We start from the raw sequence: 243793 nt of genomic DNA on the forward strand, positions 1-243793 counted from the left end.
AAGTCATTTGAAGGTATGTTATGATTCTTCTGTTAAGTGACTTTTGACTTTTTAATGTTATGAATCATTGATTTTATCTTGTATGACGTTTCCTTTAAAAGCAGCACATTATAATTTGACACTAGCACAGTTTTGTTCTCAATGGACCCATTCAAATGAATGAAACAGCTTAGAAGACTTCAAGCTAATTGCATCTATGCCATCTCAAAAAGATATAAGCTTCTGATTTAATACTAATGAAAATAATGAGAAATGCAGAAATAATATCCTGTATTTTTACAGGCTAAAGGCAAAATCATCTTGCCCCAAATCCATACACATAGCACTCTACTGAGTGCACTGTGGGGCTCTGCAGAGCTCATGGAAGCAGATGTCCACTACCTTGTTGCACGAATCCAATTCTCACTTATGGTGACTATTTTCAGGGTTTCCTAGGTAGACAGTACCCTGAAGTAGTTTACCATTCCCTTCCTCTGGGGTGCCCCAAGACTGTGCAGCTTGCCCAAGACCACACAGGCTGGCTCTACTCATAGGAGGCGCAGTGGAGAATCAAACTCCCAATTTCTGGCTCTGCCTAAAGCACTGAAGCTGATCCAGCCAGCAAACAACTATATAGGTAAGGAGGAGAATTCTTTCACCATGGGGCAAAGTGACTATTGCATTTTTGTGGGCACTGCTTGCCTATACTTAAAACTGGTTTTACTCAACATGGGGAAGTTGAAACGTAAAAAAAAATCCAAAAAATAAAGACTGCAAGACCTAGCACAGCACAGAAACATAAACCCCCCAACCCCACGCTTACCAGGCAGTCCAGAGCCTCCTCCGATCACACTCTCTCTAACTGCTGGGGCGAAAGAGCGACAAAGAAACAGCCTCTTCGCCACCAATGGCTAGCAATTTGAATTCCCTGCATTTTTCCCTGCCTTTTTTTAAATTGTAACTTGAAGCTCCGGTCACAAGTCGAAGCAAAATATTGCGGCCGGAGCTGGTCGTAACTCGAAACAGTTGTATGTCAGGACGTTCGTAAGTCAAGGCACCACTCTACTCCCCTTTTCCTCTGTCTTCACAGACTACAAAGGAAGAATATATTTTCTCCTGATGAACTCTTACCAGCAACCTATGCACCTATATGAATGTGCACACTGCACACTGAGCTTAATAGACTCTCAGATTAAGAATATGTAAGGAAAAGACCCTGATGTTAGGAAGGTGTGAAGGAAAGAGGAGAAGGGGATGACAGAGAACAAGATGGTTGGACAGTGTCATCGAAGTGACCAAAATGAATTTGACCAAACTCCAGGAGGCAGGGGAAGACAGGAGGGCCTGGCATGCTCTGGTCCATGGGGTCACGAAGAGTCGGACATGACTAAACGACTAAAGAACAACAAGGAAAATCACGTGGTTGTTAGCATTTCTCCATAAAGGAACTCTTTGTTTGCTCGGCAGTTATAAACTTCGCCTCACGAAGGCCAGCCTTATACTTCCAGAACCCCCATTTTAATTTTTTTTTATTTAAATTGAAAATAAATAAAAACAAATAAGAAAATACATATATAAAAATGCAAACATAAAAAAAGAGAATTAAGCCCAAAATAAAAAACAAGATTATTTATTGATTTGATTTGATTTGATTTGTACCCCGTCCATTTGGTCTATACAATGTTCCCCTCCACCAGGACCACTGGAGATATGAACAATCATTTTTTCTCCATTCACAAAGCCCCATTCCCCTTCCAAAACTGCACTGAATCTTGCAAAGGTGCACAACCCTTCCCTTTTATTAATACAAACTCAATACAAACTCCCCAAATAACATTAAAGATACTCTTATTTTTCAAACACTTTTTACTCTAATGTTAGGTTGTCATTAATAGCTGTATTCCAAACTTCATTATGCCAATCATTTACAGTAACTGAAAAATCATACTTTATTTTCTATTTCTTTGCTATCATCAATCTTGCCACTGTTGATAAATTAGAAATTAATTCTTTCACTGTCCAATTCCATTGTTCCCTATCAAATATTAACAAAAGCACTATTCTAGGTCATGCTTCTATATTTAACTTCAGTATTTTATGCATTTTCCATAAAAACCAATCTCCAAAATGTCAATATATTCTCACATTTCCACCACATATGAAAATAAGTAGCTACATCCTGACCATACCTCCAATGTAAATTAGAATATTTATTATCCCTACAACTCAATTTCCCTGTTGTTAAATACCATCTCCAAACTAACCTGTAGAAATTTCCTTTTATCCTTACAGACATATAGTTTAATACTCTTTTATCCCATATATTCTTCCACACCTCAGTACTTCCAGAATCTTAGCAACAGAAGGTGTAGTTTCTCAGAAAGGTAAGTCTTACAACCAGGAAGGATAACAATTAAACCATATAGGGCAAAAGGCTTATAACAAGAGGATACATGAATTCTCTTGCTCATATCTGCATAAGAATGTGCAATAAAGCTAAATCTTGAACCCTTCTGTCTTTGAATTCATACTGAAACTTATAATTAGTTTGATTTAACCTATATAGTGGCCTTAAATCATTTATTTTTCCTCTCCTGAGGCTCTCCAGCAGCTGAGGGGGGAAAATGATCCGTTCAAAGCAATTAGGATGTCAAACTTTGCTCTGCAGGCCTGATTCATTATCCTCTTTTATTCACCAACTTTTCAGTAGGGGAAGAATAGGAAACCAAGAGACAGAGGGAAGATTTATTAAATTGGATGCTTGTGGTAAACATACTATGACTATTTAACAGCCTCTTTGCTATCTGTGGTATATATTTTTACAAACAACTCCTCAGGATAAGAGGGTGTAGAACATTATGACTTTTCATATAATCTCAACAGTGGTTGGTGAATTTTAGAACGGTTGGGTGCATCTATGCCAGCCACCTATAATATTTAAATGTGTGTGGGTGTAGGTCTGTTTCTAGGACAAGACACATAGCATTGTACTAATCTGGAAGTTGAGTCATGGCAACTGGACTTCTTTTTTATTAGGTTGAAATTTTTGCTACTTATCCAAGTAGTATTCTTTATTATTAATAATAATAATTGTATGTCATCAAGTCAGTTCCAACTTACTGTGACTTTCCCCAGGGTTTTCTATACATAGAGTAATGAGAATCAGTTACCTTCTTTGGGAGGGGTAGGGGGGTATGGTGGCTACACTGACAGATTCTTCTCCTAGGAGGCACAATGGAGAATCAAACTCCCAACCTCTGGTTCCACAGTCAGGTACCCAACACATTGAGTTATCCAGCCCACATTATTTCTTTATTACCACTAGAGAATAACAGTTTCACTGCATCAGCAGTCAAGTTGCATATATCTACAATACTTCAAGAATATTTAATGTTTCATAAGTGCTGTAGAGAAAATGAAGATAGTGTACATACATTCTTATTTCAGGAATGAGAAATTTACTTTGGAGGTGCTATAGATCTAAGGATCCCATACACTGTCAGAGGCAAAAAAAAAGGATTAATGTTTCCCATTTCTGTAATATTTATGTGTCAGTTTTATTGGCATAAAAACACTGGGCATAGCTTATAGGATGGAGTGCCTGGCTACAGGTGCAGGAATTTAAATACTCAATGTGCACCCCCTGCAAAAGGGCCAGCTAAAATCACCCAGAATGTGTGTGGCTGATGGGATTACTCTGTGGTCAGAGGCAAACTTCATAGTCCCAGAGCACCCCCAAACTGAGGAGCTGGTAAACCATTTCTGAATATATCTAGAAAGCCCTAGGAAGGATCACATAAGTCAGAATCAGCTTGAAGCCACATATATTATTGGGAACATCTTGATGCTGTATTTTGAAAATGTTTCCCATCATCTTGAGTGGGTCTGGAGCATGTATTCTTATAGGTTCTGTAGCCCCCCACTTGTATCAGAAGCTGTTTTTTAAAGTAATAATTCAATATTCAGAATTATTGCATTCATATAAATATGTATGTTTGAGTAACAGGCTTTGCTTAATGAATTAACGCAGCCTCAGAGCACCGATGAACCTACCTCTCAAAAGCTGTGCAGTGTTGCATGAAAGAACAGACACATTTTTGCTCTTGGACTAACATTGTGTGCAGCAAATATTTAAAGTTGCAATTATATTCCTTATGATTTGTCACAGCAGATGTCACATCTTTATTTTATTTTATTTTACAGAAAAATTAATGATCAAGTTATGGGTAAGAACATAAGCCCACTCATTACCTTTCCATGAAATGTGTTGAAGGGTAGAATATGAAGTTCGAAAAACAAACAGATGTGATATGGTTGTTGTCTATGCATCTGCTTCATTCATTTATAAATCAGGGCCAGTGGCAGAATAGTCTGCTGCTGATATAAAACTAGTACAGTGGACCCTCTACTTACGGAATTAATCTGTATTGGAACAGTGGCTGCAGGTCGAAAAGTCTGTAGGTCGAGTCTCCATTGATCTACAATGCATTGAAAACCGATTAATCTGTAACTGGCCGTTTTTGTTCCATTTTTGTTCCATTTTGGTTTTTTTCCTGGTCTGTAAGTCGATTCTCCGGCTGCAAGTCAAACTTAAATTTTGCAGCCAGGTAAGTCTGTAACTCTAAAAGTCTGTAAGTCGAGCCATCTATAAGTCGAGGGTCCACTGTATGAAGAAAAGGAAAATGAAGTCCAATTCCTCTTCCGTTGCTCTGTTGAGCTACTGTAGGCAGTAATTGTAAACTAATTGTAAACTAACTCACTTGGTGGTAAGCTCCATATAAGTGGACTAATTTCTAAGTAGGCACATATATTATTGTGCTGTTAAGCTGTTTCTTCCCAGTCTGACTCCAACAACAAACAAGCTGTACTATGATAAAATTACGGAGGGACATAGAAAGTTGCCTTCTGCCCAGTCAGGTGATCTATTTTAGCACTGTCTTAAACGGACTGGTAAGAAGCTTCCTCCAGGATTCACATAAGTGTCTTTCCCAATGCTGTTTAACAAACCACAGGATGGAACCAGGGACAATGTAGAATACAATGAGGTAAGGTAAAGGATGACTAGAACTTTCCTACACTCCTCTTCTTGATCGGTTTCTTTTAATGTAAAGGAAAGCCTTTAAATCAGAGTTGAGCAGCTGTGTCATCCAAATGTTGGTAGACTTCAACTCCCAACATCCCCAGCTAGCATTGCCAGCAGTGGGGAATTAAGGGAGTTGCAGTCCAGTACTGAATTAGGGCTGTCACTCTTTTCTGTGAGCAGCTCCTCATCTTTAACACCTATACAGCAGGAAAATAAAACATGGTAGTCTCCATGCTCAAAAGAGGTGCACCTCTCAAATTTGGCTAAGCCAAAAGGGTGAAAATTTGTTTCTGATTGTTCCAAAATTTTGCTAAGCACATTTTCAGCAGAAAAAGAACCTGAGGTTTCAACATTTTGAATGCAGGAGAAAATTGTATGAAGGAAGTACCTGACCTTTATTAAGAGGATTCACTTAGTCTCTTTCCTTTTGGCTTACAGTGAAGAAAATGATAGAGATCTGATGGAATTTTAATGACACTTGAAATGCTATGTGCAAGTTTAGTAAGAAGAGCTCGAAAAGCTCAAAAATAAATTTTAAAAAGAGTATTGCAAAGCTGGAAGAATTGCAGGAAAAGACAAACCAAATCATCAAAGACAAAAAGAGCTTCTCTGTTAGGAAAAAAAATTACAATACCAATCTGGGATTTTTTAAATTTACATTTTAAAAAGGTAAGAGAAGACATGACACTTGTCTGTAAAATTACATCTGCTATGAAGACTGTGAATAAGGAGCTTTCCCCACCCCCCACTTCACTCATAGTACTAGAACCCAGGTTGTTTCAACGAAGTTGGATGAATGATGAGAGATCAGGGACAGACCAAACACACGCGCACACACACACAGAGAGAGAGAGAGAGAGAGAGAGAGAGAGAGAGAGAGAGAGAGAGAGACAAACACCCTCAATGTTTGTGACATTTTGTTCAGACTTAATAAATATCCTGCCCCACTGTGGGTTTGAAGACTGTCCTCTCAGCAGTAGTTCTGTCCTTGTAAACTGTAAATAGACATGCTTTCTGCAAAGAAATGAAAAGAGGAATGTTAGTGTGCTCATTCATCTGCCAAGTACAAATCTTCCATTTCCTGATCATTTGAACAACGCCGATGTTTCAAACAGTTGCTGGCATCTAGTAACCTTTTGGTGCAGTGCTTTATTGTATAACTAACTACATTCTTGCTTCACTTTTCAGAGCACTAACCAATTGTTTGCTGCATTTTCCATGTCTTAAGAGATTTGATGGATTTCATAAAAGCATATTCTACCACATCCGTACCAAGGTTCATCTTGCACACCACGTCCTGTCAACCTTTCTCCATGGTGATGGAAATAATGAATGGCATCTCCTACAAGAGATGTGAAAATGTGTAAATGAGAAAAGCATATCTGTCCTTGACTGGGAACAGGGTGATAATAATAACGACTTATTTAACTGAATATCTCTTTCAAACTCCTCCATGTTTCTGAAGGGTCCTTTAACCTCACTTCATTTCTTGCCCATTCGTGACAGACGCTTGTTTGTCAAAATGGGACTTTTATTATTTCTAACTGCTGTAAGCTAGATTGGAATCACTGGGGTCTGGTTCTTTTCCTGCACTTCTCCCAGCTTCGACCAGAAGATCTAGTGCCACCCCATTTCAGATATGGCAGTAGGGTCTTGGGCATATTTATAATTGAAACAGATAAGGAGAAACCTCACATTGTATACCTACTGTTGGGCTGTATCATTAAACCTGCAAGTGGACACAACTGTTCACCTAAAAGGTGGGAAACCATATGGGAGTAGGAGGAAAACATGCCATCATTTGGGATCCTAGCTACAAAGGAAGGGAGAATTACCCACTCTCAGCTGAGTCTCTTTCTTTCCACTGCCTTCTCTTTTCCTGCGTGGGAAGTATTCTCTGTCATTCTCACACAAATCAGCTGAGAGCATCCAACTTTGCCGCTCCTCCCTTTTCCTAGGGAAAAGAGGAGTGTAAGCATGTTCAGGCACTCGTGGAACTAAAGATCAAACTAGATAATGTGTTTAGCATGCTTTGTTGATTGTTAGTTTTGGAGAGGGGCTCCGCCAAGTGATGAAAGAAAACTGTGGGTCATACTATCAGGGCCAGCCTCACCATCAATTACGATAAGGTAGCCACCTCCCTTTGGCTGTCATGAAAGGGCAGGAAATTGTTACCCATTTTTATTCTGTTAGTGTATTTTTACTGTCAGATATTGGGAGAAGTGTTGACAGAATTTCCTTCCCCATAAACAAAAATAGCTTGACTAGCCTTGGGTACTATGGCATATGATCAGGGAGAGAAGAGCAATATTTGCTGTTTTGCCTCATGCAGCAAAATAGACACATGGGTCTTTCTGGTCTGAGTTTTTTTTTTTACTACAGCCACCAGAGTATCTCAGAGGACATCCTGGGTAAATTGGTCAATCATAGGTAGCTTGTGTTCTGCTTAACATTTGGTCTGAGCCTCAGTCAGATACAACATAGAATTCTGATAGCTTTAGCAAAAAATCCAAGTTCTCAAAGGAATTTCAAAAGAATTTTGTTATACACGCACATGCTTGGCAAGTTTCTCTCTGTAGTGAGAGCCATTAAACATGAAGAAAAAAAGACATGGGTGTCACTTTCTAAGCTTTACAGGAACTGCAAGGCATTAGGGGAGTAGTAGTCTCTTTGTTCATTAGGGTCTGTAAAGGGTGTCTCTAACCAAGGGTCTTCTCTGTTGCTGCTTCCAGACTTTTGAAGTCCCTCCCACAGGATGCCAGGCTGACCCGCCTTTTTGCTGACATTCCACAAACAGGCAAAGACCTTTCTCTTCAGGCAAGCTTTCCATTAATTACTGGCTGCCTGAATGGGATTTTTAAATGAATGGTTGTGCTTAGTGCTTTGAATGCATTTTTGATGTTGCTTTTGTTTGCTGTTTTTTGGTGTGGTATCTGTTTGATCAATTTTAGCATTTGTACACTTCTGTTTTTTGCTTTCAGTATTGTCTTTTAATGGTGCAAGCCATCTTGGGTGCTTCTTAAGGAGAAAGGTGGGGTAAACAAACAAACAAACCCTATCAGTTTCATAATTCCTTGCAGGTTCCATGGAGCTTAGAAAGTTCCACTCATGTCCTGCTTCTCCATGCATAATGACTGGAGCTGCAGAGAGAAACTTGATGAGACACATGTATATCCTGAAACTCCTCTGAGGACTTGGATTTTTTCCCCTAAAGCTACCAGAATTCCAGCTGAGTGAATTCAGGTAGTTATAGTAAAATAAAATAAAAATCTGAAATATCCATGTCTATCAAATACTTTCAGGCCAGCCTCACAGAACATTGATTTTCCTCACCTATACATATTGAACTTATGATTGTTCAATGGAAGGCTTGGTAAGGCTTGGTAAGGGATTTAACTGTAACTTTGATTCTGAGGTATCTATATCTCAGAGGTCCAGGAGAAATGGGTCAGTCATAAGATGTGTTTTGCTTAACATCTAATCTGGTCTCAGCCAGCTCCTGAGAACACCAGTTGAAAGAGAGTAAGAGAGAGAGAGTCTATGCTATCTGCAGTTAGTGATGGGAGAAGCCAGGGAATCCATTTTTCTCTCTCCCTTTACAAGAATAGCTACAAAATTCAAGGGAGGAAGGAGGAAAGTGTTGTACATTACTCATATACCATGGATCCGCCATAACTGTTGACTGCATATGGGTGACTGTGAAGGACAGTCTCAGGGAACATTCTTCTCTCCTCAGACTGTAGCACAACACGATGATACAGACATTTTGCATATCTTGGCATGTATAACAAGGAAAAATAGTATGGTTGTTTCGCGAATACAAAAACCTTTGCGAATACAAAAACAGTATGGTTTACTATGATGGTTTAAGTTATATCAATAATGCCTCAACCGATGCTGTTGCTGGCTGCAAATATTTATTTCTTATGCACAAAATCTCTTAATAGGATCAGGTGAAGATCTTTCAAGCTCCTTTAAAAAAATAACTACTCCAAATTTCTGTGGCTCATTTCTGGGCAGTGCTTAAGAGGTATTCGAAAAGTCCATTTTATGGAAGCATTTAAAAATAATTTTTTTCTGTGTTGTAATTCAGAGAGAACATTCTCCTTCATTTTGCCCATCATGTTTCAAAGTCCCTCTAATTTGTCCTTATTTCTTGAAATCTGCCTACATTTTTGAAAAAAGCAAACGTGAACATACACAATTCTATTTATTTAAAGAACCTTAAGATATACATTGCACTGCTGTATACAGACGTTATTATCATTTCTGAGAGGAGAGCAACTTAGGGTCAAGTGGACAGAGTTATAAATGACTTGCAAGGGACCTCCGGTGCCCGCTTGCTCTGTCAACTGAAACTCAATCTCTCTGCACACAGACACTATTCCATCTTCCTGATGGTTGTTAAAGGTGACAAGGAAAATGTCTTCTGGCAGCTTCACTCAGCTCCCCAGAGAGTGAGAGTCAAATTCAAGATACATGTGGTAAAAGAATGTTGTATGAACGCAGTACAGAAATTGACAGGTTGAAACACAGCCTCAGTAGTCGAGGGAGGACAGACTAAAACAAGTCAAGTCCCATTAAAGTACAGTACCTTAAAGTTATTTTACTCCTGCGGGAAGAAGTGACAGAATATTAGCTGCTTCCCACACCCACTCCTTATATCAATAGTGCTGCTAATTTGATGGACGCAATCACTGTGACTCTGTAGTTGTTGCCTCAGTGATAATTACAGCCTGGGTCATGCTTAAAAAACCTCCATTCCAATTATCAAATTCAGTGATATGTTGTAAAGGTGATTCACATGCTTTAGGCAATTAAGCAGGGTGGAGAGTCAAAAGAAGGGTGATTTGAGAGATCACAGATATATACCGGGGTTTCCGTATATATACAAAATGAAATCTCCCAGGAGATTATTAAAGAACGTTGTCTACAGTAGTGTATGGCTATAGCCTTATCCATATTTGTCTGGGAGAAAGTTTTGATGAATTAAGAGAGACTAGTGTGTCATTGTGGGTAGAGGGATCGGAGACCTGGGTCTGAATCCCTGTTCAGCCATGGAAACTCACTGGTGGGAGGGCGGGGGCAGGGGGCTGAAATTGGTAGAAAAGCACTCCTCAAATATTTTGCTTACCTTGAATGCTCTGTCAGTGTCACTGTATTTCAGTTCCAACTTGGCAGCACATAAGGTACACACAGCTTTTGAACAGATATGTGTAAGACTGTGTTATAAATGATATACAATGGAGAAGCTGACATTTTGTGCTGAATCAGTTCCTGCTGTAGCAAGCTTGGAAGACAATATACCGTATTTTTCGCTCCATAAGACGCACCTTTCCATAAGACGCACCGATTTTTTAGGAGAAGAAAACAGGAAAATATAATCTGTTTTCTTCGCTCCATAAGATGCACAGACTTTCCACCCCCCTGTTTTGTGGGAAAAAAGTGAGTCTTATGGTGCAAAAAATACAGTATTTCATGAGCTGAATAGTACAAAAAATAGACATCAGGAGGAGGAAACTTGTGACCCACCCACCCGCCCCCCAAACATTGTTAGAGTGCAATTTCCATGATCCTGCCATCATGGGCACCCTCACTAAAATTTCTGGGAGCTGCAGTCAAACGACATAGGACTACGTGGGCCATCCCTTGTTTAGCTAAATGAGGGTGCATTAGAAATTTTTAGTAACTTCATGTTGATTCTCACCATTAAATAAGTTGGGAGCTTCTGAACAACTGGCTTACACCTTATTGTTAGGTTATAAAATGGATTATTTTGTTCTGGATATTGGTTTGTTATCCATTTATTATATTTCCAATTCATCCAATAACAATATTTCTCCAGAGAGAGGTGAAGGAATGTACAGCAACACAATATGTGTACTTCACTGAAAAACAAATCTGTTTTGATCAGCAGATGTTAGTCAGAATGAACTAATCTGTGTGATCCTGTTTCAGTGTTAATTAACAGGTGATGATAGTTCAGTGATTTAGATGTCTAGCTGTAGAACTAGAAATTGGGAGTTTGGTTTCCCACTGTATCTCCTCAACAGGGGCTGGACTTGATAATCCATGCTGTCCCTACCAGCTCTGCAGTTCTAAGATTAGGACAATTTCTCTGGCAGTGAGTGATTACTCGTATACCCACATTTTTTAAAAAAACTGTTAATTCCAAAGAAAAACTGCCAGCTGATAATCAGGAAGTCTGAGTCCAACACAAACAATTGCAAATTCTCAAAGGCTTTCATGGCCGGAATCTGATGGTTGTTGTGGGTTTTTCGGGCTCTTTGGCCGTGTTCTGAAGGTTGTTCTTCTTGACGTTTTGAAACATCAGGAAGAACAACCTTCAGAACACGGCCAAAGAACCCGAAAAACCCACAACAACCAATTGCAAATTGTTTATGCAAATATATGCTCTTTTCAATTTGGAATCACACACCCAAAGAAAATGCTCTGGGTATGTATCCAAATACAGACCAGCGCTTGGAAAACCAGTGGTCTTTTCAAGACAACACAGTGCTTAATACAGACCAGTTTCCTTTGCAACTACAACTCCCATATTTGCTGCAGTGCCTGGAGTTGTAGAATGAATTGTCCAAAAAAGTAACTTTTCCAAGCTGTGATACAAACATTGTGAGGGATTACTGTATAGCTCAGTGGCACACGATAAACAGTGCTTGTAGCAGGTCTAGCATTCAATCCCTGGCATCCGCAGATAAAAGGATCAGATCACTGGTGACCAGAAGAGTCTGTGGCTAATACAGATGTTGTGGTTATCAAGATTCTTTAACTAATTTACTCAGACTGTCACTCAGATCATATATGGCCATTTGTTAACTCATATTCCACCTTCCTGCATCATTTTATTCCCAACAACAGCCAGGAAAAATAGCATTACTTTCCTATTCACAACCCCAATTTAGTTTGTAATAAGAGCTGTAACAAACTTTTGAAACACTCCACAGAGTATTAGCTCTTCAAATTTAGATTTTAAAAAACAGTTAAAAGAATGTTTATCCTGCTCTTCATTTGAAAAGGGTTCTCAAGAGCATCCAACAAAGGTTTATAATACAGTTTTTGCCCCCAGATTGCCAATCAAAATGTTGTTGTAACATGCCATCAAGCTGCCTCTGATTTATGATGACCCCTGAATGAGTGACCTCCAAAATGTCCTGACATTTCTTTATAAAATCAATCCAGTTTATATTTGGTCTTTCTCTTTTCCTGATGCCTTTAACTTTTCCTGTTGTGATTTCTAGTGAGACTTGTCTTCTCATGATGTTCGCAAAGTATGACAGCCTCAGTTTTGTTATTTTGCTTCTAGTGAGTTCAGACTTGATTTGATCTTGGACTGACTTGTTTGTCTTTCAAATAGTCCAGGGTATCTGAAAAGCTCTCTTCCAGTACTGTATTTCAAATTAATCAGTTCTTTTTCTGTCAGCTTTCTTCACTGTCCAGCTTTCACAACAAGGAATACAATAGCATCAATGATCTTGGTCCTAAGTCTCCAGTGATATGTCCTTATACTTGATTATCTTTGATTGTTCCTTCATTGCTGCCCTTCTGAGTATCAGTACTCTTGATTTCCTGGCTGAATCTCCATTTGGACTGATGATTGAGCCAAGGTATACAATATTTTTTAAAAAATCAGTCTCTTAATTTTCAGTTTTAAAGTTATGTAGTTTTCCTGTGGTTGTGATTTTTGTCTTCTTAATATTCAACTGCAATACTGCTTTTGCACTTTCTCCTTTCACCTTCATCAGGAGTCATATCAAGTCGTTGCTACTTTCTGCCAGTACTATGGTGTTATCTGCATATCTTAAATTATTGATGTTTCTTCTACCAGTTTTCATTCAGACTTCTTCTGACACCATTTTAGCTTTTCCTGTGATATGTTCTGCATACAAATGGTACAGTTAGAGAGATAAAAGGCACTATTGCCTATGGGAAACCATACTGTTTCTCTATATTCTGTCCTAATGGAAGTTTCTTGTCCAGAGTATAGGTTACACATATCAGGACAGCCAAGTTTTGAGGCACAGCCATTTCTTTACCTTTTCATGATCCATACTGTCAAAACCTTTGCTGTGATCTATAAGGACAGACTGATCTTCTGAAATTATTTGGTATACTCCAGTAGCCAAGGTATATTTGCAATATGATCTAAATGATACAGCATAAAAAGAAAAGGAATTGGAAGGAGGGGTGGAGAAGCAAACTTAGATACTAGTTCTTAATATTAAAGTTCTCTTAAGTCTTCAAGCATAGAATGGAGGGAATCATATACCCCAAACTCTCATAATGTGAAAATCATTCATGTATTCTAGATCTTAAATATTTTGATCTTAATTTACATTGGAAAATTTTGAAAAGCAAATTAGTATTAGCTGTGGTCAAAAATTGGTCTAACAATGTTCTGTTATAGAATCATCAGAAAATCACATAGTAGGAAGAAATCTTGGAGGTTATCTAGTCCACTATCATCCCATTCAGTGCAGGATTTGTAGAGGAAGATTCAGCTACAGCATACTTGATATATGACTGCCTAGCCTCTTCTTTAGTATATCTAGAGCAGTGCCTGCCATTTCCTAAGGCAGTTAGTTCACTGTACTAACAACCATCAGTTTAGCCAAAACCTCCTTTCCTATGTTCTCTATTCATTGCATGATGTCCTGCCTTCTGGAGCAAGATTGATCAGATTTCCATCTTCTGCAACATAATCCTCCAGATCTTTGAACCTTTGACAATTTTAGGACCTCTTAATCTGATATTCACTTTCCATATAGAACCATTTGAAAAACACTCCTTAGTTGGCTCCTGAGTAGAAGAGGACAGTGATTATAGTCATGAGAACTGGTGACATGTACGAGTATGATGCAGATCACATCTCAGCCATGAATTCCCTAGGTAGGGAAGCCAGTGAGTCTCTTCCTCAATTGCCCCATTTACAGTACAAGGATACCACCATATAGATCTAGATGACAGGTTTAACACTACTTAGTTCTTGAGGTAACTCTTCCTGTATGTGTCCATTGAAAAATGAACATGCAAGAAGTGTTATAATTAGGAAGATGGGGCATTGCAAAGAAAAACAGGATGAATTTCCTCTGTCACACCACAGTACACAAAGTTTGATCCAGGGTGAAGGGGTGTTCCAATTCCTGCAGCATACAAGCTACAGAACACATACTTCCAAATGAACACAAGCTGTTCCCCAAAGGTAATATTCAACAACAACAAAAATGCCGTTCCCCATCACTCTAAGATTTTCCCCTGGAGGATACACATATTTTTCAGAAGATACAAAAGAGTTTAATAAAAGCAACTGATGGAAGCAATTTGCTTCGGTGGAGCCATTTTAGATAGATAGATAGATAGATAGATAGATAGATAGATAGATAGATAGATAGATAGATAGATAGATAGATAGATAGATAGATAGATAGATAGATAGATAGATAGATAGATAGATAGATAGATAGATAGATAGATAGATAGATAGATCAAACTGAACTTCACACCTGATTTCTATTGAAAAAGAAATTTCTGAAGAGCAATTGTAATGTTTCAGTATTCCCCCCCCCCCCAGGGTTGTTTGCCTGTCTGATTTCTCCCCCACCTCTCTTTTGCTTTCAAACCTTCTATAAAGCATTACCAGTGAATTGATATTTGCTTTCTGTTCCAGCAGGTACACTCCAGGATCACTGCGAGTCTTTTCATTTTAAAACTGTCTGTGACGCACCGCTGTGTTGCTGCCACTTGCCCGATGTGACAAATTCCACTTAAACAGCTTCACTGAAAATGCACGCATGCAACCGCACAAACGATCCTTTCTAAAGTCTGATTCAGAACTTACCTCCCACTTCCAGGGGGAAGTGTGGCCAAACACAAATACTGTGATGCAGAATGGAATACAGATCAGTGGAAAGTCATCCAAAATATATGGTGCAGGGAGTCCCTGTGCGACAAAAGGCAAACAGCACAGGCACCCTGTTTTTTTTATTTAATTTAAAATTTTTAGAACAAAAAAAATGCCATAGATATTTTCAGTCTCATAATGTAAACCACAGAGGAGTAGGGGAGAGGTAGAAGAGAGAGGGGGAGGAAATTACTGTTTAGGCTTGGTGGAAGCTGACAGCTGCGAATGCTGTACATGCAAGTGCAAAGGTCCTTTACTGCCCTCACCTGGAATATATGAAACAAGCAGAGGAAAGTTAGTCAGCTAGATGGAAATACAGAGAGTGAAAGAGGCAACCATGAAATCACATTAATACCCTTTTAATTTTAATTTTATTTTATTTGCATTCAGGGGAAAGAGATAGTTGGGGTACAACACATACACTCTAGGAAAAAGGTTCCAGTTCCAGTCCCTGTCCCCTCCAGGCAGCACTGAGAGAGACTTCAGTCTGAGACACTGGGCTGTCAGACGCATCAATAGTTCCTGACCTTGGGTCCACAGATGTTATTGGATTGTAACTCCCAGAATCCCTAACCATATAGGCCGAGATTTTGGCAGAGCTGAAGTCCAGCAACATTCGAGGACCCAACAACGGAAACCAAGAATGTCAATAACACTGAACTAGGAAGCACAATTTCATACCTGGTATAACTCAGTTTATTCTTCCTACCCACAAATACAGAAACAATGATGGTTGATCTTATCATAGTCTAGACTTACTAATACTAACCATATTACATAACTACTGTTCACTCTCTGGGTGAAAACGGGCCTTTCAGACACAGTTTCCAGAGGTTTTTTGTGTGACTAAAATGAAACCAACCCTGACTGCTCACTGAAAGGACAGATCCTGAAGCTGAGGCTCCAATACTTTGGCCATCTCATGAAAAGAGAAGACTCCCTGGAAAAGACCCTGATGTTGGGAAAGTGTGAAGGCAAGAGGAGGAGGGGACAACAGAGGACGAGATGGTTAGACAGTGTCATTGAAGCTACCAACATGAATGTGACCAAACTCCAGGAGGCAGTGAAAGATAGGAGGGCGTGGCGTGTTCTGGTCCATGGGGTCACGAAGAGTCGCACATGACTTAACAACTAAACAACAACAACAAAATGATAAGGCTGAGGGATCCATGAGAAAAACAAGTTGTGTTTCAACCTTGTAGCAACATCTGTGAGCTACATTTGATACATAGCTGGGATTTTCCATTATCTCCATCAAAGGCTTCATCTTCTCCCCCTCCATCCCCCCAAGTAAAACAGGGGAAAAATATTCATTGGACTGTAGCAAGTAGGATGAATTCTAGAATTATACTTCAAAAATATTTTTGATTATTTTCTACCAGTGTGATAGTGCAAGAAACACCAGGCAGTGAAAAAATAATCCAGTATTTAGGAAGCCAAGAAATCTCTAAATTTCCTAGTTGATATCGGACCTGGTAAGTGCAACTTTGGGGCAGTATTTGGGGCTCTGGTAGCCCAGAAAGATTCATTGAATGAGATCAAAAGGGTGGAGGACCCTCCTTTATCTCTATCAAGGAGAGTTATCCAAAAGTCCACCGTCTGGACGTACAAGTGATATTTGTGTAAGGGGGTGGTCTCAAGCAACTTCTCATGGTTCAGTCTATATTATCCAAATTTGAGCATTCCTATTCATGAATTAATAATTTCTCCACTGCATTCTGCAAATAGTTTGATATAAAAATGACAACAGGGCCAGAATTAGAATTAGGATTCCTTTCCACCAACTGATGCTCTACATGGAATTAATAGAAATAAAATACTTTCAAAAAAAGAAGAAATTTATGCAAGGCAGGTAAAATAAATCAGTAAATCTTGGTGAAAACAATTAGCTAGACTCATTCCATCCAATTTACAAGTGTCATTAACAAGTCAGCCTGAAAATGAGAAGCCATAAAATTATTCTCCTTGCCCCTGTAAGACAGAAAGGTATTTGTGGCACTCTTGACCAGGGGCCAAGGAGAATATTGTTGATTTGTGGGGGGTTGTTTATTTTGCCCATATGAAGCAAAAATACGCAAAGTAGCACAACATAATCATACAAAAAGCTACCCAATGGCAATGACTTCTCCTTTGCAGCATCTATTTTTAAGTATTAGAAGAGCGGGAAGGGCTGTTTCCATCTTTGTTTGGTTGAAAGTGACTGGATGTAATTCAGCTCACATTCAAGATGATGCATGTCTTTGCATGGGAAAGGAAAGAGACAGAGGTGCTCCTCTGATTTTTTTAGATTGCCATTTATCTTTACCTGTGCTTACCCTTGTTCAACCTTAGATTGTTACTCTTATATGATGTCACTTTTATCTCACACCTCTCTCCAAGGAATAAACAATTTTTCTTTATTCTCTAGAGGTGAAAGGGACAATTCTGCCTCCTGACATCTCCAACTGAAGTAAGCTAGAACTAAGGCTTGTATCGCCTTTTGATGTGTTGCTCTAAGAGGAACAAGCTTTCTTATTTTCCTTAGAAAAAATGTGGATGTGATTCCTTTACATAGGAGAAGTGTGTTCAGGCAATCATTCTGAGTTTCAAAAGGGTTGAACTGGCACTCCTGTACTGCTGTGTGCTTACTCGCCAATATTTTATACAATCAGCTTGCCATTCTGGGCGTGCAGTGTTTGTGCATGCACACAGATACACACTTTTTTTCTCAAAGAGAAAGGACACTAGTTTTGTTCAGAGTGAGTAGATGAAAGTTATGGAAATCCTGAAGAGAAAAGAGAGCACTCCTTGTTTCTTTCTTACATGAAGGCAAGCAATGTTACAGGCTTTGAAAATTCCTCCATGAGAGTTCTTGTTAAGTCAAGCCAAATCAACATGAACAAAGAATTTAGCTAATGTTTACAATTCTTCTTGTTGTTGTGTGCCATCAAGTCACTTTTGACTTACTACAACCTTATGAATGAGTGATCCCCAAAATGTCCTGTCCTTAACTGTCCTGCTCAGCTCTTGTAGACCCAAGCCTGTGGTTCCTTTAGGATGTCAGTCCATCTCACATTTGGTCTTCATCTTTCTCCTGCTGCCTTCCACCTTTCCCAACGTTATTGTCTTTTCCAGAGGATCCTGGCTTCTCATGATGTGCCCAAAGGAGAACAGCCTTAGTTTCATCATTTTTGCCTCCAGAGATAGTTCAGGCTTGATTTGGTCTAGGACCTCCTTCTTGTTTTTCTGGCAATCTAGGGTACCTGCAAAACTCTTCTTCAGCATCACATTTCAAATAAATACTTTTTTTTACTCTCAGTTTTCTTTATTATCCAGCTTTCACACCCATACACAGTGACAGGAAATACAACAGTGTGCCTCCAATGACACATCCTTACACTTGATGATGTTTTCTAATTCCTTATTTGCTGCACTTCCACATGTTCACCTTCATCTGACTTCTTGGCTGCTATCTCCATTCGGATTGATGACTGAACCAACGTGTATAAAATCTCTTAACTATTTCAGTTTCTACATTGTCAGTGCTAAAGTTATGTAGTTTTTCTGTAGTCATGAACCAAATGTTTGGCAGTAAGTCTCTCTACAGAAATTTTCCTCCCCTTTCACATCAGCTTTGATAGGAAATAAAATGTTACCCTAACCAGTTGCTTCTTTCATTCTCTTCCTCCCACTATCATTTTAAAATGGAGAAAGCCTTCAGAGTTCTTCATTCTTGTTCACCCCATCTGATATCAAATGATGCATGGAAAGATAGGTAACATAGAGAGATAGATTTTCCTACAGCATTTCTGACAGACACCATCCAATTTTTCATGGGTATTTTCTTCTCTAGAGTTTTTGAACAGTTGATTTGTGTGATTACAGTGGTAAACGCTTTTAATATTTTGATTTAGATCTGACATAGCATATCTTATGGACTTTGTACTGTATAGTATACAGGCACTCAGTGCAGCTATTGAAAACATATTTATAGTGAAGATGGCTGTGCCTCTGCCTTCATCTGCTCACTTACCAATAACAGTTCTTTTCTCAATCACCACAGTTTGGTAGTGAAACAGAATCATTCAATTATTTCTTACTGCTCAATGTCTGCAGTTTTCAATTCAGTGAATTAGCCTTGACTCTGAAGTGTTTTTGGATGGGAAGAGAAACAGTTTTTTCTCAGCGGCTACTTAGGCTTATCGCTAAGATCCTTTGAAGTGCTCAGGTTCTCTGGGTGGACTATAAATCTTTGAATAAAAATCTATATTATTGGGTAGGTGAAATCCCCAAGGAATCAGTGCGCAACCAAGTGTTTCTTTTCCTCTCATACCAACAGAAAATATATTTCTTGAAGATGCTGAGGCAGTATTTCAAGTCTTAAATCCTGAGATACATAAGTAACCTTGAAGCTTAAAGATGAAAAGCACAGCACAAATCAGATAGAACCACATTCCTTCAGAAATTCTAAGTCATTTCATATTTTTAAATAAAAGAGGAGTGTGAACAACACTTCTCAGGCTAAACACATTCATCAGATTCATTCCCTTTACAATTTAATGTGCAGCCCTGAGAGAATAACCTGCACAAACTGATTCCAAGTGAAATGAAAGTTCAATGAAAATTAAACTTCTCATGCTTACCCTGAAAGCAGAATTTCTTCTCAAATGACATTCTAGGCAGATTCAAACAAATAAGAAAAGATTGGGTGAGGGAATAATTGATTTTGTTAGCAAATTAAACCATCTGGCTGTTTATTCAAAGACGATTGGATTTAAAACAATTTTGTCTACATTATATACACACTTACAATGGTGCCTCGACTTAAAAATATCTCGACTTATAACCATTTTGAGTTACAACCAGCTCTGGCTGCAAAATTTTGCTTCAACTTGCAACCGGAGCTTCGAGTTACGACCGGAAAAAAGGCAGGGAATTTAAATTACTAACCGTTGGTCGGTGAAGAGGCAGCTTCTTTGTAGGTCTTCCACCCCAATGGTTAGAGAGTGTGCATTTGCAGAGAGGCTTCGGACTGCCTCGTGCTGCTTTCTGCTTCTGAGTGAGTAGATACAGGATTTTGCAGGGTGGGCTTGGACTGGAGGGGTTATGTTTCTGTGCTGTGATTTTGTGTGTGTGTGTGTGTACTTTGGTGTTTTGTTGCGTTCCGATAGGGCTTGCTCTATTTCTTTTTTGTATGGGGTTTTTTTTTCAGCCCCAGCGCATTCCCATGGTGCTTGCTGTGTTGTATTTTGTTTTTGTTTTGGGGGTTTTTTTGGTGATTTTTGTTTTCAGCTCCAGCGTGTTCCCATGGGGCTTGCTTTGTTTGTTTGTTTGTTTGTTTGTTTGTTTGTTTGTTTGTTTGTTTGTTTGTTTGTTTGTTTTTTGTGGTTTTTTTCCAGCCCCAGCACATTCCCATAGGGCTTGCTTTGTAGTTGTGGTTTTTTTAGCAATTTTTTCTGCCTTAGATGTTCCAATGGGGCCTGCTCTGTTTCTTTTTTGTGGGGTTTTTTTTTCAGCCCCAGCGCGTTCCAATGGGGCTTGCTGTGTTGTTGTTTGGCAATTTTTTTTCAGCCCCAGCATGTTCCGATGGGGCTTGCTATGTTTGTTTGTTTTGTGTGTATGTGTGTGTGTTTTTTCAGCCCCAGTGCATTCCAATGGGGCTTGCTGTGTTGTGATTTTTTGGGGGGTTGGCAATTTCTTTTCAGCCCCAGCACGTTCTGATGGGGCTTGCTGTGTTGTTGTGGGTTTTTTGGTGATTGTTTTCACCCCCAGCATGTTCTGATGGGGCTTGCATTGTTTTGTTGTTTGTTTGTTTTTGGTGATTTTTTTTCTAGGTCCGACGCATTCCAATGGGGCTTGCATTTGGGGGAGGGGTTGGTTGGTGATTTTTATTTCTGACCCCAACATGTTCCAATGGGGCTTGCACTGGTGTTTTTTTTTTTTTTTTGGTCTTGGTGATTTTTTTCCAGCCCCGACACATTCCGATGGGGCTTGCAGTGGGCTTTTTTGGTTGTTAATTTTTTTCCCTATCTGAAATGGATTAATCGCATTCCAATGCATTCCTATGGGAAATGGTGTTTCAACTTATGACCATTTTGAGTTACAACCATCTTCTGGAACAGATTAAATTTGTAAGTCGAGGCACCACTGTATTTAGGAGTAAGTCCCTTCCAGAATACTATTATTATTATTATTTATTTTATTTGTATCCCGCCTATCTGGTCAATCGAGGACCACTCTAGGCCGCTAATGCTAATCTGATCTCTCTCACACACACACATACATATGAAATTATGAACAATGAATTCCTCAAGAAAAAGAATAGCCGAAGGTTTAAGCACAAGTATGTCTTAAAAGATTAAAACAGCCATCTTCTCTTAATATAGTCTAAGAATTTTCAGATCTTGCTCATTTAATAGAGAAGTTGAACAAGCACATACTTAATGGTCTCCATTAAAATCAGTAGGAATCAAACGAAATGGACTTTAGCTGCATACTATCCTGCATTTTCTGTTGCAGTGAGGAAAATTCACAGATCTTTCGCTGGCTTATTTCTGTTGACAACTCACATGAGAACTGTGAATTCTAAGTCTAATGGAGTCTGAAACCTGGCAACCCACACATGCCCAATGACAAGAATCACATCCTAAAATATTTCCAGAGTAATTATCTCTGGCCTTAAGACTTGCTTCAGGCCATCAGCTGTCATTAATCTTTAGAAGTCACTTTGGGCTTCAGTGTTAATTAAACATTGAAATTTCTTTCTATACAAGCCGAACAAATGAAGGTCAACAGAAGAAACAGGGATTTGTCAAGAATAGATCAATATTTCTGCCACAAGAGGATCCCGAGTCTGAACACCATGGGTCTCCTGCAGGGCACTTTTGGTTTATCACCAGATTATATGATGTTAATAAAAAGGTCTTACAGATTTTCTTTGCTTGCCTTTGGATCTAGACTTCAATCACCTTAACTCCCTGATCCAGCCTGATAAGGTGAGAGACAACAGCTGCATACTTTGCATCTACATGGTGCCAGCTTCAAGCCATGACAACTCTAGCTGAAAGGATCAGGTGGTAGGTGATTTGAAACACTGTTGATCTTCAAGGTCAGCTGCCAAAGGATACAATACTAGGTTGGATCACAGAATCAGCATTATCTCATATAAAGTAAACACACTATGTAGAAAACAGCACGAAGTACTTCATGCCAGGTCGTCTTAAGGTGTTGGCGATGCTGCATGCTCTCTTCCTCCCCTGGCTTCCCAATGTATGCTGCTCATTCCCTCCCCATTGTGCAATCTTCCACTCCCAACAGGAGCATGGACTTCCATTCACTACCTACTCCAACAGCTGCCCATAAATTCAGAGGAGGGCATCAAGGATGATCAGGGGGTGGGAACCAAGCCCTGTGAGGAAAGACTGCAAGAATTGGGTATGCTTAGCCTTGAGAAAAGAAGACAGAAGGGTGATATGATAACACTTTTCAAAGACTTGAAAGGCTGTCATACAAAGGAAGGGCAGGATCTGTTCTCGATCATCCCAGAGTACAGGACACAAAACAATGGGCTCAAGTTACAGGAAGCTACATTGCAATTGAGTATCAGCAAAAACTTCCTAACGGTTAGAGCAGTACACAATGGAATCAATTACCTCGAGAGATGGTGAGTGCTCCAACACAGGAAGCATTCAAGAGAAATGTAGACAACCAGCTGGCAGATAACCTTTGATTTGTATTCCTACATAGAGCAGGGGATTGGATTTGATGGCCTTACAGCCACCTTCCAATTTCACCGTTTTATGATTTTACTTTGAAATGCATTTCCATGTTGTGAACCAGATACTACTAAATGTCAGTGGCATCCAAAAGTCTCTGAAGAGAAACTAGGCATTTCTGGGAATTATTAGGATCTCACAGGACTTCCTTTGAGGCCACCTGTAGCTTTAAAAGTGGGTCAAAGTTGCTGTGGGATATCCAGGACACAACAGGAGGAAAGACTCTTTCTCAAGGTGGACAGTAAATTATGGAATTTGGTACTGTGTACATGGACCTGGGACGTGGTGGCGCTGCGGGCTAAACCGCAGAAGCCTGTGCTGCAAGGTCAGCACTCTGTGCTCTGGTGCTGTCCTCTGACGATGCCGGCCACAGAGACTGGCAAAACATTAGGAAGAACAACCTTCAGAACATGGCCAATGAGCCCAAAAAACCCACAACAACCATTAGATCCTGGCCGTGAAAGCCTTCGCGAATACAATAATAATAAACATTATCACTGAGTATTTCAATGACACGTGTCCCATTTTAAAACAGGCACTCATTAGCATGAGCTGTTGGTATGCTTGGCTTTCCCTGACATCTCTTTTTTCAGCAAATAGTTGTCATGTTTGGGACGACATTACTCCTGCCTTGACAGGATACAAGGAGTGCAGCCTTCCAGTATTTGTTCATCCCCTGGCTGACAGAGGTCCTGTCCTTTAGCTTTGTGGACCAGGCAACTATTAGAGGAATTTGAATGTGTCTGTTTTGTGGGTGGAGAGAAGTGATGAGAATTGTAGTTCAGCATCATCTGGAATGTCAGAATTCTCCTACCACTACTCTTCGATCTAGGCTTTGGGACCTCAGAAGACCCAAATAACATCTGATTAAATATATAAATTAGGTAAGTATATAACTACAAATTGCTTGCTCTTATTGATAGGTGGCTTATTTTCTGTGACCAAACTCATTCCAAATTATACGGCAACAAAAGAACTAGAAAAAGCTAAGAAGTTGAAAATATGGAATGTTAGGAATCTGAACCATGAATACATCTGTCTATTGGATATTTGAATTTGCACTGTTTGATGAAAGAAGGGGGATTTGATAACTCTCAGACATTAAGTTGATAATGGAGAGCATCCAGCATAAAATGATAACCACATTCAATACATCACCCTCTTGTACAGTGGGGTCTTGACTTGAGAATTTAATCCGTATTGGAAGGTGGTTCTCAAGTCAAAAAGTCTGTAGGTCAAGTCTCCATTGACCTACAGTGCATTGAAAACCGATTAATCCCATAACAGGCCGTTTTTGTTCCATTTTGGTTTTTTTCTGGTCTGTAAGTCAATTCTCAGGCTGCAAGTCAAACCTAAATTTTGCGGCCAGAGAAGTCTGTGACTCAAAAAGTCTGTAAGTCAAGCCGTCTGTAAGTCAAGGGTCCACTGTATGTGTATATAATTCATGTTATATTGATATCTAACTCTGGTAGTTTTCAAAGAGAAAACAAAGAGAGAGAGATGATCTGGCAATTTATTATTTACAAGTTAGACAGACAGACAGACAGATTGATTGATCGATTGATCAATGGAGGTATTAAAATGTGACCATCCACCTACCTCAGATATAAGCCGTCCACAGAGATACAGAGACCACAATTCTTTGCATGCATCTCCTTTAATACTGAGTATTTGTTTGAAGAGTTGCTGAGTAAATTTAAAACAAATGTTGCCTAGGGAGGTGTTTGAAGCCATAAACTCCCCACAAGCCATTTTCAGACTGCCTGAACTCTCCTTAGCAATCTTGCCCAGCACAGAACAATAGTCATGAAATTTTGGGACTTTTATAATTTTTCTGAACTATCCACAAAATCTTGGTACACAGCCTGAGGAAAATGAATTATCATTGAAAGCTAGCTTTCTGATGTTTGCTTGATTTTTAGTGGTCTAATAAATGTATCACCTGCTTCTGCATTTGTATTGTGTTTGGGGGGACAAAGCTCTAAGCCCACTACTAATTTTGTGTTTTTTCCCACTTCACAAAGTTCTTCAGACCACCCCTTCCTTCCTTCGCTAGCCACCTTTCCTCCTCCTCCATTTTCCACATTGCAAACACTGATATGTAGAGATAGACAGATACCAAAAGAGGACTAACCAAATTCCAAAGTCCTCTAAAGGAAGATGCTGTGGCTGCACAACTAGGGGATGAGGTGGAAGGGCACACCTTATCCGCATGAAGTGGTATAAGTGAAACATGCTGCCCCAGCGTCTCTTCAACTAGCCACAAGCACCCAAAGAATTCTGGCAAAATTTTCTATTTCACCACTACTAGTAATGCCTTCACCAACACAGACTGAAATTATTCCATATTGTTTTTAGTGGGCATGGCTGCTTGTAGTTAAGTGAGACTCATCTTGTGCTGTTGGCTGTTTATTATTAGGTGCGGCATGACTAACACAGAAATTGTGACACATTACCAGCTACACACAGCAAGAAACCTACTGGAGGTGGTAGATTTGCGATTAATATTAAAGGGTAGCAAATGGAAATTGCCACCAGTACCATCATCATTGTATTATTTTTATCACCTGAGGAATGACATTAGGCTGCTTCAAACAGCAAAATTTCATGAGATATCCCTGGTAATTATCTATCCTTAATAGTGTTCTGACTGTTGTTAGAATCTCCTTGAATACCATCCACACCTTTTCCTTTTTAAAAAAAACATTAAAGATCACTATGCACACTACAAAATAAATGGGTTTAGCACCAAAGAGATGGAATTAATGTGAGTAAAGAAATGTCAAACTTCCGTCTGGACACAACACAGAAGGGCCATCCCACTAAAGCTACACCAGGTGCTTTTTCAATAAGTACTTCCTTGTCTAAATGTCAGAAACGATGATGTCTGTTAAAGAGATTATTTAAAAAGCCATGAAGAACAAGAAAAAGGGGAAGAATATAGGAACAACATACTCTTCTTCTTCTTCTTCTTCTTCTTCTTCTTCTTCTTCTTCTTCTTCTTCTTCTTCTTCTTCTTCTTCTTCTTCTTCTTCTTCTTCTTCTTCTCTCTTAATGAGGTGATAGCAACCATTCTTTTCCCTCATAAAATTAAAACTCAAAGATGCTGACAAGATGTATGCATTTCAGATGCCCATGTCAAGAGAACAGATGTTACACAGAAACTGAACTCAAGAAAACGCCCCTTAACAGTCTTAAATCTGATTTAGGGGGAGAGACATTGAAAAATATAAGGGCACCTCTCTAGCGTGGCATCTCTGATTATTATGCTAATCAATACATAGATTATTCTATGATACAGAGCTGAGGTATAAAATCAAAATCTATGTGGCGTACACCAACAATTTAGAATTACATTCTACTCTCTTGGGACATGTACGAAACAGGTAAAACAAGTTTATTTTATTTGTTCAGTGTTTTACTTTAAAGTGTGAAAGGTATTTTTTAAGGAGGCACACAAAATTTAACAAGAGCAGGGGACTTCCCATTACTCCAACAAAGCCTGACACAGTTGAATTCATGAGAGAGGGGAAAACAAGATTTCTGCACAACAGCAGAAAGTCATACAAGAATGTCCATGTGCTAGGAAACCAGCCAAGAGGGAAATCAGACAGACTCCCATGAACTCATTCTTGCCAAAGCTATTGCAGAGCTAAGCCCCCAAATTTCACTCTCAGCTGCTTCACTATTCTTGCTAGGAAATGACCTTGTGGATAATTAGTGCGAAAGCTGATTCCCTTTCACTTACCCCTGTAGACTGCTCATCATCATACGCAGAAAAAGCACACGTTTGACAAATAGGGCGGTGATTATGCTCTGGCACAGGTCTCTATGTAAGGCATACATAATTCTAGTGCTCCCCCCCATCTATAAACGATTTCAGTACATTATGGAGGAATAACATAGTGTGAAGGAGGCCACAAAATGAGTGAGGGCGAAAAGAAAATTGAAAACAAAACATGAAGCGACCTTGAGACAGAGGGAGAGAGAATGAATGTGTGAAAGAGGAAAAATGGGCAGAATAGAACAAATTGGGAACAACAAATGAATGCTTCTCCCAATAAATTATTCATCACAATCAGTCATGTAGATTGATTGGACATCCAGGGAGTGCAATCCAACAGGCACGGCAGCTACACAGCCCGGTTGAACCAACTGAAGTTGCTGCACAAGCAGTGCTTAGAGGACTTTAGATTAGATTAGATTAGGCATCCTTCAGTCTCGAGAGACTATGGTAATGTGCTCTGAATAGAGGACTTGGACCAGCATCTAGTGTGGCTGAGGAGGCCAATTCAAGAATGACAATCCCTTCCACACTGAAGACAAATATAATCTGTCCCCTTTCCAGCTCCCTGACTTTGCTGGTTTTGTAATTTCTTTGCCTCAGTCTGCTGAACAAGTGTCTCTTCATAATGGGAGAGGCCATGCTGCACCACCAGCCTCCAGGCTGAATGCTCAGATGCCAAGGTTTCCCAACTGTTGAGGTCCATTCCTAAGGCCTTCAGATCCTGCTTGCAGACATCTGTGTATCGCAGCTGGGGTCTTCCTCTGGGGCGCTTTCCATGCACTAATTATCCATACAGGAGATTTTTTTGGAATCCGACCATCAGCCATTCTCATGACATGTCCGAGCCAACGTAGACATCACTGTTTCAGTAATGTATACATGCTCCAATTTCCAGCTCATTCTAGGACTACTTTGTTTGGAACTTTGTCCTTCCAGATGATACCAAAAATGTGTTGGAGACTGAGGTTGAAAGATGTATTATTTGAGTTCTTTGAAAGGCCTGGCAGGCATGCCCAAGGTTGCAGAGATATAATGCACACCTTTTCATCAACATGCACAAGGAATGGCTCTGTAAGAATGCTCTACCACCTCTGAGAGGCAGTGTTAATGCATAGCCACCACACAATGAAATGAAAAGGTTGCTACAGACAAGAAAACCTGCTTGTAAAGAGATAGCTGGCATGTGGTAGAAAATCTTGACATTCACCTCTCTTGTTCAGTTACCAAAAGCTTCTACAATATTTATGCAAGAGAAATATCTCCTTATGGAAGTAGGAGTCCGTTATTCTTAAAGTCTGTTTCTGCTTGCATAAAGGCAAGGCTTTGGCAAGTGTGAGATGCCAGGTTGTGGCACTGGCAGAGCATTCCACTCTTTCGGCATCTAGAAGGCTCCTAAATCCTAGACAGTGTCTCAAAGTGAGGTGAAAAATTGCTTTTGCTGATTCCCAGCCAGGTTCTTTAAATGATGTGTTGATAACCCACACTTGTGATCCACCAACACTTCAGGCTACCTGGTGTTTGTGGTGCTTAGAACATGTGTTTGTTTCTTTATTTTGAACTATGTTTCCAAGCTCAGGTAAACATTTACAGTTTGAAATCAAATTGGGATCACCGCCCTGTGTATATCAAAGCCCTGAAACACTTTGCACTTCAAGCAGTTGAAGGAGGAATCAAATCCAAGCATAGAAGTTTCTTGCAAGGATAATTTTCTATATGCTGATTCATATGGTTGCCATCTTGTTTTTCGACTGAGTAATTGTGACTATTTTAGGAAGTGCTGAGCCAGTAAAAATGTGGCATATACATGGAACAAAGAAAGAGAATTTATCAATGCTTACAGTGTGTGTTTGTATTGGCACTGCTCAACCTTAAAATGCCATGCCAATAGCACATTTTTAAAACCTCTGTAAAAATCAATGTCTGTGATCCTTGCTATATAGCCACCAGGATTTACCTTGCATCTTGATATTCTATTTCTTATTTCTTTAATGGTCTTCAGGTGGGTTCACAGCTTCCAAACAAGCCTGAAAGAAACGGAAGCTGTGGCTATATTTTCTACTGTCAAAACAACAGGCAGACTACATTTTTAAAATAAAGCAAATAACAGAATAAGCAATACAGAAATGCAATTTTGGTTCAAGAAAGCACCCGGCTCCATATGGGCTGGAATAGCAGTTGGATACACCAAAGCTTTCACACATAATTATATAGCCTTCTGAGTTAAGATGAGTTAAGATGCACTGTGCTTATCCTTGTCTAAATAAAGCAAAATATACTTCTAGGTAGATCTGCTACCATGATACCTCCTTACAAATTCTTGGGAGACAGGTCTGGCCCTGAAGGAAGCTTCTTTACAGAAAAGGACAGGGGCTGCCACTTGTCTTCAAACTGAACCGTTTTATGAGCCCCATGCTGCAGAACTTCAGCTGCATTACTGCAGTTAAGCCTCTGCCCATGACCTGAGTTCCATCCCAATGGGTTCAGGTAGATGGTTCAAGACTGAGATCAATTTACCCTTCCATCCTTCTGAAGTTGGCAAGATAAGTACCCAACTTGCTGGGCGGTGGGGGTCGTTGTTGTTCGCATAATTATATTGCTCTAGCACTATACGGCATTATATAAGTCGGAACAGCAACATCAATCCGTGTACAAGTGGTACCTCGACTTACGAACTTAATCCATATTGGAACAGTGTTTGTACGTAGAAAAGTTCATAAGTTGAAAAAAAAAGCAAAGCGTGCTGCTTATATACCGCTCCATAGCGCTTCAAGCACTCTCTGGGTGGTTTACAAGTTAATTATGCAGGCTACACATTGCCTCCCCAGCAAACTGGGTACTCATTTTAGCGACCTCGCAAGGATAGAAGGCTGAGTCAACCTTGAACCAGCTACCTGGGATTCAACCCCAGGTCATGAGCACAGTTTTGGCCGCAAAACAGCAGTTTAACCACTGCGCCATAGGAACTAATGCAAAGATGGTTAATCCGTACTCTACCACTAGGGGGAGAATTTTTTATTTTTTTCTTCTTTTGACCTAAGATGAACTTAGGTCAAAAAAAAGGGCAGGAAATGGTTTTTTTTTTCTTTTTTTCTCTTTTCTTTTTTGTTCATAAGTCAAGGCTCTGTTCACAAGTCAAAGCAACATTTTGCGAATGGAGCCATTCGTAACTCGAAACGTTCGCAAGTGGAGATGTTCGTAAGTCGAGGTACCACTGTACTAGTTAAAGATGGAGCTAGTTGGCTGGCTGGCTGGCTGGCTGGCTTACAAATTTGAATGTTTTTATCTGTATTCTTTTCTAGTGGGATTTGATTTCCCACTAGAAAAGAAAATAGATGAAAACATTCAAATAAGAAAGAAAGAAAGAGAGAAAGAGAGAAAGAGAGAAAGAAAGAAAGAAAGAAAGAAAGAAAGAAAGAAAGAAAGAAAGAAAGAAAGAAAGAAAGAAAGAAAGAAAGAAAGAAAGAAAGAAAGAAAGAAAGAAAGAAAGAAAGAGTCTTACCATAGACAGCCAGAGTTGCAAGTTCAGTAGTTACCACTAGTTCCAGAAACCTCCCTGGTCTCCAGCACCTCCTAATTAAAATAAATTGTTCGTATTTTATTTTCTTCAATAAGGCATGAGCAAGATGAGAAAAGCAAAAGAACAGTATTTAAACACAATAAATGTCAGTGAGACGTCACTATAAATGTTGCAACTAATTTCATAGTATGAAAATAACCTGAATAGCTCAGCCTGGTATGATCTTTGTTTTGGAATCCATCAAACTATAACTGTCTTTCTCCTTTTATATTTTAGTTGCAAACTGTTATCTACTAAACATTATCATTAAAAAGCAGGCACCAATTAGAGCCAGAAAGGAAAGCCAAGAAACCATGACAAAAACAAAAGAAAAGTAAAGAAGAGGAGAGATCAAACAAGACCCAGAGCAAAACAGTTAAATGATATATTTCCTCCATTACATAAATAATTTTCATTCTCCCTTCTCAGGAGTTCCATAAGCACAGTTGGCAAACCAGCATGTCTAATGGGGGGTGGCTTCAGTCCAATGCTTTAGATTAGAAGGTAAGACCCAAGTATGTATATCTTAAAATGAGGCACTGGAAGTATAACAGGCATAAAATGATCTGTGTAATTATTTTCTTTAGGTGACATAATGCTTCAGCTATTTTGTACAGTTGGTACACAGAGGCTGAAATCCAGTCATAAGTTGCAGTCAGAGTAGGTCCACTGAATCAGTGGGGAGTTTAGCAAGTTTACTCATCTGCATGTTCCACTGAAAATGGTTCTACTCTATTTGCAACCTATGACAGGATTTCAGCTAGAGATATAAAACACAATGAGGGAAAGAGCAATTATGATCACTATCTCTGTTACAGACTTCCCTGTCTTCACAGTTCTTTTGAAAAAGTGCATATACTGTCCATTCACAAACTCTCTATATGCAATTTATATGCAACATATTGCACATGTAGTTTGTATGGACATATATATAGTTTCAGAGCCTGGTAAAGTTACTTTTTCACTTTCTTACAGTGGCTGTCATACAGTATGCTGGCATGGATGTTAAGCATGTTCATTAGCAGTAGCATGATGCTAACTGGGGCTCAGTCCCTGTGCCTGAACCTACTAACATATTAATTAGGCTAGCTCATCCCACATAAGCACTGCTGAATGAAGATGACAGCCAGCTTGTAAGATGTTGAGCCAATAAAGAAATGGGAAGGGTTTCTCCTTAGAAACTCTTAAAAGAAAGTAAAACCAGCTAAGCTACATTTTTGAAATTTAGCAGAAAGTGAACTGTCCATAGTCCATAGTCCATTGTGTAAAATACTAATACAAAGAGAGGAATGTACAAAGAGGGGGACATTCTCATCCCATCCCTGTTTGTCATCACTTTCATTACACTACTACACATGGAGCCCAGGAAGCCTGAAGAGTGATTGAAGAGAGACTGCATCTGATATCCATGAGAGATCTTGTGAATCAGAACCTCGGGGAAAATTCCAGTTCCCAATTCACATTGAGAGCCCTCACAGATAGCAGAGTTCATCCTTTTCAGGCTCATCACCTTCCAAATGTATAAGAGCACTGAAATTGGGGTTGGGTGGGGCAAAGCGGGAGCACTATCTCTTGCTTCATTTTGGACTGTCTTGTCATTGGATTTTCATGGTAAGGAAAGTCCTGCAAGAGTCTACCAATGCCACCTTATGCACAGTAGTAACAAAAGTTAGCTTGAGTGTCACTGCTGTTGCCTCCTCCACCAGTGTCACCTTGAGCTACCACCGCTGCCCAGTAGCTGACTTGAAGAGAATGGATGCATCTTAGTCTGCCAATTCAGGTGAGACCATTCTGCCTTGGGTTACCCTGCTAGGAGTCCAGGCTCTGTTAGGAGTCCAGGCTCGTAATTGCTCTCTGCTTCACTAACACACCATGTGGAGGTGTGCATTCAAGAATGGGTTCCATTTCCTTAGTTCCTTTCACCTGTTTGAGGATTGTGTCCCTCCCTGCTTCAGGGATGCCCTAAAACATCACTAAACAGAGGGAACTGTGGTAGCCAGGCTGCAGTTGCAGTTGTTGCCACTCATAGTGGTAGTGCAAAACCCAAATCTTAGGAGGAAAAGAGCAGAGCTTTACAATCACATCTAATCATGATCCCAACCTCTGTGTAACTTTTGAACTACTGTATTTCTCCTTCCAATGTTAAAATCTGATTAAATTGACATAAAATTCCAATTCTCACCAATATGGCTGAAATTTTCAAAACAGACATTTATTCCATGCAGTCTCTAACACCTTGAAGAGGGCACATGAATACCATGACTTTGAGGGGAGGGGACAGAATGGAAAGAGAATATGAAGAACAGACTTTTGGAAACCAATGTGGGGGAGGGGGAGACAGAAACAAGGAGTTAAGGGACATTAGATACTATCCTGGACCAAAAGGCCAGAACACCTCTTGGTTACCAGTATTGCATGAGTTTGATGCAATGGCAGAATTCTCTGACAAGCTTCACAAAGAGGTCTTATTTAACCACAATTTCATATGACTTCACAGTACAGAGGCACCAACCCGCATAAGAGAGAAGGAGATGTCCTGTGGCAAGACCCAATCAACCTGTTATTAGCACATTGACCTCATTTCTGGGGTTGTGCCTGAGTCTCTCCTATTGTTTGTCCCAAAGCAGAGATCATCCCATTTGACCAGGAGAAGCTGCCAGTCTCCCGAATCTAAAGGCAACCGCCCAGCAATTAGCTAAATTGGAGACAAGCACCTTTCAAAGGTCCAGAGACTGCACACACCAATCCCTGGACAAAGGAAGGCCACAAAATATGCTCCCAAAATAGTTTTCCTTTTAAAAAAATGCACATACACATACATATCCTGCTCATGTAGCCCACATTCACCCTCTGGTGGCAAATAAAAAAAATTAATTAGACTTTAGGTGCCATGGATTGAGCAGGACCCACCAAATATGGCAAAATAGCCTCACTGCACCATTTGGAGAGCACAAGGGAGTTTTCTGAGCAACCTTTCTAAAAGGGTGCGGGGTGCGGGGAGCCAAAGAGCAAAGGATCTAGAAAGCTCCATTTGGGGACCTGGAGAACTGCAAGTGGCCCTGAGGCCACACTTTGCCCACCCCTGAATTAACCCATTGGTACTTCTCTTCTCCCAGCTTTACATTGCTATCAATCAGCCATGTTAACGAATCCCTGGGTAAAATAAGGCTTCTCATTTCTGGCCACTTCAGTGTTCTATCATTACTTCTTGCAGCTGAACCATTATATATCATGGCACTATGTTATTTGCTTAGAGATACAAAAGGGAAAAATTGAATATCTGTGGAGCATACGTTAATGTTTGTCATTAGTACTTGCAGACCTAACAAAGCTACGAAGTGTATTTACTTGACCACACATTTCAAGTCTCTAAGGAGACTCTGCAGCAACACCTGAAGCCTATTATACAGCAACAAAATGAACTTTGTTTTTAATTAATATGCATGATGGATGTGCCAGAATCTCATTTCCAGGGACTGAATATGATAATTTGATGCCAGCTCATTTTTATTCCTCATTTTAATTAAAGTATTCTTTTATTAAGTATAGGGCTATCTAATTAGAAATTAATTACACCGAATTGTTTTTAGTCAGGATTTTCACCAACAAAGGCAAGGTCAACCAGAATTTTAATAAACATTGCAATCACGGTTGTGCCTTTTTGAGAAGCAGGGTAGGAAAGGGCACAGTGCAAATGCCTTCATCACAGGTCCTAAAACCTAACTGAAGAAAAAAGAGGGAGGGAGGGAGGGAAGGAGGAAGAGAAAATTAATGAAGAAAATAAGGAAGGCAGCCCTCAAAGACAAGTTAGAGAGCAAGACGTATAAAAAGCAAGAAAAGATGGATGCTATTTTTTCTCATATGCAGCTGTGCCCTATTTATTCTAAGAACCATGACTGAGAGTCCATCCACACTGAGCATCTGTTCAATTTTCCTTGCACACACAATACTGGGCCTGGTCACTCTCCAAGGATGGGGAAACAAGAAAGAGATAAGAGACTGAAGCAAGCAAGGAGAGGCTGGAGAAGATGGGCAAAAGAGGAGTCAGTCTCTGGTGGGACTGTGGTATTAGGGAGCAATTCCAGATGTGTTCTGACAAGGAGTAGAAAGATGACCCAGTACATCTAGCAACAAAAACCTTCCAAATTTGCAACAACAACAACAACAGTGAAATACCAGAATGACACAGAACAACAAGAGAAAACATCACTGTGGACAAGCCCCAAGAAGGGGAAACATAATAAGGACACACCCACTGCTGTGCAGGAAGACACTGGAAAGGAAGGTGAGATTCTGTTCTACAGAACATTTGTTATGCTGAAGGAATTTTTTTAAAAAAGGAGTCAAGCTACAAAGGATGTATAAAAAATTAATGGCCATACCGGTGGTAAGATGAGTAAAAGATGGATACCATCTTCTAAAACCTGCTTTCCACTGGCCCAGTTTCCAAAGCAGTAGCATTGCTGTGGTATAAACAAGAGGACTCTGGTTTTGCAGAGAAGAGAAACTTTGAATTTTCCCCCTAATCAAGTGAAAACAACAACATACTCTACAAGCACAAGGAGAAAGTAATATGAAATTCAGTGGAATATCCATATGTCAGACATTGAAGGTCATGGTAATCTGTACTTCATGAAGATTTTTGTTTGGCTACTAATTTTTTCAGCATTGAAGATGAAAATACAACTTAACTAGGCTGCTACAGAAGTCTGCAAGCCTCTCTCCATTCTGAAAATAATGTAAAGGAAAGTAATTCCTTTTGAAATGTATGCCCCTGCCTTCAGTATTAAAAACCACGAAGAAATATCAATGGCATTCATTTGCTACTGCAGAGAATGATTGGCAATATCCTGGTTATAATTAAAAATTAGTTTCCTGGACTGTCTAACATTTATTTATTTTTTTATTCCATTAAAATGATTAGTTTTTTAAGATCCCTGTCCATCACAGATGTGTGCCAAAATTAAACCTAACTTTTGTACTACCATACATATATCTGTATCTTATATATGCAGTATATGATAAAACAAGATTTAATATTTCAGGTCTCATTGGACAAAATCTTACTAGGTAGCTGCACAAGCATAACTCAATATTACACTCATGACAACTATAAAGGACCAAGATGGAAGTGCTATCCATGAAGTGCTTCTGTTTGCACACTGCAATGGGGGCAATGGGACTTGTGCAATCATATTGCCCAATTCCCCGCTGCCAGATATAATTACCAGCACACTTATGCAGGTATAACTTTATGTTACACCTGCGCAAAGAGGATTTTAGCCAATGAATCACGCTAGCTTTTATGGCACAGTTTACTGACAGATAATTGGCCGGCTGCAGGTTCCTTTTTACTGTACATGTGACTTCAGTTTTGAATTATTCATTTAATAACTTAGATCTCTCCCTAATAGTTGACATAGTTATTATAGAAGTTAAGTGTTGTGTGCAATCTATGCCTCTTCCCATTATGTGCCAGATTTAAGAACTGACTTAATGTACAAATCACTCCATAATCCCTAATCACTCAAGTATTTGACACTGCTGGATTTCTTTTTATGTCCAGACATCTATAATCCCTGTTATACTATACTGGAGTAAAGAATGACAGCATTTTTAACCACGTTTTGGAAACTCTTCCCCGCAAAAAACAAACAACCCCACAAAACCTGTTAATAGAGGGTGCATAGACAAGTTAATTTTTTTTTATTCTTAAGTTAATATTTCTGAATGTCAGAGAAGGGTGTCAGAAGAGAGGAAAGAAGGAGAAAATACACTGTGTAAACTCTGCCAAGTTATTTAACTTCTTGGTATCAAGTGGGGATTATGAAGCTTAAGGGGCTTGTAGCATAACTTTGAGAACTCCTAATGTAGTGTGCAACGCTTCCCAGTATCAAGTGCTACCGAAATGAACTGAATGTCTCTTTGATTATGTTGGTACAACTTTTGGTTTTATAACGTGCGATTGAGCCTGTTCAGCTCGGTTGGAGCAACACACTGCGGAGTCATGGGCTGGGGGTTTGAGTTCCCACAAAAGAAGCCAGCTGAAGTCACATGATGTGTATGGGGCTGAAGGAGTTACATGCCCTGCTACCCCTGTGTCCTTGGGCAAGATGCACAGTCCTACAGTACCCCCAGAAGAAGGGGATGGTATCCCCCTTAAGGGTACTTCATGCCTAGAAAACCCTGAGAAGGTTGTCTTAAGTTGGAAATGACTTGATGGTACATGATTATTATTGTTTTTACTAGGGTTTAATTATTTTTATTATGTTGCTGTCATTTTTTTAAAAAAATGGACAACATAAAAAAATTATGAGATGGAGGGAAGGAAGAGAATAAAGTGTGTGGGTAGAGATAGAGTCAGAGAAGACACATTGTGTTAATGTGCAGGCACAGAGACCCTACAAGGAGTCCTTGTAAGTTTACGGCAGGAAACAATTTCAGGGGTTGTACGGATATTCTCCTTCATCACTAAGATGTCATCAGGTGCAGGTTTTCACTTTTTCTGTAGTAGTGAATGATAGATATTCACTTATGGGAGAAAGGTAAGGGGCATCTTTGGCGACATCATTAGTCTGAGGCAATTTGAAGTTTACTTCTGCATCAGTCATGCTACTGTTTTGGACAAAGATCAGGTTTTGCTCTCTGTCAGCTGTCTCACATTGCAGCAAGGGAGAACCAAAGGAGGGGGGAAATCCCTGATTTTTTTCCATCACATTAGAAGGCAGTGGAACTGGTATCATTTGATAGAATGGTGGGATCCAGTGTTTATGTATGTCCAAGGAAAGCAACAACAAATGGAAAACATTACCAAGATGTCCCTTAGTTTTTGTGTTAATGAAGCTATGCTACCAGTGTATGCTACGAGAAAAGAAAATGAAATTCAGGGAATTTTCAAATAAATGAGATTTTGCAAGCATAATACCCACTTCTGTGTCCCTGCCGTCCAGTTTGATATGTCACCGTCAGCCCTCACCCACTTTTCAAGGTCATTAGAAGTGGCCACCATGAACCCTGTATAATCACATAGACCCTGTGTAATTACATACGTTTCAAAGAATAATCAAGAAAATTAACTATCCTTTCCTACAGCCTGTTCCTTAATCCACAAAATATGCCCTTCCCCGAGTACAATTTTAAAAAATGAGAAGGATTGAAAGCTTAGTCTTTTGGAGCAAAGACAGTTACATATTGAAGGAACTGTAGAACTGGATTAGCAACTACTGTATTGTTATACAAAGAGGAAAAAGCTTTGGAATGCAGGGAATGTGTTTTCAAGGTCCAAAGTACTTCCAGCACAATTTCGAATAGGGATGTGCATTGGGCCCCGACCTGGTGCACCACCAAGCAATGGCACAAAGATTTAGTGTCTGACTCACCTGTGCCCTTCTGGATGCATTTCAACCTGACCTATGCTCATGATGATATTTGTGTATTTCCAGTTTTCTGTGAACTATTCCATTCCTCTGAATGGAAAACCCAAACAGCAAGGCCAGATAATAGAGTAGTACAGAAAGGGCAAAAAGGCCTTTGGCCAAGGTTCTACTGACTAGGAGTGCTCTGCTTATTTTTATTTTTCCTGTTCTTCAGAAGAAAGCTCTGGTCTTACTACTGAGCAGAGGAGCTTTATAAGATTGCCACAGAGAAGGGAGTGAATGAGGGCAATGGAAATGATTCTCTTTGATTCTCCCTTAAAAAGCAATCCAGGAAGCCACATTTTCATTCTACATTTTATATCCTTTCCCCCTCCCTACCTGCCCTTCATCTTCTGGGATATGAAATTAGTGGTGCTGCACCCCAAGCTTAGCCTTTGAGTATTGATACAATGACTGCAGAAGTGTTGTGCAGTTGTTTTCCTCTCCGTTTTGTAATTTCTTAAGAGAAAGCCATGCAAGCTTTCAAGATCTCAGAAGGTCTCAGCACATCTCCATTCAGCAATTTAAAAGTTCCATTATTATAAACTGACATCACAATTGATTTCTCTGTAGTACCAAGATATCTGAAGTACTCGAAAGCTTGCACACATTTTTGTGCTACTTTGGTTGGGCCAGCAGGTTATTACACTCAATGTGTGACAATTGTGTGGTTTTTATGTAGCTTGTGAATTGCCATTGGCTATTATGAAGAAAGGTGGTATATAAGCCCTCATTGTCATTCTATGAATGTTATATTACTCTGCATACCTTCACTTGAAATGCATTATACTGCAGAATAAATATAAAATCCATTAGACAGACAGACAGACAGACAGATAGATAGATAGATAGATAGATAGTGTATATATATAGTGTGTGTGTATATATATATATATATATATATGTATATATATACACACACACACACACAAACTGCAAAGTTTCAGCCTTTTGTGTAGTCTCCCACCCCATTCCTTTCAGGAGACTGACTCAGTAACAGTAAACCATGAGCGAGGGCTGATTAGAGTGAATCATTAACACCCTTGTTTCTATAGATTAATACTTTTGTTCTGTGATTTGTCAGATTCAGTCTCTTGATTCAACCAGTAGGTAATAGGATGTTGTGCTAAATCTGTGTTTATTTTATGAAATAATTCTGTTTATTCACATCTGCGTAATGGCTAAGTACACACTGTGATTGCTGTGAAGGCAAGGAGCACATGCTATCAAGTCCCCCTCCTTCCCAGTTACCTTGGAACCTAAAGTGATTGGAGAAAATTATCAGTTTGATTGCACAGTCCTGCCTGTTCTTCTCAGCCTAACAGCTGAACCGCATTTGGGTCCTTCCTCCACCCATATCCCACTTGCCATTTTCTCTTCTGAATCCACCTTCAGACTTGATTTCTACTTGTGCCAGAATGTATAGCGGAGACTACGTGAGTAGAATTTCCCATATTTTTCACATTGTTCTTTACTGCAAGAATTGTAAGAACATTTTCTTAGTGGACAACAAAAAGACAGATAGAATTCCATCTCCAATTAATTGCCCATAATTAAGATGTTTCCCCTGGAATAAATTTTTTAAGTCAAATATATTTATGTTCTAGTTTGACAGCACGTGCTTTGAAGACCTTCTGGACACCTGTGTTAATGAAGCAAAGAATGGATGACAAGAGTAAATGGCAAAAAGCCCTGACTTTACAAATCCTTTCTAATGCCTAGTACAGTACTGTTTGAAGGCAGAAGTATATCCGTCCTGTGTAACCACAATAGAATTATGGGACCATAAAATGATCCTTTATATGTTTGCTTAGAATCAAACCTCACTGAGCTCAATATTACTCTCAAGTAGGCTGTCCCTGTCTTAATTCCAGGGATCTGTTTTTAACTATTGAAAGGGTGGGAGTAAATATTTCTGTTAGGATAAGGGGGAAATTGTATATTAAAAACCTGTTGGCATTTGTTCCCTCACAGTGTTTATTTTTCCTGCTGCAGACTGTGTTTATGCCTGCTGTTCTCTTTATTTATTTAACAATTTTCTGTTACAGATGAATTTATGCCTACTCAAAAGTAAATTATACTCCTTTTAATAAGGCTTCTTCCTGAGTCACTGAATAGAGGACTGCAGAATTAATGGCCCTCGGTTATATAAAAAATTGGAAATTACAGACAACAGAAAATAAAATCTGCTTGTGTTTTGTGACCAACTGGGGAAACCAACTTATAAAACTCATTAAAGCTGTACCATGCTAAATAAAGTTAGTGGAATCTAACAATAACTTCTGAATTTAAGGCCAAGGATGCCATTTACCGAGTCCCATCACTAATATCTCACTTAAAGTTCATCTTCTTTCAAAGGAGTACTGGTCCTATTGCTGGAAGAAAGATACCCTCTTTATGGATGTTATCTTACACAGCTGTTATTCAAGGACACTCTGATTAATCCACACACTCCTGCCTTACAAGGCAAGCATACAAAAGAAGTCATACTGCTAAAGAAAAAGGAGAGCATCTATTTCTTCATTTACATCTTTGGGTACCAGTATACTCAGCCTCAGTATCTGGTCAATCTAACTTTTCAACAGAGCATTATCATTGCTTGTGTGGAGAAGCATCTATAGCCCAGAACTGTAAATCCTTTACAGGATGGTTGTTGTCCATGTAATGACTAGCCAAAGCAGTTCCCAATCTTTCATTCCTAATGTGGCCTAGATCAGTGGTTCTTAACCTTTGTTACTCAGATGTTTTTGAACTGCAACTCCCAGAAACCCCAACCAGCACAGTTGGTGGTGAAGGCTTCTGGGAGTTGCAGTCCAAAATTCCTGAGTAACCCAAGGTTAAGAACCAGTGGCCTAGATGATCCCCTATACGTATTTTAAGGGCCCTGGATGTTTTTCCTATATAAAGCTTGTTTACAGGGGCATCTGATGGCATATAGTACCCAGCTGGTGTTACAAGTAGTGAATTTTCTCAAGTCATATTTCTTGCCTTTATGGTGATCCACAGACTCACTGGACTATATACATGAGTATTGGCAATAAATCCAGCATCCACAAGGATGGTGACTGTGCAGAGGTGTTGAACCTGACAGGATGTTAAAGGCTCTCTGTTGTCTTTCTCTGAACTCATTCCCAATTAACATATCACTGATATTTTGTGTTCTTTTGAAATAAATATGGGCTTGGGCTCTTGCTCTGCCTGGCGGAAAATCTGATGCAGCCCAGCCTCACCCAGACTCTGCCTCTAGCGGCCCCCAGGTAAATTGAGTTTAAAACCCCTGATCTATATTGTTCAAAATGTACCAATATTTCTTGATGTTACCTTGTAACATTGGTAATGTATCAAAAGTCAAAACCCAGTAAACTTGATTTACAAGTTCTTTCTTATGCTTTCTTAGGAGGCTAGTGCACGTAGAATGGATGAACCTAGCAAAACTATTTTCTGTAACATGATCAGGGTAGTCCTTATGTCTTAACTGGCTTCTTGGATGCCCTGCCCCCACCCCCAAAGCCTCCTTTCTGGTGCAATTTCTTTTGATTTTTGGAAACTGCGTATAAGGCAAATGGCATCTCAGGGATCTAGGATGAGAGCTGTCAAATTCAAGGGATGCATTGCGATCCTATAGTTTTCTCTAAAGTGTTGCGTTTAATTTACCTCCCTATTTTATGGTTAGATCTAAAAAGTTATTTCCTAATAGCAACCATGAGTATCAAATTGGAGGTTCATATTTATGGAGGTTACCCATCTGAAACCACTTTTCAAAACCCTATCATTACCCCTCCATATTGCAAACACATCATCACCAGTGGGATTACAAGGACATAGCCCATTAAACATGTATCAACCAGCTGCCTTAAAATTTCTTGCTACAGTATTTTGGATAGCTATAACACTCCCTGGTCAGCTTGCTTTGTAACAATGGAAGGGTCAGAAGCAAGAGCCTTTAAAGTGCATCATTCTATTCTATTCATATTTTGCCAAGGTGATGCAACTGATCTAATTTTTCCAAATACTGTTTCTCAAGGGTTACTATAGTAGGATCTGGGTTACCAGGTGGCATAAAGGAAGACTGACTTTTGATTTTTTTTTCTCAAGCCAATTAACTGACCCTCTGACTTGCCAAAGAACTGCTGTAATTTAACGTTTCTTAAAAACTGGCCAAAATCAAGTTTTACATGTGTGGGATCATGCGGGGGCATAAGTACAAAAGACAAACCTTTTGCCAAGATCTGTGTGTCAGCTGCATTCCAACCTCTGTAGGATCTCTGTGCTCTCTTCTCATCCTACTTTCTGCAGTTGTTATGTACCACAGTATAGAAGTGGTCTGCTATTTATTTCTCACCATTGTGGGTCACTCAATTACTGAAGGTTTATAACACATTAGATTCCACAGGATATAACATTACATGATGCAAGTAACTGGAGCACACAGTTGGAAATGTCCACGACAGTCCAATTGGATAGACAAATAGCCTGTGTGGGATAAGATCCATACTTCCAAACATAGACTAACAAGGGCTTAATAAATTAGATAAATTCAACCAACATTGCCTTTTCTAAAATACATACAGTATTCCAGTACCAGAAAAAAGATATGGGCTGTAGCAAAAGTAAATTATTGGATGTGTGCAATGCAGAAAGAGCACAAAGAAAATTTCCTATTCTCTGGTCCCCACTGCAGATCCTTGCCCCTTAGAAATACGTCACCTCTAGGAGGTGAGAAAACTCATTAAGACCTGAAATGTGGTGTGAAGGATGGCTCTACCATTAGGCAAAGTGAAACAGTTACCCAGGCAGCAGATTTGGGGTGACAAAGGAACAGCAAATTGTTAATTATTGCATTTTTACTGTGAAGGATGGGCAGAGGCACTTGTGGAATTTTTTACTTCATACACTAAAATAACTGGATTTTAGTACTACACACCTTGAGATGTGGGAGAGGGATATGTTTCCTTGTCTGTTTTGCCTCGGGCAACAAAATGTCAGGGAGTAACTTGAGGGAGGAAGCAACCTAAATTAGCTGGGTGGTAGCTTTCATGAATGAAAAATCATTCATGCAAGCTGCCTTTGCATCACTTCGCGCTATTTCCCCCTTCCAGCCCCATCTTCTCATTTCATATCCAAAGTGATATGTGAACATCCCTCAGCTTTCACAAATGGGTTGGGGAGATGCAACAGCAGGAAAGGCAGGTGAGCAGTTTACATGGATGGACTTCTGCTAAGTCAGCACTGGATACAACCAGATATGTATACTCTTGTTTTTATTTGTTGCACATAACTGAAAAAGCTATTTTATCAGCAGCTACCCTTGGCTATTTTTCTTGTTGGAGTAAAGCTGGAGCAGAAAAGACCTCTTTGCAAAAATAAGTCTTCAGCATGAAATTGCAACACTTGTTTCAAAGCATGAATTCCCAGGGAAAAAGCATGTCATCTAGAATTTAACTCCCATTGTTTGTTATCAGAAAAATGACTTACTAAACAAATATTAGAATCCATTTGTACTTCAGATTGCTTTTGCAGTCATAAAGCATTATCTGGACTTTATGCACTGTAGTATTATTAGGAGAGGGGAACTTACATTCCAGGAAATTCTGACTGATTCAACTTCAAGGTTCAACAATACTAGCATGGGAAGTAATCAATCATCTATTATGTTCACAAGGTGTTTCTTTAAAAATGTCATCAGAATATGTCAGTTTTGCAGTTGGGCAATGATGACAATCTGTTTTACGCTTTTTGATAGCTATGTCACTCATGAAATAACCAGTCTATGAGAAATCTGCCCTGAACTGATCACGTCATCAGTTTCAGGGCAGAGTTCTGAACGTCGGAGATATGTACAATTTCCACCCACAGTGTTACATGCAGTACACAAGTTACCTTCTGTAGAATAGATGTATTATAAGTGCACCTATGCATCAAGCCAATGATAAGAATGCGATTAGTGGTTTGGTTACTCACTCATAGCGTTTCGTGTCTAGTCATGCTGGCCATGTGACCATGGAAACTGTCCACAAACGCTGGCTCTACGGCTTGGAGATGGGGATGAGCACCACACCCTAGAGTAGGACACGACTGGACTAAATGTCAAGGGGAACCTTTATCTTTACCTTTACTCACCATGCCAGGCTACAGGCCTCCAGAGTAAATAATACTCTTAGAACTGCAAGCTGGAAGGGATCATTGAATCCAGCTCCTATCAAGGAAGCACAGTGGGGAATTGAACTCCCACACTCTGGTTCCACAGGCAAATACCTAAACTACTGAGCAATGGCTGTGTGAGAAATAATAAAATCACCAACCAAACCCATATGGTTAGAGTTCATAAAACATTGCCATCTGGAGCATGGAAGCTTTCACATATTAATAGTCATTTTTCTGAATATTCTTGCTAAGCATACAAAGTACAACCCAGTTCAATGCATATCTACTCAGGAGTAAGTCCACGTACTACAGCTTCTAGAAATCCAAACCATAGCTTGGGGCCTTGAGCTGCAAAACACAGCTCAGTTCATGCAACAGCTTCCTGGGCTAAAAAAACATAGTTTAGTCCATACAATAACACCCTGGCCTTTCCATAAGGACTAGAGATTCTTACAAACATTAGTTGGTCTAGTGAAGAAAATGTGGATGAAATTGTTCCACATAGAGACAAATGATTTGTAATAAAGCTTCCTAAAACCACAGAATGAAAACATATGGAAATTATCCCAAATTAGTTTTTGCTGTCTTTATTGGGCTGATTAGAAACTGTCTATACTTCATTTCTTAGGATGGATTACTGTTGCACTAAGATGTCTAACAAAGTGTGACTGCTGTCCTATCTAGAATGGGTAACACTTTTTATCTCTTTTATAATACCTTGTTGCCCTTATACAATATCCCTTTCCACCATGGAAGGGAAAATAACTATGCCTACTTTAAAATTGATAGTCCCTGTCCCTTGTAGGGATTGCCTTGTGGGAGTGGAAGTGCTTTGGAGCTTGTGGGTAGGAGGACCCCCCACTTCCACAAGAAGAAAACATCCAGGGGTGGTGGTTTTTCTCTGCCTGCAAATGTTCATCTTCACCTTCACCCAAAGGTCCATCAGCCACACTCTGTGGAAGTTTGAATGTTATATAAACAGACATATAAATAACATATTTAAAAAATCAAGACCAAAACAATGTTAAGACATTTTAAAACATGAACAAACTGTTCATGAGACACTTATTGCTTAAAGCCTGCTTGAAAAGGAAGGTCTTTGCCTGACAATGGAAGGACAAGAGGGAGTGGGCCAACCTGGCTTCTCAAGGCAGCACATTCCAAAGCCTGGGAACAGCCATTGAGAAGGCCTTCCTCTCTCATGTCCTCACCAAATGAGCCTGGGAAGGCTCATACTGTCCTGCACAGTCCCACTGTTCCTCTCTCTCTCTCTCTCTCTCTCTCTCTCTCTCTGTGTGTGTGTGTGTGTGTGTGTATCTAAACAGCAGAAGATTTATTATATGAAATAACTGGAAAATAAAGTATGAATCACAATTAAATGATTGGCATAAAGAAGTTTGAAATATAGCTGCTAATGATAAATCAATGTGATATTTATTCATCTTCCTTGTCTCTAACACTGAATATGTGGCCCTTGTCCTCATAGTTCCCCCTTTGGGACAAAAAACCCGCCTGGTTTCTATACTCTGCAACCCCAAATAAGTGATAACATTGAGGGGAAAGAAAAGTCAGGGAGAGGGAGGGAAGAAAGATGGAAGCAAGGAGCTGCCTCCCAGACCAGGGCTTGGTCCTGCAGAGAAACTGAAGTCCCACAGGCTGAAGTTCTGCAGGTGAAGTGGAGAGACACAGTAGCAGATGTTCCCCTGGCCCACACAATCGCTTGTTCTGGCAGATATCATACAGGGCCTGTCTTCTCTTCCATTCAGGAATTCAGGCAGAGATTGCAGAGTTTCTATGTGCAAATATTAAACGCTGAAGTGCCCACAAATATTGCTTTGATATTAGTCTTGAAGAAAACCATTATAATTCACTATACTTTAATATCAACATGAAATTCATTTCTCCATACATAAATGGGCATATAACATACATTCAAAGTGGGAAATCAGCATCACTGCACCGTTTCTTTTGGGGCAGAATTTTGGTCTCCATAATATTGGCTATTAAGTAAATCAAATTTATTTATTCTGAGGTGACAAAAATATGCTGTTTCAAAAATTTTCTGTTTTTCCAAGTTTAAGAAATGGCTGTGGAGAACAAAACAGAGGAAATCATTTCTCTCCAAGCCCCTGTGCCAGATCTGGGAAATCTGTGGTGTCCCTGCCAGATGTTGCTGAACAAAAATTCCCATCAATCCTCCCTGCTAGCCTGCCTAATGTTGACCTAGAGTGAGAGTAGCAATTCTTCAGGGACATAAAGATGTTCCACCCCAGCACTATAGAGTTCTTGTGCCATCAAAACAATTATGACTTATGGCAACTCTTTTCAGAGTTTTCCAAGTAGACAGCACTCAGAAGTGGTTCACCATTCCTGGGACTGTGCAGCTTGCCCAAGGTCACACAGGCTGACTTCTTTTTGTAGGAGGCACAGTGGGGAATTGAACTCCCAAACCTCTGGCTCCACAAACAGATACCTAAACCACTGAGCTATCCAGCTAGCTATAGAGTTCCTATGGTATCATAAATATAACTTGAGACACCATGCATTTCAGAAATGGTACAGCTTCTTCACAAACTTTAATCAGTTGGGTAGAGGTCATGCATGCAATCTCTTAATCACTGATGATGATGATGATGATGATGATGATGATGATGATGATGATGATGATGATGATGATGATGATGATGATGAGAGGTTCTCATGCTCCATCACTCTTCTTAGAGGACATAGCTTTGTGGTACAGTTAATGCTTTACACACAGAAAACCAAAGGTTCAGTTTCTTGCATACCCAGACAGGACTAGTAAAAAATTCTTTGTGAAGCTTTAGAGAACAACTGGTACTCAGAGGGGCAGCATTTTGACTCAGTATGTCAGCTTCCTATATTCAAAAGTAATTATGGTTTATTGTTTTTCAGTGTTGTTTTGGACTGGTGTTTGCATTAGTGCTTGCCACGGAAAGTTTGAGGTTGTTTCTTGTTTTCTTTTTAACAAGAGTTTGTAAACAAGCTTCTAATCCAGGATTGAAAGCTAACTACTGACTCCCTAAGGAAGCCACAGGGTTCGGTTTACAAGAGCTGAGGACAGGGCACTTTGGAGATCACTCATTCATAAGGTCACTATAAATCGGAGGTGATACTGCAATTAATGGTTAAGTGGGGAACAGAGGAAAACATTTGCCTAGGCAAAGAAATCAAGGGGGAAAGAAGCGTGTGGGCCTACTTGTGATTATCTACTAATTGGCAACAGATCATTAGTGTTTTATTTCCACCAGAACTTTGAGCCAACCTTTATTTCTGTCCTAGAAATAAGGATAATCCAGCAACCGATCCAGTTCTATTCTAGCTTTCTCTCCTGAAACCCATAGCTCACTTAATGCCTATTCTTTTTGTTGCTTAAATTCTTTGATATTTCTTTTGGTAGATGTTTCTTAAACAGCAGCTGATTTGTACTATATTGATTTATATTAAGGACAATACAGACTCGATAGCAGGGGTCTCAAACATGTGGTCCAGCTCTGGATGGAGGGTGCAAAAGACGCTGTTCTGGGGGAGAGCCAACAAGCGAGGCGCGCTGCCGGCCCTTTTCCCCAAGCGCCCAAGCCACTGCCAAGCGATGCCTGAGAGCAGAGCTCGCTCCCGGCCCATCCTCGAAGAGCACCTCCAAGCCGCCAACAGCAGCTGCTGCTGTCTCTTCCAGGAAGCAGCTCTCTGGCTCTCTTTCTCTCTTGGCACCCCCAGCACCAGCCCAGCCAGCGGCTGCCTCAGCACCCGGTGGTGCTTCCTCTACCTCCTCCTCCTCTTTGTCCTGCTTCAGCCACCTTGGCTGTGGAAGCTGCCTGGGCTCGCCTCACAAAGTTTGCTCCTCTGTTGTGGTGGGGGTAGCTGCTGCTGCTGAGTGCATATTTTTTGAGGGGGGCCCTCAGAGGAAGGTTGCTGGACCTCTGTGTGTGAGTTTGTTTGTGTGCGTGCATGCACGTGTGCACCTGCGGGGGCCCTGCCCCGTTCTGTTTAATTTCGCGGGTACCAGTTAGGCAAAGAGAACTCTGTGAGGGTTTTTTTAAAAAAAATATATGTCGTGTCCTCCTCCCCACCCCGCTAGGTGGTCGCCGGCGCTCCCTCCCTTCTCTGCTTCTTCGTCCTGCTGCTGCTGGTAGTGGTAGTGAAGGAGGAGCTGGAGAGGGTTGTGGCCCGCGACAAGGGCTTGTGCGCCCCTCCTCCTCCTCAGAACCCTAGCTGGGCTAAGGAAACTCCTGGGTGGCTTACTTGGGCTCTTGCTCCGCTTGGCGGAAAATCTGATGCAGCCCAGTCTCACCAGATTCTTCCTCCAGCAGCCCCCAGGTAAATTGAGTTTAGAGTCCCCTGCTCTATAGGAATTATATTTGAATTCCATATGCACAATTGATGATTACAGGCAATTTTTTCATTTCTTCACCTTTCATAGACTGCGTTTATCTCCAGTATCTTGTGATCTGTCTCAAAGCAGTTGCAAGCACATGTTTTGTATTTTGAGGAGAAACTCCAGTGGCTCTGCAGATTTTTAGTCACTTCGATTTATAGTGTGTTCTCCTATCCTGAAAAATATTTTAGACTAATCTGCAGACAGAGTTGTTGGAATGTGACTGTGGTGCCAAAGCTACTGGAATCAAATGAAGGTGCCAGTATAATGTCCTTTGTTATACTTCACTTCGATCAATAAAGATATGTTACTTGAATATTTTGAAGCCTGGCAAGGAGGTAGACATATTTACATGGCATATTTAAGATCTTCTCTTCAATTTTGATTTCTCTCTCTCTCTCTCTCTCTCTCTCACACACACACACACACACACACACACACACACACACACACACACACGTGTGTCACTGAGCTATACAGCCAGCTACCAAAAAGTGTAAATGATGTTGAATCTAAAAGTTATTTGCACTCCAGGATTAGCTGCATGACAAATGTTGCTCACACAGTGGTACCACCAAGCTAACCTGGACATGACGTGGAGAATCCTGTTGCTTTTTTAAGGACATGCAAGAGAAATTGTGGAAATTACCACAGTTAGTGACAGTTAATTAAACAGGTGCCAGGAATATGCCAGGCATGTGACTGGATGCATGATTAGGTGCATGATGTACTTGAGACTGTCACCTCACTCATTAGTAGCTTTGCAATTCCTCTTACACTGATAAAACCCAGTAAAATTCTGCTGAAAGTGACTACAAACCCTGTCTGACCTATTCCTTTATAAAGGATAAATGTGTTATGTGAAAAAGAAATTCCCAAATCCATATCATACCAGTATCTTTGACAGGCCAACTAAAAGACATAAAATCTCCTTTAGAGATTTTAAAAAACCCTTTTCATTTGACATAATGTTAGAAAAATTACAATTCAATGTAATAACATAGTCTGCACGCAAGGGGGTTGTTTTTATTTTCACAGTAGAAATTTAAGGTTTATTGTGTTTTACAGCCTTTCTTGTTCTCCACAAAACATGAGGCTGTTCAGGGTGAACTCTTAACACCTGCTGCACTGTTTGTGACTTTCTCCTCCATTATAACTTTAGACAGTATCAAGATTGTACTGCCATAATTTCAGACTCTCCACACTCCAATGGTTTTTGTAACATCAGACCTAATGAAACTTTTTTTCTCTCCTGAACATTTGCACAGAGAATGTCATGCCTTTTTATTTGGACGAACAAAAGTTATAACCACAACCAGCTTCCTCTGTAGTGTGAAAATGAAGTTTACGGCAAAATCTTTAAGACTAGAATTTCATTTCCACAAAGCAGCTCAGTGTAATTCCCTCAATAGCACCCTCACTTTATCCCATAGGTTATATCTGTTGGATATATTGCATCCTGATTTGATGCTTTGAGAGATTTTGGCTGGGAGGGAGCTGCAATGAATGTCAGTCAACTCAGCAGCCGCCAATTGTTTCCTTCTCTACCTTCTTTACCTCTGGAAAAAAGTGGGAAAAAGAAATTTAAGGTAGAGAAATTAGTGTTCTGTCAGTGTGTCAGTTATGAAGTCAGTAGTAAACAGTTAAAGTGAAGTGTTCTGTCAGAAGTGTAACCAGTCAGTTCGTTAATAATGAAGTAAATTAAGCAGTTAAGCTCAGTAATATACCGTAATAAACATTTCTACAAAATATTATGATTGTTTTTATATAAGAATTGTAAGTAAATGGGAAAAAATATTCTTTCTAATTTACTGGAGCCTCTGAGTGAATGTATTGAAATAAATAAGTGCCAGTTGAGTTAAACTAACAAATAAGGGATGACCTACAAAAAATGCTGTAGTTCAATCTGCTTTATAGGTTCCCGACTGAACCATTTTTAACCATTGCAAAAAAGGCAGGATGTTTATTATTAATAATAATAAAGGCCACATTCAATTTTCCTCTTACCAAACTCTGCCACACGAAACCCCAACACTTTCAACTCTTTAGGGGAAAAAACTCTTGGAAGAAGCTAGAAACTGGACAGAGAAGAGTCTAGAAAATACCCTTGCGGAAGCTTTTCTCTGCTCAGAGTTAGGATCCAAATCATGGCATTTAAATGGATTTCATCTGCATTACGTAAGTCTCACATCTTGACAAATCATAATGAAATTTAATTAACATTTGACCCTACTTTTTACCAAATACAGATGCTCTAGCCCAGTGGTTCTTAATCTTTGTTACTCGGATGCTTTTGAACTGCATTTCTCAGAAACCCCAGTCAGGACAGCTGGTGGTGAAGGCTTCTGGGAGCTGCAGTCCAAAAGTCCTGAGTAACCCAAGGTTAAGAACCAGTGCTCTAGCCCACTGCTGTGAACTCTGATTGACAGTGGTTTTTCCAGATTTCAAGCCAAGATCTTTCCCTGTCCTGAAGTCCTTTAAACTGGGGATACTAGGGGTTAAATCTGAGACCTTCCACTTGAAAAGCATGTAATATATAACTGAACAATGATGCCTCTTCAGCTGTAACTGGCTATCACTGAAATGACTGCACATCTATCCTTCCATAATGGGGGTAGGGTGGGGTACCTTTAGATTGCACAGAACCTAATAACAGTTATGCACCTATAACACAAGGGTAAATGTGTTGAATCAGATGTTAGTCATCATTCAACTATCCTGTAAAGCTTACATCAGAGTTATATATTGGGATGGATAGACACATCAGACTTAATCCAGTCTTTCAGACTTTACAATCAAGGTGTTAACCTTGACTACTGTTGATTTTGGGATACTTGTTTCATGACATATGACTTCTGTGCTGGCAAGAAGAAGAAAGAATAACCAAATTATTCTGAATTTAAGGCTTATTCAATTAGCTTCCAATGCATTATCAAAGGTGGCTCAATATAAGGACACAGCATTTGAAAGCATCCCAAATGACAAAGATGTTAACAAGCACTTAAAACATTTATCTTTCACTTGTAGATGACTGGATGCATTTGAGCTTTTTATGGAAAGATCAAGCATAAATGATCAACTGAAAAGAATCCCAATGTTAGTGTAAAAGCTAATATTTACAATAACATGGAGATTAATTCATTAGGATTTACCATTTTAATGAATATCTGTGTTGATTCCCTTGCCCTTTGGTCTATGTCTCAGTCACTACCAAACCATTTATTTTATTTTATTTATACATCACCCATCTGGCAGCAAGGCCACTCTGGGCAGTTTATAACAAATAACGAAAAACAACAGAGTAACAAAATAGCATGATATATAGGGGTGAAAATCAAAAACCATAAAGTAAAGTGAGAATAAAATTATAATGCAATAAATACAATTAAAGCATAGGAAAATTTTCCATAACTACTTGATTATCATTTTAGTTCCAGACAGGTAGGGAGGTGTTTGCTTAAAAATGTCCCACTAACCAGGTACAAGTAGTGAGGATTTCACTGTCTGAGAAACAGATGCAGTAACTTAGAGATTTTCTAAATGGGCCTTCAAAGCACATCCCGCCATGGCCAGAACCTTACTGGGTCTGTGCAACAATAAAGCCAAAGCTGCATAACTAGTGTGTACAATACAGTAATTCAAGCTATCTATAGCATGCTGAGACACACCCTTACTGTGCCCACAGTTGCACAGCTTGATAATGACAGGCAGTCAAACACTGTGAGAGCCACTTGTGGAATTTTGCTTACACATGCAGTATTTCACAATAGAGTATTAGGCTACATTTTTTTCCCTTTTCTACTCAGTAGTCCCTCTCAGCTGTGTATTATCTAGTCCCAAAGGATCATAGCTTTGTCAGTTCAGAATTTTGGCAATCTTGGTTAATTGCACACTGCTTCATTATAAAAGACAAATCCCATCTGCTACAATGAAAGTATTATATCTGCCTTCATCCATATACTGAAAGAAAAAGCTCCTAGACTGGCTACTACAAAGGTAGGGAAGCTCTGATACCCCAGAAAAACAGTCAGACCATACTAACTAGACCTGGTGACAGCTGGATTAAAACATTTGGAGAATGTTTCAAGGCATTTTTAAAACTCACCATTTTATGAGTGAATGTTATTTATCTCTCAACAGATTCAGGGGACAATCTTCCCAGCTCCAAATTTTGACCCTGTTCTGGATGCCCAAATGCTGGGTGGAGCTCTGCAAGGAACAGGTATGTAGATTAAACAAAATTTAGAAATTTCCTCTTCTGTATGGTGAAGTGGGCTTGTACACAAAAGTTCACATCAAAATATAGCAGTTAGTCTTCAATGTGCCAAAATATTTTTGTTTTTTTAAATTTGGAAGATATCCTCTACTTTGTCCTGTTCTTAAACATACTTGACATACAAGCTCCTAGCACCAAAGGTTTAGCTAAAAAAAGTGTTTATCATCAAAAGAAGCCAATAGAAAAATGAGATTGAACACTATCGTTTGAGGAAATTATAGTGTGTTGAGAACATATAAAATTCAGCAAGAGCTTTTGTAAAAAAAATTTTTCTTCTTCAATACTTTTTCCAAAGAAAATGCAGAGTTTTAATTATATGCTGTAAAAATTAATGCATTGAACTAAAAGTTCCTCAGGAATACTATGCTGGTATTGTGTAAAATAAAACTAAGATTGTAATAAAAAGGTCCAACCTTCTTTCTGAGCTTCATCTCAAAGTTAGTATCCCACAATTCTTCCACAATGTTTTTAACTCCCCAAATTCAAAACTCGGTTTGAAGATCCAGCGTCAGAAATGTTAAAAGATGAATTTAGGACCACTTAATTATGTTTGGGACACACTTTGACTTGGAAACAAAATACAGCAATTACTGCTCCTGTCATTGTAGAAAGGGACAGGGAAAACCAGAAGCTCTTGTGTTTGAAGAGAGCATTCTGGTCTACCAGAAAGACAAATACAGTGGGGTCTTGACTTGAGAACTTAATCCGTATTGGAAGGCGGTTCTTAAGTCAAAAGGTTCTCAGGTCAAGTCTGCATTTCCCATAGGAATGCATTGAAAACCATTTGATCCGTATCTGCTCTTTTCCGTCCATAGAAACTAATGGGACGCTGCTATTCCACCTTCGACCACTAGAGGGGGATATTTTGTTTCTTTTTTTCTTAGGTCAAGAAAGGTTCAGGGAAGGCAGGGAAAATACAGTCCAGGCAGTACAGTACCAGGCAGTCCGAAGACTGTCTCCCAATCCACTCTAGTCTGAAGACTGTCTCCCAATCCACTCTAGTCTGAAGACTGTCTCCCAATCCACTCTCTAAACGCTGGGAGGAGTGAGGAAGCAGACAGGCACCCTTTTCACTGGCCAACAGTTAACTGAAAGTTCAAATTTTGCACTTTCCCTGCCTCCCACGTGGGTTTTTTTAGTTCTTAACTCAAATCTAAGTATGTAAGTCAAGTCAATATTTTCCTATGAGAGTGGTTCTTAAGTCAAAATGTTCTTAACTCGAGCCGTTCTTAAGTCAAGACCCCACTGTAAGTGTGTGCTGGATGAAGTTGAGTCTGAACTGTTTCTAAAAGCAAGAGATGTTAAAGTTAGGCTGTTTTATTTTAGGCGTATCATGAAAAGACAGCATTCCAGTCCCCTATAATGACAAGAACTTATTTATTTGGTGTCAGTTCTAGAAGGTGTTGTACCGTAGTTTTCTGTATGTAAAATGACACTTTTTCCTAAAATAATTGAAGGAAAATTTGAGGGTTGTTTTATATTCGAAGTAAGGAGGAGGGAGGGATCAAAGTCCTTTGATCCCTGTTTCTTCCTCCAGGTTTTGAAAAGAAAATGCAGGGGGAAACCGATTTCTGCTTTCCCCCTACATTTTTGTTTCAAAAAGAAGCTTTCTGCCTCCAGGTTTTGGAAAGAAAATGCAGGGGGAAAGCGATTTCTACTTTCCCCTACATTTTCATTGCAAAACCTGGATGGGATAAGCTGCTTTTTGAAACGAAAATGTAGGGGGAAAACAGGAGCTTCCTCCCTCTACCTTCTTGCAAAGAAAGATATTTTGATTTAGAAAAATGGAGGGTGTTTTATACAAGGGGCATCTTATACATGGAAAAATACAGTAAGTCTTCATAGAATTAGTCAGTTTCAGCCTCTTCAGCATCAGTGGTTGGTGCATAAACTTGGATTACTGTGATGTTGAAAGGTCTGCCTTGGATTCGTATTGAAATCATTCTATCATTTTTGAAATTGTATCCCAGCACAGCTTCCCCCAGCTTGTTCTCTTGAAAAAACTCTATTAGCCTTTGCCCTGCTTCATTCTGAACTCCAAGGCCAAACTTCCCTGTTGTGCCTTTTATCTCTTGGCTCCCTACTTTAGCATTCCAGTCCCCTAGAATGAGAAGAACATCTTTCTTTGGTGTCAGTTCTAGAAGGTGTTGTAAATCTTCATAAAATTGTTCAATTTCAGTCTCCTCAGCAATGGTGGTTGGTGCATAAACTTGGATTATTGTGATGTTGAAAGGTCTGCCTTGGATTTGTATTGACATCATTCTATCATTTTTGAGATTGTATTCCATTACAGCTTTTCCCACTCTTTTGTTGACTATGAGGGCTGCTCTATTTCTTCTACGGGATTCTTGCCCACAGTAGTACCGTATTTTTCGCTCCATAAGACGCACCTTTCCATAAGACACACCAATTTTTTAGGAGAAGAAAACAGGAAAATATAATCTGTTTTCTTCACTCCATAAGACGCACAGACTTTCCACACACCCCCTGTTTTGTGGGGGAAAAGTGCGTCTTATGGTGTGAAAAATACAGTAGATATGATAATTGTCAGAACTGAATTCACCCATTCCCGTCCATTTTAGTTCACAGACGCCCAGGATGTCAATGTTTATTCTTGCCATGTCCTGTTTGACCACATCCAGCTTACCAAGGTTCATAGATCTCACATTCCAGGTTCCTATGCAGTATTTTTCTTTGTAGCATTGGACTTTCCTTTCGCTTCCAGGCACGTCTGCAGCTGAGCATCTTTTCAGCTTTGGCCCAACCACTTTATTAGCTCTGGAGTTACTTGTACTTGTCCTCTGCTCTTCTGTTGGATGCCTTCTGACCTGAGGGGCTCATCTTCCAGTGTCATATCTTTTGGCCTTTTGTTTCTGTCCATGGAGTTTTCTCAGCAAAGATACTGGAGTGGCTTTCTGGTTCCTGTTCCAGGTGGATTGCGTTTAGTCAGAACTCTCCACTATGACCTGTCCATCTTGGGTGTCCCTTCACAGCATAGCCCATAGCTTCTCTGAATTACTCAAGCCCCTTCATCATGACAAGGCAGCAATCCGTGAAGGGGCAATAATTTATTACACAGTCCTTTTATACACATGTATATTCATATTCAATTGCAATAAGTAATCCAGTTGTAAGTAGGCATTAAAATTGGAGGTCAACAACACTGACATAAAGATTTAATCAGTATTTGATGAATGTGAAAACAACATACACAAACATATATAAATCTTTACAGAGTGACTAAGAATTGCTCACTGAAAGCCATTATTCTTTCTCTTGATGTGCTCATGTCTGTTGCCCTTGAAAGATATAGCAACATATCTGATGATGGTACTGTTTGTCAATAGCACACCAATAAGTCAAAGGTGCATAAGTACTGTAAAAACCACCAGTGTTTGTAAACTCCAAGGGGATATTCATTTGTTAAATATTTTTCCTGCAGCAAAACACAGTAATCACTGACCACAGTATGATAAAAGTAACTGCTCACCAATGTAAAATCATTTTTTCTTTCTCTTGAAGATTGTGACAAAGATATACTGATTGATATTCTAACACAGCGCTGCAATGCACAACGCCTCGTGATTGCTGAAGCTTACAGTAATATGTACAGCAGAGTAAGTTATTATGTTTTTGTCCTTGTCTGTAGTTTTCAGTCTCTTCTTCTTACACACTCATAAGTTGTACAGTGGTGCCTCGCTTAACGGGTGCTCCATTTAGCGATGAAATCGCTTAGCGATGACTTTTTCAGAGTGTTTTTGCACTTCGTTTAGCGATGGTCCCTATGGGCGATTTCCGCTTAGCGATGGTTGGGACCATGCTTCACATAGCGATTAAATTTTGGGTCCCTGTTTCGCTTAACGATGGTTTAAACAGCCTCATGTTTGCTGTTTTTTAAATGTTTTTCTGTTATTTATAAAGTTAAGGTTTACTGTTTAAAATGTTTGAAATCATAAAGAGCACTTAATAAACCCTTTGTTAACCAAATTTGACTTTGTTCTGACTCTTTTAATTTGTTGCTGTATTTTTTTTCCCCATTGAGATAGGTTTCAATGCATTTCAATTGGGGAACCGCGTTTCGCTTAGCGATGTTTCCTATGGCGATTTTCGCTTAAGGACGGCAATTCGTTCCTATTGGAACGGATTATCCGGTTTTCAATACATTTCAATGGGAAACCGCATTTCTCTTAGCGATGAAATCGCTTACCAGCGATTTTTTTGGAACGAATTAACATCACTAAGCGAGGCACCACTGTACATATTATATTATAGGGGACTTGGCATACCATCACATAGGAATGCAAAGAATTTTAACCTTAATCTTATTCACAGATGAGACAGCTGTCTTGATGCAATGAGACAGTTCGTCTGGGACTTTCAGATCCCTCTAAGAAATCTCATAATAACAAGTGTGAGAGTGGGAGACCAAGTGCATTTCTTGTCTGGTGTTTTGCAGAACTTGTGCAAAATGTCTCTGGAGTCTTTCCATTTTGTAAAGATGAGCATCTGCATAATACCAACAAAAAAAGGACAGGCCAACTGTTTTTAAGATCAGAAACAATTGATCCAATGCTTCTACTTTTTAGGATGACAATTACTATAGTAAAGACTGAGTGTTTACAGAAACAAATTTTCGAGAAGACAAACAAAAAAAAATCCTTCACCATACTAAAAACAAGAAGAAACATTTTCATGACATCTTTAGCCTGAAAGGATGAATCAGGCCATTGACAACCAGACTAGCCATGTAAATCACAGTCTAAAATACTACTTCATGTGGTTCAAGGGATTTGCATTTACCTAACTGGATCTCTCTTAAAAACAAAGTTAAGGCATTGCTGAATCATACCAAAGGCCTGTCTAATCTCATGTTCTGTTTTTACAGTGCTAGTTTCTGCCTATAAGTGCCTAGCTAGCTTGGAAGTATGCCAGAGAAGAATGCAGGCCAGAGAAGAATTCCCAGGGGTATTGGGAAAAGTCCAAAAACCTAGACTAGGTTAGTGCATGGAAGAGACAGGAACAAGCAATTCAAGGGAGCAGACAGAAAGGCTGCTCAGAACAGAAGCCAAGTTTGCATCATAAATCAGAGTCCTACCAGGTCACACGTCCAAGCAAAGAGTAGCCAGAAAATAAGTCAGTAGAGTTTCAAGGTCAGGCTGCCTGAATGTCACTTAAACAGGAATTTAAGAGCACTGAGATTAGGTAACAAAGGGAAGTTGAAGTTGCTGGTCAGAGCACACAGCATTTGTTTGCAGTAACAGCTGGGAGACTCCCGTTCATACCTGTAACTGCTTAGAGAACTTTATTCTCAAGGGTCTTTCACAGCAGTCTCACACTCTTCCTCAACTGGACCCAGCAGTCCAGTATCTTTAGCTGCCTCCTCTCCCTAGGAGCTAAGAGACATTCAGTTTCAGTGTCTGCTACTGAGCCCCTCTTATCTAGAGGGACTGAATCCCCTGATCTACATTTAGAGAACCCAGGACCCACCTTCATCTCTATCATCTCATGAGTGCCAGCTGGAGACTGACTTTTTCTGATGCAGAGAGGTCCAGCTATGGTATGTCATCCAGCAAAAGAGCCAAAATGGGTGGGGTAGGAATGGAGTTGCATTGTGCCGCATTTAGACTTCGGAGGCCAAGGTGAAGATAGTCCTAAATAATTTCAGCATCCCTAGGCTGGAAAGGGTTTAAATTCAGCCAAGCTTTAGCACAGTTGTCAACACAGCTACCTCAGCTACGTCATCTAGTTAGGATTGCGTCCCTGCTCCTGCATCAATGTGAATGGAATTAGGATGCATACATCATGTAGGTTAGGCACTCTCACACAGAGCTTTTATTCTGCAGTCACTCTGTATTTACTTTTACAGGGCCATGAGATGATGCCTTCTCTTTGCAATCTTTCAGTTTTTCCCCATTAGTTTTTACTTTTTCCATAATCAGGGAAAAAGCCATAAAGGAAGAATAGATGGAATAAGTGTAAAATGTCATTTGAGCAGGAACACTAGGACCTACAATTCTGTTTTGCCAGAATAGCAGCTCAAGTACCTTGAAAATCACATTTAGTATGTTATTTTATTGCTGCCTCATATTCATTTGGGGTTTGAATCCAATTTTAATTTTTATCCCTTCTAGCCTATTATTTGCACAGGTTATGGAGAAAAAAATGATAAAGCCAATCAGCATTTCCACTTTCATTTCTAAAACCAATCATAACGGAAGTTGATCATCATAACATTAGAATGAATTCTAATTCAAAAGGATTACATGGAGAAAGCCAAATCAGATACAAGCTGATTTTCCATTAATAGATCATCTGAGGCGGTTCTGTGGTATAGACATGTCCACACAAAGCTGTCCGAGATGCCATCTTACAATTGCACCATGCTGATTTCTCATGGCCAAAATAATTAGAAAATGTTAATAATGACAACTCAGGGTTGTCTTGTCTTATTTTTCACTGCTTTTCTCCATTTACCCTCTTTCCAATTGCAGGGGTAATTTTTAATTAGTCTCCATTTGTATTATTAATCAGTTTTCCTAGAGGCACGCTGTCAGCTGCAAATGTCTTAATGAATTAATTTCTATTCCACATGTGATTTAGTGGCTGTCAAATGTATCTAATGTGCATTCAGCAAAGATTACATATTGTTTCTTCATCATAAATTCATTTTTAATTTGTATGTCTCTTCCCTCATCGCTGTGCTGTCTGCTATGTTAATTACATTCATAGGGCCTGTGGTTACCTTTAATTATTCGCCTTCTGAGAGCAGCTTTTGCATTAACTGTGCTATATTTCATTTATAGTTTATATTGCCCCTTTATTGTTAGATCCCTTGGTAATAAAAGTAATCATACATAATTCACAAAGAAGCACTTAAATTCAAGTTGCACTGAAGGAACTATCCCCTTGTGATGATGATCTAAGCAAGAAAAATGCTGATTAAAGAAGAGGGTATACACCCCGATTCAGTAAAAATTAGTTATACATGGAAGCAGGCTTCTCAGTGAGCATCCCCATGCTGAATAAACTATATGCAGTGGTGCCCCACATACTGACGATAATCCGTGCAGCAAAAATCGCTGCAAAGCAATTTCGTCGCTATGCAATATTTAAAAGCCCATAGGAATGCATTGAAACCCCTTCAATGTGTTCCTATGGGCTTAAAACTTACCTTAAAGCAAAAATCCTCCATACGGCGGCCATTTTCTCTGCCCAGTAAGCGAGGAATCCATCCCAGAAAACAGCGGGCAGGCTTTTTTTTTAACCCGGCGGCCATTTTGGAACCGCCGATCAGCTGTAAAAAAAAACATCGCTATGCGATGATCGGTAAGTGAAACAGGGTACAGATCATCGCAAAGCGATTTTTCCCTATTTAAAACATCGCAAAGCGATTGCAAAAGTGATTGCAAAAACTTCGTCGCTCTGTGCTTTCATCATTAAATGGGGCACCCGTTAAGCGAGGCACCACTGTATGTGAAGCAAGGGTGGATAATTGTGGCTGTCCAGATGTTTGGGCCTACAACTCCGATATCCACACCTATGCAATATATCCCAATATATTATTTGAACTGCTTCCTTTCAGCAAAACATTTGGGAAATAATTTCTATCCTAGGTATTTGAGTCACTAATAACATATCAGGCAAATGTCCAACATATCACTGAAGTTCACAGGAGGATTAGCACAGACATCACTATGGTTAAGAGGCTGCAGATGTTACTCCAAAAGCGCCTCCCTTCATAAGGGCTTCCCTGCTGCTCCTGACTACAGTTCAGTGTGATGTCTCCAGTGTTAAACTTGGATAATGCTAACTAGAGCCTGCGGCTAACTAGTCTCTGAAACATATGGCAAATACTTGCCAAGAACAGCCATGTTTTACCATTAGTACAAGCATAAATATCACTCTTAAGTTATTTTCAGAACTACTGATTCTTTTTCTAATGAGCATCTTATGAAATTAGTTGGGGGGTGGAGAGAGGGTGTGTCATGGGTTCAGAGAGAGAGAGAGAGAGAGAGAGAGAGAGAACTATTCTAGGACTTCAGGGCTTAGCGGAGATTTGAACCAAGACTCCCTGGTCAAAAATCCAGTGCTCCACACATGTGTAGTCACTGGCAATCTATTGTACAAGTGTTGTGGATTATCTCATCCTGTTTCTGTACAATTAGGCACCCCCTTTTGAACCTCCACTATTGGTGGTTATGTAATTGATTGGACAACCTTCTGCAGCATCAGTCTTTTACTACTGGAACAGAGATAATTCTTTAAAGAACTTTATAATGCACCCTGAGCTCTTATGGCTTTGATTTTAAATACTGATTATCTCCTTACCTTAGTGTACAAGATAAAATAGTTTTCTACATGGGGTTATGAAGTGTAATGAAGTTTCAATCCTCCTGCTTTAGGTTAAGAAAAAATTACAACTAGTATGTAATTTCACCATTCTGTACCCCACACAAATGAATGTGCTGTGTGTCTACTTTCAAGGACAAAGTTCTTTGTGAAGGATGATTAGAATCATAATTGTAATTTTGTTTCCAAGGATTTGCTGATAGATCTGAAAGAGATTCCCTCTCATCACTTCAAAGATGTTATGGTTGGCCTGATGTATCCACCGGCATCCTATGATGCCCATGAGCTGTGGCATGCTATGAAGGTATCTGTTGAACCATCAAATTATAATTTTCATTTATTCTCGAAGGCTTTCATGGTCAGGATCTCATGGCTGTTTTGGGTTTTTCGGGCTCTTTGGCCATGTTCTAAAGGTTGTTCTTCCTAACGTTTCATCAGTCTTTGTGGCCAGCATCTTCAGAGGACAGGAGTCAGAACTCTGTCCTCTGAACCCACCAGAGCCCAGACAGAACTCACCAGAGCATAAAAGCATAAAAGGAAGAAGTTCCACATTTTTACCCATCGGCAACAGCATTTACCAGAAGAAGAAAAAACACACCATGTTTTTCTATGGAAAAACATGTATTTTACATTTTTAAATATGAATTTGCAAAAATGTATTGTATTTTGTTCAGTTTTATAATTTGTTCTATACAAAATATAAGGTTTCTGTGCAAAGGAAGTTATTTGCAAAAAAAAAGTTAACAAATTTTAAGCTCCAAAAGTTGTGTAATACAAAAAAAGCATAAAAGCTCTTGTAATCTCAGCCAATGAAGAGAAAACTTTAGAAATATTGTATTTTATTATGCAAGAATTAAATGATTTACAACCCTTGTTCAAAATATGTCCATGCTAATTGGTGTTTCTGAACATTAATTTGATGGCCACTATATGGAAGTGCTGCCTATTATGTGTATTTGATTATGTTCATATCCCAATTTCTGCTAATTTTATAACTTTTTCAAATGTTTATTAATCTATCGATCATAATGAGCACGCACTCAGGCAATGAACCCAAAAGAGTAAATACATATCCAAATACTGCAGAGACTGATTATCTTTGAGCATCTTTAGTGTAATATCAATTACAGTGGTGCCTCGCATGCGATGTTAATTCGTTCCAGAAAAATCGCTGCAGAACGAAAACATCGCAATGCGAAATAAAAAAGCCCATAGAAATGCATTAAAACCTGATTAATGCATTCCTATGGGCTTAAAACTCACTGTTCAGCGAAGATCCTCCATAGCGCAGCTATTTTTGGTGCCTCTTAAGCGAGGAATCTATCCCAGAAAACAGTGGGTGGCCATTTTGTTTACCCGGTGGCCATTTAGAAACCGCCGATCAGCTGATTAAAAATCATTGCTTTGCGATGCTCGGTTCCCGAAGCAAGGAACCAATCATCACAAAGCAAAATTTCCCCCATAGGGAACATTGCAAAGCTATCGCTTTTGCGATCGCAAAAAATGTGTCGCTAAGCGATTTCATCGCTAAACGGAGCAATCGCTATGCGAGGCACCACTGTATAATATTTTAAAATTTTGCAACATTTATGACAATAACCATTTAGACATATATCCAGGAGATCTACTTCAGATCTACAGTGGTGCTTAGACTTACAACCATAATCCATTCCAGAAGATGGGTGTAACTCAAAATGGTCGTAAGTCAAAGCACCATTTCCCATAGGAATACTTTGAAACCCCATTAATCCATTCCGGCTGAGGAAAAAAATCACCAAAAAAATCACTGCAAAACTCATTGGAAAAGTGATTAATCCCTTCTGGCTGAAGGAAAAAATAAAAATAAAAGCAATCAAGTGTGCAAGAACCATCGTAAATGCACAGAAAACAAACGGAGGAGATTGGAAATGCACAGAGAACAAAGGGACAAGGTCGGAAATGCAAAGAAAACAAAGGAAAAAGCAAGGGAACCATGCAGGACCCATCGGAAATTGGGGGGAACCCCAAAAAGCAACCGAACTTCCCAAGACCCATTGGAAATGAGGGGGAGCCAAAAAACAAACAACCTCCCAAGACCCATCAGAAATGGGGGGGAACCCAAAAAACAAACAACCCCCCCAAGACCCAGCACAGCACAGAAACATAACCCCCCAGCCCAAGACCACACTGCAAAAACACCCAGAGCAGTTTTCAAAAACCAGAAAACAGCACCTTACCTAACAGGCAGTCCTAAGTCTCCCTGCAAACACACACCCGCTCACTGAGAAACAGAAGCCAGGCAGTCCTTCCTCGATAGCACTCACTCTAACCATTGGGGCAAAAGAGCTACAAACAAGCAGCCTCTTTTGCTACTTAGCAATTTGAATTTCCTGCCTTTTTTCCCTGCCTTTTTCTGTTCGTAAGTGGAAGCTCCAGTCACAAGTACAAGCAAAATTTTGCGGACGGAGCTGGTGGTAACTCGAAATTGTCATAAGTAAGGACATTCGTAAGTCGAGGCACTACTGTACAAGGATATGCTGGTTTCTTTACAGATTGTATGAATCTTTCACAAATGTTATAAGAGAAATATGTCCAGTGCAACTGTCAGTGATGAAACTAAGTCTAAGTGGATGAAAATGTGATATTTTTAGTAGAATGCCTAACCAATCAGAAATTATGTTGCCTTAAAGGTAAAGGTAAAGGTTCCCCTTGACAATTTTTGTCCAGTCATGTCCGACTCTAGGGGGCGGCGCTCATCCCGCTCTTCAAGCCATAGAGCCAGCGTTTGTCCGAAGACAATCTTTCCGTGGTCACATGGCCAGTGTGATTTAGACACGGAACGCTGTTTACCTTCCCACCGAGATGGTACCTATTTATTTACTCGCATTTGCATGCTTTCGAACCGCTAGGTTGGCGGGAGCTGGGACAGGCGACGGGAGCTCACTCCGTCGCGTGGATTCGATCTTACGACTGCTTGGTCTTCTGACCTTGCAGCACAGGCTTCTGCGGTTTAGCCCACAGCGCCACCACGTCCCTTTATGTTGCCTTACCCTACTCATATTTACTCAGAAGCATTTATTTCAGTGAGATAACTATCACATAAATATGTATAGATTACTGTTTCAACATGTTAATTTCCTTTAATTCCATGAACACTATGTCAGTTTTTTTTTACTGCATTGTACTAATGCAGTTAATAATAGCACATTCTGCTCTGTGCTTGTCTTCCTTTCCATCTTGCTTCATCAAAAGAACTAGTTGTGTGCTTAAATTTAAATATGCTGATAAATTGTCATAGGCTGAGGCAGTCTGATATTTGGTAACCAATGCAGTTCGAAAGCAAAAGAAATAAAATCACTATTTCCCAGGACACAAGACATTTTAAAAGCTATTACTATAATGTCTTGCAGAAACCAACATGCTGTATTTATTCTAAATTAATGCATTAATTGTATTTGAAACCATTGTTTGTATCAGCAACTTCTGTTCTTCTCCAATATAGGGAGTTGGCACAGACGAGAACTGCCTAATAGATATATTAGCTTCAAGATCAAATGGGGAGATCTTCCAGATGAAGGAGGCCTACCTAATGCGTAATTATCATTATTTCTTATAGAGACCAGTAGCAACTATAATGTAGAACATTCACTTCAATGTTCTATGGACCCATTAGAAAATTTTCATACTTTTACTGTGTTGTTTCTAGAATATAATAGTGACCTTCTACAAGACATTTACTCGGAGACTTCTGGACATTTCAGAGATACACTTATGAACCTTGCTCAGGTACTGTGCAAACAGTTTCTTTTTAAACACTCAAGTATTTGAACTATTTTATTATTATTCAAGGATGGTTTGCTGTTTAAGTGGACCAGAATGAGAATGTTAATTTTGAAAGAGATACATAATAGGAAGACTGGTGCTGAATTTTCAGCCCAATAGATTGGGAGATGGCTGGGAGGAAGACACCACTTGTGTTAGTTGTTGAATTTAAACTCAACTTCCATCTTCTTTCAGGTATGTATAGTAGTCTTTCATATGTTTTGTACTTCTTAGCCTTACACTTGTGAGAGTTAAAATTGTTTAGGATGGCAAGGGTGTGCACACAAATCCTGCTCCGAATGTCTCTGGCCATGCCACCATAAATCAAAAAGTTTAACTATCAGCAGTGAATTGCCATTAGTTAAGGAATAGATGTATATTCCTGGTTGTGTGCAAGTCACACAATTAGTACACAGGGAAGAATACAAGTGTCAGTGCCTTATCTAGTGGCAAGGCAGTGCTGAGATGAATTCCATTTCACTTACATTGGGTTATATAAATGCAGGCGTACCTCGGCTTAAGAATTTAATGCATTCTCCGGGATGTTACGTAATGCGAAAAATTCGTAAACCAAAATGCTGTTTGCCATGGGAATAGGGGCGGTGCTATAAACCTCCAGGTACAATGCAAAATGGGGTAACTTGCTTCGTACTGCAGGAAAAAAATGATAAACCGAGGCATTATTTTCAATAGATTTTTGTTCGTAAGCTGAAAATTACGTTAACTGAGGTGTTCATAAACCGAGGTACTGTAGTAATAGGATTCTGCCTAAAATTCTTACAAAGACCTTCCACTATTGAACAAGAAAGTCAACAAAAGATTTGCAGTAAAACAAAATTCCAAACTATATATTCTCCTATTCAAGGGTCATGCAGCTACAGCAGAAAATCTACCTAAGCAGAGAGTAGGTAAGCCAGTTGAAGGCAAGCCAGAGACAGAGTCAAAAACAGTCTAGGTTTCAAATCAACCACAAGTAAAGCAAGCTATGCAAGGGCACTCCCAGGGCAGGGTAAAAGGCAGTGCCAATTGAGGCTTCAAGAGAACAGTCAAAGTAACAGCCGAATATTTAGGATTAACTGACAAGAAATAGGTGCAAACATTTTTACCAGCAGTCTCTTTAACCAGAAACTAAGGCTTTTGTAGCTGAGTGGTATCAACCCCATCCAGGACTCATTTTAGGCACCCGAGCACAAGAATTCTTGAAAAGGAAGGCCCTCCTCCCAAGGAGGGGTCTTCAGGAGGAGATACTTCCCTGAGGGAAGAACCCTCTTCCATGAGGATCTATGATCCTCAGAGGTAGTCTCCACTTCAGGAAAAAATGTTTACTCTCCTCCAAAGAAGATCCTTGTAGTTGGGCTGTGACATGTAAGGGCTTCTAACCACACTCAGCTGAACATGAGTAGAAACACATAGCAAATCCTTCTGCTCAAAAAGAGAAGATCTTCCACTTAACAGGTCATTAAGAAGAGCTCCCAATCCAGGGCTTTTGTGAAGAAAATTTACTTCTGTACTTGTCTGCCATTGCCTCTCCCCTTCTGCATAATTCTAATTCTGAAGTGTGCAGCAAAATGTCAGCATGAAGCTCTATTTAAATAAATGTTTAAGCATTTGCTCCTGTTAACAGCTGAGTTCACACCTGAGGCAGTATCATTTTTTTTTTTCTCTGTGTGGTTTCCTAGTTCACAACAAACTATAGTTTTCTATTACAGGGAGCCTGCTAAGTAAGGTTTGAACTTGCCTACGAAACCTAAATCGGAAATCCTGGTTTGAAAGTGATTTCCAATTCTGGAATGACAAGCCCTAATCTTGGTCTTCCATTTTGGATGCCATGGCAAAACTATGTTTTGCACTAGGAATGTGTGAGGAGAGAAGTGTGGGGGAACTCCTCTGAAAGGTTGTAGCTGCATTCTGTTTCGGTGACGTGCATACACTCCTGGCAGGATGCGGTAGCTGCCAGCAGGCAGGGTGGCCCCTTCTTCTGCCCTTTTGGTAAGAGGTAGACCACAAGATCAAAGAGTTATTTTATCCAATCCTAGCTACGATAAGGTAACTAGCATCCTATCTGTTTCTCTCATAACATACTATGTAATCATGCTAATAAAAAGAACCCTCAGGGCGTTACCAGTAGGCTCCGCTGGCTGCAGGAAATTCGCTGTTGACTCCTTTGTTCTCTCTCTAAGGCAATTAGCTTTCCCTTTGTTCCGTGATCACCCACAGAGAAGGAAGAATACACTCTCAAGGATTGCTGAACCATGGTTTAACACTATGGGGGAACTCTTTCTGTGTCTTCTTCTCTCACAATGACATGAGATAATATCAAGCTTGGGGTGGAGGGGTTGCGTGTAGTGACAGAACATGCATCATGTGGAGGAAAGACAACATGCAAAGGCTGCATGTGACCTAATTCCATTTAGAAGAAGGTAAGTGTAAGATATGCATATGTGTAGAAAGCCAAGTCCAGCCTTGGAAAATGTGGAGCAATATGAATTATTGTGAGCATGTTTATTGTACAGTTCCCAGAAATAGAATAGCTACGATCACTTTTGACATTTACTGGGTTAGATAGATCAGCTTCCAGGGCAAAGACTGTGATACGCTGGAGTGACACTTACATACCCTCACTATGTTTCATGTATTCATGTCTTCCAGGGAACAAGACAAGAAGGATACGCAGATCCCGCTATGGCTGCGCAGGATGCCATGGTACCAGCAAGTTCTATACCTTTTTCAAAAGCTGCTCACTGTGGTGGTCCCTTGAACATTATTCTTCCAATGCTCTAGGTCCTGTGGGAAGCATGCCAGCAGAAGACTGGAGAACACAAAAACTTGCTGCAGATGGTTCTGTGCAACAAGAGTTACCAGCAGTTGTGGATGGGTAACACAGTTACATAACTTAATTGACCCTTAACTACCTGAACTTATCATTTATGTTCAGTCCTGTATTATATTTGTTTAATGCTGGTCTTTGACTGTAATCAAACAAATGATGCCTGAATTTATAATATGAAGAGATTGCATGCCCCTGGCCTAAAAGGGAAAAGCTTCTTGTGCAATTGACAATGGAGGCAAAAGACAAGAGGAAATACAAAATGATTGAACTGGAAGCCAGTTTTACCCACATGTATCGGCTGCTTCCAAGAATTGATCATTTTGACATGCTGTCATTTTAACTGGATCAGTTCTCTGTAATAATAATTCTGTGCTGCGGTAGCCAATAACCCCCTCCCCAGGCTTTTCTAGATATGAAGTGCTCAGCAGTGTCTGACCAGTCTTTTGTTCTGGTGGCTCTCTGGGAACATTCAGCTTGCCCAAAGCCATACAATGGCAGGGCAGGTAACCCCATTAGCTACAGACACTCCAGGTTATCTTACTTGATCCCTTTCCTGGGAATCACAGTGGGGATTCAAACTGGAGCCCCTGGCTCCATTTGTTCTAAGCATGGCTTGAAACATAATCTAATTATTAATAAAATTAATATATATTGGTTTGAACAGTAATGGTTTTCAAAGCATACTCCTTGATGGCAAGATCAGTGTTTTTCTAATCACTGGATATTGTGTTGTATCTTTGTGTGTGTTTTAAAGTTTTTCAGGAGTTTCAGAATATATCTGGGCAAGACATAGTAGATGCCATTAATGGATGCTATGATGGATACTTTCAGGAACTACTCACAGCAATTGGTAATAAAATCTTTATATCTGCAATATTTTATGACTTTATTATGTGCTATCAAGTCACTTCTGATTTATGGCACCCCTATGAATTAATGACCTCATTGATAGTGCTGCTCAAGTAATACAGACTCAAGGCCATGGCTTCCTTTATTGTGTCAATCCACCTCATGTTAGATCTTCTTTTTTTCCTTCTGCTCTCAACTTTTCCTAGTACTGTATTACCATCCAAACCTGCTGTTTAGTATAGTCAGTTGCATTAGAGCAGGCCCACTAAACCAGTAGGATTTTGGTGGTGGAGGCTGTTAGTTGATTCAAATGGGCCTACCATAGTTGCAACTTACTATGTTTAAATAAGCCACAACAGGAGTAAGCCAAACTTACAAAAGAGTGAATACACCAGAAGGCTGCATCAAACACTTTTGAATGGTGATTGAACAAAGGCAGAAAAAATTTGTTTTACAATTGGTGTTTGAACTAAAGCAAAGAAAATCTTTAACATTATTTTCCTCGTCAATATTAAATTTCTTCTGTTATCATTATTTTTTCCCTATGTTTTGTCTTATTCTCTCTGTATCTTGCATTCTGAATTCTGCTGAGTAACAACTATTGGATTTCTTTTAGACTTAGCCACATCTTGCTTCCAATGGAATTATTCCCAATTAATTTCTGAAGAGTCCCTTTCGATTCTAATATACTCCCTGATGTAATGGAAGAGCAACTGCTCATCATGACAGTCCACTCAGCGAGTGCCCCTCCCAAGAGTAAAATAAATGTGCATATTGGTCCATATTGTCAAATGAAAGATCTTTTGTAAAATTAAAGAATCTTAATGAACTCAAGACCAACACACACTCAAATACTTAGCATTACAACGGGGATGGGTTGCAACAATGTACTGTTTCTTGAAAAAATCTATTCCTCTCTCAACTACTGTAAGGACTGCATCTAAGATTAGGGGGGGGGGAAGGACAGTGCAGAAAGTTTCAGGGTTTTGACCCTAGAGGCCTGAGCTTCACTATGCCAGTGACCATACTTAACAAGAAAGAAAAAGAGCAAAAAACAATTATCATAAGCCTTTGGAACTTGTAGCTCTACTCAGTGCTTACCAAAATAGAAAAATGATGCACAAAACATTTTAAAGCCGGTACCCAAGAATGTTTAATTTTTAAATTATTACAATGTAATATTTGATTAGTTATAATTGTGACAAGAAGGTTTTGAAGATTGTAACATCTTTGTCTTATTTTCCTCCTCAGTTCTCTGTGTTAGAGACAAAGCTTCCTATTTTGCTTATAGACTTTACAATGCAATTCATGTAAGTATTTGCACAATTTGAAATTGCAGTTTTATTAATTTTGGTTTAAGTTAGCCCAGTTTTCTGTTCAAGAAGTTATAATCTTAATTTTTTTTTAAGTGCTACTTACTAGCTTTAGGATTTTATTAGAATCATACCAATTATAAATCCTCAGTAGTTCAGTTAATGTAGGATTCTTGGAGATGAAAAAACACCCCATTTTTTTTCAAACTGTTTGGGATACAAACCACTTCATTATTTACAGGCAAGTCCTAATTGTGTCTACTCAAGAGTAAGCTTATTTGAGACACTTATTTCCTGGCAACTTTGTGTTTCAGCAGCTATGCTATTTAAATAGGGCAACATGGAGTTGGGGAACAAGAAGGAATGCATTGGAAATGTTCAATGATCACTACTTAGAACCACAAGAAATTCTGTTCCATTGTGATCTGCCATTCACTGATAAGATGCAGCAGTGAGTACACCTGCATATCTGCTTTAATATGCAGAGATGTTTTTGAATTTCATTGAAAAGGTGCTGCTCTAAATAGATACACCCACCTTCTGGTGTACAAAATGTGAAGTTACAAGTTATGTACCATCTTGCAAAAGGTATGCATGATCTGCAAACTAAACAATGGCACAGACATTCTCAGTTGCTTCTCATACTAGATAATCTCACTTTCATTCATAACTGCTAACATGACAGGGAGCGGCCAGTGTATCAGCCCCCAAGAAACCTAAATATTGGATATTTCATTGGCTGCTTAGTAGTATTTATTGGTTTAGAGTTTGCTGGACAACAAGCCCTTAATAACAGAAGGACTTAAGATCCAAACCATGTCCCTTGCAGCATCTGAACAGATGCTCCACAGAACTTCTCCCACCTCTTGGGGGCTGACCAGGGGCCTGGGAGAGCTTTTGTTTTATCATTTCAAGCAGTAAACTCGAGTGCTTCCCATCAACAGCCCTACCATGAGTAATCACCACTTTCCCAAGCAAATCTGCAGTTTGTTCCGGCAAACTATTGACCTCCAAAGCACAGTAGATGATCATTAGAAGGAAATCCAACAATAAAGCACAGCTGCCTCCCTCTCCTCCCCCCCCCCCCCGAGCAACTGCATGGTGCACTTATAGCTTTTTGAAATAAATGGGAATTGGAATTTAGGAACCTGTATCTTTTGTATTCATGTGGTTGCCTTGTACACATATATACCAGAACAGCTACAATTCTGATTTACAACTTTAAGAATCCCCAGCGACAATGGCCACTGTACTCAATAAAAGTATGTGTGCAAGCTTTAATATAGTGCAGAGGTATTTAAGAGAAAAACAGCAATGTGTGCTGCTTATATACCACACCATGGAGCTTAAAACACTCTCTAGGCATTTTACAATTTAATTGTGCAAGCTACACATTGCCTCCCCCTGTCCCTCTGTGTGAGTTGAGTACTCAGTTTACAGACCTCTGAAGGAAGGAAGGCTAAGTCAACCTCTAGCTGGCTATCTGAGCCTGTCGGGATCAAACTCAAGTTGTGAGCAGAATCTTAACTGCAGTACTGCAGTTTAACCATTGTGCTACAAAGCAAAACCTTATTCCCTCATCCACCTTACCTTACTGTGATCTATCACTATTAACTTCCTTCCTATAAAGGAGCCAAGGTTTGGGGTGGGAGGGACTGCTTGCAGGTAACAGAGCACAGTGATGCATTGAAAAGGTTGAATTCATGTAAAACATCTACCTGCCAACCACATTCGCTTCTGACCCCTTGGGGTTTTTTGCTCATTTATTTTTGTTTGAGCTTTTTCTGTTTCATACGACAGGGGCTTCTCGAGAGGGATGTAGGTGGATTATAATATATAATTCACTCTTTCAACCTCACAGCAATAATAGGAAGCATTGTCTAAGAGGCAAAAAACATGCCCAAACTATGCACTAAATTAGATGGGGCGGGGAGAGGAGGTTGTTTTTTAAAAGATTTATTTTAGTGCTGCAAATGAATTTCCATATGTTTTTAATTTAAAGCCAATGCCTCCCTTTTCCCTTGCCTTAATAAGATATTTCAGCTAGATATCAAAATAACATCTGAACACTCCAAGGGATGAAACTAGTTGTTAATTCCAACTACAGCTGACCAACTGAATGAATGTTTGAATGATCTAATAATGCTTATACAGATCAACACTTATGTAACTTTGACTGACTCAATGGATCTGTTGTATTTGGGACTGAGAGTGGGATATAGTTGTAAGTATATTTGGGACAAGAAGTAGACAACAACAGGAAGAAGTTATCCTGTGGCTCTGTTATATAAATACTTGTCATTGTAGAGCACATATCTGAATCACATTCATCAAACAAGTCTATGACACTACAATTTCTGAGAAGCAGAACAGGGCAGAAGGGCAGAAGAATAACAGCAAATGCAGAATAGGGTTGTTGTGGGTTTTTCAGGCTCTTTGGCCGTGTTCTGAAGGTTGTTCTTCCTGACGTTTCGCCAGTCTCTGTGGCTGGCATCTTCAGAGGCAACTTCCTCTGAAGATGACAGCCACAGAGACTGGTGAAACATCAGGAAGAACAACCTTCAGAACATGGCCAAAGAGCCCAGAAAAACCCACAACAACCATCAGATCCTGGCTGTGAAAGCCTTCAAGAATACAAATGAAGAACACTTCTGCATGGTACTTCAAGGACAAAAGAGAGTAGAGTTTACTAGCACAGAGGTTGAAAACTTCTTCTAATCTTTAAGTATAGTTACTGACATGTATTAGGAACATATTGACATCAGGTCTGCCATTCTATGTGCATGCAATCACTAATTAGCAAATGAATGCTAGACTTCAGCATTTTAATAAGAATTTACAAATGAACACTAATTAGCCTGTCAGATATAATTTTCACAACAACATAACATGAACAAATTAATATACCTTGAAAGATTTCCTGGGGGGAAAAACCATATTTTTTCAATGACACTTATTTTTTATTATATTTTAAGTCACCTTGGCTCCCAGTTCTTAGGACAAAGCAGGATTTAAATCAAATAAGTAAATATAAAAAAGAAGTGTATTCCTCCTCATAAGGAACTGCAAGACTTGCAAACAGTTATTTCTATCCTCTGTTTATTTCTCTTTCCTAGAAAATGAAAAGCTCCATCATAAATTACAAGTCCCTTTTGCCACTTTGGAAAAACAGATACACGCCAATGAACTGCTGTTCAAAACTTTTGTCCACTAGATGTCACCATTGTTCCATAAACTCAAATTTGTCTAGACTGAGAAACCACTGCATCTCAGTAGAGTGTTGTTGATTGTCATAGAAAAATTAGGATATAGCCTCTGATAGGATGGCTCCACAAAAGGCGACAGAGATCATGAACTTTTAATAGTAGTGTGAAAGAAGGAACATGAGTAAGCACAAATTGTCAAATAATCAACAATTGCTTTTTTAAAAAATCCCTTAAATACATAAGAGACTTATCCTTTTTTTTTGAGGCCACTCTTGTTACTGAAATAGTATCTGCTAAACTCATTCAGTGAATTTTGTGATCACATTTAGTCTTGGGTTTGTTTTAACTGGGCTAGTCGTCACAGCTACCATGATGAACAACACTGTTACTGAAAATTTCTAAAATGGGAATGCACCCAAAGTAATTAGGGCAGCTTGGAAACATAAATTATATTTTGTTTCAAAGCATTGCTTCTTCTGCATGTCTCCCCTACTGTACACAGTGAATTGATAAGAAATCATACCTCATATAAAATAATTATATATCAATCGACACTTCTCATAGCTTAATTGTTCTTTCTTATTTACTTGAATGTAAAAAAGGTTAACATTAGAGATGGGGTCTTCATATACGAATACACCCGCACAGGTGGAGTTAATGAGGGTCCAGTTCCTGGGGCCGAACCATCCACTCATGCATCTGCCGCCGCCACCAGCCCCACTCTTCCTTCCAATCGTGCCAGAGCGCCTGGTCAGCAAGCCACTTGTCAGCCTTGCAGGGAGACTTGTCTTTTCTCCTTCTGCCAGGAGTGGCTAGCCGACCAGACGCTCCGGAGTGATTGGAAGGAAGAGCGGGGCCAGGGCTGGCGGTGGACTCCAGCTGCGCAGGGTATTCATATTTGTATACAAATACCCCCATCTCCAGTTAACAGATTTCAGTTCTATTGCAAAAATAGGAATCTCTAACAATCAAACATCTCTGTTCCATTTCAGGAGCTAGGATTCCATAATAAAACAGTTATAAGGATTCTGGTTGCTAGAAGTGAAATAGACCTGATGACTATAAGACAACGGTATAAAGCAAGATATGGGAAATCACTGTGCCATGATATCAGAGTAAGTCAGCACATGTCCATCTCATAGCAGGTTGTGAACTGTAATCATTTAGCCATTAAAAACAGGCAATAATCAGTTTAAAATCCTATACAAATCGTTAGATATCAAGGCCAGGATCCTGTTTGATTAAACTGCTTGGGCAGTGAACATAAATGAAGCAGTTTGAATTTTTCCCTTCTTGTGCAAGAACATATACAGTACCTCTATGCACATGTGTCAGACAGTTATTTGCAATGGGGATCTCCACTTGCAAACCAACAACACTTGTGCAAACGGGAGATATTGTATCACTGCTCTATTGGGACTTTACACTTCAGTGGTATGCAACAGGATCATGGCCCAAGAGAAGGAGAAGTAAATCATGGAGGCTGAAAGAATCATGGACTTCCTGTATCTTAAACAAAGTTCAATCCTTTCCCTGTCAGTTATTTACTACCTGTTACAGATAAAGCTGGAAAGATTCATTGAAACTCTGATGAGATTTACAGTGTACTCTGCTTCCTTTTACTGAAAGTCAACTACAGTATAGTTTTGTCCTGAACTCCCTGAGAAATAAAACAGGCTTGATGGTTGCAGGACATTAGTTCCATAAAGAAGGAAATAAAAAAGCCACATACCATGAAAGCAATTTTGCTACTCCAAAAGAGTACAGCTTCACTTATAATGTCTGCATAAAATATTACTCCAATTGTATTATGTTAAACACATTCTTTCAAAGTGCTAGAAGTTTATAAAACCAATTTCCCTGACTCTTGAGCAAGAACCATGTTGTGCATTGTAACTTTCCCCCCCACCCCAACAATGCACTCAGAACACAGGCCCTCCCAGGCACCTGTACATACAGAACAAACATCTGGGTGATGGAAGCATAGTCAATACAAGTATATGTAGCACAAGACTCCACGGGATTCAAAACCCTAATAGTGTGGGATTATGAATGGCATAAAGACCAATATGGATACAACTGTATGAATGCAGGCTTTCCATTGACATGGATTTGCCATACAGGTAAGCTATTTACATGTTTGACTTCTGGGGCAGATTGAAATCATGCTGCTCCTCTCCTGTGTGCTGGGGCGACCAGATTTATGATAGTCTGACCAGGGCTAGAATCCTTAGATTAGGTCATAATCAGTACAGTGATGCCTCACTTAACGACGATAATTCGTTCCACAAAAATCGCCATTAAGCAAAAACATCGTAAAGCGAAATTAAAAACCCCATTGAAACGCATTGAAACCCATTCAATGCGTTCCAGTGGAGTAAAAACTCACCGTCCAGCGAAGATCCTCCATACGGTGGCCATTTTTGCTGCCTGTATAACGAGGTATACATCCCTAAGCACAGCAGGGAGCCATTTTAAGCACCCGGTGGCCATTTTGAAAACCTGACGATCAGCTGTTTTTGATCATCGTAAAGTGAAAATTGGTTCCCAAAGCAGGGAACCGATCATCGCTAAGCGAAATTCCCCCATTTAGACCATCATTTTGCAATCTCAATTATGATCGCAAAAAGATCGTCGTTAAGCAGGTTTGTTGTAATGCGGGGCAATCATTAAGTGAGGCACCACTGTACTAGAGATGAGCACAACCTGCCAGTTCAGCAGCCACATTCCCCACAAAACAAAATTACTGTGAAAATAAAAATTGTACAGGCACCATGAATATTTTTGCCAAACAGTTAAGAGAGATGTTTGAAATGGAATATTTGTTTTTTTGGCAAAACACTATAACGTTTCAACTGCACATGGTGTTTTCCCAGGTGTTGATACAATTCATTGTAGTCATACCCTTTGGCCTCAGAGCAGACTCTGCATACAAGCTATAGACCAGAGCATAGGATCTCAATGTCTATGTTACATTAGGAAAATTATGTTTTTATCTGTGATCTCTTTGTTGATAATCTGCTTCCTCAGGGTATATATCTGAAAAGTGAGAAATAAATGCATTGGACAGACTATTAGTAGATAAATAGGATGAACAGTTAGCACAGCAGGGAACAGCTGGTGTTGTCGCCATTTTGTTGTATGTGTTGCAGTTCCTTATTGCCTTTGTGTCATATAACCTAGCCGAATAGAAGCTAAATTGGGAAAGAATGGCTGCAGTAGGAATTAAAAACTGTCCTTAGCATAGATTGCTCTATCAAGTAAAATAGAACCAGGATAGTCTTCAAACTTCATTCAGCTTGATTGTTCTGTCCTCTCTTCATCAATATCAAGCTCCAAAAGTTTCAACCAGACACCCCAAAAGTCATTCAGTGTTCAGGCAGGGCGACAATTTTTAGAAAAAGATATATAGTTTTAACACTTATTTATTTGTTTGTAGCATTTTTCTTCCGGCCATTATGAGCGAGCTTTACTTGCCATCTGTAAAGGTGATGTTGAAGATTATTAAAAAGAAGAAAACAGCGTTGGACATGAAGGGCAAAACAGTTACAGACTGATTCGAGAAAAGAAAATAGACATCTAAGCTGTTCTGATTTTTCTTTATCTACTACACTTGCCAGTGTGATCTCTCCAATGCCTTATACTTTAAAATAAATGTAAACAAATAGCCAGATTTTCACACTGCAGAGTGCTCAGATCCTTCTAATTTCATAGTCACCCAAAGTTTTTTTAAAAGTGTTTTATGTGTCCTGTCTCATAACTGTGAGCATGCTTACTTGAAAGTAGGCAACTATCAACAGCTGAAATCATGTTGCACAATTCCACTACAGTGCAATTTCTGGACATGCACTGCTATCAATTAAGAAATCTTTGCGAACATTATCTGTTGCACTCCCACATTATGTAACTCAGTATGCAAGAGATAATGTCTATGGAAATTTCATAATTCTCAACAATTTATGTATAAAAGTTATGCCCTTTGCGTAAACACACAACAGGACTTCAGCCAAAGTGTTTTGTATCAGCACAATACTATGCTTTTACAGAGATTTAAGTGCCAGCACATACAATACTCGCAGATAATTAGACTGAATTGGAGCCTAAGAATTATAAAATGGCAATTCTTTTCCCTGGCCCTTCTCTAAAGGCTACTATGATTAACCTAATCTCATGTCCAACTCTCAACATGAAATGTGTGTAAGATACATTCTGACTCACTTGACAGTCTAGGACTCATGCAGTCCCAATGCTAGTAACCACACAATAGCTGTGATTTTTAATGGGAAATAAAGGATATTTTTCACAGTATGATATATATAATAACTAATTTATCACCACTATGAAGTCAAACATTATCCACTATAGAACTATATACATTTACTATTCCTCACATTCATTCTTGAGCCTTTTGCTCTATGATATGACTTTCCTTCAGCAAAATGGCCCCAATCTCTCTTAAGAATCTCTCCCTAACTACCCTCTCCAACTCTCATGCCCCAATTGTATCTTTCAGCCTCCCTCCAATCAAATTATTCCAAACCATAGTTCTTCTTCATTCTCACATCAAGTCCCAATTCATAAGTAGATTCATAGTCCATCTTTCCACACTTGTCAATCACTCCACGCACATCACTGGAACTACTTTATACCTTATAACAATGAATTGTAAATACTGTATAAAGTAGAGGTATATAGCAGAACCCTGGTATCCACAGGAAATTGGTTCCAAATCTAACCTGTGGATGCTGAAAACCATGGATAATAGTGAACCCTATACAAAGCATGGTCTCTGGCTCCCTCTAGTGGCCAGGTTTGGTAATTACATCATGGAAAACCGTATTTCTTGGGTTTTTCTTTAATAATTTTAATATTTTCAGACTGTAGAGAAGTGAAACCACAGGTACCAAATCTGTGGGCATGGGGGTAACTACAGCACAAGTACCATCTTATCCAATTTGTATCCAAATATTTGGGACCAACCGGCCCTGCCGTGATTTGGAAGTGGTCTGAACCTGTTTATCCTCAAGTTTGTGTAGCTATTACTGAAGAAATCCCTCCTCATGGTATATAATCATATATGTCAGGATAGCAATTATATACCATACTTTTCCATGTATAAGATGCTACTTTTTCCTAAAATCTTTACACTAAAATTGAGAGGCGTCTTTTACACGGAAGTAAGCTAAGGTAGCTGAGGAGAGAACAAAACAGCACATACCTTGCCTCTGTAAACAGGCTTCCTTCAGTCATAAGGCTTAGCTTCCTACAGTCAGGAGACTTAGCTTCTTCCAATTACGAGCATTATGGAATGGATGCCAGCTGATCCTGAACAAACCAATTGGAACACATCTCATTGGAGGTGGAGCCTGTAGGTTCAGATTCAACAGAGACTCAAAATATTTTACGTTCTGAGCCCAAAGGCTGAATCCTCAAAGGTAAGTTTTCTTAATTTGGGGGTTAGAAAAGTGGGGGGTGTTTCTTCTATACGGGGGGCATGTTATAAATGGAAAAATATGGTAATTGTATCAGAAATAGCCAATGCATTTTCTTATGCCTTGCAAAGCCCAATTATGGGAAACTCAGCCATCCTGTACTACACTTAAAGAGATGTACCATCTGTGACAAACCCAGACCTACTGGGATATGTCACACAGTTACACTAAGCTGCCACCAACCATTCCCCTTAAGAAGTCACACAGACCAGGGATGGATTTTTAAACAATAAAAAGAATAAGGTTTATTTTAATACACACAGGGATAATAAAATAATCAGATGTATAAAATAAAGTAACGTGGCTTATTCTCACTCATACATACACACAGTTTGGTTCACACAGAACCCTTAACCTGAAGCACAGACCCTGAACCTATCAGTTCTGGCTAACCAACAGACACCTGAACCTATCAGGTTGGTACTCTGACACACAGTAGTACCCTGTCTGACACACAGACTCCCACACCAGCTTCTTCTTCCCAGCTGCTGCTTCGTCACATCCCAGCGTCTCCCCAAACTCTCCACACAGGCTTCACCTATATATACAGTACAGCCCCTCCTCCTGATGTCCCGCCTTCCACTCCCCATAGGATGGAACTTTCCCTCCAAACCCATGACAGACAGGTAACATCAGTGCTGTATGTAACACCTCCCCTCTTTATAAGTTGTTTTGTAGGGGGAAAGCTAACGTGCTTTTCACCAAAAAACAACCTGAATAAAACATACAACAACAGTTATACATACCATATAATACTTACTTATACTTACATTCTAAGTTAAACCATAGCAAATAGGCATTTAAACATTTACCATATACATTACATCAATTTACCTTTATACATACAAACCAAATTCAAAACAGGTACATTTAACTTTTGTCATCATTATATACACATATAGTCCATGTTCTTTCGCCGTCTTCATTCTTCAGGTCTTCTTGATAAGGCGTCAGCAACACAGTTCACTGACCCTCTGACCACCTTCACTTCAAAGTCATAGTCCTGTAGGTTTAAAGCCCACCTCATAAGTTTGCTATTGTGGGTTTTCATTGTCTTTAACCATTGCAATGGTGAATGGTCAGTACACAGAATAAAATGTCTTCCCCAGATGTAAGGCTTGGCCTTCTGGATCGCGGAGACTATGGCCAAACACTCCTTCTCCACGGTTGCCAAATGTCTCTCACCTTTTTGAAGTTTCCTACTCAGGTAGGACACTGGATGCTGGTCACCATTCTCATCCTCCTGGCACAGAACTACTCCTACCCCGCTGTTAGATGCATCGGTGTAGATGATGAATTCCCTGTCGAAGTCTGGAGCACGCAGGACTGGATAGTTGATGAGCGCCTGCTTCAACCTCTGGAACGCCTCCTCACAGTCGCTGGTCCACGGGATGCGGTCATCAGCCTTCTTCCTCATCAGATCGGTCAGCGGAGCCGCAATCTCGCTAAACCTCGGGATGAACTTTCTGTAGTAGCCCACCAACCCAAGAAATGATTTGACTTTTTTCTTGGTGTTGGGTCTGGGCCAATCACGAACAGCTTCTATTTTGGCCTCTAGGGGTTTTATCACTCCTCCCCCTTCCTTGTGACCCAAGTATTTTATTTCTGGGCTATCCAGCTGCATTTTGTTTTCTTTGCAGGGCCTAGGCCAAAGCACTTCCTCCCCTGGGTCAAAGTGCCTCTCCCCGGCTTTCTGGTCATCCCAAACTTTCTTTCTGACCTTTTGAGCTTGCAGGGTCTCTGCTGCTAGCTCTAGGTTTCTCTTTAGGTCCTTCCTTAAAGAGTCTATATATGTCACAACGTCTTGTGGGTCATCCTGGGTGATCTGCTCCCAATTTTGTTTGATTACATCAAGGGGCCCTTTCACCCTTCTCCCAAATAAAAGTTCAAACGGACTGAACCCGGTACTGGCTTGTGGCACTGATCGATAAGCAAACAAAAGGGATTGCAGCTTCTGGTCCCAATTGTTTGGATTCTCTGCCAAGCAAGCCCTAATCATGCGCATTAGAGTCCCATTGAACTTCTCAGTTAACCCATTACTTTCAGGATGATAGGCAGTGGTTTCCTTGTGCTTAATTCCACAGATTTGCCATAAGCGTTTCATGAGCTTTGATGTGAACGATGCGCCCAAATCGGTGATTATTTCTGAGGCAAATCCCATCCTGGACATATACCCCACCAAGGCATCTGCCACTGTGTTAGTTTCAATGTTAGTCAAGGGTATGGCTTCAGGGTACCTCGTGGCATGGTCCACAATTGTGAGAATGAACTTGTTCCCCCTCTTTGTGGCCTTGGGCAAAGGTCCCACAATATCCACCCCTATACATTTGAACGGAGTGTCAATCACAGGCAAAGGGCACAACTTTGCTTTGGTCCTATCGCGGCTATTCCCCTGCCTTTGACACACATCACATTGTTTACAGAACTCCCTGATCTGCTTCCCTATGTCAGGCCAGTAAAAATTCTGTGTGATTCTCTGCTGTGTTTTGTTCACCCCTAAGTGTGCAGCAAACATGTCAGAGTGCCCCCTTTGTAAGATCATGGGGCGATACTTTTCAGGTACCACCAGCTGACTTCTGATCCCATCTCCCCCTTTTGAGATATTCCTCAGGGTCTCTCTATATAAAATCCCCTTTTTCTCCAGAAATCTCACTGGGGTTTCAGGTGTTAGCTGGGCGTCAGACACCTGTTCAAAACACTTTTGGAGAGTGGCGTCTGCCTTTTGCTCCTGTCCAAATCTGCTGTCTGTGGTTAAGGTTTCCACCACAGCTTCTGAACTCCCCCCTGCTTCCGTCTCTGGCTCATCATTACCCCCCTGAACTGTCCCCGTGGTGGCTTGTGAACGTGTAATCACTAGCACCCGTTTCACATGTTCAGCCAGGTCATTTCCCACGAGCACGGCTGCTGGCAGAGTCGATGAAATCGCTAGCCGCCAAACTCCCCTCCAGCCTTGAAAGTTCACCGGTACCTCCGCTACTGGCAGAGAGATCACCTGCCCCTCAATCCCTGCCACCTTCATGCTCTCATTTGGGATTACATACTCCCTAGGAATAATATCTGGATAGCACAGGGTCACCTGGGAACAAGTGTCCCGCAGCCCCCGATACTGATGGCCAAGTATTCCTACGTCCACCCCTGCTGTCTCAAACAACTGAGAATCTGTTCTCACGAGCAAGCATCGCTTGACCTCCACAAGAGGACCATTTTCCTCAGCCTGATCAGCAGATGTAGCTGTTTCAGATTGAGTAGCCATGGCAACAGGCTCCCTCAGTGACAATGAGCCTTGCTCTTTCTGGACACAGAACACAGCTTTTGGCTTGGTCCCACTAGCATTCTGAGGCACCATTCCTTTTAGCTGCTTTAATTTCTCACACTCTGAGATTAGATGACCCTTTCCCTGACAGAAATAACATTTTCTGGTGTATTTTGATTCTCTCTCATCTTGTTTTGGTTTTCCCTCCAAAATCTGAGGTCTTAGTTTCATGTCTGAGGGCTTCCCTTCACCATGGGCCCCTCCCCCTTGCTGGCTTTTCCCTGGTCCCTGAGAGTACTTGCTGTAGGTTTCTTTGGGTTTACCTACAGATTTCCCCTCACCCAAGGGCTTTCTTATTTGGGAAATAAAATCTGCGATCTCTGCGGCTGCTGCCACAGATTTCGGTTTCCTCTCCCTCACCTGGAATTTCAATTCCCCATGCAGGACTGAATAGAACTGTTCCAGCGCTATCAAATCTTTAAGCTGCTCATAGGTCTCTGTTCCCTCCTGCGATAGCCATTTCTCAAGCAGCCTCACCAATTGGGCCCCCACTTGGGTAAAAGTCTGTTCTGGTTTTTTTGTGAGGGACCTGAATCTTTGTCTCAGCTGCTCTGCATTTATCCCATGTCTGGCAAACACCAGTTTTTTAAACTCTGCAAAATCTTTCATCAGTTCCTCAGGCATCTCGGCATAAACCTCAGCCAGGCTACCACTGATTAAAGATCGCATGATGGTCATCTTCTCAGTTTCCCTCACTGAGAAGTCCACAAACGCTCTTTCCACTAAGGAAAAGAATACCTCAGGACAATCTCCCTTGTGGTACACAGGGAATTTCTTCAGGTCAGCTTTAGACAGTTGGCCTCCCTCAGAATCCCTATTGTTATTATTGTTCTGATTCATCAGCTCCAATTTTTTTAATTCAAACGCCATTTTCTCTCTCTGCAATTCCAATTCAATTCTCTGTCTCTCTAATCTTTCTTCCTTCTCCATTCTCTCTCTCTCTCTCTCTAATTCAAATTGCCGCTGTTTCTCTCTTTCCCTTTCTTCTCTTTCCCTTTCCTCCATTTCAAATTGCCTCATCCTCAGTTCATGCTGTTGGGCTATGAGCAATTTTCTAAGTTCTGGGTCCTGCTCTCCTGTGCTGTCACCTTGCACTGAGCCAAATTCCTCCTCAGAACCTTGGTCAATCTGGGGGTCTTTCACTTCACTCATTTCTGCTACTTGGCTTCGAGTCAAGGGCATAACCCCCCCTCAGAACAGGCTGCTTTAAAAAGTCAAGCCTCAAAATAAAACGACCACTTTTTTCCTTCTTGCCTCAGAACCAGCTCTCCCTAGAGATTGCTGCTGTTCTTCAGCACTAAACTTGCAACAGTATCGAGTCAGAGCCTACCCCCCTCTGCTGGGCCTCTCAGCTGGCAAGCTAGCTCGCTGTTACTATGCAGTTTTGCCTCAGCTTTTTCCCGCCAAAACTAGGCTACCTCAGAGCACCCTAATCCAAGTCTCCCCAGTTGGCACGTTCTTCTACTAGCGCACCTCCCCGTGAGGTACACCTAGAAGATTACCTACGCGCCTCAGACTGTCCCTGACTAGACCCCCCTTGCTCTGGGCACACTTGCCAAGGCTTTGCTGGACCACTGGACAACTGGACCAGTCGTATCCCACACGCTGGACACCAATCAATGTGACAAACCCAGACCTACTGGGATATGTCACACAGTTACACTAAGCTGCCACCAACCATTCCCCTTAAGAAGTCACACAGACCAGGGATGGATTTTTAAACAATAAAAAGAATAAGGTTTATTTTAATACACACAGGGATAATAAAATAATCAGATGTATAAAATAAAGTAACGTGGCTTATTCTCACTCATACATACACACAGTTTGGTTCACACAGAACCCTTAACCTGAAGCACAGACCCTGAACCTATCAGTTCTGGCTAACCAACAGACACCTGAACCTATCAGGTTGGTACTCTGACACACAGTAGTACCCTGTCTGACACACAGACTCCCACACCAGCTTCTTCTTCCCAGCTGCTGCTTCGTCACATCCCAGCGTCTCCCCAAACTCTCCACACAGGCTTCACCTATATATACAGTACAGCCCCTCCTCCTGATGTCCCGCCTTCCACTCCCCATAGGATGGAACTTTCCCTCCAAACCCATGACAGACAGGTAACATCAGTGCTGTATGTAACACCATCCCTCTAACAAAAGTTATCATAAAACAATAAACTTGGGCATCTTCCTTAGGGAACTAATTTATCATGTTAGCAAAACAAGCAGATGCCTAAAGAATTTTATTTTGGATCATATTCATTTGAAAAAAACTTGAATGGAATACCAATTTAAACAACTCATTTATGACCCTTTCTGTGCTTTCTGTATCTTTGATTGTTCTGATTATTCTTTACTGCTCATTGCTGTCTATGTACTGATTTTCCTTGCTAGCAAAAATTAAAAGGCTTTCCTGATACTTCACAACATGCCTCATGACAGATTCCTAAGAGTGTTTGCATTTAAATCAATAAGACTGAAGATACCAACTATCTCCTGTCCACATTGGCATAAAGTTATTGTATATGGCACCTTGATGGCACTCTTTGCCATGAAGGAAAATAACCTCATCCACTTGTGTTTCTACTTAGAATCATCCATCCTCCCCTTTAAGAGCTGTCCCTCACCAAACAGGCAGAAGGCTAGGGCATGCAATTGATTTAGCATGATTCATTGGGACTGTCCAGACTAGCTGTTTGGGGTGTGGGTTGGTCAGGTGACAAAGGGTCTTGATGAGGTCAGGGGGAGGAGTGATGTCTTGTTGAGGTCAGGGGGAGGAACAAACAGCAAATGAGCCCCCATCAGCTGTCAATTAAACGCACACAGCCTCTCTGCTTTCCAGTTGATGGAGGAGGAAGGTGGCTGCAGTATTAGAAAGGCTCATTGCCTCTGAATGTGTATTATGTGGGGCTTGAGTGAGCTACACAAGTGAGTCGGGGTGGGTGGGGGAAAGAACGATTCCTCAAGCTGATCAAGCAACCACTGTCTTCTGCTCCACAAGGGATCATGAAAGGCAGCAGCAAGGTGGAAGAGTGAGAAAGAGAAAGAGATCAAAAGAATTCAATTTTCTTCCTTCCCCCTCCTCGCTTCCCTTCCCTCATTCTGAAAAATAATATAAAAAATGTAACTGACATGGTTTGGCACAGCAGTTTCAAGCATCATGATAAAAAAACACACAATAAAAACGGTATTCTCCCTTGTGTGTGTTTGTCCCAGCAGCTGAAGTAAATAAAATGATCACTTAGTCTTTGTCAAAAACATAGAATAACTCTGAATGTTTAAAACATATGTAGAATAGAATAAAAGCATGGTGCTTAGACATATTGCTAATTGTTACATAGAATTATTCTTGACATAGTTATGTTTGTATATCTTTCTTAAACTTGACAGACATATTTACTCTAACAAATCTATCTCATTTAACATCGTAAAGCTATCACATGTTTGACCCTATCAACTATCATCTTTAGCACCTATCTGACAGAGCGTATCACTGAGCCTCGTGGCGCAGTGGTTAAAACGCTGTACTGCAGCTAAAACTGTGCTCACGACCTGGGGTTCAAATCCCAGGTAGCCGGCTCAAGGTTGACTCAGCCTTCCATCCTTCCGAGGTCGGTAAAATGAGTACCCAGCTTGCTGGGGGGGCAATGTGTAGCCTGTATAATTTAAATTGTAAACCGCCCGGAGAGTGCTTGTAGCGCTATGGGGCGGTATATAAGTCCAATAAATAAATAAATAAATAAATACATATTTGCCCTATCAAACCCTGCCATTTCTATCTGAGAGACTGCTAACACTTGCTATATAGATCTGTCTGTTTGATTGGTCAGAATGCTTCACTATGCAAATATCACATCCTAGTCCTTCCCATATAAACACTCATGCTTTGTTGTATAACTACATTTTCCAAAACATTTCCCTGCAGTTTAAACTCTCCCTCTGAATCTGCAGCTGCAGCCTTGCTGCTATCTAAACTCCATCTGCCAAACTAAAAGCTGCCTTACCACTGGGCCACATAGCTGCCTGATAAGTAAAGGTTCCCCTTGACATTTAGTCCAGCCGTGTCTGACTCTAGGGCGTGGTGCTCATCCCCGTCTCCAAGCTGTAGAGCCAGCATTTGTCCATAAACAGTTTCCGTGGTCACGTGGCAAGCGCAACTAGACCCGGAACGCTGTTACCTTCCCACCGTGGTGGTACCTATTTATCTACTTGCATTTGCATGCTTTTGAACTGCTAGACTGACCGGAGCTGGGATAAGCAACGGGAGCTCACTATGTTGCATGGATTCAGTCTTACGACTGCTGGTGCCCAATGGATCATTCTTAAAAGGGAAGGATGGCTTGATCTAAATATAAACAAGTGGATGTGGGGTTTTTTTCCTAGCCAAACTGTGCCCTCAACTATCTATATACTATATCTATACAGTGGACCCTTGACTTACAGACGGCTTGACTTACAGACTTTTTGAGTTACAGACTTCTCTGGCCACAAAATTTAGGTTTGACTTGCAGACTGAGATTTGACTTACAGACCAGAAAAAAACCAAAATGGAACAAAAACGGCCTGTTACGGGATTAATCGGTTTTCAATGCACTGTAGGTCAATGGAGACTTGACTTACAGACTTTTTGACTTGAGAACCGCCTTCCAATACGGATTAAGTTCTCAAGTCAAGACCCCACTGTACTGTATTTCAGTGCAGACAATCCCATTGAGATGCAAAATACTCTTTGTTTACTCTTCCCGGATGGGTACTTTTACAACAACAACAATCCTCTCCATGGGCACAGGCCTTGTTGAGGCCGAGAGGCTTGCATGCTTCAGTGAGGTTGAGAGCTATGCTGAAGGGTCTCCCAAGCCATACAGGTCTTAGCTGAGAAGCCAGACCAACTGTGCCCACTAACCATCAATTATGATGATAGGAAATAAATAGAAATCCATACCAGATTGGTTGTCACTTAGGTCAACAAGGATTGTCAACAAGAAATACAGTTATGCTGGAAATTGCTTTAAAAAATTACCACAAGACAGCACCCGATTAAAAGAATGTGAAAAGGAAAGGAATGCATTTGTTTGAGGTGAACACCTTCCAAATTTTCAGTTTTTGAGGACACTGACTGTCTCGAGGATGACCTTGCTGGATTACAACTCCCAGAACCCTTGAGCCAAAGGCCAAGTCAGTTGGGGGATTCTGACAGCTACAGCATTCAGAAGCAACGTTTTCAAGCTCCAACAATGAGGAAGCAAATGCTGTGGAGAAAATTATTGGTTTGGAACTTTCTGTGATTTGTAGAAAGCACAGTACAGTACTGTAGTGCTAAATTTATGTGGAGAAAGATGGGAGCAGGGAAGTGTTAAGAAAACTCACCAGACCCATCTATTGGGGATGGGGCATGGGGCAGTGGCATACCGGCACTGGGAGGCTGAGCCTGGCCTGGGCCGCCGTCATGGCTGCCCCCGCCCCCCTCCACCACAATCCACCTCTCCAGGCGCTGCAGGGACAGGCTCCTCCTGGCCAGGGAGCTCCGGCCGCCTGCCACAGCCCTGCCACCGCCTCAGCTGCCCCACACCACCAGCTACGGCCCATCATCGGCCACCATGCACCATGGGGGGGGTGTTGCCCAATCACTGAGTTAGAGTGAGTGCGATCAGAGGAGGCTTGGGACTGCCTGGTAAGGGGAGGTGCTGCTTTTTGCATTTTAAAAACTGTTCTGGGTTGGTTTTGCATGGTGGGTTTGGGCTGGGGGGGTTATGTTTCTGTGCTGTGTTGTTGTTGGTGGTGATTTTTTTTTTGCTCCAATGTTTATTTATGGGTTTTGTTTTGTTTTTTGCAGCCCCAGCACCTTCAGGGCTTGATCTGTTTATTTTTGGGTCTTTGTTTATTTGTTTTGGAGGTTTTTTGTTTTGTTTTGTTTTGTTTTGCAGCCCCAGCACATTCCTATGGGGCTTGCAGTGTTTTATTTTATTTTGGGGGTGTTTTTTTGCCGGAACGGATTCATTGCGTTCCCCTGCATTCCTATGGGAAATGGTGCTTCGACTTAACAAACATTTCAAGTTATGTCCATCTTCTGGAATGGATTATGGTTGTAAGTCGAGGCACCACTGTACATGAATTCACTATTTGGATTCACCCCTCCAACACAAACTTATAGGAATTATATCTATACCAAGTTAGCAAGGGTGTTAGCAATCTAAGTGGCAAGAGCAGCTCCAGCTTCTTCAACTCTCGTGCTCTTTCTGATTCAAAACTCTTACAACCCTGCTCTTTCTTGGTACCACATCTTTGGGCTGAACCAATTTTTCAGGTTACACTACCCTTCACATTTGCTTAAAAAAGAATATCCCAATATTCCAAAAATATTGACTAAGGAGGTTTGTTTGTTTAATATATATATTGCTCCATAGTGCAGTACACTTTCTGGGCGGTGTACAGGTTCATGCAAAAGATAAAAGGAGCCAGTTTCCTGCCTCTGAAATTCAAATACAGAGGCAAACACCAACAAACCCTTATCTCACCCAACATATTACATTTGCAAGCTATTTGTATAAGTAATTGCACACAGTTATCCTGCATTCAGACTCCAGAAATTTGTAAAACAGCTTCCTTTACCTTTCTTTACAGTACCTGTAAACAATTCAAGGAGCAATGTATCATAGCCAAGGCTCCCATACAAAGATTCTGAGGCAGCAATCACTTATTAAGGAGCAAGCCTCCCAGAATTCAATGGGGCTTACTTCTGTGCAGACAAGTAAGTCATCACAATAAAGTTTTAACACTGACATTGTCATACCTCCTACAGACTCTGAAAAACCCTGGAAACGTTACTTGTTGGATTGCAACTTTATTTGGGTTCTTGGAGCTGTAGTCCTGAAACAAGATCTCCTAGTGCTGCATAGTTCATAGGGCATAGTTCTAGCTCCACTCCTAAAGAAGTCAGACCAAAAAAAAGAAAAAGAAATAATAATAAAGAATACAAAAACTTTGTGGCACATTAAAGACAAAACACTGCAGCCAGATTGTTAACTGGGGCTGGTCACAGGGATCACATAACCTCCCTCTTACAGCAGCTCCACTGGGTGCCTATCCATTTCCAGATACAATTCAAAGTGCTAGTTCCAATCCATAAAGCCCTAAATGGCAAGATTCCAAGCTATCTCAAGCATGGTGTCTCCCTTTATGAGTCTGCTCAAGTGTTAAGATCATCAGGGGAAGACCTTTCTCTCAGTCCCACCATCCTCACAAGTGTGCTTGGTGGGGACAGGGGAGAGGGCCTTCTCTCTTGCTGCTCCCAGACTCTGGAACTCCCTCCCACAGCAGGCCAGGCAGGCCCCATCTTTGCTGTCCTTCCACAAGCTGGCAAAGACCAGTTACAGGTCTTTCCATAGTGACTGACTGTGCAGGAGACAATAAAGGAGATGGTTTGTATGTTGTTGCTGATAAATCTGTTTTTCCTAATGCTTTTACCTAACTTTTTAAATGATATTATTTTTTTCTTTAATATTTCAATAATTTACTCTCTGTAGTGTTTTAATGATGTACGCTGCCTTGGGTCCTTTTTCTAGGAGAAAGGTGGAATGAAATTATTTTAAACAAACATACTGCTGTATTTTAACCTGAGCTTTCATGAACACTTCCTCAGACTTGTCCGCGAAAGTTCACATTAAAATACAGCAGTTACTCTTTAAGAGGCCACAATTTTTTGTCTTCTTAATTTTTTTATTTTTCTGGCTAAAAGAACAAGCTCTCCTAAAACCTCAAAGAAATGCTGTTAAAGCGGTTGCTTGAAGTTACTCCCACCCGCCGTTTTAGCCGGAAGCTCTCCTCTGTTTTCATTGGTAGAGGTTGCCGCCACTCTTGAAAAAATGACCATTGGGAAAGGGGCGGGGGTGGTTTAAGTGTCTTGAGCCTCGTGGCTGCTCCTTGTTCCGGATTGGCTGTTCGGCTCTCTGAGGAGGCGGTGCGCTTGTGGCAGTTACCGGAGCGAGCAGGAAAGGAAGGCGGTTGGTTGTTTACAGGCGGAAGTTGTGAATGGAGTTATGGAAGTTGGGAGGAAGTTGGTCTCCTCGGCGGTCGTTGGTTTTTTAAAAGTCCAGCCGTCTTAAGCGTTACCGAGCGTTTTGTCTGGCACCGTCTCGCGCTCGCCCCCGACGCATGCGCCCATGGAGGCGAGCCTGACCTGTGCCGTTTGCCTGTCGCTCTTCGAAGAGCCGGTGACGCTGCCGGTCTGTTCCCACAACTTCTGCCGGCCTTGCGTGATCGAGTACCTCGGTCAAGCCCAGGGCACCGTGGAGCCGCCCTCCGCCACCGCTGCCGCCGCCTCACGGCCGGCTCGACGAGCTCATGACCACCCCCAGGAAACCGGGCAGGCCTCGGGCCTCGCCCCGCGGCACGGCGACTCCGTGACAGTGTCGTGTCCCCTGTGTCGCAAGCTGAACCCGCTTCCTTCGGACGGAGGGGCGGCCGCCTTGCCGGTCAACACCACCCTGGCCGAAGTGGTGAAGTTGTTCAAGGCCACCTTGCCCGCCAAGGCGAGCCAGGAGGCGACGCCGGAGGAAGCCTCGTCGGCCCTCGCCCCTCAGCTGGCGGTCCTGGGCGTCCCCTGCAAGAAGCACCCTGGGCGGTCCCTGCAGCTCTACTGCCGGAGGTGCCTGCGCGGGGCCTGCGGGCAGTGCGTGTCCGAGGAGCACCACGGCATCTTCCACTCCGTCAACCTCTTCGACACCGTGTACCAGGAGGAGAAAGCAAGTGCTGCTCTCTGAGGGAGGGACCCAGCGCCTCCCCTCCGCTCTTTCAGTGGTCCCCAACCTTGGGCCTTCAGATGTTCTTGGACTACAACTCCCAGAAGCATTCACTACCACCTCTGCTAGCCAGGATTTCTGGGAGTTGAAGTCCAAGAACATTTGGAGGCCCAACGTCGGCAACCGTTACCCTCAGGCTCAACATTTCTCTTTAGGCAGGATGGGGCGGGGGAGGGTCTGAGATCAGGAAGCTTGCACCTTTTTTGTACTGCAAGGGTCAGAATAGTCCATTGTTATGGTGGCTGGGTTTTTGGGAGGGCTTGTAGTACGGAAAAAGTAACTTTTCTCAAATCTGCCAGGGAAAGGAGCAAACTAGTGAGCATCACACATGCACCAGGCTTTTGGCCATATTTGAAAAACTTCAGAACAAAAGAGGAGGCACTTTGGGTTCTTCAGATGCTTTGGACTCCAACTCACATTGTCCCTGCGGTTGGCCATGCTTCCCTGGGGTCTCTGGGGTTCAAGTCCAAAACATTAAGAAGGTAAAAAATTTCTGCACCCCTGCTGTAGAATGATCTTTAAATTAAATCTACTGTATATAGTTGAATGGAGTTTTTTCTAAAGGAAGAGAGATGTTACCAAGGCTTTTGTGTTGGCTGATTCTGTGGAGAGTCCTGGGATTGAGTGCAAGAGGTGGAAGTAGTAGGGCTTTTACTGTGTAAAAGGGATTTTGAAGGTTGGTCTTTAGGGTTTCCTAGCTTAGCACAGGCTTGCATTAACTGATTCTATTTTTTATTGACAAGATGGCAGGAAAGCTAACGTTGCTGAACATTTATTCATGTAAAGGCAATAACCTCAAAATATATTCTTTTTTGTGTGAGAAAAAGCAGAAATGCTTGTTAAGATCTCCAAGCTTTCTTACAGTTTCCCCAAAAATAAGACATAACCTGAAATAAGCCCTAGTATGATTTTTCAGGATGCTTGTAATATAAGCCCTACTTCAAGAAATAAGCCCCAGTTAAGTGAAACCCCACCCTCCACAATTGTGCAGCAACCAGAAGATGACATGACTGTACAGTATTTGGATAAATATAGATTGTTGTACATGAAAAAAATTGCCTGGAAATAAGCCCTAATGCGTTTTTGAGCAAACACAGTAGATACTTCATTTGAAGGAGGTGGGAACACTTTGACTTCAGTAAAGTTACTTTGTGAAAACATTATGAATGGCAACATAATGAGCAAATCACATTAGGTTTAAATTCACAGTCATATTATCTTTGTGTTGTGTTTTTAAATACACCTACAGTAATTGGTTTTCCTAGAGGTATACTTGACAGCCCCTCAACCTCATGGCTGATGATCACACAACCAGTAGAGTTGGGGGCTATTCAACACTTTGTTGGAAGGCAAAGGCCAGGATGCATCTAACACTAAAACAAACAAAAGGTTTCAGCCAAAATCTTCACCACTTTTCTAATTTCAGTGAGTCACATTTTTAACTATGTCAGATTGGGACAAACTAAAGAACAGAACTGAAATAAGGAATAAGTTCTCTTTTTTTCTTTTACCTCTCTTTACTTGAAATCTGAGGGGCTTACATGTTTGTTATAATAAATTGTTTTCTTGGTAACCTAAACATTATTAACATGCTTTAGATAAAGGTCATTTTCTTTTAACAAATACTAAGGCAACACAGGAAAATTCACTCCTAAATTAAAAATGTCAGCTTTAAGGTTCTGCTTACTCAGACTGTAAATTCACCATTTAGTATACCCAGGAAAATGATAAGCTTCTACAGTACTAACACTCAGTAAGTTTAAATCCCATTTTAAGTAGCCATGTTTATCTTTTAAAAGAGGTTTGCCATAATTAAAGATGACACTATTATATGAGGTTCTGCGGTTTTCTGAATATTAAGCATTTTTATAAACGTCTTTTTACAGCTTGCTTTCTTTAGCAATCTGAAGAAAATCAGAGACTTATATGAGAATATGATAAAGGAAATACCAGTTTCACCAAACAGTGCTGGGGTAAGCCAAAATTAAAGAAATTTATAGAAAACTCGGGAGAATATTCCAGTTCCCTTTGTAACAGAATTATATGAGAGTTGTTCCCTTTATAAAATTTGTTACTGCTCATGTGTGAAAGTACTGTTTTTTCCATTCCCATTATTCATTCAATCTGGGGTGTATCTTATTAATTATGTGTCACTATCTCTGTCTGTGGTACATTACAAACAACATGTTTGACTAGTATCTACCAGACAGGGTTTGCAGTTTCAAAAAAAGATTCATGATAGAAATGGAGGGAAATAGGAATGGAAATAGAAATAGAAGGAGAAATGTGTGATGATTTCAATTGTACTTTCTTTAGTTTATTTACAATTAGATACAGGTTTTGTTTCAAAAATGTCTTGGAAAAGATAATGCTAAAGAGAAGTATAAATTTGATAAGGACCTGCTACAACAGAGTTATTCTGGGATGAATGATGTTTGGGATGAGAATGTTATTTTGGATTATAATTCTGGATGCATTTATTGTGGCTGCAAAGCCAGAGGTTGGGAATTCAGTTCCCTCACTGTGCCTCCAAGGAGAAGAGCCAACCTATATGGCCTTGCACAAGCTGCATTGTGCCCGGATGCCCCCAGAAGAAGGAAGTGGTTAACTGCTTTTGAGTATTGTCTACCTAGAAATCCCTGAACATAATAACCAGAATTCAGAATTGACTTGTCAGCACACAAATATGTGTGTGCATGTGCACACACACTCCAATGAACTTATTTTAATTGGTTTACAATTACAACAGGCATAGGATTGCACTGTTAATTTCATGATTAAAAAAACCATCTACAGTGTTATTCTTTAGGGCAGCAAAGAGATTAAAGATTAGTATAGTTGTAGTACAGTAGGCTACATATTCCCTGTGGCCTACCATAATTTGTAATTTGGTAGCTACATTTGAATCCTTTTTTTCTGTGTTCCACACATTACAGTTGCACATGTCTAGGTTTGTGCACTTTATTGAAGTTAGTGCTGTGATCTATAGTTATTGTTCATTAATGCTACCATTTCAGGTGGTAATGCTGAATGAAGAAGAAATTATTAAAATTGAGTTTGATAAAGTATATAATGCTTTGGAAGTGAGGAAAAAACAGTTACTTGAAGATGTTGAAGTCCAGAAGAAAAGGAAACTGAAAGAGTCACTAATATGGAACAGAATGAAAGACGTTCACAAGAAAACCATTGAAAATGTTCTGAATGATTGTGAGAAGCTTTTAAATGAATATAATCCGCAGCGTTTTCTAGAGGTGAAAACATTTCTGTTCAGTTATTCATCATATAAATTAATGACTTGGAAAACAAGATTTTAAAAAAATCTTTATTCTTGAACAATTAAAACCTATTCTATGAGACTTATTATATTCTGACCCTGTTATTTGTTCTGTGTATTGAATATAATGAAATGTAGGACAATAGCCTATTCAGAGCATGAAGACATTTGTATATGCAATTGCGTGCTCTGGTTGTCCCCTTGTATGGCTGATCAGGCAACTGGTCATTCATCCAATCTCACAAGCAAGGGAAAACTGGATACAGTGGGGTCTCTACTTAAGAATGTCTCTACTTAAGAACAATCCAACTTAAGAACAGCTCCATTTGCTAAATTTTGCTTCTACTTGAGAACAGAAATCCAAGATAAGAACAGGAAAAAAAAACCTTTCCTGCTCTTTTTTTAACCTTAGGTCATCTTAGGTTAAAAAAAATTCTCCCCCTAGTGGTAGAGTACATATTAACCAGCTTTGCATTAGTTCCTATGGGAACTAATGCTTCAGTGTACGAACGTACCTCTACATAACAAAAAAACAGCCAGAACGGATTAATTGGTTTTCAGTCCATTCCTATGGGAAATTTTGCTTCAACTTAAGAACGTTTCAACTTAAGAACACCATTCCAAAAGGGATTAAGTTCTTAAGTAGAGGTTCCACTGTAGTTTCTATGGACGGAAAAGAGCAGATACAGATTAAATGGTTTTCAGTGCATTCCTATGGGAAATGCAGATTCAACATAAGAACTTTTCAACTTGAGAACCACGTTCCAATATGGATTAAGTTCTTAAGTAGAGACCCCACTGTACATAAAGGGGAGCTTGCTGGAACAGGGGAAACATTTATCTTATTGTACTCACTTGATTCTATAATGCACTGGTTCTTAACCTTGGGTTACTCAGGAGTTTTGGACTGCAACTCCCAGAAGCCTTCACCACCAACTCTGCTGGCTGGGGTTTCTGGGAGTTGCAGTTCAAAAACATCAGAGTAACAAAGGTTAAGAACCACTGCTATAATGCAACAGGATATTGGCCGGTTTTGGTAGTTTCATTTTTGTCTCTGTGAAAAAGGGCATGTACAGTTATGTGTAATGTTAATTTAATTTATATATTACCTTTCTGTATAAGGGACACAACTACTCTCAAAGAAGTCCACAGGACTTTATAGACGTTTTATATATAATTTTCTGTAAAATGGCGTAGCATTTTCTTAATACAACTGAAGTTTTAAAGAGAAAGTTCTTAACATACTGTAACCAACATCTGTATTCTCTTCATAACATGGGTACACAATAGAAAAGATCCTGGCTTGTGTCCCTGTATATTCTGCTTCTGCCAGTGTTTTTTATGCATAGCAAGTTTTTGATGTTGAAAACACTAGGTGGGCAGGAGCGTATGGCAGAAGACAGTCCTTTTAAGCGTGTTCTGCCTAAAGTATAGATACAGAACTGGCATTGAAATAGTACCCTGATCTGTCTATCCATCTATATTGAGGTGTCTATTCAGCTCTTTTTCTCTAAACAGCTGCCCAAAGTGGCTAACATTAGTCAAAATAGCACAATCAAGTAGCCAAATATGAATAAACCTGTCAAAGCTAGGACATTTAGAGCAGCAGTATTCTGTTCATCAGGTGAATTCTCAAGGAAATAAATCTGAAAAGCTTTCTCTGCGCTAATCTGTTTGGCATATTATTCTACCATTCACAGCAGGAGATGCATAAAGTATTTGGGGGGGAATTAAATGTAAGTCTCTAGCTGTATGTAATTTCTTCTGTTGTACGAACATATATTGGGAAAATGCAGATTTTCTGAAAAATAAAAATGTATGTTACATTTTCCATCCTAAATATTAAAATTTACTTTCATGTCTTACACTGAAATAATCAGTGTAAACTATTAATCTGATTTCTGCAAAATACTTTAGTAAGTAACAGATTTTTATTAGTAATGGTTGAACATGTTGTTTTTCTGTTTTATATAATTCACAGGTCGCATGCAGCTTGAATCAAAGGTAAGTATGTTATGGTGAGTTGTGCTAATGAAATGGTAGCCACCTTTAGTAGTATGTGCTTTAAAAATCTGTAAACATAATGATGTTGGTTGCACATGATCATATGCTTTAGTTGAATGCAGAACTTATCTAAAGCCACCTAGCAGTATGGGTCTCAACAAGCTTAATGAAAGAATTGGAAGAAATAGATATCTTATCTAGTATATTTGCAGACCACCAATTTCAGTACTATCAGGCTGGAAATCAAGAAAATTCAATTGGAAGCTTAACATCGCACACCTGAAAAATGAAGATTTTAAGAAACAAGCTAAGGAAGAATTGGAATTCTTCTTCAAACAGAATTTAAGACCAGAAACCTCAGTGCTCATGGTATGGGAGTTGAGCAAAGCATTTTTTTTAGCGGAATAGCCATAAGATTCACAACAAAGCAAAAAAGAGAAAGACAAAAAAATATGAGACCTTGGAAAGGAGAGTAGCCGCAGATGAGAGGCAGTTGAAACAAAACCCGTGGAATATAGAATTGAAAGAGAGGATAAAAGCTACACAGCACCAGATAAATATATTACCAAAGAAACTGCAAAGAAACTTAAATTTGCTAAGCAAAACTTTGAAAATACAAATAAACCAGGAAGATGGCTAGCATATAAATTAAGGAAAGAGAGGGAAAAAAACAATAATACAAACATTAAAAGATGAAACAGGGATGGAGAAATTCAAACAGGAAGCAATAAAAAAGATTGTAGAGGATTTCTGTCAGAAGTTATACAACAAAAAGGAAACTGAAAAAGAAGCTCAGAAAAAATATATTGGGAAACATAATAAAATGAAATTAACTGAAGAACAACTCCAGTTTTTAAACAAATCTTCAATGTATGCAGAAATTACAGAAGCCATAAATAAACAAAAAATTGGGAAAACACCAGGTCCAGATGGTCTGCCAGTGCAGTACTATAAAGAATTAGAAGATGTATTACTTAAGCCATTTAAGAAACTTTTCAATTGTGTGGAAGAAGAGGGAAAATTACCACCAACATGGACTGAAGTGATAATTTCTCTTATACACAAAGAACACAGAAGGCAAAGAAATCCAAAATTATAGACCGATTTCACTGCTGAATGTCGATTGTAAAATTTACGCGACCATATTGGCAACCAGACTGAAAAGAATTCTAACACAGTTAATACATCAAGACCAGTCAGGGATCCTCCCCAAAAGACAGATGAAGGATAATATAAGGATAATTCTAAATTCCTTAGAATACTATGAAGCTCATCCAGAGAAACAAATGGCGATGATATTTTTGGATGCGGAGAAAGCCATCGATAATCTTGATTTGAATTTCATGTTGTACCAGTTAGAAGCATTGCAAGTTGGAGAAAGATTTATGAAACTAGTTAAAGCAATTTATACTCAACAAAAGGCAAAAGTGAGAATTAACGGAGAACTATCAAAAGAAATACAAATACAGAAAGGTACTAGACAGGGATGTCCATTTTCACCATTGCTATTTGTCTTGACTCTAGAAATACTAACCGAACAAATTAGATATAAAAAGGACCTAAAAGGTCTGAAAATAAAAGGTCAAACATACAAACTCCAAGCTTTTGCAGATGATTTAGTCATCATTCTGGAAGACCCATTGGATTCAATAGAAGACCTGATGGAGACGCTGAAAAACTTTGGAGAAATGGCAGGAATGAGAATAAATCAAAAGAAAACAGAAATACTTGTTAAAAACATGAAAGAGCAAGAATGGCAGGAGCTAGATGAGAAGACAAATTTTCAAGAGGAAAAGGGAATTAGATATTTAGGGACCCAAAATAGAAGGAAGACGAGTACACTATTCAAAGATAGTTATATGAAACTGATGAAGGAGATACAGAACAATTTGGAGAGAAGGGATAAATTACAACTATCATTGTTGGGAAGAATTGGGACGATCAAAATGAATGTCCTGCCAAAATCTTATTTTTATTTCAGACAATCCCTATAATACTAAAACAGTCTGTTTTCAAGAACGTAATAAGATAATCATAAGAGTTGTATGGCAAGAAAAAAACAGAAGAATTAAATTAAAAGCAATGCAGGATACAAAACAGAGGGCGGGACTTGGACTTCCAGATTGGGTATTGTATTATCAATCTTGTATGCTAGTTTGGATAAGGGAGTGGATAATTTTGGAAAATGACAGGCTACTTAACTTGGAAGGACACGATTTGCAATTTGGCTGGCATGCCTTTTTATGGTGTAAAAAGGATAAGAAGCAAAAATACTTTAATTCACATATGATAAGAAGAGCTTTACTGGGAACTTGGAAAAAGATTATACAACAAACTTATAAAAAAAAACCAGTATGGGTATCACCTATAGAGGCTTATACTCACCCTAATCTTATGACGAAAGAAAAACTTTTAGGATATCAAGATTTACTTAAAAAAAAAAAAGACTATGCGCTAAGGTCTAAAGAAGAGTTAGAGACACAGAACTCACATAGACAGGTGGTCCAGAGCACAGTTGAAATCTAGATTCGGAAAAGATAAAATAGAGGGTATATATCTAGAACAAATGACATTTGATAAACTCTTACTAGGTTCAAAAGATAAAGTAATTAAAATGTATAACTACCTATTAGAAACTAAAATGCAAGATGAAATGGTTAAAGAGTGTATGATTAAGTGGGCACAAAACATAGGTCATACTATTGATATTGATCAATGGTTACAAATATGGCAAAAGAATATAAAGTTTATAAAATTGGTTAATTTTAAAGAGAATATATACAAGATGTTCTATAAATGGCACATGATTCCAGAAAAACTGTCAAAATGTATTCAGATGTATCAAATTCTGTTGGAAGTGTGAAGCACATGTGGGAAGTTATTATCATATGTGGTGGACCTGCAGAGCAGTGAAACAATTTTGGAAAGAAGTGCATTTGGTATTTCAACAAATATTGCTTTGTAAGGTCCCATTAACACCAGAATTGTTTTTATTGTCTATGATACCAGATAATATAGATAAAGCAAAGAAGGGCATAGCTACATATATAGTTACTGCAGCTAGAATTTTATATGCTAAAAACTGGAAAAGTCCAATGGTACCAAAACAAGAAGATCTTATAGAAAAGATAGGAGAAACGGCAGAATTGGACATCTTATCGGAAGCAATGAAGGACTTTGCAAAAGGCAACTGAAATATGGGATGTATTTTACAAATGGTTAGAATCACCAGATAATGTTTGAATAACATAGAACAAAATGTGGATTAAGGCTAAAAGGCAGAAAAGAGTGGAAAAGCGGAAATGGAATTTTGGATGATAATGTTAATAGAATGGAGGTTAATATATTTTTGTATCTCCTCTTCCCCACAATCCCAATCCCTTCTCCCTCTTACCTTTTGTATCCCATACCCTACCCCAAGCTATTAAAAATAATAAATTTTTAAAAAGTAATCTGAAAGTTAAAAAAAAAAAGCCACCTAACAATGACGCATGTTTATTTTTTAGTATTAAAGGCTCGGCTCTCTGGCATTTTAAATGTATATGTATTTACTATCAACAATCACCATCTATACCAATTAATAAATTATTCAGTGATAGATGATATATAAACATACAGTCTCTATGATTGTCAATTAATCTGTTCTGGCCTAAGGAAAAAAATCACACACACACCCAAAAAAAGCAAAACACTGCAAGACCCGTTGGAAACACGATTAATCCGTTCCAGCCAAAGGGGGGAAAGGAAAAGCAAAAAACCATGCAAAACCTTTCGGAAATGCAAAAAAAGCAGAGCAAAAAGCAAACAGACACTGCAAGGTCCTATGGAAATGAAAAAAAGAGGAAAACCAAAAAGCAATCAAACCCTGCAAGATCCATCAGAAATGCAAAAAAAGAAAAGAAAACCAAAAAGCAAACCAACCCTGCAAGACCCATTGGAAAGGGGGGGGGACTCCAAAAGCAAGCAAACCCTGCAAGACCCATCAAATGTGGGGGGGAAAGCCCAAAACAAAGACTGCAAGATCCATCCCAGCACAGAAACGTAACCCCCAACCGCCACCCAAAACCATGCTGCAAACCTCACCCGGAACAGTTTTTAAAAAGCAGAAAGCAGCACCTTACCAGGCAGTCCGAAGCCTCCTCTGTTGGGGTGAAAGAGCTACAAAGGAGCAGCTTCTTTGCCACCAACAGTTAGTAATTTAATTCCCTGCCTTTTTTCCCTGCCTGTTTTTGATTGTAACTTGAAGCTCTGGTTGCAAGTCAAAGCAAAATTTTGTAGCCGGAGCTGGTCATAACTCAAAGTGGTCGTATGTCGGGACATTCGTAAGTCGAGGCACCAATGTATGTTGTTTGCTCATGCATGTCTTTCAACACAACTAATATTTTGTTCCTGTAAGATAATATATTTAGCATAAATGATCCAGTGCTGGATTTCTTTGAGAGAGAGAAAATGATCCCAGAGACAGCAGGAAGGGGTAATTGCCTTTGCAGCCCCATCCATGCACTCAAATTCCTACTCTTGTGGCCGAGAAGCACTTTAGATCTATGTCTGCTGAGGGCTACACTAACAAAGAAAAATTCAGCAAATGGCATTGCAGCACCTGTGCATTTTTGGTTTAAGCCTTCATTTCCAACATACATATTCAAAGCTCTTTGTCAGTTTACCTGTAGCCAAAATTCAACTTGGACACAATGATAGTTTTATTCTTGTTATTCTTCAACTCACAGACATACTTAAAAGCAAGTTGTACAGAAACTGCAACTGGTACAGGACATGCTAATTGGAGCACTTACAGGAGCTAGTGAGTTGGCTCAAGTTACATTTATTCTGTATTGTATATAGTTGCCATCTATTAGTTTCTAGGTCTCATTCAGGGTGCTAGATTTGATATTTATAGACCAAAATTATTTTGGGCCACACCTCTGTGAGCTTATCAAAGTATTGAAACCAGCATTGAAGGTCTCACTTTCTGGACTATCAGGAATAGCCTTTACTGGCAGGTACGAGAAGGAATAAATATTTTGACACAGATTTCACAACTTTTGCAAGAGATTGCAAACTAGCTTATGCATTTTTCAGGGACTAGTTTATCGATTTTTCTTATCCTCATACAATTGCTGAAGAATTCTGTAGTTGTTAATGGGATTATTAAGTAATAGAATAATACTTTTTATCTTCCATTTTCTGTATAGAATGAAGACTCAGCTGGACCTCATGCAAATAGCATGCAGCCATGGGAATCAGTCAGAATGCAAACAAGTGCAGATGGATACAACAGATATAGTTAATGATATCTTAGCCTTGAACCTCACTGCTGTTGATCTGGATGTTGTTAAAGGTAGGATGATGCAGCTGCATTTAGATGCGGTAGAACTTATTTATTATAGAGGGTGGCTTTTCAAGATAGGATAGGTTTCAGATTTTAAAAACATTTTCTTGTCACAGTAGTTAATTCTCAGAATGAATAGAGATAATTTCCAATGGCTTGGATTGCCCTGTTTATTTCTCAATATTGAGATATCACTGAAGATGTTTGACTTTTAAATATCAAAAAGACCCATGAAAATAAGCAAAGTATATGATATTTGCTTTCTCCCATATAAGCAGACATTCCTTCCAGAGATGTTGAACATTCTATCTCTGCAAGCCCTGGAAGCAAACTGGAAGTTAAGGAAAATGTACAGAAAACAACTTATGTAAGTAGCCACATTTAGTAAACTGTAAAGAAAGATGATTTGAAAGCTGATGATGATAATAATAATACCTTAGTTTCCCCCCAAATAAGACCTAACCTGAAAATAAGTCCTAGTATGATTTTTCACGATGCTCGTAATATAAGCCCTACCCCCGAAATAAGCCCCAGTTAAGTGAAAGCCCGCCCTTCACCATTGTGGAGCAACGAGAAGATTCGTTGTCGTTTAGTCGTTTCTGACTCTTCGTGACCCCATGGACCAGAGCACGCCAGGTCCTCCTATCTTCTCCTGCCTCCCGGAGTTGTGTCAAATGCATCTTGGTTGCTTCGATGACAATACAATGTCCAACCATCTCATCCTCTGTCGTCCCCTTCCCCTCTTGCCTTCACACTTTCCCAACATCAAGGTCTTTTCCAAGGAGTCTTCTCTTCTCATGAGATGGCTAAAGTACTGGAGCCTCAGCTTCAGGATCTGTCCTTCCAGTGAGCACTCAGGTTTGATTTCCTTTAGAATTGATAGGTTTGTTCTTCTTGCAGTCCAGGGGACTCTCAAGAGCCTCCTCCAGCACCACAATTCAAAGGCATCAGTTATTTGGCAGTCAGCTTTCTTTATGGTCCAGCTCTCACTTCCATACATCACGACAGGAAAAACCATAGCTTTGACTATTCGGACTTTTGTTGGCAAGGTGATGTCTCTGCTTTTTAAGATGCTGTCAAGGTTTGTCATCGCTTTCCTCCCAAGAAGCAGGCGTCTTTTAATTTCGTGGCTGCTGTCTCCATCTGCAATGATCATGGAGCCAAAGAAAGTAAAATCTGTCACTGCCTCCATATCTTCCCCTTCTATTTGCCAGGAAGTGATGGGACCAGTGGCCATGATCTTAGTTTTTAATGTTGAGTTTCAGACCGTTTTTTGTACTCTCCTCTTTCACCCTCTTTGTGTGTGTGTTTAGTCGTTTAGTCGTGTCCGACTCTTCGTGACCCCATGGACCAGAGCACGCCAGGCCCTCCTGTCTTCTACTGCCTCCCGGAGTTGTGTCAGGTTCATGTTGGTTGCTTCGCAGACACTGTCCAGCCATCTCATCCTCGGTCGTCCCCTTCTCCTCTTGCCGTCACACCTTCCTAACATCAGGGGTTTTTCCAAGGACTCTTTTCTTCTCATGAGATGGCCAAAGTACTGGAGCCTCAGCTTCAGGATCTGTCCTTCCAGTGAGCACTCAGGGTTGATTTCCTTTAGAACTGATAGGTTTGTTCTCCTTGCAGTCCAGGGGATTTTCAAGAGCCTCCTCCAGCACCACAATTCAAAGGCATCAATTCTTCGGCGGTCTGCTTTCTTTATGGTCCAGCTCTCACTTCCATACATCACGACAGGAAAAACCATAGCTTTGACTATTCGGACTTTTGTTGGCAAGGTGATGTCTCTGCTTTTCAAGATGCTGTCAAGATTTGTCATCGCTTTCCTCCCAAGAAGAAGGCGTCTTTTAATTTCGGGGCTGCTGTCTCCATGTGCAGTGATCATGGAGCCCAGGAAGATAAAATTTGACACTGCCAGTGTCACAGGCAGTGTCAGATTTTTTTCACCCTCTTTACGAGGTTCTTAATTCCTCCTCACTTTCTGCCATCAGAGTGGTAACCTCTGCATATCGGAAGTTGTTGATATTTCTTCCGGCAGTCTTAATTCCGGCTTGGGACTCCAGTCCAGCCTTTTGCATGCTGTATTCTGCATATACGTTTAATAAGACGGTGGGACGATATACAGCCTTGTCATACTCCTTTCCCAATTTTGAACCAATCAAAAGATTACATGACTGTAAAATAAAACATCCCGTGAAAATAACCCTAATATGTTTTTGGAGCAAAAATTAATATAGGACCCTGTCTTATTTTCGGGGAAACACGGTAAATAATTTGAAAGCTGATTTATGAAAAAAGTATTTCATTTAAGTATCTTTTTAGCCAGTGCCAGGAGAGGATATCATTTTGGATAATGGTAGGAGGATTCCTACTCAGTATATGTCACTTTCTGCTGCAACTGAATTTGGACGCATGAGTCATGAGGTAAGCTTTAACATTTAATCCTTCCTTAAGATTGATATCCTTAAAATGTTCAAGATGGAGATTGTCAAATATACGTTCAGTTATCATTCTATAATCTTTAGCTGTTCAGGAAACTTTTTTAAAAAAAAGTAAGCTGTACAGATTGTTCTTTTGGAGATCTGAATATTTTTCTGTATTTTCTAAAAACCTTTACACATCTATTCTAGCACTGGCACATAAAGAAACAGGATATGATCCTGTAAAAGAATCTGTATTTTTGCCATCCCATCCTTTGGCAATGCATGTATCACTCAGTATGCATGATGTTTCACTTAGGCCATTTACTGAAAGTCGGGCTCCTTAGAACTGTGTAGTCCTAGCTCTTCACCATACAAGCTGCCAGTTTATCCTTGGATGATTTGTGCGCTTTGACTTTACATGGTATTCATAGATAAATCTTAACATATTTGTTGAAGCCTCTAATAGTAAAAGATGTTTGCGGTTTTGGGATTCTCATATTTAATGTGGTGTCCTCATTTATTTTAGGAGATGCGTTATAACTATTATATGAAACATCAAGTGTGTTTAGATGAATTACAGGCACAGATCTCTCCTCAAAATGAAAATTTTCCATTATTGAAATGTTTGTCTTCAAAGAGCGCAACTTCAAGATTTGTTCCTTCTTGTCTTAGTGCTAAAGCAAAAAATAAGAAAAAAATCGCAACATTACAGAGACCATGTTTTAGTGAATCTGGTGTGTCTAATCCACTTGGTTTTACATTCAATGCAGAAGCAATGAACTTCAATTTCTGTAGCTCAAACAATAAACTGAATCTTCAAAGAGTGAATCAGTCTCAGAATGATGCCAAGGAAACTTCCCAATCAGCAGTTAGCAATAGCTGTCAAAATACAACAAAATTACTTCAACCTCATGTAGTAACACTTTCTTCTGAAGACCTCATCTCATCTACTGTATTTCCAAAAGTATCTGAGTTAGCAGCAGTATCTGTTGCTGCTGTAAACCCATGTATTTCAGGTGCTGTGTCAGGACATTCAGCTTCACCTTTCATTTTTGGTCCAAGTGGCAATTTGGGAACAACTCCTTCAAGTAAGAAATCGTCTGTAATGTTTGAAAAAGAAAAGGTGGCTTTCTCCACTCTTTCTCTGGTTAGATCTGAAAGCCAGGATTGCAACATAAACAATATAAATGTTTATAATTCAACAAATGGTTTCTTGACAGTTGCTACCACTGTCTCTACCATCAGTCCAAAGTCTGGTACAGCTGTAAGTGGAAATCCTTTCTTATCTACTTTTCCTGCTAATTCTGAAAGTGATTCTTGTCAGACAACTACAGTGAGCAGCAGTTCAGAGCAAAAGTCATTTTCATATTTGATTGCTGATCAGAAGATACTACAAGGAAACAAAGCAGTTTGCTTCAGGAAACAGAATAATGAGGGTAATAGTTGGGTCACATACTCTGCCATTGACTCTAATAAGCACTTAATATATAGCTCTAATGATGCTTTCTCCATGGCCTGCACAACATCCAGTTTTACTGCTTCTCATATGATAGATACTTCAGAAAAGCAGCCTATACCTGATAGTGTCTCCTCAAAGAATGACTGTTCCACAAATGGCATTCATCTTTTACCTTTGAAAAGAGGCAACAAAAATTGTGGTGATACTTTAATCTCCATAAAACCTTTAAAGAAAATTGAATGTGCAACTGAGAAATCAAAAGTGAAACCTGAAGACAAAAATGTAACTGTACAAAGATCTGTGCCTTCAAAAAAAGATGTAGCTGCTTATAAAGAACTGAAAGACATAAGGAACTGCTCTTCCTTGGCTTCTATCAACAAGTGTCCAAAAGCAAAAACTTGTAGTGTACTAGTTCCTCAGCAAAATGTAGCCCATGATCTTACTGTAAACAGCACTTCAGATTCAGTTAAACTCACAGAAATGGAGAATTCATTAGAAATCTTTCCACCAGCTGTTGAAGACCATAAAGTGTTTTCTTCAGTTCTTGATGGAGCAAGTTGCACAGTAAATTCAGATTCTGATGTAGAAGATTTAAGCCAAGCATCTAATGTTAGTGATTCTAGTAGTACATCTGAATATTTTTCTGTTACTGAGGATCAAATTTCCTGTTGACACTTGAGCACATGCAACAGAATAAAGCTGGAAATTGCTATAAATCTTGAGTATTTTAAAGCAATGTGATCAAATTTGATACCAATTTCAAATATTTTTATAGTATGTAGTGTAGTATTTTGAAACACATAACATCAAAATGGTCTGTCTTAATTTGTTCTCAGAAAGTTAAACTTTTCAAACTGTTAATGTTTAAAACTGCAGGAACAATAGTACAATTGCTCTGTAGCTGTGAGGACCTTCAGATACCATTTTTGAGATTTATACACACTGGTTATTTTTAGTAGTAAAGAAACTCATACAGTGGGCCAATTCCGACTAATTATTTCGCCATCATAAAGCCATAGTTTTTGAAAGCACAGCTTATGAAACTAAATGATCACTTGGCCCTCACCACTGCCAACTCTTGTGCACAGGCTTCACTTTGATGATTGACTTTAACCAGGGCCATTTTCTGTTATGGTCAAAATAAGAAACTGGGATAGTGTTGGCTCACTAAAGAACTGAAGTGAGAATTCCAGATTGATTTTAAGTCCTGGTTAATAAACTACTATTAAACTATGATCCAGTATTGTGGTCTGTAAGATCAAAATGCTAAAGCTGATTTTTAATTTAGCAAGCAGTACAGAAGCCTGGTGTTCTTGTTTACATAAATCCGTGATCCCTGAAGCCAAGAAATAGCACACAATAACATTAGCTTTGGAGTTTGTACCCATAAAGTTCTATAGTAAGCAATTTCTTTTTTGTCTTTTATGTATTTATCTTGTATTGATCCTGAAAATTCTGTTCCTCATTAAATATTAAAATGTTGATAGAATTCTGTTAAACTGTTGCATTAGTAATTTATTCCTACCTGAGTTGTTCACTCAACTACAATAAATCAATTTATTCCTACCTTGCTGAATGGCAGAACCAATGCAGCCAGTATACAAATTATAGTAAAAATTTAAAATATTGAAAATACTCCTAAAATAAACTGCTTTATGTGTTGCAGTTATTTTATGGGCCTTTTCTATAGATCAAACACCTAGTGGCATTAACACTCTTAATATCACTATTGATTAAATATGTACTGTTTAGTTTACAAGCTGGTGTGAAGATATTGTTTTATTCTTGTATTCCGTAGATCAGGGGTCCTTGGTGCCAGTCCGTGGCCTGGGCTGGACTGATCCGTGGAGATAGATCTCCCACATACCCCACATGCACAGCCCCTTCATGCATGCGCACAAGTGCATGCATGCCCCTGTGAGCGCCCCCACCCCTTTGTGCATGCAGACAAGTACACTCACACGCACCCCTTTGCGCATGCAAGTGAGCATGGGGGTTCCCCGCACACGGACCCGGTCCTCCCCCAGCTGGGCCATGGAGTCAAAAAGGTTGGGGACCACTGCTCCAGATCATTAAAAAAAATTTTTGCTTCCATCTAACTTCGTTCCTGCTCCTGGGTTCCAGGCATGCCTCACCAGCTACTGTCCTTCTGTTTCTGTGACATAAGTATTGTCTTTATATCTTCAGACCAGTAAGACTTTGATACAGTTTTTGTATGTAATTTCATAGCTGGAGAAGTATGTTATTTCAGTATGTCATCCCCAATGCTGTATGATTACCATGTCATCACTTTTGGGAGTGATCACTTTCTTCTAATCACTGCTGTGACATGAAGTCAGTCAGGCTACATATACTGGCCCCAGCACTTGTTAAGCTAGCTGACAGCATGTATTTTTAGCAGAGGACACTCCATGGAAGCACTGGAGTCTTGAGGAGAAAGCAAACCTTTCCATAAAAGGTTTCAACATAGCTTTCCTCTGTCATCAGTCATGACATTGGGATCGATCTACAGTACTTGGGTTCAGAAAGGTTACATTGTTCCCTAGCCTTTTATTCCATCCTGGGAAGAGGGGAGTGATTCATATCTCACTTCTCTCTCTAAAGGCAGCTCAGACTTGTGAAAGATTAATGTTCTAATCTTAAGACTCACCTTCTGCATAAAAATTTAGTCTCCCAGGCTTGAGCCAACTCATCTTCTCTGATATATTTCCTGGTTCTCACCCTAAAAAGATTGTGTGTTTCATTTTGGCAGGATGTGCTTGAGCAAGATTCTGGAGTTTTGCCTGGTAGGCAAACAAGGATCTTTCTGAACAGTATGTGGGCATCTAAGAAACTCCCTCTTCTTTTATCTATTAGTATGGACAGCTTCTCAGCAGGTTTTGTATTGTGATATGGAAAAACATTTTTCTGTGTCTCCCATAAGTATAGCGAGTCTGTATTCGAGAAAAGTTCAGGAGCTGGTTTTAAAAATGTATAAATGGGTAAATTGGAATGTGCAATCTCTCCCCTAAAAGAGAGATTCCTTCCACATAGCATATCCCTAAAATATATGTACTTTTTCACTAATTGTAATACTTCAATCTTTGCTTTCCAGCTAAAAACAGCTCCCTTTATTTGGTATTTGCTGCAACCAAATGACAGATTCCCTCAAATATTTTCACTAAGTTTGGCATTATAACTGACCTTGGAAACAGGGACTCTTTTCTGGAAATAGCCCATTTAGCAAAACAGTCAAGCAGCCAGTGTTTCCTTGTCATTGCTGCTTAAACAGTGCCATAGCTAAGGGCTAAACCTACATTGCTTTGTTCTTAAGAGTAAGAAGGTGGTTTCTTTAAAGTATACACACAGAGCCTATCTTATTTTGATGATGCAACCTTGACTTTTAGCCAGTGGGTTGCATGATGTATCTTGTGACTGCTTTCAAAATAGGAGTTGTAAACTAAACTTTATTTTTTAAAAAAGTACTGTATTATAAGATGTTCTTATACAGCTGAAATATTTACTTCTTTTTCTCTGTAGTTTAAGCACATTCACTTCTTTATATGTCTGTATAGACATTTGGTTTGCATATATAGAGAAGTAATAGTATCTACCGTCAGCATCCCAGCCAATCGGAACAAAGCTCCTCCCACACGCCATCTCCCCTCATCTGGTTTTAACAAACTACTGGCATACATCCAATTTACCACTGACAATGAAAACTCACCAAGCATAACAATATGCACCTCTAAGCCATTCAATTAACAATGCTCCAAAGTTCTAATTCATTACTAAATTAATAGGACAAGACTTACAAATGCAACTCATATGAACAACAGTCAGCTATCAAATGTGTTTATTTTCTGTGACCTTGCTGTCTGCAGAGCTGATTTCTGGGTTTTTTAAAACTTTATTTATTTTTATTTATTTAACTTTTATGCTGCCCACACTTCCCAAAGGTCTCTGGGCAGCTTACAACAATTTAAATATAATAAAAGATATAAAGATAAAACAATTAAAATACTTGTGTCAGACTGTTTACAATGTAATTTTCAACACATTCCATTTTCTATATCCCCCCCCCCATTTTGCCAACATTCCACACATACAGAATTCCAAACCTTCCCAATGGCATACTGTCAAAAACTTTGCTGAAGTCAAGATATATTATGTCTACTACAGCATCGTCACTGTACACCAGGGAGGTTACCCAATCAAAACATAGGATTACTGTGGCAGGTTTTGTTCTTGACAAATTCATGTTGGTTTCCAGTTATTACCGTATGACTTTCGAGGTGCTTGCAGATTGACTGCCTTATAATCCTCTCTAGAATTTTCCCTGAAATTGATGGCAGGCAGATCTGCAATTCCTAGATTCTTCTTTTTGTCCTTTTTAAAGATAAGGACTATGTTGCCCTCTTCCAATCATCTGGCAACTTCACCCATATTCCAAGAAAATATTAGACAGTGGTTTCTATACTCTTGAATGCTATTCATGGAGCACTGGAGATTTGAATTTACTCAGAGTATTTCTTGACTATTAATCTCAAGATGCAATCCTGCCCCTCCCCTTTTATTTCAGATTTGCCTGGAGCTAGATAAGCTGCAACTGGCAGACTCTGTAAGGTATATTATAAGCTTTCATGATGAAAATCTGGAAAATCAGCAGAGATGTGTCCAAAAACATTTTTTTAAATGACCAGTTATACCAATTATATTATTGTAACTTCAGTACAAGGGGCAGAATCCAATGATCTGCTGGATCCAGAAACATGAGAGTAACCCCTGCTACCCACTGCAGGTTCAAGCATGCATCACCAGAAATACCTTTGAAGAAACAGGAAATCCTTCATAATGGTTTTTGGGCAGTTATAAAAAGCAGAGACATCACTTTGCCAACGAAGGTCCACATAGTCAAAGCTATGGTTTTTCCAGTAGCGATGTATGGAAGTGAGAGCTATAAAGAAGGCTGACTGCTGAAGAATTCATGGTTTTGAATTGTGGTCCCGGAGGAAACTCGAGAGTCCCCTGGACTACAAGGAGATCAAACCTATCCATTCTGAAGGAGATCAACCCTGAGTATTCACTGGAAGTATTGAAGCTTCAACTTCAATACTTTGGCCCTCTCATGAGAAAAGAAGAGTCCCTGGAAAAGACCCTGATGTTGGGAAAGTGTGAAGGGAAGGGGAGAAGGGGACAAGAGAGGACAAGATGGTTGGACAGTGTCATCGAAGCTACCAACATGAATTTGACCAAACTCTGGGGGGCAGTGGAAGACAGGAGGACCTGGCGTGCTCTGGTCCATGGGGTCACGAAGAGTCGGACACGACTTAATAACTAAACAACAGCAAAGGTTATATGTGAATCTTAATTCACCGTACCTTGCTTTAGTTTTAGAAGTAAAGATATATTATCTAAGAATCCTGATTACTATCATTAATAGTAATATTCTAGTGCTACTCCATAAACATAATCTAGGGGTTTGAGTATGTATCCATCTGTGTCACCATCTCACCATTCTACTGTCCACTCCCTGAAGACAGCCTTCCTTCAAAATGCTTTATTCTTTATTCTTAGCTTTTTCTCAGGACTCATCATCACTTCTCCACCCTCAGAAGAGACACAGAAGAAGTTTCGCTGAAGAACATGGGGACTTTGAATACATTTAGGCATCTCCAGGCAGCAGTACCTCCCTGTCTGCTGTTCCTTCCCCTGCAGAGGCACTATCATTCCTTGATCATTGGAATGGTAATGGTCTCGCCCCCTCAACCATATGCCTACAGTTACAGTCCATTTATTCTTTGCTTGACAAATTTAAATTGTTAATACCTTATTCATCAGCTAGAGGGCTCCTAAAACAACTCACAGATAAGTTAAAACCAGACAGTCCTTGTTCTCAGGCTTATGCTATTAAGAAAAACAATGCAAAAGGGGAAAGGATGCAAATACAAAAAGGAACATCAATTTTCCTGTAGTGGATGATGGCAATCTTGGAGCTCCCGAGCATTCAAGTGGCCAGAAAAAGATTCTTCTTTGCTATTCTCCTAATGGCTTTTAAAATTTTCCACATTACTACTGGAATTCTTAATGCTTTGCAGTCCTCCATAACTGCACCTCATGAATCCTGTTGCAGATAACACTTTTTTTAAAGAAGAATCCCAAAATGTCAAATAATCAATGAACAAAGAGCAGTCCACATATATTTAGGAGTTCTGACTATGTTATTTTAATATATTCTCTTGAGTATGGATCCCCATTGACTGTCTGAGGGGGGGGGTTAAGGAAGGGGTTGAATGCACCATGAACAGGTGCACATCACAGTGCAACACTTCGTTGAAGGTACCATTTGTGAAATTAACCAGAAATTCTTTAAAGTTAAGACAGTAATCAAACAATTCCTAGATATCAAAATATAACTATTTTTTACAGATGACAGTAAGATTGTCCTTCCAAAACAGTTAATCTTCAGCAGAACCAAACATTCATTTCTTGATTTATTACTACACATTATTCAGTTTCTCCCAATAGCTGTCAGTTAGTTGCTCAAATGCGTGCACAACATTATCATCTTCATTATCACAAAGTTCACGCAAAGAAACACTGGAAAACACAAGAAACAGTAACTGTTAGCTGTTACTTTTGTTAGAAAAATTAATACTTATACTCTGGTCATTAAAGGTGTGTTGATGCGTTTAATGGGATGGCTAAATTTCATCAGGCTCTGATATCAAACAAGAGACCAATATTAGAAGTCCTCAAATTCTTCACCAGGTCAGATTACAATCCTAGTGGGAGGGCATTTTCCTTCCAAAATTGATACAAGGAAATAAATTAATGGTTAAAACTAAGATCTGTTATCCTAAGGTCGTCTAAAAGGGGGAGTCTATCCTTTTCCAATTTTCCCAAGGATATGTATACTAGAAGTTTCATCATAAACTTCTAGTATACATATCTCTTGTTGCCGTGCTAAGGAACTGCTTTAAAGAGATTGCCTCGATACCCAAGAAAGCTGGAGGTGGGGCTACTTGCTTCCTGTAACAGTTTTGTCTCGGCCTTTCAAAGCAGACTACAGTGGTACCTTGACTTAAGACGTCCCTAGTTGCGAACAATTTCAGTTATCAGTGGCTCCGTTCGCAAAAAGTAGCTTCGACCTGCGAACGGAGCCTCGACTTACAAACTGAAAAAAGGAAAAAAAAAACTTCCCTGCCCTTTTTTTGTCCTAAATTCACCCTAGGTAAAAAGAAGAAGAAAAATTAAAAATCCCCCCTAGTGGTAGAGTACAGATTAACTGGCTTTGCATTAGTTCCTATGGGAACTAATGCCTCAACCTACAAATGGAAAACAGCAGATACAGATTGAATGGTCTTCAGTGCATTCCAATGGGAAAGTTTGACTTGATTTGCAAACTTTTTGAAGTACAAACTTAATTCCAATACGGATTAAGTTCGTAAGTCAAGGTACCACTGTATTTGGGGTAAAACAACTAAATTCCAAACCATTCCTAGCAAGACTGCAGCAGAGTATATTTTGGCTCCTAACTAGGTAGCCTATTCTGCCATAAGAGTTAAGGCAGTAAGAATTTTTGAAAGGTGGAGAACATGTCCATGCAGACAAATATTATTTATTCTTAATATATTTCGAGATTGTTTATTGTATCAACCATAGCAGCTGATGAGAGCCTTTGCTATACTCCTAATCAAAACGCAGCAATCAAAATGCAGGCAGCAGCATTCTACATCAAAAACTGTTAATGCTGTGATCAGTTCTGTCAGTAAGGCTATAATGGACCTAGTGACACTGATAAAAAGTCTATGTTCTTTAAGAAAGGTTAAAACTGAAATTTCAAATTTGTTCAAAAAAAAAAGGCAGTATCATGGCACCTAGCAACAAAACTAAATCTAGCAGTACAGTATTTGTTAAGAGACTGAAAAGATAACAGAGTGGAATGATCTACCAGCCCCATAATGCAAGATTATGCTACTAAGCACAAGCATTGCCGCTGAAGAAGTGGGTTTTCTTTATAGAGATCACCACTTGTGCAACAGTAGCAGTTATGCCAGCCATATGATCTTGTATTAATATGCTGGTGGGATTTTCTGTTAATGGAAGCTCAGTAGGTTACTAGCCTATGTATGTTAAGGGACAAGCAACCCCACAGTTTACATACTTTACATACTAAGGGAGCTTTCTCTTCCCTTACACTATTTTTGGAAAGTAACCAAAGCTTTATATATACATTTCAGAACAGATTCCCATTTGTCCATAATGAGAAAAAAATTGTGAGAATTTTGACCTGTTTATACACGCCTTTTTAAGTGAGATCACATATTAGTGGGCATCATAAAGAAGATTAAGCAGTTAAGTGGATTTCTCAGTTCTGGGGGAAGAGTCCAATCGACCCAGCCACCTGTGGTGGTGATATTCGTATTCGTCTCTCCCAGGAGACAAATACAAATATCCTGTCTCTAGTGAAGAACAAGCAAGACTTCATTGCAAATCCAGTGATTTGCTGTATTTTTCATACCTGATTGCTTTAAGAGCCAGAGAAAAGTCCTTCAGCAAATTGTAAGCTTCTCCTTCCAGAATTCTAAAAAGAGAAAAAGTTTACAGTTACATGTTTTATATTATTCAATTGATACAACTAACAAGCTGTTCTCAGAAAGAAAAACAACTGTCTTGGGTGTAAATCCCTAGTAATGAGGAATTTTTGCAATTATTGTAATTTAATTGGGGTCCCGAAAATGAAGGCCTGAAATCATTGTGAATGCATCTTTTTAGTATTCAAGTTCACTAGAAAGCTTAGAAGTTGGGGGGAAATCCTGTTAAATTGGGAAAAGCTGCAATAAGTGGTGGTATCTCTCAAAATCAAGTCAAGGCATCTTTATAAAGGGGGACTTAATTTGTATCTGACTCAGTGGCCAGAATCCTGTTGGTATATTTATATGCACATGTGGCTCATTGTATCAGCCATGGTGATTGGTTTCTAAGTTTTCCATCCCCACCCCCAGGGGTTTTTGAGGCTTGCTATGGCCATTTTGACTCGAGGAAGCTTTTGGGGGCCTCAAGATGGGGGGGGACTTCAATGTCTGAAAATTAGCCCTATTGGGAGTGGAATATTAAAGGTTCCCTCTCCCTGCAGTCCTGAGGCCCCCAAAGGCTTCCCTTAATCAAAAGCGGGGTGTGTATCAATAGGAAACTTTTAATTCAAGATAAACAGCTGTGATTGATATCATCAGCCTTATTCACACACAACTGCACCAATAAGATCTCAGCCACTATGAATGTAGTGCATTAATTTTTTGGATTATTTATACAGATGGTGAAATGAGTGATAAAATAAACCACATACCCATTATCCTGAGACATTGCCACCAAAGATCCATGTTTATAGAAGTCAAGCACATATGAATTTAGTGGCATAATTCTTCCCTGATTATCACACATCTTTGGATGGAGGATAGGAATGTCCGAAGCCGTAATACCTATTGTGCGCAATATGACCTGGAAGAGTAACACAACATATTGTCTCTATTATGCAGTAATTGTTTCTATCATGCAGTAATTCGGCATGTCCATTTGCCATACTGTAATAAAATTGCCCTTAATGTATACATGGCAGCCAAAGAGTCTGTTCCATTCACTTGGCATTGGGAACAGCGCGGAAATAAGTATCTCAAACAAAAGTATAAATACATGCTAATATATGGCCAATTTTAAAAACTGGCCAGAATCCTTCTATGGATTTATGCTTGTGGAAATGTCATCCTGAAAATCACAGTAGTGGATATTTGCCAGTTGCAACCTGCATTCTTGGTTTTGTACCATTTGTGGGACTAGGGCCTGTTCTCACAGTCAAAATAAACCAACAGAGATTTTTTTTTAAAAAAATGGGCTAGAGTCACATGGACTTCAGCCAGAATCCCAAACTTTTGTGGTGGTATGTGCATCCTCACCACCACTGCCACCTCCTTGGATTTTCTGCAATCACCTCTGCCATTAAGTGCTGATATAGGGAGGCAGAAGGGAGAACAGAAAGGGAGGGGGAGGAGAACGAAAGAGAAATGGGGCAAGGGGTGAGAGTGCAGGGATAGGTGCCTGAGAACTGGGCGAGAGAAAGTGAAAGGGGTTACCAGCGAAGCAAAGGGGTGCTCAGGGGGGCAGTGAAGGGGCTATCGGGCAGGTAAGTGTGTGGGGGGAGAAGGTGGGCGAGTAAGAGGGGAAATTAGGCAGGTGAAGGGGCAATCAGGTGGCTCGGCAAGGGGGCAACAGGTGGGCAAAGAAGCAATCAAGCATGCAGAGGGGTGAGCAGTAGTGGGGCAGAGAGCAAGCAGGCATTTGGGTGAGCATGCAAGGGGAGCGAGTGGCTGGGCACCAGCTTTTTCAGCAAGCCCAGACAGTGTTTTTATTTATTTACTTTTTAATTCCTGCTATCTATTATTTATTTATTTATTTAATTTATATGCCGCCCACACTACCCAAAGGTCTCTAGTAGCAGGAAATTTTTTTAAAAGTGGATGGGGCATTCACATATGCAGACTATTCCATATTCACCCCATATTCATCTTTTCCAGTCCTCCGGCCACTGTTGAGTTTTCCAAACTTGCTGGCATATTGAGTGTAGCACCTTAACAGCATCATCTTTTAAGATTTTAAATAGTTCCACTGGAATGCCATCACCTCCACCACCCTTGTTGTTAGCCAAGCTTTCTAAGGCCCATTTGACTTCACTTTCCAAGATGTCTGGCTCAAGATCAGCAACCACACTTTCTGGGTTGTCTGGGAGATCCAGATCTTTCTGGTATAATTCCTCTGTGTATTCTTGCCACCTCTTCTCGATGTCTTCCGTTTCTGTTAGGTCCCTCCCATTTTTGTCCTTTATCATGTCCATCTTTGCACAAAAGGTTCCTTTAATATATCCAGTGTTCTTGAACAGATCTCTGGTTTTTCCCTTTCTATTATTTTCCTCTATTATTATTATATTATTATTTATTTTATTTATATCCCACCTATCTGGTCTTGTGACCACTCTAGGTGGCTCTATTTCTTTGCACTGTTCATTTAAGAAGGCCCTCTTGTCTCTCCTTGCTATTCTTTGGAAGTCTGATTCAATTTTCTCTAACTTTCCCTATCTCCCTTGCATTTTGTTTCACTTCTCTGCAATTTGTAAGTCCTCGTTGGACAGCCACTTTGCTTTCTTGCATTTCTCTTTCTTTGGGATGGCTTTTGTTGCTGCCTCCTGTACAATGTTAAAAGCCTCCATCCATAGTTCTTCAGGCACTCTGTCCACCAAATTGAGTTCCTTAAATCTGTTCATTATTTCCACTGCGTATTCATAAGGGATTTGGTTTAGATTATACCTGACTAGCTCAGCGGTTTTTCTGACTTTCTTCAGTTAAAGCTTGAATTTTGCTATGAGAAGCTGATGATCAGAGCCACAATCAGCTCCTGATTTTGTTTTTGCTGACTGTATAGAGCTTCTCCATCTTTGGCTGAAGAGAATATAATCAATGTGATTTCTGTCTTGCCCGTCTGGTGATGTCCATGTGTAGAGTTGCCTCTTGTGTTTTTGGAAAAGAATGTTTGTGATGACCTGATTGTTCTCTTGACAAAACTCTATTAATCTTTGTCCTGTTTCATTTTCAACTCCAAGGCCAAACTTTCCTGTTGTTCCTTTTAACTCTTGACTCCGTACTTTAGCATTCCAGTCCCCTAGAATGAGAAGAACATCCTTCTTTGGTGTCAGTTCTAGAAGGTGTTGTAAGTTTTCATAGAATTGGTCAATTTCAGCCTTCTCAGCATTGGTAGTTAGTGCATAGACTTGAATTACTGTGTTATTTAAAGGTCTGCCTTGGATTCATATTGAAATCATTCTATCATTTTTGAGATTATATCCCAGTACAGCTTTTCCCACTCTTTTGTTGACTATGATGGCCACTCCCATTTCTTCTATGGGATTCTTGCCCACAATAGTAGATACGATAATTGTCAGAACTGAATTCGCCCATTCCCGTCCACTTTAGTTCACTGACGCCCAGGATGTCGATGTTTATTCTTGCCATCTCCTGTTTGACTACATCCAGCCTATCAAGGTTCATAGACCTTACATTCCAGGCTCCTATGCAGTATTTTTCTTTCCAGCATCGGACTTTCCTTTCACTTCCAGGCAAGTTCATAGTGGAGCGTCCTTTCAGCTTTGGCCCAACCACTTCATTAGCTCTGGTGCTACTTGTCCTTGTCCTCTGCTCTTCCTCAGTAGCATGTTGGACGCCTTCCGACCTGAGGCGCCCATCTTCCAGCGTCATATCTTTTAGCCTTTTGTTTCTGTTCATGGGGTTTTCTTGGCAAAGATACTGGAGCGGCTTGCTAATACCTGCTCCAGGTGGATCACGTTTAGTCAGAACTCTCCACTATGACCTGTCTGTCTTGGGTGTCCCTGCGTGGCATAGCCCATAGCTTCTCTGAATTACTCAAGCCCCTTCGCCATGACAAGGTAGCAATCCATGAAGGGAATATCTTATCCATATTCATTTTGCTATTTTTTTCTTCATAACCTGCTACGGTGAAATATTTATTCTAAACATATTATTGATGGCATTACTTTTTCAGATCTATATATGCCTCTACATAAATTATAACTTCACATAGTTTTCAGTTCATCTGTATTCCTTTAATAGACAATTGTTCTCTGAAAACTCTTGCTACTGATTTTACTCCAGATAGAAGATTCTTCATTGATACTTATTCACAGATGTTATATTAATTTTGAATGCATTACCTTAATCCATGGCCTAAATTTTAATCTAGATCTGAAATCCCCAACACTTTTAAAAGACAGGATCATTCTGTATTATCAAATGCTTATTTAATGTCTATAAATAATTGCTTTGGGAGGGTTTTTTATTTTATGCGTCATTAATGACCTTCATTAGCTGCTGCCTAATTTAACCATGTTTCTTTTCATATATATTTATTAAACATTAAATTCAATTGTCTTGCAGTCTTATCCTAGTTACCAATCAGGCAGCATGTCCCACAGATTCAGTGGAACATATTTATTTTTAATTAATTTAATTTATTTATATGCCACCTTTCTCCCCATTAGGGACTCAAAGTGGCTCACAACTATTAAAATCATACAACAATAACATGTTTTAAATAATAACTAATACGTTTAAACTATATATTAAAAACAAACACTGATCATAATTTGAAGTTTTAAAACATTTAGAAACATTTAAAAATATCTCTTTTTTAAAATTTAGAGACTTACTATCTTAAATGCCTGGCTCAAAAGGAAAATCTTGCCTCATGGACAAGAGGAAGGGGACTAACCTGGCTTCTCAGAGCAGTTTATTCTAAAGCCTGGGAGCAGCCACTGAGAAGGTCCTCTTGTGTCCTCACCAAACAACCTTGGGAGGGTGGGGGAAATGAATTATTTCTGAGTATTGCTAAGCTGAAGCAAAAACATTTGTTTAGATTGGGGACAAACCAACATGTAGCCTTGTGGCCACATGTGACACTGCTTAATATAAAGAATTCTCTGCAAGTGATCACTTCAGAACTGAAACAAGAATTATCCATTACTGGTCCTAGGCAGGAAAAAAGAGAAAATGGAAAGGAAGTGGAAAAATAAAAAGATAGTGGGGATATGGCAGAAAAAAAGGGGGGGAGGCTGGGAAGGGGATGAACCTGGCAAATTATGGTTTAGTTCATTCCATCACCTGCTTTGCATCATCAGCAGGTAGCCTTTCAGAGTACCCGGCCATCTGTTGTTGCACCTCAATTTACTGGCTATATTTTTATACCTTCACATCATTTACTGGCTACATTTATACCTTTACACTGGATAATCCGGTTCGATACAGTGGTGCCTCGCTTAACGAGCGCACCGTATAACGAAGGATCCGTATAGCGATCCCTTTTTGGGGATCGCTATACGAAGCTGCCCCAATCGCCGCACTCGCTTTGCGACGATTGGGGCGGCCGGCGGCCATTTTGGAGCCGCCGATCAGCTGTTCGGCGGCTCCAAAATGGCCGCCGGATGACCCGAAATGGCCCCGTCAGTGTTTTCGCGCCCTCCCCTTGCTTACCGAGGTCGCGAAAACGCTGCGGGGGGCCATTTCGGGTCATCCGCGGCCATTAAAATGGCTGCGGATGACCCGAAATGCCCCCCGCAGCGTTTTCGTGACCTCGGTAAGCAAGGGGAGGGCGCGAAAACACTGACGGGGCCATTTCGGGTCATCTGGCGGCCATTTTGGAGCCGCTGAACAGCTGATCGGCGGCTCCAAAATGGCCGCCGGACCAGCAAAAACATCGCTGGAGGGGTAAGTTTTGGCGCCTATTGGAACGCATTAAACTTAGGCTTTGCCTGCCCCGTACAGCGATGTTTTCGCATAGCGAAGGTTAATCCAGAACGGATTAACCTCGCTATGCGGGGCACCACTGTACAGTAATTGTGCATCTCCAGACAACATAATACATATTATGCAATTCCGGAAATTAGCTGCACTGTAAAAATTTGAGAACTCAACTCCTCTAGTTGTGACTTACTATGCTAGGATAGGCCCATTTAAATCAAAGGAACTTAAGAGTTGACTTACCAAATCCCCACAGATTTGATGGGCATCTTACTGTACTAAGCAACAGAACTTCAGCCAGTATAATCTGGAATCCATAAACTTTTTTCATATAGAGTTTTTTTTTTCAGAATAGTTGTCAATGTAACAAGCAGGCACTATCAATCCCACTTACACTGTTGACCGTTCCTGCATGCAGTAGATCAAGGTCTGTGTTTCCCGAAAGGCATACAAATGGTGAAACTGCTTTCCTTCCTGTGTCACAGTTCATTATGTGAGCTGCAAGCTGTGAGTCAGGTTGCTTTTTACTTGAAAAATCTAATAAAAATACAATCAATATAATTTACTTAGGAGATAAAAGGCAATGACCAGTTACTTGGTCTAGCATTAGAGTGATCTCTGAAGATACTCTAGTCCAGTGACAGCGAACATTTTGGGGCTTAAGTGCCTAAACTGAAAAAAAAAAAGAAAGAAAACCAGCAGCCACAGAATTGGAAGTGGTGGTGGTGGAACTGGAAGTGGTGGCAGAAGAGGGAATCCTGGGCATGGAGATGCCTTGATACACCACTCCGGATCTGCCGCCAGCTGCTCCAGATCCTGGCCTGCCTCCTGTCGAAGCACCGGCACTACACCTGCAGCCGCTACCTCAGGTTTGGCTGTGAGGGTGGGGGGACGGAGCTATCCAAGGGCTTAGGGCTCATGTGCTCGCAGGGGGCTCTGCGTGCCAGCTGTGGCATGCATGTCATAGGTTCGACATCACTGCTCTAGGTAGACTGAGGAGTTTTAAAGCTGTGGCAGGCAATTTCCAGAGGTCTGGGAGCTGCACATACCCACTCCCTCCACAGGAGGGAGCTGTGCTTGGGGGACATTTTAATTGGTGGGATCTTTTCTGGTAGGCTGACCCTTTGACCGCATGGTCTGAGGGGGTGGGGCTTTGCCTTTCAATTAGTGCCAGCAGAAGCACGCAATCCTCTCATTCTATTTTTTACTCTAATCTGCTAAATCGGATAGCCAAATAGCATTTCATACACCTAGCGGCAGGAATGTTTCAGGAGTAGGATCATACTTCCGCACTATTAGGGAGCAGGGCACGTAGATCTCCTGTATGGAGATTAGTGCAGGGAAGCCGCCCCCAAGGGAGACCACAGCTGCGTTACAAGGACATCTGCAAGCGGGATCTGAAGGCCTTAGGAACGGATCTCAACAGATGGGAAACCTTGACACCTGAGCATTCAGCCTGGAGGCAGGCGGTGCATCGTGGCCTCTCCCAATTTGAAGAGACCCTTGTACAGCAGGCCGAGGCAAAGAGGCAGTCCCGAAACAAGCAAAACCAGGGAGCTGGACAGGGGACAGATTGTATTTGTCTTCAATGTGGAAGAGATTGTCACTCTCAAATTGGCCTTCTCAGCTACACAAGACACTGTTCCAAGACCTCCATACAGAGCACGTTACCATAGTCTCTCAAGACTGAAGGATGCCTACACACCAACCTTACCCACCCAGAATATATACTTTTAAAACTAAATGCTGAATAATCCACCTTGGACCATCTAGTGGCCAGGGGGTAATTTTGCCATGTTCTAGATGTTTCTAGGCATAGGCTTTAAAAAAATTAGAAGATTACTAGTTTTGAAAAAAAAAACTATATCAGTCTGAAACAACTTTCAGCAGTGACATGGTGAAATTACTCCCCTTCACCCTCTTGAGGGTGAGGCAACTTTTTGATCCAATTCCTTTTTTAGAAATTGGGGAGGATGTAAAGTTTCTGAGGGGCTGCATCTGAGCCCCTCAGGGTCCAGATGAAGGCTGAACTTTGCCCAGCCCCTTAAATCATCACAGCTACAAATATAGGAATCATGAAAAAGCATGACTGTATTTACCTTTTGAAGAAAGTTGCTTTTTGAAGCATATGCACCATGCAAAAATGTGTGACATTAACCAATTTTCATATTTATTTACATCTTGATTCTTTTTAAAATCCTTAAATGCACAATTTTCTTCCTTTATTGTAACTTTGAGAATGTCTTTAAATGGTAACCAATATAATACTCTCCATTATTATCATCAATGTCCTTAGAATTCATTAATAATTGAGAATTTAGTTTTTCCCCTCCTCTATTAATTCGTTTATTTATTAGGCAAGCTGGCATGGGCAAGGAACTAAAGTGCTGGAGGATAGATAATAAAACAAAGGAAGGACACCACTGAAACCAGTGTAGTGTTTTGTTCAGGGATTGGTATTTTAATATATGTATGTGTCTAGAATCCAATTTTGTTAGTAAATATGTTATATAGTACAGTGGTGCCTCACAAGACGATGTTAATTCATTCCGCGAAAAATGCTGTCTTGCAAAAACATTGTCTTGCGAAACATGGTTCCCCATTGGAATGCATTGAAATCTATTTACAGTAATGCATTCCAATGGAAAAAAATGTCTTGCGAAAATTGTCCATAGAAAACATCGTCTTGCGAAACACGGTTCCCCATTGGAATGCATTGAAATCTATTTAATGTGTTCCAATGGGGAAAAATTGTTGTCTTGCGAAAATCGTCCATAGAAAACATTGTCTTGTGAAGCACAACAGCGATCACAAAAACCAATCGTCCTGCAGATTAATCGTCCCACAAGGCAATCGTCTTGCGAGGCACCACTATTCTCTAAAATGCCGCACACCACTGGGAAGCCTGCTGTTTTTGTTTGATTACACTGAAATATAACCATTCCTGCTTACTGAGTTCTGAAAGTGGAAGCTGGTATTCCTGGTTCATATCTGCTAATGAGGAAACCATCTGTAGAAACTGTCCAAAATTGTCTTCTATTTTGGAGTTGTATTCATGCAAAGCAACAGCAAAATCTTCAGGGAGATCTTCCAGAAACACCTAAAAGCAGAAAAACAAGTTTCTTTCCTGTAACTGTGGTTCTCTGAGTGGCCATCTGTGCATTCACACATATGGGTTTGTCCTATGCAAAAACAGATATCTCAGTTTTGTATATCTAAAACAAAAGTAAAGGAATTTAGGCAGGTCCTGTCCCGCAATCCCACTAAGGATACAAGTGTAGGCTCCCACCTCACCCTCAGTTCCGGAAGTCCACTGCAAAGTAGCAGATGATGACATAAGTCAGTGGTTCTTAACGTGGGCAATAATGCCCCCCAGGGGGCGATTTCATTTTTCAGGGGGGCGGTAGAACGAAAAGGGGCGGCGTGGGGGCGCTGGAGCAAAAGGGGGCGGTAGGGGGGCGCTGGAGCAAGCCAAACCTGTGAAGATGGCTGCAGCCTTTTTACAGTGTGCATGAATATATATTTTCCTCCAATTTTAATTTAGTTTCAGACTTTTTGTCTTGAAATTTTTAGTTCCTGCATTTGTTTTTATGCCCTTTTAATATTTCTTTTTGCGTCTTAAAATTCACTTGCAACTAAATCATTAAATGTTACTTTTTGGGGGGCATTTCATTTTCTTGGAATTTAATTTTGTTTTCAGGGGTCATTGGATTTAAGTGTCATAAATAAATAAATAAATAAATAAATAAATAAATAAATAAATAAATAAATAAATAAATAAATAAATAAATAAATAAATAAATAAATAAGATATCATCACCGTGGGGAGGGGGGCGATGATAACTTCCTCAATGGCTCAAGGGTGCGTTTCTTTCAAAAAGGTTAAGAACCACTGACATAAGTGACTTACAGTCATCCAAGGAGAGTGGGATGTATGAATGTACAGATGACCATGTGAAGAACTAGAGTTAAACAACCTGCTCTTTTTCATTTTGATCTCTGTGCACTGCATATATTTGTGGTTTTTCAAGCTGATTTACCAAGTAGTCACTGTCATGGAAGCACCTATGATAGCACTATGGATCCCAAGAATGCTTCTTGCTGAATCCTGATATCCATCAGGTAATAGTGGATGACTGATGTAAGCTATGACTAGGTTGCGGCTCTGCATGCTGTATTAAGAGGGATTCCTTGTAGCCAGGCAGTGGAATGGCAATGATACTAATAGAGTTTTTATGGAAGGTATGCCAAGTCGTAGCCCACATGAATGGTGGCTGTTACCACTTTCAACTGTTGCTCAGCAAATATAGGTTGCCCTTTTATAGGTTGATCATGTGCCACAAAAGAATGATTAGTCTTTTTTGAAAGAAGCAAGTCCTAATAATGTAGAATGCCAATGCTCTTCTATGACCCAAGGCATGTAGGGAAATGTTTCTAGATAAGAGAGGGATGGAAAGAAGGTAGGAAGATTGTCTTGGCTCCAGTGGAAGTAGAAACAACCTTGGAAGGAAGGAGAATTGGATAGTCACCTTGTCCTTGTGAAATGAAAAGAAGAGTGGTTTGCAACAAAGAGCTGCTAGGTCACAAACTACAGTACCAGAGGCTTGAAAAGGTGGTTCTGCAATTTGGGGAGCACCAATTTAAGTATCCATTGTGGGAGATTAGGAGGCATTGAAGGCTGGAGAGTGAAGCAAAATGTTTTGAGGGCCAGGAGAAATAGGTCAAAATGGCCACCAGGTGAACTCAAGGAGATTAGTGAGAGATCCCTAGTGCCTAAATATGTGATCTGGTACTAAAGAAGGTGAAGGTCACAGATCGCCAAAGGCTTGAAAAGATGGTAGGAGAGCATAGTAGTGAGTGACACTGAAAATACAGGCATGTCCCAGTTGTGAAGGAATGAGAGAAAAGAGCTTTATTTGGTTCAGCAGGAATTCCATGTAGGATTCCACACAGCATGTAGAATAGAGGCCACTTGTGGAAGTAAAGTCAGAAAGGAATGAACTAAGCAATGAGGCAGAGACTGGAGAGATCCAAATGGTGAAGATAGATTTCATGCTGTGCCTGCAGGTAGGCAGGGAAAGGAAGGCTGGGAATCATGGGAAGGCTGCAATAGTTTGTTCGGAGAGATGGAGAAGGTGAGGGAATCAGTGTTGTCAAAGCCACCATAAGGTCACAAGAATGCATCTTGCTTGATCTCACAGTTTGGCAATGGCTTGAGTGATCAATGGAATGTACATTTAGGTGCATAGGAGAGGGTGCTCCAAGAATAATGGAAAGCATCCTCTAAGGAGTTAGTCTCTTCCAGGAATCTGGTGCAGCATTTAGGGTACTGGGTATTTGTTTAAAAAGGAAAGAGGTTGATACATGAGTCCCCACCTCTGAAACAATCTGTGAGTTAGGCCATGAATTGCTAATCATGGCATGTCTGTGGAGCACAACTGAGCTTGTCTGCTGTCACATTGTGCATGTTAAAAGATATATGGACCGCTTGACACACCAATGCCAGATCTGAACTGTGAGGTTGAGGAAAAGGTGGAAAGAGCATTTCCCTCCTTGTTCAGGTAAAACATAACTGTTGTGTTGCTTATTAGGCTGTGTGTGGAGTGTCCTGTTGGAATGGACTGGAATACTCAAGAGAGCCTTCCAAGCTGCAAATAGTTCCAGTAAGTTGTTCTGATACGGAAGTTGTGCTCCTTTGGGGACCACCAGTCTTTCACCTTGCAGTGGGTCAGAGTGACATCTGTAGTAACAGTCCTGGTTGAGTCTTTGTAGCTGAAACAGATTTCAGCTAGGAGGTAATGCGGCTTTGTATACCATGTGAGGGAGACTGTGGTTGTGGGTGATGAGTGTCAAGAGTGCCACTAACATCAAAGTCTGTGGTCGTGATTCAGCACAGTCATGGAAAGGTTCAGATCCTTATACTGGGAAGTCTGTTCAAAAGCCTGCAGGGCCCTCTTCCAGGGTGACACTTGAAGCCAACCAAAGTTGTTTATTCTGTGAGGCTGATTTGGATAAATTCTGGCAGTGGGGGCACTTCTGTACCACATAGCCTTTCACAAGGACAGAAGATGCGCTTGAGTGTCCTCAGTGTTAGGCATTTTACTACCACACTGGATATATTTTTTGAAGAAGGCCTTGGAGGTCATGGCATTGTTAAAGAGCCAAGTCAAAGTTTCATCTGGAGTTGCAAATGTGAGGTTTGTGCCGGGGGGATCGAAAGGAGAAATCAAGATGAAAAACTGAGTCCAGAATCAAGAATGCAGAAAGAGATTGCAGGAAGCGAACTGAAAGAGAAGAACCTAATGCAGGGTTTTGACAAATCAAAGGGTGAAAAGGAACTAAGGGTGAAATGGGGGCCCATGATTATATCCCTATGTGAGGACATAGCTGGGGCTCTCATCTAAATGATTTTGATTTTGCTTTAGCTGTAGAAGACTCTTGCATGTATACAGGACCAACCCATATGTGTGACATACAGGATATATGTAATAAAGAAAAATATTTGTTTGGGAGATAAATAATTCTTTTCAACAATAGAAATCTTTCTAACCAGCATCTGTAATATTTTTAAAAGAACAGAAAATTATCCTGTGCAGTGTACAAACTGAATCTGTTGTTTAAAGGTTTAAGGGAGAGGATTGAAAAATGTAAAATAAAAATATAGAAAGCAGAAAGAGTGGCATCCAAATAGGAAAGTACTTTCTTTAAACAAATCAATTATATAAAATGTTTTATTATCCTACTTCAAGAAACATGGGCAGTTCATGCTGTCCTACTAACAGGATATGCCTCATACTCCCTTCCAGTACAGAGGCTCAAGGCAAAGGGCCACTCGTCTGGGGGCCTGGCAGTACTGGTTGCCGATTGCTTATCTTCAGGTTATGTTCTCATGTTTGATGGTAGCTGCAAAATCCAGACTATAAAACTTAAAACTAGGACCTGTGAAATATTGATAGCCAATGTTTATATCCCCAGCCTCTTCTAAGTCACACAGGGTCTGTCAATGGGAAGCCTTGAGTCACACCTTGGATAACCTTGATCTTAGGTTTCTAGGGATCCCTCTTTTGCTGACTTCAGTGCTAGAATAGGACAGGAAGAGGCCATATTTGATCGTGTGTTGGATATGTCCAGAGATGCCTCCCTATTACATCTCTATGTCCCAGAGAGGCAGTCTAAAGACCATCAAACCAATGATGCAGGGACCCATTTGACAAAACTTTGTCTAATTAGAGGCCTAATTTGGCTATATGGCCTTAAAGAGCTTGCTGATGATGGCGGGTTCACGTACATTTTCCCCCATGGATCCAGCATGATTGACTATATCCTGATCCCTGTTTCCCTACTTCCATGTGTGGCTGAATTCCAGGTGGGTGAGCCCCTTGCTAGCAACCATCTCCCCTTATGTTTTAGCTTGCTCTTGGTACAGACTATAGTTTTGCCAAATACGGCACTTCATGAGTGCCCTTTGATCTTGCCAAGAATCAAATGGAATCATAGAGCAAAGTATCTCTTTGAAAAACCAATTAAGCAAGGTACTCTGACGATCACATCAAACGTTTTGAGAGCCTAACATACACTATAATAGCTAGCCTTGGCCAGTTCCCTCAACAATGTCAGAACAGTCAAGCCCCAGGCTTGTCCTAGGCTAGACAAGGAATGTCTTGCTGTGAAGCTGGATATGCACAGGATCTATAATCACTACAGAACTTCAAGGGCCTCCAGGCTCCCTACACAGTATTTTGTGCCAGAAAACCACATTCTGGACCACTGGTCTCATTTAGCTCAGGCTATCAACTCCGATAATAACAAAAAAATGTTGGGACGTGGTTTTGGGTTCTTCCATTTTTAATAAGAACTCACAGGTCTTTCCCTATATACCAGCTGAGACATGGGAACAGCACTTCATGGCCATTTATAATGATAGCGGCAAGTCCACAGTGCCAACCAATCTGCTTCTACCCAGATATCTTCCAGAATGGTTCCTAGTCACAACTAGCAAAATTAAAAAGTTCATAGGACACCTTAGAACTGGAAAGGCACCAGGTCTGGATGCCCTTCCTCTGGAACTGCTAAAGGGTGACCCTAATTGGTAGGTGCCTGTTCTCGCCGATTTACATCTGTTATCAGATTTGGCATCATGCCCAAAGCATGGACACAGGCCACAGTGATTCCCATCCATGGTAAGGCATCCCCTGCCTCATGACGAACCTAACCTCATGACAGAAGTGAAACTTCTAAGATATCAAGATCTATTAAAATGATTGTGAGTTAAAGTCCAAAGAAGAGTTAGAAACACAAAACATATGCAGTGGTGCCTCGCATTACGGTTGCCCTGCATTACGACAAAACCACATTATGACGATCTTTTTGCGATCATAAAATGATGGTCTGAATGGTTGTTTTTTTCTCTTTGCAATGATCGGTTCCCTGCTTCGGGAACCGATTCTTCGCAAAATGACGATTTTCCTCCAGTTGATCGGCGGTTTCAAAATGGCCACCAGGTAAATAAAATGGCTCTCCGCTGTTTTTTGGGACGGATTCATCGCTGCACAGGCACTGAAAATGGCTGCCCTATGGAGGATCTTCGCTGGACAGTGAGTTTCCAGCCCATTGGAATGCATTAACTGGGTTTTAATGTGTTTCAATGGGCTTTTTATTTTCATTTTACGATGTTTTCATTCTACAGTGATTTCGCTGGAACGAATTAATGTCGTAATGCGAGGCACCACTGTAGACTGGTGGTCCAGAGCACAAGTGGAATCTAGGTATAGAAGAAAATGGAGGACTTTTACACAGAACAAACAATATTCGATAAAATTCTGCTGGGCTCAAATGATAAAGTAATTAAGAAAATGTATAATTATTAGCTTGAAATTAAAATGCAAGATGAGATGGTAAAAGAATGTATGATTAGGTGGGCACAAAATATAGGACATAATACCGATATTGATCAGTGGTTGCAAATATGGAAAAATAACATCAAGCTCACAAAATTGGTAAATTTCAAGGAGAACATATATAAGATTTTTTATAGGTGGCATATGACTCCGGAAAAATTGTCAAAGATTTATACAGAGGTGTCAAATGTTTGTTGGAAGTGTGAAGCACAAGAAGGAAGCTTTTACCATATGTGATGGACTTGTAGAGCAGCGAAACAGTATTGGATAGCAGTACATACTCTGTTGAAAAAAATCAGAGATACCGAAACAAGAGGAACTCATTGAGAAGATATGGGAAACGGCAGAAATGGATATTCTATCAGAAGTGTTGGAAAACTGTCCGATACAAAAGGCAACTGAACGATGGGATTTATTATGTAAATGGCTTGAGTCACCAGATAGTGTTTGAATAACATAGAATTAAACTAAGATGTAACTGAAAATTGAAACCTTGAGGGCAATCAAATTGTAGAAAGGCAGAAAGTCGATTTGATATTGCAACATGAACAGATTGGATGACAGTACATTTTGTGTTCTCCATCCCCTTCTTTTTTCCACCCATATCCCCCTCTACCTTTTGTACTCCTTACCTCATCCCTAGTTGTTAAAAATAAAAAATAAATTAAAGAAAGAAATCCCCAGCAAATCAATAAGCTTTCTGGCCATCACTGGAAAGTTGTATGCCAGCTACCTACTCCAAAAATTACAAGACTGGCTTCTAGACCAAGAAATCTTGGGCCCTGAACAAGCAGGTTTTAAGGCAGGGAAGTCTACACTAGACCACTGTATGATCCGATCACATCTGACCTCCATATACGCTTTGCAGTGCAACACTCGTCTGTTTGCAGCTTTCCTTAGACCTAAAGGAGCCTCGGCTATGGAATACTCTCCCTACGGAAATCTGTCTGGCTCCCTCGCTGGGCGTTTGTAAAAGCCATTTAAAAACCTGGCTCTTTAGGCAGGCCTTCCCTCCAGTCAATTAACTTATTTTCTGTTTCTTAACTATCCCGTCTTGCAAATGTATATAGATATTAGTTAGCAGGTTTTTATGTATGTCATTTTATTGTATTTTATTACTCATGTAAGCCGCCCCGAGTAGACTTTGTCTAGAGGGGCGGGGTATAAGTTCAATAAAAGTAAAAGTAAGTAAAAGTTTGATTCTATTGACAGAGATGTCCTATGGCTAAAGTGCTCTAGGTTGGGCATTGGTAAGAGGCTCCTCTTTCTGATTCAAAACCTCCATGCGGGCTATACCTGATAACGCAGGGGGCCCTTTGCAGTCAGATTTTCTCCAACAGAGGAGTGAAGCAAGGCTGTGTTCTGGCGCCAACTCTGTTTAACTTATTTATGATCTTTCCCAACTCCTACATAGTATCAATGGCCACAGCCTCAAACTAGGCCCTATACAGATTCCAATCCTATTATATGAGGATGATATGGTTCTCCTGTCCCGCACAAGGGTCGGCCTAAAGCGGCTAGGTTAGAGATTGACATGACTACTTAATACAAAACAAGCTCCAACTAAATTTTGAGAAATCTAAAATTATAGTCTTTGGCAAAGCATGGAAACCCTTTTCCTGTTCTTTCAATGGCAACTCTATCCAGAAGATCAGAGAGTTAAAGTATTTGAGTGTCTTTTTTCATTATAGACACACTTAGTCGACTCACTGGCAGACAGTGATTAAGTCAGCAAAGCTTTCAGTGCAGGCTATCTTACACTTCCACACTACTTGGGGCCACTCATACATCCCCACTGTGCTGCATATTTTTAATGCCAAATTTGCAGCACAGCTTCTTTATGGTGTCCCTATAAGGCTCTGTGGAGAAGATCTAATCTAGGTTCCTGTATAAAATCTTTGGCCTACTTCGCTGTGTCTCCTATGCAACCCTATGCCTTTAAGATGGCCAACACGGGATTGAGACCCTGGCTTGGCTCAGATTCCTTAAATACTGGGTCAGAATCTGTTTCTTCTCAGCCCAGGACATCCTATTCCAAGCGCTGCTTTCTGACAGAGTTTTTCCAAAAGGTTTTGCCCTATTTATCAAGAAAAACAAGACCCTGGGGTTGTCAACAGATCTGCTGTGTTCAATACCCCATCCTGGGTATTCTGTACAATCAAAAATAGAATTCTGGATATTTAGAGGCAAACCCTGCAAAGTGCTGCACAAAGGGTCTGCTCCCCGATATATTTTCAGTTGCCCCTCTCCCATGACAGAAAACCGAATTACCTCTTATCTTTTAGATTATCCCCAACATCGATGGACATTCACCCTTGCTAGGTGCAATATTGTACCTTTGAACTTAGCACAGGGCAGATATACGGGTTTACTCACAGAACTGAGAGTCTGCCTTTGTGGTCAGGGAGTGGCTGAATCGTTGCAGCGTATGTTGTTTTACTGTATCTTGTACAGTGGTGCCTCGCATAACGAGCGCACCATTTAATGATGAATCCACATAGCGATGCAGATTTTGCGATCGCTAATGCGATCGCATACCAATGTTCTGAATGGACAAAAATCGCTTTGCGATGATCGGCAAGCGTTTTGCTTACCGATTTTTGCATAGCGATTTTTTAAAAACCTGTTCGGCAGTTCCAAAATGGCCACTGGATGCCCAAAATGGCCATGCGCAGCATTTTCGCACCCTGCCCTTACCAAGGGTGCGAAAATGGCGGCCGGATGGGGAAACTTCGCTGAACGGTGAGTTTGGGCCCCATTGGAACGCATTAAACGTTCCAGTGGTTTTTTCCATTCCGTATAGCGATGTTTCCCCATAGCGATGGTTAATCCGGAACAGATTAACCTCGCTATGCAGGGCACCACTGTATAAGGATATTCGCCTGTCTTATATGAGCACTTTCCTTCCTTTCTGGATGGGACAACCCAAGAAAAATTCGACACCTCCTAGGTGGCATTATTAAGGAACCTCCCTGGCAACAGCCAGATACATCCATTCCATCATGCAGAGGTTACACATCATCCTGTCACTGAATGCTGAGCCTTAACTGCCAACCCAGCAGTTTGAAAGCATACAAATGCAATTAGATAAATAGGTTACCACCACAGTGGGAAGGTAACAGCGTTCCGTGTCTAGTCACGCTGGCCACGTGACCACAGAAACTGTCTTCGGACAAATGCTGGCTCTACAGCTTGGAAACGGGGATGAACACCACACCCTAGAGTTGGACACGACTGGACAAATTGTCAAGGGGAACCTTTACCTGTACCCAACGATGTTATTTGGCTGTTCCCTGCCACATGTTAGTTGCTGAATGTTTTATTTGCATTTTAGTATGTTTTAATTTTGTACAGTATGCCAGTAAAGATTTCTGTCTTTCTGTCTATAAAATGTTTTGCATTAAAACCTCTTTGCGCCTTCTTGACCATATTCATGACTTTTCAATTTATTTTTAGTGATAAACAAGACTTTGATCTTACCTTTGACTGGTAAAATTTCCTTTCAGAATTGACAACAGCAGCCGGTAGATATCTTCTTCCAAAAAGATGTGCCAATATCAGGACAAGTTTTTCCATCACATCATCAGAGAAGACCTTTGTTTCTCCTTGGAGACAGAAATCCACATCATTACAAATACTGAACAATATAACAAGCGCTATAATTGCAAGCTTGCTGTAAAGTCCTGTATTAGGTGATGCATTTTATTGGATCAACAAAAAGCAAAACCTGAAATGAACTTCCAATTCACAAACATTTCATGAGGCTAGGTGGTATATAACTTGCAATTCAAGCAAAAAGTCCTAAAACTGGGCTAATGTAATGTCCATGGGTCATAAAGTCCAACTGCCAGGAAGGAAATTTGAGTTTTATATTCTACAAGAGAAAGAAGCAACAGAGGTATTGATGTGCAGATTCTTCATCTTACTGAAGAGAAAAGCCCAGTCTTCCCTCCTGTGAGATCTGCCTTGGGTAAGGCCAGAACACTGTGGTCATCTATATACACTGGATAAAAAATGTAATCCCTTCACAAGGACTGGAGTGACTCAAAGGAAGTAAGAGTATAAGTGAATTTCCTGTATTTTTGGAATAAAATATTAGAGAACCCACACCTCTATGAAATGAAAGCAAAAAAGGAAAGAATGTGTCATTATTCAAGAAAAGAGAAACAGAGTAGTTGTGTAGAATCCACAGTCCCAACTCACCTTGTTTCTTGGTTGGTTGACACAATTTGTGGAACAAACCTTTCACAAGAAATTCAACTAGAACAATATTGGAAGGCTCATGGTAATGCAAATGAGTCACAAGTCCAGAAAATCCTGTAGTATTACCATCCCGATCCACATAGCCCTAAAATATGAACATACAGTAATACTCTGATAGCTTTTCCAACCTAATCAAAGAAGAAAAATTCAAACATCCTGTCTTTATGTTAATTTCCTAAATATCTCCTCATTTGATTCAAATTTGGTAAGCTGAAAGGGGGGAAAAACATACTCCCATTTCTGTGATCAAGAACTGTAAAGTATATGAACTTTAAACAAAAGAATACAAATCTCTTCAAAATTATACAGTAGTACCTCAACTTACGAACGTCCCTACTTGCAAACGATTCGAGTTACGAACGGCTCCATTCGCAAAAAGTTGCTTCGATCTGCAAACGGAGCCTGGACTTAACCAAAAAACAAAAGAAAAAAAATTTTTCCTGCCCTCTTTTTAACCTAAGTTCACCTTAGGTCAAAAGAAGAAATTTTTTAAAAAATTCACCCCCTAGTGGTAGAGTACAGATTAACCGGCTTTGGATTAGTTCCTATGGGAACTAATGCCTCTACCTACGAACAGCGCCTCAACATACAAATTAAAAACAGCAGATACAGATTAAATGGTTTTCAATGCATTCCTATGGAAAAATTTGCCTTGACTTACTGACTTTTCAACATACTAACGCCATTCCAATACAGATTAAGTTCGTAAGTCGAGGTACCACTGTATTGGCAACAAAAAAAATATCAGTGGATTCTGCAAATCTAAATTTGTTTCACAGCATAGACCTCATTTTGCAGTGTTCTGAGAACTGAAGCACCAAGGGCTGAACTTATCAATTTACTCTGTATAAATTAAGACCAGAATGACAGTTACCATTTTTATGGACATTGTGGATTCACAAAACAGAAGGATGCTTTGGAAAGGAGGGGGACTTGGAATGATTTTGACAGAGAGGGGGGAATTCTTTTTAGAGGGATATTATAAACATATGAAATGCTAGTGGTGGTGTTATCAGCAAAAACTGAACTCTTTATACCATCTGCCATCTTTTCATCCCAGAGTATCTGTAGAATAATGCTCTGAAATGGCAAGAGTGCTGTGAAAGGATAAGATGGCTGCTACCAGCTGATGGCTATTGAGGAAAACTCCACTGTTAACACCATAGGTAACAATGAAGCTAAATCATCTGAGTGTTAAAAATAAAGTAACAGCAGCCACTACTAGGAATACAAATTCTCTTCACAAGACATTGCAGTGTCTTTCTTTGTTCTGTAAGAGAAAGAGAAATGTCATTCATGATGAGCATTCTCACATTGGTGACAATAATTCTGTACAAGTTGCACACTCAGAACTGTGATGGCTGCTCCTTTGTTTGCTTAGACTTCTAGGCATGAGAAGCACATTTGTTGTTTACATCTTCAGGAGCTATCAGCAAATCATTATGTGCTTAGATGTATGTATGTGTGTGTGCAGATTCCTTCTCAAAGGGAGAGATACTAATTTTCCATAAAGACCATGCCACATATCCCCAAAGTGCTCCTTGTCTTGCTCTCACTCTGGAAGCAAGAAATTTCACAAGGCATGAAATTCCTCATCAATGTCTCTTGGGATGTCCAGACAGAATTTTGCTGATATTCCTCACAATGCTAGCAACTACTGCTTTTAGACATGTCAAAAGGTGACAAATTTTACAGGACTATGAAATGTAATCAGTCTTTTAAATAAAAACCCAGGTCATCAGAAGACTATGCATCTGAAGATTGTAGTACATGAAATGTAAGAATAAACCATTTAATTAAATAAAATGAATTAAAATCTTACCTCCTTTACAAGAAATTGCAAAGAAAACAAAAAATAGAGCTTCAATATTTCAAGAATCCTTGGATGATTGAAGGACAGAAGTGAATGCTTCAAGACTGACAAAACCTATTGAGGAGGGGTGGGATTAATACTTTTCCAGCATATCTGATAAAAAGGTTAGAGAATATATAGAAATTGTTTTTCCTCCTGCTACATTTGTTTTGTTAGACATACATTATATCCTTCTTGACCAGAATTCCCAAAGTAGCTCATAACATTCATAACATACAACAGTAAAAACCTACACATAATCAGTTAGCTTTGGTGGAATAAAACTCGCAAGGGAACAAGAATGGCACCAATGGAAGTTTTATTATCAGTGACAACAGTGACGGATTTATTATCAGGAGAAGAGGCAGATAGCAATTTGATTCATTGCCAAAATAAATTGGAACCTTGAATGGTAACATTTGGTGTTATTTTTTTAAACTTGTGGAATAATGTTTAAAATGTTTAATACAATGCCTTAGTTTGAAAATTCTATTCAATAATTAAAGGATTGAAGGTAAGCAGGTATAAAGGCTATCTGTTTTTATCAAGAATTGTATTTATGTTTAGTACAACGGTTACCTTTGCTTTTGCATCTTCTTTATCATCTGCCTTTGAAGCCAATAGCATGAGTCTCAGTACCAGAGTAATCTTAAGAGGAAATTGTCCTCGAAGTTCAGGCACATTTGATTTAATTAGCTTCTGTATTTTGGGCAATGGAATGTCATAGAAAAAGACATTTCCCAACAAATCTTGACCACGCCGACCAGCACGTCCAGACATCTATGAAGAAATGCGTCAAAATTACACATCAAAGCAAGTAATCAAACAGAATTTGAAATGAACGCATGTGAATAGATGTATCCACAGATGTTTTGACCTACACAGTTTTACTTACTGCAGTGATAGGAAATGTATACCTCCCTCCCCCTCATGTCACTGAACTCCAGTTGTTATGGTCCTTCACCACTTACTAAAGCTGATGGAAAGTACAGTACAACACTGCCCACCCTTACTTTATAAATGCAGGTGTTATATCTATACTGTTTGTTCTTGTTGTTTAGTCATGTCTGACTCTTCATGATCCCATGGACCAGAGCACGCCAGGCCCTCCTGGTAAATTGTAATGCCCATTATACTTTTGTGTGTGTCTACAACATTAGTTTAGATTCTTTTAAGTAATTACTATATCTCATTACCTGTCTGTAATTCAAAGCATCCAAGTAGACAGAATTCTGTACAAAAACAACAGATTTACATGGCATGTTTACTCCTAAAGCCAAGGTTCCTGTGGCTGTCACAACCTAAAATAAATACATAGATGCATAAATAAATAAATCACTTGTAATTTTAAAAGCCTGTTAACTAATATTTCCAATATCTATGCATTCATGACTATTTGAAAAAACACAACTCATGAACATATCTGAAACTCGAAACTTTAAATACGGTCAGTTGTGCTACTTGAAAACTCTGCTGAAACATGTGGTGTGACTCAAAACATTTGGAGAAAACCAAATCATAAGCCTTAAATCCAATCCCTCCATAGATGAAAACTTTCTATGTGGCAAAGGGCATATTTTAGACTGGATCATACCTTTTTTTTTTTTTTGCAGAATTAACAAAAAAAAAAATAGGTTAGTTATCGTAATTATAGTTCCCTAAGTAGTGATTCATGTAATCACAACAAATGGATTCTGCACCTGCGCAAACACCATTTTGGGAAGTTCCAGAGCCTCCATAAATGGACGTCCCTTTGCCTCTGCTATGCATGTACAGCCTCGCTCTCCTCAGAATTGTCTGCCACCAGACAGAAGGAAGTGAAAAAAGGAGCAGTTACCTACCTGTAACCATGGTTCTTCAAGTGATCCTCTGTGAATCCACAACTTTGTAGGACCTCTCAGAACTTTCTAGAGCTTAAAGGCATGTGATTAGTGGGACATTCCCCTATGGAGCGCATGCTCCACCCACCTGAAGTCCCCTCAATTCCCAAAAAGTCTGTCACTGTCAGGAAATTAGATAGAGACAACAATACGATGGACAGAGGAGAGGACGGGCGGGACATGTGGATTCACAGAGGACCACTCAAAGAGCCATGGTTACAGGTAAGTAACCCCTCTTTCTTCGTGGTCTCTGTGAATGCACACTAATGGGTGACTAGCAAGCTTACTTACCCGTTGGTGGGACATCATGTTAAAAAGGAGGTAAGAACAGCTCTCCTGAAGCTAGCTTCATTCTTTGATCTGACGTCCAGCCAATAGTGAATCACAAATGTCAAGGGGGTAGACCAGGTAGCTGCTCAACAAATGTTGGAGACATCTATACCACAAAGAAAGGCAGTAGAGGTAGAGACAGCCCTGGTGGAGTGGGCTTTAACAGTATATGGTGGTGGTTTTCCCACTAGTTCACAGGACAAGATAATTGCCTGAACTATCCACCTAGATAAAAGTTTGTGAGAAGGCCAGAGAAGCTTTGCAAGGACCATAATGTCAGATGAACAGATGCGGAGACATTCTGAAAGATTTAGTTCTGTCAACATAGAAGGTGAGGGAGCGCCAGACATCTAGATTATGGAGCATGTGCTCTAGATCTGATGTCAGAGATGGAAAGAAGGAAGGGAGGACAAGAAGTTGGTTGAGGCAGAATTCCAACATGACCTTAGGTAGAAAAGAGACATCCGGATATAGGGTAACCTTGTCAGGATAGAACTGGAGATATGGTGCATCAGCTCTGAGAGCTTCCAGCCCACTAGCCCGCCCAGCAGACATAATGGCCACGAGAAACAAAGTCTTGAGGGAAAGAAGCTTGAAATTGTAGTGGCTTGCGGTTCAAAGGGAGAACGAGTAAGAGCATTGAGGAATGTCTGGAGAGACCATTGCAGATGTGGTGGTCGCTGAGGAGGACAAATGTTTTGGAGGCCTTTAAGAAATTTCTTCAAAGTAGGGTGAAAGAAAAGCTGTGCAGAATCAGAGTCCGGTGGTTGATGTGCTATGATAGCAGAAATGTACACTTTTAAGTTGGAATGTGAAATACCAAGATGAAAGAGGTGGAGAAGGAAAGTGAGAAGAGTCTTGAGGAGATAGGTGCTGTAGAGCAGTGCTCCCCAACCTTGGGCCTCCAGATGTTCTTGAACTACAACTCCCAGAAGCCTTCACCACCACCTCTACTGGCCAGGATTTCTGGGAGTTGAAGTCCAAGAACATCTGGAGGCCCAAGGTTGGAGACCACTGCTGTAGAGAGTCCCTTGGAAGCAGCAAAGGTAGAGAAAGTCCTCCATTTATAGCAGTACAGACACTGAGTGGAAGGCTTTCTAGCCTTGTCTAGAACAGCTGCTATGGAAGGTGAATCCTTCATGCGGTGAGATTGAGTGACTCCAGGTCAGGGTGGTAGATCCTGCTGAGGTCTCTCGATATTGCTCTCAGGTGAACCAAGGTTGATGTGGCCACCATGGGGTTATAAGAATGGCATTGGAACAAAATTGTTGGAGCCTGATTATTGTCCTTTGAATGAGAGGAATGAAGGGAAAGAGATACAGAAGACTGGCTCCCCACTCGACCATGAAGTCATATCCTAGAGAGTTTATGTCTTTCCCTGCTCTAGAACAGTAGTGGGCACATTTGGCATTCTCTTGTGTGGCAAAGACATTGAGAGTAGGAGTATCCCAATGATGGCAGATTTGAGGGGGGGAAACTGCATCATCCAAGACCCATTTGTGGGGTTCTAGTAGTGAGGTGATGGAGGTAGTCTGCCACAAATTTGTCATGAATTGCAGCGTGGACCGCAACAGGAAAGATGTGATGGGTGTAACACCACTCTCAGAGGTGGACTGATAGGTACAGGAGAGAAAGGGAGTGTACCCCCTGCTTGTTTATATAGTATAGTGTGGTCATATTGTTAGTGGCCAACTGAACTGCCTATAAGAGGATGGAAGGCACGAAAAGCCTTGATGATGGTGAGCAGTTTGAGATGGTTCATGTGTAAACTTTGTTCTTTTTGTCCATAGGGCATGAATTTTCTGGCCTCGACAATGAGTGCCCCATCCGGTGGGGCTGGCATCACTGCAATCATGGGGTCAAGTAGAGAAAGGTACCAGGCTTGGAGGGATCTCATTTTGAGCTTGGCATGCGGGATAACTGATGTGGTTGACGCTATGAGGCCAAGTAGATGTTGAGCCCTATCTGCTGAAAATGATGCAATGGGATGGAAGGGCCTTATTGCAGATTTTAGTTTGTCTATCCTCTTCCGGGGAAGAGAAGCCCTGGCCACAGATGAGAAGGTGGGCCCTGATATAATCCGCAGTTTGAGAGGGCTCCAGTCAAGACTTGGAAAAGTTGTCCTTGAGCCCAAGGTCTGCTAGCATGGAGAATGAAATGAGTGTTTATTTGAGCGCCTTGGTAATGGTTCCATACGATTAGCAAATAGTCGATATACGGAAAAAGAGTTATGCCATGTAGGCGGAGATGCGCAGCAACTGGTGCAAGGCACTTTGTGAAGGTGCACTGAGCAGCGGAGAGGCTGAATAGAAGAGAACAAAACTGGTAGGCGGTGTCTTCAAAGCAGAAGCGAAGGTACCTGATGGCAAGTTCTTAAAGAAATGGGAGTGCCTGACCACCTTATCTATCTGCTGAGAAATCTATATGTGGGACAGGAAGGAATCATTAGAACTGTATATGGAACAACGGATTGGTTTAAAATTGGGAAAGGAGTAAGACAAGGCTGTATATTGTCTCCCTCCTTATTTAACTTATATGCGGAATACATCATGCGCAAGGCTGGACTGGAGGAATCCCAAACTGGAATTAAGATTGCCAGAAGAAATATCAACAATCTCAGATATGTGGATAATACCACTCTGATGGCAGAAAGTGATGAGGAATTAAAGAACCTCTTACAGAGAGATGAAAGAGGAGAGCACAAAAAATGGTCTGAAGCTCAACATCCAAAAAACTAAGATCATGGCCACTGGTCCTGTCACCTCCTGGCAAACAGAAGGGGAAGATACGGAGGCAGTGACAGATTTTATTTCTTGGGCTCCATGAACTACAGTACAATTACAGGTGGGTAACCTGTTCTTCTTCTTCGTGGCCTCTGTGAATCATACCCTGGGTGACTAATGAGCTCTTTTACCCAGAGGCAGGATGTCACACCAAGGTAGAGGCTAAAATAGCACATCCAAATGCTGCATGAGACTTCTGCTGGAGGTGGCATCTATAATGATGAATAAACGTGTGCCCCAATGGTAGAGGTGCAGACGTCCGGAACAGGTACGCCGTGGAGAAAGGATGTAGAAGCTGCCACTGCCCTGGTGGAGTGAGGGCGAACCACTCTAGGGGCTGGTTGTCGAGCAAGTTGATAAGCCAAATGAATGGTTGAGGTGACCCATCTGGAGATAGATTAGGAAGTCACCTGACAGACTTTTGTAGGTAGCTGATGGCTTATGAAGAAACGAGATGACTGTCTAAAATGTGGGGTACGTTGGAGATAAAAAGCAAGAGCTCTTCTGACATCCAACGTATGGAGTATTTTTTTTCTTGGTTTGAAGAATGCGACGGAAAAAATGAAGGAAGGACGATCGGCTGGGAAAGATTAAATTGAGAGACAATTTTGGGGATGAAGGAAATGTCCATGAATAACTTACTTTATTGGGGAAAAAATGTAGATAAGGGTAATCATAGCTTAAAGCTGCCAGTTCACTAGGTCGTTGAACTGAGCTGATGGCTATGAGAAAAGCTTTTTTAAAGGTGAGGAGTCTCAAGTCAGTTGTAACTAATGGCTCAAAAGGAGCTTTGGTAAGCTGTTTCAAACAAGTGTTAGTGACCATTGTGGAGAGGGAGGTTGAGTATCAGGGTAGATAGGAGAGAGACCCTTCAGAAAACATTTTGTATTTGGATGTTTGAAAAAATCTGCTTCTGGAGAATTTAGAGGTTGGTATGATATTATTGGGGTCACGAAGAGTCAGACACAACTAAACGACTAAACAACAACAAAATGATATTATTGCCGAAAGGTAGGGTCTCAAGGATGAGATGGAGAGGCCCTTGGATTTGAGATGTAGGAGGAAGCGGAGAACAGTGGAAAATGATGGATTGATGGAGGATGATGAGGAAGATTTGGTAAAGGATTGAAATTTCTTCCATTGTACAGGTAGGCTTTCCTTGTAGATGGTTTTTTGGCATGATGAAGAACATTCATTAACAAGGAAGAATGCTCCACGCTGCCAGGTGCAGAACAGGTAAGTCCAGGTGTAGGACTTGGAAGTTGTTCTGTGTGAGAAGGTGTGGCAGGCGGGGGAGATGGTGGATGTCTGATGAGAGACTGTGGAGAACTGGGAACCAAGTGTGTCTTGGCCACCAAGGGGCTATAACAATGGCATTGGTTTTGTCTTGTTGTAGACAGATGACAACTTTGTGGAGGAGAGGAAATAGCAGGAAAAAGTAGGTAAGAGTCTTGGGCCAACGGCCGACAAATGCGTCTCCCTGGGAATGTTTTCCTATTCCCGCTCGGGAGCAATACAGTTGGCATTTCCAAATCACTCGGGAGGCAAAGATATCAAGAGTCGGTGTGCCCCATTTCCGGCATAGTTGGTGGGATACTGATTGATCTAGTTCCCACTCATGAGCTTGGGCATCTGTACAGCTGAGCGAGTCTATTAGGTCGTTGTCTTGACCAGCGATGTCTAAGGCTGTGAGACAGATGTGATATTGCAGACACCACTCCCAGAAGTCGACTAATGATGGCGGGTTGGTATTGACAATGTCCAGCTCTGGAGATGTAACACCGATGGGAGTCTGTGGCCAAGATCCATGGTCAGAGCCATCAAGGTCACATCCGCAGTCGACAGACTGTCGATCGACTTCGGTGCTGAGAGGCTGAGTTTCATAGTATTGCCAGTTATGAGTCGGAAAAGATGGAGGTGGCATGTCCATGGATATCTGTCGATGTCAAGGATCGTCGACATGGAAAGATGGTGGTTGAGTGTCAACGGACCTCGATTGGAAGGGGTCAAGCTCAGTGTCGTAACGGTGCTGGGGTCGATGACTTGGATTTACTGGAGGACGGGAACTGTGTTGATGTAATGGAATGGAGCGTGTGTCCATGGACCAGGATGAATATTGAGGATCGTTGATATCAGACCCTGTGTCTCTGTTACTGATGTGATGGCATAGCAGTAGAATAAATGGATGCTGGCGATGCCAAGCGTGAAGAGTGGTAGGAAAGTATCAGGAGGCTGGGGCTGCAAAAGCCTCATGTGTGGATGAAATCTGCTCGACCGTCCAAGGTATTTTTGATACTAAGTGGGGAGCAGGTTGAGGTATAGTCACCTCTCAGTGATGTGGCCACTTTGACACTAATGGTTGTCAAGAGGGAGGTCGACTACTAGATGGTATTATAAAACTGGGTAAAACACCTGTTCAACTAGTCAATGCAGTTCATCAAGCAGAGCACTGGTCGGGGCAAATGGCAACCTGATGTGCATGCTGAGCATGGGCTACAGCCACATGCGATGAAGCGAGCTGTCGAGATTGTTGATGTCAATGGTTCTGGTTAAAGATCGGTGGGTGATCCGAGGGCATTGAATATGGAATAGTGTCGAGCCATTTGGGATGGGAATCCTCAGGCAATGAAATAACCGAAAGATTGCTGGAAGGAATGGAAGGTTGTGGACTGGGAAGAGTGGATGTTAGTTGGTCAGCTCCATCAACCCATTTTGGAGACTGAGAACATGGTTGATGAGACAGAAGTATATCATCATCTGAGGGAGATCCAACCGAAACTGATTCAGAGAGTTGTGGTTGTGGTGGCTTAGACTGTTTAGCTCGTTTAGGAGGAACAGGTTCTGGAGCTGCAGCAGCTTCAGTAGGTCTCTGACATTTAGAAGTTGTTTTTGTAGTCAAGGACTTCAGTATCAAGGGTTTTGATTTGTGTGTCTTCAAGGTCTTAGATTATGCAGATGGAGAATCAGAATGAGCTGGTGTAGCTGACAGATGTTTCAATGATTCAGTAACAGCTTTTTCCATTGCTTTGGCTTGGAAAGTGGCCCTACAGGGAGGTTTGGCCATTTGAACTGGTTGTAAGGATTGTCCCCAAAGTTGGAGTTTTAACTTCAAGGGGCAGGATCAAAGAACTCCGCACTTAAAATTTTTGCAATGGGTACAGGAGGAAGTTTGATGTTCTCCCAAACAGAAAAGGCACTTAGCATGCCCATCGGAATGTGGGATCTTATTATCCCAGACAATGCAGTGCTTAAATGGGCCCAAAGGAGTCAAGAATAGGAGAAAATAATTGAGGAGGAAAAAAAAACGATAATTGGAGGGGGGGGATGCTGTGGCGGGAGGCCGAGCAAGGGGAAATGAAAAATCTCTGATGATAAAAAGTTTGATCTAATAGTTTAAAAGAAAAAGATTGATAACAGGAAGGAATCAAGAATAAGCTCTCTTTCTCTCTTATTCACATAAACAGAAATATGAGGATCTCAACATGGCGGTTGAAAAAAACTGAGAGGATGCTTTGCACCAAAGTACTTATACAGGTGGGGGGCATATTCTAATGTGTTCATTGCTACTGCAGAAGCTCTAGAATCTTCTGATGAGGCTCCGCGCAGACGCAAATCAGCTAGGGTGTGATTCACAGAGGCCACGAAGAAGAACTATAATTACAGTGAGAAACCTATATTTTTCCATCGTGGTGTCCCTGTCTGCACAAAAACAGGTGGCTACCAAACTAAAGAATGGAGGTGAGGTCAAGCCAAAATAGAAGACAGAACAGCTTTGCCAAAGGAATCATCATGCTGTGCTCTCAGATCAAGTCCAGAGGAACTGACAAATGTGAGCAGGGTGGACTTTCTGAAATGGTGTTCACGCAGATGTACAACCCATTTGTGTACATACATGGACAAGAACAGCAGTTTATAGATGGGCAATGGCTTCTCAGTGACCTAATGTGAAGCCAGCTGCATAAAACCCCACACATATTTTAAAAAAAGAACCAGTTTTAAATGAAACCTGAGAAATGAAACAGAGGAAAAATTAGTTGGGCCAGCAAATCCCCCGTCTTTCTGAACCAGATACACCCAGCACTCACTGGCTTCGTGGGCTTCCTTCCTAATGGAACCATAGTGTCTAACCTAAAAGGAAACATGGGAAAGGCTCCCCATGTTTTATATTCATGTTTCCTATAACCCTGTCTTATATTCATAAAAACAATATTAAAATAATTCTGAAAATATATCAGTGAGTATACAAAGAAAGAGGACAATTAACAAAGTCAGTATTTATAAGAATTACTGTATGTACAACAAGTTAATTCCTAATGTGTAGCCTGCATAATTAACTTGTAAACCACCCAGAGAGTGCTTGAAGCACTATGGGGGGGGGGGGGTATATATAAGCAGCAAGCAGCACACTTTGCTTTGCTTTACTCAAGGCACAACATTTATAGAATACTGGGAAATGGTTTACCACTCCTTGTTTTATTAAGATAAAAGGAGTATACCTGTATAAATCCTGTCCTGAAAAGCATCTCCACCATTTGCCTCCCTTTTTGTTGTTCAGATGCATGGTGATATCCAATGCCTCTTAGTGCCAGTTTTTTCAGTACTTCATACTTTCTCAACTTTATTGCTCGGTTAAATATCTTCATCGAAGTCTAGAAGAAAATATAACTTTTATAACATTTTCACATTTAGTAAAGGAAATTTAGATTCACCGTAACAATTCTGTTCTTGAAAGGTCTAGAATAGAGCAGCTTAGACTTGAAGGGATGTAAGATGGGGAGAAGAAAAATTCAAAAATTTGATAGGTTTACCTGGAACTCCAAGAACCCAACTAGAGTGCCACCCAAGTGCTTAGACTAGACAGAATCACCTGAGGATGGCAGATAGCATCTTGCCCTGGTGGTGCCATGTCCTTGTGAACAGCCACCACCTGGTTTCCTGTAAGAGGCTCTCCCCTAAAGTCTAAGCCTGCCTATCCCAAATTTCCCACAAAACAGTAAATTATTTTATGCAGTGTTGGAACAGAGTGATTTGCTTTATAACCATTTTCTTACAGTCTTAACATTTTTCATGAAGACATTAAAACTCTGTATTCCTATTCTTGATTTTTAGTAGTTAATATGGAAGGAATGTAAGCTTCCCTATTTTACAACATGGTCTTCGTTTGTCATAGTCTGAATATATGAATATTTTCGAAGGCTTTCACGGCTGGGATCCAATGGTTGTTGTGGGTTTTCTGAGCTGTTTGGCCATGTTCTTAAGGTTTTTCTTCCTAACGTTTCACCAGCCTCCGTGGCCGGCATCTTCAGAGGACAAGAGTCAGAACTCTGTCTGTGTTCTGGTGCAGTTTGTTGAATAGTTGAGTATTTTTAGCTGTGGGATCAGAATTTGTCCTTTTCAAGAGATTATGGTGATCAGTGTGTTTTTGTTGTGGGTGTATTGTTGTGATAAGGGGGAAAGATGATCTGTCACTGTGATTGATAGGTGTTGTTAGCTGTTTTTGTGTGTGCAGTGATCACCGGTCGTGGCTGGGTAGAGTTCATTGACCTTTTGCAGGCTGTATTTTTCAGAGCTGGAAGCCAGGCTTTGTTGAGTTTTTACTTTCTTCTTTTTTGTTAACGCTCTGCTGGTGTTTGTGGATGTCAATGGCTTCCCTGTGCAATCTAACATAATGATTGCTGGTGTTGTCCAGTACTTCTGTCTTTTAAAATAAAATTTCATGTCCAGCTTGTTTTTTCGGGCATGTACAGCTACTGCCGATTTTTCTGCTTGTTTTAGTCTGCAGTGTCTCTCATGTTCTTTGATTCTGGTGTGGATGCTGCATTTTGTGGTCCTAATATATACCTGGCCACAACTGCAAAGTATCCGGTATACTGCAGTCACCATTTAAAAGGGTCCTTTTTATCCTTTGCTGACTGTAACATTTGTTGTATTTTTGTGATGGGCCTGAATACTGTTTGTAGGTTGTTTTTTCCAAAGTTTCCCCATGTGGTCCGTGACCCCTTTGATGTATAGCAGAAATACTTCATTTGTGGGTGGCTGTTTTTTCTCTTCAGTCTGTTGTTGTTGTTTTTTTGTTTGATAGCTCTTCTTATTTCATTCTTGGAATAGCCATTTGCCTGTAGGGCCCAATTCAGATGGTTGAGTTCGGCGCTGAGAAATTGAGCTTCACAGTTCCAATTTCCATGGTCTACCAGTATTTTGATTATGCCTCTTTTTGTTGTTGGTGGCGGTTGGAGTTTTTGTTTAGGTACCGGTCTGTATGGGTGGGTTTTCTGTAGACCCTGTGTCTCAATAGTAGGTCAGTTTTGCTTATGTCCATGACATCTAAGAAAGGGAGTTGGCCCTCTATTTCTTTTTCCATTGTGATTTGTATATTTGAGTGGATGCTGTTGAGATGGTTTAGAAATTCTTCCAGTTTTTCTTCACCGTGGTTCCAAATTGCGAAGGTGTCATCCACATATCAGAACCATACTGTAGGTGCGAAGAGTGCTGAAGCCAGGGCCTCTTTTCAAAATGTTCCATGTAGAAGTTTGCTATAACCAGGCTGAGGGGGCTCCCTATGGCCACTCCATCTGCCTGTGTCCCTTATCAATACCTTGGTGAATAGGGATACTACGTCAAAGCTGATTGTCTGTCCCGGGTGATGAGCTTTAGGGTGCTGACCTTGCTAATGAAATGTCCTGAGTCTTTGATGTAGAATGAGGTTTGTCCAATGTGGGTTTGTAGGAGGTTGACTAGGTATTTTGCTAATTCATATGTTGGGGAGCCAATGGCACTTACAATGGGCCTGAGTGGGGTTGAGTCTTTGTGGATTTTGGGGAGTCCGTATAGTCTTGGTAGGAGAGCTTTAATCTTGCAGATTTGTTGAAGGACGTTGGGGTGCAGGGAAGAACCCCTGATCAGCATGTTTGTTTGTTTTGTGATTTTGTTGATTGGGTCCCATTTCAGTTGTCTGTAGGTGGTGGGGTCTAGAAGTTCCCTGATTTTGTCCTTGTATTCTTTTGTTTGCATGATTACTGTGTTGTTGCCTTTGTCTGCTGGCAGAATGATGAAAGAAGAAAAAGAAGAAAGTCTAAAACTCAACAAAGCCTGGCTCCCAGCACTGAAAAATACAGCCTGCAAAAGATCAACGAACTCTACCCAATCAAAGACCAGTGATCACTGTACACAAAAGACCAGCTAACGACATCCATCAATCACAGTGACAGATCATCTCTCCCCCTTATTCACAACAATACACCCACAACAAAAACACACTAATCACCAATATCACCCAATCTCCTGAAAAGGATAAAAGCTGATCCCACAGCTATAAATATTGAACTATTCAACAAACTGCACCAGAGCACAGACACAGTTCTGACTCCTGTCTTCTGAAGATGCCGGCCACAGAGACTGGTGAAACGTTAGGAAGAAAAACATTAAGAACACGGCCAAATAGCCCGGAAAACCCACAACAACCATATGAATATTTGCTTGCAAGTAAATCCAAAGTTGTCCTTCAAATGATTTCTTTTAATACTCGAAACTAGAATTTTAATCTCACCTGATTATCAATAGCATGCTCATTTGCATATGTGCAATCAGGAGGGATTTCAGACATCTTCTCCAGACGTTTCTTTATGCTCTCGAGCTCAGCCTCCCAAACATAATTTTTGTCATCCTTACGACTCAGTTTACTGTCACTGAATGGAAGCATAGATTGGTCACCAAACATTTCAGTATCAGTCTTTGTTATTTCAGTCTTATATTTACCTCAGACATCGATCTTCATGCCTTATTATAAATTTTTTATTTAAAATGCTATTCCTAAGAACTTATAGTAGAGATACGACAAGTTACCCACCTGTAATTGTAGTTCTCTGAGTGGACCTCTGTGAGTCACACCCTGGATGATTCGCACCTGCATGGAGCCTCATCTGAAGATTCTAGAGCTTCTGCCGTAGCAAGAAAAACATTAGAATAGAGCCCTCCCCTGTATAAGTATCTTGCCGCCAAGACTCTCCCTTCAGTTGTGTCAATCGCTGCATACTAGAGCTGTACATACATACAGAAACCTTTATTGGCATTACAGGGTACAGGGAGTACACAGGATAGTTACATTCCAATACCGGATGGGGGGGAGGGTGAGGTTGGGATTGTAGTAGGCTAGGTTCAAAGAGATTTATAGAGGGTTTAGGGGAGGGGGAGGGGGGAGGGGAGGTCTTCATAACAGTTAGGAGAAAGTCAGCAACTTGACTGGTGATAAAAGGCGAGAAATCGCTCAGGAGTATGGGGGTAAGGTCGAGGAAGAAAGGGGAGAGGGAAGAGAGGAGTGGGCCTAGTAGCCGCTTACGGGGGATGTTGTGGGATGGGCACCGGAGTAAGATGTGGTCCAGGGAGTCGGGTTCGGATGCACAAGAATGACACAATCTGTTGGGGCGGGGGGTTCGAGTGAATCTCCCAAAGTGGGCTGCTGATGGAAAGATATTCAGCCTAGCGAGCATAAAAGCTCGTCTTTTTTGAGGGTTGGACAATTGGTTAAAATAATTGGAGGGGCGGCCAAGGGAGGGGGATAGGCCAAAAGCAAGAGGGGAGCAGGTGGGGTTCAATTGGGAGAATAGGGTTGCATATTCAAGGTCATAGAGACTGGATCTAATGATTTGATATGCTGAGTTGAGGTTCATGTCGGCTAGAGTTTCGACAGAGAGAGATAATGACAATAGTTTGGCTTCTATGAAGTGAAACCACGTAGAAGTGTAGGGGTCCTTTAATAAATCTTGTAGGATCGAGTCAGAGGGAGTTAGGAGGTGAATTCTGAGCCAGAACTTGAAGGTAGTGGTCCAGGCTAGGGTAGAGGGTAAGTGGATACCCAGTTCTAAAGTAATGGTGGAAAGTCTGATAAGATTAGGGATCCCGAGGATTTTCTTAAGAAAGGAGGCAGCCACCTTATCGATTTCAGAGTTTGCTGCCTCGATCCAAATTGGGACTCCATAAAGTAACTGGGAAATTGTCTTGGAGTATAAAATTTTGGTGGCAGCAGGTATATACTGATTACCAGCATGGAAGTGAAAACGGGAGATTGCACTGAGGGAAAGAGAGGAAGAAGCGATTGCGGAGGTGCGGTGTGGGCTCCATGAATGCCAAAAGTGGAAAAGAATCCCCAAATATCTGAAGGTCTGGACCTGTTGGTATGTGGAGTTACCAATTCTCCAGGAAGACGGAGCCCAGGATTTGCCAAAAACCAGTATTTTGGTTTTCTCTGAATTTATGGTTAGATCGTTGCTAGAACAGTATTGTTGAAAGGAGAGGAGGAGCTTGCGGAGGCCCAATTTAGTGATAGAGAGGAGAAGGGCATCATCCGCATACATAAGGAGAGGGGTAGACGAGTTATTTAGAGCGGGGGGGGGGGAAAGTCGGTGCCAGTTAGGGAAGAAGGGAGGTCAGCGAGGAAGAGGTTGAATAGGAGAGGGGCTAGGATACATCCCTGGCGTACGCCCTTGGTGACAGGGATATTATCTGTCAGGGTGCCAGCACGGTCGATCCTGATTCGGCATGTATTGGAGGAATGTAAACGCTGTATTAGAAACAGGAGGCGTTGATCAATCCCCCAGTTGGAAAGTTTCCTCCAAAGTAAGTCTCTATTGACCGAATCAAATGCGCCTTTGAGATCGATAAAGGCTGAGTACATTTTGGCACCATAGTGTTTAGTGTATTTGCTAATCAAGAAGGAGAGTGTGAGAATATGGTCCAGGGTGGAGGCGCCTGGGCGGAAGCCAATCTGTTCTTTACCGGGAAGTCCAATGGCAGAGGACCAAGAGGTGAGTTTCGAAAGGAGATATTTGGAGTATAGTTTTCCTATAAAGGATAGGAGACTGATGGGTCTGTAATTGTTTGGGAGGGTGGGGTCACCTTTTTTGAAGATTGGAACGATAGTTGAGGAAAGCCAGGAAGAGGGGATAAAGCCGGAGTTATTGATAAGAGTAAAGAAGTTAGAAAGGAAGGGGGACCACCATGAGGGGTTGTTGAGTAGGAATTCGGGGAGGATACCATCTGGGCCAGGGGCTTTCCGGGGTTTCAGGGAAGAAATCAGCTCAGTAATTTCTTCTGGGGTAACCGGGGGCCAGGGTGGGAGGTTGGGAGGAGGGGCAGAATTGGTTAGAGTAGAGCGGGGGGAAGTAAAGATTGTAGAGAAGTGCTCAGTCCAAGCAGAAGCTGGTATGAGAGTCGACGGGCAGGGAGCAACAAGAGGAGATGAGCGGGAGACCAGGGCCCAGAATTGTTTATGGTTATTGGTTTGGATTGCGTGATATAGTAGGTTCCAGCTTTGTTGAGCCGCAGAGTGTTTCTTGGATTCTAGGAAGGAGGTGCAAGCTTTCCTGAGCAAGAAATAGAGGTTCAGCCTGTCGGGGGAAGGGTTGGGTTGAAGTGAGCGGAAGAATTGTCTAATGAATTTTTTGCAGCCCAGCAGTCTGCATCAAACCAAGAAGAAGTTGGGAGTTGGGAGTGGGGTGTAGGGGAGGGACGCAAAGTGGGGGAAGCTTACTAGAGCTGTATGGCATGACAGTGGGGAGGTTGGGTGGGATGTGTGAATCACAGAGGTCCACTCAAAGAACTACAATTACAGGTGGGTAACATGTCATTCTTCTTCATGGCCTCTGTGAATCATACCCTGGATGACTAGCAAACTGTCTTACCCGGAGGCAGGGTGTCATGCCAAGGTAAAAGCTAGAAGAGCACGTCCAAGACCACATCAGACTTCTGCCGAACATCAAGTCTATAGTGCCTGATGAATGTGGACAGCTGTGACCATGTAGCAGAAGCGCAGATGTCCCGAAGAGGTATGCCACGGAGCAACACCGTGGAAGCTGCCGCTGCCCTGGTGGAGTTGAGGGTGAATCACCCGAGGAGCTGGTTTTTGAGCAATCTGGTACGCGAGGTGAATGGTTGAAGCAACTCATCTAGAAATCGTCTGTGACGTCACCTGAAGATCATTGGTAGGAGGTTGGTGACAGACAAAAAGGTGAGGTGAACACCAGAAAGATTGTGTGCGTGCCAAATTGAAGGCAGGGGCCCTCTGAACATCCAGAGTGTGGAGGATCTTTTCTTGAGTTGAAGATGGTGATGGAAAGAAGGAGAGGAGGACCAGTGGTTGGGATAGGTGAAACTGGGATAAAACTTTAGGTAGGAAAGAGATATCAGCAGATGACTATATTCGGAAAAAACTGCAAGTAAGGATAGTCATGTCATAAGGATGCTAAATCACTGGCCCGATGAGCAGATGTAATGGCAATCAGGAAGGCTGTTTTGAATGTAAGTAGCCAAAGATCAGTTAAAGCTAAGGGCTCAAAGGGAGACTTGGTGAGCTGTTGCAAGACAAGAGTTAGAGACCATTGTGGGGAGGGTGGACAAACATCTGGATATATATGAGACAATCCCTTGAGAAAGTGTTTTATCATAGCATGTCTGAAAAAACGTGCCACTGGAGAATTTGGTGGTTGATAAGAGACAATTGCCAAGAGGCAAACCCTTAAGGAGGAAAGGGAGAGGCCTCCAGTTTTAAGATGGAGTAAAAAATCAGAAAACAGTGGGGAGAGATGGGTTGATGGAAGACAATTCAGTGGTTTCAGTGAAGGATTGAATTCTTCTACATTTGCATAGGTAAGCTTTTTTGGTCAAAGGTTTCTTTGCTTGATGGAGGACATCCATCAAGGAGGCAGAATCCTCCACGCTGCCAGGTTCAGAGCAGGTAGGTCAGGGTGGAGCACCTAAGAGTTGTTCTGCATGAGCAGGTATGGTAGATGGGGGAGGTGGTGAATGTCTGATGACAGGTTGTGGAGAACTGCGAACCAGGGTTGCCTCAGCCACCAAGGGGCTATAACGATGGCATTGGGTTTGTCCTGTTGCAGGTGGACCACTACTTTGTGGAGGAGCAGAAATGGTGAGAACAGGGTCTTGAGCCAACAACCGATGAACATGTCTCCCTGGGAGTGTTTGCCATCTCCTGTGCAGGAGCAATAGTGTTTGCACTTCCGATTCTTGCGGGAAGCAAACAGGTTGAGAGTTGGTTCGCCCCAATGCCTGCAAAGAAGGAGGAAAATTGACTGGACCAATTCCTATTTGTGAGCTTGTGAGTCCGTCCAGCTGAGGTCTGCCAGGTCATTGTCTTGGCTGGCTATGTGTAGAGCTATGAGGCAGATGTGATGTGACAGGCACCATTCCCTTGTTTAAGGATGTAGTACATGGCCATAGTACTGTCAGTGACAATCTGTACCATTTTGCCAATTAGGAGGTTTCTGAAGGCCTTACATGCATTTATCACTGCTAGTAACTCTTAATTCATTTATGTGGAGTGACTTTTCTTTGTGAGACCATTTGGCATGGATCTTGAAGGATTTGCAGTGTGCCCCCCCAGCCTGTAAGGCTGGCTTTGGTCGTGATCTGTATTCGAGAACATGGCTGTTGGAATGGTCATCCTATTGACAGGTTTGGAGGAAAACAGCACCATCCAAGTTGGGAGACGAGTTCTGGGGTGACCCTCAGAAGAGTATGTGGAGGATCTGTTAGTGGTTGAAAAGGGCAAGAAACCATGACTGAAAAGATCTCATTTTTAGATGTACATGTTATACAACAGGTGTCATAGATGCCATGGTGCCTAGAACATGTTGAACAGTTAAGGCGGGTACCATAGCATGAGGGATGAAATTCTGAAGCAGAGTCACCAAATTATGTTGCTATCTGCAGGGAGAAATGCATGGGCTTGTGTAGAGTCTATGAGTGCACCTATGTATTGGACAATTTTTGTAGGTTTCAATTTCGACTTTTGTACATTTGACAACAAAACCGAGATCACAAAGGGAAGAGAAAGTGAAGTGCATGTCTCGTTGTGCTTTGTGGCAGGAGAGAGCTACAAGAAGCCAATTGTCGATGTAGGAGAAAATGAGAATTTTTTTGAAGCCTGAGGTAAGCTGCTACTGGGACCATACACTTGGTGAAGATTCTGAGAGCTATTGCAAGGCCAAAAGGAAGCCTTTTGGATTGATAAGCCTGAGGTCCGAGTTGGAACCGAAGAAACTGTCTATGGGAAGGATGTATGGAAATGTGGAAATATGTGTCTCGCAGATCTATGACTGTGAATCAGTCATTTTTTCTGAGTAGAGGAAGGACTGATTTGAGGTTAACCATATGAAATTTGGTGGTGATATTGGTTGAGCTCCCTGAGGTCTAAGATGGGGTGGATACCACCATTCTTTTGGGGGACAGTGAAATAACAGAAGATAAATGTGTTGAGGGTCATCAATCAGTAAAGGAGTCGACCGAGTGTCCATAGACCAAGATGGATATCGAGGTTCATTGATATCAGAGCCCATATCTCTGGTGTAATACTGCTGTCGTACCAGGTAGAGTGACCGATTGAGCACTGTTGGCAGATTGTCTAGGAGAGCACTGATCGGGGCAAATGGCTACCTGATGAGAGTGCTGAACGCGGGTTGAAGCCGCACACGATGATGGAACACTCGCCTCATATGAATGCTGCGCTTGATGGTGCACCAGAAGTCACGGTGGTCAGCCTGGTGCCACCGAGTAGGGCGCAGTATCCGGCTGTGGTTCAGATTCCACTCTATCTGGCAAAGCAACTATGGAAGGGTTGCTGGAGGCAACGGACTGTTGGAGGCTAGGAGGAGAAGATGTAAGACGATCCACTTGTTCATCCCATTCAAGTGATTGAGAACACAATTGATGGGATGGGAGTCCATCATCGGAGAGTGAACCAACAGAAATTAGCTCACAGGACTCCAGGAGCTGTTGGGGAATGACTGTGGGTGTCTTAGATTTGTGTTATTTAGTCCTCTTAGGTGGTGATGATTCTGAAGCCGAAGAGGCTTCAGTGGACAGTTGTCGTTTCGTGGAGGACTTTGATGTTGAGGGTTTCAACCTCAAATATTTAGCTTTGTGTCCCCTAGGGGTCTTTGACTAAGTTGATGGGGCACCTGAGTGTGATTGCATGCCTGAGGGACGTTGTTTTGAAGATTCCAAAATGGCTTTTTCCATAGCCTTAGCTTGAGAGGTGGTTTTGCAAGCAGGCTGAGCCATGAGTTTTGATGGTTAGAGGGACTGCTCCCAAAGATGGAGCTTAAGCCTGGAAAGGTGGGAGCAGAGGACTCCGCATTTAAAGTTTTTCCAATGAGGGCAGGAGGAGGTTTGGTGTGCCTCACCCAAGCAAAAGAGACACTTAGTGTGGCCATCAGAAAGTGGTATTTTATTATCACAGACTACGCAGTGTTTAAACTTGTCCAAAGGGGCCATGAATAGAGGAAAAACACAGTTTAGAAAAATTATGCAGGATTGGGGGGTGCTTCAACCAAAGGCTGAACAAAATGAAGGAAAAGAAGAAAACGTTCATATATACAGTAGGATTTAACAACAATAATAAACTATATAAAAAGAAAAGGAATCAGGAGTAAGACTCTTTCAAACTCACAGAAGCAAGAAGTATGAGGCTCTTAATGTGGCAGTTGAAAGAAACTGAAGGGAGAGTCTTGGCGGCAAGGTATACAAGGGGGAGGGGTTTATTCTAATAATTTTTTTGCTACCGCAGAAGCTTTAGAATCTTCCGATGAGGCTCCACACAAGCGTGGATCACCTTCACAGAGGCCACAAAGTAGTAGTACAGGTTTCGCTATGCAAAGAAAAGTACTTAAAACTTTTAAATATGCAATCAGATCCAATACCAGTAGTTTACACACATATTTTGAGAAATACTGGATTTGCACATGCATAAATATGTTGAAGAGAGACCTCAGACTCTCTTAAGTCACTCACAAGACACAATGAAAGTCAAACAAATCATAAAAATCTGTTCTTCACATAATAATATAATATAATTTATTGTCATTGTAAGTATATACACAGTATACCAATACAACGAAATTCACATAAACAGTACATTTCTTAATTGACAGACCTAAGAAGCATTTCCAACCAAATAACTGTTTTATTTCTGCTTACATGTGTATACATATAATGGATTACAGTGTGAAAGAGCAGCATTATTTTCCTGCATTAAAATACTCTGAAACACGGCATACTGCCTACTAGCCACTAGGTTGGTGAAGAAAGGTGAAGGATATGCAGTAACTCATTCTTTAAGCTGAGAGAGAGGTCCTATTAAAAATTAATTCTTGAACTAACTCAAAAGAAAGTGACCTCAAAAATCAAGATGTCTCTGGAACTTTTTAAAAAGTCTCCCTGACACTTTTTTAACTTAAAACTTTTTAAAAAAACTAATAAAGAGGCAGTTTTCTCAGGCTATTGTGGCCCATAAAGTACAATTTACTCTTTGTACATGAACCAGAGTGTTCGATTAGGAATCCATTTTATAATAGGTGTGCAGCTATAAGGTCAGCACATGTAGTTGATGCAATAATACTCAAAATGTGTACTGGGTATGATATACAGTGGTGCCCCGCATAGCGACGATAATCAGTGCAGCCAAAATCATCGCTATACAGATTTGTCGCTATGCGAAATAAAAAGCCCATAGGAATGAATTAAAACCTGTTTAATGCGTTCCTATGGGCAAAAAAGTGGGGTTACTTACCTGTAACCATGGTCCTTCGAGTGGTCATTTTGTGAATTCACACATAAAAGGTTAAGTCAGCGCCAGTGTTGGTCCCCTTCGGAACGTTCTAGAGCTCTGCAAATAGAAACATAGTTTAAGATTTCCTACACTGCACATGCTCCACCCGCCCAATCCTCAGTTCCATTTTTCCGCCACCACTGTGAAGGATGAGCTATGCATACACAGTGCCGGAAAGTGGGGAGGTCAGGCGGGATTGTGTGAATTCACAGAATGACCACTCAAAGAACCATGGTTACAGGTAAGTAACCCCACTTTCTTCATCGTGGTCTTCTGTGAATGCACACATAAAGGGTGACTGGTAAGCTAACTCACCGGAAGGAGGGCCGTCACTGAAAGGCGGATGCCAAAACAGCTCTTCCAAAACTGGTCTCCCTCTTGGCTCTCAGGTCCAATCTGTAATGGGTGACAAAGGTGGAAGCCTGAGACCAGGTGCCAGTTCGACAGATATCGGAGAGATCAACGCCACGTGGAAGGGCTGTGGAAGAAGCGACTGCTCTTGTGGAGTGGGCACGTAAGCCCTCAGGAGGCGATTGACGCTGAACCTCATATGCTAGGGAGATGGTGGAGACAAGCCAACGCAAAAGTGACGAAGGAGATGCCGGAAGACCTTTCTTTGGACCAGCAAAACAAAGAAACAGCTTAGGAGAGGATCAGAACTCTTTAGTCCTTGAAACATAAAAAGCCAAGGCTCGCTTAACATCCAGCGTGTGGAGCATGCGCTTGGTAGTAGAGGTAAGTTTCGGAAACAGAGTAGGTACAATGAGAGGCTGATTCAAATGAAAATCTGACACCACCTTGGGAAGAAAGGAGACATCGGTGTGTAACACCACTTTGTCCAGGAAAAATTGCAAGAAGCGTTGATCCACCCGGAGCGCAGCAAGCTTGCTGGCCCTGCGGGCAGAAGTAATGGCCACTAAAAACAAAATGTTGAAAGATAGCAACTTTAGATCACATGTCACCAATGGTTCAAATGGAGGCCGCATCAAAGACTGCAGTACAAGATGGAGAGACCACTGCGGCACAATCCATCATATAGGAGGTCGGAGGTGTATAAGTCCTTTAAGGAATGCCTTGAGCGTAGGATGTGAGAATAAATGAGAGGCAGGCGACCCCTGAGGCTGAAAGGAAACTATAGCTGCAATATAAACCTTTAGAGTAGAAACAGATAGCTTGAATTCAAAAAGGTAACGTAAAAACAGTAACAAAGTAGAAAGGTCAACTGGACAAGAAGGGAGACCTCAAGATTCAGTAAATTTGAGAAAACTTCTCCACTTGTACTTATAAAGCAAAGATGTGGAGTCCTTCCGAGATTTATCCAATACTTCTTTTATCTCAGGAACTCCACGCTGCAAGATGAAGCGTCTGCAGATCGGGATGGAAGATGTTGCCTGCATCTTGAGTTAGAAGGGCCGGAAAGGTCGGGAGTATCACCGAGTCCACCGCCATCTATGTCAGAGTGGGGAACAAGGACTGTTGAGGCCAGAGGGGGACCACAAGAATCGCGTCTGCTGATTCCTGCTGAAGCTTCACCAGGGTCCTTTGTACTAGAGGGAAAGGGGGAAAGAGGTAAATTAGGTCCATCAACCACAAAATCATGAAGGCGTCTCCCATCGAGTGAAGACCCCGACCCACTCTGAAGGCGTAGCGAGAACATTTCTTGTTGAATTGAGTGGCAAAAACGTCCATTGTGGGCATGCCCCAACGACGACAAAGATTGTGAAAAACTTGTGAGTTCAATTCCCATTCGTGCATCTGGGCATTGCGGCAGCTGAGCTCGTCCGCCAGAGCATTGTCCTCCGTGGCAACATGGATGGCTACCGGAAAAATATGATGACGGTAGCACCATTCCCAGAGTGTCACTGTTAGAAACAGAAGGGAGTGAGAGTGCGTTCCCCCCTGCTTGTTTATGTAGTACATGACCGTGGTGTTGTCCGTGACTATTTGAACACTATGACCACGCTCTAGAGGAAGAAAAGCCTTCAACGCCTTGATGACGGCTAGAATTTCGAGGTGTTTGATATGAAAATCCCGTTCTTGGGGAGACCATAGGGCATGGACGCGATGAGAGCCGCAGTGTGCACCCCAACCTGTGGGACTGGCATCCGTGGTGACTAGGGCAGTTAACTGAAGAGGTCGGAAGGGACGTCCCACTTGAAGGTGGGGAACAAACGTCCACCACTGTAACTGTTGTGCTAGTTCTGATGTAACTCGGAGGCGCCGCTCCTGGTGGTGCTTCAGAGGATTGAAGAGAGCTAGCAGCCATACCTGCAGGGACCTGAGCTTGAGCCGGGCATGAGCCAAGCCGGGTGTTGTCGAGGCCATCAAGCCGAGCAGGTGTTGGGCATGTAGAGCAGTGACAGTCTTCCCTGCCCTGAATTTTCGCACAGCACGTAGGATCTTCTTTATGTGCTCTCGGGGAAGAAATATGCGTCCTTTGGTGGCATCCAATGTAGCACCTATGTAGTCCACAGTTTGTGAGGGGACGAGGTGGGACTTCTTGTAATTTATTTGGAGGCCTAAGTTCCGAAGCACATGGAGAGTGAATTTCGTGTGTTTCAGGGCCCTGCTTCTGGAGGGTGCAACAACCAGCCAATGGTCAATGTAAGGGAAGACACGAACTCCGTGGAGTCGCAGGTAAGCAGCTACCGGAGCCATGCACTTTGTAAACGACCTGGGCGCTGTCGCAAGGCCAAACAGGAGAGCCAGGAACTGATAGATGGTGTCCTGAAAAATGGACCTGAGGAACTTGCGATGATTGGGATGAATCGTAACGTGAAAATATGCATCCTTTAGGTCTATGACCACGAACCAGTCACCGAGCTTTAGAAATGGATGATGGATTCTAAGATCACCATGCGGAATCTGCGAGGACGAAGGTAAGTATTTTGTGTTCTTAGGTCCATGATGGGTCTTATACCTCCTCCTTTTTTGGGAACGGTGAAATATCTTGAATAAAAGCCGTTTGAAATGTCTCTTTTGGGCACTTTTTGAATGGCACATTTTTTTCAGAAGGGAATGCACCTCCTCTTCTAAAGCAGGGTCGAATGATGTGTATTCTACGTGACCTAAAGGAGGATATTCGATAAATTCCAGCTGGTAGCCGGAACAAACGAACCCATGAATCGGTGGTGATGGTGGACCAGTTTGGGTAAAACGGTTGAAGTCTTGTGACGGGAGCCGAGTTTAGAAGAGGATTCGGCGAGTCAAAGGTACTGTTTATGCTTCTTAGCAGGGGTCTTATAGGACTGTCGACGTTAAGACGACTGGCTGCGGTAGGTAGAAGACTGCGTCTTAAACTGTCTGAACGGCTGTGACTGACTAAACTGGTTAGAAGGCTTTTTCCACTGATACTTGCAGAACTTAGGTTGAGGCTGAATGTAGTATGATTTAGCTGTCTTTTTTGCCTTATGTAACTCTTCCAGGTGACTATCCGTCTTTTCACTAAACAGACCGGAGGCATCAAAGGGCAGATCTTCAACCTTAGTTTTCACATCATCGAGGATATTAGCCGATCAAAGCCACGCGTGCCTGCGGAGGGTAACCGAAGATACAAGAATTCGAGCTGCAGCATTGACCGAGTGTCGCGTAGCAATCCTCTGATGTTTTGAGACAGTCTGGGCTTCTTCAAAAGTATTGAGGTAGCCCTGTTTGACATCATCAGGCAACAGCTGTAGACCTGGAAGAATTTTAAGCCACAACTGCTTCTGGTAAGCTCCTAAGGCAGTCTGGTAATTAGCTACGCGGAGAATGAAACAAATTAGAGAATAAATCCGTCTGCCTATCATCTCTAGTTTCTTGCCTTCTTTGTTAGTAAGTATGACATGGGCCCTCCCAGAGGGTTTCGTACAACTAGTATCAACAATCAGAGAGTTGGGGATGGGGTGTTTTAAGAGGAATTTCGCATCATCCCCAATGATCTTATACATGTTCTCTGTACACACCTGGGTAGTGGAGGTGAGGCCGAATGATGGCCCCAGAGTTCCTGTATGATCTTCAGTAGAGCAGGTAGGTATGATAGACTAGGGGGTGGGGTACACTCCTTAGTAATATCCCCAAATATGAGATCCTCCTCCGGAGGTGCTGGCTCATCCACACGAAGCTTCAAGGTTTTTGCTAATCTGGATAACATTTGGGAGTAAGATGAGAAGTCTTCAGAGGGGGAAGAGTCATGAGGGTCCCCAGTATCTGACTCAACTGTCTCCCCCACTGGTAAGTCATCAGACTTAGGGTGTTAAGGCAACTCACCTTCTGAATCAGATGGTTGAGAAGAGAAAGGTGTCTCTTCATCCGCCGATACTTCACACGTTCTTTTACGGCGTGGATGGTCAACGTCAACGGTGGGTGGAGGGGCCAGGCACTGAGGAGGCGGCGCCTCAGTACTGTAAGTACAGGCGGTGGAAGAGTGGGCGGTTCACTAGGTTTGAGTGGAAGAGGAACCGGGTGCGGATGCTTATTTATTTATTTATTTATTTATTTATTTATTTATTTATTTATTTATTTATTTATTTAATTTTATTTAATTTTATTTTATTTTATTTTATTTATTTTATTTATACCCCGCCTATCTGGCCCACCGGACCACTCTAGGCGGCTTCCAAATATAAAATCAAATAATAAAACATAGACAAATACATAATAATCAAACAAGAACAGCAGTAAAAATAAAAAGGAAAAGTAAGAAAAAATCAAGAGTTGGCTGGAGGGAAGGCCTGAATAAACAGCCATGTTTTTAATTGGGTTTTAAAGGTGCCCAGCGTGGGGGCCGCGCAAATCGCCGGAGGGAGATTGTTCCAGAGGCGAGGAGCCACCACCGAGAAGGCCCGGTTTCGTGTCTTCTCCTTCCGGGCCTCTCTCGACATCAGGCTCCTCAGCCTCACCCCCTGAGTTGCGCGTGTGATCCGGGTAGACCTTGGTGGGAGGAGGCGTTCCGCCAAATATCAACGTCAATGCTTATGGGGGGGTGGACCCCGACGATGATGAAGAAAGGTAGACGTATTTGACACGTCGATGTCGCCGATGTTGATCCGACGACGTCGAAGAGGAGGTAGAAGACCGGCATCTGCGGCGTCGCTTATGCCTCCTATGTCTTGAATTAGACGATGTAGAATCTTCTGATGTGGAACGGTGTCGCCAATGTCGATCCTTGCTTTCCTTACGGGCAGATCAACGTCGATCGTCAGAAACATGCTTTTTCTTCTCCTTTTTCTTCGCTGGAGGTGAACTCGCTCGCGAAGGGGTCAGAGAAACAGAAGGAGCCAAAGACACCTGCCCGGATGATACAGGGCTAAGAGGGGCTGAACCTGCGCTTGCAGTCACTAGGGCAAGCTGACTTGGCGTAGGTGACGGAGCGCCAAGGGGTAATATTGTCTCTTTTTTTTTTTTTAATTTGATTTTTAAAACTATTGGGTGATGGGGAAGGAATACAAAAGGCAAAGGGCAGTGGGGGGGGTGGAAAAAGGGTTTTGAGAATAAGAACACATCAAATGCATAATCATTCAATCTTACATATCAAGTATATACACATCTAATCTATTCATGTTCCAATAAAGATTCATCTTTCTTCTTCTTTTTCTTCTTCTTCTTCTTCTTTTGACTATTTTGTCTATATATTAACCTCTTTAGCTTTCGGCTTATACATGTAATACAGCTTAAATCTATGTTATTCCCACGGCATCAGAACACCAGGGCCATTTGTGAAATATATCCCCTCTTTCACCCTCCTTTTTTCTTGAGAATGCACTCAGCAGACCCAAAATAATATAAATCCTGCTCTCTCCTCCCCTTTCCTCCCTGTACTTGTTTTGTTTCTGCGACTCTTTTTCCTTCCATATTTTAAAAGGGGAAACAATATCATTCAAAGTTTGCTTTTCAGCCTCAATCGCTACATCTCTTACTGGGTGGTCCTCCATCCCTTGTATATTATCTGATATCTTCATCAATACAGCCGGTTCTGAAATCTCTTTTTGGTGTAATTTAACCTCTGCTACCTTCCCTCCCCTAGAGCCTCCAATCACGTCTTCCATCTGGTCAATATAATAATTTACCTGCATAAATTTTTGCAACAATGACATCTGAAAAGAAGTTTTCCAGTCTAGCCACCGATCAGTATTTTTCTCAGGGGGAGGTTCCATTTTCCACTATTTTCACTTAATATGCCCTCACCCCTTTATCCCAGTACACATCCAATATTTCTAATATTTCACCTTACCACTATATCATATTAGCAATAAGATAGCAGGTACATTCAAGTAGGAGATGGAATCTAAAACATAGATCTCTCAAGTGTCTTTGTAGTCGCTAGTATCTTCAGACCGGTTGCTTCTCTTTTTTTCCCCTTCTTTTCTCTTCTCCAAGTTTGTTTTAACCTTCACCCGGCAAGACTCTATTATTAGAATGTCATTTGTCAAGATCTCAGTTCAGTTCAAACCACATAGCCCCCAGTTCACAGCTCTTCCTTTTACTTCCGACGGCTTCTTCTCCTCCCCCGAACAGGGAGATCCAGCAGAGTCCCGGCAGTATATTGTTCACGGAAAGCAGAGTCCCACCCAGTCCAAAAATATATAACCACAGAGGCAGAGGAATCCAGAGTGAACAGTTTGCAGCAGAAATTATTTTTTCAAGGCCCGTCAGTTGGTTCTTCAAGAGTTATTTTTCCTCCTTTAATGGAGACACGAGCTATTTCTGCCTGGCTGTTCCTTTCGAAATAACCCGACCTCAGCTTGGATAAAGCTGGAATGCTAAGAATGCCGCTCCTTATCTCATTTGGTCATAAATTTGCACACAATCACTTGTTCTTCATTTAATGAGGTTTTTCATAGAACAAGGGCTTCCACTTACTTTGATGTATACTTTCGCCGTGCTTCTGTTTTCTTATTCTCGGCGAACGGAGCTGTCTTTGGCTAGTTGCCAAGAATGGCGCCCATCTTCATCTGTGCTGATGTGAATTTCCAGAAGAAAGACGAATCGGGTTGCTGCCCAATCTTCTAACTTCTGTAGCTCACAAGCTGCTGCAGAAGAGTCTCTCCTGACTCTTCCTTGCCCCCCCCATTTCTGGAAGGGTCCCAGACCGAAGTGGTTCTAGCTTCCCCCGGGGAGCTATTCCCGAGAGCTGCTAGCTTCACCAAGACGAAGCTCCTCCTCCGGGTAATATTGTCTCTGATTGCCTGGGAGGAATGGCATGAGGTGCCTCCGATATGGAGTTCTTATCTCCCGGTGAGTCCTCTAAAATCGGCGATGGCACAGAGGACAAAGTAGATGGCAGGTGCTGGGTGGAAAATTTGTTCACGGCAGGTTGTTTAGTCTTAGGCTGCTTTAGAGGTTTAACCAGGGCAGCTTTGGTCGATGAGGTTTTCTTAGCCACCTTTTTAGCCGGTTTAGGAGCAGGTAGTTCAGAAGGAGTAAGCTCAGACGAGGGAGTTGCCATCAGCTTGGGGGTTGGAAGAAGCAGACAGAATTTCCATAAAAGAAGGTTTAGAGGAGGATAAAGCCGATCCCCACAAATGAAGTTTCAGTCTTTGCTGCCTTGCTTTCAGAGCCGCATTAGTGAAGGCTTTGCAATGTTTGCAGTTCTGGGGCGAGTGGGATTCTCCCAAACAGAACAAACAAGTGTCGTGCATGTCGTGGTAGGGGATTTTAGCTGAACACATGACACAACGGCTAAAGGGCCCAGACGGTGGAGGGGGCATAGGCAGGAGCCCGGGGGCCGGGACAGGCCAGTAAAAAGGGTGGGAAAATCAATAACTCATGGAGGGAGTCGAAAAAACAACCCCAAGGCACCGCAACAAGTCCGCAAGGCAGTAGGCAACATCCAGGAACGCGCCGAGGTAAAAAATCCAGAAAAATACAAGCCAAAATGGCGAATAAAGCACAGCTAGAGCGAAAAGGAACCACTTCGCACAGCGGAGAAATGGAACTGAGGATAGGGCGGGCGGAGCATGCGCAGTGTAGGTAATCTTAAACTATGTTTCTGTTTGCAGAGCTCTAGAACGTTCCGAAGGGGACCGACGCTGGCGCTGACTTAACCCTTTATGTGTGCATTCACAGAAGACCACAATGAAGAAACTCATCTTAATGTGAAAATCCTCCATACGGCCGCCATTTTCGCTGCCTAGTAAGGAATCTGGGCAAAAACACAGCGGGCAGCCATTTTATTTACTCAGCAGCCATTTTGGAAGTGCTGATCAGCTGTTGGAAAAACATCGCTATGCGAAAATCAGTAAGCGAAACAGCTTACCGATCATTGCAAAGCAATTTGTTTCCATTTAAAGCATCGCAATGCGATCGCTTTTGCGATCACAAAAACTTAATCGCTATGCGGATTTGTCGTTAAACAGGGCACCCGTTAAGCGAGGCACCACTGTAGTGCCTAAAAGATCAGTTGATTCACACTATATAAGAGCCGCACGCTATATAGTGGAATATGGAGCTTTGTATGGAGAGTTACTGCACAAAGTGCTGTCTGTTTATTTTACAAATAAGTGTATCGTTTAGTCTGTTGTACATAACTCTGCTGTACATATTTTGTAAATACACTACTGGAAAGGAATCTCTGTGAGTCTCTTTACTGTTGACCTGGAAGACTGCCTTGTCTCGGACCCATCTCCACACCCCAAAAATTCCTGACAGGTTTTACTGCTTAACTTCCTTCTAAATCTTCGGTTTGCCCATGATCATCTTCAGCACCCATCTGGAGCAAGACTCTGATAAGGGAGCTCAAGATTATTTTAGTTGGGATATGATATATATTTGAATTCAACAAGACCGCTGGTAGATTCAGAAATTTCTCCAAAGAACCCAACAAAATTGTGCACCAGAAATACTTCAAACACTTACTCATTTCCTTTTTCCCCCATTAGTTTTTCAGCCTTCTTTGCCTTTTTAAGCAATTTTTCCTGTTTTCTTTTTTCATTTGCATGGCTGTTTTCTAAGGAATTGCATGTTCTTTCAGTCCGTTGTGCAGTTTGTGTAAGGCTAAATGTAACAACTGACAGTTAGGTATACTTATTTATTTAATACGCCACCTTTCTCTCAGAATTGGGACCCAATGTAGCTTACAATATAGTTTTTAAAAATAATATAATTAAAATACAGTCATGTACAAATCTTAAAATGGAATTTAGTTCATATGATTAAAACAACATTAACATGCTTTAAAATCTATTGAAATACTATCAATAATTTACCTAAAAAGGGAGGGAAACCCAGCAAATCAGCTATAACCCTACAGTTAGAACACATGCCTGAATAAAGAGGATTTGGCCTCAAGGCAGAAGGGCAGCAGGAAGGAGACAAATAAAAAAAAGCAGGAATGTCTCGCATAAAATGTATTCAATGTTGTGTGGCATAATTTTGAAATTATCCCCAAGGCTAAATTCAACAATAGGAACACAAAATAAAAGGAGTTAGTAACCTCTTTTTTTTAATGTTGCCTTTCTTCCTTTGTTTTATAAAAGTAAATGCTGTCTTTCTACTTCAGACAGATAACTTAATGCCTGACTTGCTGTATCTAAATGTACTTTTAGATGATAAAAACATTCCAAACAAGGTGTGTTATACTTACTCATTTAGATCTCTCGGTTTTTCAACCTCTTGACCTTTTTTGATTAGCCGTTCTTTTTCAGAACCTTGGATTTGCCTGGTCCTTTGCTTCTTTTCTAAGAAAGTGCAGACATCTTCAGCCATTTTTTCCACTCTTTTAGTGTCAAACCTTTGAAATGAGTTGTTCAAATGATGGTTAGGTAAAGGTAAAGGTTCCCCTTGACATTTAGTCCAGTCATGTCCTACTCTAGGGCGTGGTGCTCATCCCCATCTCCAAGCCATAGAGCCAGCGTTTGTCTGTAGATAGTTTCCATGGTCACAAGGCCAGCGCAACTAGACACGGATCGCCATTACCTTCCCACCATGGTGGTACCTATTTATCTACTTGCATTTACATGTTATTGAACTGCTAGGTTGGCAGGAACTGGGGCAAACGATGGCAGCTTATGTGGATTCTATCTTACAACGGCTGGTCTTCTGACCTTGCAGCACAGAGGCTTCTGCGATTTAACCCGCAGCGCCACCACATCCCTGTGCAAATGATGGTTACTTATTGCTGATTAGATGCTATCTAATTTTCTCAAGACAACTTATCACTCCTAAACTTCAAAGTAGCTAATTACTAATTACTTGTAATTAATTTCTCTTTGCAATAAACTAAGGCACAATTGAGTCAAATTACAATTGCAATACAAGTTACATAATGATTGTAGGGAACCGAATACTTGATTGTCTTGTTGTACAATTGTAACTGTTTTAGGGTATGGCCACATTACTGCTACATGTCATACATCACAGGTCAGTGATGTATTTTACTTTTTTTAAGCTAACGAAAAAATTAAATTACTTTTAAAAATGATAACTGATTACTCAAAAAGTATCCTTCTATGATCTTGATCAGACTAGAATATAGGTAAAGGTAAAGGTTCCCCTTGACAATTTTTGTCCAGTCGTGTTCGACTCTAGGGGGCGGTGCTCATCCCCATTTCCAGGCCATAGAGCCAGCGTTTGTCCGAAGACAATCTTCTGTGGTCACATGGCCAGTGCGACCTAGACATGGAACGCTGTTACTTTCTCACCGAGGTGGTCCCTATTTATCTACTTGCATTTGCATGCTTTCAAACAGCTAGGTTGGCGGGAGCTGGGACAAGCGACGGGCACTCACTCCATTGCATGGATTCAATCTTACGACTGCTTGGTCTTCTGACCCTGCAGCACAGGCTTCTGTGGTTTAGCTCGCAGCGCCACCACTAGAATATAGTCTGGCATATCTGATGTTCCCTCTTTAATGTATCCTACATCTAACAAGGATCCACAGTGCTAGACTAGAGTGTGACTTTGACACTGACAGAGAAATCAATGATAAAAGAAACATAGGCAATTGCTGACATATTCTCCGTAGTATTCATCTCATCAGCCAGTGATCAAATGTAGCTCCTGACTGGAGCAGGGCCCAGGAGAAGGAGGGGGAAAGAGTGGTTACTTACCTGTAACTATGGTTCTTCTAGTGTTCCTCTGTGAATCCACACAAATGGGTACAAACTGCGCTTGTGGGGATCCTTGGAATATTCTAGAGCTTTTTTTAAAAAGGAGAAACATTAGTAGTACGTTGCCCCATACCACACATGCTCCGCCCGCCCAAACCTCAGTTCCCAAGTCCGCCGTCATCAGAGCTCTAATGCTAGGACAAAGAGTGACGGACAGTGGGGAGGTCAGGTGGGATGTGTGGATTCACAGAGGACCACTAGAAGAACCATAGTTACAGGTAAGTAACGACTCTTTCTTCTATGTGACCTCTGTGAATCCACACAAATGGGTGACTAACAAGCTCACTTACCAGAAGGCAGGCCTTCACTCCATAAAAGATGTAAGCATAGCTCTCCCAAAATTAGCTTCCTTCTTGGCCCTAAGGTCCAATCTATAATGGGTCACAAAGGTTAGCGGAGTGGACCACGTGGCTGCTTTGCAAATATCAGAGATGTCAACCTCTTGCATCATGGCCATTGAAGTTGCCACAGACCTGGTGGAATGTGCCTTTAACGCCTCTGAAGGGATTTTACCTGATAGTTCATAGGCTAGAGTAACTGTAGATACAATCCACCTCGAAATACACTGAGTTGCAGGTGACCCCTTGTGAGAACCATGGAAGCAAACAAATAAATGGGGAGAGGTGCGAAAATCCTTAGTCTTTGATGTTTAAAAGGCCAAAGCACGGTGAAAATCCAATGAGTGGAGCATGCGCTCAACATCTACAGAAGGGTTAGGAAACAACATGGGCAGAGTTAAGGGTTGGTTAACATGAAAATCTGCAATAACTTTTGGAAAGAAGGAGATATCTGGGTACATAACCACCTTGTCCTGGAAAAATTGAAAGTAAAGCGAATCAGACCAAAGAGCAGCCAACTCGCTTGCTCTTCTAACAGAAGTTATGGCTGCTAGAAACAGAGTCTTAAACGAGAGGAGGAGGAGCTCAGAGGAAGCCATGGGCTCTAAGGGTGGGGATGTAAGAGTTTGGAGTACTACACATAAGGACTACTGAGGCATAGGAGGACAAATAGGAAGACACATATTTTGCAAACCCTTTAAAAACATCTTTAAAGTGGGATTCGAAAACAATCGGGAGGATTCAGACCCAAGTGGTTGGTAAGGAAAAATGGCAGAGATGTAAACTTTAAGTGTAGAGAAGGCTAAGCCCTGGTCAAACAAGTAACGCAGGTTACTGCGTTACTTCTTTGACCAGGGTATCAAGGGATATAGGTATAGCCAGTAAATTCCATGACCCAGTAAACTTTATGAAGTTGGACCACTTGTATGCATACAAGAGTTTCATGGAGGGCTTCTTAGCCTTGTCCAAAACTTCTCTGATCATGGGAGAAGCCTCCAGACCATCAGATGCAAAAAAAAACCACCTATGACCAAAAGGCAGATTTTGCCTGCATCTTGTGGGAGTCTGATGTATTCTGACGCCATCATCTTGAGAGTGGTAAACCATGGTTGCCGAGGCCATCATGGTGCAATCAGAATGGCACTGGCGTGAACTTGACAAATTCTTTGAATTAATGGTATGGAGGGAAATACGTAAAGAAGACAGTCCACCCACTCCACCATGAAGGCATCCCCGAGTGATGCTTTGTCCATCCCTGCTCTGGAGCAGAACATGTCGCATTTGTTCTTGAGATGAGTTGCGAACATGTCCACTACTGGGAATCCCCACTTGTTGTAAATCATCATAAATACAAACTCATCGAGCTCCATTAGTGCGTCTGGGCGTTCAATTGACTGAGGGTGTCCGCTACCTTGTTGTCTTCCGTGGACACATGAATGGCTACAGGAAATATGTGATGCACATAGCACCACTCCCATAGATGAACCGCTAAGTACAGGAGTGACATTGAGCAGGCGCCCCTTTGTTTGTTGATGTAAAACATGATCGTGGTGTTGTCGGTGACTACTTGCACACCCCGACCTGATAGAAGAGGGTGAAAGGCACGAAAGGCTTTGATGATTGCCCACATCTCCACATGGTTTATGTGTAACTTCCTCTCCTTCTTGGACCAGAGAGCATATATCCTTTGAGGACCACAGTGAGCCCCCCACCCAGTAGGACTTGTGTCTGTCATGACCTGAATTGTGAGTTGCAATGGGCAGAATGGGCGGCCCATTAAAAGGTTCGGAAGGAATATCTGCCAACTCAATTGTTCCGCCAACTCTGGAGTGACTTGGAGACACTTGGAAGGGTTGTCTGCCATAGAGGCAAACAGGGGGACAGACCAAGCCTGTAGGGCACTCATCTTCAATCTCGCATGAGGGAGCGCAGACGTAGTTGAGGCCATCAAGCCCAGCAGATGTTGAGTGTGGTGCGCTGATATCTTGGCACCTGGGCAAAAAGGGCAAATGGCACGCCTTATTTTGTTGATGTGTTCTGGTGAAAGGGATACTCTTGCTCTTACAGAATCAAGGTGTGCACTTAGGTATGTAGTCTATAACCTGCATAGGATGAAGTTGAGACTTCTCTCTGTTGATTTTTAGGCCCAGGTTTGTAAGAGTTTGCAGAACAAATGCAGTGTCTCAAATGGCCTTTTGGCAAGAGGCAGTCACTATCAACCAGTCATCTATATATGGGAAGACTGTGATGTTCTAGAGACAAAGGAAGGCTGCCACTGCTGCCATGCACTTGGTAAATGTCCTTGGTGTGGTGGATAAGACAAATGGTAGGGCGCAAAATTGATAGGCAGTATCTTTGAAGAAAAAACATTGGTATTTTTGATGATGTGGGTGAATAGAAATATGGAAGTAGGCATCCTTTAGATCTATAACAACAAACCAATCTTTTTCCTTTAGGAGTTGGATGATGGACTCCAGAGTGACCATCCGGAAGCGTCTTGGACAAAGGTAAGTATTTAATTGCTTGAGATCCTGAATGGGTCTGACACCCCCATCATTTTTGGGTACCATGAAGTAGCGGGAGTAAAAACCTTTCTAAATGTCCTAAACGGGAACTTTTAAAATGGCTTGCTATTCTAGGAGAAATGCAATCTCTTCCTCTAGAACCTGTGCATAGGGTGTAACCTTGATGTGTCTGATGGGAGGAAGTTCCTCGAACACCAGTTGATAACCAAACCAAATGATAGATAGCAACCCGGTATCTTTGGTGATGAGGTTCCAGTTTCTTAAGAATGGGAATAGTCTGGGCATGGGAGGAACAAAGAGGCTTGGTGGAGGGGGTGTGGATAAGTTTGCTGTAATGGTAATGTGATTTGCATTGAAGTCAAAAATACTGCTTATTTTTCTTTGCAGGCTGATAAGACTGCCGGCGTTGAGAAGAAGATTGCGATCTAAAGGTAGCACTGGCAGTAGAAGGCTTTGCTGATTTGCTATGAATAGAAGGATCATAAGAACGGTAAGTCTGGCAGTAGTGATGATGGTAATTCTGTTGGCCAAATTGCTTGGCCATTGAGATCTCTCAAATTTAAGTTGCTGCTGGATGGTATAGAACCTGGCTGTTTTCTTCATTTTATGGAAGCCCTCCATAATATCATCTGTTTTTTCATTGAGCAGTCCCATCAAAAGCAAGTTCTTATATCCATGCCTTTGTGTCTTCCACAATTCCTGAAGACCATAGCCAGGCATGTTGCCTCAATGAGATAGTGGATGCAAGAGACTTAGAAGCAACCTCTGCTGCATGACGAGCTGCCAAACGTCGATGCTTAGCCACTGTGGATGCCTCTGCTTGAACGTTAAGCAGTTCCATTTTAGTATCCTCTGGGGTGACCTGAAGGGCAGGCAATACTTTGGCGCAAAGCTGCTTCTGGTAGGTACCTGATAGTTAGAAACCTTAAGAAGAAAGGAAGCAAAGAGTACATTTGGTGCCCTAAGACATCCAACTTCTGACCTTCCCAATTGGTGGGAGTTACCTTGGCCTTACCTCCAGTCCTGGAAGCATTGGCCTGGACAATTATGGAATTAGGTGTTGGGTGCTTAGAGAGGAACAAAGTGTTGCTCCCATGGGTCCTATAATGACCCTCCATTCTCCTTGAAATCTGCAAAGATGCAGGTTGAAGGTCCCAAGCCTCTTTGATGTTCTCCATCAAAGCTGGAATAAAAGCCAGACTCAAAGGATGACATTTTTCTTGATTAATGTCACCAAAGTCCAAGTCCTCCTTAGGAGGCGGTGGTTGCTCAATGTCTAACTTCAAAACGTTGGCCATGCGTGCCACCATCTGCGAAAGACGTAAAGTCCCATGAAGGAGAAGGGTGTCTTAAGTCCCCTACATCAGAATCCGGTGTATTAACATTTGGTGGAGTCTCAATTGAAACTTCAGAGGAGGCATCCTCCTGGTCAGATGCGGAAGAAACCAAGGGGTCACCTTGGAGAGAAGGCGATGGCGAGAGTGATCTATGGCGCTCCCTGGAATGACGGGTCGAAGAGGAGTCCTCAAGGACCTGAGTGGTTGGAGCTGCTACAACATGGTGGCTCTTGGACTGAGTAGGAGTGGATACCGAAGCAGTTGAAACTGAAGAAGTAACAGCATGATGTGCCCTCTTTGATTTCGAAACCGAGAGCGCTGACTGCTTCTTGCATGGAGATTGGTGGCCAGAAGCCTTTGACGTCAGTACGTCGACTTCATAATGAGATCGATATCAACGTCAAGGTGGGGAGGGTGACAGGGAAGACAAGGAGGCATACACATATTTAAACTTCCTGAATTTCCCATGGCTGTTGATCTCATAATATTGGTCAGATTTGGTGTCATCCTCTCTATGTCAACATCGACCTGTTCTGCTCTCGACTTCAACATAAATTGGTTCCTCAACATCATGATATACTCGACATCGAGAGCCCCTCAAAACCACTACCATGTCTCGACGTGGGGATTGAAGTGAAGGTAATGTAACGTATATCCTATTAGTAGTCTTCTTCCTGGGAGAAGCTCGCTCTATAGACTCCTCTGAGTCCGAATGAGGCAGAACAATCAGCCACCCAATGTTCACAGGGCTATAATGGGCAGAAGTCTGGATGGAAGCAATCTCAGCATGAAATCGACTTGGACTCAATGAGCGGCTTGGAAGCGAGGATGTTGCCCGGTTAGTTGGGCGATGATCGGGAACACCATCGTCTGAAACCAACTCGGTGTCGGGCATATCCCTAGATGATTCTTCCAGTATCGGGGACAGTAAAGATCCCGCGACCAATGGTAACCCATGTAAACAGCCCCGTATCTCCAAAGAGATTTATGGGGGTGCAGGAAATCGGGACGAGTAAGAAAACCAGACAAACTACTAACTGCTGAGCAGAGCCAGTTGAACTCAGCCAAGTTCTGTCTAAATTTTCTTCCTCAGAGGCCAATCTCCTTATTAAGAAAGCAACACAGACATAACCATGAGATATACTCAGAATGATTTGGCTCTGAAAGTTTGGTAGCAAACCCACGTGGCCAATTAGACATTCAGCTGGTCTGTTCAAGAAACAAAGCTTCTACATAGAAATCAATCATTACTGTTTTATTAAAAAGAATTACTTTAGAAAAGGTTTCAGTTGATAGTAAATTAAGTCAGTAGGTACATTTTCATTCAAGACTAACGGAACACACCACTCCCCCCACTCCAGCTAAAAAAATAAAGAAATGAAACTATGCTAACTAACAAAAAGCATAAATCATCCATCTCACGTGTCTTGGGTCTTCAAAGGCTGATGCTAGATGAAAACCAGTCCATTATGGGAAAAACACGTGTCTGCCCCTTTCTCAGGCAAACTCCATCTTTCTTCTCACTTTCTCCTCACTCTTCTTCTTCCCAGAATGCCTCCTGGGCCTTGTTGTTCCGCCTAACTTTCTCAGGGAGCTTCAGTTGTTATCATTCTTTGTGGCAGAATTATTTTGACTACGAAACTCTCTGCTCTCCACTCAGCTTAGCAACGAGATAACCAGAGAGCGAAGCTTCTCTGGAACAGCATGTAAAACTTTCCTACTACAGAACAGACTTTAAATCAAAATGGATGCTATTGGGACAATCTTAGTACTACATATCCCATTCTAATACACATAAAAACACAAATCATCACATGCTGTCGATCTTTTGAAGAAGCTTTGACTTTCTTGTTCTTAGCAGCTTTTTTCTTCTTGATGCTTTCTGCAGCCCCTGGGCAGATAGAGACACAGCTGGAGTCAAGGACTTTGAAATTTCTGAAGCTGATCCAGAGCCCTTTTTCGATGCTACCAAAGTAGATTTCGCCAGTGGAGCTGATTGTACTGACTCCGTCGGAGGCTCGGTGTGGTGAGCGGGGCGTTGAGAAGCAGCTGATTCCATTTGCAATTTAATAGGGGAGAGAGACTTGCTCCAAAGGTGAGCCTTAAGCCGCTGCTCTCTAGACTTCAAAGACACCTTAGAGAGGTGGAACAGGAATGAGAACAGGAATGGGGTTGATGTCCTTTCCCCAGGCAAAACAGACAGTGTTTGTGTCTATCGGTGAATGGGATTTTGGTGGCACAGGACACACAACATTTGAAGATGCCCACAGAGGCCATAAAAAGACAGCCCGGCAGTGAGGCAAATAAACGAACACCACCAGTCATGAATAGTATTAATTAACCAGTCCAAGTCAAGCCAATCAAGAAGAAACAAGAAGAATAAAGTCCAAATCGTAAATTGAAGGGGAAGCTAATTTCCAAAAGCAGTTATCATCGGGGAAGGAGAGTAATCTGTCTGAAGGAAAGGGGAGGAAACCATAAATCACAAACCGTAGATCACAATCCGAAAGAGTCCAAATAACACCAGGGGCAACACACAAAAATCAGAGTCAGGCAAGTCCGGATCAGGCACGAAAGAGACAATTGAAAAGGCAGATAGCGATAGCTCTAGCAAAGAGGCTCCAGTCGTGATGGTAGCAAAAAGGAACTGAGGTTTGGACGAGCTGAACATGCATGGTAAGGGGCAAAGTACTACTAATGTTTCTTTTTTTAAAAAAGCTCTAGAATATTCCGAAGATCCAGCGCAAGCGCAGTTTATACCCATTTGTATGGATTCACAGCGGCCGGAAAAGTGATATTCTGCTACCTCCTCCAGGCAACCCTCTCATCTGCTATAGCCAGTTAGATTTATCATGGCCAGTTTTTAAACTGAGACAGCTGCAAGCTCTTAAGCAGCTCCAACGGAATTAATTAATTAATTAATTGTCAATTCATTAATTGCTATCACTGCCATATGAGCAACAACAGTTCTCTGGTATTTGGTAACTTTAAAAGTGGCACTTAAGATTCCTGGATGCCTCTTTTATGGATTCCATTTGCAAAGGCAAGACAAGGTAACATACACATGATGGGTGCATGCAAAGCCACATGGGTATGCTAGTTGTGATTACCAAACTTCATGCTTACATCAGATATATGTCAATATATATTTGACATATATACAGTTACCAGAAATTGGGACTCGAGTTGTGTGACTTGCTTTCAAGAAGGATTTAAGTTAGACTGGTGACTCAGCTTGGGTTTTTTTTTTTTTTTTAGATCCAATGATTTGTACTCAATTCACAACTCTGATTCATTTATGTAAGTCTTGCTTTCAAGTTCCTATTGTATACTGAAGAACGATACACTCCTACCTGGGATGGTCATCCTCTTTCACCAAGCGTGCATCTTCAGGAGGGATGCACATGGAGCAATGAGGGAGGGGACACCCACCTAGCCAGTCAGATCAGCCAAATCAGCCCTGGTGATCAATGGGGTAACAGATGTCGCAGCCAGATCACCCTCACTTTTCAAGTCCCTATTCTCTTAATGAAGGACACCATAAACCGACATAAACAACACACAGCAGTTGTGAGAATTGTACCACTTAGCCCCATTCTTTATCTTAACATGCTATTCAGGATTGTAGCTCCACTATTTTTATGAAACAATAGGCTTTGAAGTAATTATCAGTTTGAATATCTAAGGTCATTGTTCCATGATTGATAGCAGGCTAGGGTTTTTCACATCTCAGTTTATAACTTCTTCTCTTCTGTGTGTTATGCAACACGATAAAGGTATCTCAACTTTGGATACTCACAGGAAAAATAGTGCTGGCAGTTTACCCATTTGTCGCAGTTTTTCAACAAACTGAGGAAAATATATTTCCTTCTCTTTTTCGGAGCAAGACGTAAGCTGAGGTTTGAGCAACATCAGCAAGTGATTTGCCTGCAGAAAATATGAACAGTGTGGTAATTAAGCATGCATATAATGCCATTTCATTATGACATTTCCATGCAAGAAGTAATTAATACTAGCAAATGAAATACCTGATTTTATTGTTCAGATACTATTTTGGTACAGAAAGTACCGACGTGCATGCCATTTATACTCCACTATATATGTATACTAAACAAGATCTAGTAAGTGGCTAAGATAAAGCTATTGAAGTAGCCTACTTCTGGTCAAAAAGAGTCTAATCATATTAACATTTTTTATTTATTTGAACTTCATATTTCATATACAGTGATGCCTCGCAAGACGAATGCCTCACACAACGAAAAACTCGCAAGACAAAAGTGTTTTGCAATTTTTGGGGGGACTCGCAAGATGAATTTTTCTATGGCTGTGCATCGCAAGGTGAATTTTTTCCCTTTTTTGTTTGTTTTATATCGCATAAGTGTTAGTACCATGCTTCGCAAGATGAAATTTTCACAATACGACACGACTCGTGGAATGAATTAATTTCGTCTTGCAAGGCATCAGTGTATGTCCATAATTTTAAATTGTGCAATCCTCTGATCTGAATAAAGAAAACAGGTACAGAAAGTAGTACAGTATCTCCTTGTTAAGACAAAAAACTGCTTCCTAATTGATTTTGGGTGTGACTACATAGGAGGGGAACCCCAGATTAATTTGAAGTTTTTCAAACCAGGTCCCTGCTGGTTTATGTGGATGAAATTGCTGTGGCAATCCACACGAGTTATCATGTTGCAGGAATCCACAGGGACAGAGGCAAAAAGCTGTGAAAAGAGCCATCTTTGCTGACAGCTCATATTTGTCCTCTTCTTAATTTATGTATTTATTTTTCTGAAGTGACATAGCACTTACCTGGTCCAGTGCTATCTTTGGCAAACATAATAAAGTAAAACAGGAAAATTGTTTGGAGGGAAGGAGACAATAGTTAAGGGGAACTACTTTAATAATGTCAAATGACAGGGCCAGCTCTGTATGTAGTTTTATCAAACAAAGATTTCTGGAGAAGACCTCCCTGGAGACAAATATGTATCTAAGCAGAATTTCTTGGCATTTTTAGAAGCTTATAATAAAATATTCTCATTAAAAAATAGAAGCTGTCTCTCTTCCTCTTTAATCTATGGCAAGAACAGACAAATTGTAGCCTTACAGACATTTCTGAGCATCAACTTGCATCACTAACTATGCCTAAGCCAGCATAAGCTACGCTGAAAAACTACTGCAGCTCCAGTACAGCATCGTTTGTAGGCTATACCTTCCCTCATATCAATCTACACAAATCTCTTCTTGCTGAGATGGTCCATGAAAAGAGTTCCCCCATTTCAAAGACACTTTGCCTAACACAAATGAGTCTGAAGACAGGTTAGTAAATGCACTTCCAAGCCAGTCATCTGCTCTTTAAATGTGACTGCTATTTTCTCTTTAAAATTATATGTTTTTTTTTTAAAAAATTGTAGACTACTGCTTTGGGAGAAGAGATACTCCAACAAAATGTATCAGAAATAAAACAGTTTTTAAAACAGTAACTAAAACATATAGAAGCAACTTAAAAATTACATGGAACTATGCAATTGTTTAATACCTAATAAACCACCTATGCAGGAGTGAAACAAAACAATGTGACACAACAGTCACAAATATTATAAGCAGAAAATCAGAAATACCTCCTTAATATTGCCACGTTTTATCCACACTTCTAATTCTTCTCTCAGCTTTTTTTCATAGTATCTTGCATCTGCCTTTGTGATCACCATTTTGTCCTTAAAAAATTCCTCAGGATCCAATTCCTTGATATCAAGGCAGGGAATGTGGGGGGGGGGGGGGAGAGGAATGATTACAATTGTGAAACTTAAATAGAATGAGATGTTCTTTTGCTGGTAACAACTGCTCTAAATATCTTTTCACCTGTATATAAATAACATATACTTGCATTTGTCCTTGGCCAATCTCTTCTAGCTTCTACCATTGCATCATACAACATCACAGTTTCTCGAGGAGAGAGAGAAAGGTCCAAGGGAAAGCCGTATCTTGCAAGCTGCATCCCAAACCAAAGAAAGTTAATTATATTTTTTAAAACATAGCTGTACTTTTTTAACAGTCTCCAGGACTGTTTCTTCTTGTTATTTTAATATACTACACTTACATGATCCACAGTCAATGCAGCATAGGGATGATAGTGATGGATTTTGAAGTCACCATCCTTGAGAGAGCATACGTGTTTTTCCAAATCATTGTACCTCTCTCCATACACCACTGAAAACAAAATAACCACAAAATGTAATTTGGTAAGATCTGGTTACAAACTTAACTGGAAAGGGAGAAATGTGAATGTTGTCTTCTTGAAACATCTTCACTGTAACTGCAAAAGTCACTTAAGTGTAACAAAACACATACAGAAATAAATGCATTATCTGTTCCTATATATGATTTGTTTTCAAGGTACATACCTAATTTAACCTTATATGATGTGTTTTGTACTGTAGCTCCTTTCTTTCCTTTTGCTCCTTTCTTAAAAGAAGTAGCAGTAGCAGGATTCCGTGACATTACAGTTTCAGTATGTCGCCAGTATCTTTTTACTGACTGTAGCCATCTACATAAAAGAAGAAGCGTTACTTTCCTAGTAAATATCATTTATCTGTAACCAGCCTCTCAAAAGACCTTTGGGCTTTACTATACTTCCAAGTAGCCAGTTGGATAGCTCAGTGAGTTAGTTATCTGGCTGATGAGTGAGAGGTTGTGAGTACAGACTTCCACTGTGCATTCCAGAAAAGCCAGCCTGTATGGCTTTGGACAAAGCTGCACAATCTCAGGACGCCCCCAGAAAAAGAGAATGGCAAACCACTTCTGAATACTCTCGACCTAGCAAACCTTGAAAAAGGAACACCATAATTCACAATTGACTTGATGGCAGATGATTATTATTACACTTCAAAGTAAAAATATTCATATACTAACAAACTTTTATGTGTAAATCACTGTTGCTTGATCCAGATATTTACAGTAAAACTGCTCTCTGGGAACTGAAGTGTTCCTACCAGATCGGAATCCTATTTGCTTCTGGGATCGTGTAAAGGCTATTGCATAAGCCTTCTGTTCCTGAAACAGGCTCTCCTTCACACACCTAATCTCACACCATATGTTAAAATGGGTGCACACTCAGCCATGCAGCCAAACACAGAAATGGAGGTCTGTAGGAGGAGAAAAAAATCACCATGCAATTTCCCTTCTTTGTGTGAATTTTTCTCCAGCTGGATTTTGGCCACAATTGAGTAGGTAACAGGTTACAAAAATGAAACTCTCAGTAGCACTACTCAAGTTGGACCACAGAGCATATATTAATTACTTCACAGCCCAGAAGGGCTCCCAAATACTTCTGATAAGTCCCCACATCAGGAAACTGCCCACCCTGAATGTATGTAGCACATCCAGCTATTGCCCTGTATTTGAAAATCTTTTCCTTTCCAACACACCCTAGCCTACTATTCAAGAGGAACCACAACCTTTTAATACACTGTTCTTTTCTGGCAGGCCCCCACATTTCACACAATGTATTCCTAAGGCATCCCTATTTATGGAGCCACTGTTAGGCTCGACATTACCCCAAACATATTTCTCTGCAGCAAACGAGAGGAAGAGTTCCTGCGGAGAGAGCAGGTGGAAAAGTTTGCTTACACTAGACCAGTTGCATTCAACCACATAAATCTGGATGCAACCTGCTGAAAGTATTTTTGGGGACTGATATCATGCTATTGAGTTTGTACTCATCTTACTCTGCAAGTTGCTTCGGGTTACTTATAGTTGCAGAAAGAGCCAAAAATGGGCATCGAATCATAACCAAAAGATGTTCCCAAACCTCTGCTCCGATTTCACCTCCAAGACAATGGACCTGTGGGGGGGAAAGCCTTTTGTATGAATATTACACAATATAGGTATATTTACAGTATATCCTTTAAATATATTGATCTCATTTGCCAGGCTCCCATATTCCACACAAACTCACTGCATTCTCCAGAGGCATCCCTGTCTGTGGGCTCACTGTCATGTTTGGCACTAACCTCAAGCATATTCTTCCAGTTTCTTTGCTTAATTCTTGGTTGACTACTGAGATTTCTGTTAATCTACAGGATTTGTTTCCATACCAAACTTCATCTTCTCTACACCAGTTTCCAGGAGTCATAGAAGTTGATGTCGAATACTTATTTCCTCGCACAGAAAGACGTAAGGAGGTACCATTCAGCAGTGTCATAGCAGTATGGGTAAACTTGCCCCATTTGATGGCAAATCTGTTCTTTCATATCCATGTCCTATACCCTAACATATTTACTTTCCCCCTGCTAAAAATAATACACCTGTGATCTTATCTGGCCTTCAGACAATAGGCAGTAAAATAAACAAATAAACAAATACTGTATCTGCACAACTATGTCTCATCTTCAGACTTCCTAAGCCCTGTCTTGGGTTCTTCATCATGTTCTGATTTGGTGCGCCACAGTTTAACAAAATAGGTATTTATATGCAAAGATGTAGAGGTACGAATGAATATTTCATGAATTATACTAAATATAATGCATACATACCTCATCAAATATAACATATCTTATCTTTTTGGCCCACTCCTGGCGATGAGGTGACAAAAGCAGGATTTCTAAACATTGTGGCACTGTTACCAGTATCTGAAACAAAAACATATATGGTTTTAGAAACATCTGGCTAATAATAATTTAACATCAATAGTGCAGTTATACCAATTGTTTGTATGTCACAGGAATTTTGGTGAAAAGTTCAAAAGTTCACACCTGAGAATGAACTCAATTTAATACACTAAGACATACTGTACATCTGTGTTCTTTTATTAGATTAATGCAAAAGAGCTTCCTTGTGAGGAAAATGTGACTTTGAAAATACTGCCAGTATTCAATATAGCTTTTGTGGACTTTTTTCTTCCTTCTTTCCTCCCTCTACCAGCTCAAACTTTTAAAAAACTGCTGGCAGCACCTTTACTCTGGTTAACATTACAGACCTTTCCACACCTACTAAGAATAAGTTCCACCAAATTCAGTTACTCTTTCTCCAAGAAAATATTCTAGAACTGAAGTCTTAATGTGTTTGCTGCATAAACTATTTTGCTAACAAAATCAACAATCCTTATATGCCACTTACCTGACAATTCAAGGCATCATGACGATAATCTCGTGTAAAAACACCAGATACCGTAAGACCAGGAGGCAGTACTTTATTAAATCGGTTGTAGATGGTTGCCCACACTTGATTAACAAGAGCCTAATAATTCAGTAAAAGTAGCATATTAGCAACACTAGAAAATACAGGTGAGTTGCCAAAAAAAGAATTTTTCTATTATGATTACTTATACAGTAGTTGAAGCAATCTATCTGTTCTTTAGTAAATAAACACACTATCTCAACTACTCTGAGAATCTTCACAAAGGACTTCTTTAATATAGACAAATCTATTAAATAACAAAGAACACATGCACATATTTTTAGGAAATACAGAAAACATACAGGTAAGTCATTCAGTTATTACATTGTGCTGTAACAAGGGTGAACATAAATAAATATTAATTGCACTTAGTTCATATACAATATGAACTTTGTTGTTGTTGTTTAGTCGCTTAGTCGTGCCCGACTCTTCGTGACCCCATGGACCAGAGCATGCCAGGCCATCCTGGCTTCCACTGCCTCCAGGAGCTGGGCCAAATTCATGCTGGTCGCTTCAATGACACTGTCCAACCATCTCATCCTCTGTCGTCCCCTTCTCCTTTTGCCCTCACACTTTCCTAACATCAGGGGCTTTTCCAATGATTCTTCTCTTCTCATGAGATGGCCAAAGTACTGGAGCCTCAGCTTCAGGATCTGTCCTTCCAGTGAGCACTCAGGCTTGATTTCCTTTAGAATGGATCAGTTTTTTCTCCTTGCAGTCCAGGGGACTCTCAAGAGTCTCCTCCAGCACCACAATTCAAAAGCATCAATTCTTCGGCGGTCAGCTTTCTTTACGGTCCAGCTCTCACTTCCGTACATCACTACAGGAAAAAAAGAAAGGTTACTTACCTGTAACCATGGTTCTTCGAGTGGACCTCTGTGAATTCACACATATGGGTTTAGTCTGCGCCTGTGCTGACATTCTCGGAGCATTCCAGAGCTAAAAGTAACAATTTTATGGTATGATTCCCCCATGAGGCACAAGCTCCTCCCACCCAAGATTCCCCTCAGTTCCTGAAATTTGTCCGCTGGGCACGAGAGTTATACAACAATAAGATACCTGTGACGGACAGAGGGGAGGATGGGCGGGTAGTGTGAATTCACAGAGGTCCACTCGAAGAACCATGGTTACAGGTAAGTAACCTTTCTTTCTTCTTCGTGGCCTCTGTGAATACACACATATGGGTGACTGGCAAGCTTACTTATTGGCAGGTGGGACGTCACGGTAGGAAGGATGCCAACACATTTCTGCCAAATCCAGTGTTACTGCGTGTACCTACATGTAGCCAGTAGTGCCCCACAAAGGTAGATGGCATGGATCATATTGCTGCACGGTAATGTCAAGAATCTCGATTCTACTCTGGATGCAGCCAAGGTAGACAGCACTCCATGGAGCGAGGCTAAAGCTGATTAGACGGTGACTCGTCTGACCACTGGTAAGCCATAGATAAAGTGTGGACCATCGATCTAGAGATGGATAGGATGAAACTGGACTTTCGAAATTAAAAGAATGAAAGCATAAAAAGAGCCTGTCATCTGTTTAGAAGCTCTGGCAGTGTCCAGACACAATGCTGGTGAGTGTCTTACATAATTATTGTGGAGCATGTGCTCTAGATGAGATGATGGTGATCTGAAGAATGATGGTAAGATGAAGCACAGATAAACATAAAAACTAGTCGAATAGGTCAAAAATGAGACATTAAGGTAGGAAGTCACTTTATCAGGAAAATTGAATAAAAGGTGGATCGAATCACAATCCAGCTATTTCCCATGTTCCCTTGGCAGATATGACAGCCACTAGGAAGGCTGTTCAAAGTAAGTAATTTCGCATTTGAAGAGAAAATGGGCTCGAATGGCGGGCACATGAGTGAATTTAGAATGATCTATAGACCATTGAGGAACAATGCGTTTACATGGAGGACAGGTGGTACTGAGTCCTGTGAAAAATATGTTTGACCCTAGAATGAGACAAAAGTCCTACGTACCAGAATCATCTGGTTAATGGGCAGCAGTAGCAGATATATAACATTTTAAAACTTAAATAGAAAGCCAAGTAGGCAACAGTTTCAAAGAAAGGGTAAGGTAGTTCTTTGTTTCATTATATTTAATAAAGATTTCATTTATTTACAAATCGACATCGAGTTTATTGTTTTCGAGCTCGATTGAGCACTGATGCCAAAGTGGGAGTATTTTCCAGGTTGGCAAGTTCATGGCCAATAGATGCGGATGGTAGACCATCCTTCCCTCCAAAGATAGGAGGTAAGTCACCAGAGGGAACTCACATGTGCCTATCTATATCGATCTGAGACAGGCGAACTAGAACTACCTTGGTCATCAAAGAGGTATTTGGATCGTGTTTGATTAGGAATTATGGTGATGGAAAATCCATAGAATAAAAGGTATTGGAGGGAAGAGTTATGGCAGATTCCCTGTGCACTGCCATATGAAAATGTCCCCGACAGTGTTTCCATCTGCACCTGCACAGGAGCAATAAAACCTGTAGTCGGCGTACGGACCCCAGTGAATACATCGAAGGTCGGTACTTCCCAACGGTGACAGAACCAAACTTGCAGTTACTTGGATTAGGGATCCTCTACTTGGTCAAACAGCAAAAGATACCACTATTGGAGTGGTTCGAGGATGAGTCTGTATTGCTTTAGCACTGAAGCCGTGGAGGTCATAAATCTGGGGAGATGTTTGCTAGTATTTTTTTTTAAAGAAAAATATACGCCATAGTACCAGTACAGGTAGATGTCCATATTTTGCAGGGGAAGGTTATTATCAAACTGATGCCCTGTACCATCTGAAAGACCTTGCAGATGTTGAAAAAGCAAATGGTAGTGAAACCTTAGGAATTACTGATTAGATAATAGTGTTGAGGGTGGAATCTGAAACCTACGGTAGAATACACATGAAAAGATTTCTGAGACCAAGGACGGGACGGATGCCTCTGTCCTTTCTATGTATATAATAGCACAGAAGTAGAAGCCATTGCATAAGCCAGATGTAGGAACTTGGAATATGGCATGTTTGTTCAGGAGGCAGAGGTCTCTTCCTGGAGGATATAGACAAAAGAGTAAGTCTAACGTTACTCAAAGAGGAACAAAGACAATTATATAATGTAACCTTGAGAGATGTGGTGACATTTTTTATGAACCGAAATGTCTGGGAGGCTGAAACTCCAGATATAGTTGAATGGACTATGGGTAGAACCGAAAGAAGGATGAAAGGGCTGTTGGCCCGTATATAATTTAGCTGTTTTCCTATTCTGTGTAAAAAAAAATTCTAGTGTCACCAGTCTAAGACTGAAGAGACTGGTACCATGTAATGGAAGACATTCAATTCTGTCCTTTGCCTTCTTGATGAGCCAGTGGATCCTGACTAGGCGAGCCTTCTATAGATACTAAGGATGCGACAGCAGCTGAAGCTCTTTGCGTGTCTAGCAGCAATCCTGTGTTGCTTTGCTAGAGTCATGGTCTCAGAGTGAGAATTTCTAAGCTGTTTTAATGGATTCCAAGTGAGGTAGAATCTTAGACCATAATTGCTCTAGGTAGGCGCCTATCGTGATTGATAGTTGGCCACATGGAGCAGAAGTGATTGAAGTGTAAGTGCTCAGCTAAGTGATGGCCGGGTCTGGAAAAGGCGGTTCCTACATTCCCAATCGACGGGATGTGGTGAACCAAGAAGTGACCTGTGCAAATGAAAAGAAGCACACTGAAGGTGACAGAGGATGATAATGGATCACATCATATTGGATGGAGATTTGTTCAAGGAGTGAGATCCGAGCTTATGCCCAGAATTGGCAGATAGTCAATTCGAAGCCGGGACCGGTCGTGCTTGATCATAATGGACCTCGACACGAGATGGATTGGAATTTGGAAAGCATCTTTTCCTGCCAAAGTGTAGATATGGTAGAGAAAAAACAAGAACAAAAATCTTCTCCATGTTGAGGTCGATCCTAATGGATTCAACAGAAATCGAAGATCGTGGCAAAGCTGGTAGCTATAATAGAAATGAGTCAAACAGATTGATTAGTCAACAACAGAGAAGTAAAAAGACCGCTCAGTTTTGCAGTCCTATCTGCAGTTCTGCCGGTCAAGGCACTGCCTCCCACATGTCTAGGGGCGGCGGCTGGTAACTTTGGGGTTGAGGCTTTTAATGTTCCCGGAATGCTGTAGGAGGATGGGAACATCTTCAGGCTCTTGCAGATGTTACAGCGCAATGACTGTGTCGCCTTCTAGAGCCTGAGCAGGTTATAAAGAATAACAACTTTTTTTTTCTGGCTAAAAAGCCATACACCAACAAATGGCAGATCCTAACCTGTCAGTTGCTTAGACACTGGTTTTCAGGCATATTGAGCAGCAGTGCACTCGTGATGCACCTGCAACAGTGCCTCCTAGTGATGTGGGAGGCCTGAATTGTAAGGGTGCACAGGAGCTACCCACAGGGTTGGCACCACCAAACTCCATAAGTGGTGATGATAATCCCTCATGGCAGAGGAGTAAATGGCTACATGGCACCCCAAAAAAGTAACAACGCCAATTAAAGAACTCCTCATCTGTTAACAGTAAAAGAGTGCGACCATCTGCGACAACCAAGAGGGGTATAGGAAGATTGGTTGGAAACTCTTCCATCCCCCCTGTGACTCATGTAAGTCCCAATCCTGAATAAGGAAAACCCTCCTGATGAACAGGGGAGAAGACTGACCTAGCACGAGCCTGACCATGCACAGGCTCAACAGTCATAGAACGGAGAAGGCCGAATGGATTAACAGCAGGTTCGGTCAAAGCTGCGAACATTGTGCTACCGAGTTCGAGGGAGCACCACACCTGTGAAGCCTAAGTGGAGGCATAAAGCACTCCATAGCCCATGGGTCAGAACGATGCCAGGTAGAGCGGGATGGTGATGGTGGCCAAGAGCTCATAGCTCCTATCCCAAACAAAAGGGACTGGTCCTACGCAACCTTGTCAGCGTGACAGGACCTACCTGAGGAAAATTCTCCAGACTTACCTGACAGCGGCAGGGTTCTTGGGTGGACCCTTGTGAGTCCTTTCCCTATGAGTCTATGTGGGCACTGGCACCTGAGACAGAGCTGCAGGCTACTTTGTGAGCCAGCCCATTGATAAAGAGGGCTGCTTTGTGCGAAATTAACAGCCACCTGCAGGTGCTACCCCAGGCAGGAATATCACCGACTAGCAGGGCTAGTGGTGGGAGTTGCAGCCCCCCCTTCCAGAGGCAAACTAGGGCTGTCAAATGCTGCCAGAAAGCTTTCACCTCGGCACTTGGTTTTGGAAATAGCAGCCACGTGAACAAGGCCTCTGATAAATCAGGCCCAATAAACCAAACACCCAAGGGCGTTACCCCAGACAGGCAAAGCACTGACATGCAGGGCTAGCAGCAGGAGCTGAAGGGGCCCATTGTATCCCCAAAGGGAAACCCAGGCCTTACCTTATGTCTCAGGCACATCTGCAGCCTTGGCGTGCAGTTCCCTCCAGAAGTCGCAGCTACATGAGCAGGCGCACGAAGGAGGGTTGGTGTGCAGCACTCACACACAGAGGCGCTTCCCATGTCAGGAGGAATCACTGACAGTCAGGGAAGGTGACCGGGGCAACAGGAGGCCCTTCTTCTCCAAGGGACAGGGCGACAGAGCCCTAACTCCTGCAGGGTCAAATCAGTTGTATGAACAAGCCCCTTGAAACAATCATCCATCGATGATTCACCAGTCTCTCTCATGGTTGCTCAGAGAGAGGGTGTGGTGAGACATGCCTCCTTTTCACTCTCCTCTCCTTATGAGATAGAGAGACTTAAGCTCCAACTCAGGAACGTCAAATGCCCGCCCTCATGTAGGGCTAAAAGGGCCATGGCCGGACTGGACGGTAGCGCAGTCACTGAATGGCCAGTTGGAGCAGAGAGGCTATCAGGCGATCCGAAGTCTGTGCAGGTAGAGCTCGCACGTTGTCTCCTCAGAGGCAAATTCGCTAGCCTCTGGCGAGGATTCCTCTGTTGATGTAGACTTAGATTTTAATGACTCCTTGGTATTGTCGGGTTCCCTACTGCAGCCTGCACCTATCTGGGTAAGATGTAGCTTACTCAGGCAGAAAATCATTAATGTGCCCGAGAGTCAAATGAGTAGGCCGAAAAAGGCGGGAAAGGAGAAAGAAGCAAACAGTTGAAGTGTGTGTTTGGGGGAGGGGGGGTAAGCCAAGTAGCTGGCAAGCAAAAAAGAAAACAACTCACGGGGGATCATAGATTAGATAATTGAGAAGGGAAAGAATCCAATTTAGAGGGAATTGATCAATAAGCTAAGGGGAAAAACCCCTGTGGAAAAAGCTCTATGCTCTGTAGAACTTTACAGCACGGCGGAAAAAAGGAACTGAGGGGAATCTTGGGTGGGAGGAGCTTGTGCCTCATGGGGGAATCATACCATAAAATTGTTACTTTTAGCTCTGGAATGCTCCGAGAATGTCAGCACAGGCGCAGACTAAACCCATATGTGTGTATTCACAGAGGCCACGAAGAAGAACCATAGCTTTGACTATTCGGACTTTTGTTGGCAAGGTGATGTATCTGCTTTTTAAGATGCTGTCGAGGTTTGTCATTGCTTTCCTCCCAAGAAGAAGGTGTCTTTTAATTTCAGGGCTACTGTCACCATCTGCAGTGATCACGGACCCCAAGAAAGTAAAATCTGTCACTACCTCCATATCTTCCCCTTCTATTTGCCAGGAGGTGATGGGACCAGTGGCCATGATCTTAGTTCTTTTGATGTTGAGCTTCAGACCATTTTTTGTGCTCTCCTCTTTCACCCTCATTACAAGGTTCCTTAATTCCTCCTCACTTTCTGCCATCAGAGTGGTATCATCTGCATATTTGAGGTTGTTAATATTTCTTTCGGCAATCTTAATTCCGGCTTGGGATTTCTCCAGTCCGGCCTTTCGCATGATATATTCTGCATAGAAGTTAAATAAGCAGGGGGACAATATACAATCTTGTTGTACTCCTTTCCCAATTTTGAACCAATCAGTGTTTCCGTATCCAGTTCTAACTGTTGCTTCCTGTTCCACGTATAGATTTCTCAGGAGATAGATAAGGTGGTCAGGCACTCCCATTTCTTTAAGGACTTGCCATAGTTTGCTGTGGTCCGCACAGTCAAAGGCTTTTGCATAGTCAATGAAGCAGAAGTAGATGTTTTTCTGGAACTCTTTGGCTTTCTCCATAATCCAGCCATGTTAGCAATTTGGTCTCGAGTTCCTCTGCCCCTTCGAAATCCAGCTTGCACTTCTGGGAGTTCTCGGTCCACATACTGTTGAAGCCTACCTTGGAGTATTTTGAGCATAACCTTGCTAGCATGGAAAATGGGTGCAATTGTACTGTAGTTGGAGCATTCTTTGGCACTGCCTTTCTTTGGGATTGGGATGTAGACTGATCTTTCCCAGTCCTCTGGCCACTGTTGAGTTTTCCAAACTTGCTGGCATATTGAATGTAGCACCTTAACAGTGTCATCTTTTAAGATTTTAAATAGTTCCACTGGAATGCCATCACCTCCACTAGCCTTGTTGTTAGACAAGCTTTCTAAGGCCCACTTGACTTCACTCTCCAGGATGTCTGGCTCAAGGTCAGCAACCACACTATCTGGGTTGTCCGGGATATCCAAATCTTTCTGGTATAGTTCCTCTGTGTATTCTTGCCACCTTTTCTTGATGTCTTCTGCTTCTGTGAGGTCTGTCCCATTTTTGTCCTTTATCATGTTCATCTTTGCACAAAATGTTCCTTTAATATCTCCAATTTTCTTGAACAGATCTCTGGTTTTTCCTTTTCTATTCTTTTCCTCTATTTCTTTGCATTGTTCATTTAAGAAGGCCCTCTTATCTCTCCTTGCTATTCTTTGGAAGTCTGCATTCAATTTTCTGTAACTTTCCCTGTCTCCCTTGCATTTTTTCCTTTCTCTTCTCTGCTATTTGTAAGGCCTCATTGGACAGCCACTTTACTTTCTTGCATTGCCTTTTCTTTGGAATGGTTTTTGTTGCTCCCTCCTGTACAATGTTACGAGCCTCTATCCAAAGTTCTTCAGGCACTCTGTCCACCAAATCCAGTTCCTTAAATTTGTTCTTCACTTCCACTGTGTATTCATAAGGGATTTGGTTTAGATTATACCTGACTAGCCCAGTGGTTTTTCCTACTCTCTTCAGTGTAAGCTTGAATTTTGCTATGAGAAGCTGATGATCAGAGCCACAATCAGCTCCAGGTCTTGTTTTTGCTGACTGTATAGAACTTCTCCATCTTTGGCTGCAGAGAATATAATCAATCTGATTACGGTATTGCCCATCTGGTGATTTCCATGTGTAGAGTCACCTCTTGTGTTGTTGGAAAAGAGTGTTTGTGATGACCAGCTTGTTCTCTTGACAAAACTCTATTAGTCTTTGCCCTGCTTCGTTTTGAACTCCAAGGCCAAGCTTCCCTGTTGTTCCTTTTATCTCTTGACTCCCGACTTTAGCATTCCAATCCCCTAGAATGAGAAGAACATCTTTCTTTGGTGTCAGTTCTAGAAGGTTTTGTAAGTCTTCATAGAATTGGTCAATTTCAGTCTCCTCAGCATTGGTGGTTGGTGCATAAACTTGGATTATTGTGTTGAAAGGTCTGCCTTGGATTCGTATTGACACAATTCTATCATTTTTGAGATTATATCCCATTACAGCTTTTCGCACTCTTTTGTTGACTATGAGGGCTATTCCATTCCTTCTACGGGATTCTTGCCCACAATAGTAGATATGATAATCATCTGAATTTAATTTGCCCATACCTGTCCATTTTAGTTCACTGACGCCCAGGATGTCAATGTTTATTCTTGCCATATCCTGTTTGATCACATCCAGCTTACCAAGGTTCATAGACCTTACATTCCAGGTTCCTATGCAGTATTTTTCTTTGCAACATCAGACTTTCACTTCCAGGCACGTCCACAGCTGAGCGTCCTTTCGGCTTTGGCCCAACCACTTCATTAGCTCTGGAGCTACTTGTACTTGTCCTCCGCTCTTCCTCAGTAGCATGTTGGATACCTTCCGACCTGAGGGTCCCATCTTCCAGCGTCATATCTTTTAGCCTTTTGTTTCTGTTCATGGGGTTTTCTTGGCAAAGGTACTGGAGTGGCTTGCCAGTTCCTGCTCCAGGTGGATTGTGTTTAGTCGAAACTCTCCACTATGGCCTGTCTGTCTTGAGTGTCCCTGCTCGGCATAGCCCATAGATTCTCTGAATTACTCAAGCCCCTTCGCCACGACAAGGCAGCAATCCATGAAGGAAGACAATATGAACAGTGACCTATAAAATGACAGGTGTATTGTTTTTTGGAAGGAAAATTAAAATGATAGTAAGTCAAATTTCAGCATCTTATTTGACTGTTTGTCTGCACCATGGCCCTTTTCTATCAGAACAAAAAGATTATACTGTACATTGTATTTTGATTGCTACAAATGGCCTACCTTTGTAGGAGCAACATACACAAGGACGCCATCATTACCATCTCTCAGGATTTTCTCCATGCAGTAGTAGGAGGCATATGTCTTCCCTGATGATGTAGGAGCAACAATGACTGCAGATTCATTATTATCCACAACATCAAGAAGTTCTCTCTGTAGATAAATAGCAATGTCAATGTAAAGTAGTAAGAGTTCCCTCTGCGCTATTCTGTGCAACTGTATATCTGGATTAAGAGACAAAAATTACACTGAATTTGCACAACAGACTTGTAACCAGATTGCTGTGGAAGGGGGAAGTACAAAAGGCAGAGATGCATATTCCCATGCCAATATTGCTAGCTCATGGCCAGCATAGAAGAAGATGAGATGTGTGATGGTCACTGAGCCCATTAGTCACATGATTTCAAAGGACTAAATGTCACAAGATGCTGGAATGACATCTTGTGATTTGGTTTTGCTTTATCTGGCTAGGTGAAGAAAACTGACCAGGTGTTAACAAATGACTACCGTATATGCCGGCGTACAACACGACCGGCCGTACAAGATGACCCCCCAAAAAGAGGAGGGCGAGGAAGAGGCTGGGGGGTGGCGGCAGGGGGAGGAGGAAAAGGAACCGGGCGGGTGGCGGCGAGCGTGCGCACTGCTGGATCAACAGCGTAGGGCGGCGGACGAGTATGGCAGGCTGTGCTTCCCTCCCTCCCTCCATCCCGACCGACTGTCTGCCTTCCTCCCCGGCCAGCGCGCCCCGCGTCACTGTCTTGGCGGCGGCTCCTTCCCGGCACCCGGCATACAAGACGGGCCCCCCACTTGGAGGCATGTTTTGGGGGCCCCAAAAGTCATCTTGTACGCTGGCATATACGGTAGATCATAGCAACATCCCTGCAAAGATTTATCTTGGCCAAGCTTTTTCTGTATTGCAATGGATTGTTATGGATGTCACAGTCCCATAACAGGAAAAAATTAACCAGAAAATGGGGGAAAATAAGCCCATACTATCATAGCATCAGGTCTTCATGAAATGGAAAATGAAACAAAACACAACTTTAAACAATGCCACTCAATGGAGACTGCTTGTGAGACACAGGTTATAATCAGCAAGATGTTTGGCATGAATATCCCTGACAAAGTATCTTATCTCACAAATACAGACATCCTGCATTGCAAAAACATATCTTGAATCCTGCATTTGAAGGCATAGGGTGCCTCTCCACAAAAGCTTGTACCAAATAAAACTTGTTACTCAAAAATGCAACAGGAATCTTTACTGAATCTGAATCATTCATCTTTGTTAAGACCACAAGGTCTCCCACAACTCAGGGACCAATCAGCCAGGAATGTTCAGTTCTTTATTAAAACACAAGCAAAAAAGCTAAATTGACCATTTAGACATTTCACTGTCTTTTGATGCTTTGTTGATCTTTGGCAAAATAGGGCCATCTGAAAAGATTAGCCAGGTGCACAGGTTACAGACAGTAACAACTAGGTAAGAAAAAGAAGGTGGGCACAACATAATTGACAAGAGGGCAGCTACTTCACAAATTAATCCATATTCATGAAAAACGTAAGACAATAACCTAACAGATATCCGATGGCCTTATAGGCCCCTTCCAACTTCACTATTCTATGATTCTATAAAGGCACAAGGTGGTAATATTTTTCATTCTAGTATGGGCATACATCAAGAGTTTCCAAAATGTGCACCCCTAAGGCACTGCCAAACCTAGCTAGGGGCACCATGGAATATTCTCTCTGTTTATTTGCTGAACTGGTGCTGCTGCTGCTACTGCTCCTCCTGCTCCTTCATGCTTATTTGTCTCCATGTACGCGCTGCACCCTTGCCACTCCTCCTCCACCACCACAACTCAAGGAATCCATGTGTCAAAAAAAGTTTGGGAACCACTGGCCTACACCATGCTAACATATCTGTCTGAAGCCACCTCATGCTCCTGAAAACCTCTTAATGAAGCACCACCAACTTCCTTTTGAGCTGACCACCAAACACCTCGCTGAAATTCCTTTCTCAAGCACCAGAATCCAGGATTTAGCAGATATTCTGTCTCAGTCTCTATTTTCTCATAAATTTCTGATCCATGTAAGATCAATTGGGAGGGAGATCAATGCATGAGGGAAACATTCAGAGATTTAAAAAAAAAAACCCTCTCCTTGCTAGACTGCCTTGAAGCTGGGGGAATGTTAGGACAGAGAAGCCAAGAGAGGGCAACTGAGGTCATATGCTAGAAGCAAGAATTTGTTGTTTTGTGCTATCAAATAGCTTCCAACTTATGGTGACCCTGTGAATTACTGACCTTAAAAAGACTAAATCGTTAACAGCTTAGCTCAGGTCTTCCAACTAAAGGCTGTGGTCTTTAAAATTGGACCTTTAAAAAAATCTTCTCATCCAGCTACAACTCCCCTCAGTCTTGCAAGTTTTGCTTCCTTTGCACTGATTTTTCCCCAGCAAATACATTTATTTCTGTTTAAGTACTTCTACTGTAATGTGTGCTGTTCTCTAAAGCAGTCAGTGTGAATATTCTATTCTTGTGTTTCCAGTAATATTCCACTCCTAAACAGTTACAGTGGTGCCTTGCTTAATGGGCACCCCGTTTAACAATGAAATCGCATACCAACGAACTTTTTGCAATCGCTTTTGTGATCGCATTGCGATGTTTTAAATGGGGAAAAATAGCTTTGCGATGATCGGTACCCCGTTTCGCTTACCGATTATCGTGAAGCGATGATTTTCTAACAGCTGATCGGCAGTTCCAAAATGGCCACTGGCTAAAAAAAATGGCCTCCCGCTGTGTTTTCGTGTGGATTCCTCGCTTACCGGGAAGCGAAAATGGCTGCTGTATGGAGGATTTTCACTTTAAGGTGAGTTTTAAGCCCATAGGAATGCACTGAAGGGGTTTCAATGTATTCCTATGGGCTTTTTAAAATCACATAGCGATGAAATCGCTTTGCAGCAATTTTTGCTGCACCGATTAACGTCGCTATGTGAGGCACCACTGTATATTAATGTGATTTAGGCAGTAGCTATACAGTGCAGAAAATATAGTGTGATCCACAGTTTTCAAATCAAGTTTCTGTAGATGAAATAGCTGTAGCTATCTAGACCACACACAATTTGAAGACGTCAGCAGGAACAAAGGCAGGTAGCTGTGTTTACACACAACTCCAACAGCAGAAGCTGCCTTTGACAAAATTCTAACAAGGTGCTAATTGGCAACTTCAACTTCTTCTCTTCTTTTATTCCTCATCATAGGCATCCTTCAGTCTCGAGAGACTATGGTAACATGCTCTGAATTGAGGAGTGTCCTCTCCAGAGCATGAAGCCTGGGTAAAGTAATATGGAGGATAGGCTGTTACCCAAGCAGCAGATCCCCCCTCTCCACATTGCTGAAATGCTCCAATGGAAAGGCAAGAGCCAATACAACTGGTACCAGCAATGTCGCAGGAGTTGGCAGAACGACACATGCTGCCTTCAGGACTCCAGCTCTGGATTTTGCCTCGAGGTTAACTCCTGAAACCTTTTCCATGAGTGGATATAGCCACAAGGCAGTGGAGGTTTGAAATCGGAGTTTTCCTTCTCCTAGATGGGCTGCCTTCCATGGCTGACGAGCACCACCTACCCGGCCTGCTCTTTAATAGTGCAAAAGTATGATCTGATCCTTAAAACTTTCCTGACTCCCCGGCTTATGCAAATCTAATTGGCTTCCTATTTACCATATTAATGCCAGATACAAAATTTGAGAAGCCCAGGAAAAAGAAAAACTCAGCAAGGCATCCATGCAAACAGACCTGGCCTTCGCCCTCAGCCCAGCTTCCTAGGGAAAAGGATCCAGGGTCCTGGGACATGCTCTTTTAAAGCAGGAAGTCCCTCCCCTAGGCCCCACCCCCAGGCCATGTGGTCAGGAGACAAAAAGAAAGCCCAGGGAAAAAAAACTCGGCAAGGCATCCATGCAAACAGACCTGGCCTTCGCCCTCAGCCCAGCTTCCAAGGGAAAAGGGTCCAGGGTCCTGGGACATGCTCTTTTAAAGCAGGAAGTCCCACCCCTAGGCCCCACCCCCAGGCCATGTGGTCAGGAGACAAAAAGCAAGCCCAGGAAAAAAACAACTCAGCAAGGCATCCATGCAAACAGACCTGGCCTTTGCCCTCAGCCCAGCTTCCTAGGGGAAAGGGTCCAGGGTCCTGGGACATGCTCTTTTAAAGTAGGAAGTCCCACCCCTAGGCCCCACCCCAGGCCATGTGGTCAGGAGACAAAAAGAAAGCCCAGGGAAAAAAACTCAGCAAGGCATCCATGCAAACAGACCTGGCCTTCGCCCTCAGCGAAAACTACAACTATTGTAGTTTTCCTAAAAGCCCTAGCAACACAACACTTACATGAAAGTTATTGCTTTTTCCTTCAAGAAACTGTTTGGGGACACTGGGTGCTCAGTTGAAGGGAACTGAATGAACAAGAAATTTCTTCAGTAATTCTAAATGGATTTGATTATTTTTATGGATGACTATTTTTGGTGTATCTGTTGTCCCCAAGGCAAAACTGACAAAAACTTCAATATAGCTGTTGAAGCAATGAGAAGAATCTATTCATTGATTGCAAATTATGATTACCAATATATAGGAGGATGATTTCCATCAAATTTGGAAATGCCTCTGCTGTAAAATCTTGCTGCTTTTAAAAATATGTCAAGGTAACTGTGAAATGTCGGGAGATATGCCACCCCCATGAGCACTGCTCTGCCTTTGGATCAGGCCATCACACAAAGCAGAAACTGGAGAAAAATTATGCCAGCCAATCAGGGAAAATTTTAAATCACCCCTGCCAGATGAAGAAAAGAGTTGGTTCCCCACTCAAAATAGATGATTCCACAATGGGCTACTCTGCAGTGAGCTCTGTGTAGTTATCAGCTTTTACAGTTGTGTTCAAAATTATTCAGCCCCCACTGAAATTGAATGTTTTGGCCATTTTGACATTGATTTTGATCATTCAGTCATCTTGCTTACATTTACATGAAAGAGGCACTTGTAGGTCAGAGAAATATAACCTTAAGTTTATAATGAAATAACCACAAATGTCTTTTCTTTGCTCACATCATTATTAGTTTTTATTCAACCCCCAAGTGACATTCAATCTTAGTACTTAGTACAACATCCTTTTACAGTTATAACAGCTTTTAAACGTGAAGCATAGCTTGACACAAGTGTCTTGCAGCGATTTATGGGTATCTTCGCCCATTCTTCATGGGCAAAAGCCTCCAGTTCAGTCAAATTCTTAGGCTTGCGCACTGCAACTGCTTTCTTTAAGTCCCACCAGAGGTTCTCAATCGGATTTAAGTCTGGTGACTGCGATGGCCACTCCAAAATGTTCCAGCCTTTCCTCTGCAACCATGCTCTAGTGGACTTGGAGGTATGCTTGGGATCATTGTCCTGTTGAAAGGTCCAACGTCTCCCAAGCCTCAGGTGTGTGACGGACTGCGTCACATTTTCATCCAATATCTCCTGGTACTGAAGAGAATTCATGGTACCTTGTACACACTGAAGCTTACCTGTACCTGCAGAAGCAAAACAGCCCCAAAGCATTATTGACCCTCCGCCATGCTTCACAGTAGGCAAGGTGTTCTTTTCGTCATATGCCTTGTTCTTCCTCCTCCAAACATAGCGTTGATCCATGGGCCCAAACAGTTCTAATTTTGTTTCATCAGTCCACAGAACACTATCCCACAACTTTTGTGGTTTGCCCACATGACTTTTGGCATACTGCAGTCGACTCTTCTTATTCTTGGGAGACAGCAAGGGGGTGCGCCTGGGGGTTCTGGCATGGAGACCTTCATTACGCAGTCTGCGCCTTATTGTCTGAGCTGAAACTTCTATACCCACATCTGACAAATCTTTTTTCAGTTCCTCAGCAGTCACACGGGGACTTTTCACCACTCTACGCTTTAGGTAGCGCACAGCAGTCGAAGTCAGCATCTTCTTTCTTCCACGACCAGGTAGCATTTCAACAGTGCCCTTTGCCTTGAATTTGCGAATGATGCTTCCTATGGTGTCTCTTGGTATGTTTAACTTCTTTGCAATCTTCTTATAGCCATTGCCCTTCCTGTGAAGACAAATCACCTCTTCTCTTGTCTTCCTGGACCATTCTCTTGACTTCACCATGTTTGTAACCACACCAGTAAATGTCTAGAAGGAGCCAAGTATCACAGTCATTTTAAAGCTGCCTAATTGGTGCTTATTATGCTTGATTGGTGCTCGGTGACATCCACAGGTGTTTTCAATACCTGATCGAAAACACCTGAATGAACCTCTCTTCTTCAGAGTGGTAGTCTTTAAGGGGTTGAATAATTGTGGCAATGAAGAAACCACAAAAGAAACATTTACTACTGTATTACATAAACAATTGATGTTATTTTAGTTGCATTTGGTTCTTTAAAACGTCCTTGTAGGATTTCATTCTGAATACAATTCCAAATGTACACTATAGTCCCTAAACCCCTTTACAGCATTGGGGGCTGAATAATTTTGAGCACAACTGTAATTCAAATTTGTCTGTGCCCAGTCCAATCCAAACTGTGGGGTAAGTGTCCCATGTAGTCACTCCCTTACTTAGCCCTGTGTTAATATCTGCTACTGACACCATTCAAAAATCGGTTACAGTAATCTCTCAGAACATGACTGAACTCATAATATGCTCTGAAAACATAGCAGATAACACTGTAGAGGTGAAGGCCAGGTAGGTTCTGGTGGTCTGTTCTGGGCAGCAGTTCTGCTTCTAAGAGCAGAAATTCAGACTTTTGCACCACAAGGAATACTTCCGCCAGAGAAACTGGCAGCTAAGAAATAGCCCTATAGCTAACTGCAGTCTATGTGCCATGAGTGGCTCATCCTTGCCCTATGCATATGCTGGTTTGCCTACGAGAAAAGAGGAATGGCAGATATTTCTCACTTTCCTGTCTCTACCTGTTGTTGCATATAATTGGACCAACTTTGATGGAATTAAACTAAGGAAGGAGAAATGAAGGCCCATAGTTAATTATGTGTGTGAAGTGTGCCATCAAGTTGCTTTCAGCTTATGGAGACGCTAATACAGTGGGGTCTTGACTTGAGAACTTAATCCGTATTGGAAGGCGGTTCTCAAGTCAAAAAGTTCTCAGGTCAAATCTGCATTTCCCACAGGAATGCATTGAAAACCATTTGATCCGTATCTGCTCTTTTCCGTCCATAGAAACTAATGGGAAGCTGCTATTCCGCCTTCGACTACTAGAGGTGGATATTTTGTTTCTTTTTTTCTTAGGTCAAGAAAGGTTCAGGGAAGGCAGGGAAAATACAGTCCAGGCAGTACAGTACCAGGCAGTCCGAAGACTGTCTCCCAATCCACTCTCTAAACGCTGGGAGGAGAGAGGAAGCAGACAGGCACCCTTTTCACTGGCCAACAGTTAACTGAAAGTTCACTTTTTGCACTTTCCCTGCCTCCCACGTGGGTTTTTTTCAGTTCTTAACTCAAATCTAAGTACTTAAGTCAAGTCAATATTTTCCTATGAGAGCGGTTCTTAAGTCAAAATGTTCTTAACTCAAGCCGTTCTTAAGTCAAGACCCCACTGTACAGTTTTTCAAAGTATGTAAGATGAAATCAAAAATCTTCAAAATCCTCTTTCCTTTTCCCCCACTGTTTTTTTAATCCATATAATGAAACTGTCCTGTTATCAGTTTTTTAACCGAAAGACTAGTGTCACCTTGTTCCTTCTCAAGTGCAAATAAGTCTCCACAGTATAAAATATGGGACGCTGTCTTTGCACAATATTGTAATAGATATGACAATAATGAAAAAATTAATGTTTAAAAACTCCTGTTTTCTCAGAAACAGCTAATTTGTACAGAATTGATATATTATTTATTTATTTATTTATTTGATTTACAGTGGTCCTCGCATAATGGGCGCCCCATTTAATGATGAATCCGCATAGCGACGATGATCAGTAACCTGTTTCGCTTACTGATTTTCGCATAATGATGTTTTTTCCCCAGCTGATCGGCGGTTCCAAAATGGTCACCGGGTAAAACAGGGACAGATTCTTCACTTACTGGGCACCCAAAATGGCTGCCGTATGGAGGATTTTTGCTTAAAAGATAAGTTTTAAGCCCATAGGAACGCATTGAAGGGGTTTCAATGCATTCCTATGGGCTTTTTAAATCCGCATAGCGACGAATCCATATAGCAACGATTTTTGCTGCATGGATTATCGTCGCTATGCGGGGCACCACTGTATATCCCGCCCATCTGGTCTATACGGCCACTCTAGGTGGCTTTGCCTAGAGTGCAAAGACAACAGTAAGGAAGAGCATAACGCTCCCTCAACAATATCCCACATTTGCTAGCTCCTTGAAACAACCATTGATAACCTCCAGGGACCATACACCTCCATTCCAGAACATTAGATCATCATACTTACACCTGTGACCCTCCATCTTTTCTTACAAAAATGGACTAGATCTTTTACTAAACCCTTCTTACACCTTCTAGTGTCTGATAAAATTAAAGAACATACAGTTTTGGTGTGTCAGGGGGCAGAGGAATTTTTCCCCCTCCCCCCAAAATATAATTGCAGAATTGCAGCATATCCAAATTTGGGGAAAGGGATGGGGTTTGAGGAAGCAGGGGTGCTGGTTCCTGGAGGGCTATACAACCTATAGGTCACATGTTGCTCATCTTTGTGTTATATAAAACAGAAGAATTCTATATCTAAAACAGAAGAATTCATAATTTATACCTGCCATGTATCAGGAATAAAATGTTGCACTCTGGGATCAGGATCTTTTCTTTCTTCTCGTATAAGATAATGGCCCATAAACTGCAGTTGAAACCGGGATGATCCCACACCAACAGCACATTTTGAATGCTTCTTTTTAACTTCTTTTTTCTCCTCTTCTGAAACCTATAAGCATTTAGAAATTTCATTTGAATTGCCTGTTTAAAAAAAATAAGTTCTTTCAATGTCCAAAGAAACCAAAATGGAAAACTGCTCTGAAGATTCCTTCATGTCTGGAGTGAAAGAAAGAAAAATGAATTTGGGACTTAAAATCCCCAGGAAGTCTGGAATCACACAATTTAATATTTCTCATTAATGCCTCTCCCTCCATTCCTGTTGTGTCTACAGCTACTAATAAAATGAAACTGAGTAGCCAAGAAAAGGACAAGACAGCTTTACAGAAGGAAGTAGAAACTCTATCATGCTCTAAGGTAGCAAGTGTCTGCCAATACCAATCGGAAAGGGCCAAGAAGGAGAAAACAGGAACAGATCTACAGTAGTGCAGACCAAAAAGCAGGGGTTCAGTCCAACATGATGGAAGAATGGCTACATCAAAATGTGATTGCAAATATTGTTGCCAGCAGTAGCCACATGACTGGGTTGGTGGTATTATCCTACATGGCTTGGCCCTTTGCAGAGGATGAGGTCATTGAACTTGACCTGGATCCCCTCCCTGCTTTATCTGGCTTTAATGAATTATTTACTGCAGGCAACTAAATTGGAAAATGCCTCAACTACCTTATTTGCTTTCTGGATTCTAGCACCTAGTGTTGCCATTTTTCTTTAGAGCTAGGAAACTAGTCATTCATCAAAGTATCACCATCTTGTAGAAGGAATGAAAACCAGGCACCCCCTCTGTCTCTTGTGCCTCTAGGAGAAGGCTCACAACTGGAGCCTCAAGATTTTCCCCAGCCCTGGTCTCCAAGGTCATCCTTGGCTTCATCCTCTGAAGAGTACTCAGCCATGTAGGACATAACACTATCCCTCCCCAAAAGGACAGATGGGTTAGACTTAATGCATACATGCAGAACACTCGAAATGTCTAATTAGCATGTGAGATATGTCCACATTATGTTACACCTAAGAGAATGTGGCTGAATTTCACAGGCTTGGTAGACATGAATAGCAAAACTGATGTTAGCCAGTGGTATAGCGATAAATCTCCTTATGCAGGTGCTATTCCAGCACCGCCCCAGGAAAGTCTCAAATTGTGAGCAACTGGGTTGATCCATGTCAACAAATGAAGATCACATCTTTTAAAAAGCTAATGGGCCATCACTGCGCATTTGGGAGAAAAAATTTTAAAAACAAAGTCAGCATAGAAATGAGGAAAAAGTTTGGTGACACTGTCCACAATCAGTGAGGTATAGGGGAGAATAGCAGCATAACAAAATATAAGGCCATAAGCAGAGAAGTGTTTTTTCTGGCATCAGCCCCTGGAATGACCATCTGTAGTCACATAGGCATTCCAGAAGCTGCTGTCAAAAAGAAAGCCTCCCTACTGAGAGCCTCCACTTACTCCAAACCTCAAATGAGGGTTTTCTAAAGCTGATAGTTTTAAAAAGCTGTCTTCTTTCCACCAGACAAGGGACAATGGATCTAGTTAAAGATTTTGTAGAAGACCATGATAACTATGAAAAGAATTCACTTCTAGTTACTTAAGAGCAGTGATACAAAAAGGATTTGTACTGCTACAAGACAAGCCTTGTCTGCTGCTACAGATAGAGCTGCATTTTGCATTCTGCATTTTAGAAGTGTGGAAACTGAATTGCAAAAAATCTAACTTATGCACATCCCCTGATATTTCACAATTACCTTGATATATTTTAAAGAAGCAGCAAGATTGTCAAATCCAAGGCTCCAGAGGCATTTCCAAATCTGATGCCAATCATTCTCCTTCAATATATCTTGGTCATCATAATTTACAACCAATGAATGGATTCTTCTCATCACTTCAACAGCTATATTGAAGTTTTTGTCAGTTTTGCCTTGAAGAGAACAGATACACCAAAAATAATCCATAAAAATAGTCAAACCCATTTAGAATTAGTGAATAAATTTCTTATACATTCTATAATTATGAGAGCAAGTTTTATAGTTAGTAGTGGACAAAGAATGGACTAGGATTGGGAAGACCTGGGTTCAAATTCCCACTCAGTCATGAAATTCACAGGATTACCTAGGACAGTTATTCTGTCATATATTCCCATACCTTCTGTCTTGCAGTGTTCTTTCCATAAGCCAAAGCAAACATTCAGTGCTGCCATTTCTGCACAACATTTCACAGATTCACTTTGACATTTATTCAGAAAATCTTCCAGATATTTAATTCCAGAAATCACATCTTCTTTAATTTTTGTTTCCACTGACATTGAAAGAGCACCCCATTTATGCTCTTCTTTTTTCTCTTCCACAGCTCTCTTTCTCTTCTGGTTCTCTTCTATGATCATTTCTGCTTTGGTCTTCTGTGAACCAAAAGGGCAACAGACTATTAATCCACTTTAGTTTACCTTGTTGAAGCCAGAGTTGCTGGGAATCCAACTTCATGCTATGTTTAGAACCACAGAATCACAGAATAATGAAGTTTGAAGGAACCTATATGGCCATCAAGTCTAACCACCTTCTCAATGCAGGAATAGAGAGGTTACTTACCTGTAACTCTGATTCTTCGAGGGGTCATCTCTGAATGCACACTGTAGGGTTTATTCTGCCCCTCTGCAGAGGTTTCTGGAATATTCTAGAGCTTTATCACACATTCACCAAGACCGCCCCCCCAGTACACATGGTCCGCCCCTCCTGGCGATCACCTCCATTCCTAACAACAGTCCGCCGCTGTAGCAAAAAGGGACAGACAGAGGGGAGGACAGACAGGAAGTGTGAATTCACAGATGACCACTCGAAGAACCAGAGTTACCTCTCTTTCTTCTTCATGGTCTCTGTGAATGCACACTATAGGGTGATTAACAAGCTGACTTACCGGAGGAGGGACGTCACAGAAGAATAGATGATAGTACAGCTCTGCCAAAGGCAGCATCCATCTTGGCTCTGGCATCAAGACGGTAATGTGTGGCAAAGGTAGATGGAGTTGCCTAGTTAGCAGCCTTACAGATATCAGGGACAGGTATACCTCTCAAGAAAGGTGTGGAAGCAGCAACAGCTCTCGTAAGAGTGTGCCATAATGCGGGATGGCAGAGGCTTGCGAGCAAGCTGGTATGCCAGGCATATCATCACGATACATCAAGAGATGGCCTGAGAAGAGATATGCGAACCACTATGAGGTAAATGAGGGGTGACAAAGACTCTCTTAGACATGTAGCAGGAAGAAGTTCTAGAAGTGAGAACACCAGAGCCCTCCTAACTTCTAGTAAGTGTAAGGACCATTCCAGTTCGTTAGCAGGTGATGGGGAAAAGGTAGGTAAAATAATGGGTTGTTTAAGGTGAAAATTGAAGACAACCTTTGGGAGAAAACATACATGCAGATAAAGAGTAACTTTGTCAGGGTGAAATTGAAGGTCAAGTCGGAGAGCAGTGAGTTCAGAAGCTCTGCGAGCAGAGGTAATAGCAACCAGAAACAAGGTCTTAAAGGAGAGGAAACGTTCTGACATAATCACAAGAGGTTCAAAACCAGGCAGTGTGAGATGGCATAAATCGGTGTGTAACAACGACTGTGGCGGGAGGGAAGGATGGGATGGGCATATATTGGATATGCCTCTGAGGAATTGTTTCAGAGTGGGTTGCCTGAATAGCATCTGAGTCCTTTGGTTGATATGCCACAATGGTGGAGATATAAATATTGAGGGTAGACAGTGAAAGGGCATGACTGAAGAGATGTGAAAGGAAGGTTAAAAGTGCATGAAGAGTTGTTGGCATGGTAGGTAGGTTATGGCAAATTGCAAATTTCTCAAAGGCAGCACATTTATAGGCCTAAAGTCTTCTGGTGGCAGGCTTTTGAGCATTAGCCAAGATAGTAGGTATGGAGGTGAATTCTCCATGCCATGAAGTGGAGAGTGTGGAGATCGGGATGGAAGGTCTTCCCTTGATGCTGAGTGAGGAGATGAGGGAGGAGGAGCAGACAGAGGAAGTTGGTGGAGAAGGACCAGCGCATGGTGAACCAAGGTTGTCTGGGCCACCATGGGGCAACGGAAATGGCATCTGAGTGATCCTGACAGAGTTTGACAATGGTCTGTAGAAGGAAGAGTATGAGAGGGAAAAGGTAGAGTAGATGCAGGAACCACTGGATCATGAAGATATCTCCGAGGGAGCCTGGCCCGATTCCCACCCTGGAACAATAGAGGGCGCATTTTGTGTTGTGAGAGTTGGCAAAAATGTCTATGTGGGGGTGACTCCAGAGATTGCAGAGACAAAAGAAAACAGAATAATTGAAAGTCCATTTGTGCATGAGTGTGAAGTCTGCTGAGCACATCCATCAGTTGGCTGTGGTGCGTGGCGCTATGAACTGCAACTGGGTAGATATGGCATTCGAAACACCATTCCCATAGTTGGACAACAAGGTGTAGGAGAGAAATGGAATGAGTGCCTCCTTGTTTGTTGACATAAAATGAGAGGTTCAAAAGCGCGGAAGGCATTGAAGATGGCAAGTAGTTCGAAATGGTTGAGAAGAAGACACCACAGAAGAACCATGGAGCATGTATGTGGGACTGGCATCAGTGGTGACCTGAATAGTGAGTTGAAGGGACGCGAAGCCCTGCTGATGAAGAGGTTGGCTGGTGTGTCCCACCACAGTAGTTGGGATGTGAATTCTGGTGTGACTTGGAGTAATTTGATAGGTGGGTCGGGCATTGGATTGAAAATAGATAGGTACCATGCCTGAAGTGAATGCATCTGTGACGTTTTCCTCGTGGCCCCTGCTTGTTTCACCAAACCAAGGGCTAACGCTACATATCCCACAGGCTGACACCAATTTGTCGTAACATCCACGTGCCTTCTGTTTATTATTCTCCCACAAAGGCGCAAGTTGCATTCTCTTTTCGCTGCCACCAGTGGATTACTTCAATCCACTATATAAAATGACGTATGTCAGAACACTTGTTTTGTGAACAGAAAAAGAACTTATTTATTGAAGTGAAGCAGAATGAGTAATTACAGAAGTTTTTCAGATATTCAGTATATATAAGTGATTTCATCAACAGTTCCCTCACTTGCAATTTCATTACCACCCTCTCTACCTATTTTCCTAATAAGCCCTCTCTTTCTAACCAGCCCTATCTGACTCCTCCTTCTCCAGCCAAGCCTCATGTACAGTGGGGTCTTGACTTGAAAACTTAATCCGTATTGGAAGGCAGTTCTCAAGTCAAAAAGTTCTCAGGTCAAATCTGCATTTCCCATAGGAATGCATTGAAAACCATTTGATCCGTATCTGTTCTTTTCCGTCCATAGAAATTAATGGGAAGCTGCTATACTGCCTTCGACCACTAAAGGGGGATATTTTGTTTCTTTTTTTCTTAGGTCAAAAAAGGTTCAGGGAAGGCAGGGAAAATACAGTCCAGGCAGTACAGTGGACCCTTGACTTACAGAATTAATCCGTATTGGAACGGTGGCTGCAGGTCAGAAAGTCTGTAGGTCAAGTCTCCATTGAGCTACAGTGCATTGAAAACCGATTAATCCTGTAACAGGCCGTTTTTGTTCCATTTTGGTTTTTTTCTGGTCTGTAAGTAAAATCTCAGTCTGCAAGTCAAATCTAAATTTTGCAGCCAGAGAAGTCTGTAACTCAAAAAGTCTGCAAGTCAAGCCGTCTGTAAGTCAAGGGTCCACTGTAGCTGATGACTCTGCCACTCCAGCTCTCTCATAGGTTCATGCAAATCAGCTTATGAATATGATTTAACATAGGCAGTGACCACAGTATCTTTAATCAGGCATGTTGTATGACTGACGTGGTTGAGCCAATGAGGCCTAGAAGACGTTGAGTTTGATGTGCGGTGAAAAGTGCACGAGGTTGGAAGTGATGAAGAAGTGAATTGAACTTTGCTGTTTTCTCTTGAGGGAGGAAGGCTCTTGCCTTTCGTGAGTGTAGAACGGTGCCTATGTAGGTCAAAAAATAAGGTGAAAAAGCCTAAGGCAGCACGGGGGGGGGGGACAGCAATCACAATCAAAGTTGTTCTAGTCGTCGAGATAGGTCTGACTTAAGTGGCAACTAAAAGGAACTGAACAGGCTTCGGGCAAGCGGAACATGAGCTCCACGGGGGAACGTTACACTAATCATATCTCTTTAAGCTCTAGAAACTTCAGAGAAGTCCTGCACAGGCACAGAATAACCCATTTGTGTGCATTCACAGGGACCACGAAGAAGTACCAAGGGTATCTGCCAAGTTGTTGTCTAAATTTCTCTTGAATGCCTCCAGTGTTGGAGCACTCACCACCTCCCAAGGTAATTCATTCCATTGCCATACTGCTTTAACAGTTACGAAGTTTTCCCTGGTATTCAACTGAAGTCTGGCTCCATGTAACATGAGCCCATTGTTGCACGTCCTGCACTCTGGGATGATTGAAAACAGATCCCACACCTCCTCTGCATGGCAGCCTTCCAAGTATTTGAAAAGTGCTATTAGCTTTGTTGCTGTTTAGTTATTAAGTCATCCTCAACTCTTCATGACCCCATAGACCAGAGCATGCCTGGCCCTCCTGTCTTCCACTGCCTCCCAGAGTTTAGTCACATTCATGTTGGTAGCTTTGACGACACTCATCTCATCCTCTGTCGTCCCCTTCTCCTCTTGCCCTCACACTTTTGCAACATCAGGGTCTTTTCCAGGGAGTCTTCTCTTCTCATGAGATGGCCAAAGTATTGGAGCCTCAGCTTTAGGATCTGTCCTTTCAGTGAGCACTCAGGGTTCATTTCCTTCAAAATGGATAGGTTTGTTCTCTTTGCAGTCCAGGGGACTCTCAAGGCTAAACATGCCCAATTCTTTCAGTCTTTCCTCATAAGACTTGGTTTTCCTCCCCCTGACCATCCTTCTTACCCTCCTCTGATCTTGTTCCAATTTGTTGGCATCCTTCTTGAAGTGTGGTGTCCAGAACTGGACACAGTACTCAATATGAGACCTAACCAGTGCTAAATAGAGGAGAACTAGTACCTCACGGGATTTAGGAGACTATACTTCTGTTAATGCAGCCTAAAAGAGCATTGGCCTTTTCGGTAGCCACATCACAGTGTTGGCTTGTATTCAGCTTTTGGTCTATGACAATTCCAAGATCCTTCTCACTTGTAGTATTGCTGACCCAGGTATTCCCTATCTCATAACTGTGTATTTGTAGACCTTCAGTCTAGAAAAGTGGGACAGAAATACAAATCAATCAATCAATCAATCAATCAATCAATCAATCAATCAATCAATCATTGTTCCTGTGGCAGTCATTTTGTCTGTCATCCTGGCAGTCATTTTAGAGCTCTAGTGCAGGAGCCTATGACAGGACAGGAGGGGCTGAGTCAAGATAAGTGGGAGAGACAGAAAGACAGTTAGGGAGAAGATTGAGAAGGGTTTAAACAAGATACTGAAAAGTTGGTGTGTTAGAGAATATAAAAGAGTTTTAAAAAATAGGAAATATATACTGTCAGAATATATTGGGACCTTGATTAAAGTGAATGAATATAAGCAAGCTTACATGTAATCAAATCCACATTTATTGAATGAATAATAAAAGAACATCCATGATTTTACTTCTTTGATTTTCCTTCCAAACCATAAATAAACCTTGTTACATTTGGCAGCAATAGTCTGAGATTCATAATTGGTACAGTGAGGGTAATATCCTCTGGTGGCAGCAAAAAAAGGTGAAAAGAACAAGTTGTGCCCAAAGGTGAACCTGCGAGAGTGGGAAAACAGACGGGACACTGGGGGTGTGCGACAGTTTATTTTTCCTAGGTGCAGTACTTTGCACTTATCTCTGTTAAATTTCATCGTGTTGTTTTCAGCCCAATACTCAAGCCTATCCAGACCATTTTGAATTTTGTTTCTGTCTTGCAGGGTATTAGTTATTCCAGACAATTGTGTGTAATCTGTAAATCTGATTAGCCGTCCCTGTCCCCCCTGAACCAGGTCATTAATAAAAATGTTGAAGATCACAGGGCCCAGGACTGAGCCCTGGGGTACCCCACTGGTTACTCCAACCCAGTTTGAGAAGGAGACATTAATAATCACCCTCTGAGTATGATTCTGTAGCCAACTGTGTATCCACCTGACAGTTGTTCTATCCACCCCACACTTAAGTTAGCTTGGTAATCAGAATATTATGGGGCACTTTGTCAAAAGCTTTGCTGAAGTCAAGATATACTATCTTTACAGCAGTCTCTCTATCAGGGAAATTACCTGATCAGAAAGTGAGATCCGTTTAGTCTGGCAGGACTTGCTTTTGACAAATTATTGCTCTTGACTAGTTGTTACTGGATTGCTTTTTTTAGGTGTTTGCATGGTGACTGCTTTATAATCTGTTTGAAAAATTTCCCTGGGATTGATGTCAGGCTGACTGGTCTATAGTTCCCAGGTTCCTCCCTTTTGCCCCTTTTGAAGACAGGGACAACATTAGTACTCCTCTAATCATTTGGCACCTCACCCATTTCTTATTATTTTGAGAAAATAATGGACAGTGATTCTGAGAGTTCTTCAGCTAGGTCCTTCAGTATTCTTGGACACAGGTTCATCCAACCCAGGAGAGGTGAAGTTGTTCAAGGTAGCAAGGTACTCCTTGACTATTTCTTTATCCGTCTCCAGCTGCACCCCCATCCCCTCCCACTTGCATTTCACATCTAGAGGATCATAGTTTGTCCTTTGGGAAAAGACTGAGCTAAAATAGGAATCAAACACTTCTGCCTTTTATCTTCTATTATCATTTTCCCATCTCCATTGAGTAGTTTTGCAAGTTTCTTTTCATTGCCTTTTGCTATGCACATACCTGAATAATGTTTTTGTTGCTTTAGCTCAGTGGTTCTTAACCTTTGTTACTCGGATGCCTTTGAACTGCAACTCCCAGTTGCAGTTGCACAGCTGGTGGTGAAGGCTTCTGGGAGTTGCAGTCCAAAACTCCTGAGTAACCCAAGGTTAGGAACCAGTGCTTTAACTAATCTCAGCTCATACTCAGCTTTTGCCTTCCTAATGCCACTCCTGCAATTCCTTGCTACATGTCTGTATTCTACCCTTGTGGCCTGGCCTCCATATACTTCCTATATATGCCCTTTTCTGTTTCCAGTCCTGTCTGAGCTTTTTGTGAAGCCACAGTGACCTTTTTTTTCCTGTCTCCCAGCCTTTTTTCTTGTTGGGATTTTTTTATTTGTGCTTTTAGAATTTCCTTTTTAAAGAAACTCCCACCCGTGAACATTTTTTTTAGGATCTCCTGCCATGGGACCTTACTTAACTATTATCACTATTCAACATACAATAAAAGAAATTCTTCCAGACATTCTCCACTCCCACCTTGAGCCATGTTTCCTCCATCAGATTTTTACTAGGTCAGAAAATAATAGATTAAATACAATTAACAAGCCAGAAAGATCTATTGTCTGTGTACATTGTACACTGGAGTACAGGGTTAGAAGTCCATATTTGGCCAATGGACTTAAGGTTCCCCATTCAGAAATTCTTAATCCTTTAATTAAGAAACAGATTTATATTCTTCTAAAAAGGTAACTGGGAATGATCAGGATTCAGAACCTTATAAAAATGAAGCAAGGTTGAAGAAATATCTGTTATCCCAGAGAGAGGATTGCAAAAATGATTCAGACTGTTGTGTCACAAGGCCTCAAAACTATCTGCATGAGGTATATGATAAACAGGATAACAAGGGGAAAGATTCATTATGAACAGAAAAGCGACATTGATACAGTCTCAGGTAAATTAAAAGAGAGATGTCAGAATCAAAACATGTTTATGAAGGAACCAAACAGGACAGGAACCATTCCTGAACTGCCTAACTGAATACAAAATGAATATACATGCCAACCATTCTGAATATAAATGCTGAACATTCACACAAAGAATATTTACATATCTTACTTGAATTTTTTTGGTTTTCTTTGAATCAACAGAAGCCTTCTTTGGAGTATCTGGCCGAGTAATAATAGTTTTCGACAAGTTACCTTCTAGTGATTGCCCATAAAATCGCAGAAATGTTTGAAGTTTTTGTTGATTTCTTAGGGCCCATGGATCTCTGGTTGCTCCTTCTAAACATGGTAATAAGATAACACTTACACAGGTGCAAATTCATTACTTACATCTTCCCTACATTGGGCTTCAGTAATCAGATCCAGAACTAGATTCTAATGAAAAGAGAGGTTACTTACCTGTAACTGTGGTTCTTCGAGTGGTCACCTGTGAATTCACACTATAGGGTAGAGTCTGTGCTTGCACAGAGGTTTCCGGAAAGTTCTAGAGCTCTATGTCGCATTCGCCAGGACCGCCACCCTAGTACACGTGATCTGCCCGTCCCGGCAATTGCCTCAGTTCCTAAGAACAGCCTGGTGCCGTATCAAATGAAACAGATGTGACGGACAGAGGGGAGGAGCTGGGAAGTGTGAATTCACAGATGACCACTTGAAGAGTTACAGGTAAGTAACCTCTTCTTCATGGTTTCTGTGAATGCACACTATAGGGTGACTAACAAGCTTGCTTACTCGAGGAGGGACGTCACGGAAGAATAGAGGATAGCACAACTCTGCCAAAGGCCGCATCCGTCTTTGCCCTGACATCTAGACAGTAATGAGTGGCAAAGTAGATGGAGTTTCCCAGGTAGCAGCCTTGCAGATATGAGGTAGAGATACACCTCAAAAAAAGGCTGTGGAAGCAGCAACTAATGTGCCTCAGTGCCTGAGGGCAGAGGCTTTCGGGCAAGCTGGTATGCGAGGAGTATAGTTGCGACAATCCATGTAGAGATGCTCTGAGAAGAGTCATGAGAACCCCTGTGAGGCAAATGAGGGGTGACAAAAAGTCTCTTAGACTTGTGAAAGGAAGAAGTCCTAAAAACATAGAATGCCAAGGCTGTCCTGACATCCAACAGATGGAGAGAGTGCTCCAAATCATTGGTTGGCGATGGGAAAAAAGTAGGTAAAATAATGGGTTGTCTAAGATGAAAATCAGAGATAACCTTCGGCAGAAAGGAGACATCAGGATAAAGTGTAACTTTGTTGGGATGGAACTGAAGAAATAGAGGGTCAACTCGGAGAGGCACAAGCTCAGCTCTGCGAGCAGAAGTAATAGCGACCAAAAATAGGGTCTTAAAGGAAAGGAAACAGTCCGACGTAGTTGCAAGAGACTTGAAGGGAGGTAGTGTAAGACGTCGGAGGATGGTGTGTAACAACCATTGTGGTGGGAGGTAGGGTCTGGAGGGGTGCAAATTGGAGACACCCTTTAGAAATTGCTTCAAGGTCGGGTGTCTGAAAAACAGGGCAGTATAAGAGTCTTTTGGTTGGTGCGCCACTATAGCAGATGGGCATCAAATATGGAATGGTGTCGAGCTGTTTGGGATGGGAATCTTCGGGCGATGGAATAACCGAACGATTGCTAGAAGGAATGAAAGGTTGTGGACTAGGAGGAGAGGACATTAGTTGGTTGACTCTATCATCCCAATCTGGAGACTAAGAATAGAGTTGATGGGATGGATGTCTGTCATCATCTGAGGGGTAGCCAACTGAAATTGATTCAGAAAGCCATGGTTGTGGTGGGATGTCTGTAGGCTTAGACTGTTTAGCTCATTTAGGAAGAATAGGCACTGGAGCTGGAGCAGTTTCAGTAGGTCTCTGAGGTTTAGAAGTTGTTTTCGAAATTAAGGACTTTGGTATCAAAGGACCTTGTGTGTCTTCAAGGTCTTACACGATGCTGATGGAGAATCGGAATGAGCTGGTGTAGCCAATAGACGTTGTTTCAATGATTCAGTAATGGCTTTTTCCATTGCTTTGGTTTGAGAAGTGGTCCTACATGGAGGTTGGGCCATTTCAACTGGTTGTAAGGATTGTTCCCAAAGTTGGAGTTTTAGTCTCGAGAGACGAGATCGAAGAACTCTGCCCTTAAAATTTTTTCCTATGGGTACAGGAGGAAGTTTGATGTTTTTCTCCCAAACAGAAAAGACACTTAGTGTGTCCGTCGGAAAGTGGGATCTTATTATCAAAGACAACACAGTGCTTAAATGGGCCCAAAGAGGCCTTGAATAGGAGAAATAACTGAGGAGAAAAAACTATGGTTATGAGAGGAAGGGGGTGCTGCAGCCAGAGGCCAAGCGAGGGGAAAGGAAAAAAAATCTCTGATGATAAAGAGTTTGATCTAATACTTTAAAAGAAAAAGATTGATAACAGGAAGAAATTAAAGATAAGCTCTCTTTCTCTCTTACTCACAGAAGCAGAATGATGAGGCTCTCAACACGGCGGTTGAAAGAAACTGAAAGGGGACGCTTGGCTCCAAGGTACTCATACAGGTGGGGAGCAGCATATTTTAATGTGTTCATTGCTACCACAGAAGCTCTAGAATCTTCTGATGAGGCTCTGCGCAGGCACAAATCAGCCAGGGTGTGATTCACAGAGGCCACGAAGAAGAACTTTAGTTTTTCCTCCTGAGCTTCTTGGCCCTTCCCCTTCCTTCTGTTCATGCATAAGGGCATCTTGCAGGTACTAAACCTGTTCCACCACACCCAGGTGTAAATGCCTGTCCATGGAATGGGGATGTTATTCTTGCCTTTTAACTCAGGAAACAAAGTATCTTAGGCAAGCTTGACCCTCTAGAGTAGTGGTCTCCAACCTTGAGCCTCCAGATGTTCTTGGACTTCAACTCCCAGAAATCCTGGCCAGCAGAGTTGGTGGTGAAGCCTTCTGTGAGTTGTAGTCCAAGAACATCTGGAGGCCCAAGGTTGGGGACCACTGCTCTAGAGAACTTTCTATAGTGCCATTTTGTACATAAAGGACAAGATGGTTCCATTATTTAATCTGCAACATTTTATGGTATTTTTAAAAAGTAAATAAGTGTTTCATTTTGAAAGCACAATCTTAACTCTTATTTAGCAATGTAAACATTTATATCAAAGAGTAGAAAAGGAAAATAGATCTCCCTTGGACATAGCATGTGTAATCCTGTAATACAAACATACGTTATCTCTGTGCATGCACTGAATATGACAGCTGAACTAAAACATCAGGTTAAAAGTTTTTGTATTTTTTACCTGAACCTGTTCTGTCATAATCATCACTAAGGGGTCTTCCTGAATGCCAGTGCTTAAGTTCATCAAAATCTTTCTGTTTTTTAAGTGAGGTAATCACAGGATCATCACTAAAAATGAAAAAAATACACATAGGACACATACACAAAGGCGTAGGATGATGTACAAATAATTAAAATTGTCATTTTTGTTTAAAACTTCCCTTAATTCAGGGTAGAATATATGAACCAATAAGTATTGGGACTGATTACAGAAGTTGGCAAAACAGTGATAACTATTAACTCATTCAAGAGATAAGTGCCTCCACAATCAGACTTAAAAACTCAGCCTATGATTACTTTCCTATGACCAGTCATAAAACAAACCATGTTAAATTCAAGGAAGAGAGAAAAATAATGTGTTATGATATCTTTCATCACTTTTAGGGATATCTCTTCTAAACACTTGCAAAGTATATAATCTAGTTGTGCGATCCAATGTATTCACTGCAAAGACAACAGAAAACACTCCAGTTCTACACTCAGATATGCTACACGTTTTTTCATCACAATTACCTCAAATGTAGGAGAGTTACTCTTTTGGACAATAGTTCCCAGATTCTCCCCATCATCATAATCACAGTATTGTCTGAAAAGTAACTTTTCCAAGCTCTTTGATTTACCTACATATTTGTACATCACACAGGCATCTAAGAGGGGACACAGTGGTGTATTTAAATTAAAAAGGAGAACTTTGCTAAGTGAACTATCCCAATCTCCCTTTAAGTCTACCCAAGGGACAACTGGGTAGTGCAGATCTCCAGCAGTGAGAGAAACTGGTACCAAAGACCTGTCCAGATATCTGCTGACACGGCTGTTCTGGTCGTACACAGACAAGTTTGGTGTGGTTGTGGATACATAAGATCTTTTGCCTGCCAAACAGAGCTATAAATTTTGCTAGACCAGAAGCAGACATAGTTAAGCCTCATGGTGCAGTGGTTAAACCACTGTACTGCAGCCAAAACTGTGCCCACGACCTGGGGTTCAATTCCAGGTAGTGGCTCAAGGTTGACTCAGCCTTCTATTCTTCCGAGGTCGGTAAAATGAGTACCCAGCTCCCTGGGGGGGGGGGGCAATGTGTAGCCTGCATAACTAACTTGTAAACTGCCCAGAGAGTGCTTGAAGCACGATGGGGCGGTATATAAGCAGCACGCTTTGCTTTTTGCTTTTAATTCCCTCCCACTGGAAAGAGTGGGAAGAAAAACAATTTTAAAAAATGATCACCACCCCCTGGTTGAGACTTCAGTGAGAGGTGGTTAGGTGGTTAGGAAACAGTAGCAGTCACTGCTCAGTCAGTTTCATCTATTCCACTAGGTCAGTGAAAACCCAACCCTGAGTTCTCAGATGTTCTTGGACTGCAACTCCCAGAAATTTTGGCCAGCACAGCTAGTGGTGGAGGCTTCTGGGAGTTTTAGTCCAAGAACATCTGGGGACCCAGGACTGGAACCACTATGTTAGGTCGATAGTTATATTTCTCCACAGACTTAGTCTGGCCTTCTCTGGCCAAACTGCTGTAGCAGTGTTTAAGAAGCTCTTTCCAGATTTCAATCTTCTCTTTGGAGGCTAGTGCTCATATAAAATATAAGCGGTACAGTGGTGCCTCGCTAGACAGTTACCCCACATGACAGTTTTTTCGCTAGACAATGACTTTTTGCAATCGCTATAGCGATTCGCAAAATAGTGATTTCTATGGGGGAATTTCGCTGGAAAATGTTTGGTCCCTGCTTCGCAAACCGATTTTCGCTAGACAACGATTTTGACAGCTCCCTCCATGCTCGCAAAATGGGTGTTTTCGGGACCTAAGCTTCGCAAGACAGCGATTTAAACAGCTGATCGGAGGTTCGCAAAGTGGCTTTCCTATGGCCAATCTTCGCTAGACAACGACGATTCTTCCCCATTGGAACGTATTAAACAGGTTTCAATGCATTCCAGTGGGGGAAAGCTTTTCACTAGACGATGATTTTGCTAAACAGCGATTTCAGTGGAACGGATTATCATTGTCTAGCAAGGCACCACTGTATTTTGGGCTACCTTACTTCTTTCATTATTTGCTATCACTTCCTATTGTACTTATGGTGGAGCAATACCTGCCTGATAGTAAGCCTCATGGTGCAGTGGTTAAACCACTGTACTGCAGCCAAAACTGTACTCACGACCTGGGGTTCAATCCCAGGTAGCCTTCTATCCTTCCAAGGTCGGTAAAATGAGTACCTAGCTTGCTGGGGGGGAGGCAATGTGTAGCCTGCATAATTAACTTGTAAACTGCCCAGAGAGTGCTTGAAGCACTATGAGGTGGTATATAAGCAGCACGCTTTGCTTTGCTTTAAGCAGCACGCTTTGCTTTGCTTTAGTATACCTTATCTCTGGGGGTTGGTTTCATATAACCAGCGATAAGTTTACATGTCTCACTTAGTGCGATACCTACATATCTAGCATGTCTGGATTTGTACCACACTAGACAAGCATATTCAGCAGCAGAAAAATACAAGGCCAGGACTGATGTTCACAGAGTTTGCAGATGAGGCCCCCAATCAGTTCCAGATAGTTTTATTACTAGCTATTTCTGGTAGCAACTTCAACAATTTTATATGTCTGTGTCCAGGATTGCTTTGAATGTGAATGAAGTACAACTTAACTCTTATTCAAGAGCTGAATGCTCTACCCCTTCTGTTTCTGATTATATCACCCTCCTATGTGTGGAGGAAAACAGTTTAATCAGGAGAACTACCATTATCCTTGGAGGTTCCATGTGAATCAGAAGCTTGAACAGCAGAATTCCACCACCCAGGGAGACCCCCAGATATAGGAGAATCCTCCAGCTGTTTCAGTATTGTCACTATTGATGCCTTGGAAGGTGAAGAAATTATGATGAAGAAAAACAAGGCATGAGTGCTCCCCCTCCATAGGATTTAATCTTTTAATAGGGCTAACGTCTGGATCCAGTATACAGTTAAAATTTTACCTGCCTCATCAGTGTTTCTGACATTGAGCTATCATAACACTTCCAACTTCCAGTAGTCCTATGAATTAGTGAACTCTGGAAAGTCCTATCATTAATAGTCTTGCTCTAGTCTTGCAAATAAAATGACCCATGGCTTCTTTTATTGAATCAGTCTAGTCTGACATTTGGTCACTGTTTAATGAATGAAAGATTGCTTATGTGGTCTTAAAAATCAAAATAGATAAAAGGTTACGCACCTTTTCAAAAATGGCATTTTCTTTAAAACATCACCAGCAAATTCATCCACAATTGTATTCATCATTGATATAAGTCCTGGTTTAGGAAATGCTGCTTTGGATGCATCTTTACCAATAAACCCACAAAAAAACAAAAAAAATATTATTAGTGAATGTGGCAAAATGCCAGCAGGTGATGTCATTCCTGCCTGTCCATCACAGAAGCTCAAAAGGGAGGAGCCAAGGATAGGGCAGGAGGGGGCGGAGTGAGAGAGACAGTTGGGGATGTGAAATGGCAGTTAGGGTCTAGGAGAGAGAAGAAGAGGGTTAGTGAATTCAACTGAGAGAGTTAAGAAAGTGAATTGACAAGGTTAAAATATATTGAACAAGCAGGAATGAAATTATAAGTACTATAAGATAGATATTGATAGTAATTCGGAATAAAAGTACTTGGAACCCCATACATAACCAATCCTATCCCTGTATAACTAAGACTAAGTCCCTAATCACAGTTGCCAAAGGAACCCCACTTGCAGTATACTGATTCTTTTCATACCTTTGTTGTACTTGTACAATTTTCACAATCATGAGGTATATACACCAGCAGGAGCGTTCTTTGTTTTTAACTGTATTGATTCATTTCATTCTATTTGAACAGTTAGAGTAAGCTACACTGCTGTTTAATTTTGTATTGATTCATTATCTTTACTGTTTCTTGAAGCAATCAGCCCCCTTGTCCTCTTTTTTTCGATTACAAAAGCTGGTTTATTGATACAGAAATATAGTGGTACATAGCTTATCTCCTCCTTCCCTTTTCCTTTCTCTCCTTCCTGCATATCTCTCCCTCTCAGTTTTTGAGGACACTTCTTTCCTCCTCCCAGTTTCCCTTCCCTCCTCCTTGCATAGCTTTTCCATTTTGCATCAAGAGGAGGAAGTGGGTTTTGAAATACTTGAAAAGTATTGTGAAGATCAGGGTTACAAATTGTGACACTTTCTTTACAATTCAAAGCAGGAAATCTTAAGCCCTTTCACCTGCAAAGGAGAGTGGGCATGTTGCTTTTACGTGGCGCTGCTGCCAGAGGACCCTAATACTGATTTGTCAATATATCTTTTAAATAAACTTTTTAAAAAGAATACAAGCACAGTGGCCAAGAAGTGGCCACAGAGCCCAAAAGCCTGACCCCTTTGCAAAGAAACTGACTGCAATGTTCATAGAGGCTGAAACAATAAGGAATGAAGTGCTTCATCACTGGTACAAAATAAAACCCTCATGATGAGGGGAAAATAAACCAGAAATAAACTGCTGCCCAGGAAAATGAGTCAATCTTGGCTGTGCATCATGTGCTTGAAAATTTATGAAATGATCTAAAAATGGCCATATCGGTATAACTGGAGTTCTTTTGCCAGGTGTGATCAGGCCCTAAGGCCCTACACGAATTACTTCTGATTAAACAGCACAAGGTGAATATCAAACTATTTAACAACTATTGCATTGCCCTGCAAAACTATATTATTGGTATACTACCAATAAAATGTTAAACATCAAATAAAATAATACTTCAGCTATATAAACTCTAAAAGGTATTACCTTCATTATGAAGTGGATACTGCTGTTCAAGAAAATGGCTAGAAGTGATTCGCAGTGGAAAAGATGATCCTATATTACTTGTTTCAGACAGTGCTAAGATATATTTCCACAAACGTTCGAAGTCTCCATTTATTATGCTTCCTATATCCAAATCAAATCCTATAAAATATAAATCATGAAAATTAACAACAGGTATAAATTGGATGTCAAGAATAATATTGACTAACCTGTTTGACAAGGCTGACAACACAATCTTATACATATTTACTCAAAAATATGTTCCATTTGGTCAATGCAGCTTACCCCTAAGAAAATGTGGTACAGGTCTTCAGCCTTAAGTCTACATTTGCAGTACAACTCAATACAGAGAGTCAGCCCAGACATCTGATGAAGATACTTGAGCAGCAAACTCAATCTTTTCTAAAACAACTAAAAACTGATGTGGGAAGATATGGTTTCAAGTGGAGAAGCAGTAAATTGAGCAAGCTGCTTAATCCCTTACTGATTTTCCCCAGCATTCCCTCTCCTCCAGCTGTTTTACAGCAACATCCTGTATCTTTGAATCCAAGTCTTAGCTTGTTACTTATTAGCCATTACTTCTTCTCCAGGATACAGTTACAAAATAAGCAATACGTATCATCACTCCTCATTTTCAAGGTACTAGTTTAGTCACATACTGACTGTGCCCTACTTTTCAACAGATATGTACTCTTCTAACAAATCTACAAAAATAACACAAAAAAAGGGTGTTTGTGTAATTCTGTGGTGATTATGTCACATATCATGATGCTGCTGCTCACCCATAGGCAGAGCAGCAAAATAACATATACCTGGTAGTCAATCCTGCATTTACAGGATTAAAAAGATCTGCAGCAGTTTGAAATCAGGAAAGCGGAAATTGAAATTAACATTGTTGACTGAGCTGCTGGCACGAAAGGAGAAAGTAAATGACCTGAGCTAAACTCTCCAAAAAGGCTCAAGATCTCTCCTGGAGACTACAACAATTAAGGTGCTGGGGAAGGCTCAAACAGAGGTATATACATCCTCTTGCAGTACTCTGCCAGCCATTTTGCAAAGCTGCAGACAAAGAGAAATACTTGTTTTGGTATTTAGACAGCCTTCTTACACTTTGGAGCATTCTCCTTTTTCTTTGTTCTCTCTTGGTTGGTTTACTAAACTTTACAGAAACATTATTAAATTATATAGGACTGAGTGTGTGCTTAATTGCAAAAGGATGACTGTTGTGTGAGCTGTGAGTGGACAGATCAACAATCACAGTGCTGCATAGCGAGTGTCCCACCTCAGGTCATAGCCATTTATGTTTCCGCTTTCACAGGATTTTCTTTAAAATTCAAAATCCAAAAACACAGGGGTAATGTTATAGACCCAGAGACAGAGTGGTTGAAATATCTTCCATTAGGGTACAGGACAGATTGACCCAGATTTGTATGCTTTTATCTGGGTACACAACATATCAGGGGGCTTCTGTACATCCCTATTTTTTTTCAATTTTTAAGAAACATCTATTAATTATTTTAAAAATAAAAAATCCAGAAATCCTCCAAAGATTAGTGGTTTTGCTGGACAGGATATTGCATTTCCAGGATATTGCATTTCCAAATTAAAATAAAATTGTGGGGACCATTGGTATCTACAAAAAAAGGAACTGGTGGGCTCTACATAAGCTGCGCTTGCCTATATAGTGGTACCTCAACTTACAAATGTCTCCACTTGCGAATGATTCGAGTTACAAACGGCTCCGTCTGCAAAAAGTTGGTTCGATTTGCAAACGGAGCCTCAACTTACGAACCAAAAACACCCGAACAAAAATACCTTTCCTGCCCTTTTTTTTTTTAATCTAAGTTCATCTTAGGTCAAAAGAAGAAAAATAAAAAATATCCCCCTAGTGGTAGAGTATGGATTAAACAGCTTTGCATTAGTTCCTGTGCCTCTACCTACGAACAGCGCCTCGACATACAAACAGAAAACAGCAGGTATGGATTAAATGGTTTTCAATGCATTCCTATGGTAAAGTTTGCCTCAATTTACAAACTTGTCCACGTACAAAACCGTTCCAAAACAGATTAACATCGTAAGTCGAGGTACCACTGTATCTGCATTAAAATATAGTTTATGATCAGGGCTTGAAAATTTCAGAATGTCTCACCAGTCAGTCCAAAATTTCACCAGTTGGCATGACTATAGCCTTGCAATTTATTGTAACTGGAAATCAATGATTTATATCCTCAGACTTTGGTTGCTTTATTATTTGCGTGCCTGTGCGGTCATGAAGCTTGTACTGTATTTTGAATGCCTTTCTTTTTAATGTCTCCAGCAAAAATAAAACTGAAAGCAAAAGCACCCGGCCTCTTAAGGAGCCAAGGTTCCCTCCCACCCCAGGATGTGTCCTGATAGTTTAGTTTACATTGGAAGCAGGGAATCTCCATATTCTCCGGCATGGGACTACTCTACATTCTCCTGCAAAGCTATATCTCTATGTGCTGCTTGAACTCTCTTCTCATGAGAAGAGGGCAGTTTTCTTTTTGTAACTGGAGGGGGGGACTGCAGGATTAGAGAGAGAGAGAGAAAGAAAGAAAGAGAGGCGAAGGGAAAGAAGGCAGGGAGGGAGGGAGATGTGGCTAATCCAGCAGCATTTTTCACTCATCACAGATGAGTAGACGAGTGCATTTTTCAAGCCCTGTTTATGATTTACTGTAGCCTCAACATGCTACCATGGACACTTGGGCCTTCTCCTTGCCTTCCAGGGGACAACTACAAAAAGCTTATATTGCCATTTTTAATTAACAGCAGCTTTATTGAGATTGGAAGCCAAAAAAATTCTAAACTATACTTTTTTTGAAGCAATCCAATTTTTCAGTATGATTATGATGTTGGCTCATTTCAAGAAACCATAGTTAAGATAAAAATTGGGATTCGAACATAGTGCAAAACCAAAACCATTCTTCCATGCTGGAGAAAGCTCAAGGAAGTGACAAATCCTATAAATCCTTTTTTATTATGAAGTCTTAGCTAGCCCAGTATGCATATTCTGTACTTTTAAGATTCACCAACAGAACATCGTGGAGAAAGGTAATGGTGAGCTGTTCCAATCGTCTACATTACTGCCAATTCCAGTAAAACTGGACTTACTGGAATACAAAAAAAGAAAAGAACCTTTCTTTTTGCCCAAAGAACAGACATAGATAGCAGAGATTTTCCTCTCTTATTAACATTCCACACTAGGCTCACTTCACACTATGAAACTACTATGTCTAAAAACATTACAATCAAATTATTTAATAGGCAAGAAAGACCTTGGCCTTTTTCTGATTCGTAGTAAAAAGCAATGTTCTTCCACAAAAGATTATCACTTAAATCAGGAAGGGTAGAAAAATCCATGTTCTGCGAGGTCTCATTGGTAAGCTGCTGCAGAACACAAAACTCACACAGCTTATGCTGAAAAGAAAAGAAAAGAAATCTAAGTAAAACACACAGCACAAGAAGACTACTGTTCATTTCTATGGGGTAGGGTACCCATCCACAAAATGAAAAATAGGATACAGTTTTTACTTAGATAGGCAAATTAAGAGTTTTGGTTAGATACAGCCCATGATGGCCTCCCCATGGAAGGCATAAAACATTTTCATGGTCACAAATGTCCAGTTCTATGCAGTTCATCAATAGTCCTTCTTCCTTTCCAAGAATGCTAGAATTAGGGTCACAGACAAAAAGACCTGTATCACCAGAGGGGAACTTCTTTCAGACCAAGGACCAAATTTAGTTTCAGAGAGATAGGGTCTTAGGAGCTGCAATCCACAGAATACAAAAGAAGAGAGAGAGAGAGAGAGAGAGAGACCCCTGAATATTTTTAGCTCAATGTTTTGTCAGATAATAATGAACTCTTAGGAGAGGCACTTTCAGAATGAAAAAGCCGCACAAGTACTGGGAAACCACCAATCAATGGCATCACGCCAAAGAAACCACTGACTTTTGGAGTACCAGAAGGCCAGACTGGAACTCCAGAAGAACTGGATTTGCTACTGTTGGGGTTAGGAGGAGGAGGAGGGCAATCGGCCAGATTTCTTCTTCTCTTATCTATTCATTTCAGCCAAAAAAAATATGGTTGAAATGAGGGCCTATTTATCTTCAATGATGCTGCTATCTACCCAGATCTGACAGGTTTTAGGAGGGGCAACAAGGTAGCTTATAACTTGGAAAAAGACACAAGGAACTAAAGGTCATACAGGGGTGACATGAACCACCTGGAGACACTGAGGGACTATTTAATGGAGATGGCCTCCCCTCAAGGAAGGCAATGTGAGCCTCTGGAGCCAGACATGTGATAGGCCTGCACAAAGGACTTGTGAGTAGTGATAGGATCCCCTCCATAAACCACATAATTGACTGAACCCCTCAATAAACCTTTAACCAAGTAGAGTGCCTTCATGATCAATCCCACTGCCCCCGTCAACATCTCCTGCCCACAGAGCTGAGGGACACCACTTCTCCATTCACATCAGAAAAAAGTTCCAGAATCTCCCAGCCAGCGTTGTCCCTACAAAAAAATAACTTCTCAAGATCTGCTCATTCAACATTCCCTACTAAAAATGAAGAGCATGACAAGGGCCCTCAAACCATCACAAAATTAACACTCTAGCTCCTACTTGGTTAGCATTTTTTTAAAAAAAAAATAAGCCAACACTGACATAGTTGCATATTAGGAATATTCACTGGAATATCTACCTGTTGTAAAAATTTTAAGGTTTCCGTCTTCCAGCAGACATCAATGTCCCTAACCTGAGCTCTCTGTGAAAGAGGCAAATGGTGTAGAAAAACCACACTGAGGCAATACAGCCTCATAAGATCTCCAGCTTCTTCCATGGTTAATGCTGAGTTCACACTTTTCTTTAAAATGAAGAGAAAGAAATTGAGAGACAGAGAGCATGAAGCACATCCTACAATTTGCATTTTAAAAGAAAATTTCTCCTGTTCCAGGCTTTCAGCTTTCATGCTGCAAATATACATACATGAATGAACTGTACTGGGGAAATATATGGCCTTCCAGAAGTTCTGATGCCCATGATCTATCACCATCTGCTATGTTAGTTTCAGCAGATGGAAAACACATACCAAACAAAACTTGGAAAGGCTGTCATTCCCCATTCCTTCTATACTGAAGAAGCAAGAACGACAGGTTACCCAACTGTAATTGTAGTTCTTCGAGGGGACCTCTGTGATTCACATACTTGGTGATCCACGCCTGTGCAGAGCCTCATCAGAAAATTCTAGAGCTTCTGCGGTAGCAAAAAACACATTAGAATAGACCCCTACCTCTCCATATAAGTACCTTGGTGCCAAGACTCTCCCTTCAGTTGTGTCAACCGCGGCAAAAAAGAGCTGCATGGCATAACAGTGGGGAAGTCGGGTGGAATGTGTGAATCACAGAGGTCCACTCAAAGAACTACAATTACAGGTGGGTAACCTGCTATATGTTCTTCTTCGTGGTCTCTGTGAATCACACCCTGGGTGACAGCAAGCGGTCTTACCTGGAGGCAGGGTGTCACACCAAAGTAGAAGCTAGAACACCATGTCCAAAGGCCGCATCAGCTTTCTGCCGAATGTCCAGTCTATAGTGAATGTCTGATGACAGGTTGTGGAGAAGTGGGAACCAGAGATGCCGCAGCCACCAAGGGGCTATGACAATGGCATTGGGTTTGTCTTGTTGCAGGTGGACTACTACCTTGTGGAGGAGTGAAAATGGTGGATAGACCCCAGTAAGGGTCCTGGGCCAACAGCTGATGAACACATCCACGGGAGCATTCGCCAACTCCCGCGAAGGAGCAAAAGCATTTGCACTTCCGATTCTGATGGGATGCAAACAGATTGAGAGTTGTTTCGTCCTACTGCCTGCAAAGGAGGAGGAAAATTGACTGGTCCTATTCCCATTCGTGAGCTTGGGAGTTTGTGTGGCTGAGGAGGTTTGCCAGGTAGTTGTCTTGGCTGGCTATGTATAGAGCTGTGAGGCAAATGTGGTGTGACAGGCACCAGAGGTTGACTGCTAGATAGAGAAGACTTGGGGAGTGGGTGCCACCCTGTTTGAGGATGTAGTACATGGCCGTAGTATTTTTGGTGACAATCTGTACCATCTCGCTGACAAGAAGGTTTCTGAAGGCCTTGCATGCGTTTATCACTGCCAGTAATTGTAATTCATTTATGTGGAGTGACTTTTCTTTGTGAGACCATTTGGCATGTATCTTGAAGGATTTGCAGTGTGCCTCCCAGCCTGTAAGGCTGGCGTCGGTCATGACCTGTATTTGAGGATGCGGTAGTTGAAACAGTCGTCCTATTGTGAGGTTTAGAGGAAAACGCCACCATGCAAGTTGGGAGGCAATCTCTCGAGTGACCTTCAAAAGAGTGTGAGGAGGGTCTGTCAGAGGGTTGAAGAGGGCAAGAAACCATGACTGGAGAAATTTCATTTTCAGGTGTACGTGTTGTACAACAGATGTCATAGATGCCATGGGACCTAGAATGTGCTGAACGGTTAAAGTGGGTACAAGAGTATGAGGAGTGAAGTTGCGAAACAAAGTCACTAAGCTGTGTTGCTCACAGCCGATCTCTTCTTTTGATGGGCCAGTCCCGTCAAAGGGAAGGTCCTCAATGCGCGCCCATGCATCCCCAGCGAGGCCAGCTGTTCTTAGCCAAGAGAAACACTGAAGAGCTACAAAGGTAGCCATGGATTTAGCTGTTGAATCAACAGTGTGTCTAGCTTATAGCATTTGCTGCCTGGCAACAGATAGGCCTTCTTGTTGGAATGTTTGGGTGAGCACATTTTTGTCTTCTAGTAAGGCTTCAACAAAGGTGGACATACAGTCGTGCCTCACTTAACTATTGCCTTGCTTAATGAGGAAATCGCTGTACGATTAGGTTTTTGTGATCGCTGCAAACAGCTGATCGTTGGGTTTCAAAATGGCCACTGGCTGAAGAAAATGGCCCCCACTGTTTTCTAGGATGGATTCTTCACTTTACAGGCACCAAAAATGGCCGCCGTATGGAGGATCGCTGCACGAGCAAGTATTCAACCCATTGGAACTCACTGAACAGTTTTCAATGCGTTTCAATGGGTCTTTTTTTTCACTTGATGTTTATGCTCTACAGCGATTTCGCTGGAATGAATTAACGTCAAGCAAGGCACCACTGTATTATCCCAAAGGAAATGCAGATAAGCGCCCTTAGCTCCTTGATAATTAGCCACTTGCATGGTGAAAGCAGCAGAGGAGTAAAGCCATCTGCCCATAGAGTCGATTCTCCTACTGTCCTTATTGGGTGGTACAAGGGCTTGGCAATGTTGAGACCAAGATTGTGAGGTCTCTACAAATATCAAGTTCGGAGCTGGTTGCTTCTGAAGAAAAAGCGCTCCAGGATTGTGGACTCAGTAAACATTGTCAATCTGTTTCAACATCAAATGGGATGAAACTGGCTTTGTCCATGATCGTTGTGCAGTGCTGAGAAGAGATGGTAACACAGAAATATTAACCGGAGTGGTTGTATCATTGGAGATTGGAACATAGAGGTGATCTTCTAGCTCAGTTGTAGGTCTGTGGATCTGGAGGTCCAGAGATTCGGCCATACAGTGGGGTCTCTACTTAAGAACTTAATCCGTAATGGAAGGTGGTTCTCAAGTGGAAAAGTTCTTATGTAGAATCTGCATTTCCCATAGGAATGCATTGAAAACCATTTAATCCGTATCTGCTCTTTTCCGTCCATAGAAACTAATGGGAAGCTGCTATTCCGCCTTCTACCACTAGAGGGGGATTTTTTCTTTTTTTCCCCTTAGGTCAGGGAACAGTGTTAAAAGCACTTCTGACGAAGCTAATTTTGAAGCAATGGACTGAAAACCAATTAATCCGTTCTGGCTGTTTTTTTTATGTAGAGGTGCGTTCGTGCATTGAAGCATTAGTTCCCATAGGAACTAATGCAAAGCTGATTAATACGTACTCTACCACTAGGGGGAGAACTTTTTTTTAACCTAAGATGACCTAAGGTTAAAAAAAGAGCAGCAAAGTTTTTTTTCCTGTTCTTATCTGGATTTTTGTTCTCAAGTAGAAGCAAAATTTAGCAAATGGAGCTGTTCTTAAGTGGAATTGTTCTTAAGTAGGGACGTTCTTAAGTAGAGACCCCACTGTACACTACATCAGTTGTGCATAATTCTGAAAATCCTCTGCCGGAGATGGGGGGTCGGCACCTGCGAGGTCAAACGGAGAAAGATAGATGGAGTTTGTGGTCTGGATCCCTGATCTGAGTATTCAGGATCACGTCAGGAGTCAGCAGAGTGCTGATCAACCTCAGTGTCAAGAGGCTGTGAATCATAATATTGATGCTGATGACCTGACACCAGTGGAGGTGGTATGTCCATGGACATCTGCCGACATCGATGTTCATCGACCAACAGCAACATTAATGGAGTGTCCATGGACATAGGTTGATATCCTGGGTCTTTGGTACGATAGTCAATGTCGTAGTGATGATGGACTCAGGGCTTGGATAGGTGCTGAGGGTCATTGATCGGTAATGGAGCTGATGGGTCATCCGTGGACCAAGATGGATATCAGAGCCTGTATTCCGATGGTGATGGAATGGAGATTGTTGCCGGGGCAGTAGACGTATTGAATAAACAGATGCTGGGGATGCGGAGTGGTCTCGATCCCCCTGAAGAGCTGGAAAATATTGGCTACTGGGGCTGCAAAGGCCTCACAAGTCAAGGTATGTTGCTTGAATGTCTTGGGCCTTTTAAGTGCCAAATAGTAAATAGTCTGATGCCCTAGAGGATCCTGATGGTAAGATCGCTTTGACACTGAGGGCGATCAAGACTGTGGTCTCTGGTGTAATACTGCCGCCGAACTGGGCAGAGTAACTGGTTGAGCGGTCTTGGCAGATTTTCTAGTAGAGCACTGATCGGGGCAAATGGCTACCAGATGAGAGTGCTGAGCATGAGTCGATGTCACATGCGATAATGGAACATTCACCTCGTATAAATATTGCACTTGATGGTATACCAGAGGCCGTGGTGGTAGGCCTGGTGCCACCAAGTAAGGCATAGTATCCGGCTGTGGCTCAGACTCTGCTCTGTCAGGCGAACCAGCCATAGAAAGGTTGCTGGGAGAAACGGATTGTTGGGGGCTCGCAGGAGAGGATGTAAGCTGGTCCACTCATTCTTCCCATTCAGGTGATTGAGAACATGGTTGATGGGATGAAAGTCCATCATCATCAGAGGGTGAACCCACAGAAATTAGGTCACAGGACTCCAGGAGCTGCTGAGGAGCGATTGCAGGGACTTTGGACTTAAGTGGCTTGGTTCTCTTAGGCGGTGAAGGTTCTGGAACTGAAGAAGGTTCAGGGAGCAGTTTTCTTTTTGTGGAGGACTTCGATGTCGAAGGTTTCAACATTGAGTGTTTAACCTTGTGTCCCTTAGAAGATTTTGATGATGTTCATGGGGCACTGGAGTGTGATGGTGTGGCTGAAGGACACTGCTTTGAGGTTTCTGAAATGGCTTTTTCCACAGCCTTAGCTTGAGAGGTGGTTTTGCAAGCAGGCTGAGCCATGATTTTTGATGGCTGGAGGGACTGTTCCCAAAGACAGAGCTTAAACCTAGAAAGACAGGTGCGGAGGACTCCACAATTAAAGTTCTTACAGTGAGGGCAAGAAGAGATTTGGTGTGCCTCACCTAAGTGAAAAAGACACTTAGTGTGGCTGTCGGAAAGCAGGATTTTATTATCGCAGACCACACAGTGTTTAAATGGGCCTAAAGGGGCCATGAATAGCAAAAAAAAAAAAAAGTAGAAAAATGGAAAATGCATGAGGTGGGGGTGTGCTTCAGGCAAAAGCCAGAGCAAAACGAGAAATAAACATTCTTATATATATAGGTTAATAATAATAAACTATAAAAAGAAAAGGAATCAAGAGTAAGACTCTCTTGGTGCCAATGTACTTATACGAAGGGGGAGGGGTCTATTCTAATGTGTTTTTTGCTACCACAGAAGCTCTAGAATTTTCCGACGAGGCTCCACACAGGCGCGGATCACCCAGGGTATGATTCACAGAGGCCATGAAGAACTGCTCCCTTAATTTGGGCAGCAAACCTGATTGGCATCAATTGACAAATTTCAAGTTAAAGCCATCATTGGCATAAAGGCTTTGCCTCTCCAAATCTCGATCTGAGTAGGACTAGGATACTTCCTGCTTTATACCTTGCTTTCATACATATAACCCCCCCCCATCACTCTGTTTTGAGGAACAAATACTATTCAGTCATCACCTACCCAGCTATTAATAATGTGCTTATCGAAAAACCTCTACTCTCTCCCCTCTGTCATCTTTCTCCATGTGGAGGATATGAAGAGAAGAACTTCCTACTCTCATGTAGGTTCTGCAAGCACACATGTAGTGCAATAGCCAATGTCCTTACCTATTTCTTAAACTGCAATAATTCACAGTTGAAATTTAATGTCAACAATGTTGTGCCAATGGGAATAACAGTGGCCACTAAAACATTACACAATTGACACAAATACTTTCCAAAGACAACTGATCATTCAAAAATGTCTACGAAATTCATTGGGACTTAGGCGTACTGACATACAGAGCAATCTCATTCAACCCTCTTCCTCAAAGGGACAATTCAAATATAATAGTCAGTGAAGACACCTGGGTGTACCAACACTATACATCAAATTCAAATTGGATAGAAACCTATCCAACCAGATAAATAGTTTGTGTCAAACAGCAGCACAGAGTTGTGGTAGCTGCTAGTGTTGGCATAGTAACTTTGAGTCAAAGAAAGACAGATAAGTGGCTTGGTAATAATTATGAAAGTACTGTTCATCTTGAGAAGAAAATTCAAATACATACAGGATTAGTAACTGGGACAATTAGACATGTATTCGTATTCCTGGGGATATGAATAGTGGCACCACAGGGGCCCAATCCCTCCCCCCAGAACCAGCTGGTCCATTCACCAGTCACTGTGCAACACTGACATCCTTTGTTGTCAGGCCAATCCGGGGTGGGGGAGGCAGCTCAGCTGGCACTTCTCCGCCTCCTTGCACAACTGACCACTCTAGTGAGAAGGCAAGATGGGATGTCTCCTTGCTCGGGTGATGAGTAGTCAGCTGTGTGGGGAGGCAGGGAATTGTGGGTCTGACTCCCCCCTGGATTGGCATGACAATGACAATGAAGGACCCCAGCACTGTGCAGCGACTAGTGAGTGAACCTGGCAGGTCCACTAAGGATACAGTCCTGAACAAATATACTGGAGACTAAGCCCTACGGAACACTGTTCTCAGTTACAATTTATTGTAGTGCTCAACAAGTTCTTACCAGTTTTGTAGAAGTATTTTGGCTTTCTAATACCTGCTTGTGCATTTCCAAGACAAGTGAACAGCTGATGATACAGACAACATACCGGATATCTTCATTTTTTTCTTGGAATTCGATGAGTTTTTTAGAAACCTAGCATTTCAAATACAAAAATAATGGTAAATTTTTTTCTTTAGATGTAACTGAAAAACTAGATTTTCAAAAAATCAGAGGCTTGCATGACTTGTTCATGTGTGGATAAGTTGAAGTTACTCTATATTGTATTTCTTCTTTTGACATCTCTTTCACAGTCCAGCATAACTGCTAACAAAAAAACTTCCCAAAATATAGATTTTTATCCTTGCACTACCCAGGTAATACAGGGTTGTGTCCCCTTATCTGTGGGATCAGTATCTGCTGAATCTGCAGTCTCAAAATATTAAAATAATTTTGAAAATGCAAAAAAAAAAAAAAACCATATGCGTTACAAAAACTGGACATAGAGGGAGCCAGAGAGTGCGCTATGAAGAATACTGTACATAGCATGGTCTCTGGTTGCTTCAAGCCTGTCCACTTGCATGTTTTATCCTGCCTGCGGGGTTTACCCATTGGTAAAAAAACAACAACAACAAATAAGCGGCTTTGAAAGCAATCTGCCCTGGAGATGGGGCATCTCTGGGTCAGCATTTAGGGTGGACTGGCTTTGCATTAATGTGGGTGCAAGTGTGTGCAGAGCATCAGCAAGCAGTTCAACATGCAGGTGAGCTGCCCTCTTGAGGTGGAGGCAGCCTCTTTGCTCAGCCTTCCCTTCAAGTAACTGTTGTGTGGATCAGCTGGAGAACTGGAGTTCCTTGCAGGCACCGTTGTCCCAATGGTGTAGCATGGGTTGCCAGCCCCCCTGGGCAACATATGGGGGGCAGGAGAAGCTCCTGGGGTAGTGCCATGAAGCGGAGCTGCTTGAGAAAAAGGGGCACCAAGGGAGAGAGCTGCTGAGGAGATGCCCTCTCCATTGAGATGGGCCAGGCATGGCAGTGCATCTGTCCATCCTGCCAGCCTTCATGGCTTTTTGCCTCGGTTGCCTGCAGTGCCTTCCCCACTCAGTCTTCTCAGCTGTGGCTCCAAAGTGAAACTGAGGCAATGCCAAGTGGCCACTCCAGATTGACTGTGGAGGTAAGAACAGAGGTGGACCTGGCTGAGAGGGGCAGAGTGATCCTTTGGTTTCCCCCATTGCTGCTGTACCCTTACTGCCCTACCTGCTCAGGGTCAGTTGGCAAAGCTGCACTGGCCCAGGCCCCTTCAGAGCTGGCAGGCATGGATTGGGGTGCAGCTAAAATCACTTCCCCCCCCCAACTTGAAGACCCCCGAACAGATGGGCACAGGTGGGGGAGTGCTGAGATGCCGGAATCCCCACTAGACGGGAGCAGGGACAGCTCTGCTGTGCCACTCCTGGCTGCTCCCCCACTGCTGCAATGGAGGCGATGGCAGAGCTAGCAACCGCTGCATGCCCCTTCCTCACAAAATGTTTTAGGCCAGGAACTGCAGCCCCTTGGCAGGGAAGATGTAGGACAGCCTGCATGGAGAGAGCTCGTGTGGGCTGGTGGTGGTGCTGTGGAAGGGATGGGGCAGTGGCAGGGGGGGGTGAACAGAAAGGGGCAGAGAAAGAGACAGGAAGAGACCATCTCAGGCCAACAAGCCCACCAGACCTCTGTATCCCTAAGAATATTGTGCTCAGGGCCACACTACAACGTTGCTTTGTCCCAAGGGGTTGCCTTCACCTTCAGTTATCGGTGAGGGTGAGAAGAGTGCTGTCTTCTGTATTTTTCAGCATCCGTGGGGTGGGGTGGGGGGTTTGGAACCAATCCCATGTGGATATGGTGGACCTACTGTAGTTCCTTCACATCTTTCTGACAGTAATGAAGCCCAGATTCACATCTGGTATGGACAGATTACAAAGACATACCACTGTATCTACAGTACTGTCATTCATTTGAGCTCCTGACCTGGTCACTTAAAAATAAAGAATATCTGCCTTTTCCTCTTTCTTTCTTACTTAATGTTTTCTTTCCACTTCATAATTTATTAAAATTATTATTTTCCCTACCCTCCTTTAGAATGTCTTAATCCAATTGTTACATGAAACCACCAGAGACTTAAATCTTCATCATGCTTTCTATATATTTTATACATATTAGAAATACTAAATAATGATGATGATGGCCATGGTGGCAACATAATGCTAATTATGGTATATACAGAAATAAATATTACCTTTGCTGTCAAAGTGTTCAGACTTGGACATCCAGAAAGAGAAACACATATTTTTATATTGACTTCCTTCAAGTATTTAATCAGTGTTTCATAGTAACGTTTTACCATTGCTTCACGCTGAAAAGGAAAAATAATAATACCAGATCAGCCAGCCAAAGTTAGCACTTTCTCATCTTGTTGAATTTGTCACAAACCAATTCACTGTTTTGTTCTTTATTACTATTACTGCCATCATTGTCATCATTATTCATCAATAAAATTAAAACAACCATTTTGTTCAAGCCTGTATAAATAAAGTGCAATGATTGCCTAAAACACTGCCTTTTGGCTCAGCTCTGCTTCTCACCACAGAATGTTAGGCACTGGAGGGAGAGAGCGCCATCTTTGTGTAGTCTTCTCCAAACAACTGGGAATCGAAATGGACTACATTCTCCAGTTCACTGAAGAAGCCTACATGACCACGACCATAGTGATTTTTAAAACTCTTGAATAACCAAACAAAGTATCCTAATTAATCAGGGAGGAAATATTTATCAATCCTATTATAATAATAATATTGGTATGCCTGTTGTATATATTCAAGACTACTTTACTCAGACCTAAATCTAATGCTACACTGCTGCCAGAGTGCCAGATTGTCAGAGCTGTATTCCCCTTCTTTCCCACAAAAACTTTTATGAAGCCCAAAAGTTTTCTAGCCTTCTCATTTTGGTGTGCTGAGGGAGGTTGAAGTGGGAGTGAGGTTCCTCTGGAGTCAGAAACAGCTCTGTCAGAAAGATCAACCATAGTTCCCAGTTTAGGAAATTCCACTTCCTAGTACTATTATTTCAATTTATACAAAACATTTCAATTTTCAAAAAAGGATTTTTACAGCATGCTATCTGTACCTTAGGGAGAAGAAACATTTACCTTGGAAAATACTTGTTAACTAAAGCACATTTTTCAAGAAAAACACAAGACAAAATTGGAAAGAACTCTGGATCCCAAGGACTTCCTTGAACAAACATAATTCATCCACTTTACTAAAGCTGCTTTTGAATCCAGTCAGTGCATGGATGGGAAAATGTCATGTAGGTCCACAATGGAAGAAAGATGAGCATTAAAAAGCATTATTGGAAATAATTTGTATGGGAGAATCAGTAGGTGAGACAAATGCTTTTGGTGGTAATTAATCATCACAGACACAAAGGACAGCAGTATGTTGCATAGCTTTACCCACCCAACAGGACTGACTTAGCAAAAGTGGCAGATTGCTACTAATTAGATTTTTTTAAAAAAAAAATTAGGTACACACAATCTTTATACAATATGAAACTGTGCACAACCTGAAGTTTTTTTTTTAAAAAGGAATTCTTTAATTAGCAACAATTGGCTCTAGTCAGTGATGTCACTCCTGTTGCACATGGAAAACTACACAAGAGAATACTGGCCAAATTCCAATAGCTAATATTTATTATTGCTACATATGCTGTTGTGAAACATCTGATTACTTAGTAGGGTTTACAACAGTTGATTCAGTGTTACTAAATAGCTCAGGATGGCAATGAAATCAAAGTACAGTACATTTTGATAAAAACAAATGTTTTTCTTAGTGATGCTTCAAGAACATTCTTGTCACAACATTGCCCTGATCAAAATTAGGGAAACAGAACAGGAAGTATGAATACACTGAAGTGGCAAATACTACCCTCTTCTGACCGTCTGTTAATATAAAAATCAAATCTATGTGATGACACAGAAAATCTCTCATATCAAGACTGGTGCCCGATGGATAATTTCATTAATTTAGTTAGTAGAATTATCTTCATCACTATTCACCTTCTGAAAAAAACATTGATGACGGTGAAAACTGTGGATATGGTACCCGTAGACTCTGACTGTATCTGATTGTAGGCCTGAAGTCAGTACGACATTGATTCTTTTTGACAAGGTCTGCATAATAAATATATGCAGAAAATTGGTCTGCAGTTCATCCAATCCTTCATCAGAGATTATTAAGAAATATGGATAGTTATGTTTCAGAAAATTCTGCCAACTGGAGTCCAAGCAGCTGGTAAACTCAGTGTGTATTATAGCTTTAGTGTTTTTCCTTAGATGGATGATCAATGCAGTACGAAGAGACAGGAGATCAGGGCTTCTGAAATAAAAATATTCTGCATCCTGGAAGAAAAAGATAATGTATATGTAATATTTTGGAACAGATTACAAGAACTGCTGCAGAACCTTCAAAACAGTGAATATTTAAAATGGAGACATGCAAAAGGAAGAGGGAGTTGCAACAGTTCTGAATTGGAACAGGTACTTCTTAATTTGTTCAAAAATGATTCCATGTAAGGATTAAACAGTGACGCATCCAATTTTGCTGCTGTCACTAAGTTATTTAGGTGGTTAAAACTAAAATGAACTGATTCCCCAAAAAACTTTCTCAACTTGGGAACCAAAATTCAGCTTAAGCCCTTGTAAAGGCGTAAACATTGGGTTTCAAAACTGAAACTCCATACAGTATTTCAAACATTGGGCTCTGCTCTGATGGTGATTAAGATTAAGATTTCAGCACTGTCAGAGACAGCTTGATAAAATTTTTGACCCAGTGAGTTGCTGCTGTGAAGAAAACCATTTTAAGTAAGGCATGATAAAGAAAGGAACTGAAAATATTACAGATTTCATGCTGCCAGCACTATGAAGTGTTTTGTGCAGTTCTGGTTATGGCATCTCATAATGATACACTTCAGCTAGAAGAGGTGCAGAGAAAGAGAAAATGTTTTAAGAGGCTGGAACATCATCACTATGAGGAAAGATTGCAAATCTGGCTTGGGAAAATGCAATTCAGGAGAGAAATGATAAGAGGTGTACAAAATTATGCATGGTGTGACAAAAACAATAAGCGAGGTCACCCATGCTGCCTCCTTATGTGGTACCTTTTTTGTGGCCCAATAAGCCCCAGAACATGGGAAGATCAGATTGCATCTTCTCCTTTCCTTCCCAGGCTGCATGCAAGCCCAGGAGGCTCTGTGGGAGCATGGGAGAGCCAGCCAATCCAACAGCCCAATGGAATTACTCAAACACTACTAGTTTCAGCTTTTCTTCAGTCTTGCAAATTAACTTGTGGGCTCTGCTTATTGTTTTTATTGTTGTTTTGATTGCTCACTGGGAGGTAAAAATGGAATTCACTTGCAACTCTGACTACACATGTCTGAACCTTCCATTGCCAAAGAAGTAACATGTTATCAGCAAAGCACTATCTCATCTAATTTGATCCCAAGGAATTAAGGACTGAGCTAAACAGGTGCAGGAGAGAAGACACTGTATCTAAACTCATCAGATTTTTAAAAAAAACTGAAGATGTACAGAAGAGCCTTTTGCCGCTTGTTAATTTAGCAGTACTGCATCAGCAGGCCCTGAATTTTCTGGAATTTTAAAATACTAGTTGAAAACTAATGCTCTGGCAAGGTCAGTGTGTTGGAGAAACTTAGATTAAAATCTCAATTCAGCTGTAAAATTCAGGGAAGAATTAATGGGTCAATCATCACATCTCAGGGCTCGATCATACCTGCCAAAAGAACCCCAGTGATATGGCTGTTATTTAGATTGCTTCATAATTTTTCATTCACATGATGCATGGCCAAGATTTACTCATTTTTCCTGCCATCGGTTTACTTCCAGTTTATTTTCCCCCAACCAGGAGATTGTTTTCTTTCGTACCAATGATGAATCACTTCATTCCTTATCATTTCAGCCGGTGTGAACATTGGGGTTCTGGGCGCTTTGGCCACTTCATGGCCACTGCACTTGTATCCTTTAATTTTTTTTAACAAAGTATAGACAAATCAGTATTAGGATCCACTAATGACAGTGCCACAAAAAGCAACATGAATACATTGCTAACAAGGAGATGGCCTCCCTTCCCTTGTGGGTGAAAAAAGGCTTGAAATTTCCTGCTTTGAGTTGTAAAGAAAGGAGTACTGACATTTTTAAAATCCTGCTCTTCACAATACTTTTGAAGTCTTTCAAAACCCACTTCCTCCTCCTGACACTGTTCAACAGGGAAGATATGCACGGAAGAGGGAAGGAAAAAGGGGAGGAGGAGAGAAACCTTGTACTGTACCACTGTATTTCTGTATTGAAATACCAGCTTTGTTGGGTTTTTTAAGTGCAAAGGAGGGCCTGACTGTCCCAAGAAAGAGTAGAGAAAATGAATCGATACAAAATTAAAGAGCAATGTAGCCTGCTATAACAGTTCAAATAGAAAGAAGTGAATCGATACAGTTAAAAGCAATGTGAACACTCTTGCTAATATATATACATGACTGCTGGAAAAAATGTACCAATACAACAGGCATGGAAAGAATCAGTAGAACTGGGGTTCATTTGGCAGGTGTGATTAGGCCCTCAGTCTATCATCTAATCTCAGTCTACCATCTCACGGAGCTGTTGTGAAGAAAAATGGCAGGAAGAAACGTTCACAACTTGGGTTCTTCCTGGATGAAAACTAGTATCTAATTGAAACTGTAGCAATCATGGCTGAGGCTTAAAGTGCCTGGGCCTTTTGATTAGCAGAGAGCATGAGGACAACATATATCACTCCACCCTGCTTCACCTATTTGTGTGAGCTTAGCTGCAGTCTTTACAGCCCATGGGACAGAAATTATTTTCCCAGCAATAATATATTACTATGAACTATCTTTGTTGCGATACAAAATAATTGTGGGTGGCTTGGTCTAGAATGTGAATTCCTATCCTCCTGCATTTCAAAATTTCTGTTCTGATGGAGTTTAAAACTCATTTGTTGATATGGATCAAAACAGCTGCCTGCCTTTTTGGATTGGGATATGGCTGTGGATGCTGTCAGTGCTTGTAGTTCAAAATGTACGACCACAATACTGGATGTAATGTATATTTCTTAATGAGTCAACAGAAAGGTTTCTCACACGAACACATAGCTGTAGTTTCAAAAGATCTAGCTGTCAATGCAAGCATATAAGGCAAAACTCAAAGGAAAAAATAAAAACTAAAAAAAGACAGAACTCCGTAGCACCTTACAAAATAACTTGTGTGTGTGTGTGTGTGTGTGTGTGTGTGTGTGTGTGTGTGTGTGTGTGTGTGTGTGTGTGTGTGTGTGTGTAACAGTTAATCTTAAAAGTGCCACAGATTTTTGTCCTTTTTATTTTTCATATTTATTTTATTTTTTTCTCTTTGGGTTTTACCTGATGAGAATGCTTTAGGAGATAATTTCAAGGCATTCTGATGGTCAGATTTCACCACTGACTAAACATTCTAATTGAATCAAGTATTTTCAATATCACTGGAAATTAGTTTGTCTTAAAATCTGTTCCAAAGACTGTTATACATTTATCTATCTTATACAGAGAAACAGATCACATATTTTTTTAAAATCAACTTGTTACCTTAAAGAAAACAATGATATATTTTGCTCCTTTCGTTGTTAAATCCAGGAGAAAGCGTTCAACTAGGTAAAAGAAGTGCAAGTTCTGTCCTCGTTGTAATGTTATTTCCTTTGTATAACTGACAAACAGTGAATCACCATCAATGAGGAAAAACTCTGATTCAACGTAGTCATTCAGCAAACTGACATATCTAGAACAAGCACACTGTATGTTAAAACAATCTAGATTAACAGTATATTAACATAATGGCTTTTAAAGTTATGCAGCTCTTTACAAAACATCTAGGATTCCATCTAGATACATCATGGTTTTCATCTCCTTGAGCACTGCCTAGATGCAATATTGAGAGGAATGAGGGGATAATAGACTGAGGCTGAACCCGGGCAAGATGGAAGTCCTACTGGTGGGTGCCTCGGTGTTTGCAGTATGGGTGCTGCCCACTCCTTGGTGGCACTGTTTCCACTAAGGATGAGGTTTGCAGCTTGGGTGTACTTCTGGACCCTATGCTATCAATTGAGTCTCAGATAGTATCTGTGGTCTGGTCCACCTAAGGCGGGTTGCCCTGCTGCGTGTCCCTCCCTTGACACCAGGTCCCTCACCATGCAGGCCCATGCATTGGTAGTCTTGTGATTAGACTACAGCAATGTTCTCTATGTGGGGCTGCTACAGAAACTTCAGCAGGTCCAGAACGTGGCAGCCAGACTACTGAGTGGTATAAAGAAATATCAACACATTTCTCCTACTCTGGCTGCCCTGCACTGGTTACCTGTGCAATTCTGTGTCAGCTTCAAGGTGATGATGTTAACTTATACGGCTCAAAATGGTTTGGAACCTCAATACCTGGCAGAATGCCTCCTTCCGATTAAATCTGCCCATCCTGCACAATCCTCCCAGGCTGGGCGGTTGAGAGTATTGACCACAAGAGAGGCCCCCACGAGAAAGTGAGGACTAGAAACTGGGCTTTCTTGGCAGCCACCCACCAACTTTAGAACAGCCTCCCACCCAAAATCTACCTGGCCCCTTCACTGGGAATTTTAAGTGATGGTAAATAATATAGATTTTTTAGACAGGCCTTTCCAGACCTTTAACATAGAATCATAGAAAAGTGAAGGCAGAAGGAGCCTACAAGGTCATCAAGTCCAAACCCCTGCTCAATGCAGGAATATAATCACTGCATATCTGCCAGGTGATTATCTACATTTTTCTTGGATGCCTCCAGTGCTGGAGCACTCACCAAAACCCGAGGTAACTGGTTCCACTGTCATACCGCTCTAACAGTTACGAGGTATTTCCTGATATTCAACCAAAATCTGGCTTTCTTTAACTTGAGCCCATTGTTGTGTGTGCTGCACTCTGAGATGATCGAGAACAGATTTTGCCCCTCCTCTGTATGATAGCCTTTCAAATATTTGAAAAGTCCTATCATATCACCCCTCAGCCTTCTTTTCTCAAGGCTAAACATGCCCAATTCTTTCAGCTTTTCTTCATAAGGCTCAGTTTCCGCCCCCCTGATCATCCTTGTCACCCTCCTGTGAACTTGTTCCGATTTGTTAACATCCTTCTTGAAATGTGTTGTGTCCAGAACTGGACACAATACTCAAGGTGAGGCCTAACCAGTGCTGAATAGAGGGGGACTAGCACCTCACAGGATTTGGAATGTATACTTCTATTAACACCGCCTAAAATAGCATTTGCCTTTTTTGCAGCCACATCACACTCTTGGCTCATTTTTAGATTGTGATCTATGACAATTCCTAGATCCTTCTCCCTTGAAGTTTTCCTCAACCAGGTATCTCCCATCTTGTAATCGCCCAATTGGTTTCTTTTTCTGAGGTGCGGTACTTTGCAGTTATCCTTGTTGAATATCATTCTGTTGCTTTTGGCCCAGTGCTCCATCCTATCAAGGTCATTTTGAATTTTATTTCTGTCTTCTAGTGTACTAGCTATTCCTCCCAATTTCGTACCATCTGCAGATCTGACAAGCATTCCCTGCACTCCCTCATTGTGAACTTCAACAAGAAATTAAACTTGCCAGTCCAGTTAAAAGCCTGATATGGACTAATTTGCAATTATGTCAACACATTATATAATACTGATTAAATTGAACAAAGTGTCTCCTTTGGCACTCAGCTTCCTGACTGATGATTGCCCAAGTTGTCTGTGACACTAGAGTAGTTAAGTCACTCACAACTATTCGATATGATCAACCAATGACTTCAAGAAAGATAGATATGCAGAGTGATCAGAAGTCAAACAGGAAGTTTTACAAGATTTCCATGGGACTTCAAATTTGAAGAACTGTCACTGAATCTTAATCTTTCATACTTACTGAGCAGTTGGTATTTCTTCCTTGCAAATTAAATCAGTAATTTCTGCCATGCATATTGGTAGAGCTGGAAAAAAAACATAGGGGCATCTTAGAATTATTCTTCACATTACTTGCTTTTCCATTAAGATCCTTGAGGAGGAATAAAAATCATGTGCAAAACTATTCAGATTAAGTTTTTGTGCAAGTTTGGATGTTTGTTTGTGAAGAAGTATGTCTTATCTGAAGGTATGGGAACCACAAGGTACTACAGTGTTGTTTATTACTCAAAGTTCCAGCTGCATGTCGAAGCAAAATTTTTCTACTAGACCTGGTCGTAACTCGAAATGGTTGTATGTCAGGACGTTCTTAAGTCGAGGCACCACTGTACTATTGAAATGTGTGGTTGATTAACCTTACCCCACTCCAAACAACTCAACAGTCAAGGTTAATAAACTTTCACCTTCCTCTCTTGAATGTCCTTGGTCAGCTATTGCAATTGCTTAAACTGTCTTTCCTGAAGGAAGCAGCACAGCTGAATCAAGGCTGGTTCAGTCACCATATCAGGATCCTTCTTCCTGCTTTCAAGCGCGAGCCTCTGTCTGGACTCAGCTCTGTCGAAAACCCTAGAGTCCTCTGGGGTTAGTCTTTTTATCTAGAAAGGGCAGATGAGGCCCAAAGGAGGACTACCTTTTGATGTGTATCCTGCATATATTGTGGGGTCAGCTACTTCCCCACTACACTCTACAACATTGGCCCAACTCTCCTCTTCCTCTCCCCCACCAAATGCCCTGAGTACATCCTTCATCTCCTTTTTAGCATACACTTGATGGGAAAACTCCTTGGTGGGATTTTTCCCCACCTTCCCATCCCTTCTGTTTTCATCTTACCACTTTGTTTCAGGAGAGTGGTCACACATGGTTAATATCCTGGAGAAGTTTTCGAAGAGGTACCCATGTTAATCTGTGCAAGCATATCAAGCAAAATCCAAAGAAAACAAGACAGAACAAAACAAAACAAAACAAAAAAGACAAGAACACGTGGCACTTTGAAGACTATTATATTTTAATTTGAGCTTTCGCGGACACTTCCACTTCTTTAGACATCTGGAATAAAAACAAATACAGAATCAAATACAGATACCCTTTATTCCTGTTACTGATCACAGTTGGTCTTCACAAACCCCCCTCTTTTTTGCTTTTGCTTGGTTATCTGTTTTCTGTCTCTTGTGGGGAAGTTTGCAATAGAACTTAAAACCAAACATAGGGCACACGCATCTGAAGAAAATGGACTTGATCCATGAAAGCTCACAATAAGTCCACTTCTTCAGACATGTTTGGCCTATGTTTGGTTCTATTGCAAATATTCCCACAAAATACAGAAAACAGATAATCAAGCAAGAACAAAAAAAGGGAGGAGGGCGGCTGGTGGTATTGTAAAGACCCAGTAACAGGAATAACACCAAATATAGGCCATAAATTACTGCATGTGAGATTTAACCACACATCCAAGACTCTTAAAGGCAATGAATGTTTTACTTCTGAATTCTGTATTTCATTCTGTATTTCAATGTATTCCATTTGTCTGAAGAAGCAGAAGATGGGCCAACAAAACCTCACATTAAAATTTAATAGTCCTTAAGGTGCCACGTGTTTTTGTCTTTGTTTTGTTATTTGGATTCTGCCTGTTATCCTGGAGAAAGGATTTGCCCCATGCCCATCATATATCCTTAGCAGGGACTCATGGAGTGTGCCCAAGCAAAAATACTCACAGACATTTTTAAGTTCACAAAGAAAAAAATTCTAGAGATGTCACTACCCCCAAGAGAGTAAAAACCCCAGGAATGAATCCAAGGATGTCATGCAACAAAGGCAACATAGGAAATTCACAGTGATTCTCTGCACTGTAATTTCAGTAACACAAAGGAATGAAAGTTCACATTTAAAATCTCTGTCTATATGCAAAGTATCATGACCCTTCATACCATTTTGCCCTCTACAGAAAACAAGAACTCAGAGGGGAAAAGAAACTTTGAGCACAGACTCACCAGAGTTCCCTTCTTCCCTGCATTACTTTGCCTTATCTCAATTTAGTTTCCAATTAAATGCTTTGGGAATGGGTGGCTGATCACTGAGAAGAGAAAAATTTAGTGTTTCCCTCCACCGCAGGAAAATCTTTGCTGATACCCACACTAGGAAAGTGATGCCTGACAAGGTGGGTCCTATGTATATAACCGTAAAAATGAGAGAGAATCCAGCATCAAACCATTTATCTGACATTAAAGAGCACAGATACAGTTGAAAAGCCATATAGTTACTTACTTGGTTTTTGGAAATCATGCAAATAGGGTTCTTGGGATGCGTCTATCAAGGATACTTGCTCTGTCTTCTTTGCCACTCCAAATGTATGCGAAGAGGCTTCCTCTTGTACCCCACTTGCTTTTGATGCCATAGCTGGTGTATTACTCTTAAAGCTGTTTGGGTATGAGGTACAGTACTATATATTTATATCTAGGCCATTACTCTTTCATGTACCTTGAAATTGCCAAACATACATAGATAATGTTTTATCATTTTGAAATCCTGCATTTTGCATGGCTGTTAGTCTAAGCATTACATCTGAAAATACTTGCACAGTAATTCTACTACAGCACTTTATATTGACATGCAATCCAGCCAGAGAACATTAATACAGTACTGTATTGGGCATTGTAAAAATAACATAATTTAATATCGCCTTTTTTTTTTAAATGTGAAATTAATTATTTGGCCAAAGGGGACTTCTCACTTGTTTCTTCTTGAACAGCCTCACTTGTGAAACCTGGTAACTTACTCCTGAGATTAGGCTAGTTCTGAAAGTGTTCTGTAATATCCTATAAAAGGCAGCCAAAGTGAGAAAAAAAGCAAAACTGTAACAAACAGTACTTCTGCTTCATTGACTATGCAAAAGTCTTTGTGTGGACCACAACAAACTATGGCAAGTTCTTTAAAAAATGGGAGTGCTTGACCACCTTATCTATCTCCTGAGAAATCTATATGTAGGAGTAATCTATATGTAGGACAGGAAGCAACAAAACTAGATATGGAAAACTGATTTGTTCAAAATTGGGAAAGGAGTATGACAAGGCTGTGCTTATTTAACTTATATGCAGAATACATCATGTGAAAAGCAGGACTGGATGAATCCCAAACCAGAATTAAGATTGCCCCTGAGTGCTCACTGGAAGGACGGATCCTGAAGCTGAGGCTCCAGTACTTTGCCATCTCATGAGAAGACTCGACTCACTGGACAAGATTCTGATGTTAGGAAAATGTGAAGGCAAGAGAAGGACGACAGAGGACGAGATCGTTGGACAGTGCCATCGAAGCTACCAACATGAATTTGACCCAACTCCTGGAGGCAGTGGAAGATAGGAGGGCCTGGCATGCTCTGGTCCATGGGGTCACGACTATATGACTAAACAACAACAACTGGGCTGAAACATCCAGGTTTCAGTGGTAGCCAGAAATGTATTTGCAAAGTTACCAGCTGTGCCCATTGCTGGAGAGGTCTGCCACAGAGGTACATTTGGTGGGGCCACAGGAGAGGGCCTTCTCTATTGCTGCTCCCAGACTTTGGAGTTCCCTCTCATGGGGGGGGGGGGGCAGGCTGGCCCCATTTCTGCTTTCCTTCCACAAGCAGATGAAGACCCTTCTCTTTAGGCAAGCTTTCCAGGAGCGACTAGCTGCCTGAGATGAGTTTTTTAAATCGATTGTTGTGCTTTCTTGCTTTTAAATGCCCTTTTGGTATTACTTTTATTTACCATGTTTAATATAATATTTGTTTAATAGTATTGTAATACTTATGCACTTACTGTCTTTAGCTGTTAAATACGGTATTTCTAATGATGCAAGCTGCCTTGGATCCTTTTAAAGGAGAAAAGCATGATTTTTAAAGAAATTAAATGAACAAATATCACGTTTTACACACTTCAGTACACCAGACCAGGTCCCTTAAACTCACAGGGAGGTCCTGGGGTTTTCATGCAATCTTTGTATGTGGTCAGTGGTTAACCAGTGCAGGAGCTCCTTTCATTTTGATAGCCTGGGTTTAGCTCTGAAGGAGCCCTGTGGAAGTTGTGGCATTTCTGTGCCCTGGAGAACTCCAGTGTATCCCTTTAGCTACTAAGAAGGAACCAGGGCATTCCAGCAGTCATTCACTCAGTGGCGATCTACATCCCGTTAAAAACTGCAAATCGTCTTCCCATATCTTTCTATGGTAAAACCGAGATTTATCACAAAGACCCAAATGGGCTGGATTAAAAAGTGGCTACCCTTTCCTCCTGAACCACTTCAAAGGCGATGCTCATAGGACTTTAAATCAGAAATGCAAGGCTCAAACGTCGTGTATCAGCTGCGCGGGAGTTATTTACTATCAGGAAGGTTTGAGCGGGAGTTTCAGAGTGACAAGGAGCTTTCAAATCGATTCCAGGAAAACCTGAGCGAAAGGACCGGAAGACACCCAAAATCTATCTATCCCGCAAAAACAGACATCCGCCACACAGACGAACAAGCGAAGTTCCCGGTCGGCTTTCCCTCACAATGACCCAGCATGGAAGCAAAGCTACGCGCGCGTGTCCATCCCGCTTCGTGAGGCTTATTCATTGACAGCTCACCTTCTCTCTCTCTCTCTGACTTCCAAGGGTGGATATCGGCGAAGGTTCTTCCTCAGCTGTGCTCCTTTAGTCAGTGAGGTGTGAAGCTCACAAGACGACAAGCGTAACTAGAAATTCAATTTATCTGTGACCTGCTGCTTACTTTTCAGTCCTCCCCGAGTATGACTTTCGATTCTTTCTGTCCAGGGATGAAGGACCGGGGCAAGTTAAGTTTCGTTTCTCGGGAGGCAGTATTAAGAGTTGCGAAATGCGACGCGAAAGAAAATCTGACAAGAGGAAAACCCATTTGAAATGGCCTCAAAGGAGTGAAAACGGGCACAAGCTGAACAAGAAATTAAAACCAGAATAGCCTCGTTTGTATGGCGGCCTAACTATGTTTAATGGACCGAAGTATGGAATGCAGGAACCGCTGGAAGAAAGGGGAAAAAAGGCTTCAATCCCCACTCTTTTTAGGTCAGGACTCAGGAGAGTTTCCCCCCTCCCCCGGAATTAACAGGCAGAATTGGGCAAGACTCCTGGGTAGCCCACCCCCCTCAGGAAATATCAATCAAAATCTACCTAAAAGGTACCGTGTTCCCCCTCCCAAGATCATCATGGCTACTGCTGAAGTTGAGCGCTCCAGGAGTTACAAAGTAATATTGGATTTAGGCACCCAAGAACAGGGGCAAATAATGAATTTCTAAGGAGGGGTGGACGACCAATTTGTAGTTCTGACCGATGGCATCAGGCACAGTGGTGGCTCTATTCATGCCCAGCTTGAATGACCCCAGATCACAGCAGGAAGTAATGTTTCTTCATACCTTGGTTTGTCTAAGAAACGCTATTCTTGAAGTGTTTCCTGTCAGCCGCACGCCAGCTTAATTCTATGCTGACTGATTATAAGAGAAAGAAGTTAACATTTTTAGAGAGACTTAGGGTCTACACATAACATACTTTGCTATACTGTAAAGACTTCTTTTGCCTACTTCATGCATACTTTCAATGGTACAGAGGCTTTAGGTAAAGGTAAAGGTTCCCCTTGACATTTAGTCCAGTCCTGTCTGACATTAGGGTGCGACTAGACGTGGAAGGCCGTTACCTTCCCACCAAGGTGGTACCTATTCATCTACTCGAATATTTACATGCTTTTGAACTGCTAGGTCGGCAGGAGCTGGGACAAGTGACGGGAGCTCACTCCTTCTTACGATGGCTGGTCTTCTGACCTTGCAGCACAGAGGCTTCTGCGGTTTAATCCACAGCATCACCATGTCCCTATATTTTATCTACAGTAATCTATATACTTACTTTTGGGTGAAATCATACAGAACTGACCTGAAATTAACTGGAGAAATGAACACTCTTAACAGTTTAAAAACTAAAAGGGTAAGGAGGCTTCTTTCTCCAAGACCCTTTGCCCCTGTCCTCGTAGTTTCCATTATAAAATAAAAGTTTCAAATTTGTAGATAACACTGATTATTCATTTTAAATCTCATCTGTATTATATTTTGTCTAATGATGTTTTGTTTTGTTTGCAGAAATATATAACGAGGTATCTATTTTAGACTGTGACTACATAGTCAAGTACCACGGGATTTGTTCTGCTTATGAAGTAAGGAGGATAGCTCAGTAGCTTTGGTCTCTGACAACCGAGCCAGAGGTTGGGAGTTCAGTTCCCTACTATGCCTTTGTAACAGGGATTGGATTCCATGATCCTTTCAGCTCTGCAGTTCTAAGATAAAATGGATGAATTCAAGTGAGGTTTACTATAGTATATGCATCTGAAGAAGTGAGCCACAGTTTGCAAAAGCTTATGCCAAATTAAACTTGTTAGTCTTTAAGGTGTTACAGTACTCTTAGCTGTGGGGGTTGGGTGGGCCAGCAGGTGTGTGTGTGTGTGATTGCATTCTCCCTTGTATTTACTGTGTATGCCAAGACAATATTGTGAGAAAAGTGAAAACTTTTGTTAACATTATGGGAACGAATTCTGGCATCATTTGTTGACCATATTTTTCTGGGCATTTATTTTCACAGTGGGGGTGGTAGTGTCAACAATACTGCTCTAGTGCTCTCTATAAGTATTGGGATACAATATCTGTTGGTTGCCAGGCAACATGGTACTGGAAGGAACAGTAGAAACTATGGTAAAGGTAAAGGTTCTCCTTGACAATTTGTCCAGTCGTGTCCGACTCTAGGGGGCAGTGCTCATCTCCGTTTCAACCCATAGAGCTAGCATTTTTGTCCAAAGACACTCTTCCGTGGTCACGTGGCCAGCACGACTAGACACGGAACACCATTACCTTCCCACCGTGGTGGTACCTATTTATCTACTGCCATTTTGCATTTTGAATACTTTCGAACCACTAGGTTGGCGAGAGCTGGGACAAACGACAGGGGCTCACTCCTTCGCGTGGATTCAATCTTAAGACTGCAGATCTTCTGA

At 41.3% G+C, this 243793-nt stretch overlaps 3 protein-coding genes and 1 long non-coding RNA gene across 17 annotated transcripts in view; 2 read left to right on the forward strand and 2 right to left on the reverse strand.

Moving 5' to 3' along the window:
* Window positions 1–10359, reverse strand: part of LOC140707554 (uncharacterized) — a 12466-nt gene extending 2107 nt beyond the window's left edge. The window contains exons 1-3 of one of the 2 annotated variants that reach the window (XR_013545460.1): window positions 6902–10359; window positions 6335–6404; window positions 1–6076 (exon numbers count right to left, since the gene is read on the reverse strand). The exon at window positions 1–6076 is cut by the window's left edge and continues 2107 nt beyond it. This is a non-coding gene — a long non-coding RNA (uncharacterized LOC140707554). Of the gene's footprint in view, window positions 6077–6334; window positions 6882–6901 lie in introns of those variants that run through there. The other variant, XR_012087683.2, reaches the window with a different exon arrangement.
* Window positions 10360–38443: 28084 nt separating this feature from the next.
* Window positions 38444–77853, forward strand: ANXA10 (annexin A10). 2 transcript variants are annotated; one of them, XM_073001477.2, is made up of 12 exons: window positions 38444–38929; window positions 52174–52255; window positions 55832–55926; window positions 60849–60962; window positions 64140–64230; window positions 64344–64423; window positions 67109–67162; window positions 67241–67334; window positions 68044–68139; window positions 69390–69448; window positions 73650–73772; window positions 76097–77853. In XM_073001477.2, exons 1-12 carry the CDS (start codon window positions 38912–38914, stop codon window positions 76163–76165), a joined length of 975 nt encoding a protein of 324 aa, XP_072857578.2. In that variant the 5' UTR covers window positions 38444–38911; the 3' UTR covers window positions 76166–77853. The 2 variants fall into 2 exon arrangements, with proteins under 2 accessions (XP_072857578.2, XP_078249981.1); XM_078393855.1 differs by lacking the exon at window positions 38444–38929 and adding an exon at window positions 47960–52029.
* Window positions 77854–89481: 11628 nt separating this feature from the next.
* On the forward strand, window positions 89482–132620 carry LOC110085373 (tripartite motif-containing protein 59). Of its 11 annotated transcripts, none has more exons than XM_078393857.1 (8): window positions 89482–90206; window positions 92150–92236; window positions 93281–93514; window positions 95519–95541; window positions 100734–100879; window positions 101149–101237; window positions 103187–103288; window positions 131486–131615. In XM_078393857.1, exons 1-8 carry the CDS (start codon window positions 89625–89627, stop codon window positions 131489–131491), a joined length of 1269 nt encoding a protein of 422 aa, XP_078249983.1. In that variant the 5' UTR covers window positions 89482–89624; the 3' UTR covers window positions 131492–131615. The 11 variants fall into 11 exon arrangements, with proteins under 11 accessions (XP_078249983.1, XP_072857576.2, XP_072857574.2 ...); XM_073001475.2 differs by having other exon boundaries at window positions 101146–101237; window positions 103191–103288; window positions 131486–131608; XM_073001473.2 differs by having other exon boundaries at window positions 101146–101237; window positions 131486–131607.
* On the reverse strand, window positions 108565–241582 carry LOC110085372 (putative ATP-dependent RNA helicase DDX60). 2 transcript variants are annotated; one of them, XM_020805478.3, is made up of 40 exons: window positions 241375–241582; window positions 240574–240625; window positions 239042–239193; window positions 236745–236808; window positions 234416–234605; window positions 230829–231170; window positions 229011–229127; window positions 226764–226895; window positions 220134–220295; window positions 218705–218846; window positions 215391–215549; window positions 213824–213929; window positions 210591–210697; window positions 207443–207609; window positions 199654–199906; window positions 199257–199429; window positions 197403–197567; window positions 188640–188789; window positions 179108–179227; window positions 178525–178620; window positions 177718–177833; window positions 176395–176537; window positions 176091–176200; window positions 175878–175982; window positions 175612–175734; window positions 173793–173920; window positions 164269–164415; window positions 163542–163679; window positions 146634–146772; window positions 143584–143736; window positions 135291–135395; window positions 134674–134874; window positions 134065–134169; window positions 132183–132327; window positions 131460–131584; window positions 122035–122182; window positions 119477–119619; window positions 114075–114226; window positions 113250–113312; window positions 108565–111325 (listed from the first exon to the last, which is right to left on the reverse strand). In XM_020805478.3, the coding sequence occupies exons 3-40, from the start codon at window positions 239169–239171 to the stop codon at window positions 111226–111228; spliced, it is 5364 nt and encodes a 1787-aa protein (XP_020661137.3). In that variant the 5' UTR covers window positions 239172–239193; window positions 240574–240625; window positions 241375–241582; the 3' UTR covers window positions 108565–111225. The 2 variants fall into 2 exon arrangements, with proteins under 2 accessions (XP_020661137.3, XP_020661135.3); XM_020805476.3 differs by lacking the exon at window positions 240574–240625 and having other exon boundaries at window positions 241375–241537.
* Window positions 241583–243793: the final 2211 nt, after the last annotated feature.

This window comes from Pogona vitticeps, chromosome 5 (genome assembly GCF_051106095.1).
Source record: "Pogona vitticeps strain Pit_001003342236 chromosome 5, PviZW2.1, whole genome shotgun sequence".
NCBI lineage: Eukaryota > Metazoa > Chordata > Lepidosauria > Squamata > Agamidae > Pogona > Pogona vitticeps.

What these genes read in the sequence shown, in the direction of transcription:
- ANXA10 (XM_073001477.2), top strand. An exon ending in GGAACTACTCACAGCAATTG is followed by an intron (nt 68,140 to 69,389) that starts GTAATAAAATCT and finishes TTTCCTCCTCAG; the next exon opens with TTCTCTGTGTTAGAGACAAA. An exon ending in GACTTTACAATGCAATTCAT is followed by an intron (nt 69,449 to 73,649) that starts GTAAGTATTTGC and finishes GTTCCATTTCAG; the next exon opens with GAGCTAGGATTCCATAATAA.
- LOC110085373 (XM_073001468.2), top strand. Translation starts at nt 89,625, where the DNA reads ATGGAGGCGAGCCTGACCTGTGCCGTTTGCCTGTCGCTCTTCGAAGAG. An exon ending in ATCCGCAGCGTTTTCTAGAG is followed by an intron (nt 93,515 to 95,518) that starts GTGAAAACATTT and finishes TATAATTCACAG; the next exon opens with GTCGCATGCAGCTTGAATCA. An exon ending in TGATCTGGATGTTGTTAAAG is followed by an intron (nt 100,880 to 101,145) that starts GTAGGATGATGC and finishes CTCCCATATAAG; the next exon opens with CAGACATTCCTTCCAGAGAT.
- LOC110085372 (XM_020805478.3), bottom strand. Translation starts at nt 239,171, where the DNA reads ATGGCATCAAAAGCAAGTGGGGTACAAGAGGAAGCCTCTTCGCATACA. An exon ending in CGAATCAGAAAAAGGCCAAG is followed by an intron (nt 215,550 to 218,704) that starts GTCTTTCTTGCC and finishes TATATTTTATAG; the next exon opens with GATTTGATTTGGATATAGGA. An exon ending in AACGTGGCAATATTAAGGAG is followed by an intron (nt 173,921 to 175,611) that starts GTATTTCTGATT and finishes TATTTTCTGCAG; the next exon opens with GCAAATCACTTGCTGATGTT.